Raw genomic sequence first — 282,211 nt, 5'->3', positions numbered from 1 at the left:
CGACATCCCACGGGCACCTTCTGGCACCCGAGCACCCTGCCCTGCTCCCAGTTTTCTCAGAGGTGGTGACGGGTCGGTGAGCCAGCCCCGAGCGCGCGGTTGGTGCCCGCGCAGCTGAAGGCAGTGAGGCCTTGCAACGGCGGGCTCAGAACGGTTTTGCAACTGTAATTTCGGGCAAGGCTCAGCTGTGCCTTCACGGGGACACCTGCTGGGGGGCTGAACCCCTGAAGAGCTCCACGTGTGAACCCCGGCAGCTCCAGCCGTGCGCCCATCCGAAGCCAAGTGAAAGCATCCCGGTAATGCCACCCCTGCCCACCAGCACCAAGGGGTCTAGCCAGCCTCTCCTGGCCAACCCAACCCCATTTCTCAACTTCAGCCCTTCCTCGGGTCACCCTTCTTTCTGTCCCATCCCCAACCAGTTCCCTTTCCCCAGGCAGAGCCCACATCCCCTCCCCGTGCTGCTCCGCAGGGGCGAGCGGCGCGCGGCAGCGGGCGGTAACGAAACCCGAGCGGTTTGTGGCTGCAGAGCCCTTCCTGCTCCTGCCCCCCTGCACCTCAGCAGCTCAGCCAGCGGTTTAGGTGCTGTAATATCCACTCGTCTGGGGAGAAGCAGCAGCAGTTAATGCACAGAACTGGTTTTTCCCCAATACAAAGCCTTTTGCAGCAACTTGGGTGCCCCTCGGTTCCCTAGTGGCACCGTTTTGTTCGCTCACTTTGGTCACTTCTCCAACCCCCCCTGTAGGACTGAAAGCAGTCCACATTAACATTTTAGGGTGGCTTTTTTATTTTTGGTGTTTTTTCTTCATTTCTCTTTAAGGACAAGGTCCATTTCTGCTGGCAGACCTCCACCTCTTTGGCCTTGTGCTTCCTCAGAGCTCGGCACAAGGGCAGAGACGAGACCGCCTCCGGTATCTCCTAGGGGAGGTGCAGGCACAGCAGCACGCTGCACCTGCAGGGGACTTTGCAGTGGAGAAAGGGAAGAGCCACGCAGAAATCAAGCACGGTTTCAGAGTATAAATGCCATCCTAATGAAGAATTTTACCTCACAGAGCTCCTTCCCTCTCGCCAGCTCTCCAAGGAGCCCCCTGGCCTTGCTGAATTGCGCATCAAAGCGAATGCTCTTGCAGCAGCAAAAGCCCAGGGGTTGAAATATTTTTCTCCCCACATGCAGCAGGCTTCAGCCAGCATCCCACCCGCTCCCACAGGACACCAGAACCAACCCCGACCCAGGACAGAAGCACCTGGAGAGCAGGAGAGCGGGTGCACATCTCACAAATGCACCAGCCTTGACGGGTATCTACACGCTGCGTTCAAAAAGCAAGTCTGGGAGTCAAATTTGTGACTCAAACAGCAACAGTCCCCCAAAACCGAGCAGCACTTTAGCACTTTCCTCCCCCTCAGCCTCCAAATAATCCTTGCTCGAGCCATCAGGAATAATTTACCTCTTTCCACAGCGAGTGTGCCGCAGGTAGCAGCCGCCTGTCCTCGGTGGAGGTTGCTGTGACGCCTGGACCAGGCTCAGAGCAACTGGCTCTGCTTGTGAGACTGATACAGGTTTTTGTCTCAGAACCAGAGGATTTACGCATCAAAAGCTTGCCTGCCTCTCCCCACCTGCAGCAGCTTACCTGCTACCAGCTCCTGCTTCCCAAAAACCGCGTCTATCGCCGACCATCTCCGTGGAACATCACGGCACTGCGAATACACCGCTCCTCCAGGGGGTACCGCCTCCAGCCTGCCTCATTCCCCGTCTCCATCCTCATATAACGCCCCACAGTTATCTATTTGCCCTAAAAACGACTCGGTGTGAAAAGGGAACAGGTCCCCGAGCGAGCAGGGAGGAACCACGAGCAGCTCATGCCTGCGCGCGCTCTGAGTATGACAAAGCCACCCGACCACAGCCTGGAACTGCCAGAGCTCCACGTGCTGCTTGCCAAATTCCTGCAGCATATGTCATTTTGTTCTTTTTAATCACGGCAGAAGCCACAGAAGATTTAGACAGCGATGTGAAAGGAAAGGGCAGTGGTCAAGGGGGACGATGCCTCGTAAAAGGGGAAAATAGCAGTGATGGAGTGAGCCTGAGGATGGGGTTTCCAGCGTGTCGCTGCTGGAAAGACCTGGTAGGTTGCTATATTTACCTTTCAGCAGTGAATTTGGGGTATTTGGGCTACAAAACGCCTGGATGACATCATGAGAAATGCTCTGCAGTCAATGAGCCAGGTGAAGTTTGCCGTGGCGGTAGGCGCGGACCTGCTGAGCCGCATTGCTGACCCGCATTCAGCCCCGACGGATCGCTCAGCACTCCGTGAGCTTTGTGTCACGCCTTCAGGTCCCGGGGCAGGAAACTTGTGGGTGCGACTCCGTAATTTCACAGCCTTCAGCTTGCATAAGGCGGACCCGGGTGTTCTCATCGATCCCTCCGCCTTCGGTGTCCTCTCCGCGCGGTGCCGTGAGCAGGTTTGTCAGAAGGGTGCCCCGAATCTCTCACTAAACAGCCCAAAAAATAATTGCACTCATCTCTTCACCAACAAACCCAAAGGACAACTGGTTAAATTTCCTTTCCGTGCTGTTATTTACCAGGCTCTTCTGCCATCTAGTTTATCCCCGGGGTTTCCAAATCCCCCCCTGACGTTTGGCAGCCTCCTTTGCCCCGGGGAGAAAATGGTCACTCGGGGTTTCCTGCCGCAGACCTTTCATCTGCTCTGCTTCTTTGTTGGCTTTTTATCATCAGATAGCAGGGAGCTGGCTTGTTAACATCCCCCCGTGACGGTGGGACGGGGAAAAGGAACAGCATCAGCACCGAGGACGCCCTGGAAGAGCAGGAGCAGACAGAGGTGGCTTAAAACAAAGGAAACACGCAGCGCTCCATCCTTCAGAGGCACATCCCGGCCTCCCGCGATGACTAAGGAGTCCGAACGTCTTCCCTTCTGTGTTTTCACTTCCTTGACTTGTCATCTCCTCCCATTGTTCTCCCCAGGCTTAGATAAACTCCCTGCTGGCAAGGAGCGGGCGCTCACCTCTGTTACCCAACGCCGCGCACGCAGAGGAGCGCAGGTTTCGCTGGGGCGCAGTGAGAAAAAAGATCTGGTGTGAGCTGGGAAAGCAAACATTTGAATCACCTCGTATGTCCTCTGATGATTTGAAGGACATTTTCTTTGCAAGGAGACGCGGAGCAGCTCAGCCCTTTCACGGGACCAAAGGCAAGCAAAGCAGAGCTGTGTCTGAAGTCCCTGATGTGGAAAAAAAAAAAAAGATTCCTACAGATTCAGCTCCACCAGCATTAGGAATAAGTGTGATGTAATTAGCCTTGCTCGATCTCAGCACAGGCACAATGTTGAGGAAACCCTCAAAACCCAGCAAGCAAACACCACCAAGAAGCCGAGCACAGGATGCAGATGGCAGCTGCAAGCCTCCCGAAAGTTTGGGCTGTGGTTGCTACGCCCCGGTGCAGCTTCCCGTCCCACTCAGGTGCCAGGTACAGCAGTTGCTGCCAGCAGTTTTTCAAGACCGTGTTGCAAAAAAAAAAAATAAATAATCACCCGTTTCGAGATCTCTCTGCGCTGATCGTTATGCTGCAGGAGGAGTAAAGATGAGGTCTTCCCAAACACCTGCAAGGGGAAACCTGTTTGCAGAATGAGGCACCAGAAAAAAAAAACAAACCCTACTGGTGAGGGAGGAGGCGGCTGCCAGCAGTGAGACGGAGGGTGGAGGTGTTTGCTCCTACACAGCAGCTCCAGGTAGGGCCAGCAGGTCCCTGCACGCTTCCTGGTGGGGTTTCTGTACACGGTTGTCTCATCCAAGGCCTCAGTGCTGGCGACGTGTGCTCAGTGCTGATGGTTTATGAAATGGGTCCTCCGAACCTCGGGGTGGTTTTGGCACGAACAGGCCACGAGGTCAGCTCACATCGGCAAGGTGAGGTTTGAGGTGGAAGGTTGAAGTTTCATGGAGAAGAGGGCTGGTCCAAGTGCCTGCAGGACTCAGGAGCACAAGCAGCAGGGATCTGTAACTTCTGCTCTCGGGGCAACCTTGGTGGGTCTGAAGTGTCCCCCAGGAGTCAAGCTGCGCATCAGGAAAAGCCAAAATCTGAGAGCGGCCTTTAAAACTTTGACAAGGACTTCACCCACCAGCAGCGTTGATCAAAACTGCATCTTCTAAGATCAAAATCAATCTTCTAAGTGGGGTGAAAAGCCTTTCTCAGCTTGGCCACCATCCGACGCAGAAGCCACCAGGGTGAAGAGCTCTGCAGAAGAACCAAGGTCTTCCCGACCACCGGACGCATGGCGAAGGGACATGGTGCCAGGGTTGGGTCATCTCCTCCTTGCTTCTTCTGCAGTTTGCTCCAAGCTGAAGATGAAGTGATGGTACAAATGTGCCTTCCAAGGAGTTTACCTTTCAGGGCAGCTCCTGGAAATCTACTCGGTCCCCTCCGAGGGCAGCCGGTGCCTCCGCGCAGCCTCCCTGGCAGCAGCAGCGCTCCAACAACAAATTAAATTTCGAGTTAATATGGGAACGCATACCAGCGGAGCGAGCCAACCACAATTACCGACCATTATCTGCCAGGAAAGATCTTTCAGTTATTGTGGGTAGAGCCAAAAACATCAGCTCGGTGATCAGCACCGCTGGAGACGGCGAGAAGAAAACCACACGCGTTGAGTATCGCGCAACGCCCCGGGGCACGGCGCCTCGCTCCCCACCTCCCAAAGGACGCTGGCAACGCGGCTGGGAAAGGCTCAGGGAAGGACAGGGATGATCTGGAGGAGGTGAGCAGCTTCTGGTGGACTTTCTCGGAGGACTAAATGTGGTTTGAGGACCCCCACCCTCAACAAAACGTCGCAGCAGGCGCTCCGGTGTCGGTATGACTGTCGCCAACCCCCTTTTTGAGCAGCTCGCCGCTCAACCTGAACTTCTAACCCGCTCAAAAACCCCAGACAGCCCAGCTGTGTCTGCCGTAGAGAACCATTATTCATCACAGAACCATCTCGGTGGGAAAAGACCTTCGAGGTCTGCACGTCCAGCCTCCTGCTCTGGGTGCGCCGCGGCGCTCTTCCCAACCCAATGCCGTAGGCGCGAGCGCTGGGACCAGGTGTGCAACGCCAGCCTCATCTCCCACACCTCTGACATACTGAATTGGTCTCCAAAACGAAGAGATTCCCCTTTTTCCCCTACCAAAACCAGTTTTTGAGGAAATAAGTACATTCTAGACAAGGCCTTTTAGAACAACAGCCCAACGTGTTCATCTGTTCTACGGTCTACTTGCCCACTGCCTAGAAAAATAGAGGATTATCAGCTAATTATTTCATACCAGCAAGTTTAGTCAAATTTTAAGTGATGATGATGGGTTTAGCATCCATTCAGAATTCTGAGCTAAAATGCTAAGCCAACCTCTTTACGAGAAGCCTGCTTTTAAGCCACCCAAGCTTCGAGTGATCCTCTCGCAGCTCTTCCTATTCCTCCGAGACGGCGTAATTTGCAATATTGGATAATTCCAGGCTGCAAGCCTGAAGGTTTCTTCGAAACGTCAGCTTCTCGCTCTTTGAAGACAGACTGATGGCACTGGAGCTAATTTGCTTAATTAGTAATTTACAGGAAGATCTCTCCAAGAGAACGTAAAACCCTTCAGACGGAACGCTCTAAGTGCAAAACCAAGAGACCATAATGGGTGTTTACGCCCATCTTTCACAAATTTGGGGCTGTAGTTCCTGTTGTTGATGGACTTATTCCTCCCAGCCACGGAGCTGAACCCCACAAAGGTCAAACACAACTGTCCCAGGCTCTCCCTATAACCGGGAGAGTGTTTTTCCCAAAATCACGCCAAGATGGAAAATCCTGATGAGATGCAGAGAAAATGAGCATGGACATCAGGACGCTGTCACACGGCCCCGTGCGCCCCAGATGGAAGGAGTTTTCCCCAAATTTCAGCAGCTTTGTGCTGTCTCCCGGGCGCACAAACCTTGCAAAACACCCATGGGTGTTCGCGGAGCGCGGGGAGAAGGCTCGCCCAGATGTTCGTTTTGTAAGAAATGATAATTCATGCAAATCCCTGCTCCGAGCACACTCCACAGCCGCGCATCTTATCGCAAGCCAAACAAAAAGCACAGATAGATACGTTTGAGACCCGTAAGCCTGCGTGAAAAGAATTTGCTCTTGTTACGGCTTGAATTTCCCCCTCTCCCTGCCGGTAAGCTCTCCAGCACCGCCAAACCCCGAGCAAACCACTAATTCCAGGGGTGCTAAAAGGAAACGTAAACCCCAACCGCGACGTAAAGCAACGCCTGTGGTAGAGGGCCAGAGATATATGGAGAGATAACGCAACCCACACTCACTCAAGAGACTTTCTTAAACATTTACAGCCCCCCAAAAAAGTGAGAATAAAATCCTGCCCGTGGCATTCGTCCCATCCGGGCTCTCAAGCATCTCCCCAAACGTTGCTGGGTTTGGGGTGTTTGCCACCCCGGTGGGAACTCGGAGCCTGGAACCTTTCCAAGCTGCTCAACCCAAATGTTTTAAGAGCTCAGGTGTACGTGGAGGGTCCCAAAGTGTTAGGTACAGTCAGGTGGCTTGTGGAGAGCCAGCTAAAGGGGTGTCCCCATGGTGCAGACACCCCAAAATGCAGAGGGAACGGAGGAGCTGTGGGCACCCACACGAGCCCTGGGGCAGAAAACCCATAGCAGGAGCCAGGGGAGCTGTCATGGACACCCATCCATCACCTCTGAAGCACCAAAAATCCCTTCCTCCAGCTCCTGAAGACCCTCCCATGACTTTTTTTTTTATCCATTGCAAAGTTCTGCTCCCATTTAGGTGCCAAAACAGTGCCCTCCAGCTCCCCGATGCGCTCCGCAGCCAGCCTCAGCAAGGCCAGACCCCAGGTTCTCGAGCAGGGATCGCCAAAACTGCTTCTTTTTAGCTCTGTGCACACTTGGGTTTTCTTTCCCAGTGTTGTGCAACAGCTCGGTGCTTTTCACAGCAGGGATTTTCCTCCGTTTCATTCATCAAGAACCGAGTACTCCCTTACGGCACCTGGAGCTGGACCAGCTTTCCACAGAAGCTGGAGCGGGTGAAAATAAACTAATAAAATATATTTTTAGGTTATTTTTTGGGGGGGGGGGGGATATGGCAAGCTAGAACCTGGATTCCAACTCAACCACGAGGCTTCAGCAGAACAAAAAAATCCCTGTGCTGAGCGCTCTCAAACGGGAGTCGTGCCCCTTGCAGCCCGACGCCAACAGAGCCCGCATTATCCTTTGGGGGAGGAAGTCGGATTTTTTTTCCACTTAGCCACGTTCCCAGGTAATTCTTAAATAAGATTTCCCTTCCCCTGTGTTTAAAGGGACAAGGAGGTAATGCCTTAATGCCCCTCCGTACTGTGTACCCAACCCTAAAACAGCTCGGAGCGGTCTGCTGCCGGCGAGCCGGGATTTATTTCGAGGAGAGGGCAAATTCCGAGAGGCCAAAATTCGCAGAGCTTCTCCCCTACCTTAATTATCGTCAGTAAATCGTCCACCTGCATGTCATTAGGAGCCCATAAAGGTTCTTCCAGCGGTGCCCCCTGCAAATGAACCAAGAAAAAAAAGAGCTTTTAAACCCCAAACCAGCAGAATTTCCACTGCGAGGCAATTCCGCGATGTTTTAATCTACAAGCAAAACGCTCATTTTTGTTATTGAGACAGGCTTGGGGGCAGAAGGAATGAAAAATGAGCATTTTGAAAACCACAGCTAGAAAAAGGAGAGAGATCGTGTTCGTGGTGCCATAGGAGTGTGCCTTCACCCAGGGCAGCAGGGATACGTGCCGAAGCGGTTCCGTATTTGTTCATTTTTCCCACCCCAAGCACGGAGGCCACCAAACCCCAAATCCATCCCCAAGGCTTGTGACAACCCCACGCCGTGGCATTTCCAGCTTTAGGAAGCGGGGCCGGGACAAAAGCTGCAGCCCCCTGAGGTTATCAGCATCATCTGGGGGCTGAAAGGGAATGGGCGAAGCTGTTTTGCAAAAAAAAAAAATTTTTTGCAAAGTTTGGAGCGTGACGCACGGGGCGGGCGCTCCCATCGCCTTCCAGGAGGAAGCTGACATGGTGCTGCAGGAAAAACCTTCACCGGGAGGTAGGAATTAAAAAAAAAAATCAAATGCAAAGACAGAACGAAAGCTGAAGTGAGGTGGTTGTAAAGCTGGAGCAGCAGAAGGGGATTCCTGATGGGCACCTGGCTCCTTCCGATGGGCTGGGAGCTCAGGGGGGACCTGCACAAACACCTCCTCGTGGTACAAACAGGAGAATATCGATGGCAAAAAGGCAAATGCATGACAGCCCACCTCGAGAACAGCACCATTAGCTCCTGTAATGGTTATCTGTATGTGTCAGGGTTAGCGTGTGTGTTATTCCTGTGTACATTTGGATGGAGACAATTCAAGCAGGTGAACCCGTTCTCTGCTAGGGCGCATCAACCAACAGCCAAGAAGATACTACGATTTAGGAAGGAGCTTCCATTTTCTACGGCCAAAATTCAGTTTTCCAGTTCCCAGAGCACCAGGAAACCCAACAATGATGGGGTCCAAGCATTTCTGGAGAACACAGCAACACAAAGCTCGAGGAGGAGCTTCACCTACAAGAGAGACCCCAGGACTCAGCAGCCAAACATCTCCCAGCCAACACTGACTTCAAGATCCCTCTGCACACCTTGCAAGCAATGAGGACAGGTGAAAGAAAAGTTTACTGCGTGCTCTCCTATTTTAGGTTCACTGGAAGGAAGTTTTATTGCTAAGAAGCCAGGCAAACTGGCCTCGTGTTTCTCGAAATGCACACGTAGGAGAGGAAGAGCTGAGGGGTTTGCAAGCTCGCTGCAGCTCCATCCACGTGGAAATGAGAACTACAAGCTCAGGAACCAGGAGGGCAGCTATCGAAGAGCCACGTTAACGAAGTGCTTTGGGGACTGCAGCACATGGTGGGGCTCGAGACAACCCCACTGGGTTTGTCAGTCCAGGACGAAACGCTGAAACGCTCGAGATCCGCTCCCCGCTCATCCGGGGCTGACAAAGGTGGCTTACGGATCTCAGGCTGCTTATTAAAATAATTAAGGGAGCGGTAAGACAGGTATTAGTTGGCTAGACAGAGCAAATCCCACCGCCGGGGTAATCCACCTGCAAGCCAAGTGTTTCCAGGGAAATCGGAGCTGCCCCTAATCCCTACGGATCCCGGTGCAGGGAGCTTTCATCCTCCTGCCTCCCGCCGTGAGTTCTTCCTGCCGCTCGCCCCTTCGTGCTGCCAGGGTTTCGGGGGCAAACCGACATGGGAATGAACGTTTTGGCAAAAAAAAAACAAATTTTGGATGCTTCAGACGTAGCGTGGTGTGGGCAGCTTTGCGCTCGGGTTGACGGCAGAGCCGCTTCTCTCCACGCGTGGTTTAATCAACGCACATAAATCAGGGCAATCTGGGCGTAAATCAGGTGTGGTTACGCTGGTTTTGATGCGCCGAGCGTGTCTGCAACTTGCCATTTCCCCAAAAAAGGGGCAGGAGACCTGCAGGGATCGCTGGCACTGCCTGAAGCCTGAATTCCCCTTCCTACAGATCTCCCCTGAGCCCCCACCGGCTGATTTATGGATGGAGACGGGGAGGCTGCCCAAAAAATGAACCATCGGGGTGCAAACACCGACGTGCAAGGAAAATAATAAAGGGTAGGAGGCTCAAACCCGCGGTGCTTTAATTATCTGACCTGCCCCAGAGGAGCAAGGCATCCCCAGCAGGATGGGAGCTGCCCAGGGTGGCTCTGCTCCTGCCCGGCCGGCACCAGGGCAGCTCCTCAGCTCCTTCCATGTCCCTGCCAGAATCTCTTGCCAATTCAGTAGCCAAATGGGATGGTTACGAGGAAAAATCCTACGTGGGGGACTCGGGCTTGCTCTTACTTCAGAGGGAACCCGAGCTTGGGCTGTTCTCCGGGATGCAGCCAGGAGCGTTTCCTCTGACAGTCGTGCTGGCGCTCTGCCTGGCTACAGAACACGCTGCAGAAGAGCCCCGAGCACTGACCCGCTGCTAGAAGTGCTTAAAAAATACCAAATGCTGAATTTTCAGAGAATAACGGGGCCTAAACACCAAAGCAGCAAAGGAAGGGAAGCCCGAGTGAAAGGTTTTTAAAGGCTTTCAGCCTCGGCGTTCCTGCACTATCACATCCCTTCGCCGCTTTGATGGGATAAATATCAGAGGATGGTTTTGGAGCACCCAGCAGCTGAACGTCCAAGGTACAGAGGCAGGGCACAGCCCCGAGACCCCGCAGGCTGCAAATGTGACAAAATCCCACGGAGACACCCGGAGGAGCAGTGATCAGAGCCACAAATGCTGCTTGCATCCAGGCGCAGCGAGCAAACCCCAACCGACCCGCGGCAAAGGAAGCAGGAGCAGCAACGGGTTATTGTGGGGATGCAAAAACGAGGGCTGCCTCAGAGGGGGGAAATCCTAAAAGGACAGGGATGTGGCAGGCTGGAACTGGGGCTTTTTTTTATTATTTTTTCCCCATCTTTACTCATCTCTGCCTCTCCACGCAGTGCTACGGCTCCTGGCACGGTCCAGCAGCAGCACCCTGACCGCTGGAGCTTCCCAAACCCCCCAGACACAAAATCCCTTGGCACAGCAGCAGTGTCAGGCACTCGGACAGCTCTTCTCCCCACCCCTGGGTGACAATCAGCTTGGGTTTGCCCCCAGCACGTTAGCTCGGGATGGCAGCTGAGCTGAAGATCCATGCTAAAGGGTTTGCCCGGAGACTTTCCAAAACAAATCGGTGCAAAAAAGGCAAACACAAAACAGGCGCTGCCCGCACCATCAGCTGGGAGCTGCTCGGAGAGGAATACAGTAAGATTTCAAAAGCCAGGTCCGATAAAATGATTCCTCAGAGCCCCTTAGAGCATAAAACAAGCTGGGTTTTGTTTCCATCATGAACAATTTCTTTAATTGCTTCTAAAGGAGCCCAACCTGGAGACCTGGGGCCAGCCCCTGCCAGGGCTGAGCTCCCGGCCCCCCTCTGCCGCCACCCCAACCCGCCACGGCAATGCCTGCCAAACAATTGCTGCCCTTTCTGGTAAAAATAATAATAATAATGATAAAAAAACACAACAGACAACCCCCCAGCAGGTATTTCTGTACCTGGACACCTGCATGTTTCCCGTGCAGGAGCTGGAACCGCGCAGGCACGACCGCAGCGAGCGCCGGGACTCCTCGCGGCTCTGCCTGGTGATTTTTCTCCTTCCAGCCGAGCACAAAGCATGGCAGAGCCGAACGAGCGATGGGGAGGGAAGGGAAGAAAGCGCCTGGCTGCCTCCCCGACGCCCCAACGAGCTGGCAGCTGGCGGGAGGTAAATCTTTAAATCTTTACCACGCTTCCAAGCACAGCAGCCGCCGCGCAGCCGCCTTCGCTTGGGTGCCAGCCCTGCCGTCCGTCCCCCCCCTGGTATTTCATCTCCACCCAGCTGTCCTCACCCGCCCTAGGGCTTCCCTCCCCCAGCAAGCCCTTAATAAACCTCTCCAAAAATCGCTTTTTTGGGTACTTTTCCTGGAGCCACGCTCGCTGTGGGTGCATCCCACCTGGAATTAAGAAGGGGCAAACAGCGAGCTCTGACCGAACACCTTAACCCAGCGGCTGGCACCCAGAATTATATGGAAGGGGCACCCAAACTTCTGGGCGAGGGTTTTGTTTGAGCCATTCGGCTCGCCGCCACACACCTGATAAGAGGCTGCAGCACCGCCACACCCCGAGATAAAGCCCCAGGGCTCGAGCCTCCAAATCTCCATTCCGCGCCCTGAGCGAGGGAGGGGGGAACAAATACCTGAAGCAAAGGCTCTGTGCCTAACGAGACCGTTTCCAATATTCTGGGCAAAGATTCCTGTTTTCCTTTCCTCGCCAGACCTGCGTGTGGACGCCGAAATGGTGCCCTCGTGTTTGCTCAGCCCCGTTTCGTTGCCTCCCGGCACCGCTCCTACGGACGCTGCCCGGCTCCGATGCCCAGCGCAGCAGCACACAGCGGGCCCCTCCTGCTGCTGGCCAAATTCCGACCTCGTTCCTTCTCAGGGATTTTGGTAAACGCCAGGAGAGCCTCCAGGAGACCCAGCAAAGCTTTAGGAAAAGGGTATTGTCTATAAATTGAAGCAATGTGGCTGAGGGGGGGGGGAAAACCAAAGGCACCACAGGGGTGGCCACGGACCCCGGGGGCCAGGTGCCAGGGAGATGGCCCAGCCATAAAAGAGAGGTGCTAGCACCCAGTTTGGGTACTGGCAGATACACAGATGAGCTGTGACCCTACCCGAACACATTTTGGGGCGGCACGGTGCCCCTGAGCTCTGTGCCACGGGTGTTAGGGCTGATGAGAGCCTCGCGCAGAGGGCAACGCGCAGCGCAGCCGCCGAGCTCTCGTTTCTAGCTCAAACGTTTGCAACCTTTTAATTCCTCTTCCTCTTGAGAGCTCCTTAACGAACGTAAATACTTAGGAAGGAAAAATAAAAACGCACGTGACTCGGTCAGCTCCCTGTGCATGGCTCCTGCCCGTGGCTCCGTGCTGGTTCCCTTTCCAGGAAGGTTTTGGAGCGCATGAGCTCGCCGAACCGATGGCTGTGCCTCTCACCCCTCAATTCCCCAAATGTTTTGGAGGAAAATCCCACGGCCCCAGCTGGCTGTTTCCCTGCCAGCTCTCGAATTCAGGGATTCCTGTTCCTGACGAAGCGAGAACGTGGGCTGCTCCTGCCACACACACACCGGGCTGACACGGCCAAGGCTGCAGCGTCGCTCCCAAATCCCCGGCGCCACGACGGAAACCTGCCCTGCAAAAAGTCTGTGGCTTTACAGGGTCCAGGAGCCAGCAAATTCGAGCATTTCTAAAGGTTCCCCTCCTAAAACATCCCCGTCCTTTCGTCAAAGCCCACCCCACAGACTGCCACACAGAGGCACAGCCGCTGGAGTGCGCGTTTTCGGCAGGTCCCTGCGGCCCCGCAGCTCGCCCGGCGGCGCTTTCAGCCCTTCCCGTGATTTCCTGCAGCCTCTCGCACGCAGGGAGCGGGGCAGGGAAGCCGAGCGGCCTTTCAGGAAGCCGCCTGGAGAAAGAAAACTCCAGCCAGATTTCTAAAAATGGGTATAAGCTGCCATAGGATGTGCTTCGTCCCTCGGTGCAGACGGGTTGCTGAGCCTCGGCTATAAATACGGCGTTGGCGCGGCCGGGACGTTGCGCTGCCCTCCTTTGGGTCACAAGTTCAGAGCTTGGGGAAAAGCTGCTCTGAAAACAAGGGCTCCTTTAGGGCTGTTGTAAATGCCCGAGTTCCCCAGCACCTTTTTATGCTGGGAGAAGGGTTTCACATGGCATCTTTTATCCCCGTTATCGGTGCTGATTGGGGTCCCCCCTTAGCACCTCCGTGGCATCCCGCTCCCATCGAATGACGGACGGATCCCTCAGCAGATTGTGGTGGTGCAGAGCAAAGGTTGGAGAGAAAGGCAAGCTGGAACAGTGAAAAAAAAAAAATTAAGCCACAGCAGCCGAGGCCAAAGGAAGCAGGGTTTCCACTCCTGGCACTCGCACCCTACAATTTCGGGGCGTTAAGGGAAGATTTCCACCTCCGGGCTTGACCATCGGGCTCCAGTTTTAGAGCCACTGTCAAAATAAACTGTGGTTTTTGAGTGCATCCGCCAGCTTTTTATAGGACAAGGAACCATCACCAGTTGGTTTTGCTGGCGTTTATTTATAACTGGCTTGAAACACGCCCCCCGTGACAGGGCTTTCCCTCCGGGTAACTCCGGGAGCACACGGAACCGACCCTGTCCCCAGTCCCAACGTTGGCTCTGCTGCGGCTTTGAGGGTGGAGGGAATTGGAGAGGTTGGGCACGCACCCACCGAACAGCACAGATACCCAGGGGGTCTCCAGAGGGCCAGAAACCCGAAACCTGGCTCTTTTTGTGCAAGCCACAGGAGTTTTGCTGGAGAAATTCATTGGCGAGGTGCTGGGGATGGCAGGACAAAACCCATGCGACTCCTGGTCGCTTTTGGGTTAAACTTGTGCCACCAGCGCAGAGCCCGGGTTGCCAGCACTCCTTGTGTACAACCGCCTCCCCTTTTTCCTTTCTCTCCGTGGCCAACGCCACCCTGGAGATAATTTCATCTTCATTTCCATGTGAAGTTGCACAACGACGTTGCCAGCCCACCTGGAGGCTCCTCCTGCCGAGCACGCGGAGGGAGGCAGGCGGGAGGCACGAGGTGCTTTGCATGGGGCAGGCTGTGCCGGCACAGCTCTGGGGCAGGGGTTATTTTCCCCCTGTATCATCCTTTTTTTTTTTTGTGCTATGAGGAACTGAAACTTCTTCCTGCAGATCACATGCTGGGCAGGCCCTCAGTGCCCGGGATGCTGGCCGAGGCTCGGCAGTGGGATGTCTCCAGGCTACCAGCACCTGCAACGAGCTTTAAGACAACAGCAAGGCAGCTAAATCTAGCTCTCACGTAACTGTTCTTCCCCCAAAAATCTCCGCAGCCCTAAGGAAAAAAGAAGAGATCCATTTAGGGTGGGTATGTGCTGCGAGCAGGACAGGCTCCCAGCAAAAAGGAGAGGCTGAGTTCCTTTTTCTGGCTCCGCTACCACGTTGTTTTATCCCTGCCTTATTCCTTTCCTTACCACCCTAAATCCCGTCGATTAAAACGAGGTAGAAACCATGGAAACTTTCCCTGCTGCTCAGACAAGCGGAGAGCTGACGGAAGCGAGCAGCAAAGCCCCCAGCACGAGCTGGGCGCAGGTTTTGCAGCAGCCCCAGCTGCGGCTAAACGCGCTCGCGGTCCCACAGCGCCACAACAAAAACATCCGAGACAGCCCCTTCTCTTTCACAGGTACTTGAAACTTGAGATGATTTCATCCTTTTTCCTCCCGTAACTATTTCCAGCGGCGTTTTTCCCTGCTCTGAGCAACTCCAACATCGTTAATATCCACAACAAATTCGCTCCGTGTTTTATTTATTCCAATTAAACTTCGGACACTGCCATGCTCCTGAGCATGCAAGTGCCAGCAAACCCCAAAAATAGAGAACTAATACATTTAAACGTGTTATATTTAAATGTGTTGGGCCATTTAAATCCATTCAATGGATTGAAATCCACATTGAATGGATTTAAATGACCCAACCTCCGAGGCTGGGTGGTTTAAACAGCAGCGGTGGATGGCTCGGAAACCCCGCGTGCCCCTAAAGAGTTAAAACGTAGTTATGGAGACAGGCACGATTAAAATTCTGGGCGAGTGTATTTAAATGGCAGGGAGAGCCAAGCTTGCCCAACTGGATAGTCAGACCACAAGTTCCCCCAGCCACGGCTTTGATTTTTCCACCGCGACGCAGACAAAAAAAAAAAAAAACACAAAAAAACCAAAATCCTCTTCTGCTTTTGGGGCACGCAGGGGGGATCCCGCTGCGTGTTGCACGGGATAGCTTGGGAAATGATTCCTCTTGGTGCTTCTGTACCCCTGAATTTCCCCCGTGGTGTTTGAACACTGCCCACGGCCACGCTACCTGGGCATTTATCGGCTCCTCCTTTTGAAAGGCTGCTGGGATGGAAGAAGAGGTGATGGTGTCTCGCTGTGGGATCAAATCCCTGTCCGAATCACCTCACACAGGAGCTCGGGGTATGCCAGGAGCTGGCCGTGCCCCCCTCAGACCCCGTCACCCCTTAAAACTGCTTTTATCAGAGCACACCAAGAGCTTGGGTTTGGGGTCCCCACGCTCAGGCTGTTTTCAGGAGGGGAATAACCCAAGAGCTGCTGCAGAGCACGGAGACACGGGGTGCTGGGTGTGATCCTGCCCTTTTCCTTCCCCATCCGAATTATTCTCCCTGACACAGCTGCTTTTTGAGCAGAGGCAGCCAGGGACTTGCACATGGACAGAGACGCACGGGGACAGGCTGTGCCACGCAGTCACCACCCCAGAGCTGCTGTAGAGGAGAGATTTTGCAGCCTTATCCCATGTACTCTGCATAAAAGCACCAAAACCAACAGGAGCCACATGGATGGGTGCCCCAGGGAGGCTCGGAGCAGAAAACTGCCCCCCAGCTGCTTTTGGGTCCCATCAAATCCACATTGGGCTGCTCCGGGACCAACAAGTGCCTGCGCACGTGGTAGGGCTAAAACCCAACTGCTCCGCTTCGTGCACGGCCCAAAAAGGCTGCTATTGGTATTATTTATAAGTCACGTAGATAAAGGGATGAAAACTTCACCCTAAAGCTGAGCCCAGAGGGAAAAACCTCCTGTGCACGGTGCCTGGGACCCCGCAGCACATCCCCGCGGGGACGCCGGCTCCAGGCACGTCCTCGCCGCCCCGCTGGGCTCCCGCTGCCTTCCCCGGGCTCGGTGCTGCTTTTGGAGAGAAAAAGAGAGGCAGGCTGAAAGGCAGAGCTGCCAGAAAGCAGCCGCCGAGGTAACCAGTGGCAACTGTGCCTAATCCAGCGCGGGGACAAAACCGCCGGCCTCATTCTTACCCGCGGCACGTGTCGGGCCGAGCGTGGGCACGGCCACAGCCTTCTCCTTTCAGTTTCAGAAGGGTTTCTCTTTTTATTAATGATTTCTGTCTTTTTTTTTTTGGTCAAATAAGTAATTTTAAGAGACGAGGCGGGAGCTGGTTTGAGCCTAAAGGAAGCGCAAAAGCTTTTTCCTCAGCACACGTGCTCGGTGCACAAAAGAAATGTGTTTTGGTCTGTTCTTTCCATAGTGCTGGAGAAATTCCCAAGAAATAAGCTGCTCTAATGCTCCCGTTCTTAACTTTTTTAAAAAATATTACAAGAAAGAACAGATAAATACTCGACATCATATTGAAAACAATGATTTCAGCAGTTCTCTGCCCGATATTCAGGCCACAGCCCCAAAAAGATGCCTCGGTGCCAAAGGATGCAGCAACATCTGGTCACCTCCTGGTGCATCAGCAGCAATGCAGGTCAAGAGTGAAAGCAAAAAAGTGTTAGAAAGGCGTATTTGTTATAGATTTTTTGAGAATTTGCTAATCACCAAACGTGGGCTAATGACTGAGGCTGAATGCAACCCGATTGCTAATCCCCAGACTCACAGAGCTGGAGGGGTTGGAAGGGACCTCGAGAAATCATGGGGTCCAACCAAATTCGTCCAGATTGTTGGTAGCTTCTTCAAAAAATACAGGGTGGCTACTTTTTATTTCTTAGAGCTCACACAGAATACTAATTTAGTCAATTCTGAGCTGAGAAAGCGTTGTGGCTTATCCCAGCCTCAACCAGGAGAAAATGGCATGGATTAAATGAAGACAGAAACCCATTTTGCCCATTTTTGATCTATGAACATATCGGAGGCAGGATGGAGCACAGGTGTATGGAAAGATGAGGAGGAGAAACATCAAGTGCCTGCTGGCTGCACCAAGATACGTTTCTCCCTTCTTCCCCAGCACCAAGCTGGGGATTTAGCAGCTTTCCTGCACCTCCAAGGCCAAGGATGAGCCAGGCTCTGCACCAGAGTGTGTGGTACGAGGACATGAGAGAATGGATGTGAGATGAAGTGAGAAATGTTCAAACTACGGAGAGAAACTTCAGCACCATGAGGTCGGTCAAGCAGGGCATCAGGTTGCCCAGCGAGGCTGTGAAATCTCCAGCCCTGGAGGTTTTCAAGAGCCACACGTGAGCAGCACGGCCCAGCGTGACCCTGCTCTGAGCAGGAGGCTGGGCCAGAGACCTCCAGAGGTTTCAGCTAACCTGAGCGACCAGTGACCCTACCTTCCTGGGTGTCTCATCATCTGTTAGAGCTCGTGCCAGAAAGCCAGCCCGTGCTGCCGTAACTGGATGAGGAGTGATTTTATTCTGTGCAACTCACTGCAAAAAAAAAAAAAAAAGCATATGCAAGAAAAGAGAGGTTCCGTCCCCTACGAGACATCCCCGCACCCGGATGCTGAAAACCTTCCAGATAACGACAGTCCCTTCCTTTTGATTTCACCCTTTGCCTCAGATTCCCCTCGAAACAACATTTTCACGGCCCTGTAAATGCAAACAGACTGCTGCCTCGCAGGCAAGCCCGGGGAGATTTTCTTCTCCTCGCAAAAAAAACAACACAAAAAAACCCAACAAAACCCTCTCGATTATTTATGCCGCCCTTTGAACAACACCAGCTATTGTCGGAAAGCTGTTTGCAGCGTTTTCAAGCTCTGAATGTCACATTGAGAGTCTGCTCATGCTGCCACGGCCCGGCACAAAACGCTTGCTTCGAGGCACCCCGAGCACAAGCAGCGCCGGGCAAAAGCGAAACGGAAGCCGGTGGGTGTGCCGGCCACCTTTTATATCACTTATATAAGGATATTTAAAGAAAAAAACAGGCGAGGGGTGGTTGGTTGCTTGATTTTAATCTGGGGAGAATGGAGAAAAAGGTGAAGGAGCAAGAGGCAGAGCCAGGTAGGCGAGCGAAAGCTCCGGCTCGGTGCCGTGTAGGAGAAACGCGGGGAGAGGCGCAGGGACGGCGGAGCTGGAGCCCTTCCCGGCAGGACCCAGCGAGGAGGGAGCTGGTGCCAGAGGGCTGTGGAGCAAAGCGGGCAGGCCCAGGGAACAAGCAGCCCGTTTCCTGCTCCGTTGCGACCGGGAGAAAGGAACCAGGGCTCTGCGACTGAGCAAACAAAGCGCGGTTCCCTCCAGGCTCCCAGCGCGCGTTCCCCTGCAGGAACCAGGGCCGGGGAGCGCCCGGTGCCGCCCTGCCGCAGCTAAAAAAAAAAAAAAAATAAATAAGAAAAGGTTTTAAAAAAAAATAAACCGCCAGGCTCTTTTTTTTTCCATGGTGTGTTACGTTACAAAGCAAAACTGGCCGGGTTGCAATCTTCCGCAGCGCTCCTGCGCCGCGCCCCGAAGGCCAGGTCTCGGGTTACCCCGTACCTGCAGGAATTTCAGCGCCTCCGCTAGCACCCAGCCTTTAATCTGCAGCTCTTCCGAGCCTCCTGCAAAGAAAGCAAGTGTCGTTTCCTTCCCCCCCCACCTCCCACACCCCCGTGCGCCGACGAGGAAGTCATAACCCGAGTGAAATAATAAATAGGGCCCGGCGAGGAGGGGAGGCAGGCAGCGAGAGGAAGGACGGCGTTCCCGCATGACCCGAACCCAAAACGCCTACAGAACCCATCCGTTCGGGCTTTCCAGCAGCTTTCCAGCGCCGTGCAGCAAAGCTCCTCCCGAATTTTGGCATCTCCACCTCCCTTCTGCCCGCAGGATGTGTTTTAAGCACAGAGGGTTTGACCCGACCCGATTGAATCCCTGCAGCCCAGGAATCCAGTTTGCCACCCCTCGCACGGGAACCTGGGGGTGTTGCTCAAGCTCCAACACCCTCTCCAATCTCAATCCACCATGAAAATATTTGGTGAAACGCATTCAAGGCTTGATAGAGGTGCGTGGACTCCACCATTACCACTTCACACTCAGTTTTCCCTCTTTGGGAAAAAAAAAAAAAGGCAAACTTTAACTATAACCCAGCGCTGCTGCTCCTGCTCCCATTACCTTTGGATTTTTCCAGCGCCACCACCACGCTGTGGCATAAATCAAGAGATTTATGCAAAACTTGATTTATTTCCCACTCTTTTTATGAGCAAAGGCTTTCCCTTCAGCCGCACCGTGGTGATTAACTACGTGCCTACTGGAAACCCGGCGCTGCCAGGAGACCGGCGCGTTTCGGGGCTGAAGTCTGACGAGATGTTGGAAGACGAGATTTGCCTTTAAAACTAAAATAAATGATTTCCAGGTCCCTGGGGGACAGGAAAACAGATTTCTGGTGCTGTCCTCGTGCTCTGTGCAATCGGAGCAGGATGAGTTTGCACAGGGCGAAGGGGAGGGTGTTGAAGCCACGCTGGGGTCAGTCTTCCCCCAACAACTCGAGGGGGCAGAAAGGAAATCCATGCCCCCCTGAGGCATAGTGCAGTGCTCTCCCTGCTCAAAATATTATTAAGCTGATGGAGCACTGGCCAAGAGAAGAGATCTTCGCTTTCTCCCACTACACCTTTCCCGTTTCCGCCGCGGTTGACGTTGGCACGCGTTCTTTTCGCGCAGACGGAAACTACAGAAGCAATCGGAAGGGTACGCTTAAAAAAAATAAAATATTCATGAACAATCTCATTTTTTCCACTCTTTCGCAGCCCAGCCACTCCACACAGCGAGCCTACGCCCCCACCGCACCGCGGATGAGCCACCTTCTCCAGCAGAGGCTGGCATCGCGTCTGCCTGAAACCATCACCGAGTCAAAGCTGCCGTTGGCAGCACCAGCCTGTGGAACAACAGAGCCCTGTAAAAATAAAGCTTTTGGGTAAACAGAAGATTGCACTTCTTGTGAACAATGAATATCCTTCAAGCGTTTGATACAGAAACCACCCAGGCAATGCTCAGCTCGCTGCCCTTCGGAGAGACTGACGGGTTCCATCCCCGCACGAAACCCCACTAAATTTGGTGAAAGTATTTTGTCACCGAAATCCCAAACCGGATTTGCACCACAATTTTCCCCCACCCCCCTCTGAAAACGAGCATTTAATCTACCAGATCCGGTTCAGTAAAAGAGAGAAACTGCTGCACGTGGATGGAAATCCCAGTGTCAGCAATTTAAGGTCGAGTTAAACGCTAAGCAAGTGGGCTTTTTGCTGCGTTGAGGTATGTGGTGATCCCCCACGTGCACGCCAAGCCCAGCTGCCAGCATCACCTCCGGGGTTAGGGGCAGCAGGGGATGCCCCCGGCTTCAGATGATGCCCCCTGCCTCTTTGGAAGAGGAGCTGAAGCTCAGCTCCTGTAGGCTGCATTTCAGGTTTAAAAAATAAACCAGGACGATGGTATACGGGATTAAAGAAGCTACAATTTCAAAATATTCGACCTACAAAATCGACTTGGGTGAAAGTTGCATTAATCGGTCTCTACAAAGCCATAAAACCCCTTCTTATCCTTGGGCTTGCAGCGTCGTGGCCACGTGAGCAGCTATTGCAGCCCTTTAAGCCTCACGAAAAGCTTTCACTGCAACAAACGCCAAGGCGAAGAGAAAGAATGAATTAAAAATCCAAATAAAGCTCTTTTTTTTTTTTTTTTTTTTTTTCCCCTACCATGTAATTGCAAATGACAAACATATCTGTGGCTTACAGAGGAGGCAATAAATTAAAGCTCCAGTCGCAAATCGGACCAAAAAAAGATACTTAAGTCATTCAATCCACCACCCCAGGACAGCTCCAGCCCCATGGGATGCTTCTCAGCTTTGTGAAAGACTTGGAGGCCAGAAGTGAGCAAGCACACAACGAAGAGCAAGCTCAGAAGCTTTTTCTTTCACAATTGAGCCAACCCTCTGGTGCTTCCCGAGCGCAGCCGTTTGGGTCTGGTTGTAGGAAAAGCAAAAGGTTTTCAGCAAACAAGCTGGTTATTTGTGAACGGAGCGCATCATTTAAAAAAAAAAAAAAAAAGGAAAAGCAAAGTTTGATTCTCAGCAAAATGGCTGCGTGAGTTTCTTCCGCTAATGCTGGAGAAAATGGCTGCAAAAATTCAGTTTGTAGAAAAACACCTGGTCCTGGATGCAATTTTAACTTTAATTTGGTGCAAGAAGATGCATTTCAAGCCGTTAGGAGGCTGAGGACTCCAGTAACCTCTTACCTCCCCAAAAAGCTGCAGCAGAATGGCCCCACAAGGTCCAGCAGCAGCAGCACAGACCCAGTCCTAAAGACCACAGCAACCCCTCACCTTCAGCCACAATAGAATAAATAAAATAACTCAGTCTCCTATCTTTGTTTTTTCCCATTTTCTGCGTATCCTAACCTGCACTTAGGAAGCACGGCATTCCTCTCTGTCTAACTTTGGTGAGCAAAATTATCTTAGGAGTAGTCATGAAACAAAAGAAGTATATAGAGGTATTAAAAATCTTGATATTTTTGACTATTTTCTGGTATTTGGGGATTTTTCGAGTTTGGTATTTTCTAAAAAAAACTGTACTCAGATACATTCCAACTTACAGAAGTTCATGGGGGAAAAAAAGAGCCCTATAGCCACATACCCATGGACTTTGCACTCGTTTCCAGACACTTCCAAGAAATTCCAGGATAACTTACATCTCAGAAAAAGAGCACTTTCAGGTGAAGCCAAGTCAGAGGTGAGCTTCTCCAAACAAGTACATCATAAATATTTCCTATGTCTCAGCTGGGTTGAAGTCCATCCAGACAGACATCCCCCAAAGCCCAGGGTTTGGTTTCGGAGCACGTCCATCTGTTAAGACCCAGAGGACTTCCCAGCGTGGCTTAAGTCCCCAAAACTCAAGTAAAGGAGATTTTCAGCAGGCAAATCCAAGACTTGGGCGATCTGGGCTGTGCAGTAGCCATCTCCCTGCACCACAGATGTGACAGCAGTACAATAGCATGAATAATTTTTGTTACTCACTCCCTACCGAACGAAAGCATTCAGAGGCTAAATTAGGAACACGAAAACCATTAACATTAGCATTAACCTCGGTCCCACCCTAATTGCGCTACATAAAAGCATACGTAACAATTACAAAGATAACATTGTGTGTCATAAATATCACACACAGGAATACAGCAGTCACAGCATTCGTTTCCTGACCCGGGAAAGCTGCTATAATTGTAGAGAGCATTGTGCCACGGAGGACTCGGAGCTGGGAGCTGGTTGCCAACAGGCCTCGTTCGCTGTAATTTCCCCATCGGGCTCTTCCAAGCCTTCGTCTTCCCCATCAACGTCGTGTCAACGCTCTGCTCCGGATCCAGCACGATGCTGTCCGGCAGGAATTTCACGTTCTCGGTGGAAACCAATTAAGCTGGATGGGGAGACGTGAAGCAATTAAAGCAGAATGTGTGTGTGCTGCTTGGTAGAGGCGCATTGCTCAACCTAAACTAAAGCCTTGGTCCCTGTCGGAGGCCTTCCATCCAAGCCTCCGTTCAGACAGAAAAAAAAACACATTTAGGATGCAAAGAATTTGGCTGTTACACCATTCCTGGTACAAAAAAAAGACAGGGATCTCCTGGAGAGAGGCCAGCGGAGGGCCACAAAGATGGTACGGGGCCTGGAGCATCTTCCCTGTGAGGAAAGGCTGAGAGGCCTGGGGCTGTTCAGCCTGGAGAAGACTGAGAGGGGATCTCATCAATGTTTACCAATATCTGAAATGTGGGAGACAGAAGGGTTTGGTCGACCTCTTTTCAGTGGTTTGTGAGGGCAGGACGAGGGGCAATGGCCACAAAACGGAGCCCAGGCAGTTCTGCACCAACACACGAAAGAACTTCTTCACGGTGAGGGTGACAGAGCACTGGGACAGGCTGCCCAGGGGGGTTGTGAAAAACATCTTGCACCTCAAAGCCTTCCCCAGTCAATATTTCCAGGTAAACGCTAATACCAGCTTTTAGCCCTAAACACTTTTTTAGCTCTAAATACTTTTCTACCAACTGTAGAAAAAGCTAAAAATGACACGTTCAGTAAGATTGACATTTTCCAATTAAAGTTAATGGATGACAGTGACTCTGATACGCAGGACTGAAGAAGGAAGGGATTCTCAAAACAGAACTACCAATATTTTTGCACTACCTAAATGCTAACGTAAGCTGTTGGCATCTCTCTTATCCCAGAGGTAAACCACAGGCTTGGGTCTCTTCTCAGTTTCATCTCCACTTTCTGCCCAGGAAGAACAATCAGTTCCACATCAACCACTCCTCTTTCCGTACTTAAGATCTTTTATAAATTATACACGGGATTTTATTTTCTGGGCCATTTCCCTGAAAGTCATCAAGTTGGGCTTTTTCTCCTGAAGCCAGATTCCCTCTGGGGGCCGTGCTGCTGGCAATGCTCCTTCCACTGCTTGCACCACACGGTCTGAGGGCGAGATGAGCCTCCCAGAAATGTTCCTAGGGCAATGTTGAGCGTTGCCATTTCCCTACCAGCTCTGCACTTTCCGATAAATCCCTCCCTCATTAGTATGCTGAGCTGCATTAGTTCTGCCGCTTACGATGCGAAAGCATTCAAGTTGGGCTGAATTCTCAATTTCACAGCTCGCAATGTGATGCATTAGATACTCCGGGGTCTCCAGCCGCGGGGCACTGACAGCATTTACTCACTGCTTTGGATTTGTGAGCGACTGTCAGTAAATCTGCTGCTGCCTGGAAGCACATGCGAGCAGAGATGAAGCCAAGATAGGTACAAGAGGGTAAGAGGGGCAGAATGACTGTCCAGTATCACACACGGCTCCGGGAGCACCACGACCTCAGCCAGGAGGTTGGTGTCATCCTGCACGATCCAAATGTGATTTTGTTGAAGTTATGTCTGGATTTGGTCTTTTCCAACCTGATTCTGTGATTCCCTGGTGGCAGGTAAGCGGTAAGTTCACACTGCAGCCCTTCCATCAAGCCTGGGAAACACGATGAGCTCTCCACCCAACCTCCGTGCTGCTCAGTTCTCATGGCACTTGCAAAATTGGAAGATTTTGAGGTTTCTCAAGCGTGGCTGCAGTTGCTCAATGGTTTCGAAGGCTACTTGGGACAGCGGGCTGATAAACACAAGAGGCGCACCCTTCCCACTCTTGTATCCGCAGGAACTAAGCTGCAAGAACACAACGTTTTACTCACTATTTTTAAATTCTCATTTATTTTCTATGTGAAAAGGATGAAGAATGAGCAACACACAGAGTTTTTCAGCTCTGGTGATCAGATGAGACTAAGGCCAGCCAAGGCTAATACACACATATGTGTACTCAAGTTTAGTGCAAGCAGAAAGGTGCCAGGGGTAGCAGACAGCTCCTCGATGCTCAGATGTGGACTTGCAGTAGGATTCCTCAATGCATACGGAGCATTATGGCTTTAGAGGCACGGAGTGGATTAATCAAACAGAATAATTATCTCATGGTGAAGTGTGGAGCCGGAGTTAATGAGATTAGCGTTCGTGTCCCAGCTCTTGAAGTTCTCACCCTTGGGGAAGTCATATCAACTCCTGCATCTTTCCACAAAACCTCCTCAGCATTACTGATTGCAGAACCCGAGTGATGCCAGAGGAAAAAACTATACCAAAGCAGACTTTTTAAAAAAAAATCCCCTTAATATCTGTTACGAGGTGCTGTCTTGTTTTATTTATGATTCTTTGAAGGAAGATCTTCCAGCTTAAGGGATAAAAAACCAAGCGTGTGTTATCTTCTGAACAGTACCACGTGCTTCTACTGGTAAATAAAATCCTGAATGAATGCTCAAACCAACAAAGCAGAAAATGCCTGGTACAATTTCACGTTCGATGGTACTTCACAGAATCACAGAATCACAGAATTACTTCAACACAACATGACTTCAGGAAAAATTGTGAAGCCAGCTCCTGGCCTCAGATCACACTAGCACAGAAGGGCATGGCAAGAAGATCTGTCCCACACAGCTTCTCATGTATTTTGTCATCTCCCCGAAGACTTGGGTTCTTTACACACGGCTGTTCCTTTTGTTTCTCAAATTCACACCACAGGAAGCAAGGGTCTGACCCATCACGATGGATTTCTAATTCAGATATTCCACACCAGCTCACCTGTAAACCCTGGATGTCCAACATCTGGCATTTGGAAGAGTTTGGTCACATCCCTATTCCTCTGTAAAGCACCAGGCCATCCAAGACTTCTCAGGACGTGCCTTCTTGGTTGGACCAGATAATCTTGAAGGTCTTTTCCAACCTTAATAATTCTGTGATTCTTCTAAGGGCTCTTTTGGGAAGCTTGTTCAGCGTGCAAAGTTAGGCTAGCCATCTCCCTGTTGTCCAAAACACAAAATGCAGGGCAGATTTTGTGTGAAGGGGAAGAAACGGAAAAGTGTGTGGGTGGAAGAAGTTCAGTTGTATTTCAGAACGATTCCTTGTTGGTTTTTAATCTAAAGCCAAGCTTATATTGAATCCAAATTTGTGTCGTGCAGTTTAAAGAGCAAGGGGAGGCTTCCTCCACCCTGAAAGCACACATCCAGCGAGCAGCCAAGTGGTGCAAGGCGGAATTTGACACAAGAAGATGATAACTGTGTTTTGGTGGTAGCATCTGTGTCATCCCTAACCCAAAAGCTGTCATCATCTGACCCCAACACGAGGTGATAGTCTCCACCGACAACACCAGCGACCGCAGCCACCAAGGCTTCCTCCCCACACTCAGCACCAGAAACCTCGCTGGGAGGACACAAAACCCACAGGATTTCAACCCAGCATTTTTCCAATTTCCAATTGCCTTGAAAGCGCAATTAACGTCGGTTGTCTTTTGATTTTATCTCCGTTTTCTCAGGTTGTAGGCTATTTGGGAGAGCACTGTGCATGTCTACGTGGGTATGCGTGCCGGTGCGTGCACCTACTTGCCTGCCCTTACCAGCTTCCCAGCACAACTGCCTTTTCTCAGGGCCTCCTCGGAGAGCAGAAGTTAGTGAGGATGCCAAACCTTCGGGAAATTTCCCTTCTTAGCCCGTGCAGTCACTGGAAAAAAAAAAAAGATTTCTGCTCCCACTGCTTCTTGCTGATATGGGGGAGCTCCATCCAAGCTCAGCTAGGCTCAGCTCTCTGCACTCCTCAAGGTATTCACACAAATTGCTCTCGTGGGGGTTTCAAAGATGCTAAATCAGCCCTTGCAGTGAGGAAGAGGTTTTTCTTCCCCCTTCTGCAGGTAAATTTTAAGATCTGATAAACTGAAGGACGGGATTCTGAGAAATCAGTACAAAAAAAGGGACCAAGAGAAGTCTTACCCAGGCTGAAGGCTATTTGCCATTTGTCCCTTTTCCATTAATTCTTCAAATATTCCTCCAGCTTCTGGGGGAGCCAAAACCAAACCTCTGAGCATTGCTGCTCTCTGCACGAGGACATGCCCAAAGGTGCAAGCAGGTAACTTGCCTCCAGGAGCGGCCACGAGCAAGTTCCCCCTGCTACCTCTGCATCTTGCCACGTTGCAAGGCTCTAAATCTCTACGTGATCAGAAATTGAGGATAATTTGGGGGAATTTAAAGGCAAATAGTAGTGGTCAGTGTTACTTCCATTGCAACAGTGCTGAAGGATTCCTGCTGAAGGGGGAAAAAAACATCAGTGCTGGATCTGGTCAAGATATTACATATCCATTCCCCGCTCTCTGCCCAAAAGAAGAGATTTACCAGAAAAAAAAATAAAATACCACCAACTACAACAAAAAAAAAACATTTTCTATTCAGATGAAGGACACGAGATGCAGACAGGCAGGTGACCCACACGACTGTTTTCCCTTATGGGCCAAGGAAGCGTGCAGCCAGACTACTCGTCAGAGAGCACAGACGCAGAAGAACGGCAGCTTGAAGAAAAAATATGCCCCTAGAGGGTAGGTCTGATTCAGAAAAATAGCCTGGGTGTTGCCAAAGGGCTGGAGAATTCCATCCAAAAAACCAGAGACGTTTCACTGACGAAAAAAAAAACTTCCTTATTCAGTGGAAAATTGGTTGCTGTGAACTCGGACGGAAGTTTCTGAGCCAGCCCGGGCAGGGCTTTCACCTATATACCGAACAAGAAAGGCCAAGAACAAGGCATCCAAACAACGCTGCCCTGCCAAAACCTCAGTGGTTTATCATCTCGAGTTCAAATCAAGACCTCCAGCCCTGCTGCACGCGGAAGGGTTTCCAAGAAACGTCTGCTGGCACCGATCCTAAAAACGCAGCTTCCGACCCGCAGCTCGCCTTCGCCGCCGATTCTGAAAGCTCGATTTCCTACGAAGCGGCCTCCCTGCCACATCCTCTGGGCTAGCACAACACTGAAATACCACAGTGTTTTTGAACAATGCGCTCGATTTCTCTAAACACAACTGTTTATGTAAGCCTGGTGGCCCCAGGCTCGGGGAGGAGAAGAGCCCGGCCCGGAGCAGGAGAGCGGCACCGCGGCACGGAGCGAAAACCCCGAACAATGCTCACTTATGCCCCAGTATTTCCCCCCCCAACCTTCTTATAAAGCTGTTGGGATGTTGGAAAGCCATTATTTTGGAAAAGTGAGCATGTCTTGGAGGTGCTGAGTGAGTGCCAGCAGCCCAGGCAGATGAGGGATCCCCGTGCACCGAGGGGGAGGCAGCGGTGCCGTGGGGCTGTTTCCATCCCCTGCCCTCCTTCCCTCTGCTCACATCGTGGTTTGGGTTCTGCTGCCTGTGGTTGTTCGCAAGTGGGGAACTGAGCTTGTGCGCAGCCCAGAGAGATCGATTTAATCGTCCTTCTTTTGGGGGAGGAAAGTTCAGATTAACGTTTTTTCAGATCAATGTTTTGAAGAATCTTGACTTTGCCTTGCTACCACCTTTTGTCCTTTGACTTTGATCAAAGGGCTATATGTATTATGGCAATGTTTACGCAACACTTTTTAACCCTGTTCTCCTTCTCCAGTAGCTCGTCCACCAGGGAAACGCAGCTCTGATGGAGACAGGAGCTCCAGCAACACCTGCCACGGGAGCCACGGCCAGGAGGCAAGGGGCACTGCTCCTGATGATGTGAGAGCAGAAGAGCAATCAGAAGAGCTGCTTCAGGAACCACGAGAGCCCCAAGATCTCTACCGAGGAGCTTCCAGAAGAAGGGAGCACGAAGATATCTGGGAGCCCAAGGTTTCCAACACAGAACCCCTCAGGTTTCACATCCAAACTCTGAAATCTTACCTGCACCCCGCAAACGCAGACTGCCTGGGCTGCCAGCTTCACACCCCACGGGAAATCTGAGCTGGAATGAACGTGACAGTGCTGGAAGGGCTGACAAAAAGAGCCAGCAACTTGTCCTGCACCTCATTCAGAAGGGTCTCAACAAGGATTGAAAGTGCTGTTGGTCTACTCATGGCTCCGCGCTGCTCAGCTCCAGCCAACATCACATCCGTGCCTGGCTTCGCCACAAACCTCCCCCCCACACCAGTTATTTCTCTGAGACTTTGTGCTGGCCAGCCTAACCACGCAGCCCTTCCCGAAGCATCTCCTCTCTGTGTGAGTCCAGCTTTTCCAGTTTTCCTCCCCAAACCACTGAGAGGCCTCGATAGGCACATCCAGAGCGCGTCTTCTGAGAAAGCTGCTGCCTGAGAGCAGGTAGCAGAGCACACAGGCACTGCATTACGATACAACCCGTAGTGTTTTGAGAGATACTTGAGCATCCTCAGGCTCTCACTTCTCTATAAAGGGTTCTATACATTTTATACATCAAAAAAAATAAGTATAAAACACATCTGAGGCTATTAAGGGTGGGTATTGCGGGCAATTTTCTTCCATACCTCTCACTTTAGCCTCATGGAGCTTAATTAATCCTTCCCTGGGTTCAGAGGAAACATGCACCAGGAACCAAAGCCACTCTTCTAGGACAGTTGCCACTTCTCAGTAAGCCCGGGGGGTTATTTCAGCTCTTGACCTCAATCAGCTTTTTCCCCCAAATCAGAAAGGGAGCCAAGCAGATGAAAAATACACGTAGCAAAACACAAAATTCAGTTGAGGACAAACACACACACACTCACGGACCTGGAACGGGCTGCTGAGTATCATGGGGATTCAAAGGGAAGCATTTAGTCCCCCCATGAAAGCTGCAAGTCACTTCAGCTTGGAACAGGGGTTATCACACCGGGTTTGCAAAAGAATTCGAAGAATTTCTGCGCGAAACCATAAATTGGTCAAGTTTGCGAAGCTCGCAGCGTCAACAGGAACCTATGTGCAAGTTTTAAGGAAATACCAAACCACATATACAAACTCCATCCCCGGGCAGCGTGAGCCCACATACATGAAAGCCCCAGCAACAAAAAACGCTTTAAGAAAAGAGCCTGTTTGTAAAAATCACCAGGTTTCACACACACATCTCCATTTGCTGCTCCAGAAACGCAACCCGAGCATCAAACCCATTTCAGCTGGCATCAAATCCCCAGCAAGCAACCTGGCAGCAAGATTTTTTTTGTAAAATACCATTTCTCAAAGTTCTCCTCCGGTCAGACCATGGGAAGAGCTCCGTTCAGAGCAGTTGCCCACAGCCTCCCTGCTGGAGGGCGGTTTTTAACTCGCCACCACGCTGGGTAACATCGCTCCGCACTCCACAACCTTCCTTCATCCTCCGTGACCTCCTCTGCATCAAAAAGATTTTTTTTTTCCTCTTTCCTCCTCCTTAACTAGCCCCCTGATGCTAGGATTACGCACCCAGGTGATGGCAGAGAGCGGCGTATTTCCACTTGACGCTCGTTTGTGCACTCAAAGCAGCAAAGCCTTGAGAAAAACCCTCTTTAAAACACTGCAAACATCAACGCCACGCTCTGCACACCTTGCAGCGTGAGTTAACGTCTTCATTCAATAAAAGATGAAGCGCGGGATTAACAAAAGGCTCGCACCAAACCAAAGGAACCCCCCCAGCTAAGCAAACCCAGCTCGTTCAGCTCAAACGCGGGGAAGACGGAGCGCAGGCTTCGCCGTGAGGATGCTGTAAGCTCTGAATCCACCAGCTTGTAAACCTAAAAAGGCTGGAGACCCCAAAAGCACCCCGTTAAGGTGGCTGCCCTACCTCAAAAGGGACACTCCTCCAGCTGCTCGCCTCCCCGGCAGACGGCCAAAGCTCTCCGCTTGGGGATCCCACTGGCACGCGACCGATCCTTAGCAAGGCTGATGATTATTCCCAAGGCACCCTGCAAGAGAGAAGCACCCCGTTATTACTGGCTCCCACAGATCGGATGTTTTATTTCGTATTTTATTTTATTTTCTTGCCCTGAAGGCTGGAGGTGGGTTGGGAATGACGGGGACCATCCCACCAAGCTGGGCGCGAATCGAGCGCACGGAGATCCCGGTCCACGAGCTCACCCGGAGGCACCCCAGCCTGCAGAAGCCACGGAGGGTAGAAAAAAGCTGAAGAGCACAGCTCGGACAAGCCTAAGGCTGCCTGCTCACCTCATTAAACCCAGTTTTGTGCTGTCCTACAGACAGCACGACGAGGACCACGCTTGCCCTACAGCCGGGAAGATCTCCAGCCACGCCAAATTTCGCATCCAAACCCGGAGTGCCACCGGGAACACGGCCTCAGCCCCTCTTCCAGGCAAGGTTTGCGAGCAGGAGCGGTCCCCTGTGGTCAGCCAGCACGATGGGAAGAGGAGCCAAACCCTTTCCCTTCCATCTGCAGGGCTGATGAGCAACGAGGAGCCTTCAAAGCCCCGCTCGGCTCGCGGAAATCGCTCCGGGGCCGAATCAGGGATGTATCGCCCGGGCCATCTGAGGGAGCAGAGGCGGCTCTCCTGGAGGTGTGGGCACGGCAGCGGGGAGGCCAGGAAAACACCAGCTCTTGCGTCAAGCTGCTGGAGGGACGGGCGAATTATCCCCTTGGCAACGAGGTCAATGGGGCCTGGCGATTTTTCTCAGCCACGCGGTTTTATAAGCACACACATGTATCAAAAAATATATATATAAATATAAAAAATCCCGGTGAAATTTAACCCCAATCCCAGCTGTAGCAGCACAGGTGAGCCCCAAACACGTCTCTTTGTGCAGGGAGCTGCACATCCAGCACCTACAGACAGCAAAATCCCAATTTGTGCCCGGCACGGAGCTGGGGGCTCAATATCCCCGCTCCACCGCGACGTTTTGCCACGGCAGCTCCTCCACCTGCACTCGAGAGATCAATTCTTGGTATTTCTCAAGTCCTAAGGGACTCGTGCTGCAGACGCAGGCAGGAAGCAGCTCGGCATCTGCTCCCTCGTCCCCGGCCGCCCACCCCACTGCTTTGCATTCCCCTCCAAGGCACCCAAGCCTGCTGACGGCAGCTCCCAGCCCGGCCGTGCAGCAGGGCAGGCTCCCTCTAATTACCCCAGAGCCTCCAAATGAGAGGGTGAAAACGAGCCCAGCTCCTCGCCACGGCTCCTGCAGGCAGGGGCCACGCTCCCCAGCCTGCCAGCATCCGCGGACACCCCCCATGAATTTATTTTTCCAGGGGTTTAAAACATGAAGGAGAAAAACTTGGGGAGTGCAAGGGGTGACCGTGCGATTAGAAGGACCCACTGTGTCTCTGCAGGCTGATTACAAGCAATTTATATGCAAGCAACATAAATCATTCCCCGTTTTTCTAGGAAAATGCCCAATCCCATGCTGATTTTCACGCTTTCCAAATCCCGTTGACTTCAGAGGGACTGCCTGCGGCATAAACCACCCGACTGCAGCATCCCAGCAGCACAGAGCGACCCCCTCCCATCCCACTGCTCCCAAATCCCATCACCCAAACCCCAAACGGGTGCTGAGGCTCAGCCAGTGATCAATCACAGCCCAATTAGGGCTGGGCAAACGAATAAGAAACGAGAGAGAAAGGCAGAGGGCTGAGTTTTCCCCTATTTCCTTGGGTAATACTTCGATTTTTTTTTTGAGCTTTGATTTTTTCCAGCCTCCAAAGCCAAGAAGCTGCCCAAAAGATGCGAGGCTTTCGGATACAGCTGGGTTCCTCCTGAAGGTGATGGGAGAGACCGGGTTCCCAGTCCGACCAGTTCAAACTGGGGTGGGGAAGCAGCGGGGTGCTCCAACCCCAGCCCAGCCGGCAGCAGAGGGAGCGGGGCAGGGATCTGGAAGCAGAAGCTCGAAACCAAACCAAAAGGAGCCCGGAGGCAGTTCCGTGCTCGGGAACCTCTCGCAGAGGAGGTTTAAGGAACTCCCAGGGCTGCCAAAAAATAAAAAAAAAAATCAAAAATCAAATCAGAGCAGGGCGAGAATTCACAACAAACCCACCCGCTCGGCTGGGGGAAAGCAAAATCACGCAGAGATCCACCGGCAATGACAGCCCAAAGGCTGCGTTTTGTTTGGGTGCTGTTTGTTTAGGAGCTCTGCGCCTTTCCTCCCCCTAAAAATTAAAAAAAAAAGCATAAAAACGCCGTTCTGAAGCAGCTTTGTTTAAGAATTAACCCTGCATTCACAGCCAGAAATTAGCGTCCTTCGTTTGTAGCTTCGGTCGGTCCTTAAAGGATGAAGAGATAATTAGAGAAGGAAAGGATAATGAGATGCACCTGAATTAGGACTCCCTCCCCGGCCTTTTACAACAAATCCTTCAAAGGCCAGCGTTTTGCAGAGCTCTAGGAAACCAGGCTTTAGGAAAAAAATCAAACAAAACGCATTTATCCCAGAAAGAAAAGGAGCAGAACAATCAAAGTCCCGGGCGTTTGCTCCGAGGAGACATCTGGGAAGGTGAAAGGAGGAAGCGAGGGGGGAAAATGGACAGAAAACAGCGCTGCATCCAACACCCGGGCACTGCAGGCTGTGAAATCTCGCTCGGTTATACACACAAATCCCCCTACAGAGGGCTGGACCTGTCCCCAGGTCTCCAAGAGCCCTGAACGTCCCCAAACTCCCTGTAGGACCCCGCTCGTTCCCCTGGTGTGGAGTTTGGTGGCCTCTCTGCTCCCATCCCCACAACCATTATTTGAATTTTTAGCTTCCCCATATTGACAGAGAGATTCTTGAGCCCAATCCCAAACAATTAAATGCAAGAATTACGCAAAAGAAGGCGCCCAACAAGCTTTGGTGTCCCCTCCTCTTCCCCGAAATGGGATGCGAGACTCAGAGCCTGGCTCAGGGCCTCGGGTCCCCATTGATATCAAAAAAAAAAAAAGGGTGAAAAAAGGGATGGGGACACAACACCTCGACCAGGAGCATCCCCAGGAGGTTCCAGCGTTGGCTGCTCAAAGAGCAAAGTTTCTTGGGACCCCAGCTTGATCTTAGCTTAAAAAAAATTAATTTCTGGTAAAGAACGCAGGTCTCCAAACATGCCAGCTGCACCCAGATTCATCATTTTTCTCCTAATTTATAAAATCTATAAATTTACGGAGCCATAAGCCCGGCTCTCTTAACCTCTGAGGACCAGGATCACAACCTCCAGCCCCAAAACGCTCCTAAAAAAGCGACCTGCCAAACGCCAAGCCGAAAGGCAGCGACAAAACCCCACTCCCAGCCCGATGCCCTGCCAAATAATTGTTTTTCCCACCCAGGAGCAAAGGTTACAATTACAGCGAGAATGAGTCAAGCCGGAAAAGACCTATTAAAAAAAAAAATAAAAAGGGGAAAAAAATGGAAAGGTTGTAACGAAAACGCGTGGGGGGTTGTCAGCCCGGACAGGGGCTGAGTTTTGCCTGGCACCTTGCTCTGCCCAAGCCGCCAGGCAAAAATTAAAAGTTTTGGGTTCAAACCAGACCCACGCTGCTCATCCCGTGCCTCTAACGCTTCGCCACGAGGAGCTCTGCATCTGTTTTGCTTTGAGGCTTTCGGCGGTGACTCAATGTTATCTGCAGCTTCGGACGGCCGCAGATAAAGCGGTCCGGAGGTTTTTCTTCCCTCGCCCTAGCAGCGGAGGCCAAGCTGGTTAAATTTGACACGAGGAGAGGGTCCCGACTTTTTTATCCTGGCTGATGAAGGTTGTAAAGAGGCAGGGGGGTTAAGGAAAGCGCAGCCTGTGCCCAAAAGCCACCCCAAAGAGTTATTTGGGGTTTAACCTTCGCAGGCTCCGGGCAGGGCAGGTAGCCGAGCCCCACGGCCCTTCAGCAGCAGCGAGGAACCTGAAATAAAAAAAGGAGGAAGGAAGCATCCCTGTGCCCAGGGACTTGATGAACTCGCTAATAGGAGCCAGCAGCACCCCGTTAGGGTGGCTGACACCGTGCAGGCACAAGGGAGAGCCGGGGCTGCTCGGTTTGGGGACGAGGAGGGTTTGGGATCCCCTCCGAGGAGGGTTTGGGATCCCCTCTGTGCCCACCAAACCCCACAGGGAGGTGCGGAGAGGCCAGAGCCAGGCTCTGCTCAGCGCTGCCCAGAGGCATTTTGGTATTTTTCACCCCAAAATACCTCCCAGGCTCCAGCACGGGCTCCTTTTGGCCACGGGACCCTTCCACGAGTTTATCCAGCCACCACCCAGGGGAGCACGATGCCCCCGGGCACCTCGCCCCATGGCACGGAGGCGCTCACACGGCTGGTGGCACGCTCCCGAGAGGGTGCCGGCGGCCCCAAAAGGGGACATTTGGGGCCGTCAGCCCCGGGTTTCACAGCGTTAACCCACGCCAACACAAACAAGCAGTGCCCTACAAACCTCCCAGCTTCACGCCGCGCTCCTCATTAGCGCTCCGCGGGCCGAGAAGCGAGAAGAACTGGTTTGAAAAGAGGGAGGAAAAAAAAAAAAAAAAAGAAAGAAAAATACAGATGACTCCTGATAACGTGTCTAATTCATAAAGCACAAACTCAACAGGCTCGTTCAGTCTGTGCGCCCCATCTGCTTTGCCTTCAGCCCGGCTGCTTCCCGTATCCACGAGCACCCTTTTCCATACGGCGCTCGCTGCGTGCTGACAAGCCCAAGGCACCCGGGCACACACGCTCCCCTGCAGCATCCCCACGCGTCCTTATGTTCTCCTCGGAGGCAGAAGGGACGAGCAACGAGAGATGTGAACGTCCTGGGTGCAAAGGACGGAGCCGAGACATTGAGGCCTTACAAAAAAAAACCCTACAAATGTAGGAGTTTGCCCTAAATCGGCCGTTCTGCCTGGCTTTAGGTAGGCACTGTAAAGCCACGACTCCATAAATGCTCACGTTATTTACTCAGTCGTGCTTTAAATGATGTGGCAATCAACCCAAATGAAGTGCTGAATGATGATTTATGGAGATTTATCCGTGGAGAGACCACACAGAGCTCCCTGATGCCACCGGCTGGAGCCAGGATACCCAAAGTTCAGGTTTGGAAGAGCCACACCGCAGCGTCCTGCCAACACGAAGCATCCCGACACTCCTGCGAACGCACACTCCGTCTCTAAAAGCTTTGAAGGAAGCAATAATAATAAAAAATGAGTACTAAAACCTAGGAGCAGGACCTCTCCATCGCTGAGAAGAGCCAGGGATGGGATGGGGGAGATGGAGAGGCACAGGGAGCGCCCGCAGCAAGCAGGGCAAGCTGCTTCTGCCGCTTGGAAATGGGAAAGGGAAGGGGTCGGGAGGAAAACCGGCACTGGGACAGAGGCAAGGGCAATCTCTGCTCCTTTACAAGGCTGCCGAACACCAGGAAGCCACTGAGCACACGCTGCTGAGAGCCCTGGGGTGGTCATTTACCCCAGCTAATGAGAAAAACACCACCACAACTCCCCCTGCTAGAGAGGGCCGTTCAGTTTTCTTTTCTTCCCGGGTCAGGAGGACGCAGGGTTTCACTCCCCTGGGTGGCTTTCACCAAAATTGAAGTCTTTCAACAATTTTAAAGCCTCCAGAGGCAGAGGGGATGCCCACAATTCCACGTAAGCGTCTCCTCTGTTGCTTCATGCACGCCTGAACACCCCAGCACGACTCAGAGCTTGGAAATTCAGCCTCTTGCCCTCTCTGCCTGTAGCAGGAGGGAGGAAAAATGGGAGCGAGCGAGCAGCAGCCTCTGGGGAAAGCCCGAGCCACACCTTGGATTACGCAGGAGAAACGAGCCCAGAGCCTCGACCAAGCCAAACGGGGGAAAACCAAACCCTAACTGAAGGGAAACCTTCAGGAATTTGGTGCAGGTGGCTTGTTTGCATCCCAACTGCAAGGCCAAGCCCCCTTGGGCTCAATCCCACCCAGGGGGTGGCTACGGAAAGGAGCGGGGAGGATCCTGCGAGCGCAGCAAAATCCCTCCCCGAGCTGCAGGGCTCTGGCTCCAACATCCCACAGCTCCGGGGCCGTCCAACCCTTGGGGTTTGCCCTGGCCCAGCTCCATCCTGCACAGCCCTACGGGTCCACCAGGAGGGAGAATTGGTGTTTGTGAAGCAGGGGGAGCATCAGGCATCAGGATCGCTCTGTCCAAGGAACGACGGAGCAGCGATGGGGAAATCCAAGTCCACGGATTCATTCGCCAGACCCCTCTCTCAAAAATAAACCCAGAAAGCACGGATGAATGCTGGACCCTCACCCTGACACGTCCCTATAGGGCTGGAAGCCCTACAGGAGCCAGAAGAGCCAAGGTGTGGGGTGAACTGCTTGAAGGCGAGCAGCTTTCCTTTGGATGCAGATTTCCAGAGCGCTTCCAGCAGCTTTTCTTCTTTTTCCTCTCCTACTGATTACTTGGGAACGGGGCTCAGGCAGATAGGAACACAAATAACAAGCCCAAAAATTTAACCAGGCTCGCTGGCTACACCAGGACGGTTTTTTGGGGTAGAGCAGGGCAGCAGCGTTGGAATAGGCACAGAAAAAAAAAAAAAAAAAAAAAAAAAAGTTTCCACGGGAGCTTGTTGCTTTAAAATCAGATGGATGAGATCACCTCGGCCCCCGGAGCACGCTGTTTCCTAATGCTTTGCCCAGACCGATTGCAAATGTCAAAAGCGATGTTGGTTTTTTGGTTTTGTTTTTTTTTAACTTTTTTTTTTTTTTTTTTTTTTTTTTTTTTAATTTTCAGGCTCTTCTGCCTTTCCCATTATAAAGGCAATTATCGGCGCAGCCTGATTACAGCATCTCCCGTCACACGGCACCCGGCAGGGGCTGCAGGGACAGCTTGCTTTTCGAAAGGAGTTAGGGAAACTCATACCCATCCTTCAGAGCTCGCTGCTCACATCCCAAGAAGATTTTGGGGCTGCCCCTGCCTTCCTGCAAGGGAAGAGCATCCCTCCCAGAAAGCTGTCTTCGAAAAAATACCCGAATTTCCTTGACTAAAGCAACGCGCACGGGGCTAAAATGAAGGCAGCTTCAGCTCCTCGTCCCCGACACATCTTGCGAGATGTAGTTCTTGGATAACCCGGAGTGGAAATTAGCCCTACAAGCTGGGAACAGCTGGATGCAGAGAGTTAAACAAGATCGCCTCGGCGGGTCACATCTGCTTTCCACATTTCCACCTCCTCCCAGCAGAAGGAGGGGAAGGCAGGCGGTCGGGGCACCCTGCGCAGTCACGAGCCCTGCTGTGGGTTACTCGGGGTCCTCCGCATCAGATGTTAAGGATAAATAAGTGAAATCAGGAGCAAATTCCCTTCTCCACCACCCCATGCCCATGCAGTCCCACGGTCGACCCTGCCTGAGCTGGCTCAGCCTAAATCAGACACGGTCCGGCACGTGCAGGAAAGAGGGAACGGAGAAATAAGCTTTTAAAAACCCCAAAACACCGAAATCTTGCATGGGCTCACCTCTGCTACGTGCCAACGGGAGCAGAGCACTGAAATCTGCTAAGCCCGACTGCCAAAGATGCCGAGGTTCGGCGCCTTATTTTTAATAACGCATCCTCTGTGCCGGGCTCTGCGGCAAAAAGGCAAGGAAATAATCCCAAACCCATCAATTTCAGAGCTAGGTCCACAACAGGACAGACCAAACCTGGGCTCAGACATGGACTAAAGCGGCTCTTTTATTAGTAAGAATGGGTTTAGGCACTGCAAACAGCCAGTTTCTCTCCTCCATACCTCTCCATCCCCGTTTTCCCCAGGTCTCCGACTTGTGCCCAGCGCCCCTGCAACCGGGACAGAGCCCGGAAGCAGGGTTTGGGGTCAGACCCACCACGGGAGCGACTTGGAGAACACGATTTGAATCCTCCGTAAGCTTTAAAGCATTTTATTCAATGTTCTGACCGCTTCAAAGCAAAATCAGTTCCCAGCTTCCAAAATCGGATGAGGTAAGGTTATAAAAAAATGATAAAATTGACTCTAACCTAGCACCCAGGGGTCATTTGGGGGCACATCAGACAACCACAGACAAATTGGGGCCGTAAAATACACAGAAGAACACTGAAGGGCTACAAAAGGTCCCCGAAAGACTCATTTTTAGGGGGACTTGGAATGGTGGCAGGTCTCTGATGGGGCAGCTCTCGGGTAACAGGGATGCAGGTGGGCAGCCCAAGCCCAAATGATGGGTTTGGGTCACTGCAGGCTTGGTGCAGCCTGGCTCTCTTGCAAGAAAAGACTTAATAATATACAAATAAATAAATAAAAGTCGAGGGAAAGCAGTAGGAGAACCGTGATTCCTTCCAGAGCAGAGCCTTTTACTGTGGAGGGCAGCAGGAAGGCAGTTTTATGTCCCTGATGCTTACAGTGCACTCAACCCCCTAAACAGATCTTCAACCCCATAGCCACTTTGGTACTTCCACCCTAAAAAACCCAACGCGTTACCCTTGAATTCCTAATCCTGGTGCAGAAAAATGGATTATCACAGCCGAAAGGTGGGCAGCAAAATGACACAGCACCGCATCTGCCCCTCTTGCGACCCTTTTCCCAAGGGGATCAAGGCAGAGCCTGTAGGGTTTGGAGGGGGCTGCCACGGCTACAGAGCATCGTGCCCGGGTGGGAGGCCTCAGCACCGATCTGAAAGCCCATGTTAATTCATTAATTCATTAATTACCTCCGTTTCTGAAGCTGCATCGCCTTTGTGAAGCAGCAGAGCCAGAGAAATTCAGCACAGAGCATCAAGAGTTCCCTTAAATCTCCGTTCTGCACCACGTTTCTTAAGCTCTGGGACACCGAACAGCCCGAAATGAAGCTCCCGGCAGGCACAGCACCTTCCCCGTGCCACTCATCCTATAAGAAGCTGCACTGAGAAACGCCGCGAGGAAGCCTCAAATCGTGATTTTTCAGGATTCTCACCCAAAGCGAGCCGAAGCATCACTGGGTTTGAACTCACCCTCTGCGCCCGGCTCACACCCAGACCGCAGGTGAACCTCCATTCCCCAGTTTCAGCGGCTTTCAGAGGTAAAAAAAAGTAATTTTTTTCAGCCCTACGGTTCAAAAGGGTGTTGGGGAGGGCTGGGCTTCGCTCCGCTTGGTCTGGAGAGGAAAATCTCAGCACGGAGGCAATGGGGACCCACCAGAAAGGCGTCCTCGAGACCCCAGAGAGGAGGGGATGCTCTTAAAGACCACGTTGTGTGGACAGACAAGGCTGCAGGACGGACGTCCCACACCTCCTTTAAGCATGCTGGATGATGGGAATCGAACTCAGGCTCATCCTTTGTCGCTTATCTCCATAGATCAGCGAGAAACTTCTCTCAAGGGAGAAACTTCGCCTCAAACTGCCCCAAAGTCCTCACTAGGGGCTGGGTTGGAGCTCTCACCCCCAGCTCCCCGCTGGATTCGAATTAAAAATAATAAATCAAATATTACCTAAGCACTGTAGATGAGTCCAGGAATGGAAACGATGCCAGATGAGCTGGTTAAAGATTTTTATAAGAAAGATTTTTATAAGAAAAGGTTCTTCCACCACCCTAGGGGCAGGTGGACAGCCTGCCCGGGGTGATTTTGCCAGCCTGTGCAGGCTATCGGAGCCCAAATGCAAATTCAGACAGCAATAGACACACAACAACACCTCCAAGGTAGTTTTCCAGCCACCAGGGTACCTAAAAAGAAGCCCCTGCCACCGAGTCAAAGACCCTGCCTCGTCCCCGACCCGCCGTCTGAATGAGGATGCAAATTGTACACGGCGCCTGGGATTAAGAACATCTCTCTGTCTGTACCTAAATAGGTTTAAAGCCTCCTCGAGAGAAAATCTGGAGGATTATCCGCGCGTCCCCGATTTATTATTCATTCCCAACTCATTTCCATTCATCCCGCATTCAGCATTTGGGATATGTGGCACTCGCCTCTCCTAGGAGCCGCAGCTTTTGCGGGGTGGAAAGCAGCGCCCTGCTGACCCGGCACCACAGAGGGCTGGGGGGGAGATTTGGGGCCGTATTTCTGCTTACAGACTGCCTGACCACGTGCACAAGAAGGAATTCCCACGTCCGAGGCTCTGTGATTCACAGCAGCCGGTTTGGAAACGGGTGAAATCGAGAGGTTTTGGTGGATCCGCTCACCCGAACGCAAAACCCTTTATTTTTTCCAGCTCCTCCAGCACATCCCTCGGTGCTTTGCTGCTGGAACAAAACGGAGGTGATTATCTGCTGGCATGGAAGCAGCGAGGGAAATTTTGCCTCAGGAAACAGCCCGGACCCTCAGGTTTGGTGCCAGCACATCCCCACGCCGCGCTCGGTGCCTGGAACAAAAGGCTGCCCCTTTCCCAGAGCGCCGCTGGAATCCGTGGAAACCACTAAAATGCTTTTCCTTTCTTATTTTTTTTTTTAATTTTTTTTACCAAAAGCAGATTCTGTTCCTCATAGCTCTCCTCTCACTCAGATTTCCTTCCCCGAGGGCTGAGCGCCGCCGCTCAGAAGCTCCTCGTGCCGCCGTGCCGCCCTCGTGGTGCCTTCTGCCTCGCCGTCCCACCTGAATTTCACCCTTGGCTTTTCCTCCTCCGACCTCTTCTCGCCGCCGAGGCACGCTGCTCCTTCCCCGACTCCCTTCCTTCTCCAGCAGCTCTCCTCCAGCCTCTCAGCCCCACATTTTCTCCCCACACCAACTCTCGGATCTTCCCAGCTCACGCCGCCCGGCCCGCGGCGCTTCTGCAGGTCCTCCCTTTCCTCTCCTTTTATTTTTTTTTTAGGATGAGTAAACAGAAAAACCTCCCGCAGATGTGCCCACACCTCTCTTCGGGTCACGCCGATGCTGATCTGAAAGCCCCCGAGGACGCGATTGCTGCTGCAGAGGGGGAAGCAAGAGGTGCCCAACGGGGCGCACGCCGTCGACAGCGGCACTCGGAGCCGGTGTCACGCTCTCCGAAACCCCGGGGTGGAGCCCGAATTGAGCCAAACCCTCGGGTTTTCGTTCATCCCAAGGATCCCAGTCATTTCGAAACCTCCGGGCGGGGATAGCAGGGGCAGGCAGGCATCCAAAAGGGAGGTTCGCCGAGCCAGAGTGCGCTCGGGCGCTGCTGGATTCCCTGCTCAGACCTGAGCCCGGGCTGCCCGTCACCCTTACCCAACGCGGAGCCTGCAAGCTGCAGCACGTCCAGCTCCGTTCGTAACGCTGCTACGCGGCTCCAGCTCCCCGGGACCTCTCCGCTCGTTCCTCCAGCAGGTTTTGATTCGTTTCTATTCCAGCCTCGAAGCGTTTCGGACCCCCCAGCGTCCCGAATCCGGGTCAGGAGGGTGAGGGGAAGGAGCCTGCCTGCCCAGACGGAGCAGAAAAAAAGCCACGGCTTGAGGCAGGCGACAAAAAGCTTCGTTTTGGGGAGGGGACGAGGAGGTCCGAGGCTTTTCCCCAAGCGCCTCCTGCTCCGTGGCCGTGGCTCATTCATTCCCCGCCAGCTCCTGCAACATCAACACGGCTCCGACGGCACGCGGCCCCGCACGCCCCAGCGAGCAGGCGGGCGGCCAGCCTGAGGGATTTGGGGTTTTCTCGCCCGTTGTCGGGTTTAGAGCCGCCGCCTCCACGCTCCCAGCGTGCTGGGACACACCAGCAGCCACGCTCTGCTCCCAAATCCTGGTTTCTGACAGCAAAAGAGCTCGCCCCCCGACCCCGACAGCCTCACTGATGTCCCGAGGAGGCCTCCACCCCTCATCCAGCCCCAAAAATCCCATTAGGGAATAGGGGATGGAGGCGCAGAGATGTTCACCACCAGCTTCCAGGAGCAGGCTGGTGAAATTCGAGGGCTCCTAAAGGAGTTGGATGGAGAAAAATTGAGGCTGAGCCACCTGACAACCGTGTGGATACTCCCTGTGCCCAAGAAGGGGGCTTCAAGGGTTTTTATGGGTTTATCAAAAGGAAAACAGCCAGGAATAAAGCTGGCTGACACACTTGTGGCTGCTGGAGGAATAGGAAGGTCCTTAAGCCACGCCGAGGACCAGCTGTTCCCAGGGAAGATGCAAAAAAAATCACCCCAGACACTCAGGGAACCGCTTACTTATGGGGAAATCTGCCCCTAATCCCTGCGCGCACCGATTAAGCACCGCGGCGCGCCCCCCAGTATTTAATTAAATATTAATATTAAATATTAATCCCTCCTCAGGATTAATAGGACGCTCCAGTTACCCAATTCAGAGCGATCCCGACCCCATTTCCACCCCGAAACACCAGGAACACAGCAGCGTTTGGCGAGGAAATCCCAATACCCGGAGGGGTTGGGAGCAAAACCTCCGACGGCCCTAAAAGCAGCCCGGCAGCAGCAGGGAAGGAGTTAAGGGCAACGGGATGAATCAGCCCACAAACACGGACATTTCCTACCTGTTCCCATTTAAAAGGTTTCCACCGCAGCAGCGGGAACAGACGAGGCGTTGGGTTGGGTTTAAAAGGAAAAAAATCGGGTTGCGAACGAGACCGAGAAACCCCACGGCGAGCAGAGGGGGAAGGTGGCACCGCCGGGGTCCTCCCCATCTCTCCCCTATAAAATTTATCCCAAAGCACGGACGGGAAACCAAATCCCCGAGTATTTTCGGAGCACCCCCTGCCAAGGGATGGGGGAGTGGGGGGGGATTCCCGAAGCTCTGGGCACGGCCCCGCTGCTCCTTGCGAAACTTCCCAGCTGGGCTGGGATTCCTTCCCGCGCCGCTCTTCGGGGTTTTAACGTCGCTCCATATTTAGCAGGAGGAAAAAAAAAAATAATAAAAAAAAAAAAATAAAAACTAAACCCAGCTTCCCTTCCTTCCTGTCACATTTTCCATCCTTGCTGACATCTACGCTGAGAAAGGAGGAGCGGGGGTGAGTGTGGGAGCGCCCGGCAAAGCCCTCGGGTGCTGTGGGACCAGCACACGCCGGCCCCGTAAAGTTTTAGGGCCCTGATATTGGGGTGGGAGCTGTCAGCAATCCCGCAGAGTCTGATGGGGGAGGTGGGAGGGTCCCCGGCCCCAAGCCATGGCTCACGCGTGGGGTGGGGGCAGGCGGTGCTGGCCCCATAGCGGTGACCCCATCCCAAATCCCGTGCTGGGGCTGGTTAATGGGGGAAAACCCCGTGCGGACATGGGGAGGAGGAGGAGGAGGAAGATGAGGAAGGAAGAGGAGGAGGAATATGATGAGGAAGGCTAGGAAGAATAGGAGGAGGAAGATGAGGAGGAGGAATATTGGGAAGAGGAGGAAGAAGAGGAGGAGGAAGGAAGAAGTGGAGGAAAGTGAGGAAGACGAGGAAAGATAGAAGGAGGAAGATGAGGAGGAAGAGGAGGAAGACTTGGAAAAATAGGGGAAGGAAGATGATGATGATGAGGAGGAGGAATACTGGGAAGAAGAGGAGGTGGAGAAGGAAGATTAGGGAGAGGAGGAGGAGAGAGGAGTCAGAAGAGCAGGAAGGGGAGGAAGACGAAGATTAGGAAGAAGAGGAGGAGGAAGAGGAGGGAGATGAAGACGAGGAAGACTGGGAAGAAGAGGAAGATGAGGAAGACTTGGAAAGAAAGGGGAAGGAAGATGACGATGAGGAGGAGGAGGAATATTGGGAAGAAGAGGAGGTGGAGAAGGAAAATTAGGAAGAGGAGAGGAGTAAGAAGAGCGGGAAGGGGAGGAAGATGAGGAGGAAGAGGAGGAAAATTAGGAAGAGGAGGAAGATTGGGAAGAAGAGGGGGGTGAAGAAGAGGAGGTGGGGAGGGAAGATCTGGGAGGAGAGGAGGAGAAAGAGGAGGAAGAGGAGGGAGAGGAGGGAGATTGGGAAGAGGAGGAGGAGGAAGATGAGGAAGAAGCTTAGGGAGGAGGAAGAGGAGGAGGAGGAGGAGGAAGAGGAGGAAGATTAGGAAGGAGGAGGAGGAGGCAGATTGGGAATAAGGAAGAGCAGGAGAAGAAGAAGAAGAAGAAGGAGGAGGAGGAGGAGGAGGAGGAGGATGTACAGGACCCCCCAGCCCTCCCTCCCCCCCTCCCTGCCCCCCCCCTTCCCCTCTCACCTCTGTGCAGCGGGGCCGGGCGGGCACCCCCCGGGCACCCCCTGTGCTCCCCCCGTTTTCCCCCCGCTTTCCGCCGCTCCGCTCGCTGCGAGGCCGCGGCGGCCGCGACCATTGACGGGCCGCGGGGGGGGGGTTGAGGGGGGGGGAGAAGCAACAGCGGGGCTGGAGCCGAGGCTGGGGCTGGGGCTGGGGCTGGAGCCGCCGCTTCCTCCTCGTCCTCCTCCTCCTCCTCCTCGGCCGCGTTTTGGGGAGGGGGCTCCGGGGAGGGGGCTCCAAGGCGGGGGGGGGGGGGGCTCCGGGCCCTCAGCGGCGCCCCCGCCGCCGCCCGCCCGCTGCCGGTGCCGCCGCCGCCATGGTGCGGCCGCAGGCGGGGCGCGCTGCGCCAGGGGGGGCGTGGTCAACGCGGAGGGGGGCGGGGTTAGGGGCGGGGTTAGCACGAAGGGGGCGGGGCTAAAGGGGGAATTGGCGCGCCCCGCTGGTGGTTAATTTGGGGGGGGTGTTCATTGGCCTGGGTTATGTTCATTAGGCGATCCGGCTAATTGCGGGGCCTCTCCGAGCAGGTTGCCCCCAGCGCCATCCAGCCTGGGGTTGGGGTAGTGATGGGGTGGGGCGTCGCCACCCGCCCAGTGACGAATATTTTTCCTAATGTTTAATATTGATATTTAATGTATATTTTATATATTTATAATTATATATTTATAAATTATATTATATATATTTATATAATATTTATTATATGATATATATTTATAAATATATATTTGTATATTTATGTTTATATTTATATATTTATATATATACATTGACATATATTTTATATATTTTTATACATATTCATATATACATATGTTTATTTATATATATGTTATATATTTATATATATTTATTATTTATTTATAATATATTATAAAATTTATAATATATATTATAAAATTATAAATATATATGATATATTAATTATATTAATAATTAATTAATCATTTATATACTTAATGTATAAATATATACATTATAACATATATTATAAAATTATAAATTACAAAATTTATATATATAATATATATTATAAAATATATTTATATAGATATCTATCTATATTTATATCTTTTTTATTTTTATATTTATTTATATTTATATTTTTATATTATTAATTTAATTTCTATTTAATATTTCCTAATATCTATATCTCCTAATATTTCACCGAAATCTGCCCTTTTTTAGCTTAAAACCACCCCCCTTGTCCTATCGCTGCCCCCCTGACACAAAGTCCCCTCCCTGCTGTGTCCACACAGAGGTGCTGAGCCCCCTGAGAAGGGCAGAAGGGGACAATTCCCTCCCTCACCCTACCACCACGCTGCCCCATTTGGGGTTTCTCCCCAACCCACAACCCCAAGCCCTCAGGGCAGCCCCCAACCCTCACTCCCCACCTCCCCAGCCCGTATTTGCTCTTGGGGTCGCCCCAGCTCTCCTCGCAGCCCTTCCCTCCAGCACATCAAACGCACGATGGACCCAGTAATAGTGCAGCTTCCCCACAGCGGGATCCCAACCAAACCAGAACGAGCTCAGAGCGAAATAAAACCTGCAGCTTCCTCTCGCCTTACGGTTGGGGAATCCTCAATGCTCCCAAGTCGTTCGGTCACTGCTTGCCACCACTAAAACTGCAAGAAAAATCGCATTTCTAACCATAAAAATCCCAAATTCTGCCTTTTCGTGGGGCGGAGACCTCCGTCCCTCTGAGGACGCGGCTGCACCCACACAGCAACACCCCGGGTATCGATGGGTGGGTGAGAAACCACAGCCACCAGGCTGTGACATAAGCCACCACCGCCAGCCCAGCTCAACGCTAACCCCGTGAGCTGCTTGCGGTACAAATAAATGTTTGTTGCTAAGCCTTTGCCTTTATTTAGATGCAAAAAGAGGCAAACCTGAGCGGAGCAGGGCGTGCCACGCTCTGCCCTTTCCATCCACAGCTCTCTTACGATTTGTTTTAAACCTGAGTTTGGGCTCCAAGCAGGGTTGAGCATCCTCCTCCTGGGTGATCTGCTGGTTGGGGTGGCTGGATGTGGCCCTGCTGCTGCCTCTGCTCCCCCTCCTGCCCCTGGGCTGTGTGCCACAGAGCTGGGAGATTCCCAAAATGCTGCTGCCATCTGCTGGCACCGGCCTCCTGGTGGGGCCGGGGTGATGCCAGCCATCGCCTCCTCGCTCAGCATCACCGCTTTGGGGGTAAAAAGAGCGGTTTCGTTTCTCCTCAGGATGGTCCCCTCATTGCGGAAGACTGGGATTGAATGGAAAAAAAGGCAGGAGGAGAAGCTGCTTCAGGAGGGGACACAGCAGATGTAGCCCTGCATGAAGGAAAGCAGCTTCAGCTCTTCCCCAAAAACTGCTGGCAGCGATTGCTGCTGCACGAACCGTGCTCGGGAGCAAGCCTCACACCTCCCTGGGCAAATACACCCGACTTTTGGTCCCCAGAATTAAGGCTTCAGGCTCCCGAAGCCTTTCAGGAGAACAGACACAGAGGGAGACTTAGTTATTGTGGAAAAGAAGCGGTCAGGGCAGGAAGGATGCCAGAAATGTACACCTGGTGCCACCATGAAATTTATTTTGCTAAGGATATTCGATGAGAAAGGAAGCCAGCGGTAAGGAAGGGAGAGAAAAGTAGGAAGTTAAAGCCTGGATCTTACCTGGAGATGCCGTGCTGCCGATTGAAGAAACCCCTCCTGACCTCTAAAAGCTCAGGGCACCGTCTGGAGATGGGCTTCGTGGAGAAAACACCAGCCTGGACTCGGCATCGCTGCCACGAAAAAAAAACCCTCGCAGCCAGAGCTTTCTCCTCGATCTCATCGACCTAAACCCGCCCAAACCCTACAAATAAAGCTGACTTTTGGCTGGCAGGAGCAGAGATTTTCCACCCGTGCCCGTGGGCTGCAGCGTGCCCTGTGCCGGGGGGAAACCTTCAGCCTCCTCCCCGTGGGTTTCTCCCTCCCGGCCCCACCAAGTGATATGGGGCTCTGTGGCTTTGGCCACGCTGTCGTCTCCGTTGTTATTTCTGGTGTTATCATGCAGAAGGGCTGAAGGAGGCAGGGTTGGGCTGGGTGGTTTTGGGGTTTTAGTTACTTACTTTAGCTCCCAGCCAGCATGGGTTTGTGAAGGGTAGGTCCTGCCTAACTAACCTGATTTCCTTTTATGATAAGATCACCTGTATGGTGGACCAAGGGAAACCAGCTGATGTGATTTTTTTTGGACTTCAGCAAGGCTTTTGACACGGTTTCCCATAGGATCCTACTGGACAAAATGTCCACCATACAGCTAAATAAAAACATCATACGATGGGTGAGCAATTGGCTAACGGGCAGGGCCCAAAGGGTTATGGTAAATGGGGCTGTGTCAGGCTGGCGGGCGGTCACCAGTGGGGTCCCTCAAGGCTCCATTTTAGGGCCAGTACTTTTCAATATTTTTATAAACGATCTGGATGTAGGAATAGAGGGTATTTTGAGCAAGTTTGCTGATGACACCAAACTTGGAGGAGTTGTGGACTCGAATGAGGGCGTAAAGGCCTTGCAGAGGGATCTGTACAGGTTGGAGAGCTGGGCGATCACCAACCGCATGAAGTTCAATAAGAGCAAGTGCCGGGTCCTGCACCTGGGACGGGGAAACCCTGGCTGCACGTACAGACTGGGCGATGAGACGCTGGAGAGCAGCCTAGAAGAGAGGGATCTGGGGGTCGTGGTAGACAGCAAGTTGAATATGAGCCAGCAGTGTGCCCTGGCAGCCAGGAGGGCCAACCGTATCCTGGGGTGCATCAAGCACGGCATCGCTAGTAGGTCAAGGGAGGTGATTGTCCCGCTCTACTCTGCGCTGGTGCGGCCTCACCTCGAGTACTGTGTGCAGTTCTGGGCACCACAGTATAAAAAGGACATGAAACTGTTGGAGAGTGTCCAGAGGAGGGCTACGAAGATGGTGAAAGGCCTGGAGGGGAAGACGTACGAAGAACGGCTGAGGTCACTGGGCCTGTTCAGCCTGGAGAAGAGGAGGCTGAGGGGAGACCTCATCACAGTCTACAACTTCCTCGTAAGGGGTTGTCAAGAGGCAGGTGACCTTTTCTCCATTAACACCAGTGACAGGACCCGCGGGAACGGGGTTAAGCTGAGGCAGGGGAAATTTAGGCTTGACATCAGGAGGGGGTTCTTCACAGAGAGGGTGGTTGCACACTGGAACAGGCTCCCCAGGGAAGTGGTCACTGCACCGAGCCTGTCTGAATTTAAGAAGAGATTGGACTGTGCACTTAGGCACATGGTCTGAACTTTTGGGTAGACCTGTGCGGTGTCAAGAGTTGGACTTGATGATCCTTAAGGGTCCCTTCCAACTCAGGATATTCTATGTTTCTATGATTCTACTTTGCACGCTGTGGGTGTCGAAATGGGGCTAAGGCTGAGCCTGGCGGGCAGCGGGGTGGTTGGCTGCACCGGGAGCCAAGCTGCAGCCCCAAGGTGGGCCAAAATGGGGAAAATTAAGTGTTTTGGGTGTACCTTGAGCCAAACTTCAGCCCAAATTTGGACCCCAAATGGGGAAAATGAAAGGTTTTGCTTCCACCGTGAGCCCAACTTCAGCACAAATGTGGACCTAAAATAAGGAAAATGAAGCAGTTTTCCTCCACCGTGAGGCAAACTACAGCCAAAATGTGGAGAAATTGTGGAAAACGAAGTGTTTTTCCTCCCCTGTGAGCCAAACTTCAGCCCAAATTTGGACCCTAAATGTGGAAAACGAAGCATTTTCCCTCCATTGTGAGCCAAACTACAGCCCAGATGTGGACCCAAAATGGGGAAAACGAAACATTTTGCTTCCTCCGTGAGCCAAACTTCAACACAAATGTGGACAAAATGTGGGCGAAATGTGTTTTCCCTCCACTGTGAGCCAAACTACAGCCCAAATGGGGACAAAATGTGGAAAACGAAGCGTTTTTTCCTCCACCGTGAGGCAAACTACAGCCGAAATCTGGAGAAAACGTCGAAAATGAAGTGTTTTTCCTTCACCAGGAGGCAAACTACAGCCCAAATGTGAACCCAAAATGTGGATAATGAAGTGTTTCCCCTCCACTGTGAGGCAAACTACAGCCCAAATGGGGACAAAATGTGGCACATGAAGTATTTTTCCTCCCCCATGAGCCAAACTTCAGCCCAAATTTGTACTCCAAATGGGGAAGATGAAACGTTTTGCCTCCACCGTGCGTGAGCCAGATTTCAGCCCAAATGTGCACAAAATGTGGAAAACGAAGCATTTTTCTTCCAGTGTGAGGCAAACTACAGCCGAAATGTGGAGAAAATGTGGAAAATGAAGTGTATTTCCTTCACCATGAGGAAAACTACAGCCCGAATGTGAACCCAAAATGTGGATAATGAAGTGTTTTTCTTCCCGTGAGCCAATCTTCAGTCCAAATTTGGACCCAAAATGGGGAAAATGAAGCATTTCGCCTCCACTGTGAGCCAAACTTCAGCCGGAATGTGGGCACAATGTGGAACATGACGTGTTTTCCCTCCACCGTGAGGCGAACTACAGCACAAATCGAACCCAAAATGCGGAAAACGAAGCGTTTTCCCTGCATTGTGAGGCAAACTAGAGCCCAGAAGTGAACAAAATGAGGAAAACGAGGCGTTTTGCCCAGCCCGAGCTGGGACCTTTTCCGCAAGGCCCGGCCGCCCACAACCGGGCGCGGCCCCGAGGCCTCAGCCCGCGGGGCGGCCCTAGGCCACCTCACAGCCCTCCGCCTATCAGCGCCCGCCTTTCCCTCGACGGACAGGCGTTGCGACCAATGAGAGACGCGAGAAGGGGAAAGTGGGCGGGATTAGCGGCCGGCCGGTGACGCGGCGGCTGTGGCGGCGGCGGGCCGGGAGGGTTGTGAGGTACCGGGAGCGCGTCCCCGACCCTAAATCCCCTCAGAGCTGCCCCGGGAGGCCAGGCTGAGGTGTTTTTTTCCCCAAAAAGCTCCCCGTGCTGCCTCCGTGCTCGGGAGCTGCCTCTCGGTGCCCCCTTCGAGCTCCGCCGGGCGTCGCCAAGCGGGCCCTGCTCCCCCTCGGGCCTCCCTCTCCCCCTCAGGCGCTGAGGCGGGATGGGCTTCGCGGAGGACAAGGTGTACAACCACATCCTGAGGAACATGGCCAAGTTCAAGAACATCCACGTGGCGTCGCTGGTCGATTCCCTCGGCTGCCTCACCGAAGCGGACAGGGTAAGTCGCCGGTGTTAAAACCGGGCACCTCGCCTGGTGTTATAGCACGGGGTGGGGGGGAGGGGGGTGCAGAAGCTTTGTTTCTGTTTATTTGTGGCCAGCAAAGCGAGGGAGGGGGGTGTCACCTTCTGCTCTGCTGTTTTGACCCCCCTTCGTGGTGCTGTGCTCGGCTCTGGGCCCAGCACGGGGAAGTGGAGCTGCTGGAGCAGGGCCTGAGGAGGCCGTGGGGGTGCTCAGGGGCTGGAACAGCTCTGAGAGAGGGGAGTGGTGGGCCTGGGGAAGAGAAACCCCCAGGGAGAGCTCCCAGTGGCCTGCCCGTACCTAAAGGGGGCTGCAGGAATGCTGGGGAGGGACTCTTTGTCGGGGGAGGGCAGTGATAGGACAAGGGGTAACAACTTTAAACTAAAAGAGGGCAGATTTAGGTTAGATACAAGGTAGAAATCCTTCACTATGAGGGTGGTGAGGCCCTGCCCAGGCCGCCCCGAGGAGCTGTGGCTGCCCCAGCCCTGGCAATGCCCAAGGCCAGGCTGGATGGGGCTTTGGGCAACCTGGTCTGGTGGGAGATGTCCCTGCCCATGGCAGGGGCTGGAAATAGCTGGGTTTTAGGGTCCCTTCCAACCCAAACAGTTCTGTGATTCTCCTTCTAAGGCACGCCTTGCCTCTTGGTGTTCTTTGTTCAGGATGAACTTCATACCCGACAGGAGATGCGGGGCAGCAATGCGACCGCCTACAAATTCTATCAGCGCGTGAAGTGCTGCCGGGGCTGGGTGACCGACCTGATCAACGCCCTGCACCAGAACAACGCGGGGCACCTGGCTGAAGAGCTGCAGCAGGTCTACGACCTCTACCGAATCCGTAAGCGGCCTCCCCGCAGCACCTTGCCCTGGTGACGTGCCTGGGGACGGGAGGAGGGCGGCAGGGATCCTTGTTCAAAGCTGCTTGGGGTGGCAGTGGGCTCGGTGTCTCGGCATCCTTGTCCTAAGGGGAGGTGGAAACGGGAATTAAGGGGTGCTGCCGGTTTGGCTGATGTGGGGATGGAGCATGGGTGCGAGAGGGGCTGCCTCAGCCCCACATCCACCCTCTGCCTCCTCGGCTTTTCCGCGCCGCCTCAGCTTTTACCTGCACCTCCTCAGCTTCTCCAAGAGCCTCAGCTCCGCCAGCTGCTCCAAATCCTGCTGCTGCCTCCTTCCCTCCCGATGCCCAGCCTGCTGTCTCTGTCAGTGCCCAGCTGCCATTTTCGGGGCCAAAACCCGCTGCGGACGCCCCGCTGGCCGATCCTCCCCGCTGCACCTCGTCCACTGGGGGCTCTGCTGCCACCAGTGCGAGCCCAGCTGCAAGCAGGGACGTTCCCAGCACCGACCTGGACGCCAGGGCCCCTGTGCAGGAAAAGGTGAGCAGGACAGGGCTGCAAAGATCCCTTTTGGAGCCGAGTTTTGGTGCTTTGGGTGCCACGAGCACGCTCTTGCTGCTGGTTTCTGCTTTGTGCTCGCTGCACCTGGCAGCTTCACCCACCCGGGCACCTTCTGTGCCATTTCCACGCAGAATTTGGGGTAGAATGTGGCTTCTGCTGGTGAGAAGCAGCAAGCTGCACCCTTTTAGCCTCCACTTGGCCCTATAACCGTGCGAGGACGGGCTTTGCTCTTGTTCTGTGCTCCCTGGTGCCCTGTGAGTCCTCAGCCGGGACAAAACGGGGCTGCCCAGCGATTTACCAGCTCCTTTTCTTCCAGCCCCTGGAAAAAACGAGCCCGCAGCCTCCACCACCACCTCTGGCCACAACCTACAGTGGAGCGAGCGATGGGCGCAGCGCTGCGGGGCCGCTCTCGTGCCCGACGGAGGCTGAGGGGGTGGCAGCGGGGCCCCCCGGGGAGCTTCTTCTGTGGGCTGCGCCCCCCGAGCAGGGCCGGGAGTGGCTGAGCCAGCGATCCCCGGTGTGCGTGGCCGACGGCTGCTTCGGGAACTCCAAACACCTGCACCGTGCGGCGCCGGGCTCAGGGCTGGGCACATCCGTCCCGCTCAGGGACCCGCTCAGCGCTCGCGGCGCGGGGCAGCCCAGAAACGAGCCCCAGGAAGACGTTTACATCTCCGCCGAGCTCTCCGCGGAGTTGGCAGAGCCCCCGGGATCGCAGGGGAGGCAGGAGAAGGAGGCTGAGCTCGGCGCTGAGCACGGAGAGGCTCCCAGCAGCCTGGTGGATGTGCGCAGCCCCCTCCTCATCCAGAAGCAGTTCGATGCAGAGCAGAAACTGGCCGGGATGCTGCGAGAACACGAAGGTGGAGGTGAGTTTCCTTCCCAAGCTGGCTGGCGGCGAGCTTCTGGAAGGTCTCCTGGTTAACGCAGCGTCTTGTTCTCTCCCCGTCAGACACTCGGGTGGAAACCACCGCCCCCAGAGACGCTTCCCCATCCCGTGACATCTCCTGGAAGCTTCCTGTGCCAGAGCAAACGCTGCCTGCAGGGAAGGCAGCCAGCAGCACCCCCCCTGTGCCAGCAGAGGAGAAAGTAGGTGACCTTTCGGTGCCTCATTCAGGTCCTTTTAATCTCCCCTGCCTGGGACCTTTTTATTTTTGCTGCAGCGTAAGGCTTTTTGAGCTGGGGGTGAGTTTACTCGGGTTTTTTTCCCCCCTGTCTTCCTTTTCCTGTCCCCAAGCTGTATTTTAGGGCCTGTGTGCAGCCTCGCCTGCTGGCTGTTGCAGCACACACGAGCCCAGCCCGACCCCAACCTCACTGGAACATCCCCCCCTGATTTTGTGGGGCTTCGTTTGGTCAGCTTTGGGGTTTGGGATGGTTTCCCAAATGTTGGGAGGAGAAAGGGAGCCAAGATTCGTTGGTCAGCACCTCCCTGCTCCCCTTTTTCCCCCTTTTGCTGTCTCCCAAAGGTGCTCCCGGCCTCGGCAGCCCCTCTGCAGGGCTCAGCAGTGGGGGGAAGCTCCGTGAGCCCACCTGGGAGGACGTCCTGCCGGGGGAGCTCCGCCACAAGCGTCTGGGCCTCTCCCAACGGCCCGGAGGAGGACGTGGAGCTCAGCAAGCCGGGCGTCCTCCTCTCGCTGCCGGGGGAAAGCCCGCGGGTGGCTTCCGAGGCCACCGATCACCTCGGTTTGAGCAGCGACCCGCTCCTGATGAGCTCAGACAGCTCAGATCCCGGAGAAACGCACGAGGGATCCGCTTCGGGACGTTGTTCCCCGGTTCCTGGAAGAGAAGAAGCGGGGGAAACGCGCTCCTGTTCGCCTCTCAGCTGGAGAACCGAGGAGATCCGCGTGGAGCACAGCCCCAGCGTGCTGCTGAAGGCGAGCAACGAGCTCCAGGACGGAGCTGGCGGCGTGGGCAGCCTCCCAGATTCTCACTCGAGGGGTGGCCGCAGTGTCCCCAGCTCTGGGGACAGCCCCGGGTTTTCCTTGCCCTACCTCGTCCCGGCCGTGGGCATCGCACTCATCTCCGCCGTGGCCTTCCTGGTGTACGCCCGGCTGCAGAAATAGAGGAGGGGAGAGGGAAACGGGGAGCCGGGGCCGCCCTTGGGAGGTTCCTCTTCCCCGCAGGGATTCGTCTGGCACGTCTGAAACCCCGAGGAGACGTCTGAAACCCCGAGGAGCAGCCTTACCCCAAAGGTCCCGTTCCAAATTCGGGTCCCGAATTTCCCGACCGCCCCCAGGGAGCGGCTTGGAGCGCACGGGGATCGTGCTGCGGGGCTTCCAACCGAGCTCAAACCCCAAACCCAATTCAATTCCGCAGCCAAACGCACGAAGTGCCTTCCGAAAAACGATGGGCAGGAAACAAACAGCGGGATTTCGCTCTGACGGGGCTGATTTTGGGGCTGGACGTGAGCTGCGCCCGGTTTTGGATCCGTCAGTGGGTGGCAGAGGGCTTTCAGAGCGCACTTTACGTCCTCTGCCGTGCCGGGGGCTGCTCTCCTCTCAAAAAGGCCGCGGTGAATTCCCAAAGCTCCCCCCAAGCAGGGAGAAGAGCCCGGAATTCCCCGCCAGCAGTGCCCAGCGAAACATTTTGCTCAGCCTTAAGGAATTTTGTCCGTGAGCGCTTCGCACACAGCTCCCCACGGAAGCCGCAGCTTTTAACGCTCGGATTTCCTCTGAATTTGCAGCGGACGCGGAAAATCTTCCCAAATGCAGCACCCGGAGCAGGGCTCTCTTAGCAGAATTCTTCCCTTATTTCCCCAGAACTTCGTCGCGACGTCTCACTCACTTCGTATTTCCGATTGAATCGCTCCTGGGAAGCGGCTGATTCATTTTACTTGATAAAAGCACGAAGTTTTCTCTTTTTTTTTTCATTTTTTTCGGTGTTCGGTGCGACGTGCCGCCGCTCCCACCTCGCCACGTAGCACTTTCAGAGCCTCGGCAGCGGGCGAACCCGCGGGAAGGGGATTGTGCCCTGCGGATCCTTTAAAAAATAAACAACGAGGCGTGTTGTGGAACACGGAATAAAATCCTTTGCCACTTCACAGAACCCTTGAGGTGCCCTGCGCGTAACGGGGGGAAAATCCCAAATTTTGTAGGGCGGGGAAGGGTATGGGGGGGACAGGGGGAAGGGGAACTGAAATAAATCCCAAATCCTGACCCTGTGCCTGCAGGAGCTGGTGCAGGGATGGAGCTGAGCCCCTCTGGGTTCAGCTCCGCTCCCAAACCCTGCTGGTGGGGGGTTCCCGGGTGGCTTTTGGGGAGAATTAGGGAGGTTTTGGGCAAGGTGGCTGGAAGCAGCCCTTTTTGCAGCGTTGGGTGTCCTCTGCGGGGCGCAGCGAGGGCAGGGCAGGCCGCAGGGCTAAGGTCACAGCCGGCCGTGCTGGGGGTGCGCCAGGTAATTAGCAATCAGCCGTTACCCCCTAATTACCCATGGCTAATTACCAATTAGCCCTCAGTCCAGACCCGCCCCCAGTGGGAGTGCCCCCATTTCCCTAGGGGCGGCCCTAAGGGTGTGTGGGGGTGCATGTCGTGACATATTGCGCTCATGTCGTGACAGAAAAGGCAGCCGGAGGGAGAGGCCTCGCTATTTGCATATGCAAATCGTATGCAAAGCAGCCCCCCCCCCGCGGCCCAGCCCAGCCGGGCCTACTGCAGTCTTCCCCTAGGCCCCCGTCTGCGTTGCCATGGTTACCCCGGCTGTCAATCATCCGCGTTATCCCGCCCCAACCGCATTCGCCTCACTCCATTGGCCGACGGCCCTGCCATTCTCCTGCCGAAAGCACGCCATAGGCTAACTCTGTCTCCCATCCCCCGCCCCTCCCCTCCCCGCGCTCCCTCCTCCTATTGGCTCCCCACCCCGCCGCCTCCCATCCCTCTCCCCTCATTGGCCACCGCACCCGTCGCTCCGCTCGGCGGCGGCAGCCGATTGGCCGCCGCCTCACGGCTCCTCCCGCCCCCTTCCCTCGGGGCAGGAGCGAGCGCGGCCGGGCCCTCAGACGGGGGGGGAGGCAGGGCCGGGGCCGCTCGGCGCAGGCGCGCTGCGGGCGGCGGCTGCGGCTGTGGCGGCGGCGACGGCGGCGGCTGAGGGGCGCGGCGGGGCGGGCGGCCCATGGGGAAGGGCCGCGCTGCGGATGGAGCCGCTGCGCAACGGCGGCGGGGCGGAGGACAAGGCCCGGAGGCGGGGAGCGGACGCCGGGCCCCCGAGGCGGTGGAGCGGAGGTGGAGGTGGAGGCGCGGCGGGCGCTGACAGCTCGGCGGCGGCCGGGCCTAGCGGCAGGCAGCGGCGGGACTCGGTCCGCAAGAACCGGCCGCGTGAGTGCGCCTCAGGGGAGGGGGCGGGGCCTGGAGGGGAGGGGGAGGGGTTTAAAGGAAGGGGGAGGGGCCTAAAGGGAGGGGCGGGGCATGGGTGAGAAGGGGGTGTGGCCTAGAGGAGGGGCGGGGCTTAAGGGGAAGGAGGGGTGGGTGGGAGGAGGTGGGCGGGGTTTAAGGGAGGGGGCGTGGTAAAGGGAGGTGGGTGGGGCTATGGGGTTGGGGCGGGGCTAAGGGGGTGCAGGGGGCGCTATGGGGGTGTAATGGGGTTGGGCTGCAGGGACGGGGGGACAGAAGGACAGGGGATAAGGGGACAGGGAGCAGGGGGATGGAAGGACAGGGGGACACAGGCAGGGGACAGAAGGACGGGGGACACAAGGGGACAGAAGGACAGGGGATAAGGGGACAGGGAGCAGGGGGATGGAAGGACAGGGGGACACAGGCAGGGGACAGAAGGACGGGGGACACAAGGGGACAGAAGGACAGGGGATAAGGGGACAGGGGACACAGGCAGGGGACAGAAGGACGGGGGATAAGGGGACAGGGGACGTGGGGTAGGGGGACAGAAGGACAGGGGGAGACACAGGGGAAAGGAGGGGACACAGGGCAGGAGGATAAAGGGCCAGGGAGACAGAAGGACACAGGTGGGGGACAAGAGGACAGAAAGACAGGAGGGCACGGCACACAGACAGGGGGGCAGGGGGGGATACGGGACGAAGGGACACAAGGGACAGCAGCCCACAGGCAGAGCCAGGCAGTGAGGGTTGGAGCAGTGCCCAGTGGGAGCATGGCAATGGGGAGCAGGGGAGCAGAGAAGCGCCACGGCTCAGCAGGGACGTTGTGACAAGCCGGCCCCTGAGCCACACCGCGTGGGCTGGCACGGAGCAGGCGGCAGCCCGGGTTTTGGCAGCAGCCGTGGCCGCTTTCCCGGAGCTGGGGGCCTGCAGGTGCCCGGGGGTGCCCACAGGAGGAGGCAGCGGCACCATAACACGGCTCCTGAAGGACACAGCCCTTGAAGGACACCCCAAACAGAGCCTGAGGCCGGGGCAGCCCGGCCTGAAAGCAGCAATCAGAATTACCGTGCAGCTGAGCCGCTGCAGTCCCCGCATCGTGCGGTGCTTTCCGTGATCTTCTCCTCAGTGCTAAAGGCTTTTTTTTCTGGCTGCTGGAGAAAAGGGAGACTTTTTCTTTGCCAACCACACCGTTACGGCCAAAAAAAAAGCCCCAAAAAGCGGTTTCAAAGCGCTCACCCGCTGCAGAGCCTCCTCAGTGATTGCCTTTGTCATTCACGTGCAGCAAAACCACCTTGGGAAGCGAGTCTGGTGTGGCTGCCTCTAAGGAGATCCCCTGAAGATCCTGGAGATCCCGCTGGGAGCCACAGGATTCCTCCTTAGGGAGCCATCAGCTGCGAAGGAGAGCTCAAAAATGAGGGTGGGTGCGGGTGGAGCCGTGCATTAAGGGATTAAACCCCCCCGCTCTGCTCTTGGGCAGTTTCTGCAAAAGGAGGAATTCCTTTTTAGGGTTGTTGGAGTTTCCTGTGAGGTCTGCGCCTGCGGGCTGGGCTGGGAGGAAGAGGAAGGAGGAGAGAAACCAGCGATACCCAGGCAGCGAGGAGCAGCAGAACGTTGGCTTTGGAACTTCTAGCGTCTTCTTCCGAATAAGAAGCCCTAAAACTCTGCTTCAGCAGCTCCTTTGCAACACAGAATTTAAGCTTTGATGCTTTTAAATGCTTTTTCCTGATTTGGAGTCACGTATGAAACGTGAATTCCCCTTTTCGGAGCTGTGAGACGAGTGGCACTCTGCATTTAATGCTGACAAATGCTGTTTTTTTTCCTTTTCCCCCAGCTCTCCCATTTCCATAGCAGCATAACGCTATTAAAATACGGCATTGAGTGGTTTTTGTCGTTGTGCACTCGGCTAAATCATCAGTCTTCGTTGCTCCATGGGAAAATCTTTTTAGCTGCTAACAGAAGTGCCTCCGAACTCAGGGATCAGCCTGCAATCCTGCCTGTCACATGAAGAAAACCCACCACGGAGACCTTTAACTCATCACCTCTTCCATCCTGGTGCTCTGCAGCTCCTCCAGCTGTGTTTTGGGGGGCTGGAAGCTCCCCACTTCGCTCACAGACTGGATCCAGAGATCTGCCCACTGGAAAAAATGCATGGTTTTGAGACAGAAAGCCACAACTGAACTGTGTGTATGAAAAAGTGCTCACAGGATGCTTCGTGCAGCGCCTGTGCTAAGGGAGGAGAAACTTCCTCAGGCCAAAAGATGAAGAATTTTGTTCTTTTGGAAGAAAATTGCTTTGAAGACGCTGCACCTGCTTTAGCAGGCCTTTCTTTTAGACACCACCGAGAGGCAAAACGCTTCCTGGAAGGTGCTGGGAGACAGCTGAGCCTGCAGATCCCAAATTGGGCCAGGAAAACTGTCTCCGACCGTGATAGACGCTGGAGAAATCAGTATTTGAGGAGAAACAGCAGCTGGTGGTGGCGCCCGGCCAGGAGAGCATCCTCCCCTTGGGTTTTCTGGTTCTCCCCTTGTTTTTTTTTTTTCCCCATCTCACGGAGAGGCTCCACCCTTGCTGTTCCACCTGTTCAGAGCTTTGTGGGCCTGTTACGGGCTTCTCATGTCTCCTTTCATCTCTCTTCACAGAACAGAACAGGTTTTTTTTCCTTTACAGAACACTGAGGGTTTCACCCTGCTGCCACAAGCCCGTGGCTGCGCTTTTCCCTTTGCTCAGGCTCCCCCGTGTCTCGGTGGCTCCCACCTAGCCTTCAGCTCGTTAACACCACTATTAATCCCTTCCAGTTCCCTGCTCCCATCGCAGATTCCATCTCATCGGGGTTTTCTCTTCCTCTTCTCCAAGAAGCTCATTACCTAACGCAGCCGTAACCGCTGCTGGGCCTGCCACCGATGCGTATTTTACACCGAGGGGGGGAATTTGACTAATAAAATAATCCAATTAGACGTTTGTTTTCGCCTCCCTGGGGCATCTTAGATGCCTCGTCTACCCCGGCGTTGCGTGCTGTAATTAGTTACTGTCTGTGCCTTGCTTTGATGGAACAGCACTGGAATTAGCCTCGGCTCTGGCTCCGGCTCAGGACTTCATGGAAAGAAATCGCTGGGGATTAAAATCGGAGCGGCACCCGGCCGGGGCCGTGTCTTTAGGGTGCTGCGGGGATTTGGGGGATTGCAGAGAGGTTTTAGGGGCTCCCAAGCACCAGGTGCCTCAAAGGGGGAGTTAGCTGAGGGCTCTCAGTGCTGACAGCCACGTGCTGACAAAGAGCACACAATTTGTATTTCCCACCAGTTTGGGTAGCTCCAATGGGGCTGTGTTTTGGAGTCCTCAGAGAATTGCATGCATCAATTCAGTCTGTAAGTAGTTTTGGTGTTCCATAGCCCATTTCTTTCTCTTTTATTCTTTTTTTCTCTCCCCTTTCTAGTCTTCCCTTGGTTTGGCCTGGACATCGGAGGCACCTTGGTGAAACTGGTGTATTTTGAACCCAAGGACATCACCGCCGAAGAGGAGAAGGAAGAAGTGGAAAACCTCAAAAGCATCCGAAAGTACCTGACCTCCAACGTAGCCTACGGCTCCACAGGCATTCGGGATGTGCACCTAGAGCTAAAGGACCTTACCCTGTGTGGACGCAAAGGCAATCTGCACTTTATACGCTTTCCTACTCATGACATGCCTGCTTTTATTCAAATGGGAAGCGAAAAGCACTTCTCGAGCCTCCATACTACCTTATGTGCCACGGGAGGTGGAGCGTACAAATTTGAGCAGGACTTTCGCACAGTAGGCATTTTTGGCTTCTCTACACACTTAGGATCTGCTAGCGCCACCCTGGTTGAGCTTCGAGCTAGGAATTGCTTCCAGCCTCTCCCTGCAGACTCCAAACTCCTCTAAATCAGCGTCGGAAGAGCGCGCCTAATTCAACCCAAATTAGCTCAGGGAACTGTGCGGAGCCACGTTCACCTCCCTGAATTCCAACCCCTTTCCTAAAAGTGCATGCAGCCTTCCCACAGCCCTGCAACGACTCGCTGGCTGCCGTGCTGTGTGCCCTTACAAGATTTGCTCTGTTATTAATCCGTGATTGTGCTGATCTCCTGGTGTTTCCTCATCACTGTGTTCACATGCTTAATTCTTTTTTCATATCGTTCCCTAGCTCGTGTGGTTTTGTGTCTAACGCACGTAACCCGGCTGGTTGAGGTTCAGCCCAATTAGGTGGGGAATTAATCAAAAGGAGGTCAGGAGTGGGGGGGATTTGACATCATCGTGTGGCTTCCTTGTAAGATAAAGCCTTGTTTAGGGCTGCAGTACGTGTGTGCTACATTCTTTGTTCAACCAAGCCTCGAAAAATGTACCGAAGAGGGGTTTTGTGCACTCCAGGCAGTGATATAAGCAGAAAACAATCTCAGAACTCTCTTTTTTTTTTTTTTTTTGAGCAGTTAAGCCTCTCTTCATTTTTTTTCTTCCTTTTCACGCTAGTCCTGAGCCCCTGGGCAGTCGATGGGATTCTCTTGGCTTCCAAATCTGCCTCAAATTGCTTGTTTCCCCCTCCTTCGTGCACACGTGCTTCACACCAGGGCAGTTAGCAGCCCGTGCTGGGGGGCGCGCAGCCCTCCTGCCCTCCACACTTCTTTCCCTGCCACCACGAGATGCGGGGATAACTGAAATGAAGACGTTTTCCTAGCCCTGAGCACAAACCCTTTGTGTCCCTCGCTACTTCTCGAATATCCCATCTCTTTCTTTTCCTTTCCCCCCGCGCCAGATGGGTGACCTTCAGCTGCGGAAGCTCGACGAGCTCGACTGCCTTATCAAAGGAGTGCTCTACATCGACTCGGTCGGCTTCAACGGCCACTCGGAGTGCTACTACTTCGAAAACCCCACGGACGCCGAGCGGTGCCAGAAGCTGCCGTTCACCTTGGAGAACCCCTACCCGCTCCTCCTGGTGAACATCGGCTCGGGGGTCAGCATTTTGGCCGTCTACTCGAAAGAGAACTACAAACGGGTAACGGGCACCAGGTGAGCGCTGTGAGAGGGGGGGAGGGAGCCTTATTTTAGGCTCCTAAATGGTTTTTTCTGCGTTGTAGATGGTGTTTTCAGGGCCGAGTTGAGTGTCAGCCTCCAGCTTCTCCTGCAGTCCCTTCTCTGTGCCAATAAAGATCCCTCCTGGAAGAGGGAATCTGAATTTCATGTTTTAATTTCCCTGCTGCAACTTGTGTCCTTAGAGGCTGTTTTCTGAGTTGCCCCGCTGCAGGAATTAAACCCTTTTATTCAGCAGAGATCCCACGTTTCGGTACTAACCCCAACCTGCTCGTGCCCACGGTTAGCTCCAGTCATAGCAGCAGAGATTTGAATCCAAACCCGTGCAAGGTACCTTTTTTTTTGGCGAAGGGCTGCTGGAACAACCGTAACTCCCCAGCCATTGCTGGGCTGCTGCAGTTCTTGGAGATGTGACTCGTGGTGCCAGCAGAGCCAGAGAGCTCCTTGGCTTTAAACTTTTCCACAATTTCTTGAAAATGAGCGATAATAATAATAATAACCCCCCCACAACACAGACCTGACTCCTCTCAGATGTGTTTAGTGGTGTGTTTGCACAGCAGCGTGCACAGGATGTCGTTTTTTCCAGCGTTGTGCATAGCCCTGCCTTAATGCTCCGTGAAGCCCTCAGGACCGCTATTTATTTTGGGATCAGCTCCTCAGAGCGCTGGGAAGAAGGTGGATGTTTGTAAAACAGGAAAGCTGCCTTCTTATTTAGGAACGTGCCCTCTGCAGAAGGCTGTGAGGGCATGGGGTCGCGTACAGGCTGCGGGCCGCTGGAAAGGGGTGGGTTTAAAGAGAAAAGCTCCTCTTTTTGGGATTATTCTCACCAAAAAGAGAAGCAGCAGGAGGGACGGGGCAGCTTGCACGAGCTCCCGTGCCCCTTCAGAAGCCAGGTGGGTGACTTGGGTTCCCTTTTACATCGCAGCCTCGGAGGGGGAACCTTTTTCGGTCTCTGCTGCCTTCTCACCGGTTGCTCCACCTTCGAAGAAGCCCTGGAGATGGCGTCCCACGGGGACAGCACCAAAGTGGACAAATTGGTGCGGGACATCTACGGCGGAGACTACGAGCGCTTTGGACTGCCGGGCTGGGCCGTGGCGTCCAGGTAAGGCTTGGTGGTGTTTTTTTTTTCCCTACAATAACTTCTGCAACGATGAAAAACTGGATTTGTATGTTTTAGGAGATCCACCACTCCTGCTGGTGTTGCACCAGATCTAAATGTCTGACTGTGCTGCTTTTTAAAGCTAGAAATGCTTCCAAATGAATCATTTTAGTTAATGTAGTGATTCCCTTTCTCTTCTGGAGTTCTGATTTAACCAGGCCTTTAACCCCGAGCCTTTCCTTGCAGTTTTGGGAACATGATGAGCAAGGAGAAGCGGGAGTCTGTCAGCAAGGAGGACCTCGCGAAGGCCACCCTGATAACCATCACCAACAACATCGGCTCCATCGCGCGGATGTGCGCCCTCAACGAGGTACTGAGGGAAAACCCACCTCACTGCTGCCCCTCTGCAGCATCCCTTCCGTGCTGCTGTGCCTCTTTCCCTGCATACACTTCATCCAGGTGCATTCGTTCCTGTATTTCTGGACGTTCAGTAAGATGTAATCCGCTCCTTTTGGATTCTTAAATGAATTTTCTTCCTGCCTGCCTGCGTACTTGGGGTTCCCTGGGTTATTTTTACCCCGTTTTACCCCGTTTCCTCGCTCGAGTGCCACCACTTCCGCAGCCGTCACCGTATCTTTGTGCTTTCAGCTTCTTTACAGTGCTGCCTTGTTGCGTTCATGTCAAGCAGCATTGTACAGGGCTATGAAAGAGCAGAGGCTCTTCGCTCGGCTCGGAGCCCGCTCCTCACTCGTTTGCACACCCGATTTATCATCGTTATCTGCTAAAAGCGGGCGAGGTATCTCACAAATAGTCGTGCCCACAAAACATCAGCTGGGTCCTTGCCAACACACGGGGTAATGAAGAGAAGATGGTGAATAGTTCGTTAGAGCAAAGCGTTAATGAGTGTGGGGGTGGAAGGAAGATCCAAAGAAGAAGCATGTGAGCAGTTAGGAGGTGTTCCTGATTCCTCAGTAAGCGGGGGAACTGAAAATTACTTCTCTGTTGGAGAATGAGAATCTTTCCCTTAATCCCTTGTCTCCAGAGAACCATTCTGTGAGGGAAAAGTTTGGTTGAAAATCTGCTTTAAATCTCAACTGGGTCGGTCTCTTCCTCTCATTCAGAATTGTGCTGGTTATGGGTTTTCAGATATTTTTTTTCAGGTTGAAAGCTGTTCGGCTTTCCCTGTGAAAGGCCAGAGGTGGGGGGAGAGAGAGGAGATGGCACGCGCCAAACAGCCCTTCTAAGCAGTTACGGGACCTGATAACAAAACCCCAAGGATTTGGTGAAATCCCTAAGCTCGAGAAGCTGCAGTCACACCTGTAACTCTGCTACCTGTGGCTCCCATCCCCACCCACCAAGGAATTTTTGCTCCTTAGCTGCCAGGAGCAGGCTTTTGGGGTGATGTAAAGTTTCTCTGGATTTAATGGGGAATTTAATGTGGACCAGTGACTTTTGGTTTGCTTTCAAGTTGGTTTGCATCAAGTCCCACTGGAAAATGGATTTGAAAAGCTACACGTGGCCTTCTTGAAAAGCACTCTAGTTTTTTTTTCCTTCTAACTCGAAGGTGGGGCTTTTGTTGCAAGCAGAAAACGACAAATTCAGGCTGAACTCTCCAATCTTTTTCAATCTTTTTCCCTCATTCCTGCAGAACATCAACCGAGTGGTTTTTGTCGGCAATTTCCTGCGGATCAATACGATCTCCATGAGGCTGCTGGCGTACGCCTTGGACTACTGGTCGAAGGGACAGCTGAAAGCTCTCTTCTTGGAACACGAGGTGAAACAACGCTCCAGCTTTATTTTCTCTTACAACGCTCAGGTCTTGGAGCGCTCTGGGAGCAGTCCTGTGGGGTTTGTAGCTGCGGTGCTGGGCGTTGTGCAGCAGGTTCCAGCTGCCTTGTTCCTCCGGGCACCATCGCAGGGTCCCAGCAAGCACACACATTGCTCTGGGAACTACAATAAGAATGATTTACTGCCAAGCTCGTGCTTGCTTGTGAACTTTCATTTTTCTAGACCATTTCCATGACACCACAGCTGGTTCCCTGCAGCTCTACTCCCTCGTAGCAAACAGAATCAGAATTTACTTCCTAATGTACCTACGTCTGGTTATTTCTTCCACCATGCTTTATAAGTTTTTAAAATTGCACCGTTCAGTATTTATTCCTGTTATTCTTCCTCTCGTGTTGGGTGCACGCCCAGGTTTGAGTTATTGATGGCTGTTGGAGTTGTTGCTGTCTGTTTGCTTGCAGGGTTATTTTGGTGCCGTCGGTGCTCTTCTGGAACTCCTGGATTCAGCCTGACTCCCTGCAGCCTCCGGACGTCGGCCCTACAAAATCGGGGCGCTCCCTGGGCCTCGATGCCCTCGTTTGGCTTCGGTGACTTGTTACAACTGGCTGCGTGATCCTGTCAGAGGGCAGGATTGATGTTGCTGACTGTCAGTTGAAGGCAGGCTGTAATTCAGAGCGGGTTTGCTCGCGGGGATGCAGTTGGGTTGAGCGTCTGCAGGGCACGAAGCCGCCGCCATCGAGCGTCCCTCTCCGTGCAGCCTCCCACACACGTTTCATGGTGGTCACGTCGTGCAAAATTTGCTCTTTCCCTTTCCTCAAGATCCCTGTGAGTGCCGGATGTCCCCCTAGTTCCTATTTTATAGAATCCAGCTCAACATTTTCCGTGCTGCGAATGAAACGTCAGGTCCTCGTTCCGCTGTAAATCCTGGGGTTGGGGCAGGGCCTAAAACCCTGGCACCTGAAACCCCTGAGGACCGCTCCTGTCCCCTCCGCACCACGCAGCAGCCTGCCAGCGGGGCTTCATTTCTGTTAGAGCAGCTTCTTACCCTTGTGTAGGGGTTCTCAGAGCTGGAAGGGAAGGTGTAAATCATGTCCTGGCTTCCCAAATCTGCTCAGCTCGGTTCCGCTCGCAGCCTGTGGCGCTCTGCAGACCGGCGCGGTGTTGGCATCGCGTTAGGAGCCCGTGACCTTGAGGCGTGCTGAAAGCAAACGTGAGGGTGAACCAGGTTTCTTCTTTCCCTCTGCTGTCAGACCGGGCTGCACGTAACGACACCAAAGATTTCTTTTCTTTCAGCCACACTTGGGGTCTCTGTAACGCTCCGTTTTATGCTCGTTAATGGCTAAAGTGCTGTGGTTCGGGGGGAGGCTGTTCTTCCCTTCCACGAGTTGTTCTCTCCTCTTTTTTTCTCCGTGCACGCAGCCCCGTGAGCAGCCTGGGAAGCGGCTCGCTGCAGCTTGGAGCCTCTGAAGGTAACAACTCCCAGGCTGGGATTTTGCAGGTTGCTTGCTGCGTACCGAGCAAACGAGCTCTCCGAAGAGCAGAGCTGCTGCTAGCGGCCAACAGTTTAAAACGGGCTGACTGCATCCACGCAGCCTGTACGTTGATCCTCCTTGTTCCTCTGCTTTGCCTTGCCTTGTTTCTTAGAAATTCTTCTCACTTTTAGAGTTCGGCTCTAAAAGGCGCAGGGGCTGTAGCGAGAAGGGCGCTGTTGGCGTTCTCCTTCCCACGCTGCTCGCTTCAGTTGTCCCCGTGGCACCTGCCTCTCGTTTGGGGCTGAAAAGGGGAGAAACGGTCCATTCAGATGTTTTTTTTCCTAGCTTAGATCCTGTGTGAGGCTTCTCTGAAGGCTGTCACGTCAGTTCTGCCAGGAGCAGGCAGCACGAAGCGAGGTATCTCCAAAGCTTGAAGGGCCTGGAACTTCCTGAGTGCATCCCATAATTAAAAAAAGGGGATGGGGAGGATAGGAGAGAAAAACGGGAGAGAAAAAGCTTCAGGAAGCTTTTGTGCCCCTGCAAGTAAGGCCTGGGGGGGGCTTAGCAGCCAGAATTTGCCCCAGGGCTTTTCCAGAGCCCCCTTGGGCGCAGGCAGGGCACCTCCGGGTGCAGAAGGGAATCCTTGCAGGGCCGATGTCTCCAGGAGCAGCCCCGGGGAGCTGAGGGGAGGCAGAAGAAGCCTGGAAAAGATTTGGGGACGCGAGGGGAAGCTGCTGAGAGAGGAGGAAGCTGTGCTGCGAAACAAGATCCTGCCCTGGCACACGTGGAGGGGCCGAGCTCGCGTCCCTCGTGCCGCCCGTGGGTTTGTGTGGGTCCTGCAGGTGCCGCGCTGTGTGCGTCCTTTTGTAAAAGTTCTTTTTTTGTGTTTTTTCTTTGTTTTTTTTTTTCTTGGAATAAAACATTTCAGTTATTTTTGTATACGCCAAACTCCCCCTTGTTGGCTTCTCCTGCTCTTCTGCCCCGCTGCGGAGGGAACGCGCCAGCAGGTACCCAGCGCCCCCACACCGCCTCCTGAAACCAAATCCCCCCAAACCCACCAAAAATCCCTCTGGGGGCGAGGCTGGGGCCGTTTCCCACCCCCCTACAAACACAGCCCCGCTTCCAAAACCTGCTTTTATTTACATTTCAAGTCAAATCACATGCAAAAAAAAAAAAAAAAACTGTGTTTTTTTTTTTTCTTTTTTTTTTCTCTCCTCCTTTTCCTTACGAATAGTGTGATTAGCAAAAAGGACGCATTAGGATTTTTAAAATAGCAATTAAATATACAAAAATAGAGCTTACAAAAAAACAAAAAAAAGACCGAAAATAAACCGAAAAAAAAAAAAACAAAAAAAAAAAAAACAAAAAAACAAAACAGCGACCGTTTTAAAAAATATTCTGCTGCAGAATTCGTAGTGTACAAACACGTCTATGAGGCTCCACGCTCCATAAACAGGCGGGGGGGGGCACGGTTTTTATAGGGGGACGCCCCACGCTGCTGTGCCCCTGGTAATACTGAGCCCCCCCCCCCTCTGCCCCCCTAAAAGGGACCGAGAGCTGCAAGGAGAAGGGGGCCGGGTGCCTGTGGGGTGCTCGGGTTCGCCCCAAAAGGCAAAGTGGGGGCCTTGTGGCCCCCCCCCCAGCAGCTTGCGCCCCGCGGGCTGCTTGGTTTGGGGGATTTTGGCACTGCCTGGAGCCCCCTGGGGCTGAGAGCGGGTGCACAGGGCAGGATTTTTGTCCCCCCCCGGGGGCTCGCCCGTGGCAGGGGGTTGAGGAAACCCTGAGGTAGCCCAACGCGCGCCGTGGGGGGGGGACACGGCCCCCCTGCCCCGCTCAGCCCTTTTGGGATCCTGGCACGAAGCCCTCGGGGGCAGAGAGAGCACGAAAGGCAGCACCGAGGCGGGGCTGCACCCACGTCACCCCCCCAGGAGGGGAAATAAAACCCAAAATCCCCCCTCGGGTGCCACCGAACCCGCGGTGGATGTGGGCGGCGCTGCTCCGGGGGGGGGGCACCGGCTGCGGGACGGGTGTGGAGGCGAGGCTCTCCCCCTCTCCCTCAGCTCCGGGATCCCGGGGAGGAAACAAAAAACCCCAAAAACCTCATTCTGAGGACGAGGGAGGTGCGGGGGGGGGACGTGCTCCCTCCTAAAGTGCTCTCAGCTCTCTGTCCGTCCGTCCGTCCGTCCCCAGCTCCGTGCTGGTGCCGTAGTGCTTTGGTTGGCGGCTCCGGGTGCCCTGGGGGGGCTCCCCCTGAGCGCCGGGGCGAGTCCAGGGGGGGGGCTCGGAGCTATACCAGGTTCTCCGCGCCCGGGAGGGGGCTTTGGGGGGGCCCAGGGTCCTGCTTGCTGTGCAGCTGGGCCAGCTGCAGCACCGGCATGTTGCAGAGCGGGCACACCTTGCGCACCTCCAGCCATTTGATGAGGCACCTGGGGGGGAAAAAAAAAAAGGGTAAAGCACCCCAAATCATCCCAAATCACCCCAAATCATCCCAAATCAGGGCCGTGTCGGGGCCGAGCCGTTTCCACCCTCCCCGCAGCATCGTCAGCGCAATGAATTCACCGCCTAGGTGCCTTTGTGCACGTAAAAATGTCATAAAATACAACCACACGTAACCGAAGCGTTACGCTGGAGTTTTGCTGCTCCAAACGCTCAGAGCCATCTGGAAAGGGGCTTTTCCTTTCCTTTCTTTTTTTTTTTTTTTTTCCTTTGCCCTTGCTGGAGGGGGAAGAAAACCCCAGAGCAGATTGCTGAAGATGCAACGCTACAAAACCAAGCAAAATGGGAGGCTTTTTGGTTCTCCTCTGTCCTCTCCCACCGCAGCAAGGCAGAAAGGAGCACCGCAGCGAGCTTGGCTCACCCGCAGCCATCCCCTAGCCCTCGTGGAGGAATTTAAGAGACGCTCTCCACCTGAACGAGCATTTTTTTGGGCTTTGGCACCTCCCTGTGCCGGCGCCTCCGCCTCGCTGCCTCTTAAAACGCCTTCAAAAATCGCAGCGCCCCGGGCCGGGGCTTTTCCAGCGCAGGGGGAGCCCGGCAGCCACCCAGGAGCTGCAGGCGCAGGTGGATTTGGGGCCGCGCTCGGCTTTCCAGGCTCTCAGAGAGCCTGGGAGAGCAGCCTGGCGCTGATCCTGGAGCCAAGGGGTGAGCAGCACCGCTCCACGCCGTAAATAAAAGCTGATTAAAGGGGAGGTGGCAGTTGTTTATTCTCTAAAGCCTGGGACAGGCCAAGCAGCGCCGGCTGCGTAATTCAGGCGCCGTCCCTCGCGTCGTGCCTCGGACCAGAGGAGTGCAAAGGACCCAGCCCCAGCCCCTGGCTCCTGCTGTGTTTGAAATCGTCCCGCACTTACTTTCTGTGGAAGGCATGTTTGCACGGACAGATCCCCAGCTCGTCCTTGGGCTTGAACTCCTCCAAGCAGACGGCGCAGATCTGAAAGACGAGCGGGTCACCGGCACGGTCAGCGTTTTCCAACACAAAAAAATCCACGCATATCTCTAAACCGAGGGAAATTCTCCCCCAAAAACCTCCCTGTGAGTGTTTCCTGGCTCCTGGTGCAGGTTTCTGTCCTCTCCCCGGTGCTCACCTCACCACTGCCTTTAATTGGGGAAAAAAAAGGGGAATTTGGCTCCTGTCTGAGCTCAGCAGCGGTGCTGGGCAGAGCTTGGCTTGGCTGCGGGACAGAGCCCGGCTTAGCGCAGCTTTGCAGAGCCCCAGGGCTGCGGCCCTCCCGGAGGTAAATCCTCCAGCTCCTGTGGTCATTAAGCTGCTCCGTTCATTTAAACAGCAATCAAAATAAGTTTAAAGCCCAATCTGCCTTTAATCCGGGCTCTAATTGCCGGGGTTGGCAGCCTCTGGGCCGGGCAGCGCCTCCCTGCCTGCTTTACCCACAAACATCGCAGGAGGCAGAGGGGAACCGCTGCCCCCCAGCTTTATTTGCACAGCCTGGTGGGTTTGCACTGAGGACCGAGCACTTTTTGGAGCCTGTGAAGCCCTCGGAGAGGCGGCGTCACGGGAAAAAGGGGAAAAAAAACAGAGCTGGGCAAGCACAGAGGAGCCCAGCGGGGATTTTACCTCCCGGTGAGCCCTGGCAGCTGCTGCATCAATCCCCCAATACCCAATTTTTTGCCCAAAATGGGATATTTCGGAAGGAGCCTGAGCAAAACCCTCCCAGCCTTCCCCAAACCCCCTTTGGGGATGCAAACAGGGTTTTTAATTCCTAACACACCCAAGCAGCCCGCAGCCGGCCTCTCCTCCTGCCACGGCTCCTTGCTGCGGGGATGACAGCGCAGAAAACCCACAGCAACGCATGAAAAAAATGCACCGAAGGGATGATGCGTGGAAAAAAATTGCAGGAGAAACAACCACGCGTGGAAAATTGCGTGAAGACGACAGTGCATACAGACAAAAACGCGTGAAAATGCATAAAAATGCATGAAAATGAATCAAAATCCATGAAAACGAATCAAAATCCACGAAAATGCATAAAAGCAATCTGTGAAAATGCATGAAAATGCCTAAAATAACAATGAATGAAAACGCATGAGGACAGCAACGCATGAAAACGCACAAAAATACGTGAAAACGCGTTAAAAAAAAATGCATGAAAACGCATGAAGACCACTGCAGGAAAACAATGCTGCTTGAAAATGATGATGACGAAAATTAATAACGCATGAAAATAATGGTGCATAAAAAGGAAAAGGCCCCTGGGAGGGGGCTGGGGCTGGCTCGATCCGGCCCCTCTGCAGCTGTGCCCGTGGCAGCTGCGTTAGCGAGCGATGGGACATGCAGAGAGGATGAGGAGCAGCATCGGGGAACGAGCACAAGGAGGTGCAAGGAGGCTGCAGGGCCAGGCACACGTCAGCTTTTGGCACGGTGTCCCTGCAGCCAGGAGGTGGCAAGGGACGGAGGGGAGCTGCAGGAGCTGCCGGGGGTGGAAACTCATCGCGTTCCCCCGCTGCTGGCGGCGTCCCAGGAAGCAGAGCCCCGCACGCACTCACCTCGTGGAGGTTCAGCTCCTTCACCTTCTCCTTGAGAATGACCTGCAACATAGAGATGGGGTCAGGACACGGCTCCTGCCACATTTACAGCTGCTCAGATCCCCATAAATCCGAATTTCCATGCGCAAAATCTGTTACACTGAAAATCCCCCCTTTTGGGCACCAGCTGGGGCCGGGTGCTGCACCAAGGCAGCAATGGGCTGAGGTTTTGCAGGGCACAGCACAAACAGAAAGAGCCCGCTGTAAATTAAACCTGAATTCTAAAAATACGCTAAAAACCGGGCCAGTTCTGCACACTTTGAGCAATAATTATAAAAAAACACAGAGCCACGGATGTGCCCGTGCTGTGGCAGCTCTCCGTACACGTGGAGCTCCCCAGGAGCCAGAAACCTCCGGCACCCCACCTCCAGCCTGCACGCATCCCTGTGGGTGGACAGGGCGAAAAGTGGTGTTTGCACAAAAAAAAAGATCCGAGGACAAACCTCAGGAGGTCCCCAAACCGAGCGCCTGGAGGGGGCTGAGCTCCAGGAACAGCCACGTGCTGGAACATCCATCCAGCCCGGCCCCACCTCCTTCGGTTTCCTGCCTGAACGCTAGGTCAGAGGTGGAAAAAGCTACAAAACCCCGGGGAAAAGGGGATGTTTCAGCAGAAAATGGAGTTTATTTTAACCCCTGCGTGTGGGTGGCTGCAGAAAGCAGCTGGGTTGGCCGCGGCGATGCCTTCCCCGGGATGGACGGGGCTGTGCTGACCCCGCAGCCAGCTCCAGCCCACGCTGCAGCTGCTGGAGGAGCGCTGGATGCTGCCACCACGACACCCCCGAGGGTTTGGGAAGCGCCAGTGGAGGTGCTCTGAGGGTGGAGACATCCCCAGCGCCCGGGAAAACGCTCCGAGACTTGGCACCCGTGTTTGGTTTTAGCTGGGGGAAGCCTCTCCCAGCTTAAACTCTTGCTTTCAGGGTGTTTTATCTTTAAATAATTAGTATTTCTATTCTTTTAGTCCTGCTGATTGCTCTTGCTGCCTCTGGGCTCGCTTAGGGGGATGCACCCAAGCACCTGCAGGGCAGCATCCAGGTCGGACAGCAGCAGACCCCGAGATGCTGAGACCTGCAGAGCGCTGCATGCAGGCAAGAGATGCTCTCAGGGGGCCCAGCTGGCAAAAAAAACCCTAAATCAGCTGGAAAAGAGGTTTGGCAGAGCGTTGGCATCCTCTTTTCAAAGACCTAGAGCCTCCCGGTGAAAAGAAAAGCTCAACGACATCCTGAAGGAGCGATTATTGGCTCCCGGAGCCCGTTCATCACCTCACCTGCTTGTAGGCGTAAAGCTCTTTGTGTGCTTGGTGTCTGAGCCTGGAACGAAGAGAGGGAGAGAAGTGAGGGCAGGCCAAGACAGCAGGATTAACCCCAAAACAGCAGGAACACCCCAAAGACACCTCGCTTCCCTCCCCTCCCCATCTAATCGCTTCGGTTTTCCTTTGTGATTTCGGAGAGGACGGCCACGGGAAACGAGGCAGGCAGGCAGCAGCCGCCCAATTCGGGCTGGGGCTTTTTGTGGAGCGGGGATGGAGCAAGAGGGGTGAAACCGGCCCAGCCCCGAGGCTGGGAAAGTGCTTATGAAACCCAGATGGGGAAAAGCAGAGCTTGGCTGCCGGGGACCACCTACGAGGGGGGAAAAAAGCTCTCCCAGGAGAGCCAGCTCCAGAGCTGATCGCCGTGCCTCGCGGAGGTGGTGGGCAATCAGAGACTCGCCAAACGAGAGGCTACGGGGGGGCGGCGGTGGCAGATCCCACAGGCAATCCTTGATCCCATGCTGTCAGCTCGGAGATTGGGGTAAAAACACCAGATATTGGCTCTCCCACGCTCGGGGTGCCTCCTGGCTGGGTTTGCTGCACCAAGAGGGCTGCAGAGGATGCTCCCGCGTCGGATCTCCCCAAATGTTAAAGGAATTCCTCGCTGCTCCACAGCCTCCAGATGTGATCCTCAGTTAAAAGCCCCAAATCTCAGCGCAGGGGGGGTCAGGGATGTGTGGGGTAACCCAGGAGGGCTTCAGCAGCTGACTGAGGAAGGGGAGAAACTCAGCATGAACTCAAGGTGTTGCTTTGTGTACCGGATCCTCCTGCCACTGGTTTTTGGGGGGTTTTGGGTTTCTGGGGCTGCTCCGGGTGTGTAGGATCCTCCTTTGCAAATCCTGGTGCTGCTGGTTGGATTCCTCAGGTCTCGGTCGAGGCTGGGGCTGTGCAGGGATCGTGAGATGATCTAGCCCAAGCTCCCATCACTCAGAGGTCAGCGTTATTCCTGGGGGTGGCAGCCAAACGTCCCTCCCCGACAGGCACTCCGTCTTCATTTAAAGACAGCAGGAGCTTGCCGCTTCCCTCGCTGGCTTCTCTCAGCAGTTACTCACCCTCTCTCTTCCCACACGCCTCCAACTTCTAAATTTAAAGGTTTGCTGGCTCCATCCTCCAGACGTTACTCCTGGTTATTTCTTCTCTGGGGCAGAACACACCCAGCGAGACCCAGTGCCCAGGAAAACACTCGCAAAGCCCAAACACCTCTTCGTTTTGCAGGCAAGCCGCACAGGTTCAGCTCAACCCGGGGAAAACACATCCCTCACGAGGAGCGATTTGGGTAGGGTAACGAGGGGGCAGGCATTAAACATTCCCTAAGCAGCCGGCGCCCGAGTTAGCCATTAAAGAGCGAGCCGTGGGCAGGAACCATAAAACCCCGCTTCCAAGTCCCGGTTGAGACGCCTGCCTGAGCAACCGTGCTCCGTGCCCGTGTTACGTGGCCCCAGAAATAAATTTCTGCTGGGTTTGGAGCCGATACCACGGTTCCTTTCGGAGCTGCTCGCTTCCAGACGTGTTGGGTCCACGCTGCGTGAGCTCCGCGTCCGTTTCCTCTGCGAGGGACGAATGTTGAGGCCGATGCTAAGGGCTGAGCAAATCCTTTTTTTCTGATTTTAATCCTTTTTTTTTTTTTTAATATTCTTTCTCTAATCGATTATTCTTACCTGATCAGGTAGCAGCAGAAGAGTAAACTAAGGATGAAGACGAAGATGGCCGTGCCGAAAACCACGATGTATATGTTGAGAGGCAGGTTCTGGAACCCGATGTTCGGCATCCTGAAACTGTAGTGCTGGAAATCCGAGCTCATGGGTAGGCTGCGAGGAAAGGGAGAGAAGAGGAGGACGTCAGGCTCCATCCGCACACGGGATGCCCCACAGAGGAGAGGAGGGACGCCCCGAAAACAAAGCGGGGCAGGCTAACCCGTGCCTGGGATTCCCCTTCTCCCTCCACGTGCTCCTCGCCCAGCGATTTCCCCTCCTGCCGACGCAGGCAGTCCTTTAAATTCAGCTCCAGGCGGGGATTTGCAGCCAAGCCACCCCAATCCCAATGTCCCCCTGTGCCTGAAACCCCGATTAATTAGACTGAAACGCCCCAAAGCAGCCAGAAGGCAGGCTGGAGAGTTTTTCCTCCCCTCCTCTCCTGTGGTTTCCTCCCCGAGCAGAAATTCTGCCCTCCGCCACTCCTTTAGGGTGATTTCCACGCTGCCATCGGGGCCGAGGGGAGGGCAAGGACATCGCCGCGGCAGATGGCAGAGCTGCCGGGATTTACAGGTGCCATAAATACAGGTGCCAGCACAAATCCCACAGACAGAGCCCGATGAAACCTCCCGGGCCCATCCCCGGGGTGATGATTTCAGCCTGCGAGCTCTCCCGTGCCATATAAACCTCCCCGAGCCCCAAACGTCCGAAAAATCACCGAAAAGCAGGGATTTGCTGTGGCTCCTCATCGTTCCTTTCCGCCCCGCGGCTCCCGAGCCGCTCACCCTTGAATGAACAGGCACAAAGTTCCCCCGCCCCCAGCTCGGAGAAGGAAGTTAAAAAAAAAAACACACAAAAAAAACCAATAATAAATGATCTCTCTTGTTTTCCTTTCATCGGTTACTGCCCACGGGAGGCGGCGTGCAAGCCAGTTTCACAACAAACAGGGAAACTACCTGCAGTCTGCCCCCAGCTTTTGGGGAATTCAATTACGGAGGGATGACAAAATCCCCCCCGGAGCAGGGTTTTTGTTTTTTTTTTTTTCGGCGCAGGAGCCGCGCGGCTCCAGGTTTTGTGCAGGACGGGGTGAAAGCGGGGGAGGTGGCCGGGGATAACCGGGGAAAACGGCGATGAAAAGCCCCAAATCTGAGCTGTGAACCTGCAGGGAGGCATTTGGGCTCCCAGCAAGGCTGGATTCAGGGTCTGGAAGAAAATAATCCCTGAAATGATCCGTGCTCTTTGCTGCTGCTGCGGCCCCATCGGCGCAGGGACTTCGTGGCACCTAAAGAAACCGGGTTTAAGCCCAGAAAGCTTCAGCAAAGAAACCCTACCCAACAGCAGACGCTCCTGAGCAGCCTTTCCTCCTTTGTCCCCTTTTTTTCTAAGCCTCACCGGGTGTTTTCTTGGCGCAGGAGCGGCTCTCCCATCCCTCACCTCGCAGGATCAGGCCCCGCTGTTTCGGGCAGGCAGCGAGACGACGCGACAGCGGCCTCAGCAAAATTAAAACACGGCCCCAAAACGCAGCCCCAGCCCCTCTCCTGCAGCTTCCAGCACCCACCTGGCATCCTCACGCCTTCCTGGCACCGATTTCTTCCCCTCTGGGGCGCTCGAGGCTGGCCCCCCAGCCCGGCGTCACCTCCTGCCCCTCTCCGAGGGCAGCATCCCCGCCGCTGCTTTCGGCTCCCTGGGTTTTTGAGGCGTAAAAACGATTTTTGGTAAAGCCTGGACTCGATTAAAACCCCCCGGAGAGCCGAGCACGTGTTCAGCGAGGCGCCCAGCCCGAGTGGGAAGGCTGCAAGAGCCGCGAGCCCGCACGCACTGAGGCTTGCTCAACGCCACCGAGGTGGTGGTTGGTTTTTTTCTTTTTGTGTTTGTTTTGCTTTGCGAATAAATAATTAAAAAAAAAAAGCGACACCGCCCCCAAACCTTTGTTCCCGACTCGGGCACAGTTAATGCGCAGCTTCGCGTGGCTGCGCGGGGTTGGGTTGGGGTTTTAATCCCCGTGCTCTTTGCTGGGTCAAAGGGATTTCAGGCGGTTGTGAGCCTCCTCCTGCTTCCTTTTTGAGCCAGGGGCTCCTCGTGCTGGTCGCTGGCTTGGATTTCCAGAAATATTCCGGGTTTGCTGGCTGCCCCATGCGGGGAAGGAGAGGTTCTGCGAGCCGGGAGCAGAGCTTGTGGCCTCCCACCAGGAATATCAGTGGCTGAGGTCCCCATCTGGGGGACCACCGTGGTCGGCAGCGTGTTTTTGGGGTTCTGAGGATCATAAATCCTCTATGGGAACGCAGGTTTCGGGAGCAAGCCTCAGCAAGGCTTGAAAAAACCAGCAGATGGAGACCCCAACGTGCTGGATCTCGCTACCGGGGCATGGAAAGGAGCTGAACGCCCCCACAGAGCATCCCTCTGGCCAGCCGAGCACCCCAAACAATCCGGGACCAATCTTGGAGGCAAAACAACCAAACCAAGCAGCACGGCACCAACCCTCTTCCTTCGTAGCTCCTTCAAGCTGCGACGCTCTCCAAACTGAGCCAGGTCTGGGGGCTTCAGCGCACTGAGAATGTCAGCGGAGATGAGCTGGTCCTTTTTAGGGCCTGGGATTTAGGGCTTGGGATTTAGGGCCTGGGATCTCCTCCAGCCACGAATTCCCGACGGCCGCATCCAGCTGCTCCACCAGACCGCAGCTACAAACCACCACGGCTGCCTGAGGGATCCCAAGCTCCCTGCCGCATCCTCCCAGCTGGGATTTTGCCCCAAAACGCCGTGCCCGAGGTGGCCGTGACCCTACAGCAGGGACTCATTCTCCTCGGGACGATCCCAGAGGTGCAGAAACGTTACGGTGAAAAATCACCATCAGCAGATAGAGGCAAAAAAAGAGCCTGCCCAGGATCCAGGAAACTGTTAACTTGAAAAAAAAAGCCTGAAATGGGATGATTGTAAGGAGCCAAGCTTTTGGTTTGTTTGATTTTCTCTTTTTTTTTTTTTTTGGGGGGTGGGGAGCGTGGTAGGGGAGGAGCTGTGCTTTAATTCGCTTCAGATTTCCCAGAGCGCAGCCAAAAGAAATAAAAAGGAGCCGTGAGGGAGGCCGGGAGCTTTCCGAGGCAGGACAAAAAGCTTCAGGCTGTGCCCGTGGGACCCCAGACCCCGCGTGGGGCTGGCTGCGGGTCTGAAATCCCGACCTGCACCCAGCAGGACCTGGAGGCTGGGTTATAAAAAGGTGCCAGGCTGCCCCTCAGCGCAAACCCGGCCGCCTAGATGAAAGGGAAGGAAGGAAAGTCGGATTTTCCCAGGCTGAGGCACGGAGGATACGTCCCGAACGCCCTGAAATTAAAAGGCACCGAGGTGTCCTTATGACAGGGCTGGACGCAGGGACGGGGCTTCTCCGCGGGGAGGGATCCCGTAGGAAACCCCAAAACCCCCTGCAGGAGGTGCCGGTCCGCACGCAGCCGCGGGGACGGGGAGGACGCAGCCTCCGCGTCCCCGTGGGATTTAATTAACGGCTTTAATTAAGGGCCAGTTCTGGTTAACACCAGGTTAAAGAGCAGGGCAGGCAGGGAAGGGAGAGCTGCAGGTGCCGCTGCCCTCCCCCTGCTCGCCGCGCCCTCTGATTACAAGCCAGGCACTTCAAGGCAAACCCCAAGAAGCCACGCAGCCCAAATCCGTCCTTCTCATTAGCAGCAGCAAGCAATTAACGAGCTCAACCAGCTCGGCCGAGCTCTTCCACGCAGCTTTCAGCGGGGAAACCTCCGAGGGAGGAACCCAGGAGGCGATTCCCTTGCTGCACGACACCAGGAGCACCACGGGGACCTCACCCTCGCTTCCTGATGGTTCTTGGGGTTTTTTCTCTCCTTCCGAGGGTGTTTTTGTTGCTGGTATTTCTTTACAGAGCACCGAGCGTCCCAACCACGTTTAGCCCAGGCCAAGGGTTTGGTTTTGGGGCTGGCAGTGGGCAGCAGGCACGAGGAAAAGTTTCCCCAAATCCCTTCGTTTGTAGGGGGAATTGAGGAACGTGGCCCCATCGCCTTCCCCCTGGGAATTTCCACAAGCCAGAAATACGAGACTTGTATGTCCAGGCTGAGATTTCCAACAAATTTTTCCAAAAAAAAGGGGTTTTGGGGCACTTTGGAAGCAGCAGCGAGATGCTACTCGGACAAGCAGCCCGGCAGGAGATGTCGTGACACGTGGGTGAATTCTGGTGAATCCCAACGCGGAGCTGTCACCACCAGGGCACCCAAGGGGTCACCGCATGTCACCGAGGGGGTGACAAAAGCCGGTGGCAGCCCCCCAGAGCCAGCAGAGCCCATGGAAAGCAGAACGGGGAACGGCAGGAGGTTGGAGAGCAAAAGGACATGGTTTTTCCCCCAGAAATTGGGCAGCAGAAGTTAAAAATTCCTCCCTGTGGAAGCAGGATGCTCCACGCAGGGCCAGGGGCAGCTAGGTGCACGGGATGGGGTTTGCAAACCCCCATGCAGAGGCCCTAAAACCTCTCCTGGTGTAATTTATCTCCCTCCAAACGTCCCTGCACCTTCTGGGCCACCAGTCCATCATGCTGCAATTCTCCAGCAAAGCCTGCCCAGGAGATGCTGCCCGGTTCAGACCTTTGAGCCCTTTCCCCTCCCTCCAAGAGGGAATCGGATGCTTTTGGAACGGGAACCAAAATTCCCTGGCTTCGCTCCCTGGCTGGACGACACCAAACACAAATTTAACCCCCTCGGCCGCTGGTGGGGAAAGAGCGAGCTGGAAGAGGCTCCCGGCGACGCAATCAGCAGCCAAAAAGGCCAAAAAGTCTTAAAATGAGAATAAACAGATCCACCTGGCAGTGCCACCAGCACCCCTGCAGTTTTCTGGATCCTCAAGGGTCAGTTTAGTGGAGAAGCAGCCCCGTCACCGCCGTCCCGAGGCACATCTTGAGGAGGAAAAACCTTTTTGCTTCTGCCGGAGAGGCGCAGGAATTAGGTCAGCTGCAGTTCCCAGCGCCAGGTTAAAGCCCAGGGCCGTCAGCAAGGCAAACAAGAGGCTCGCTCAGGGCTGATTTTGCAAGATCCAGACAGAAAAAAAAAAAAAAAAAAAGACGTAAAATAAATAAAAAGAAAAAAAAAAATAATCCCTGGTGCTTTTTTAAGTTCAGCCTAAGCCGGCGGGGGAGCGGAGCTCGGGCTCCCCGTGTCTGGCAGCAGCGGGAACGAGGAATCGAAAGCAGCCCCGGGGTCATCCCACCCGGCACAGCTTTTCTGGGAACTGCAGGCGAGGCAGCAAGTTTCGGGAAAGCCGCAGGAAGTCGGAGGAGCAGCCGCAGGATCCGTGGCTGCCAGAGCATCTTCGGGAGGCTGAGGGGGAGCCGCAGGCTGCCCGCGTGAGCTGAGCCGGGCTTCTCCTTGGCCATGAGATAATGCTGGAGGAATTTTTTTTCCCCCTTTGGCCCCGCGGTTTGTTTTTTTTTGCCCCTCCACCCCCTTTTCCTGGCACGTGGCTCCGTCCCAGCTGCGATGTCACGACCCGCTGAGCTCACTTTTCCTCCCGACAGCGCGGTGGGAAGGGAAAGGATGCCCCGAGCCCCCCTCCGTCCTCCTGGCTGTGAAATGCAGCGGCCCTGTGGGACCCAACCCCGCTGCCCTCACAGCACCAGCCCCTACCGCATCCCATCAGGTGCCAAAGCCTCGATTTATGGAGTTTTGTCCCCGATTCATGGGCTTCTTGCAAGCACTGCCCAGCCGAACCCGGTGCTCAACATCTGGATAACCCAGGGAATCGCAATCCGGACAGGGAGAGGTGCAGGATGCTAAAGGGGCTCCCAAAATATCACATTTGGGGAAAAAAAAAAAAAATCAAATCACCCTCACCAGGCTGAATAAAGCAAAGAAAAAAAAGCAACCGGCCTTCTCCGCCAAGCAGATGGACGATACGACCTCCCGAAATCCCTTCGTCCCCACTCCCCGAGCTCATTTAATAGGAGAAAAAAACAAAAAAAACAAAAACAAAAAGCAGTGCAGGGATCAATAAATCCCTGCAAAGTGCTCCAGGAGCTCCGGGGCTGGGGAGAGCAGCTGCTGGCGGCAGCCCGAGCGAGGCGGTGAGCCGAGCCAAGCGCGATTTGGGCTGCGGGAGGGGAAGGAGGCGCTCGTTTCAGCTCCCCGGGGTTGCTAGGTTATGGAGGTTTTTTGGGGGCATAATCTGCAAGGGGATCCAGATGGCCGCAAAGCCTCGCGGTGGAAAAGCAGCGTGAGGCCTGGGAGGGAAGAATTCCTCTTTATGCTGCTGCCTTCTGCTCCCTCCGAGCCCAAACCCCGGATTTTGGGCCTTGGGAGCGCCCAGCAGACTCTTTATCAACATTTTTACTAAATATACAGAAAGCAGAACAGGTAGCTCGATGCGGGAGAACCGAAAGCCGGACACCAAAACCAAAATCACCAAGAAATCCCGGGGAAGAGCCGCCCCGAAAGCCCCTCTGTCGCTGCGAGGGCCGCGTTGTCAGCTGCTGACAGCATTAAAAACCCTTCAGGAAAACCCAGGCAACCCCAACGCCAAACCTCAGCCTGCTGGGAATTTACCCCACCGCCGTGTCACTGCCATCTGATATTTTTCCTAATGCTTACAGGAAAAAAAAAATAAAAGGAGCTCCGTGCTCAGCCTGCCCTTCCTCTGCTTTTACCAAAAGCACTGGGTTTTGGGGGAATATTTCTTCCCCGGCTCGTTTTGCTCTGCTCACAGCGACCGGGGGCTTTGCAGCGCTTGAAAACCCAGCAAAAAAAAGAGATTTGTGCCCCGGGGCACAAATTGCTTCACTCCCACGGTTCTGCGAGGTGGGCAAAAGCCTCAGAGGTCAGCAGGAGACAGGAGAATCAATTCTCTGCTCCTGGAGTGCCTGGCCAAGCCCCACGGAGAAATGTGTGTAGGAACAGCACGCGTGGGTCCTTCCCTCTCCGTCTCCACGCTGAGCGCTGCTGTCCCTCTCCTGCTTTGTGTCCGAGAGGAGAAAGGAGGCTTGATCTCAGGGCTGGAGGTGTTAATGAGGTCAATTAGCCGGATTTTCCTGACTTACGTGAGGAGCAGACACTTTCAGGAGCGCGCTTTCCTTCCTTCCTTCCTTCTTTCCTTCCCTCCTGCAGAAAGTCCTCAGGCTGCGGGGAAGCCTTGAGCTGGCAGAAGAGACCCCTCCTGACACGCGGTGCTGACGCCGGGCAAGCTGTTTGGCACAGAAACGGTTTAAAAAAAATGACATTTTCTGCAGCCAGAAAGCTCTCCCGATGCCATGGCCTGACCTCAGCGGGACGGAGAACGGCAAGGGACCGCCAAATTCAGGGCAGGGCTGGTGGGACCTGGGAGGTGACGGGCGGGCAAGGCACAAACCTGGAGCATCGCCTGCCCCAACTCCCCGCTTGCCCGAGGGCTTAAGGGCTTAAATTTCTCCGAAATTTAAAATTTCTCAGAAATCCAACCCTGAATGAGCAAAAACACCAGGCTGAGGCTGCGACGTTGATGCAGAACTCGCTGAAAACCCAAAACCAAACCTGCTTCAAGGCTACCGGGGCCTCCTCGGGCACCCCTGAGACCGGCAGGCCCGAAAACAGCCCGCTCCCTGCCAGATCCCTACAGATTCCTGGCTGCTGAATCGGCTACTAGAAGGCAAAATATATTGCTGGCGCTAACGACCCGGCTTAGCAACGAGCACGCAGGCTGCATCGAGTGTCTCTCCAAAGGTCAGGGGAGCGCATGACGCCCGGGAGCCTTTGCGTAAGCTCTTACTACGAGTTGGAGGCGCTTGGAGAGAGCCCGGAGGTCGGATCGCAGCCCGCCACGTCCTTTAAAACGAGAGGGGGGACCCCAAATCCTCCCCTGGGCATCCCACGGCATCGCTCTGGCTCTCTCAGAGGGGTTTGGTGTGAAATCCCATCCGAATTCACGGGGCGAGCGGCGTGGCGGCTGCTGGAGTGGTTCAATGAGGGCGCCGCGGCCTCGTTAGCAGGGTGGAAATTAGGAGCTGCCCTTTTTGGGCACGCTGGGCTGCGGCCAGGCATTCCTGGCAGTGCCTCGAGCAGGGATGTCACAAAAACCCCCAGGGTGTGCACGGGTTTTCCTCGTGGGCTGGGGACGATCGGGTTGGGAGCCACGTCCCGATGAAGACCCCGCGCAGCCCAAGCCCCCCGAGATCATTCCAGGGGAGCAATTTTTTGAAATAATGGGACTTTTGGAAATAACGCTGCTTCCAGGGGTAGTGCAGCCCCCCGAAACTGCTCGTGGAGGTATCTCAGCACGCAGTTTTGCAGATTTCCTGCAAGGAAACCTTTCAGGCCAGCTCTGTGTTTACCCAACCAGGAGCTGCAAACCATCCGAGCCACGCACCTCCAAGCTAACTGCTGACCGACGAGGCCAAACGTGCTGAAAAAAACCCTGCCACTGCACAAAACTCCACGGAGAACACGCAGGAGGGTTAAAATATTGCTTTAAACACTTTGATTGGCCCCAAATCCCATAAATTGGTTCAGCTCCTTGCACCCCATCTCCGCCAGCACCGGTGAGCAGCTCCCTTTCAAAACTCCGGCGCGGCGGTGCCGTGACGCTGCGCAGAAAGGAAGGGGGGGAAAAAAAATGGCTCAAGCTAATCCTGCGATTTTCTAAGACGTTAATCCCTTGATCTCATTGAAAGGGATTAGAGTTCCTGGCGAGGGAGGAAGCCGACGAAGTTTTCAGGCAGATGGACCCCAAAACGGAGCGAGGGGAAGGGGCAAGCGGGCCCACAGTGATTTGGTTTGGGGAACGAAGCAAGGCACGGCCTTTTTCGTGACAAAAACCAGCTGCCTGCTTCGGGAAGGTTCACTCTCGGGTCGTACCTGCTTGCTCGGAGGAGAACCGTCCATAAATCAGAGAGAAACATCGAGAGGTGAGATAAATCAGAGCGTGAGGGAGGCTTCGCGAGCAGAGAGAGGGATTCAGGTGATCTTTCGGCGCACAGAAAGCCAACTTCCCACTTTTAACTCCCACCAAAACCAAAAGAAAACCACCCAAACCCACAAGAAAACCACCAAAACAACCCAAAACCCCAAGCAAAGCTGCACCGTTTCACCCACAATTTCGACCAGGACCCCCCCCCCTCTCTTTTATGGCAGGCTGCTCGCAGGGCTCTGCTTTTGTTCAGCTCCAGCACGTCCCCGCTCCGCTGAGGAGCTCACAAAAGGGAGAAATAAATAAATAAGCCCCCAAAACGCAGCTGCCTTAAGAACCGATCCGCCAGGAAACCACCCCCGGGGGGGGAAGCCGAGCCCCGGCGAGGGTTTTCGCGCGGAACAATGGAAAAAATGATTCCTTTGGAGGCAGGCAGAAATATTTGCTGCTTTGCGAAAGAGCTCGGCGAGGAGAGGAGCTTAATTCGATCCTTACGCCACGCCAGCGCTTTAATTCCGTGCAGGCTGCGGGCAGGAAGGGCCTGCTCGGGGCTGGGAGGGAGGAAGGGAAGATGCTCGGGTGGATTTATCGCTCTTGGCAGCAGCCAGGCTGAGCCCGGGCTCCCTAAAATCACTTGGGACGGGCTGTCGGGCTCCCCGGCCCTCTTACCTGCCGGGATTCCCTCTGGGGTGGAAAGGGGCCGATGGATGAGCTGAGCTCTGCCTCCCAGCACCACGTTCCAGCTTCCTTCAAGCCTTTTCTTTTCTTTTTTTCTCCCTAAAAGCCCTTCCCCAGCTGGGTCCGAGAGGCTGGAGCGAGAAGGGGGCAAGGTCGGCGCGGCGCTTTCGCTTTCTCTCTCCGCCTGGGAACCTGGCGCCGTTTCCAGAGCCCGGCGTAAATCCTGCAGGGCTAATCCTCCCCGGGAAGAAAAACCAGAAAAAAACCAAAGTTGTGTCCTCTCCTTGCCACGTTCGCAGCCCCCGAGTTGAAGGGAGCAGAGGAAGGAGCCCTCCCAGCTCCCAATTCCTCACCGGCCTCGACGCAGCGAGCTCGCTGCGGGGCTTTTAGAAGCGGCGGCTGCGAAAGAAACCCAAAAGGCTCCAAAAAAACCCAACGGCGACCTCGGAAACATCCAAAGGGGGAATCATCCGTAGCACTAAAACACCCCGCACCGCCCCGTGCTCCCTCGCTGCATCTCCTGCCCCCGGCCCGCTCCTTTCCCCAGGCTTTGATCCAGTTTTAGCCGAGGCGGCGGCGGCGCGGGAGCAACCTGAGCCCTGGCAGCCCCCGCCCCAGCTGCTCCCGGCTAATTTAAGGCCACGGCGGGGACTTGCTGGGTGCTGCTTTGGGGTTTGGGGCGCGGTGAGACGTGGATGGGGACGCCGGCACCGCCACCGTGGCGGTTTGTCCATCCCCTGTATGCTCCTTGGTTCATTTGAGGGCTTTTGGGGTCAGCTCACGTGTCCTCCTGGCGGGAGATCCTCCCCTCGAGGCGCACCCACGGCGTCTCCAAGCTCCTCTCGAGCTCCACGGCTGCCACTCCCCCGTCGACGTCTCGTTTGCGAGATGTTCGTTAATTAATTAGAGCTAATGGACGCATGAGACGGGGCAGGAGGGGGTCGGCGCGCCATCACATCACCCATTTGGGGAGGAAAAAGCAGCTTTGAGCATCCCACCAACGCGGCTCCACCCCGTAGGGCACTCGGGTACCACCACATCCCCGCGGAGGTGATGCCCGAGCTTCCCGCACCTCCAATTAACAACCAAATTAATTCCTGCTCGGCTCTCGGCGTGGCAGGAGGCACTGCCGGGGCCCGACCGTGCTTTTCCAAGTGGCTCCTCTCCGTTCTTGCATTGCTCACCCCGAAACTCCCGAGCTGGGCTGAGCCGGCCCCATTACGATGCCACGGGGTGGCCGCTCCCGAGGCAAAGTCTGATGGGGTAGAGCCCTCGGCACGGCTCGCAGGAAACAAAAAATAAATAGGAACGCAAAAAATAAATAGGAAAGGTCCATGGGATGCTCGTCCCATGTCCTCTTCTCCATCCCTGCCTGACAGAGAGCTTCGGCTCGCCTCCAAACCAGCACAGCCCCCACGCCAGGCGGCACCACAGCCACCCAAAGCCAGATTTTGGGTGGGAACGACAAGGAAAAGCTCCAAAACGCCGAGCAGGGAATAAAATCCGGAGACTTTCAGGGATTTAGGGAGGGTAGAGAGAGTGGGATCCTTGCTGGGACCGGGCCAGGTCCCCTCGCCACCCTCAGCACCCAGGCACCTCTGCCCGCCGCTCCTGCCGCGTTCCCTTTTTAATTTTTAACCCAAAACGCAGCAATTAGCACGCTTTGGGCTCCTTCCACGTTGCCCCCGAGCGTTTCTTCCTGCGCTCTTCCTCCCCGAGTTATCTGAGGCAAAGCCTCGTTCATTTTTTTATTTTATTTATTTTTTTTTTTTTTTACTTTCTTTCCGGGCTCGGGGCCAAATCTGCGTTTCATTTCTCGCCGCAGATGGCCCAGCGGCCGGGCCTGCACGAATAAAAGAGCCAAGCAACGGAGACGAGAGGAGCAGAGCGAGCGTGAAACGCTCGGGATGGGGTTTGGGAAGCGATATTTGATGGGGTTTTGGCTGATAGATCAGCGAGCTGGCTTAGGGGGCGCCGGGAGGGACAACCACAGAGGGGACGCGGCTCGAACAATGAAAAAAAAAGGGGAAAAAAATCATATTTTGAGCTCAGCTCGTGCTCTGACAGCCCGGCTGGGTGAGAATAATGGGGTTCGTCCACCTGGGCAGCACAGATTTCCCCTCGTCGCCCTGGCCGGCGTCCCCGCGTGCGGCCCTACACGTCGCGCAGGGCAGGAAGGAGGAGATGAAAGGCGGGGAGCAGCGCGTAATCCTAACCTCCTGCCAGAGGGGCGGGGGGGAGAGGAGGAGAGAAAAATCGATAATAATAATAATAATAATAAAAAAAGAAAAGCAGCACAACACAACGAGCCACGCGCTTTGTTCGCCGCACGTGGGACCCCCCCCGCACCCCGATGGACCCCGCAGAGCCCCCCCCGCTGTTCCCAAGGGTGTTTTTGGGGTCGGGAGAGGCTCCCCTCCAGCCCACAGCCGCGCTAAAACAAAGCCCAAAGGCAGCTGAGGAAGTCCGAGACAACACAAGCCCGAAAATACCAAAAAAAAAAAAACCACAGGCGCATGAAAATGAAAACCCCAAAGGCGCGTTTTTCACCCCAAACGTGCAGTTTGCAGCCCCGTGTGACCCACACGCATCCCCTGCCAAAAGTAGGCTCGGGATGTGCCCGCCCCGCTGCCCTGCTTCTATCCCGAGCCCTTTTTTTTTTTTCATTTTTGGGCTTTTTTTAGCCAAGGCAGCCCTCAGAGCGTCGCCTCCTCCCCCCCCGCCACGTCGGGACCTTCTCGGGGGTGCCAAGCGTGGCACCCCAAAAAGGGACAGGATATGGGGTGGCAGGGACAGGCGGTGCCCTGCAGGGAGCAGGAGGGGAGTGCACGAAGAGGGAAGGAAGGGGCAACCCCAGATTTATAGGGTTGTGCAAGGGGAGGGGGTCCTGCCCCATAGGGGTGCTGGAGGGGGGTCCCAGCCCCATAGGGGTGATGGAAGGGGGGTCCCTGCCCCATTAGGGTGCTGGAAGGGGGCTCAGTGTCCTATAAGAAGGGGTGCCTGCTCCACAGGGTGGTGAATGGGAAGGGCTCAGCACCCCATAAGGGTGCTGGAGGAGGGGTCCCCCTAACCCATAAAGATAACGGAGGGGGGGTCCTTGCCCCATAAGGATGCTGGGGAGGGGCTCCTTTCCCCATAAGGGTACTGGAGGGGGGTTCCCCTGCCCCATAAGGATGCTGGAGGGGGGGGGATCCCAGCCCCACAGTGCAGTGAATGGGAAGGGCTCAGCACCCCATAAGGGTGCTGGAGGGGGGCTCCTTACCCCATAGGGATACTGGACGGGGGGCCTCCTGCCCCATAGGGATACTGGAGGGGGTTCCCCTGCCCCATAGGGATACTGGAGGGGGTTCCCCTGCCCCATAGGGATAACAGAGGGGGGGTCCTTGCCCCATAGGGATACTGGGGGGAGCTTCTTGCCCTATAAGGATGCTGGGGGGGGGGGCTCCTTGCCCCTTAAGGATAACGGAGGGGGAGCTCCTTGCCCCATAAGGATACAGGACCGGGCATCCCCCTACCCCACAGACGCTCTGTGAGGCGGGCTCCCAGCCCCCTCAGCCCCCCACAGCGCTCCCGAGGGGCCTCCCCCACCCCACAGAGCCGCACCGGGGAGGGCTCCAACCCCCAAAAAACGGCACCGGGGGGCAACCTCCACCCCCACAGCGACACAGCAACGAATCCCTAACCCGCTGCGTCCCCTCGGGGGGAGGCGGCCCCGTGTGAGGGCCGGGACCCCCCCCCTTTATCCCGCCCCCCCCCGTCCCGTCCCGCACTCACCGTCCCGCCGAGGCCGCTCTGGCGCCGGTGGGGAGGGACCCGGATGGAGCTGGCCCCGCCCCCTCCGCCCCGCCCCGCCCCGCCCCGCCCGGCGCCGGGCAAGGCCGCTCCGGCTTCGCCGCGCCGCATTGCGCCTGCGCGGCACAGCCTCCCCCCCCCCCCCCCCCCCCCCCCACCTCGGAGGGTGGGGAGGGTTAGGGAGGGGAGGGGTGACGTCATGGAGAGGGGAGGGGGGAGGGGGGAGAGGGGGGGTGATGGGGACATAATGGGGGTGTTGGGGACGTAGTGGGGACGTTGGGGGCAATGGGGACATAATGGGGACACTGGGGACATGGGGACAATGGGGACATAATGGGGACATGGAGGATAATGGGGATGTAGGGTGACAATGGAGACATGGGGACAATGGGGACATAATGGGAACATTGGGGACAATAGGGACAATGGGGACATAATGGGGACACTGGGGACAATGGGGACATGGGGACATAATGGGGATACTGGGGACAATAGGGACATGGGGACAATGGGGACATAATGGGGACATGGAGGACAATGGGGATGTAGGGTGACAATAGGGCTATCGGGGATATGGAGGACAATGGGGACATGGAGGGGACAATGGGGACATAATGGGGACACTGGGGACAATAGGGACATGGGGGACAATGAGGACATAGTGGGGATATTGGGGACAGTAGGGACATGGGGGACAATGGGGACATGCCACCCCACCCAGGCCTGTTCCACCACCTGCCAGCCTCAGCGGGGACACCGGTGGCACGTTGCGTGACCACGGGGAGGTGGCAGCATGTTTAATGCCATGGCTCTGGGCGGTGTCTCTCCTCGTGGAGGAGGCCAAGGTGCCTCCTGCTGCGTTACCTCACCCGGGCGAGCCGTGGAGGCGTTGCACAACCCGAAACTCCGGCCCTGCTGCCTGGCTCGGGGCTCCTCCCGTGCCCTATCTGGCCGACCTCATCTCCACCTCGTGAAGAACCCCAAAATGGCCATGGTTGGCTTCCCTTAATCCCTCCTCTTGAAAGCACGCTCTGAGCGACGTCCTCCATGTCCTCTTGGAGGAGCTGTGGCTGGCCACGGATTTGGGATGTTCCCATTTCCCAATGACATGATGATGGGAGGGAAGTCGTGGGATGGGACCCGCTCTGCTGTCCTACACCACCTCCTTGTCCCCTGCCAGAAGAAGCAGGCAGTGAGGATGTCCAACGAGGGGCAGTTGGAGGATGGAGGTCCGCCAACTGTTGGCCTCCATGACCCCAAGTTGTTCCAGGGAGGTTTGGGTTGGGTATCTGGAGGGATTTCTTCATGGTCAAGCACTGGAAGTGGTAGGGTCCCCGTCCCCAGAGGGTCTCCTGCTACAGGTGAGGAGCCCACAGAGCCCTGGCCCGGCAGGGATGGGAAGAATTTTCCCCTGTGGCTGGTGATACGAAGCTCGTGAGATGGCAACCCCGAAACAGCACATTTATGGGAGCGGGGATACATTTCTGAGCTCCGATTCATCACCCTAATTACAGGTTCACTTTCTCCCTGCACACCCTTGGGCTCCTGGCGCACACGCTAACGCCGCCGCACTTTATTTATGAGAAGATCCAGTTTTTCCTACTCGTTGAGTGCAGGAAGAAGAAATCCGGCAGGCTCCCGTGCCCGGACCTTAGGGCAGAGAGATGGGGTGATAAGGGAGGGTGGGTCTGTCTCCTTGGGAAGGTGAAACGCTCGCCTTTCTCCTCGCTTCTTATCCAAGATGGTTTTGCTTTGTGGTGATCTCCTACCCGGGGTCTCAACAGGGCTGCCAGGTTGTGGTGTGGACACCACCACCTCCTCCCCTCCATAGCTTTTCTTGAGGGAACCAAGCCAGCCCCAAAACCCTCCTCCTGGCCCAGCATGAGTTCAGGACCACGAGTGCCACCACAGCCCTGTTGTCCCCCCAGGAGAAATGGGGTGACAGGGCAGCCATGGGACCTGCGTGTCCCTTTGGAAATGGGTGGAAACCAGAGTGGTGGCAGCCCCCGGGGTTCTCCTGCTCCTCTGGGGTAGCCATGGGACCACAGCTGGGCCGAGGGACAGGGACAGGGGCTTTGCCACTGAATTTCAGCCCTGCCTGCAGGCGGTGGCAGTTTTGGGTTCCCCTGCTCTGGGTGAGGCCTACCGCCACCCATACAGCCCAAGGGAAGCCATGATCTGCCTCACGGCCCCTCATCTGAGCAGAAAACCCAGAATTTGTCCGTGAATACCAACCGAAGCAGCTCTTGGGTGCCACATGTGTGATTTCCCATGTTTGAACAAAAATTCATGAGGTGATTTTGGGGACAGACCCCCTGCGTTTGCCATCGCAGGAGGCTGGCCCATGCCTGGTGCCACACAACCCATGGGGGGATTTGTAGGGCTTGGCTGAGGTGCAGATGAAATAGGGCAGAAGAAAAGCACCGGCAGCTCTCGTGGGAGGATTCCCGTTTCACCTCGTGGTTGAGATTCAGCCTCTGGTGTGGAGGAGGAGGCTGCTTCCCTCAGGCTTCTTCCCAAACTCTGTTTCTGGGTGAGGTCCACGCTGCCAAAATCTCAGCCCTCGGCCCCTCTGCTGGTGGCAGATGTTGTGGTGTGGGCTCGGGTCTGCCAGCAGAAATGGGATTTGGTCACCTCGCTGGGTGTCAGTGGTAGAGAGGACATACAAACAGCCTGTCTGGACTGTCTGTCCCCAAAACTTGGCTTTGCCTGGTCAAGGGGACTTTGCCAGGCTGGTTATAGAAGTGCTGCAGAGAGGAGACCTGGTGGGCTGAGGAGGAGATGGGCTCCTGCAGACCCTCTGTGATCCCAACACACGTGGCATATTGCTGCCAGCTCCTGGCCACCTTCACCCTGTGTCCTCCCCCCTTCGCTGGAAATAATCACCCTCATTTGTCCCTTTGTGATGCTTTCATCCAGCACAGGAATTTATCCTTGGCTCCCTTTCTCCCTCCTTTCTCTCCAGATCTACGGGGTGGCTTTGCTGTCTGATCCAGGAGGCAGTGCAGCCAAAAAATTGGCAAAAATTAGACATTTAGAGAGTTCCTACTCCATTTCTGCCTCGGAGGTGGGATGCAGAAGACCACCAGCAGGGTCTCCTTGGGAAAATCTTGGAAGGATACTGGGGAGGCTCCTCCAGGAGGACGCATTATCGGGGCTGCTTCCTCTGACGTCTTCTCCACTCCCTCTGTGGCATCAGCAGGACTTTGCTTCTGCCCCGTGCCAGACCCATGTGGAGCAGGGTGGAGCAGGGCAGACTCCTTCTCCTCCTCGATTAACCCGGGGCTTTGACTCATGCGTGGCTTTGTGAGTCAGGGGACAGCGCCGCTTCCACGGGGCTTGCCCACGGCTGACCCACCTCCTCGCAACCCACCCAGGCACCTCGTGCTCGGCATCGGCTCCAGCTGAACGAGTGGAGCAGGTATTCCTCCTGGGTGGCAACCCCAGCCCCGCGGCTCTTCCTCTCCTTCGGCACGCCGTGGGGCTCTGCTCTGCTTATAGGAAAGGGGAATCGGGGTAAGCAGCGCCTGCATCCACGCTGGGAAACCCGTGGGGTCGGGCAGGATGGAGAGCCAATTGCCCAGGGTGTTTTCCTCCCACTGATGTCAGGAAAACGTTTTGAGTGTCTTTTTCCGGAGCACGGACCCCTCATTCCTGGGATGTAGGAGATTGCCTGAGATGTTCTTGGGAATTCCTGTGATGCAGTCAGATCTTCCCGTACCCCATTGACGCATTTGGGCTCTGCCTCCGCTCCTTTCCTGCAAAAAAAGACCCAAATCTTTTCCCTCTGGTCCCACTACAGGAACCAGCTGGGGTGGTGAGACCCAGGCAGCTCTGGGTGCTCTGTGCAGGATCTGACAGAGGGATGGATGCAGGGGACAGAGAGAAGAGTGAGTGCAGCGTGGGTGGAAAACACAGATATTACATGAGAAAGTGCCCTAAAGGGAGGTCGAACCAGCTCTTCCAAGACATTATATGCATTATATCCAGGCAGACAGTGACTGATGCAGCCTCACCACACCGATGCTGCTGGGGTGACCCCAGCTTTGCTCTTTGGTTGCAATTTCCACTCGTTCAACAAAATCCACCCAAACCGGGCAAGAAGGGCAGTGGACACAGAGGCACTCAAGGTGGTGAGGGATCCTCCTGGCCCAGAGCCCCCGGCGGTCTCCTCCAGCATCCGGCCGCTGGCTGGGACCCCGAGAAGCTGCTCAGGAGGAATGCGAGGCGAGGGCCAAGCGAGGGTAATGCTTTCCACATTATATTTTCCCAGCTTCCGGCAATTTGCTGCTTTGGGACTTCCCGAGCCAGGGGGTTGTCTCCGGATCTCGCTGTTTAGCAGTGCTCGGTGGGCTGGTGGAGACAGGGGGGTGAGCACAGTCACCACGTTTCCCCAGGCAAAAAAGTGCAAAAAAAACCCACAAAACTCAGCGAGAGCTCGGAGCATGTGGCTCTGTGCAGCTGTGGTTGCGTTCGATGTGCTTTAACTATCCTAAATGTTTAAATATCCTAAATATCCTAAAACGCAGCGAGCTAACATCACCCTCCGCCTCTCCGCCGGCTGTAGCGTGGAGGGCTGAGCAGGATTTCCACAGGAGGCCGCGCTACGAAACATCTGGAGAACATCAGCCGTAAAGAGGCAGGAATGCTCCGAAGCAGGAACGGGGCCAAACGGCCCCTCGCAGCCCCAGACGGTCCCGTATGCACAAGCTGCCTCTCCCCAAATCCCTGCTGGGCCTTCAGATGGGTTTTAGCGATAGCTGCATCACATCCAGGAGCACGAAGGCTCTGCCACCCCGTCCATTTCGCCAGCATCCCCTCGAGACTCAGCAATTTTAGGGATTTTCAGCTGCTACGTGTGAAACAGGAGGTGATCCCACCCTTACCAGGAGCGGCAGCATCCCCCAGCATCGATGTAGGAGTGGAGGCCAAAATCCGTCACCGCACATGGGTTCGGAGGACGGTTTGCTTTTTGGAACAAAAATTGGGTGGAAATAGGGATCTCGCAACCAGATCGGGAGGATTGGAAGCTCAGAACATCTGTGTTAAATGCTGTCCCTCTGATCCAGGTTGTGATATTTCAATTTGGCACCACTCTTGCCTCAGAATTAGGCTGGGAAAATCCTAGCAGCAGCATCCACAGGGAGAGCAGGGGGGAAGGTGGTGGGATGTCCCCTGTCCCGTGGCAGGTCAGCAGGAGCTGGGGACGCTGCCACGTGCAAGGGATGGCAGCGTCTGGGAGGAATCAGGAACATCCAGCAGCATCGGGATGAGCAAGGTGGTTTTGATCCCTGACATCAGCTTTTGGAGCCGAGGACACCGGCTTTGGGACGAGGAATGCTGCTTTGGCAACCTGCCTTTGTGGAGCAAATCGCAGCGTTGCCAACCCGCAGGAAGGAAGGAAGAAAGAAGGAAAGAAAGGAAGAAAGAGAGGGGAAAATAAATCCCCCAGAGCCTCTGCAAGAAATGACATCTCCAGCCCCGTCCTCGTGGCTACCAGTGGCCCGCAGCCGGAGGGGCCAATTCGCCTCCCTCTTCCATGCCTGCAAAATCTGGCGCAGCAGTCATCAAACGTCTGCGCTCGTTGGGTGCTGATTAGAGACAGATGCTGCTCCCGTGAAGCTGCAGCGAGGAAAGTCCCCACCCTCCCTAGCGAATGCATATTGCCTCCTGCAAGTACGGGCAGGGCGGAGACTCCCGATAGCATCGCTGCTCTTACAGACCAGAACCCCCCAAAAAAAACACCTCTGAGCGCTCCAGCATCGAGCAGGTTGAGCCTGGTGGGGACAGCGGGGATAAGGACACGCAGCAGATGGCACCGACAGATCCATCTGCGGCAGGGGTGACCCCAAATCTTCCCTAATCCTTCCTCCAGCGCTTGCTCCTCCAAGGGGGGTTGCAAATCAGCTCCATCACCCGCAGCAGCATTATGGGATGAAGAAATTCTTCCTGACATCCAATCTAAACCTCCCCTGGTGCAACTAGAGGCTGTTTCCTCATGTCTGATATATCCCAATGGGATTTTGCAGCTCCCAGCACCATCATCACCCCCTTGCACACAAGCAAGGTGACACGGGACTTCCAGGGCACTGAGGGGGTGAGAGGAAAATCAAGAGCCCGACTGGACCCCAAATCCTCTTGGGTGAGCGTGGGGCTTCGTAAGCAGGGGATGCACAAGGTGGTTTTCTCCTCTCCACCGCAAAATCCTCCTGCCAACCCCTCTCCAGCAGGAGAAATCCCAGCCCAGAAGCGCTTTGCAAAGCGGGAGTCGCACCAGGATGGGATTTTCTCCTCTCCTCCCACCCCGGCGTGCAGGTCTGGTAGGGGAGGAGTGGCACCAGGACTGCGTAAACCTCTCCGTGATCACCTTCAGGATAAACAGGAAGGCTGGAAGAGCCGGGCACGGCGACTGCAGTCATTTCTGGGCGGGGGGAAACCCAGCGCATCCATCCCTGCCCGTCACCCTGCTAATTGTGGAGGCAAGGCCGTGTTTTCTCTTCCTGGGCGGTGCTGGGTTCCCACCTACGTGATGCCCGGGTCCTGCCCTGGCCACGTTTATTTATGGACCTCAAAACATCCTGGAAGGGCGCTCATCCTCTTGTGGTCGATAGGGAAACTGAGGCACAGCCCGCAGAGGGTGACCTGTTCTCCCCAGAGGCATCCGGCTTCGTAATTTTGTCCGGGCACTGAGAGAAATTGTGTCCCATGGGGCAGAGTGGGGAAAAGCAGCAGCTCCTCCTAGACCCATGGGAAATATGTAGGGGACCTTCGCATGGAGAAAAGGGAGCAGGAGGTCCCGGAGGACATCCTGCAGCTCCCAAAAGATTGGGATGTTCGTGGGCTGAGCCTCGGAGAGGAATAATACCTCTGTGGAGCAGGGCTGGGAGAGCTGCAGCCCAACTTGGGGTTATCCTGAAGCCCTGGGAGAGGCTTTCTGCCTGGGTTGACCCAGAAAATCCATCTGCTGCAGCCGGGCCACCCTCTTGGGGTCCTCCATGAGCTGCTCTTCACCAGCCCCACGGAGAGCCACGGTTTCCCCGTGGATCAGCAGGTTATAGCAGGCCTTTGGGGCTATTTAGGATCACCGGAGAAGGCTATAGGATGCCCCTGCCTCCATCCACGTAGCCGATGCCCCGTTTTGTGCTTTTTGGAGCACTTGACCTGGGCGATGCTTCGTGCTCCTCTTGGCCGGGCGCCTTTCCCGTGAAGCCGGGGCGCAGCGCGTCCAGCTGGCAAGGCGCGAGGGAGCTTTGACTCAGCAGGGCTTGGCTCTGCCTCTGAAACCTCAGCCCCAGTCCCCCCCGTGAAAACTTACTCTCCTCGCTGGGAGGAATGTGCTGGATGAGCCTCGGGTCTCGCTCTGCCTTTTTATAGCTCTGTTTGGGTGCAGAAAGCCGAGCCGCAGCACGGAAATCCCCAGGGGAGGAAAAAAGAGCCTCGTGTAGGGTCTGGGTGCTCGGAGACACCCTCCACACGGGGCTGGTGGTGTCCTGTCCCCAACAGGGACCACGCTGAGGTCCTCCTCTGAAGGCATTGAAGGGTGTGGGGTCAGCAGTGCTGATCCGTTCTGCTTCTGCACCTTTTTTTTTGGAGCAGGATGACCTCTTCTCCCGAGCCAGCAGCTCCTTCTCCATCCCTGCAGCGCCTGTGACAGGTAGTGAGCAGGGAGCCAAGGTTTGGGGGATCTGTTTCCACCCCTGCCCTTGGCGCAGCGGCAAGCCCTGGCCACCCCTGGGTGTTATGCAACCTCGTGGCATTAAAACACGTACGTCAGAGGCTTTAATTAGCAGAGGGAAAGCGTTTCGGGGACGCTGCTGGCAGGTGCAGTGCTGCTGGGTCTCCCTGCCCGGGGCTGGGGAAGGACGAGGTGTTGCTGTGCCCCTCCAGCACCCAGCGGCTGGAGCAGATGGCCAAAGGGCCAGGTCCCCGTGTGTTCCTGGGGGTCGTGGGGACCTTTATTCCTGTTCTTTTTTTCTCCTACTCCCCTGATGCGGGCAGCTAGAAGCTCTCCTCGGCTGGATTTAGCTCCCATGGCCAACAGTGGGGTGGAGACGGGGCCAACAGCACCCACCTGAAATTCATCAGATGTCCAGGACGGGATGGCTCAGCACCCAGCTGGGGGCAGCTCTGCAGAGCAGGACTTGGGACCACCACAAGAGCACAGCTGGAAGCCGGGTCCCATTTGAGATTGCCTCATTCGGACTGGCTCAGGTTTTGCGTTTCCTCACCAGGAGGAACGTTTCCTCACCGCTGTCCCTCAGGCAGCACATTTTTGGCACGGGTGGGCTTCCACTTTGACCAATTCCAGCGGTCAGAACAAAACCGCTGGTGCGTTATCGGTGTCCGTAGCTGTGCCTCAATTTACCTGCCTGGGGAGACCGAGCTCAGCTATGGGGCAGGGTCACCCTGGGGATCCTGCACCCCAAAATGCCCCTGTGGCTCCGGCGCATCCTGGTGGAGCGTTTTTTGGCCACCTCGTGTTTCCAAAGCTGGATCTCGGTGGTTTCCAGCGTGCGGCGGGTGACCTAGGACATTGCCATCCTCTAGTGGCTGCATCCAGAAGCACAGCAGCGGCGATGTCTCCGGAATTAAAACTTTAGAAACCTGTATTTAAAACCACTGGTGGTGTTTGGCTCGGGTCCATGTTGATCGGACAAACGGGGCTGCTCCATGACCTGCAGCGTTTCCCCATCACCACGTGCACCCTGCAGAGAGACCCCCTGCTTCCCTTGGGTGTTGATGGCCAAAAAAACAGGAATTAGGCAAAAAAAAAGGATGGAAGCTCAGCATGGCTCCTGCCTCGGGCTGCCACTGCATCTGCTGGCTCCCTGGTGGGAGATGCATGTGGTCAGGTATGGTTTTGGGATGCTGACCCTATTTCTCTATCAGTCTCCTGCCCAACAGTACAAAGGTTGGGAATGACAGCCGGTTTTTGAAGTTTGGTGCAGATTTGGAATATAGCTTGAAAAAGTCGTGGAATTCCTACCTCTTGGATCCTGCTCCATGAAAGGGTAGCTTAGGAACCAAACCAATGAAATCAATTAATAGAAAAAGTATTGAAAGAAACTAATTGAGGACAATACAGCAGGGATACAGACGATGTTGGCTGTTGAATGGGATCTCTGCTGCTTTTCCTTACTGCCCGGAAAGGAAAGGAAAGGAAAGGAAAGGAGAGAAGAGAAGAGAAGAGAAGAGAAGAGAAGAGAAGAGAAGAGAAGAGAAGAGAAGAGAAGAGAAGAGAAGAGAAGAGAAGAGAAGAGAAGAGAAGAGAAGAGAAGAGAAGAGAAGAGAAGAGAAAAGCCCCAAGGAGATACTCTAACAATCCAAAAATTCCTCAGTCGGTGCCCCCGAGGTCTGAGTGTTTTGGTCGCTCTGTCCTGCAGATCCCAAGCGGGCTGTGAATATTCTTGGCCGAAGCACAGTTTCAGATTGTTCGCAGCTTTTGCTGTAGCTGCAATCCTGACGCTTTGTGGTTACGATGGAAATTTGCTACCCTCCAGCTGTCTGTCACTGGATTACAGGCTCTGGCTGCATTTCTTGCTCTGCAGTGAGGTTTCCATGCATGTCCAATGCCTGAGCTGCCTGGAAACCCCAAATCAGTCTGTGTGATTTAGGATTGCATCCCCACGATGCTTTTGGTGGTCTCAATACAAATCCCATGTCCTGGCAGCTGCTGAAACCCCCCAAGGAGGAGCCCCCCAAGCTCTGGGCAGCCTGTGCCAGGGCTCCGGCACCCACCCGGCCCAGCAGTGCTGCCTGAGGGGCTGCTGCAGGTCTGGAAAAGACCAAGAGGTTCTGCAGACATCAGGGAAGAAATGAGTTTGCACCCCCACCCTTTCTCCCAGTGAGACGACAACTGGTGGCATCCATATCATGGGCTGTGGGGTGGCTGATGTGCATGGAGAGCGGGCTGGGAGGACCTCCTCTGACTGTGGTTGTGCTCATAGGGCTTCACCTGGACGTCGTGAAGAACATCCTGCTCTTTATTCTGAGCAGGGAATGGGTTTCCCACCTTCTTACCACTATGCTCCATCCTCCATCCATCCATCCATCCCTCCACCCACCCATAACTCTCTCTTTTTCACTGCCCCAGGGCATCTTTATGGATGATCATCTTTAAAGGAGAGCGAGTCTCTACTGTCAGCGTGCTCCTTGTTTCCAATTAAAAGACTTTGCCATTAATTACTGATAACTCAGCCAGACTCATTCTTCTCCAGGCCGGCTGGCTGCCTCCAGGCTGAAAAGTTTTTGGAAAGTTTCGGCTAAAATATTGGAGCGTTTTGCAAGAATGAGATTAGGAGAAAAAAAGTTTTGCCCCCGTTGGGTGGAGAGGGAAGGCTCCAGCTGTTTTCTGCAGCTGTTTCGTGTCTTGCGCACTGGAGAGGGCCCTGAAAGCCAGGGGACTGGAGGAATGGTCCTTGCTTTCATTGTACAGGAGGGTTTGCCAAGGATGGGGCTCTATCCCTGGGCAGATCTCGTCCTCAGATGATAGCACGGCAGGGCTGCTCCTTCCCGCAGTGCTTGATCAGGAAAAAGGGATTAAGGGCCATATGCAGCTGCCCTGAAACTCTTTACGTCTTCCCGAAAATCCCTTTCAGTTCCAGAGAAGCCTGTAAAATACTTTTTGTCTTCAGCCCTCGGATTTTTGACTGGTCCTGTGAGGACCCAGCAGTTGGACTCGATGAACCTTGTGGGTTCCTTCCAACTTGGGATATTCTGTGACTCCGCGATGAGTACAGAGCCTGCTACCCAAACTAGAGCATCTGGTTCTTCATTGTATCTCCTCTTTATCCACAAAAAATAAATTGCATCTCCTCCTGGGACTGCTCAGCTACGTGCTTGTAGCTCTGGTACACGGATACTCTCTTCATTAATTTGCTCCAATTATTTCTTCTGCAGCTGTGAGCCTTGTTTCTCCTTTTGGTTGAATAGCCCTTGTTTCTGGTGGCTTTGGTGGCACGTAGGGACCTGCAGGAGAGCGTGCTGAGAGGTCACCGTGCCCCTTTATTTGTATGGTGCTTGAGGGTTGGATGGGGACACTGGAGGACCTCCTGCTCCCCTGTCACAGGATGTGTCTCGTAGCATTTCTGGCCTGACCCTAAACGGCTGCCCCGATGTCCTCCCACAAGAGGGACAGCCACGGGGCACGCAGGCGGCTGTGTAAATAAGTGAGTGTCGCTTTCAGCAGCTTGCCCTGAAAAATCAAAGGGAATTCGGGGCTGAGTTAAATGAGGTAAATAAACAGAACCCCCCCCCATTGAAAACAGAGTCTGAAAAAAAAAAGAAAAAAGGAAATCTGACTCAAAACAAAAGAGTTATTTTGGGTTTGTTTCTAACCTTAACTCTGTTTTGATTTAGTACTGCTGGTGTGAAAAAGCCGTGGCAGATGTTGGCTGTTCTGAAACAAACCCTGCACTTTTGTGTATTTATTTTATTTTTTTTTCGTCTGGCCAGAATGATTTGCCAAATTCAGGATTTCTTCTGACCACTTAAATGCACATTTTTTCAGCGGAAAGGGCCATCTGAGCTGTGACTCATGTAGGACACTCGTGCAAGCGCTGACCCACAGCTCTGCCTCAGCTCGGGGTCTCCAGATGCTGCTCTTTGGCCCTCGCTCAGATCATCCAGCCCCTTGCAGATGGTGCCTGGAGCTTCTCCGTGGTCCACAGGTCCCTGGTGGGGCAGCTGCCAGGGTTTGTGATCCATCTTCTTGCTTCGTCCTACCTCGGTACCCCATGAGGTGGCAAATACCTCAGGGCCTGAGCAGGGACCTCTCCTCCTCACATGGTGAAAAAGGGCTTGGGAGAAGGCTGAAACAGCGTGCCGTGCTCTTCTGCAAAGATATATCCGTGTTGCTGAACAATAAATACACCTGGGTAGGCTTGTTAATTCATAACGAGGCCTGGAAAAACCCGTCATCATTTCAGTTCTGCAGCTGATGGGAATGAAGGAAGAACGTTTGGCAACGGGAGTGGCCTTCTGAAGTCTTGGCCATGGCACTGGGCCTAGCGTTAATTAGGATTGGCTTTTCGTTTGACAAGAGAAACAAAATCTCTAAAACAGGCTTACTTGACTCAGACTTGGCTGAGATGTGGATTTTGGGTCTTGCATTTTGGGGAAGGAACAGCCATGAGGGTTCACCAAGTTCCCTTGTTCTTTGCCCAGCTGTGTTCCTTCAGCGGCTCTTTTCAGAGCACCTTGTGCAAGCCAAGTCATTAAGCTTCATAATATCTCCACGTTAATGAGAAGGTGATTATTGCACCCTAGCTGCTGAGAGGCAGCCCACCTGATGGGTGACACCTGACCGTGTAGCTGTGCCCCGCACCCACGTGCCACATTTTGGCTGCTGCACAGCCCTTGGGAATTCCAGCAGGATCTGAAGGAGGCAGGAGATAACTGTACTAGGGGCCTGGTGTTAATGACATAGCCCTCATTAAAAATGCTGGAGGGTTGCTGATAATGAAGAAGTGACAGGACCTGGGCTTGATTTGCCATGGAAGGCAGGACCTCCAGCAGTCCAGGAACTTTGGTTTGCTACCCCAAAAAGGTTGGGGGTCTAGACCGCATCTCCTGTAAGGAGAGGTTGAAGGTTCTGAAGGATAGCTACAAAAACCACGGCTCAGCCAGAGTCTCTCCTCTTTTCCACTGAATTTCACCAGGATGGACCCAACCCCAGACTCTGGTGGGCCCTCTGGAGCTCCGAGGAAATTCAGATCCAGAAGCTGGAGTCTGTCTCTCTGTCTGTCTGTCTCGCTCTGGGCTCCGTCAGCACAACGCTCAGGTAGAAATGTGCTGTCAACTCATGACATCTGGAGGCAGATCTGAGCACTTTCCTTGGCCTGCATCCAGGTGACAAATCCCCGGCCCGCTGGCAGCCCTAGCTCAGGAAGCTGTGCCTTTCAGCTCCTTCTCTCCACCGCTGTCACATCGCCGACTTGTTGGCCAGGAGAGGGTAGGCGAAGTTGCTTTGTCCTCCCGTTTCCTGAACCAGCATAAGAGGCTGAACAAGGCGAAACTTTCTGATCCTGGATGGTTTCTCCAGGGCTATACAAATTATTTGAGTTGCTTACATTTAAAAGTACTCTGATATCTGAATACTGGAAGGAAAAGCCAACAGAATACCACTCGCCCTGATGCTGGTGAATGCCCACCATTAACTTATAACTTATATCCCTTAACCCATAACAAATAATCCCTAACCATAAAAATCCATAACCCATGAGCTCAAGGTGGTTGGGTGCAGATTGTGGTGGCAATGTGCTGGGGAGTGGAGGGAGGAGGAGAAGGCTTCTTGCTGTTGGCCCTCTCTTTTCCCCAGCCCTGCTGTCCTCGGGCTATCCCGTGATGTTTCAGGCTTAGCGGAAGAAATGAGGAGATGAGAAATGATGACAAATGGTAGGATGGCAGCAGGTGAGTAGAATATGGTAGACTTAGCAGGATTTGCTTTCCAGTGTCTCTCGTTGGGCAAACCAACAACAGTTTGGGACAGTGGAAGCAGTCACCTGCAAAAGAAGAAGACCCAGATGCACGGCTGGAATTTTTCTTTTATGCAACTGCATCAGAGCATGCCCTCACAGCCCAACTATATCTGGGCTCTGGTTCCATGCTGCCGGGTAAACAGGATGTTGATATAATTAGCTTTCCTGTCATCAACCCTATAGTAGCTGTAGAGTGGAAAAAACCCTCTTGGCAGTGTTGGGGCATTTCATTATGGAAAGATCCAGTGTCTGATTTCAGCCCCCTCATTCCTTCTTCTTCCAAGCTGTAGGGGGGAGGTCCCAGAGATCTCCTGCTTCTCTTAACACTTCACTTTTCTCACCATCTCCATTTGAATCCAGGAGAAAAGGTGTTTTATGAGCTTGGCACAAGTTAAAAAAATGCCTGTGGGACAGGGGAGGAGACTGGCCTACTCATTGCCAAGGATTTATATGGGGATTTAGGGATTCTGGGGACAAGGAGCCCTGTAAATACAGGGCAGTAAATGACAAAGAAACAGTTTGCATGTCCTAAAGGAAGGACTGAGCTTTGAGTCCTTCTCCCAGGAATGCAAAACTCCCCTAACTATTGGTATGGTGACTATTGCAAGCACAACGAGACTCATTTCAATCTGGAATGCAGCAGCAAAACCAAACCAAAACCCATCAACCCCCTCATAACCTCGCATTCTAGGAGGATGCAAAGCAAGAGATTTGCACAACACCAAACCTTCCCCAACTGCCCTGAGCTGGGAAAAGCAATGTGAATGAGTCTGTCCCATGGAGACACACATCCATATGTTCTGTGATTTTTGATTAGAGTATCCCTGCCTTGCTGATGTGCTGAGGCCTGGAGGCTGTGGGTTGGGGAGGGTTGCAGAGGTGTTTGTGTGTGTGCACAGCTTCCCAGCCGTGTCCTTGGCTTGGGGCTGGGGTAAAACCAAATGGGTTTTGGTTGAGAGAGCTCCTGGGCCACAGGGAAATGTCCCAGCCCTTGATGTGAGACCGAGTGGGGGCAGTTTGGGGTGATTTGGGGCTTTACTTCCATAGCGTGGTGGGGAAGGGGTTGATGCAAGCCAGGGTATCGCTGGGATGTGGAGTGGGGAGGATGAAGCCTTGGGTGGGCTCTGAGGACACAGGATCCCAAAATATGAGGGCAGGCAGGGCCCCTGGGTGCTGGTGGTGCCCCCTGAGGGGCAGGGGCAGCCTCCGGGGCTCCAGGCTGAGGCCTCTGGGCCTGGCCCTGAGCAGAGCCTGGCTCCAACCCCTCCACAGCTGTCGTGGTTTAACCCGACCGGCAGCTAAACACCACGCAGCCGTTCGCTCACCCTCCCCCCTCCCTCTCTGGGACGGGGGAGAGAAATGGAAAGTGAAGCCCGTGAGTTGAGATAAAGACAGTTTAATAAGACAGGAAAAAAAATAACAAAAATAATAATAACAATAATAATAATGATGATACAATGGTGATAATACGAAAGTAATAATAGTATGTACAAACAAGTGATGCACAATGCAATTGCTCACCACCCGCTGACCGATGCCCAGCCTAACCCCGAGCAGTCCGGCCCCCTCCCCCCGGCTAGCCACCCCTATATATTGTTTAGCATGACGTCAGATGGTATGGAATACCCCTTTGGCTAGTTTGGGTCACCTGTCCTGGGTCTGTCCCCTCCCAGCTCTTACTGCACCCCCAGCCTGCCTGTTGGCAGGACAGAGCAAAGGCTGAGATGTCCTTGGCTTAGTATAAGCACTGCTCTGCAACAATTAAAGCATCGGGGTGTTATCAGCACTCTTCTCATTCTAAGCCAAAACACAGCATTCCACCAGCTACTAGGAAGAAAATTAATTCTGTGCTAACTGAAACCAGGACATCTATCCACCCCTTATTCCATACCATTTATGTCATGCTCAGGTTACACTCTTTTCCATACATTCTAATTAGTCACCTATAGTAATCATGGTAGTGATAACATACAGTATAATATACTATTTAACATGGTGCAATTCAGTTCATGGGCTATTCTCACCCAGTATTAAATCTCCTTGAGGTACACACCGGACCTCTCCGTTCTTTTGCATCACCCACCAAGTATATCCAGGTCCCTGAGCGAAAACAATTCCACGAATAGGTTTGCCTTTTCCTGAGGCAGGAGTAGCCCAGACTGTTTTACCCAGCATATTTTTTACATGCACTACAGGAACTTTATCCCCATCTACAGTACGTAACAGGTTTGATTGGGCAGGTCCAGCTCGGTTGGTAGATCCCCTAGTATTGACTAACCAGGTGGCCTTTGCCAAATGCGTATCCCAGTTTTTGAACGTCCCAGCGCCCATTGCTTTCAAGGTAGTCTTTAACAGGCCATTGTATCGTTCAACTTTCCCGGAGGCTGGTGCATGATAGGGGATGTGATACACCCATTCAATACCATGTTCTTTGGCCCAAGTGTCTATAAGGTTGTTTCGGAAGTGAGTCCCATTGTCTGATTCTATTCTTTCTGGGGTGCCATGTCGCCATAGGACTTGCTTTTCAAGGCCCAGGATGGTGTTCCGGGCGGTAGCATGAGGCACAGGATATGTTTCCAGCCATCCGGTGGTTGCTTCCACCATTGTAAGTACGTGGCGCTTGCCATTGCGAGTTTGAGGGAGTGTGATGTAATCAATCTGCCAGGCCTCTCCATATTTATATTTCAGCCATCGTCCTCCATACCAAAGAGGCTTTGACCGTTTGGCTTGCTTGATTGCAGCACATGTTTCACAGTCATGAATAACCTGTGCTATAGCGTCCATGGTCAAGTCCACCCCTCGATCACGAGCCCATCTGTATGTTGCATCTCTACCTTGATGGCCTGAGGTGTCATGGGCCCATCGGGCTATAAATAATTCACCTTTATGCTGCCAATCCAGGTCCACCTGAGCTACTTCAATCTTAGCAGCCTGATCCACCTGCTGGTTGTTTTGATGTTCTTCAGTAGCCCGATTCTTGGGCACATGAGCATCTACGTGGCGTACTTTCACAGCCAGGTTCTCTACCCGAGCAGCAATATCTTGCCACAATGCAGCAGCCCAGATAGGTTTGCCCCTACGCTGCCAGTTGTTTTGCTTCCATTGCTGTAACCATCCCCACAGGGCATTTGCTACCATCCATGAATCGGTGTAGAGATAGAGAACTGGCCATTTTTCTCGTTCAGCAATGTCTAAAGCCAGCTGAATGGCTTTCACTTCTGCAAACTGACTCGATTCACCTTCTCCCTCAGCAGCTTCTGCAACTCGTCGCGTAGGACTCCATACAGCAGCCTTCCATCTCCGATGCTTCCCCACAATACGACAGGACCCATCAGTGAACAGGGCATATTTCTTTTCATTCTCTGGCAACTGGTTGTACAGTGGGGCTTCTTCAGCACGACCCACCTCCTCCTCTGATGATATCCCAAAGTATTTGCCTTCTGGCCAGTCCATGATCACTTCCAATATTCCTGGGCGACTGGGGTTTCCTATTCGAGCCCGCTGAGTAATCAGTGCAACCCACTTGCTCCATGTAGCATCAGTTGCATGATGCGTAGAGGGGACCCTTCCCTTGAACATCCAGCCTAGTACCGGTAATCGGGGTGCTAGGAGGAGCTGCGCTTCAGGAGCTGGAGCTGGAGCGGCTTCAGGAGCTGGGACTGGAGCAGTTGCAGGAACTGGGACTGGAGTAGCGGCCGGAGCTGGAACTGGAGCGACTGCAGGAACTGGGACTGGAGCAGCTGCAGGAGCTGGAGCTGGAGCGGCTTCAGGAGCTGGAGCTGGAGCAGCTTCAGGAGCTGGGACTGGAGCAGTTGCAGGAACTGGGACTGGAGTAGCGGCCGGAGCTGGAACTGGAGCGACTGCAGGAACTGGGGCTGGAGCAGCTGCAGGAGCTGGGACTGGAGCGGCTGCAGGAGCTGGGACTGGAGCGGCTGCAGGAGCTGGGACTGGAGCGGCTGCAGGAGCTGGAGCTGGAGCGGCTGCAGGAGCTGGGACTGGAGCGGCTGCAGGAGCTGGGACTGGAGCGGCTGCAGGAGCTGGGACTGGAGCGGCTGCAGAATCCACCGTAGGGGTCACAGTGGCCGTTGGATCTGTCACAGGGTTTGGAGTGGCCGCAGGGTCTGTCACTAAGTTGACAGCAGTATCAATGGCAGCTCGATAGGCATGAGCCAGGCCCCAGCACGTTACAATGATTTGTGTTACTTTGGAACTGCCAGAATCATTACACCTTTTTTTCAAGCATTCTGCCAGTTTTTGAGGATTTTGCCATTGTTCAGGGGTGAATTTCCAACACACTGGGGGTGCCAACTGCTCTAGATGCCTGCCCATATCCACCCATACTCCCTGCCACCCACAACTATACTGCCTCCGGGCAGATCTCCGGATGAGCTTCATAAGTAGTTGTTTAACTTTAAGCAGAATCTGACGTGCATTCATGAGGCAGAACAACAAGACTATGGTATTCTGAGTATTCCAGAAATATTCAATATCTTGGAGAGCTATTGTGACAAGCTCAGGGGATAAGAGGGTGGTGAAGGAGGAAGGCAGAGTGACCCAGGAGGATACAGGGGTGGTGAAGGAGAAAGGGAGAGTAAGCAAGTAAGGAAAAATATCCTCCCCTTTCCCCTCCACAGATTGACTCTCTAATGGAGAAAAACAATAGGTATAATTGCTAATAGTTCCCAAGATGCTGTTTCCAAAGTACAGAGTCCACGATGTTACTGAGTATAAATACCAAGTTAGAGTCATGACCAGATATCTTATCGTCTCATAAGCCATTGCTATAACACTTAGTACCATAATGGTCTGAAACCATGGCCCGGAGAGGAGAAACAACACTACAGAGAGCAAATACGGAAAATAATGTACTATAATACTCAATTTGGAAAACAGGCGCAGCAGAGTTGTGATTAAAGCAATCAGCATCATGACAAGTGACTATTAAGCAGGTCTAATCCTTCCACCAATTTTAGTTTAACACACTCTGATCAGATCTGCCGTTATCTCAACCTTTCGGGCCCCACGTTGGGCGCCAAAAAGACTGTCGTGGTTTAACCCGACCGGCAGCTAAACACCACGCAGCCGTTCGCTCACCCTCCCCCCTCCCTCTCTGGGACGGGGGAGAGAAATGGAAAGTGAAGCCCGTGAGTTGAGATAAAGACAGTTTAATAAGACAGGAAAAAAAATAACAAAAATAATAATAACAATAATAATAATGATGATACAATGGTGATAATACGAAAGTAATAATAGTATGTACAAACAAGTGATGCACAATGCAATTGCTCACCACCCGCTGACCGATGCCCAGCCTAACCCCGAGCAGTCCGGCCCCCTCCCCCCGGCTAGCCACCCCTATATATTGTTTAGCATGACGTCAGATGGTATGGAATACCCCTTTGGCTAGTTTGGGTCACCTGTCCTGGGTCTGTCCCCTCCCAGCTCTTACTGCACCCCCAGCCTGCCTGTTGGCAGGACAGAGCAAAGGCTGAGATGTCCTTGGCTTAGTATAAGCACTGCTCTGCAACAATTAAAGCATCGGGGTGTTATCAGCACTCTTCTCATTCTAAGCCAAAACACAGCATTCCACCAGCTACTAGGAAGAAAATTAATTCTGTGCTAACTGAAACCAGGACAACAGCCTATTTTCATGTATTTATACACCACGATAAGATCCCCCAGACATCAATAAAGCCTCCTAGTGTCTGTACAGAGCTTGTATTTCAAAGGGCGTGTTGCCCTCAGGCTCCTCACACAACTTCTCCACCGGGAGCACCACCTTGCTACGAGCACGCTGACGCCTGGCCTGGTAGGGCCGTGTGAGCAGGTTTCTTCACGAGGAGAACCATAACCCTAAACCAATACAACTCTCAGCCTGTTTGTGCTGATAATTAACAGGGTCTTGCTCAAGGCCGTGCTCTGCCATCTTCCCCTTGCTGATGTTTAAACGTGCCTCGGGGTGCTCCACACCTCGGTGGGCTCTGAGGTCCTGCTGGCCTGATTTTCAGAGGCTGTGACTGACACAGACTGCTCGCAGGGGCTGGCCTGGCCTTGGTTCACCCACGGCACGATGGAAATGCCGTGGTTTGTGCTTTCAGCCCATGGGAGCCTGCCCTGGGCTTGCTTTTTGCCTTGCAGCCTGGGCAGAGCCTTGCCTGTGGCCCGGCCCTCCGCGAGTCCTGCCCTTCCTCCAAACACGCGGAGCTGGTTGACCTTGACAACTCAGTGCTCTCGCTCTTTATTTTCCTCGCACAGACATCCCTCGGGGCTTTCCCAAGCTAGATTAAAAACAGAGCACCCACGGATTACAAAACAGAGCCGCAGTCACATCTTTTTCCTATGCTATTTTCCTACTCCCACCCCGACCGGCTCTCTGGAGCAGAGGCAGACCAGCTGGAGCCACTGGCACTAAAAAAGCATCCAGGACCCCAGAGCCACCCACGGCTCCTATCCAGCCAGCCAAAGACACTCAAACTGAGCTCAGGAGCTGTGAGGAGAAGCAGCAGCCAAATCCGTGAAGATTTAGGCTGGGTTGACCAGGAGGGCTCTGAAGGAGGGGATGTAGAGAGGCTTTGAAAGATTGCACCAAAAAAAACAGCTGCATGAAGCTGTGGGCAGACATGACCTTAACTGCCAGCAGAAGGTACTGTCCCAGTGGATTTTCTATTCCACCCAGTGAAACATCAGCTACAGCCATGCCCTGAGCTGCTTCAGGTAGAGTTTGGTTACTCATGGTCATCGGCATCGCCGTCTGAAAACAAGAAGGGTATCACTGGCTGCAGCCGGGGTTGGGTAGGTAGTCATCTCCTGATGGCCAAAGTCATTCCATATTGGCTGGCCAAGCATCCTGAAGTGTCCCCATATGCTGGAGAGAGATGCTAGGATCAGCTCATGCTGCAAAGTACTCAGCACCACCTGATTTACTTGTTCTTTGCTTGTCTTCTTTCACGTAAAGCTCTTGCTCAGCTAGATCCTCTAGCACTTGAGAGCTGAATTTGTTTTTCCCCCAGCACGTGGGCAGGGCTGGGCCCGTGCACCGTGATAATTTGAGGTGAGCAGCCTTCCTTCCCTCAATTTCCAGGTCCAGGTTGTAGATGTTATCAGAGAGGTGGGGTGGTGAGGCTTCACAGGAAGGGTTTTGCCATCTTCTTGGTTGTCTTCTCTGTGTTAAGGCTTCCTCTCCCTCCCACCCTCTGAAGTGACCACCTTCTTGCTACCTTTCTGATTACTACCTGGGGCAAGGGAGCAACCTAGGGTCCTGGTGGGCTGCCAGCCAGGTCGGTCCGAAGTCCCCTCCGTAAATAAAGCCCTTCTAGCAGAAGCAGTGCAGGTCCTTCTGTGGCTTCTCCTTCAGAGGTCCCACATGAGCCAGGGCTTACAGAAACAGCCTGAATTTCAGGCCTGGGTTTGCCAAGGGCAACCCTGGCTGATGCTGTTTCTGTTTTGCTTGGGCTGCTGGCAGGCGCTCCGCAGCCTGCAGTGAGCCAGCTTTGCCCAGGGCTTGCAACGGCGGGCAGGAGATCTGAAAGCAGAGGGATTCCCCGCTCACATTACCGTTAGCTGCAGCCGGGGGTCGTGTGTATCGCTGCCAGGCAGCAGAACGGTGGGAAATGCCTACGGTGTGGCTCAGCCGGGCTGGTTGTGTCTCTGCGGGGTGGGTCCTGCTCCCACCTTTTCCGTGTTTCGGCAGAGAAGACCTGGAGGAGCATCTCCAGCATCCAAAGGGAGCTGGTGCCTCCTTCCCTCTACATCCCATCCACTGACCATGGGAACCAGAGACCCCACGTGCCCCAGATGTCTTCAGGTCAGGTCTGGACATCTAGTAATGACCCCATGGGGGGCTGCCATGGGAGAAACCTAGAGCTTGTGTCATGTTGCTCCTCGAATAACCTCTTCTTAGCAGTGGGTGGTGGCAGAAGGTGAGCTGGGAACAGAGGTAACATGCTGCTTCACTCCTCGCACAGCCTTTCATTGCTTTTCCAGGTCCCTAAGATAATTGTTTGCCAGCTTACAGGTCCAAACGGGGTTAGGTGAGGAGGAGCTGGGGCTTGGTTCTGTCTCTTCCCAGTGCTTGTGTCCTCGGAAGCACAACTCAGACTTCTGGGGCAGCTCACAAAGAGATTTCTGCTCATTATAAGGTCTTCATTGCTCTCTTGTATGGCCAAGGTCTTCTGAAGGACTGACTGGTCCCTCGGTGGTAAGGTCACAACCTGTGAACCCTCCTGTGGACACGCTGATGCTGGCATGGGAACTGACCTTTCCTAACGCTGAATTTAGAATCAGCTTTTAGTGTAAAGGCATAAAAAGAAGACTGCCTTCCTTCCTGGGGTGGGACTCTTTCCCCTTCGGGCACAAGCTTTTGTTTGCTCGTGGGTATTAATGTTCAGGAGAGATAATGTCCCCAAAGCGATCGGTTGGCGTCACAGCGGAATAGTTTCCCTGCTGGGCTGCAGCAAAACCAGGCCCTTTTGAACATAAATGTCAGGATTGCTAAGCTCCTTAACTTCCAGTTGCATTACCCACTGGTCAGATGACTTCCACACTTCAAAGGGTGAGAGAAAGATGACGCAGGCTTGCGGTCTGCGTGCATCTCCTGGAGCACCACGGCACCGCTTGCCCAAGGGTCCGAAATGCTTCACCGAGCGGACACTGTGCCAGCCCTGGGGCTAGAAGAGGGCAACCCTGAAACAAAGCCACCCCTAGAGTAAGGGAGGACAGCAGGAGAAAGGCAGGAGGGTGTTTTCAACATCTGAAGACAAGATATTTGGGCATTTCTGATGTGAAAGGACTCTGCAGGTCCTTTTGGGATCTGCGTCACCTTCACAGCTGGATTATCTTCGCTGAAACTTTCAGCTGGTGTGGCTGCATGAATAGTTTTGATCCTGCTCCATTCAACTGTCCACACACAGGCACCTGTGTCACCTGAAACATCCTTGTTATCAGGGCTCCGAGGGCACTAATAAGCCTTAACAGCCCTGAGCACCTCCACCTGGGGCCTCCACCCCACCCATGGACCCAGGAGCACTATTTAAACTCAGCCTGGGGCCTTCAGACCATATTTGAGCTTTTTTTTTCTGGAAGAGTGGTTGTATTCAGCTAGTCCATCAGCTCCTTGTTTTCTGCTTTGAGGCTTGGTTTGTGTCTTGGTTTGCTAAACCAGATTGAGCAAAAGAGTGCTTCCTGCAGCATCTCTGAGCGTGCATGCAGGAAAAAAGTATGGGATTCAGCTCCTGGACTGAGATGCTAATGGTTGGAAGTACCAACAGGCCAAGCCTGGATGTCCCAAGGTAGGCATGCTGCTGTTTGAGATGTCTGAGAGCATCCCAGATTTCCACAGGGTGCTTGTTAGGACAAGGTGGACCTTTGCTGGGGAAGGCAGACCTAAGGCATCTCCAAAAGCCCTAAAAGCCTGAGCACCTGGATGGAGATTCTCCAGCCTGCTGTGACTGTCTCCAGCTGGAACTCCAAGCTGGTCCCAAAGGGTGGCCTCCAGACCTGCCCATTCCCAGCATCTTTTCTCTTCCAGTCCCACCTCACAACCACTGCCCTTGGCTGTGTTGCATTACCTTGCTCCCTGTCACCATGGGGTGACATCTTCCACCTTCCCAAGGACCTATTAAGACTCTTCTTTTTTTCTTTTTTTTTTTCTGGTGTCCCAAACAGTAACATCCATCTGCTTGCCCTGCTCTATGACCAGCCGGCATCTGTGTAGCCCACGGGGTCTTGAAACAGGAGAGCAGATGAGGGATCCTGGCCAGAGGACGAGCTCCCCGCCCTGTGGGGTGCGATCAGAAGCACGGCACCCTGGCAGGTTGCCACCCGAAACTGAACCGTGGCCACGTTCCTGTCATCAGCCGGCCTTGGCACAGCTTGCAGGTGCCCTGGGGTTTTCCAGGACGCTGGTTTCAGCTCAGGGCTTGTAATGTAAGCCTGCCCTGTAATGAATTTGGGGGTTGAGCTCCCGAAAGCGGCACGCTGTTCGCGCTGTGGCTGGTGGTTGTGAGCACTGAGAGATTAAACTTCTGTAGTGGGGCTGACAGCAAACCCTGGGGCTTGAGGGCAATATGGTAAGTGACTCTTAGGATGGATGTGGTGGGTCTCTACTTTTTTTCTACGTTGTGAAATGCTTTTTGAAGTTATGTGTAAGGATACTTCACCTGATCATGCTGTCCCACTTGCTGAAAGCTTTGAGATATCTCATCCACAGGAGTTTTCTCTCCACCTCTGTCACTAGCTGGCATCAGATCATGTCCCTCAGTCCAAACCTGTCAAAATTGTCCCACATCCCATCTCTCCCCTGCCAAGCATCGCTGTGGGTGTTCTTTATATACCATTAAATTGCCCTGAGGCAGTGAGGGTTGCTCCCCCAAGACCCCAAAAGCTGGGGGATGCCAGGCTGCCTGTGCTAATGTTCACGTTATTCCTTGGGTGTGTGATGGCACAAACTGGAATCTTCATTTTCCATTACAGATGTGCTTTTTTTTTTTTTTTTTTTTGTATTATGTGTGCACCAAAGAGGTTATTTAGGTTTATTTTTGTTTCCTCCCTGCTGCCCTGGGTGACTGCTGGCTGTCCTCCTCAGGCGGAGCGTGGAGCCCCGCTGCTGCTGGAGGCGCTGCGTGAGCTGATGACGCAGGTTTCCCTGCCACCGTGGGCATCTAGGAAATAAAGAAGGTGTGAGCGAGCAATCCCTTCCTCCTCCTACTACTTGAGGTGATTTAGTGTGGCAGCAGAGGTGGTGTCAGTATTTGCTGACGACATGCAGTGACTTTTTTTAGCAGCAGCCCTTCTATTCCCTGCCTCGTGCAGGGCACCATCTCCTGACCCCCAAGGAGAGCTGCAGACCCTGATTTCCTATTATAGGGTTCAGATTTGGTCCCAGAGCTGCTTTGTCCTCACCCTGAGCAAAATGAGGTCTGGTGGGGTTGAACGTGAGCTCTTACATGCACCAGGACCCAGGGCGAGGATGGGGAGCTCTCCCAGTTGAAGCATCCTCCATCACGTTAAAGTTTGACATCAGATCCTTCATTTTCTCTTAATGCAGATGTTTCTGGCTATGAATAATGTAATGAAAGTGAAACACAAACCTGACACAGGTGCTCCAGCATGGGAATTGTTCTGGATCATATGAGGCTGAAAGAGTGACAGCAGATGCTGCTTGTGGAGATGTCAAAATATTTAATCCTTCGCTGGAAGTCGTTACCCAGGGTGTCACCGCGAAGCAGGAGATCAAAAGAGCACAGTGAGTATGTCAAAATAAAACCAGAGATGAAGGGAAGCAGCTAGCAGGGGATAATTACCAAACAAAATACAGAGATCTCTTCATCTCTGGAAATTCCCTGTGCTGTGAAAAGGTACGAGGTGGAAGTCAGGGGCTGCAGTGTCTCCTGCAGCCTGCAGAGCCGTGCTGCTTCCCCTTGCACGAGTCTGGCTCACTGCTACAAGCACCGTTTGGTGTCGGGACACGAGTTCCAAACTCAAAACTGTTTTGTCGGATTTATATTATTTCCTTTTAGGGCTCCTAAAGTGCAATCGGTCTCTTTTTCCTTATCAATTCCTTTTGGGTGAGCTCTGCATCTCCCCGCCAGGCAGGAGGAGGCTGCAGGACTCTCCTCGCTGGCAGTGCCTTTATCCCCTGCTTGCTTGCTCATGTCTCTCTGCTGCATGCACGCCCACTTAATCCCCAAATGATTTCCTTTGGATGAGCTGTGCTGGCAGGGCACGTGGATTTTGCGTTGGGTACGGAGCAAGGCAGTGCTGAATGATGCCCACACCTGCACGTGGGGCGTTAATTCTGGAGCACATCCACAACATCCTCATCTGCAGCATCCTCCTGGCCTGAGCAGCTGTCACAATCCCTCCTTTCTCAGGGATGCAGGCTGGGATTTTGCTGCTGCCCTCCTGGCTTGCTCCCTGCCTGCTCTGGAAGTGGGGGAGAAAGCCACGGGATGCTACTCCAAAGTGTTTCTTCTTTAATTGTCACCTTAATGCTGCTTTTTTATGCAGGTGGAGCATTTTTAGGCATTTGCCTGGTGGTTTTCATTTTTTCTCCTGCCTGTGGGTTTCTTATCTGTGATGGAGAGGAGCTATAAAATCATTACAAAGCTCACAGTAGGTTTTGGTGCTGAGTTTTGGGTCTGAATCTGCCTTGTAAGCCCTGGATCAGGGATCCAAGGCAGGAGACGGACTTGGACTCCTCCCTCCTATCTCTGTTTCCTTTCAGGCACTGAAAAAGCACACTGGAAACTTCCCATGAGAAGGAAGATCCTCAAAAATCCCAATTCAAGTGCTCCCTGAGCTCTTGGGGACCTGTTGCTGAGCCTTTGGTCTGCCATGGCACAGCAAATCCTAAAAGAAAAGGAATAAGGGATGTGAAGGGTTTCTGTGTGGGAGTCTGTCCTCGGAGTGTCTGAGGCATCTGTGTATGGCATAGGGGATTCATTACTTTCCCCCACCAATCTGCAAAACCCATCTTAAAGCTGGGGCGTTTGCTTTCCCTGCCGAACGAGCACGGGAAGTCCCCTGGGTGTGATGGGAGATGCTCCCGCAGCTGGCACGGGGAGTGTTGATGTTGGATGAGCAACATCCAAGCAGTCTGGGTAAACGAGATGTGGCTCGTTCCCAGCGCTGGCACAAGATCTGTGCCAGAGCAGAAAAATCAGAGGGAGAACCTGCTGGCTGCCGTGGGAGAGCTGACACCCAGATTGTCTTTGGTGGCCTGAAAATGGGCATCTGGTGGCATTTGAGACCCCTCTCCTGCTACAGCATTGAGATGCACACATTTTTTTGTGCCATCTGAATCCTGCCTCTGATAAGGGGTTTGCAGGATGGCAAATACAGAGGTACAGGGTTGAGGGGAGAGCAAGGCTCACCCCTACCCGCATCAGGATGGAGGAGCTGTGCAGAGGTCTCCTAGAGACCTGGGGGGCAGCTCGGCCCTAAACCCACAAGAAACTCAAGAGTGGGGAGCTGGAGAAATGCTCAGAGGTGTCTCAGTCCTGTCTGGATTTGCGCTGGGTAGAGTGGTTTTTGGAAATGCCTTTGGTGATGGCATTCCTCGGGTGAGCTGGTGGCAATCCTAGGGGGTTGGGAAGTGGAAGAGGGGAGTTCCAGGTGGGGAGATCCTGGGGAAGAAAGTGGAGATGCAGCATGGGGATCCTAGGGGAAAGCATATTTAATAGATGTAGCAAAGAAGAGGGGTAGCAGTGCAGGGGCAAGGCTTTTGTGGTAAGGAAGTGATGTGCTTTGGAAATGCTGCGTCTGGGAGAGAAGTTGGGCAGGATTTATCTAAGGCTAGTCAAAAACCAACAACAACAACAAAAAAACCCACCCAAAACACTGGGAACTTGAGATGTGTAAGCTGCTTTGAGGCCGGGGATTTTGTCCCTTCGGGGTTCTGTTTCTAGTGGGTTTAGCTTTGATATTTAATCTTTCATTTTCTTTTCTTTCAGACTTGGTGCCTGTGTTTGAGGTTAACCCCGAGCCACGTATCGCGGCGTGCTCGGGCAGATCCTGTCGGAAGCGGCACTTGGTCAGGAGCTCGGGTTTTGGGGGATGTGGGACCCCTGTGAGGCCTCACAGAGATCATCTCTCATCATAACAATGGGATGTCCTTGGGAAAACAGCCTTGGGATTAGAAGGGAGGTGCTCCTGGACTGATTTCCGAAGCCAGCTCATCCTGCCTCTCCTTTTTTTGATGCAGATGCCCACTTCTATGGATCAGAGCCCACGCTGGGTGGCGAGGACTCCTGGGAGGCATCCAAGGGTCACCCACGATGACCCAACTGATGAGCCAAGCAGGTATGTGATCACCTGGGTGCTTTTTGGAGCAGGTCACACCTCCCTGACTCCTCTCCAGGAACGTGGCACCCTGCGCATGCAAGGACGGGCTCCGATGCCCTTTGCAGCTGCCTGCTTTGCACCTGGCTGCTTTCATCTCCCCCCCCTTTCTCCGGGGAGAGGCTTCCAGAGCAGGAGAGGGCTGCCAGGTGCTTTCCCGTGGAGCTGGAGCTTCGTTGCTGCCTGTCCTGATGATGAGGCCTTTGGGATGGATTCTTCAGCAGCTCTTCTCCCGTGCGGTTTGCCTGCACTGCCAGCAGCCCCGTGACAAAAGGAAGCAACCAGGGCTTGGGCTGGAGGTCCCATTTGAATATGCTGAAGCCACCAGGTGCTGCGGTGCCTCCAGGACCTGGCATCAGGTGTAAACAATGCTTTTGGAGAGGTGGGTAGTGCAGAATGAGGTGATGGAGCTGGACCTGATGAAATTTCTCGCCTGGTGATATTTTCACATCACATCTCTTTGATGTGTTTGGAGGTGCTGCGAGGAAATGCAGCACAATGAGCTTGGTTTCCTTAGTTTAGGATAAAAGGATAGGAAAAACCCTCCAGAAAGGTGAAGCAGCCTGCTTGGTCAATGGGGTGACACTTGGGGTCGTGTCCTTCTGGAACAAAAGTCCTTGGAAAGAGCCATTAGGATCCAAGCAGGTGGGTTTTGTTGCCCGTGTTTCTGTGAAGGCAGGTCTCTTCCTGCCCTTCCAAGGAAGGACTGTTGATAAAAGTCCTAAAAACCAATAGATGGCTTCATATTCCAGGGAATGTGAGTGCTGGTTCAAGGTCTGATTCCCAGCAGCGAGTGGAAGTGACAGTGCTCACCATAACATCCTTCTCACGACAATAAAGGTCGGATTTGGGGCTGTGAAACCAGGAACACTCAGAGCTGAAGACTGCCCACAAATCGCCCCCAGGGCCCTGCTAGGTGCAGGTGTCAGGGAAATGCAGGATGTTGTGTGTGTGCCTGGCAAGTCAGCCCTGTCCCAAGGAAAGGGGCGTGCTTGGTCTGGAACAAAGTCAAGAACCGCTTGCTCTGTTTGCATCACCTCTTGAAGCTCAGCTCCGCACTTCTGACCTCTTGGGATGTCTTTGAGGTGATTTTACCCCTGGTTTGAGCAAAGTTCTGTTTGTTGAGGCCGAGATCCTGGTGTACAAGGCGAGCTGTTTGAGTGGAGCATGTGGTTGCCTTCTGGTGACGTTGGGAGGAAAAATCAGATAAAGCACGAGGTCTGGTAAGAGGCTAAATGGGAGGATGTGGTGACAAAGAGCTGGAGGCTGCAGTGGTGTGCAGCCTGAAGTGGCAAAGGAGAGCTCGAATGCCTTCAATGAGAAGGGTTGGGTTGTTGTCCTTGGTCCTCCCTCTTAACAGTGAAGGGAATTAATGGTGAAGGCAATGCTGGAGTGACAGAACAAGCAGCAGGAGGCATGCAGAAACCGATATTGCTGTTGGAATAAATCTGAATGTCTTCTACAGGAACCTGAGCATGATTCTGGGGATAGCTTGCACCAGAGACTCCTCTCCCTGATTTCAGGTTGTATGGATGCAGTTGGTCTGCCCTTGGTGGCATCCCCCTGGACTCCAAGAGTCCCCACACCAGCACATGCTGCTTTGCAGCACCTTAGCTCAGCCCAAACTCTTCAGAGACATCATTTCAGCACCACAAATGGAGCAGAAACATAAGAAATGGCGTCTCCTGGCTCCAGGAAAGCCACAGGAGGTGCAGAGGAGAACCAGCCCTGGGTGATGGGGTGAGGATGTGCACGAGGTGGTCTCACAGGGAAGTTGTGAGCTGCTCGGCACCGCTGGGTCTTGGGTGAATCGCCTTCCGCAGGATAGGTGTGGGTGCTGGGAAGGGGAAAAGCTTAAAGTGAGGGAGAGGTGGAAGGACAGAAATAGGGTGTAAAGAAGATTTAGAGGATTTGAGGAAAGCAGGTGAGGAATGGCACTCTGCATCCTCTCCTCTCCAGCACATGGGAGAGGATGAGGTGAGAAAGCAACACAAGTGGAGGGAAGGGGTGATGCTAATGGGTCACCTGCCTCTGAGACCTGTGCGAAAAGATGCTGGGAAGGGAAGGGGAAGAGTAAAAAGCAGCAAAAGCTGTGCCTTTACACCCTGGGAGGGGAAGGAAAGCCCCTTGCATTCAGGGAAGCACAAGCCTTGAGCCAGCTGGGGGCTGGAACAAAACGCCTGCTTTCCCACTGCTTCCAGTGGCCGTAACGTGGCCGGGCTTGTTGGCAGCGAGTTCCCCCGTCTATTTGTGAGCGGTGTGAAAAAGCACTTCCCTTTGTTTGTTTTAAGCCTGCTGCCAGGCTCTCTCGGCACCTTGCAGTTCCTGCAGAGGGGGAAGGCAGGAGGGCGGCTGCTCCCCGGCCCCATTCCCTGCCGCCCGGAGGCACAAAAGCCGATGGGAACCGGCCACGTCTGCGGGAAGTTGTTGCATTGTGGCCGTGACAAAGGCTGCTCGCCCCCGTGCCTCGAGCTGATGCGGTTCTGGCTTCTCCCAGCCTCGCTGCAGGTGCTGCTTTTGGTCTCCATCGCTTGGGAAAATTCATCGTGAGGAGCTGGGCGCTTGGTTTTGGGCGCTTGGTTTTGGGCATTTGGTCGTGCACTTGCTGCTGGCTGTCCCCCCGCTCCTCCTCCTGGCTGTGGGTGTGAGGAGGCCAGGTTTGGGAAGCGAAGTTCCCACCAGGAACGCAGCCCGGTGACGAAGCACGACCCGCACAAACACCTGGCAAGCGTCCCTGGCCCAGCTTCACACCTCGAATAAATCAAACCATCTTCCTTCCTGCGCAGGCAGCCCCCGAGGAGCCTCTCGCTCCTGCCACACACGTTTTCTGTTCTTTTCAGGAGAAAACGGGCTTCCTCTGGAAAGTTCACAGGACGAAAGCTTTTTATTTCAGACTCGCCCCCTTGACCGTGATTCCGGCCGAGAGCTGGGAACAGGGAACGCCGGTCGCCTCCTGCTCTGACTTCAGGCACGTTTCTGCTCATCTGCTGCTAATCAGGGCTCCACAATGAAAAAAATGGGAAAGAACCTCACAACCAACTCGGGGATAGGATAAATGTCCTCCCAATGATGGATTTTCTTTGGCTTTCTGCAGCCTGGTGCTTGGAGGTGGGAGTGACAAGGTCCTCCTGTCTGTCTGCTGCCCTTTTTGTGAGCTTGCTGCCTGCAGAGAGGTGCAGCAGCCCTCCTACACCGAGCCAGGGGGTCCTTGATGTTAGCTCGCTTTCAAAGCATGATCTCCAGGAGAGGATGAGATTTGTGATGAGGGATTCATCTAGATTTCCTCACGCAGCTCTGAGGAAATAATTCAGTGCTGTGTGTGCCTGTGGAGGAAAATCACATTGCCTGCAAGATCTGGTGCCCAGTGTCCCCCCCACCTTCCTCTGGTTTCTCTTGATGCCACCCAAACCCTTCTTGGCAAGAGCACCACCACCAGGAATGAGCTGTGTGTCCTTCTGAGAGGAGTGGTTAAGAGATCAGGGCTCCTTAGCTTGTGAAAGAAGAGAAGGGAGGGAAATGGAGCAGGTCCCTAAAATCCAGTGTGATATGGGGAGGTGGGAGGGGACGGCTCATTGACAAGTGGTTTCTTGGAGGAGTTCATAGCTGAGGTTTTGGGGTGCCAGATCTACCCCTAAACCATGTCCCGAAGCACCACAGCCACACATCTTTTAAATACCACCCACTTTATGTGGATGGAGAGGGTTACGAGTGTTGGCATGACAGCAAAGCACTCCTTTAGTTCTCCAGCACGAAATCTGGCGGTTTCCAAAAATGCTCTCAAAAACCTTTCCAGGTGTCAAACCCTTTGTCAGCTCGGCGAGGCAGGAGGAGGAAAGCACGGCGAATTCAATGGATTTTTTTTTTTATTATTGTTGTTGTGTGTCTATACAAGTATGTACTTGGAAAAGAAGCCTCCCATTGTGTTACCTCGGAAGAGGGAGAGCTCCACGTGCCTACGGGAGCTGCAGCTCAGCATCCTGCTGCTCTACAGCATTTCCACGTCCCTGGGTGAAAGTTGACGCGAGGCTGCCAGCTGACGTTATCGAGGAGGAGGAGGTGGGTTTTTTTCTTCCTCCCAAATGCCCCGGTGACACAAGATCTTTTTGTTTTGGAGTTACATCAAGAGCTGCTTCGGTCTCCCCGCTGGCGACGGGGGAGATTTCACAGCAAACCCCTTTTAGGGTTGCTCTTGTCAACAGCAGAAAGCAACGAGGGGGAATACCGTGTTTTGTCACTGTCAAATCTCGCCTCCTTCTAGAACAACGTATTCCCTGTCTCCTCAGCTAGTAGCTCAAGTGATTAACTAATTGTTGGTGATTTATGGCACCTCTTGAGCTACTGCTGGGGTTGCTGGGCTGACATCACCCGATGGTTCCACTCCAGAGCCAGCAGATAAGTGATGCTGGCTTGTTGCTGCCGTTTCGGGCAGGCTTTGCTGAAACATCAGTGGGGTGAAGCACAGCTAGGATGGGATCCAGGAGCAAGCAGAGGCTGGGTGTGCTCGCCCATGCCTTCCTCTTCCCGCAGTGGCTCTCCAAACTCTAGAGTGGAGCAGGAACTTGCGCTTCACAGCCTTAATCCCTGCCATAGCGGTTTCCAGAGGAAGAAAAAAAAAGATAAAGAAGCCAGTAGCTGCATGCTGCAGGTGAGATCAGTCGCACCCAGCAGCTGACAGGCCTCGGGCTATGAGGGAGCAGCTTAAAATTGGCTCCTCCTTGCACCTCCTGGCTGCGGTTGTGGAATGCCGAAGAGGTGGCGTTGCTTTTGCTTCACCTCTGGGTCTTCTGCCCCATCCATGACCGTGAACCTTCCTGTCGGCAGGTCCCTGGTGGTTTTGCCCTTGTTGCAGGTATTCTTCCTTTCCCATTCTGTGTCCTCTGCAGAAATCTTCTCCCCCTGGAGCTTGAACACCTTCTGAAGCAAGTCTTCTGTCACTGTGGTGCCCGTGGCTGCTGGAGCCACCTGCCTTTGCCACGTGAATCCTGCTGGTTATAAATGGATGGGGCCAGGTCTGGCAGACCTGGATGGGGCAGGGGCTCTTTGAGCTGCAGAGCAGATGTTCACCTGTCTGGGGTGCCAGGAGGAGAATTTAGGATCCATCTTCACAGCCCATTTGCTGGGCTGGGCAGGAGGAGGTGGCCCTGCAGAGGGGGGTGCACCCTCCTTCTCTCCTGGGGCTGTGCTCCTCGTTCAGTGCAGTCCCACATCTGTTGGTGTTTCAGCAGCTCAGCAAGTAATTTTGGTTTCCAGCTGCTTGGGGATGAAAGCAACATCCCGGCAGAAAGTTTCCTCGAGCTGCTCACTTCTAAACACACCTCGCACCCTGCCACGGCAGCTTCATCCTCAGGAACGTGGGGCTTGTGTCTTGTGGGGAAAAGTGGTGGTTGTAGGATTATCATTGCTGTGGGAACTGATAGCTCCTCCTGCAATGGGCACAGGTTATTTTGTCACCCGGGGTGACCTCTCACCGTGCTTGAGCCCAGGGATGTGAGCTTAGGGAGAGCAGGGATGCACCAGCGAGGGGGCTGCCAAATGCTCTTCTTGTACTTGGGGTTTAAAAAAAAATAAAATTGGTCTTGGCATTTTTTTTACTTAATTTTTATTCTTTGAAAGCAAAGGACAGAAAAGAAATTGGGCTAGTGAAGCAAGAGCCTTCCAAGTCAGTGGAAAGCTTATGGACATGGACATTTCAGCAGCCAAAGGCTGTTGGTGATGCCCTAGGACCCACCTATGGTGGTTCTCCCACAGATATATGGGATATATGCAGATTTTTAAGATGTTTAAGATATCCTATAGTGTATTATGTATCAGCAGGCATCCTGCAGGCAGCTGACCCCTGAGTCCCAAAGGCAGTGCTCTGCCATCAAACTGCCGGGCTGAACTCCTCAGCTGCTCGCGGTGGCCTCGCATCTCTGGAAATGGTGTTTTGGGTCAGGTCGGAAGAAGCAGCAGCAGAGGGAGCTGGTCGGCCGGTGGATGCTTGAAAAGCAGCGCTTAAAAGATGTTCTCGTTTCGCCGAGCAGGATTTGTGCCCTGCTGCAGTGTGCTGGGTCAGGTCCTGCGTGGTGCCCTTGCCTGGAGACACGGAGGGGAAAGGTCTGACGCAGGAGATGTTCTTATTTCTGTCTTGTGCAGATCTGCAGGTCTGGGTGAAGTTTCAGCTCTCCTGGGAGGTTGTATCCTCCGGAAAATCGTGCCCAAATCTGCTGGATTTTCCAGAAAGAGGCGTTTTGGCTGCTCAGGGAGAGGGCTGCCTCATCTCTTCTGGATCAGGCTGGGGTTTCTTCATGCAAAAAAGCGTTCCAGCTAAAGGTGCTTCTCTCCTTTGCAAGCAAAATCTTTTCAGGATTATTGCTCTCCTCCTCAGAAAGCTGATCTTGGCGACAACCTTCATTTCACGTCACTGAAATTTGCTTTTGATTTTTTTAAATTTATTTTTATTCTAGGGTTTTAATGGTTTATTTTAAATTACAGGGTGGCAGGATTGTTCCACAGCTTAGGAAGATGTCGGTGGCTCAGGGAAAAGAAAAAAAAAATGCAGTCCCCTGATTCTGCTATAAATTTGGGTGATCTTAGTAAATTTTAATGGATTAATCAGTGATAGTCTCTTGAGGTTTATATCCTTCGAATGAATGGCCATGCAGACAAGGGACTGCAGGTACTTAAGGATGTGGTCTACATCTGGCCTTGCTTTCTCTTTGCGTTATCACTGCCCATAGCTGTGAAAAGAGGATAACTGCTTGTCCAGGGAGGAGACCTGTCGTTTGGCAGAGGCCCCCAGGATGGATTTTGCTTTGGGGAGACAGTTTATGCTGTTAAGCCCATGCTGAACTTCCTGCACATCTCCCTTTGCAATTCCTGCACTTACAGAGGGCTTTCATCTGCTTAAATTTGATTCCCTTTTTGGGGTTTTAGCAGGGAAAGCAGATCAATACCTCCTAAAGGACAGGTGAGATTTGCTGCCCTGGGGTGGCTTTCGGAAGCTGCATCACCCCCTTCCCCTCTCCTCTCCCCATTCCCCTCCGTGAGCTCGTTAGGTCGTGCCACAGGCAGAGATCCATCCCAGGATATAACTGCTGGGGATGCTGCCTTAAGTGTCCCCTTCAGACGATGATGAGACTCGAGTGCTTCTCCTAATGCAGTCACAATTCAGAGTTAGTGGTGTGCTCTTAACTAATAAACTCGCAATTGCAGACCAGAATAGAAAGCTGTGTAATCATGGGAAATTGCTTTCTGATGGGTGAAAATGCACGAGGCTCGGGCTGAGATTTCATTCCCTTCCCCCTTCTCCATCTCTCCGAAGCCAGAAAGCTGCTGGGAATTGGGGGATTTTGCATGGCGGGGGCTGCAAGGAGGGGAGAGGGAGGCAGGAGCAGCCTCCAATTGCTATAACGATGTCTCTTCTCGCAGCACTTGGCATTCAAATGGGATTTGACACTGGTTATCCTTGCAAATTATGGCTCTAGGGCAGATAGGAATGAGATCTCTCCGAGGTGCTGTGAAAGCTGCTGTGCTCTGGGCTTCATTCAGCACGTTTCTAAGCCTCCTCCAGCGGTGCCAAGTCCCCATTCCCCTGGAAAGGATGGGTCTCAGCATCCCGAGGAAAGATGCACCCTCCTTTCACCCACATTTTCTGATCCATTTGTGCTTCATCAGTGTGTACGTGAGCTCCAGAGAGAGTCAGGAGAGCCTGAACCCAGTCAGAGACCTCCTTGCCTTCAGGAACATCTCCCTGCACACCTTCCTGGGGTCACACAGCTGACGTGAAGCACCGCAGGGAGCGAGAAGCCCATGCAGCACGGCGCCAAGCCCTCTCTGAGGGGACTTGGGGGCAAGGAGCACAGCAGGGTCACCTCCATCCCCGGCACGGAGCAGGAGGCTCTGTCCTGGTGTCAACCCCGGTGACTGTGGAGAGAGGGCCAGGACGTTCCCCAGGCTGGAGCCGAGCCGTGCTGAGGTCGGATATCCAGGGGCAGGAAGAATGTGTCCCCAGGGACGTCTGATAGACTGGCTGTGTGTCCCTAACGCCTGGCCGCACGAAGCACGTTGATGCAGCACACGTGCAGCAATGAGGATGCCAAGCTGCTGCAATTCACGTGCTCCTAGCTCCAGAAAAGCCAAATCTTAGATCCATGTTTCCCCCCTGTGAGGGCTGGCCTTAATGGGGGCCTCTGTGTTTGTTCTGAATTATTCATAAATAAGGGTTCTTCCATACACACCCGTTTTGCTTATCCTGCTTCGGATCTGGCGTCTTGCATCTCAGGCTGGCTCCGCTAATTAATTAGCACCTATGAGATTAGGAGGTGAAAAAATCCCTCCAAGCCCTTCTGAGAGCTTTGTATCTGAATTCACAGACTAACCGAGGACTGAGGTTCTGCCTACTATTAATATTCATTAAATAATATTTATCCTTATCCTCCTCCTTTTCTCTCTCCTCCTTCCTTCGTGCTGCGTTACCTCAAGACAAGGCCATCACATCAGCATCGCTCAGAGCCTTCCTGGAGCTCCCAGAACAGGCTTTACAGACAGAGTAAGTCACTATATATAAGTCAAAGAACCTGATATACTTCAGTAACAGAAATAAAGGTGATCTCCCCATCAGTTTGGCTGGGTGGGAGGAATACAAAGTACTGGGAACGGGCTTGGAGGTGGCTCAGCCCCAAATGCTCACTGTTCATGGGTGTTTCCATGCCAGGATGGCCACCTTGTGGGGTCAACTTATGGCTGATACCTTAGCGATGTAGAAGACATTGCCTCCTGACCAGACGGATTTTGATGATTTGAATTTTCCCCTGTGTCGTGTTTCCTTCCAAGGCGGAGCAAGTTACAGCCACGGAGCCCGGAGAGCTCTGGGCTGTGGGAAACTGCAGCCAGGCCCGAGGAGGAGCTGATGAGGAGGCAGATGAAGGCTGGGCTGAGCTGGGAGGAACACATCGTTCCCACCAGGCCTGCCGGGACGCTTGGGGGAATTGGAGAGCACGCAGGAGCTGTGGGATGATGTGGTTGTGAGGGCAGAGGTCTTGGACAAGGGGGAGATCCCCAGCGGCTGCAGCTCTGTCCATGCTCCTGCCTCTTCCTCTCGCTGTGTTTGGGCTGTAGAAAAGCCTTGAGTGCAGGAGGACCCCAAGCTGAGGGGCTGGGCCCACGTCCTGGGACCATTCCCATAGTAATGTTGGCTCTCAGAGGGTATGAGTGAAAATTTGGGCTCTCTGGGCCTCACAGACGAACCACAGCCCCCAGCCTCTCCTGATGGGGCCTCTCTGCAGAGCTCTGGGCCGCTTCAGCCCTCGTAGCAGCTAAAGAGTAAAAAGGGCAATGAAACCGGCAAAAATGAGCACAGAGACCAGAATCCAGGCCTCCCCGCTGCTTCTGGCCTGACGGGGAGCCGCAACCAACCCTTTTATTTGAAAGGGAAACCCACACAGCTCTCTGCCATTCAGCCCAAACACAGGCCCCTTCTCATCCCAGGGCTGCTTGTAGGTGGGAGGAAACCACAGTGGCCGAGCACAGCGTTTTCTAGGGCACGTCCCATCCCTTTTTTCCAGGGGTGAATGGGTAAAAGTGGGTGGGAAGACAGCCCAGAGCACGCTGAGCTTCCTCATGTAGTTCCTATTAGGGTAAACAGGGCCCAGCAGGCAAAGGGAAGGGATGAAGGCATTGCCTGCCTTCTCTTTTCTGCTCCTGAAGAGGGGGTTTTGGCCCTCCTCCACATTTTGTGACAACCTTCAGGAAGTCCTGGATGCACCTCCACAAACCCTTTGATTTTCAGCCCGAAGAACACCTTCAGAAGCAGCTCGTCCTCATGGATGGGTCAAGGAGAAAGCGCCAGGCTGTGAGCCACGCTCCTCCCCGTGCTGCTTATGTGTCGGAGCAGAGTTCACAACACTCATTTCACCTTCCCCAAAGCCTGTGATGATGTTCTCAGAGGCATGCTTGCACGTCGAGATGCTATTACCATCACCCACAGCTCCGTTTCTCCCAGCTCTGTGGCTTTTCCCCTCTGTTCTCCACTACAAAGCCTCTTGGAGCCCGCAGCCACCACTTCAGTACCTGGCTCGTCACGAGGAAAGTCCCTCGGAAAACCACTCCTGCCCTCTGAACATGTTTCCATTTGATCTGCTGCTTTTTCCAGGCTTCACCACTTACAGCACTGCTTGTTATTTTGGCTATTCGGTGCCGGTGCTGCTTACGAGGGATTTTAGGTCCCCTCTGAGCCAACAACACAGGGATTCAGATTTCTCGCTGGCGCGCAGGGATCGTACCAGGAGGGCTGGCGATGCCAGGAAATTCCTTGCATTTTCTTGGGCAATTTGTTGCACTGTGCCTCCTTGCTGGAAGGGGCTCTGACACTGCCTTTGTTTGTTGCGGCTGCCGCAGAACAGAGCTGTTATCGTTCCTCTCCTCCGTGGGTGAAGCTCGTTATTGTGGAAAGGGGGCTGGCGTTTTCGGAAACCTGCTGAGTTGGCATCTTGGGTGCCAATGTCCAGGGCAAGCACAGCCCAAGCTTTTTGGGCTCTCTAATGGGCAGGACACGCCTCTGGGCTTGCAGAGACACTCGGGCAATGGTTCAGTTCCCTAAATACAGTTTTCCAGTGACGTTTTAGATACGTTTTATTCACCCCCTCTCCAAGTGGGCTTGGTGTTAGCTACATCTCCAGTCCTTCTACCAGAGTAGAGATTTGGGACCTGCCGTGGGAAGGACACACTCCCAACACAAAATCTTTGGAAGTGATGGAGTAGAAGGAGCAGCATCGCCATGTGCCCCTCTTGTGGGCTGTGTGCAGGCAGGGCAGTGATCGATGCGCTCTCCTTGCTGGCAGTGGGGGAGGCTTGTTTCATTTGGGTTCCCTTCAGCAGCTGGGGTAAACCTGGCTGTTAGCAGGGAGAATAAATGTTGCTAAGCAACACATGATCCCAAATCGGCTCCACCAACTCTGTGGGTTGATGAAGGAAAAGACAAAAGGCTTGCGAGCGGGGATGCAAGCAGGGAAAATTAGCCCGCAGTGGGGAGGTGGAGGACAGCACCAGCCTCGGTCACCTTGGGGACAAGACTGTCCCTGTCCCCATGCTCACTGGGGAGAAGGGGAAGCCCTGGGCTGGCTGTGCTGAGGTCCCCAGGGATGTCCTGCCCTGTGTGCTGCCAGGCTTTGCCCTCCTGGCTGGCTGGAGCTCCGCTGTTATCATCTCTGGCGCTAAAACTCAGAGGCACCAACGTCAGCACGGAGCTAGCTGATATCCAAAGGGGTTTTCCCGGGGAGGGATAACACAGGAATTGGCCTCTCCTGCTTTTTCCGCTCCCTTTGGATAAGAAAGCTGCCTCTCCTTGTTGCCATAAGCTCACAGCAGCTGCGGGATGAGCACAAGGGGTCACACACGTGTCCCTGGGCTCCTCCACGAGCCCGAGCAGTTTCCTGCCCTGCCCTGCTGGTATCTCTTCAAGCTCCTGGCTGATGTCCTTGAGACCTCACCATCATTCCTGGCTCATCGCAGCAGAGATGCCACCGTGCTCATCGACTCCTTCCCACGCAGATGTTAGGCAGGAGGGAGCGTGTTTTGAGCCTCTCCATCCCCACCCTGCTGCTGACTCCCTTTCTCCAAGCCCTCCCTGCTCAGGTGCCTTCACCCCTGGGCTGTCTCATCACACAAGGGGGCAGACGAGGCCAAGCCAAACCTGGTGGCTGTGATGGTTTTTAGCCAAGAGGAGCAAAGCGGGCAGCAGCTCAGTCATGGGGGCTGTCCCCAGAGCCACCGAGGGGCCAGGAACTCTCACGCTGGAATAAAGAACAGAAGGGAAAATCACAATGCTCTGTGTGCCAGCCCAGCCCTGCCATGGAGACAGCATCCCTGGGCCCAGAGGTTCTGGAGAGCAGAGAAAGGCGCAGAGAAGGGCAGCGAGGCCGGCAAAGGCATGGAGTGAGATTCCCCTAAGGAACAGGCGGGTGAGCACGTGTTGGCTTCCAAAAGGTGGCTGTGGGAAGACACGAGGGTGGTGTAGAAAGTCGTGAGTTGTCTTGGGGGGTGGAGGCACATTTTTAATGCACAGCAGGGGAGCTCTTGCACTCTGAGCCAACGCAGTGTTGCTGCAAATGCAGAATTAGATTTCCCCCCCCGTGGTTTTCGTTGTGCCTGGGTTAACCTCTTACCCACGTCTGCATCCACAAGGGGAGCCTCTGTGGGACGAGTGGTGGCCACTAGAGGGTGGCCATGCCCTAGCTGGCCTTGGGGACAGAGCCATGGGGAACTCCTTGGGGTAAAAAGGAAAAAAAAATGGGAGTCCAGGAGGTCAAGTAGTTGTCTAGGCAGGGCCAAGAGTAATGCCCCAGCTGTGTGCCCTACCCCAATCCCTGTGTCCTCCCCTGCTCTCCCGCTGCGGATATCTGGTGATAAAGCCGGTTTCCTCGTTCGTCCTCCCCCCGTTTTGGCTCTGCACAGGAGCTGGCTGTTCTCTTCCAAGGAGACTTTGGCACACAGCTCGTTTCTTCCTTCCCCTCCAGCAGCCCCCTTCCTGCCCCAGCACTGTGCACGGCCAGACCTGTCCCCGCTCCGTCACCCTGTGCCCCCTCCTGCTTTGGCTCTCCCTTTGCTTTAACCTCCCGCCGGCTTCTGGTTCTCCTCCTCCTCGCAGCCCAAACACGATTTTAATCTTTTCCATCTGAAACAACTCTCCTTCAGCTCTGGTTTCCTCTCCAGCTCGGTCCGATTGCCACTTCTGTGCGCTCGCTGTGCCAAGCCCCGGATCGTGCCTTCGCTAAAACCTTGGCTGGGGTCTGACAAGTCCTCGTGGTTTTTTTTTTGGGTTGTGCCCAGCACAGCTAATCGCTTCCTCCTGTGCTGTCCTCGTGCCTTTTCTCCGAGCCTGAGGACAGCCCCGTGTCTGCTGACACGGTGAATTTGTCCCTCCTTGCTTCACCCAGACCTGGGTGTTGTGCTCTGCCTGAAAATATTGCTGGTGCTCCCTGTGCTGTGCCCTTCCTGCTGCTCAGGGGAGAGGTTTGCCATGCCCTGGTTTGGGGTTTGAGTGAGCCTGGGTTACGGACCCTCTAATTTCAGCATCTCTTTTTGCTGGAGCTGTGATATTGGCCAGTGCCAGCTGCCCACGGCCAGGACCTGCTGGAGGTTTTGTGCTTCAGCCTGAGCCTCTTCAAGGCTCGGCTGTGCTCATCAGAAGGGCTGGCCGTGTTCGCACGCCCCCAGCACATCGCGGTCCCGTGCTCTGAGCAGCCCTTTGGGGGCCCTGACCAGAACAAAGAAGCAGGGACAGGCATGAAACCCTCACACCAGCTCGGGAAGGCTGTGATTTCTGTGATCAGAGGCAGAAAATACTCAACAAATCCTCTTAACACTCCCCACCTCCCCGGGCTGTGGGTTGGGATCAAAAGGAGCCTGATTTGCTTGGCAGCGCTTCCGTGCCCTCCTGCCTCGGCTGTCAGAGCTTCCTCGTGTTGCCTCGTGTGATCCTGGGCAGGTTCCTCCCTCTGCTGACTTTGCAGACACCAGCAGGCACGGATGTTTGCCCGGCGAAGCTCGTGTGCCTCTGAGATCTGCTCTGCCCCTCTCCATCGCTTCCTCGGCACCTCGGGAGCTGGAAACGGTTCACCCAGCGCCTGCGGTAGCACAGGTGGAAAGGGAGAGAGGGGGGAGAGGTTCATGGAGGATGCTGATGGTCCCTGCACGGCTTTATCAGCACCCTGGACCTTTGTCACTCACGCATGTCCTCGTGGGAAGGAGCTTCAGAAGCTCCTGGTCTCTTTTATGGAGCATCCGAAAAGTGGCTTGCTTGCCTCAGAAGGAAAGTGAAGTCGGAAAAGGGTCAGGCGAGGACACCAGGATGCTCAAAAAGCTCTTTAGTGGCCACCACATCACTAAGCAGATGAGGACTCATCAGGGTGCAAGGGAGACATCTGCGAAGGGCCATGGCCGAGGAGAATAAATCACTCGGTGGCATGGGAAGGGTGGGCAGGGAGAGTTTGTCCACCTCTGCCTGCACAAGAATTACAGGGCAGCGGCTGAAACCAGCAAAACTCAAAACAAACACGAGGAGGTGGCTCTCCCAAGGTATAATTAAGCCGAGGAACTCCTTGCGACAGGATGTTGCAGACGTTGAAAATCTATGGCGCTTCGTAAGGCAATTAGGTAAATTCATGGAAGAAAAATTCACTATGGGTAACGAAGTATGAAAACGCTCTCCGTGGCACAGGAAGTCTGGAAGCCACACATTGCTGGAGGCTGAGTGGGTATTTTGGGGCAGTGTTTGGGGCAAAGCGTTGGCTGTATTCTGACACCCTCCTCTAGACACCCACTCCATGGCCATGGCCTACAGACGAGTCAAAAAAAAAGCCTATCCTCCAGAGCCAAGTAGATGCAGTCCTCTGCCCTGAAATTATCTCTTTCCCATCTGAAGCAAAGCTTCAGTGAGCACGTAGATGGCTCCATCACGATGAGCACCCAGCTCCGTGGTATTATCAGCCCACCAGACTCTTGCCTTTTTACAAGGTGACTGCTCCAGGGGGCTGAAAGCTGTATGGGAATCTGTGGGGATGGAAATGCCACCCTCATTTCTGGGCATGACCAAAGCAAGCTGGGCTGTTAGATGTGTGACCCGTGTTAACCCAGTTCAACTTGGAGACCTTTAAATCAACACGTTCCCTTTGGCTACCAGTGGGTGACTTATTGGGGCAAGGAAAAACCCTCCTGCCTGGGAACCTTGAGGCTGCTGAGCCTCCCCATGCGGAGCCTTATTTCTTCTGTTCCCACAGATCACAAGGGAAGGGAGAAGTCACGATGCCGGCACTCGTTATTTTGATGGCCACAACTCTCTGCCTTGCAAATTAACATCGGCTTCCCTCCACAAGCTATGGTGGATATTTCCTGCCAGAAGGAGCCCAGGACAAGCAGAAGCCTGCAGCTGGCTGACAAGTGGCCTGCCCAGAGCCCAAAGTGAGAGGTGACTTTGCCATCGAGGTAAGGCACGAGGCTGGCTGGTTGTCCTCGCGACAGCTCTTGCTGGTTTGCAGTTGGAGGGTTCAAGGGCTGCAGGTGAGGGTGCAAAAGACAGACAGATTTGGAGGGGAAGGAGAAGTTTTCACAGTCCTTGGTGTCCTTACCCCAGGCAACATCATCCCACTGAGCCTTGGTGTTGTCTGTGAGCATCCTCACAGAAGCTGTAGCTGGATGACGTTGGAGGTTGTCCCCAGAGGCCAGTCCCAAGCATCCCACTGGGATCCACCAGCTTCAGATCGATGGGGACTCCTGCTCCTTGGGCTGACATGGAAACACTTCAGTTCATCTCCTACCTCCACTTTTACCTTCCCAACAGCTAAAAGTGAGCATTTCTACCCCAAATTCTATTTCGCTGCTCAGGTCAGAAAGATCTGAAAGTCCCCAACTCATTAACCTTTGATGCAAGGTTGTGTGGGAGATGCTTACTGCAAACGAGGAATCAATTAACCTGCTACAAGCTAAACGATATCACTGGGATTCAGAGGTGTGAAGGTTATAGGCCACATATTAAGCTACCTAAAACCAGCTGGAAATTTGGAATAGCTGCAGGCTGCAGCACACAGGGCTGCAGGTAATGTACGATAAAGCTGAGCTCCCAGGAGCTAAGGAGGAGGGCTGACCCTGGGTGCAGAGCTGTGGGTTTTTAAGTGCCCAAGTACCAGTTTCACTAAGCAGCAGAAAAAACTCTTAGGCTGAAGGTTTGTCTGCTTTGGCAGGAGAGGGGGACACCGTGAGCAGATCACTTGGAGTCCAGTATCCAACACTGCTCATCGCTTGGCTTCTCTTTAGTATGGATAAAGTGCCCTGCTGGCCTGAGCTGGGCCAGTGCTTTCTCTCATAACAAGTTAAACCCTCTCTTGAGTTCACTCTGATTAAGCCACGCCACATGCTTAATGCCCATGCAGGACATTTTGGGTCAAATGACTGTAAAATTCCTATTTCCTCTGCTGGGACCCCGTTATCTCATCGGTTATTAAGATAAGTAGATGGATTGACAACAGTGGTCTTTGTAGGGTGGGAAGGACTCTCGCATATTCTGAAAACACAGTCCAAAGGCTGGTTGTGGTTTGCAGTTCTTGCCTTTGCTAAACTGAAAATTTGTGCTGAGCTTTGGTGCTTGAGTGAGATCTGAGCTCGCTGGGTGCGTGCACGAGTTGGGCCAGGGCTGACAAAATGTTGACTCTGCACAACTTCAGCTGGCTTGAGGTGGAGCTGAAGCACAGTCGTGCCTCGGAAGATGGTCATTGCCTCTGGTTTTCTTTCAAAAGGCCGAGAAAGATTGTTCCCATGTCTTAGAAGCCAAGAGCAGAACTGTTCCCCCTGCCCTGCAGGGCTCCGCCAAGGCAGCCGGTGCTCTCTGGCCTTCTGCAGCTACTTACATTTTAATCAGAAGCCTGATAAATGTCTCAGGGCCAAAGGACACAACCTTGCTTCATTTAATGACACCTGCCAGGAGAAGCCTCCTGGGGACGGTCCCACACTACGTGACTGCTCTCTTGTCCCCAGCTCTGCTGCAGGGAGGGGATGGGTCTGTCGAGCTGCCTTTTCTGCTCCTCGTTGACCATCTCTGGGGGCGTCCAGCCTCCTCAGCTGCTGGTCCGGCTAGCCAAAGTCACTCCAAACATGGGGCTGTCCCTCCTGACCTTTCCAGCTTTTCCCTGAACCTTTGTGCTCGCGCTGCTCTGATATAAAGCTTAACCATTCCTACTACGGAAGGTAGCAGGAAGGCTTCGGCAACAGATAACCATGAACATGAATTTTGGGAGATACGCGTCATTGGGGTAGGTACTACTTTGTACTTCAGTGCCAAGACTTTCCATTGGGATTCATTTCCCTTGCTTTCATCTATATGAAAGTCAGGTATTGAATCTAAACATTGCCCAGGCTCCTTCAGAGGCTGGTTCCCCAACCAAAAAGAGGATGGAAAGGACCATTACAGCAGGAATACGTTTTGCTGTGCTTGAGCTTTTGCTGGGCCAAATCCTCTCTGCCCAAATCTCCTGCAGACTGAGAGCACCACTTCCCTGCTCCAGCCATGGGCTGCATGGAAAAAGTCTTCCTTGCAGTGTGTGTTTCAGCCACAGCTGGCCGAAAATTGGTCTGGGTTTGTCCAGGATGAGATGGAGGGGGAGGAAGAGGGCTTTTCTCCTTCAGCCCCCTCACCCCTGGGACTGCTGCCTGTGCCTCGATCTCCAGCTGCTGAGCCCAAGCAGCAGCCAAAGGTCACAGGCTCAGTCCTCAAACGCCTCAAAAGAGGAAGTGCTGTACATGCTGAAACTGTCTTCTTGACAAAAATAATAAAAAAAAAAGCTAGACAAGCACCGCAGCTGGTGTTTAAATAGGCTGACCTCGAGTAACACGGGCCCACCAGCTCGAAGTGCAAGGTAAATGCCACGTTTAGGAGCAGGGAGGTGACTGCAGGAGGGAAGGGTCTTTCAGGAGAGGTGAGGGCAGTGAGTCGTGACACAGTCCTTACAAGATCTTTGAACTTTTTTTTTTTAAAAGAAGCCCATTTTGTGCATTAAGGCATCAGGGGACCCAGAGGAGACTCAGAGGAAGCACTCCTCAGAGTGGGCATGGTGTGGCTGTTCCAGGTGAGTATTTCTGAGGGGTGTAGACAAGAGCCCCCAGCATCTGGCCTGGAGACCACAGACCGCTTCCCGGAGAGGGTGGCTTTGGCAGCAGGGAGATAGTTGGAGTTAATTAGATCATTTGTAGCTTGCTCAGAGGCCGTGAGGGATTTATTTCATCTTTTGTAATGAAAAGTCCACAGCCTTGTTTCATAGAGCAAAAACAAAGGTCTAAGCCCTTGGGAAAGTACCTTGGCTCCTCAAACATGACTGGCCATATGGATAGCTGACCCGTGAGGCCCTCGTTTGCAAAGAGAGGGTAAAACAGGGTAATTGACTGCTCTGGCTTGGTTTTGGTTTGGGGTTTCTGTGTGTTAGGAGCAGTGGGAACACTGACATTTCCCAGTGGGAGAATGGGAAGGGTCCCCGACTCCTTCTTCAGGGACCAGCCCCAACTACCACCGCCTTTTGGTTTAAAAGTGGGCATAGATGGTATGAGTCGATATCAAAGTGCAGCTGGCCATGAGTCTCCTGGATAAAACAAAACAAAACGAGGCAAAACAAAACAAAATGAGGCAAAACAAAACAAAGAAACAACCTGCATAAAAAGGCCTGGGGACGCTGGTGGACAGCAAGCAGCAGACTGGCCAGCAGTGCGCTCCTGCAGTGCTAAACCACAAATAATGCCACATCAGCAAGAGAGCAGGCTGAGGGAAGTGATGATTTCCTTCTGCTCAGCACTTGTGAGCAGTTACTGGGCCCAGTTTTGGCCTCTCCAGTACAGGAGAGGCATGGACGTCCTGGACTAGGCCTGGTGGAGGCCTTGGGGGTGGTTGAGGAGTACGGGAGGTACAAGGAGAGGCTGAGAGGGTGTTATCTGCAGAGGGGTAGGGCGACTCGTTATCTTCTTGTTGTTGACAAATAGGTAATGAGAAGGTGCAGAGAAGATAGAGGAGATATGTCTTGGGGGTGGACAGTGGAAGGACAACATGCAATGGGCACAAGTTGCAACACGGGAGATGAGATGTGAGGAGTTCTGCCCCATGAGGATGGACAAACAAGGGGCAGGGGGCTGGAGAAGTGGTGGCATCTCCATCCTTGGAGATATTCGGAACTCAGCTGGAGAAGGCCCTGAGCACCCTGAGCTAATTAATAACCCTGCTGTGGGCAAGGGGCTGGACCAGAGACCCCCAGAGGCACCTTCCAACCTGAAATGCTCGGTGATTATAAGGCACGTGAATATACGTGTATGTAGATGGTGTTGTAGGCAGGCACCTCAGGGTGGCTAGTGCGTGATCTGAGATGCCTCCTGCAGTTATCCTTAATTCAGGGTGTGAGGGAGTGAGTAGTTATGGCTCCTGGGACAGCATCCCAAAGAGAAGAGAGAAATTATCTTCTTGGCTCGCCGCTCCCTTAATGCTCCTTTACAGTTTTGCATTATTCCCTAGTTTTGACTAACCTAAAATCTGAAATGCTGTCATGTCCCTCCTGGGCCCCTTGAATTGGATCACCAGCCTATTCGAACATGAGTTCGTATCTGGCACCGTGGCCCAGGGATTTGGAGCGGGATGGTGCGAGGGAGGTGACTGCAGTCACTTTCAGCTCCTCCGTCCCCTGCAGAAGCAGCAGCAGCAATCCTGGCTCTCCTGGACTCCAGCTCCACTCCTTTGTCTCATCTCCAAGCCCTTCATCTCCTGAGGCAAGGCACCAACTCTCTGTTTTATAGGGATCAAATTTCCTTTCTTCCTTTGCTGCCAGAAAGCCCTGAGCCTGCTCTGTCTTCAAGGCACCGTGCAACACCCCCAGAAGGATCCTCTGCATTTTAATCTGCAAACCTGATGCACATTTGGCACCAAATGCTCTTGCAAGCCCACGAAATCCTCCACCAGTTTCCACATCAGGGTAGAGATGGCCGATTGTTTTGTGCGGGGAGCCAGGCCCCTTCCTCCCATCAGAAATGCTGGTTTTTGGGGAGTCACCAATAGCAGCCTGGGTCCATCCTGGGGTTATCAGACTTAATTAGGTGTCCGTCCGAAACTGCCCCGTTTGTTTTGTCAATACGCATGGCTCAGCTTCTTGGTGGAGTTTGTGGTCACAGCGCTGCAGGACGGTGCTGCTGAGCGTGTTCCCCTATGTGGGGAAGTGATAAACCTAAGAAAACTGGCGAGCTGAGCCTGCAGACTTCTCAGGAATTTCACTGTTACCTATAAAGTCACGAAGGACTTCTGTGAGAATAACTTTTCTTTTTCGGCCTTGATTACCACATCTGTCAACACCTGCAACAAATGAGGTGAGGATACACAGCGGAAAATTGCTTTGGTTCTGCACAGCAGAGCTACCGAGGCCAACACACGGTGCAGGAGCTCTGCAGGAGAGCAAGAACCTGTGCATTGACCACCTTAAATGTATTATTTCCAGGCTTTAACCAGCTGATGGCTGTGAGTCAAGGTTCCCTCACCTGTGCTTCATCTCTATCCACGAAACTATTGGCCAGACTTGCTAATTCTTGGCCCTGAGACCAGAAGAAAGTGGATTTCTCCTACAGGTTATCAGTGTAGCTTGGTGGGACCATATCTCATGGGCAGGCATGGCCAGCAGATGAGTTTGAAGGGTTCTGGGCTGCCACGTTCACGTTGTCAGCACTAGAAATTCCTGGGAAATGCCACATTTCATCTGTGTCCTCGCTGGCTACAGAAATATGTATTTTCCCTTCCAACTGGAAATCTCATAACATTTTCATCTGAGGCCGTGCCAAGTCCAACTGCTTCCAGACTTGTGTGTGGACCCCAGGACCTGGCAGTGCTGACTGCAGTGATGTGATGGTTGCCAATTTTAAGGCTGCTATCCCAAAGAGATGAGAGCTCTGCTGGTTTCAGATGGTGGCTGCGGGGATTTCTAGGGGTAAAAGAAGGAACAATGACCTCAGGCAACCCGACTGGGTTTAGGTCTTCTGAGGCTGTTCAGCTTGATGGGTCCATTGGCCGCCTGGCTGATGGGTTAAGTTCCCCAAAAGTGAATCCAACATCCCAGAGATAACACGAGCAGGGATTGCACCTGTAATGGGCTGCTCCAGAGCCATGAACTGCCAAGTTTATCCCGTTACATGACCAGGAGCTCTCAGAAAATAGTTTGGAGAAGTCCTGAGCTCATCGAGTCCTCTGGCATCACACGAACTGGTGGTGGAAATTCGTCTTGCCTAGTGGAAACATCTCCCTGCCTGGGCTCCATCGGAGGTTCACTGAATGCAATGCCTTTTCTGTGAAACGCTCAGTGTTTCACGTTCTGATGGGAAAAAAATGTTGCTCTGGAAAGCTCCCAAGCAGCTTGCCTGGCCCTGCGTGGTGTGGAGCAGGCCTGGGAGCAGGGTGATGTTGAGCAAACACCCTGCGTCACGCCGGCCGGCCCGTCTCCTGGGTGTAACCTCACCCCAGACCTGACTAACCTGTCGCTCTTGGCTGCAGGCGCTGGCTTTCTGCCCCTGTTCTCATCTCCCCATTCTCTCCCGAGCTTGTTCCCAAGGCTCTGTGCCACAGGGATAGCTGTCCCTCGGTCCCCTAAGGAAGCACACCCTCCGTGAAAACCCTATGGGCTTCCCCATACGTTCGGAAGAGACGAGTGGTTTCATCTTGTCCTTCCCTACTTCCACTTCTTGAGGCATTTGACCAACTTTCCGTTGGATTTCATGGTAGGAGAGTCATGAAGATAAAGGTTTTTTTTTCAGATGTGCAGTCAGCTTGTAGCAGGGTCCAAGCACAAAGCACAAATCCACGGGAAGTCATTGGGTTTTTAGTGATTCCGTTGCACTTTGAGCTATTTATTCTTGCTCCCCTCCTGCTTCTGTCCTGGCAGGGTGAATTTTAGGAGGGTGAGGAGGCCCTCAGCCTCCAGCCATGCCTGGAAGAAGGATGCTGCAGAGTTTTTTTGCACCCAATGTGTCCTTAGTAGCTGAGTCAAGCAGGGTCCCTTCTCTTTCCCTGGGGACATCGCTCAGCAGAGCAAAGCCCTGGTGCCATCTGCCTAGGAAGCTGACCTCTGGGTTCTGCTTTGGCCTCCCAAATCTGCAGAGTTTCTGGAGCGTTACAAAAGGAGAAGTTCATGTTTCATGTTAACGAAGCCAGCCAGACGCCTCTGCTGTGCAAACAGCAAACTTTCCTGTTTAAAATTCATGCTGCCTGCGCTCCTCGAGGGACGGCAGGGAGGCACCAGGAGCAATCGCTCACACACTCCAAGCTGTAAATGAGTCCTTCCCCCTTCTCTTCCCCACAAACATGGCATTTGGCTGAAGTTTTACATTTATCTGCCTCCTCAGCATAAAGCACCAAGCTGGAGGACTGGAAAATTCAAGGGAGTGGCACCACGAAACCTGGGTTTCTCCTCTACCTGTGTAAGTGCAAGGCTGAGCTTCAGGAGGGATGCTGACGATCAGGAGGCTCCTGATGACAAGGTGTGAGCTGGCAATGTCCCCCGTCCTAAAAACATCGCAGGGGGATAAAAGGCACAGAAATGATGCATTCTGGCATCTGGTAAAAAAGATGAATTCTGGATTGGATTCATTTTCGCACTCCTGGTTTTGAATGGGAACCCCCACCCCAGCTGCCAAAATCTTCAGGGACAAGGGACAAGGGACAAGGGATAAGGGACAAGGGACAAGGGATAAGGGACAAGGGGCAAGGGCAGTCTGTGGAGGACAGCGTGATGAAGGCCTGATCCAGCTGATAAACGGCGCCTCTGGGAGTGACCGGCACCAACCCAGGTGCCAGTGGCACCTCACCACCGAGAACTCAGCTCCTTGTCCAGTTGGTTTGACCGGACGGGGAGAGCCAGGGGTGGAGGGAAGGCAACAAGGTGTTCTCGCATCCCTGACCCACATCTGAAGCAGAATGGAGACCTCTATCTGATTAGAAGAGCCTTAATTACAAAAAGGGTGAAAGGCTGCCCAGGTTGACGTTACCCAGCTGGTCAGTGGGGTTGTGGCAGTGCTTGGCACGGGATGGACACCGGGTGAGGGATGGGGACTTATCCCTGCTTAGGGCTAACAGAGAGGATCCCAATATAGTGAGGACATCGGGGACATCGATTTGTCCCGTATCACCACCCAGCTGTAGGGTTCTGCTGGTTGTATGGCACAAAGCCTGGCGAGGAGCCTGGAGCTACTCTGTCGTGGTTCAGGAGCACTCTCTGATGTGTGGGATTGAGTAAAAACTCGGCATGTGTTTCAAATTACCTGCCTATGGCAAGGAGAGGGTTTGGCACCTGGTCGCATCCCCAACTCGCAGCTCCATCCTGTGAAATAAGGGATTATTGGCACACACGGAGGGGTGCCAGCAGATCCACCACCAGGTTTGTCAAGGGGTCTCCATGTCAGGTGCCCCATCCCATCGGGATCCCAGGGGAAAAAAAGAAAAAACACAGAAGTCCTCCGACTTCCCAACACACGGAAGGAACAGACCAAAAGGCCTTTCTCAGATTCCTCCCAGCCTCCTAACTCTTACCCATATATACGTATATAAATGGAAAAAAACAGCTATTAGCCATATATGTATATATTAATGGAAAAAAACTTCCTGTGCAGGCAATTGATCTGATGTTTCTTGGTGAGCCAGGACAATTAGCTCATCGTAGCTATACGCTGCGAAGCGCTCTTGCTATTACAAATAAAGGTCAAACACAAGACACTTCCTGCTACTTTTGCTGACACGTGGCTGCCATTTAATGATTCATAATCTCTACACACGGCTTGGCAAACAGAGGGGGATTTTTTTATAGGCGCTGTTTTCCACTTGTGCAAGCACAACAAAGGATTTAAAGGGACCCGGGAGCCGCTCCCAGCCCCGGGCACCAGCAGCTGGAGGTAGCTCGGAGACGTAGGGATGCTGTCTGCAGGGGGAATCACGCACAGGAGGGGCTCGTCCTCCTCGTAGGAGGCTGAAAAAAAGTTGAAAGTTATGCCTGTTTGTGCTTTTTTTTATACGGTTTTGCTTCTGCGTATCGCACTGCCTGGTGAAACTGGACGGGCGCTGATAGCGCCGAGCGGCAGCGGGGGAAGGCAGGCGCCGGGAGATAAGGAAACCTGGTGGTGTTTGCATGGGCTCAGGGTGGTCCTCTGCTCCTCGGGATGGGCTTTGGCCCTGAGATGAGTTTAATTACACCACCTGGGCGGTCAGAGGGAAAAATTGGACGTGGATTTTCTGTATAGGGTCAGTTCTGGGGTCTGCTCAGCACCTCGGGAGGAGGGATCCCACGGTAGCCCTTAGGTACAGCAGCAATAGGAAAAGGTGAAAAGGACCCTTTGCTTTTAGGAAAACAGCTGGGCTTAACGTCCTCGTAACATCAAACAGTCTCTTTTATTCCCAAAGATTGATGTTTGAGTAGGAACAGCGTTATTTTGAGACAACTTTTCTCCTTTTGCATGGAAAGTGTCTGCAGGGTTCAGAAACGTGGAACACAGAGACACTGCGAGCTGCTGGAGATTTGGGAATTTGGCCTGAATGCAGAAAAGAGGAAAGGCATTTTCAACGCTCTCTTACCCTTTCTCAGGCTGCATCACCTCTCGTTTCAACTTTTTAAATGACCTGAGAGGAGACCTTTCCGATGGGAGCTGGGCTGGGAGGCACAGCCTGGGCTGTGTGTCCGTGAGCAAGAAATTCCACAAGCCCACGAAGGACCATCCTTCACCTTTGATGTTTGGCCCCTTTCATTTCCTTTCGGTAACCTTTTTTCTTTTCTTTTTTTTTTTAATGTTCATGGAAAGTTCAGGGAGCTGGTTTGAATTCTGCAGTTTGAGTGAATTCCTCTCTCGGTTGGGTGTTTGCATCCCAGCCCAGCGCAGATTTTCCACCGTGCCGGGCACCACCTGGGCCAGCGTGGGCAGCTGAATGAAACGGGACAGAGAGGGCTGCCTGGGGAAGGGAGATCCGGGGCGGGCACCCCCATGGGAGACCTGCCACCCATAGCCCTGAATCACACGGATTTTGTCATTTTGCAAGGCTTCCTGGTGAGGAAGAGACTCCGCACCACGTGGGGCACCAGCCACAGCTGGCACCCAGGAGCAGTGAATCAGCGGTGCTGTTTGTGGAGCTGAGTCACTTGCACGGACAGAGACAGAGACCTATTCACAGAAACTCTTCCTCTGTGAGCTAAAAACCTCCAGCCAGTCTGTAAAAACAACAAAAAAAAATAATCCAGGCCTCTTCTTGGTAGCCTTTTTGAGACGGCGGCGGTGCCCGTAGAGCATTTTGCTCAGCTGTGTGTCGCCTCCTCCTGAGGATTTATCCGTGGCTGTGCCCGGGTGCAGGATGACCTGAGGTTTCCAGCTGGCAGAACAAAGCCAGGGGATGATGTTTGTCGGCTGTTTGCTCAGCGTCCCGGTAACAGCACATGGGGCACCTGGAAACTTTGGCATGAAGAACTTTTTTTTTTTTAATTATTTTATTAACAAAACACAAATTGCACGAGGGAGGCAGAAATTATTGTCGGGAGGCCAAGTTGTCACCTGCTTGCTGATAAACAGCTCGGATACGGGCTCAGGGGAGATAAGTGAAAGCTGAATGTGGTTTTGGGTACTGGAGGGACTTGTGGAAAATCCTGAGTGCCAGGGATGGGGCGGTGAGACACCACGAGGCCAAGGTGCCAGCACGTGATGTTCCTGGGGTACAGGCTCCGAGAAAACCGAAGGAGATGACTCCTCGAGCACTGGGTGGCTGAGCTTTCTTGCTGAAGGCTCTTGTGGGCCCTGTGAGCTTCAAGAGGAGAATGGGGAAGGGTTTGGAGGAGAGAGAAGCCAAATCCCATCGGGCTCAGCAGGTCCTAAGCTCAGATGTGTCCCAGCACCGCCAGCAAACAGCCTGGATGCGCAGCTTTGCCTTTCATTTCTTCTCCCAACCCCTTCCCAACCAAACCTGGACCCAACAAAGCAATTTTCCAAGCCAGACAGCCCCTGGGCCAGAAAAATGTGGCAGTTTTTATGCTCTTTGTGTGTCCCTAAGCACCAGGCAGCCAGCCTAACATTTTGACTGAGATTTTTGACTGCTTGCTATTACAACTTCCCTTCTGTTTCTCTCCCAGCAGCACCGGGTAATTTTACCAGGTCTTGTTATGTCTTGTTTCGCCCTTCCTTTGCGGTCTGGGACCAGAAGGCTCTTTCCAAAAATTGCATTTGGGTGCCAGCCTCCTGCCGGTGCCGGTCACCAGCTCTGCCCACCTTCCTGCCGTGTGCTGTCCTCCTTGCCCACCTCGGAGCCAAACACATTCTGTCCTTTGAGGAATTACGCCCTAGCGATCTGAATGTCACAGCAGGCTGCCCGCTCTAACGCAGGAAACATTTGCGCCTGCTATTTAAGAGAAATAAGTCGCTCATGTTTCCCTGGGAACCAGCCTGTCAGTCGGGCTCGCTGGACTCCCCAGTTATTAAAATGAAATGTGAAAGTGTAAACGGATACGTTGCGAGTCGTGGAAGGGTAAAATGCGACCTGGATACGTTTCGTATCCAAAATATGTGCCCTTACGTAAAGAAGGAGATAAATCCGAGTGCTTTTTTTCGGATGATTTAGGTGCGCCATTGTGCTTTCAGATTACTCCTGGGGCTGTATCTTCATGCACAGAACTTGGAGGCTGTCTGTAACGAAATCCCCGTGGCTCAGCAGTTGTCGTGTTATGTCTGTGTGCAGGTTATGCACAACGCTTGCTCCCCAGGCCCCTTGGCACTAGTTCCTCCTGTTGCCCGTGGGTGCTGTATTTCCTTCTCCGTTCTACTCCTTAGCCTAATTTTCGGAGCATTTCTCCTCACCCCAGCAGAGCCTTTGCTCCTGACTTTGCAATCCCGACTTTGCTCCCGACTTTTAAGCCTTACCACCCAGACCTGTGTCTTTTAAAGACTGCAGGTTACCCAGGGGGCAAGCTATTTTTAGGGAAGGCAGTACCAGGACAGCCCGCTGCACTTGGCAGCGCACACGTGCGGCAGACAAAGGCAGCCTCTGTCCCGGGAGGCTTGCAACCCTGGCGTGGTCAGGAGCCGAGACAGGCACGGGCAGACAGCGAGGCTCAGCAGACAGCAGGACCCTTCCTGGGATGTTCCTGCCTTGGACGAGGTGCAGGAGGAGACGTGGGGACTGAAAACGGGATGGAAACGGTGGCGAGGGCAGGAGGACTCGGCGGACGGTTCGCTGGCTTGTGCAGGTATCTGCCCTCGGCCTTTAAGGGGGAGCATCCAAAGCAGAGAGCCTGGCAGTGCTGCTGCTGCTTGGTCCAAAATGAGTCTTGCAGGACTTGTTTGCATTTTTTCCGCTGTTCTCACCGCAGTTGCTGTTGCTTGTGCCTCCCTCTGCTACCTGCTGCGAGATGCGCCGCGTTGTTATCACCAGCAGAGCCTCCTCCCACATTTCCACATCCAATCCTCTTCCTTTGCACCCGCCAAATTTTCATTTCCTGGACTCTCGGTGTTCAGAACAGCTCGAGTTATTACAGTTTCATGCAAGTGAGGCTGAACTGGTTGCAAAGCAGAGTTGAGGTCTGTATCTGCTTCCATAAGAAGGCACAGAGCTAGGACTCTCCTGGAAATTACTTAAGAGGGGTTTTCCAGAGGATTACAATATCACGGAAGGCTTGGAGACAAGTCAACTATTTGCTGTGTTATCCAAGACCATGAGGTCATTGAATGAAGCTCGCAAGCTCTGAGCAAACCAAAGGTGTGTGGCTTAATACCAATAAAAGTTATGGTTCACCGTATCGCTAACACCATAAAAGATACGGCTCCTCGGCGGAGCTCCTTGCTGCAGGGCCTCAGGTTGGTAAAGGAGGAGCACAGACAGGCTCACGAAAGCAAATTCCAAAGGAAGTTTCTAAATACAGAGAAAATATCTCAAAAATATCTATTATGAAGTCCATGAGCAGAAAATAACTGAGATCAGAGAGGGGCGAGTCTTATTCTTCCCCATGTGGAGGCAGCATACTGCCCTGGATAGACCTTTGACCCAGGAAAGTTGTTCTGTTCCTTGTCAGACCCATTTTTCTGCCTGTTTTTTTTTTTTTGTTTTGTTTTTTTTTTTTTTTTTTTTTTTTTTTCCTTTCTTTCCCCAAAGCAGCTGCCCTGTGCTGTGGCTGGGGCACTGCTGTCCGTCCCGGCGTCTCTTGAAAATAACTTTCTCCAGGTTTTGCGGCAGGATGCGAGGGAAAAGAGTCTATAATAAAATCCTGCAAGGCAGAAGCGTGGCTCACCCAACGATGGTGGGGACTGAAGGTGCGGGAAGGATGCATCTCCTGTGTATCCCCCCTTTGGTATGCACAGACAACACGCTGGCTGTCCCGGGATGTCTCACAGGACTTGTGCAGCCCACATAAAGCAGGGCTCCTGCAGAAATACTTCCAACTTCCCTCCTAGAAATGAAACCAAAGGGTTACTTTAGCCAGGAGAACTTGCAGAAATGGAATCGCACAGGGTTTTTAAATTTAATCAGAAAGAAGTCGTGGTACGAACAAATATTTGGGACTTGAAGCTTGATAGATGCAAGCTAGAAAGAGCGACACATCGCTGGCATTCAGTGCACGCTGCCTGCAACCATTTATCGAGGATTACAATGGAGATTGCCCAGAGATTACTTCTGCCGTTGTTGAGATCAGATGCGTTTCTCAGCAGCTATATTCTTCCAAGAAACTGTGTAGATAAGTGTTAGAGACAACAGCTGTCGGGTTATTAGAAGAAATTATTGTTGGAGCTGCATCGTCCTGGAAATCACCTTCTTAGAAGGGAATACAGAAGGAAGAAAAAACCTTTCGTGTCAAGGGAATTTCAGGAGTTGTCCTTCTCACCTGGGCTTGTTGTGTGTCTCGCTGTAGAGGTGAGCTGGATGGTTATTGGGGATTGTTGGTCGTCGCAGGGACGTGTTTATGATGGATCTCCCCGTCAGCTTGTCAAACGATGAGTGAGCAGCAGGCGTCACGATTATTCACTGCTCTGAATTTCTGTAGCTGTGCTGGAACGACTGGAAGGTCACAAAGCTTTTTAGCAAAGGGCAGGCTCTCTGAAGCAGCTTTGGAAAATGACTATCGCCAGAATATTCTTTCAAAGGGAGGCTGCGGGGCTTTCGGATCCCCTTTGTAGTCTTGGTAAAACCTTTTATTGAATTATTATCAGAGGATTGCGAGGAGAAGGGGAAAAACATTGACAAGAAGTGATGCTGTTTGATCTTTGCCCTTCCCCATCGTGTTTATGATCAGCAGCCTTTCTTCAGCTAAAACATCTAGCGGGATTTTTTTTATTTATGTTAGCCTGTTTCTCTCTCCTGTGCCGGATGGGGTTTTGCTTTTTTCTCCTGGGAATGGGTGTTTTTGTGTGCCGACTGCAGTGTCCCTCCGCTGGGTGAATGAATCATGGAAATTCCGTATTGCGTGCGGATGGAGAGATGATAAAGGATTAAACCTGAGCCCCGTCGGTGAGTTTGCCTCGCCTGCTTTGCCTGGAGCAGGTAAAATGGATTCGTCCCTCCGTAGCAAGCTGTGCGGAGGATGGAAAACTCAGCTGGGCTGTTTGGGATTGCTGTAATGGGATTATTTAACACGGGCATTTCCAACCCGTGCTTAACGGACTGCTCGGGGGAACACGAGTTGCCTTGAAGCCAAAGGCAGCACCCAGCTTCAACACCACAATGATTCCTTGATTAGGAAATCAGAGGAGCCCTGTTCTGTGCTACGTATATCTGCTTATGAGTTAAACGGGGACATCAGTGCATGAGTGAATCCCTCAAAGGCATGAGCAGGTGCCAAACTTGTGTTTCGCCAACCTTTTAAATCTGTGGATAAAAAAAAAACACAACACGCTGTGTGAAGACGGTAAGAGGAGAAGGTTTTGTCTGTTGAATGTCAGGAATGCAGTGTTTTGGAGCACCGAGGAGTCCCGAGTGCTGCCTGCTTTTCATCTCCCCTCCTGCTCTCTTTTACAGGCAGCTGGATCTTTATTTTTCCTAGAAAAGCTTTGTGCCATGCTTGATCCTCATCTCGCCTGACAGTTCTAGGAATGTGGCATTATGTTGCTCAAGGGGAATCTGGAGGACAGTCGCTTAATGGCTTTGCATCATTATTTTGCTTGGCAGAACAAAAAGGATCAATCCAGCCAAGAGATCCCCTTGACAAGACTTCAAACACCCCTAAACCCAGAAGGACAGGTTAATACCGTGTCCAGGTACCCCTCCAGGCCCACCGTGATCTGTCCTGATTAGTTTGCTATCCTCCTTCCCCCTTTGAAAGTGTGTGTGAGGACCTGAGCTATTTCTGGCCACCCCCAGAGCCTTGCTGTAGTGCAGAAAAAACCTTCCAGAAAGAAACCTTCCAGGCAGTTCCCTTCTCCTGCTTTATGTGGATTAGTTCTGTGGCTTGGAGCTCTTGGCAGTCTCCTCAGGTGTGTTGCACAAGGAGATATTTCTCCCTAGCTTTTGGGTTATGCTCTCTGGACATTCGTCATTCACTTCGCATTTCATTCACGAACCTGCAGCTCGTGGGTTCTTCCCGGGAAAGATGCCTTATTTACCTTGAAGGCCAGCTGTTCGCAGACCACAAGCTAAGAAAAGCAAATTTCAGAGGCACAAAACGTCCTTGTTTTATGATTTCATCAAATTTCAAAGGAACTGCTGTCTGAATCAGCCATGCATCACCCGTACCTATTAACTCTTTGTTCTTAATGCACCGAACACTGCATTAAATATGTGCTTGCAATACGTTTTATCTTTATTTCCCCACAGGTAATTGCATTTCTACGCATCCTCTAAATGTCTTGCAAACGTGTCGAGGGCTCTCGAGCTGGCTGGGCTGTGTTGCCAAAATTAAAACCGGAGAAAGAGGGTAGAGCCCAGGGGACCCCAGCTACTCCGAGCTTTCTAGATTTAGTTCAAATCCTTCAAATTGCAGCCAAGTGAGCTGAAAGCTACTGCAGTCCTGGAGCAGGGTTGTTTATTTGCTGTGGAGGAAATAGAAGTGCCATTCAGTAGGAATTGGCTCGCCAGCTTTCCCAGCTGCTGGATGACTAGCATCTCTCATGGGTCAGCTTCTCTGTGGGAACAGGGAGCACCGCTCTGTTCTTCGCCGTGGCTTCTCTTTGGCTATGAAGAGGCACAGCCCTGGTAGGAGACAGCCCCCCAGGGCAGGTATTGCTTTGAGGAAATCCTGGCTTCCTCCCCGTCCCCTTCCAGAGAGGCAGCTCCAAGCTGGACCATCAAACTGACCCTATTTCCTCGTCATCTCAGACTCTCTCCGGTCCTGTGGGAGAGGCTGCTCTTTCCAGCCAACACAATCAACCTCGTTGCCAATTCTTCCCCTTCCAGATATAGCTGGTTTAAACAGGGAGATGGCTCACTTCCCTCAAGTCCTTTAATTTGCAAAGCTCTGCTTCCATCTGTAGGCTTGGTGGAGACCCCATGCCACGGGGTATGAACGAGAGCAGAGCTGCTGCCTCTCCTCCATCAGCACCCAGTGTGGGTGTGCAGGCTGGGGACAGCCATCCTTTGGGCTTGCAGGCTCAGAAATCACATTTCAAATGTAGGAAAACAGCCCGTGGCCATGGGATGCCTGTTGTCCTACACCGGCAGTCGAATACCACCAAAGTTTCCCCATCTGTGTGCTTTAAGATGCTTTGCGGATATCAGTTACAGATATCAGTACGGGCAGTGATAAGAATGCAAGGTCTGGAAGGAAAAGGCCCACCCACAACCACAGTACACATGAAATGGCAAAGTTTGCACAGTTCCTATTTAATATTTGGTTGAAGCTGGGAAAGCCAGGTCCCATATTGTTGCTGCTTTTTTTTTTTTTTTTTTTTTTTTTTTTTTTTGCTTTTTTTTTTTTTTTTTTTCATCCAGATGTTTTGGCTGTCTGCAGGTGTGAACCTCAGGCAGGCAGATGAATGGTGTACAAACCTTAAAATGCTCGGAGGCGATGTGCAGACACAACTGTTCCCGCCCTAAAACAATCTTTTTTTAAGACCACCCCTGCCATGCAGCCAGCATTTGATGGGGACACCGGGGGACACCTGAGCCGTTCAGCTCTACCGGGGGATCCTCATTCTCTGTGTTACACGTTCCTTCCTATAAACTTTTTCAGGGAGGGACTCTAATTTAATAAAAAATGTGCTGTTTACAGGGCTGCCTCCTGGAAACAGACTTTTACCATCTATTTGCAGCTGCACGACAGCCATCAAATTCAGAAGCAGGACAGCCCTGTCACCGGGCGGGCTGTTATGGGGCTCTGAGTGCTGCCTCCTGGCTTGTTAAACCCTAACGAGGTTTTCACTTTCCCCTACCTTTGGGACAGGTCCGTATCATGAAGGTTTGTGCCCTGAGGTTAGTTTTTAGGATATCTATCTCGTAGCAGCCTCCATGGTATCTCTGAGGGGCGCTGTGGGTTAATGTTGTGATTCCCAGCGCAGTCCTTTACCCAGGTACCAGGCCTGCCCTAAAGCATTACACAGAGATTTATTAGACCCCATTTGACTTTTCGAAGCAATTTGCAGCACGGGGCTGTAGGTTGCAATAAATTTGAGACCGATGCGAGTTTTCTTGGCCTGTGCAAGCTGCTGGATGCTTTCAAGGGACGTCACGTAGTCGTGTTTTGGCAGGTAGGGACGGTGCTTTAGGTCCTGTGGGTTTGTTTCCAGGCTGAGTTCTGTTTGTATCCGAGTGTCAGAAAGCTGCAGAAAGTTATTTATTTGTTTATTATTTATATTTATGCTGTGCAGGAATGAGATGGGAAGGCTTGCCCAGGTGGAAGTGTGGCACTTTGGAGAGCCGTAATTGGGGCTAACTAGGGAGATTTGGGGAAAGCCGTGCTTCCAGGTTGGCAGGAGGGACCGGAGGCGATTTCGGGAGCCAGATACCATCACTCAGTTGGGATTTGGCTACGGGAGGCGTTTGGGGTGACATTTTGGGGTGACGACAGCGGGGTCGTGCCAGCACGCTGACTCGGGGAGGGCGTTTGCGTTTTGTGTGAGGGCTTGGCCACGCCGGGGTGACACCTGTTAGGGCCAGTTTGGGGCTTTTTGGGGCGGCTTTCCGTGATTTGAAACGTGGAGAGGAGCACTTTGGGGGCACGGGGGCGATGGCGTTGAGGGTCCTTCACCTCACACCACAGCCGGGGAGCGCGGCGCCCCGTGTGGGGGCGAGAGGAGGAGCCGGAGGAGGAGCCGAAGGAGGAGATGGAGGAGGAGGAGGAGGAGGAACGGGGAGGAGAAGGGGGGGATCCTCGAGGCGGAGCCGGGGCGGGCCGAAGGGGAGGCGGCTGGAAAACAGGCCGCCGCTGGTTCTCGCCTCGCAGTGCCAGGAGCCGCCGCCGCCACCGCAGCCGCGCCGGGAGCAGCGACAAGCGGGGAGGGGAGCCAGGCGCTGAGGCGACCGAGGGCGGCCGGCGAGACCCCCGTCCCCTCCGCTCACCGCTGAGAGAGGTACCCGAGCCCCTCCGCCCTCAGCGGGAGGCTCCCCTCCGGCCTCGGGGGCTCCCCTTTGGGGTTGGGGCCGCTGCCCGGCCCCGCTGCTCCCCTCCGGGGGTAGCCCCCCGCGGCTGAGGTAGCCCCGGAGGGGGACAGAGCACGGCCCCCGGCCTGTTTCACCCCCCCCTTTGCTCCCCAAAAAGCCCCCAAAATGTGCTGAGGTGGGCAGGAGGCGGCGAGGGGGGGGCGGCTTTAGCCCCCTTTTGGGGAGGCTGAGGGGAAGCAGGTTGGGGGCGCGGGGCTGGGACAAGTGGCAGAGCATCCCTCAGAGGTGTCTTTCTTGTCTTCTTCTTCTTCTTCTTCTTCTTTTCATCTTTCTTTCCCCTGTGTGTTTATGTCAGCGGACAGCCTGCACGGGATCCGTGTCGCTCCATGCCTCTGCTTCCCCTGCCTCGGCGGCTGAGGCGATGACAGGCGAGCGAAGGTTCGGTGGGGAAGGCAGGGCGAGCTGACATCTCGCTGTAAAATCATGAGCCACGAAGGCTCACAGCCCACCGATGTGCCGTGTGCCGTCTTTACACGGAGCTGTTACGCTACCGGGGGCAGTCTGTTAAGGTCCGGTGTTTTCGGGCATGTCCATCGACGCCTGGGGATCTGTCAGGTCGCTGTGGTGGAGCAGGGATTAGCCCTGGACACGTAGTAGTGAAATGTGTGAAGGCAGTAGTGAAATGTGTGAAGGCAGTTGTCACCAAACCTGGCCTCAAAGCAAAGCTTTTGAGCAGTTGACATCCTTCATCCCAGCAATGCAGCTGCTCCGCTTGATCCTTGCTGTCTGAGCGCTCCAAAAAATCCCGTCCTTATTCTATAGGCACGCTGCTTCAAAATCAGTTTAAAGTCCAATGTAAAGAGAGGGCTGAGGCCAGCTGTAATTACCCTGCTGTATTAGATGCAAACACGAGCTTTATGTAAAAGCGAAACCGTATGTATCAGCTAATACACATCCACTTCGCGATCCTGCACAAACAGAGTTGTGTCCAGGGCTCTGTCCTCAGCTCACCCTGCTGATCCCTTTTCCCTCAGCCCCTATGACACAGTCGGGTTCCCGGAGTTACGAGGCAGGTTTAGGGGAGGACACGGAACCAGCCTGTGAGTATTACTGCCCTGTGGAAGAATGCTGTGTGTTTTACAGTCTTTTACAGATGTTGCCTTATTGACTTACTGATAACATTTTGCTCTCCTAGGTCCTTTTCCCTTTTCAAACTGTTAGCTGAACACGAGCTAATCTTTTGTGGCACTCCTGTGGAACAGATGTGTGGTGCTTTTCAGTGAGTAGCAAGGTTCATAGTTTCGGCTGGTTTAGCCTCTAAGAAAGACAAAACCTGATTTTTTCCTTGTCCCCCTGTTCTGCCCTTTGTGGAGTGGGAAACAGATACAGACAAATACTGAGCTGGCAAAAAAAAAAAAAAGGACAGTCTTCGGTCTGACTTAGTGCCTGGATCTGAATCGTTGCATCGCTGCTCAAGTATTTACATGGGCATCTTTGGGGTCAGAGGAGCAACGAGCTGGTATTTTGGCCCAACTGTGTGTGGAAATTGCCTGGAGATCCGGGTCTTTAAGTCCCGAAAATGGCAGCTGATCTTGGGCACTGTTGTCTTTTGTAATCCTTCTGAATCCTTGGGCTCAGCAGAGCCCAAGCTGGACTGTTCTGTGCCACACTTTCTTGAAACAGTGGGGTGTGTTGCTGGAGCACCAGAAACACACAGCATGTGTCCTGGGAGCCCCTGCCCTCGCCTCTTCTGCTGCTGAAAACCCTCTGTGGTTTTCACTTGAAGGGCTGTGCCTCTTCCAAAAAAATCTCTGCTGTGTCTTTCCCACCAAGATGTGTCAGAGAGCTGTCACAAGTTGACGGTGGAGTCTTTGCAACACATCTTTTCCTGTGGTGGTGAAATCTCAGGCAACCTGGTGGGCATGGAGAAGTTGAGGCAGAGTTTGAAAAGCTACGTCCTCATAAGCAGAAGGATGCAGTTTATGGGCTCCCTACAGGACACTTTGGTCTAAAAGGTGTGGATCCTACTCTTAATACTCGTGTCTACTTCAGCCTCCACTGCTGGTAGCATGATTTGGGGTTTTTGCAATGTGTAGTAGGCTTCTGCCTTTGAAATCTGGAGGGGTATTCCTACACGTCGTGTGTTCCTGCTGCTTACTGTGGAAGTGGAGCAGCGTTTCCTTTAAACCCCGGGGACTGGGTTATAGCGCTTCATGGTTTTTGTGACTGTCTTCCCAGAGAAAAATAATCCCTTCTAATGAAATCTAGGGCTCTTCATTTAATTTCCTGCTGGCCCAAACGAAGGTCTAAGGAGAATGGCAATGCTGACTTCTGAAGTATGTAGATTTACTTTGTGTGATTGGGTTGTACTGAGAAGAAACAGAAATTATTTTCTCTGTGCCTTTGACAAGTATTAAAATACAGCCCGTTGTATTTCACAACTCTAACTGCTGTCTCCTTCCCTCAGTAACCATAATTAACCGACCAGAAAATGGAAAAATGTAGAAATACCCTTTCCCAGTGGCTACAAGCATCAGTCCTGTCTAGAAGTTAATGAAGTCAAGCCTATGAAAATTAAATAACTGAGTTGTTTGCTTCTGTTGGTAAGCTAAAAAGTTGTGTCAGAGTGGTAAATAATGAAGAAGTACAAAGGCTACCTCTTGGAAATGAAGTGGGTGGCGATGAATTTGAACTCTTTGTTCTCAAGAAAGTGGCTGAACTGTCTGGATAAAGGGTCTGTCCTGCTCTGTGTTGGTGCAGAAATGAATCTGTAGGGTGGGAGGGTGATGGCAACCCACAACGTAGTCTCCTGGTGAGCGAGGTGGGAGCTGGGTTTCGAATCTCCTTGCACAGTCAGCGTGCTGGCTGCTCTGTAAGGAGGGGGCAGGAGCGTAGCCACAAATCAACAAACGCAAGCGAGCCCTTGTGTTGTGGGCTCCCGAGAAGTCAGCTGCCTAACGAGTTGTGGCATCCCCAAACGGCGTGCCATTTCCACAGCATGTCGTCACGTTCCTGCTGAGGGCACGTGGAAGTTCTGAGTCGCCGTGATGATGCACCCAGTTATCCTCTGCTCCCGTCGAGGAGCTGGCTTGGATGCGTCCAGGTATTCCTTGCTCTGCGCAGAGGGCACGCTGGGGTACGCGCAGCTGGGGTTACAAATCTTTGCTTTTTTGAAATCCGATGTTTCGGTGGTTCCTTTTATTTTCCGAATAAATTCCAGAAATGCTGTGGGTGGGAGTGTGAGCTACTTAGAAAATCAAACTTCCTGGGGACTCGGCTGAGCACCAGTGCTCGGCTGAGCCCGTGTGGTTCAGCTCCTCCGTGTTACCTCCCGAGGATCCGCTGCAACCTGTAATAAAGCCTCCTGAGGTTTAACCTGACACATGCAGTTGTCTTTCCTGGAGCAGGCTATCGTCAGTGCGGTTTTAGCAGTCTCGTTCTTCAGCTGTGTGGGGTGCGTGCTTTTTTAAGGAGTTCATGGCAACGTTCTTCGCCTTCACCTGACCAGAGCACACTCATCACGTCGCCAAAACGCCCGGCTGTGCCACCAGGGTTTGGCTGAGCTCTCCGATCATCGTTTGGGAAGAAAAGGCGTCGGGTACCGGAGCCAGCACTCGTGAGGAGCCCTAGGGTAGGACTGCAGGCTGGAGGGACAGTGCTGGTGGTGGGGCAGTGCTTTGCTGCCCACCCTGGCTGCAGAGAACACAGCAGGCAGGGGTTTTGCAGGGTGAATCTGGCCCTAACGTGATGCAGATGCATGGTATGTGTAGAAACACAGAGTATCTTGAGTCAGAAGGGGTCCACAAGGATCATCGAGTCCAATGCCTGATGTATCGGTGACATTTTTTCCTCCGGAGATCTTTAAATTCAGTGGATTTTTAAAAAGTGGTGTTTCTTAGGTGAATTTCAATTAAGCCTTTTGGTTTAAGTGCAGTTCTGTGCCGCTGGAGTTTGTCTTTTATGACTTCTTCGGGCCAGAGACGCGGAGGTTGTAAGGATGGAAGCAGCAGGGAGTTCTGGCACTGAGGAAGGCGGCCGTGAAGGTGGTGAGATGAGCAGGAACGAACAGCAAGAGGGGATCAAAACACCTTTCCCTGCTCCTCACGCTGGAGTTTGATCCCCGAGCTGTTGCAGAGCGGTTCTCTGCGACTGCGCTGCTCTTTAAGATTTTCTGCAAGTCCCGGGGAAACAACACGCCTATTGTTAGTGCTCTCGGATCCCTCCAAATTGTGGCGTCTGGGAACTTGCCGGGTCTGAGCGAGACAGACCTCGCAGCCCTGGAGTAGGGATTCGCACAGAGCTTCGGTTGTCGCGCTCTCCGTCTTCAGGGCCTTCGCCCACGTCGTCCTCGGAGGCGATTTGCAGCTCACTTTTGGGAGCAGGAGGTCGGAGCTGGAGGCCACGGAGCAGGTCGGTGGCAGGCTGGAGGTTGCAGTCAGCCAGGCAGATTCGCCGCTGTGGGAAGTCCGGAGAGCTGAACTGACGTAAATAAAGCTGATTTCAGGAGTCTTTGGTTGAAAAAAAAACCCAAACATTTATTTAATAGCTCTTGAAAGAACTGCAAAGTCTTTCTAATGGCTTGAAACTTTCGTTCAGATCTGTTTTTTAAACCCACTGAGCTCAAAGGCAGGAACTACCTGTTAAGAAATCAGAAAATGTTTGTTCTCCGGGCTGATGAAATAGAGAGGTAGGTCGGTTCTGAACAATGGGTAGTTATTTATTCTTTTCTTCATAGCTCATTATTCAGCATAATGGTGGATTTTTTTTTTATTATTTTTTTTTTAAAGCATGCTCTCCAGATTTAGCTGAATGGCATTTAACAGCGTAGGTTGCTGGCATGCTTGGAATGACTCAAATATTGGACAGGATATGATGATGTTTGCACACTTTGAGGAGAGAAAAGGAAGAAAAAGCTTTGGCGTGGATCATTTCCGTTGTGAAATACCTACTCAAGTGTCCAGAAAACACCTTGCTGGAAGCTAGGCAGGGAGTCCTGGCCTATCCCTAAGCTGGCTGTTGCATAGAAAGGAGTGTTTGCTTTGCCTTTATAACACCTCTGTTCGGGCTTTTCCTCCAGACCTCGTCCAGGTGTAACTTCCTCGTGTTTCTGCTGGACACACAGCCACCGATTCTGAAACGGAATTCAAAATTCCCCAGTCCCACGGGCGTGCGTGTTCCAGGATGTAGGTGTAACCTCCTGCTTTGATCTCCTATCTTCTTCGAACAGGATTTTCTTTTTTTGGCCACGGTCGTGGTTGTGGTCCCAGAGGACCCTGCCAGGAAGACGTGCATCATTAAAGTGTCTGCCGAGCCTTTGGTTGAACTCCCGACAAGCGCAGACCCTTTCGACAAGTTGCTGGAAGGAGCCCGATTTTGCAAGACGCTGGCACTTGAGCAGTGAAACTGCATCGAGATATTTTCACTGCGCTGTCCTATCTCTGCCTGCTTATTTCCTCTCTTGCACAAGTGCTCTCCACCCCTGGTGGGGCACGGTCTCACGGCTGGCTTCCAGAAATTGAAGGCTGGTGAAGGGCTTGGTCCTCTTCTCGCTTGTCTGCTGCTGTGACCGTGGACAAGAGATCCCGAGCAGGGATCCCACCCTACTGACAAAGCCTTGTACGCCCCCCTGCCTCGCTGCTGAAGCTGATAGCTCCAGCTCTAACCCTGAGATAAAGGTCAGTGCTTTGGGGCTTGCCGTTTACAGTCTGCTGCCCGGATTGTCTGATCTCCCAGAACACTATGTGCCATTAATTAACGCTTGCAGAAACACAGCGCTTCCAGTAATGCAGCAGACTAAATTAAAACCTCTCTTTTATAGTGGCGGGGAGCTCGCACCATTGCTCTGGTTGTACAACAGCATCTGGTGCCTCTGCCTGGGCTTGGAAGAGAACCTGTGTGTGACAAGGGGCTTCGGAGCACGGGGTCGTTGCTCTTTTTTGTCCCCTGGGGTGGGATCCACGTGCGGCGTGGTAGGATGCTGGGAGGGGATCTGGAGTTTTGGTGAGAGCACTGCCTAAAACCAGCTTTGCTCTCAGCAGCTGGCTGCTGGGCTAAGCTGGAAGGAAGCACTGGAGGTCGTAGATCTTGGGGAGGACTGAAAGGAAAGTGCTAAGGAGGGGTTTCTGCATGGAAAGGTGAGGCAGGTGGGGTTTCTCATGCCAGGCTCCCAGCCTGGCAGTGCTGGAGGGGAGAGGAGTCTGTAACGCCACGCAGGTGATCTGTGAGGGTTTTTTGTTGGTAGAAGCACAGACGTTTTGCTCCCAGCTTCCTGAAACATGAAAGGGATCCGGTCCTGAAGATAACTGTGAAAATATTCCAGAGGAAGAGGAGGAACAGCAGAATGACCTCAGGGGAAAACAAAAACAAAAAAAAGAGCGCTCCTCTGACTGCAGGGAGAAGTGTGAAGGAGGCAAAACAGGAGGAAAAAATGCAGATGGGGTCATGGTAACAAGCGTCCCCGTGCTGTGAGATGCAGGAGAGGCACTCAGCTGCGAGCTGTCTCGCTGGGAGGGCTGTGCTGGGCAGCTCCTCTGCACACACGTGTCCTGGAGGAGCCGGTGGCGTGTGCTCTCTCCGTGCCGTTCCTCCAGGAACGGAGCGAGAGGTTAGCACGTGGGAACGGGCAGCTGCTGCTCGCAGCACCTCTCATTTCTCTGGCATACGCGACGGGGATGTTAGGAAATAATTCGGAGAGCTCTCGTGCTCTGGGGCTGCTGCTGTGTGCTGCTGTCGTATTTCTGGTACGAGCGAAGAGCCGCAGGGCCGGAAGGGCCCTTAATAAATTGTCTAATCTGACCTTCTGCCCCAGGGCTGGGTCACATCTAGCTAAACTTTCCCAGCAGATGTTTGTCCAACGCACTTCTTAAAAGCCTCCCGTGATGGGCTTTCCCCATCCTCCCTGGGCGATCCTGTGAAATCCTTCATTGTTCTTGCCGTTACTGAGATTTTCCTAGTTTCTGCTGCTTTTCGCTGACCTTTTGTTGTTGCCCTTTTTGTTTTTGTACAGCGAGCGTTGCTCAGTCGCCTCCTTGCAGATCTGTGGCCGGGCCGGGGCTGCCTCTCGCCTGCAGTGCTGCATCTGGCACCTGCCAGGCACACGTGGCTCTCACATGCAGACTTCAGGACACGATGGATTCCTTCGTTTTCATTCTGGCAGCTGCGCAGATAACACGTTTTGTCCCGAAAGCTTTCCTTAACGGGTTTATATCTCTCCACTCACTGTAAAAACAGGGCGCATGCTTTTCTAGCACGTCTATTCCCCAAGGAAAAGATCCCTGGGATGTTCACCAGCTGGCCCAGCACAGCGCCTCTCCATCGGAGGGTGAAGGTCCTTGCCAGCTGCTATCACCAAGGCTTTCCCCATGATGAGGAGTTTGCAGTTTGGGCAGCGGGGCTCTCCTGATCCTGACCTCCCCGCTCTAGTTCACGAGTGACCTTCTGAGCTCGCAGCCTGCCGTGGTTACACACAGTACATCTCATCTGTAGGTACTGTCTCTTTGTTTCTGTGAAGGTTTTTCTTGCATTTGCAGAGCTGTTTACGGGTGGCTCTGCAGATTGTTCTGAGAGGAGAGGTAATACTCAAATGGAAAACAGAAAATACAGGGGATAAGCGTTAGAAGCATTCCTTACAAAGGTAAGCTGGGTAATGTCAGCCACAATTAAAGGAGCCATCAGGCATCTGCCTGAAAGTTGCTTGATAATTATAATTCTAGGGAAATGATTCCGAATGGCTGTTGTGTGACAGAGCCAGATAGCTTGGTCGTTTTGGGTGAAGTGAATTTGGGTCTTGCTGCTTGCAGGTGGGCAGATGTTGAGACTACACAAAGCACTGCAGTTTGCGTTCCTTGGCCTTGCTGTACACCAGAGCTGTATTTCTTTTGTCAGGTTGTAGAGGGTTTGTTTTTCGGGATACTCAGAGGAAAGCAGCGGTTTCGTCTGAACTGTGGCTTAACTGCTTCACTTTGTGGAGTGCTTCACTTTTTGGGGGGAGCAAATAACTTGCCTGTGTGTGTTGTTGCAGGCATCTTCTCTAGATCCTTTAACACCTCTTACACTTTTCAGTGGGAGAGAGTAGGAGGCATGTAAAAAAGTGATGTCTACGTACAGGGAGCCTTCGTCCTGAGACACATGAGGATGCTAACACCAAAATGAAGGCTGGTTTGGACAGGTCTGAAATCCCTCTTGGCATCAACTCACATTTATTGCAGTAGAAAGAGCAGGTAGGGAGGAGTAGTCTTGATTTTGTTTGTTTAAACCATCACTACATTCCTTTTCTGAACTCCCCCCTGTTTTCTTGCAGAGCTTTTATAGAATAACTCCTGTAATGTGATTCTCCAGTGTCTCTTGTTCTGTTTCAAAGAGCAGTGATAGCTCTAGTGTTTTCTTTCCTGCTCTTTTTTCTCCCTTAATTACAGATAAAGAGAACTTCAATCATGTGGAAAGTGTTTTATTAACAGCTTTTGAGTCTAAAGCACTTGTTAACACTGAGCAGGTGTACGGTGCTGTAGGCTGTTGTGCAGGATCCCATCCTCCGTGTTTCTTCATAACAATTTTTTAGAGTTTTAGAATAAAGTTCTTGGGGAGTGCAGCTAAATTGGATGGTTCCCCAGACGCAGGCTCCTTGGTGCCACTTCCCTGAGCTCCTGCCTACTCCTGTTCCTGGTACGGAGCAATATTGGGCTGGCTTTCATCGCTGCAGGGACACACCGATTCCCGTTCACCTTACTCCAGTGTGGTGTTGTCCCTTTGAGCTCAGTTCTCCAACCAAATTTTAACCACCTTGTATTCCACCCACACCGCCTGTATCTTCCCAGTTTGTGGGGACAGGTTAAGTGTGTCTAGGACAGCCGTTCTTTTCAAGATCTGCTAAAGAGAGAGATGCTTCAAAAAAGTGGAAAAGTTGTGTTCAAATTAACCTATGTGGGGCTTTTCTATGTGGAAAGGAAAAAAAGCTGAAAGCTTATGGGAATCTTAGAAATACTTCTTGATCTCTTTTTCTTTGTTGATAAGCCAATGGTCTCTTGTTAGTTCATCCCGATAGCTTATTTTTAAGTAGTGATTAAAACGAGTGTCCAACCTGGAAGAGCCAAACTGAATTTTTCCTGCTGGATGTCGGAAGAAGGAGGCTTCCTTCAGACTGTGACCTGCCTGCTTGCCTGGGCTGGTCTGTTTTTTTGAACATACCTGGCTTAAATGGATCCAGCTTTGTCTCTTGGTGTTTTTTAATTTCTGTGACTTCTCGTTGTCCTCCCCAAGATTCTCTCCAATCCCCTTTAAAAAAACAACAAACGTTTTAGTCTCACAGCAGTGAGCAAGTAAGGGCAAAACCATGCAGGTAGAGCTGACTGCTTTTCACAGATCATCACTGCAGGCTGAAGGTTGCCTTAATGCAGCTCTGAAACCTTGTTGAACCTCACAATTATACCGTGACCCTCAAAACTGCAGAGCCTTTTCTGGAGTTTTGCTACCCAAGAAGTTGCTCCCCCTTGTTGCATCTGTACCTGTGGTTTCTCTTAAGCATTTCCTCTTGTTGATGTTGGACCAGTATGGCAAAAGCGTTTGGAAATCTGAACCTGGACCCCATCATGCTTGCAGATCCTCCCAGCTCTGAATCATCCCTTGGTTTTATGTCCGTGCATTCCAGTCTATCAACCAGATTGGTAATGAAAATATTGCACAGCTCTTCTGCCTGGCTGGACCCGCTTTCCAGTGCCCTCCCAGTTAGATATGAAACCCTTGATAATTACGCTCTGAGAACTATGTTGTCAAGCAGCCATTTTATCATGATTGCATCTAGTTCATGTTTTCTTAGCTGGATCTTTCGGGAATGTCATGTGGAACGGTGTCAGAGTTAATAAAGATTGCGTATCCGAATATCCTTATCGCTTCTGCACAGGCACACAATTTTTTCCTGCTGATGTATGTATCCTTTATTATTCCATAGATTTCGGAAGATAAAAGGGGCCTTACAGGTGGTGAGATTTGCCCTCGTCCCCACTAAAAGCTGAAATGTGTGAGCCGTGCCAGATTTATCAGGACTTTCATAACGGGACAGTTGCCATATGACAGCTCCAGGAGATCAAGAGGAAACAATCGTGATGTGTTTATGGGTCCCAAACAAAATAAAACAATTACCTGAATCCAGCCTTCAAAGCAGCCTTTGAACGAACCCCAACCCTCTTTCTGCAAGGGCTGGAAAAATAAAGAACGTGTCTAATCTGTACCAGCTATCAGCCAACTGTTATCTGTGCCTACGTGCTGTTACTCAGATCTCGTTAGCCATCTAATTGGATAATAGGCAGTACACTTCACAACTACATAAGTATATTAAACTTAATCTGCTTTGGAGCTGGGAGGAGAAGATATGCTTGGTGACAAATGGACACAAGAGGCTGGACAGGGGTGGAAATGTGGCTCTCTGTGCCCATCACTTCGTTTTCGGGAACTTTGTGGGGCAGAGGCTCTCTGGTTTTAGCCTTTACATTAATATTTGAGTCCCACAGCAGAGCTGCAACACTTTCAAACTTTGCCCATGTTAGCTGGGCAGCTTCACGTTGAAAAGCAGGGTTGCTCTAGCTGTTAAATCCCTTTCAGAGGTGTCTTAATAACGTGTGAAGGATGATTTCATCTCTGGTTTTAAATCCAACATGCCGTAACAGAGACACATCCTATGCGTGCGTGGCACACCTGGGCTTTGCAGCAGGTTCCTCGTCCTAAAGATGATTCCAGCATTTGAAGGAGATGCAGAACGGACAGAAAGCTTCATGCCCGGTTCTATAAATGGAAGAGAAAACTCTGCTATTATGGAAATACTTTTCCCTTTCCTTCCTGAGAAGGCGCAGTTACTGCCTTCACCTGCTGTAAAACTTCTGAAGTGGATCGACTCTTTTCAAAGGCAGAACTAAAGCAGCCAGACTCTTGTAAAAGATGCGTGTTTATATTTTCCCAGCAGCTAGCTTATTTGTTGAGGGACGGGCGGATATGAGCACATTTCATCAGTTGTCACCACCTAGTCCATATTCCCAGGAGAAGGTATTTGCAGGGGACATGTCAGGGGACAGAAGACGCAGCCACCAAGGGGATCTTTATCTCAAGGGACTGGGAAAACGGCTGTGTGAAACATGCACTGTGCAAATGTTTTCTGGCTTCCCTTGGGATGGATCGAGAGTTTTGACACAAGGCTCCAGTTAAGCCCAGCTTCTGTCCCTGTATCTTGAGCGAGGTGGCTGGGGCTTTTCATTTATAGGCTGCTTGCCTCATCGAAGAAGCATCTTCAGCTTTTCATGCTGACATCCATCGGTAGTAGGCAGAGAAGATGGAACTAAACCTTTCTTTTTGTCTTGAGCAAATTAAACCCTCTGAAGTGTGTTTATCACCCAGCAGCTCAGTCACCAGCTGGGCTGAGTAGCTGGTGGTTCATTTATCTGAGAGGTCTGGAGGACTCTGTGATGCTTTCTGTCTTGACGTCCGTGTTGTTTTTGGCCAGCAAGAGTTAAGAGTTCAGCACTTATCCGCGTGAGGAAACTGCTCCCCTGTCAAGTAGGATGTGAATTGCGAGCATGCTGGCTATCCTGTGGAAAATGTTATTACATAACAAAAACCGTAAATTGCCTTTATTTTGGTTGAAGGGGAGAGATTGTACAGGAGTTGCTCTGCTCCATTTCTGTGCAGCCAGGCTCCCAAGCCACCAGTTTTTTGGATGAACGAGGGAATTGCTGTTGAATGCAGAAATGTTTGATAGTTATCCGCACCCGATTTAGTGCCTGAATTAAGAGCATGGACAGCAGGGAGAATGTTTTTTTTATTATTATTATCATTATTTTTTATTTTTTTTTCCAGAGTAATTCACATCCTAGCATCTAAATTACTTGGAGAGGCTCCAGAGACAGTCCAGGTCCTTGCTTTGACCCCGTAGAAACCCATCCTAGCGAGGCAGTGGTGGTAGGTAGCTCCAGGTAACTGTTCCCTTGCTGCATGCCTGGGACGAGTTTCAGCCTGAGGCATCCAGAAGAGGTGAGTTAGGGTGGTCTGTTGGAGACGGCCTCCCCAAAGTGTCAAATGAGGTGAAGGCTGCACACTTGGGATAACAACATCCGCTGATCATCCCTGCTGTGCACTGCAGTAAACTCCCATTCCCAATCCATCACCAGCCTTGAGTTGGGCTTGACGTCAACCTTCACTTATTAAAGGGTGAAGAATGTGCCATCGTGTGCAGTTGATAAGGGAATTCCGAAACGAACCTGGATATTAAGCTGTCAATGACCTTCTTTTCCCTTCAGCTTTAGGTGGAAAAAAATTAATGGCATAGGCATTTTCCTCCTCTTGTGTGGGCAGTCTCTAGACATGCCCTGCACTTTCAGAGCTGTTTCTCAAGACCAAAACAAGCCTTTTGGCGGTCCTGCCTGCTGCAGTTCAAGCCCACGTGCAGTAACTTGTCCATCAAAAGCCGAACTCCTGCTCGGATGGTCATTAGTGTCTTCTGTACAAAATGTTTCAGACCCCAAACCTGACACGCGACGGTGTGTGCTTTCAAGGAGACGAGGTGGTGAGGTTTGTGATGCTTCTTAGGTCCTGGGGGGCTTCGTCTCACAGCTGTGGCTGTCCTCCTGTTGCAGAGGGCTCCATGAAGTCCTCGTTAGATCCTTCAGCACTATTTTAAATTTCCTGATCCCAGGTCATCGAACATCTTGTGTCTAGAGTCAAGGCCTGGGCTGTGACGGACAGGTCCCTGGAAAGCTGTGCAAAGATCCTCCTGTCTCTCAAAAACAGCGGCCTCGATTTCAGAAAGGGACATTGTGAGCGAGGAGAACAACTTTCAGATCACATGTACCCAGCAAGTACTTTTCTTTCGCTAGGAAGACTTGTTGGAGAATGTTAATTGAGGCCCTTTTTAAAAGAAGGAGCCTTTGCTTCCTTCCCAAGTTTTCAAAACAAATTTTCCAAATACAGAGCCTATGTTTCATTCAAGTGTAAATCCTTTCTCTTTAACCTGGAAGTTATCCCAGAAAAAAAAAACAAGAAAAACCACCATCCATTCACTGCAAGACAGACCCTCGTGGTTGCGGTGGAAAAAATGAAGTGGATCAAATTGTCCAAACAGGAAGGCAATTAAGAAAAGACTTTGCTCAGTGAGTTTAAATGGTCTTCCTACAAACTCGACTTTATATCTCGGTTGCTTCTGAAGCACAGCACAATAGCTGAAGTGTCGGCTAAATTTAGCAATGACAATTTTTTCTTGCCAACCTGCCCGCCGATCTGGAGGCTGTATGTGTTTCAGCATGCAGCTATGGGATGGATGCGAAAAGTGATTGGAAATTCATTGGCTTGTTATCTCTTCTGACTTCCACGTTGCTCAATAGTCCTGTTAGGTATCTAATACCTTACACTAATCCCTTTTCATTTGAGGGCGTTAATCGAAGAGCTTTTTTTGGCACAGCTAGGTGCAAATGCTGCTCTACATACGCTGAAGTTGAAGTATGGAGAGGATGAAGCGTGACATGCTAAAAGAAATGAGCCCCCGTCTGAAAACACTGAAATTTTACTGTATTCTTAGCAGCTTATGGATAGGCTTGTTATTCTGTTACCCCAGTTACACAGGAAGGCTGTGGAAGAACAGATCAAACACCAGTGTACCCGTTCCTGGTCTCAACTGTTTACCACATGACAAGTCTTCCTGCTCTGTGAAAACTCCTCTAGATCTAAAATATCTGTCTTTTTTTTTTTTTTTCTCTGCCTGTGCTGTGTAGTTTTTTTCATTCTGAGCAACACTATCTTTATTTTGTAGTGGTTTGGGATGCGGTTTGCTGAAGAAGAGCCATGCAACCCACATTTCTTTTTTTTTCAGTAAAATGTCTTGGTCGAGGAAGAAATGTTTTCGGATTCAGGTGTGTCAGGAGGAACGACAGGCGCCTTGCAGAAGGGATGATCCATCCGCTGTGTGCATCCCGTAGCAATTCAGGCTGCAGCTGCCTGCAGGGCATTTGGTAACCTCAAAGCACAGGAACCCGGCTGGAAGAGGTGTTCTGTCGGAGTTTCCAGACAAAATTGCATCCTTGGGGTTTGTTTGCAGCAAGGTGGAAACAAAGCCCAAGGGGTCAACGTTGTATTTTTGTCTCTTCCCTCTCCCATCCTCTTTTCCTTGTCTTTCACCGGCTGTTTCTACAGCAGTCAATGACTTCAGTGGGTACCTGTGGGTGACCTGAATGCAGACAGTGTTTAGGGAGGAGAACGTCTGTGCTTTTGAGCTGAAACATGAATAACATCAGAACATTTAAGCTGTCATATGCAAAACCCCCCAGTTCAAGGAGCACAGGGGAAACACCTTCATCTTCAAGGCGATTCTCTGGTGGGCGCAGATCTCAGAAAGCCGCTGAGCCGGCCACGACCCAGACGTCGTCAAGATCTAAGGACAAGTTTCCCAGCCTGATTTCCCCTGCCTTGGGGCTCCCGTCTGATGTGCGAGCGTGTCTGTGCAGAGAGCAGGATGGGGAAAACTGCGCGTATCGCAGCGGGCTGGAGCCAGCCCTGCTCGTGCCTGCTGTCTCAGGGCTGGAGCACTGTCGTTTGCATTTGACTTTCCAGCAAATTACAGCCCGGGAGAAGAAGTCCCCTCGATACAGCTCCACCTGGAGAGGCACACGTCTCCTGGACTCGTGTCAAGTCTCTTCCAGGCTGAATTCAATCCAGTTGCTGTGGGAGTAAATCAGCGCGGTGCTCGGCTTTTCTAATTTCTGGTTCTCATCCCCTAGCGTCTCTCCTGCATTATTTGATGATTTTCCCTGTGGCTTGAATGGTAAAGATGTGGTAACTGCTCGGGGATGGCTTGAAATCAAAGATTCAGCGTGGGTGTTGCTTTCAAATAGAGAATAAATGATGCTATTTAGAGAGCCGTGCTGCTATTTCAGGGCAGTTTGTTAGGTCTGGATTCTGAGAAGTGGTGAGAAAATATAATTGCTTTTGGGCTAGCGTGTCTCGTATGGTGTGTCCTGAAATGATCCTCATGTACACATCGAGTTGGAACTGAGTACTGAGCCTCTCTGCATGCTGACTCCTTCCCAGTCTCACCCTCCTATTACGCAGGATGGGAGGAGAAGGAGAAGATGCCTGTTGAAACTTTGCTCCCAAGCTTGCTGCAATGAGCTTAAAACACCAAACCACAAAGAATTCCCAAATGGAATAGGGACAGCAGTGTTTATTTGACTGAGACCCCATTGTGTTCTGAGTTGTGCAAACACGGGCATGTTTCCTATTTAATTAAGGCCGGTTTTATCAATTACGTTTCCCAAACAATTGCAGAGAGAAGGAGGGTAGCAGAGATAAGATCGCACGGTTATGCCGATGGGATGGGGTACAGCTCTTTTTGGCAGCCAGAGCACAAGTTCTGCAGGAAACTTGTTTGCAGCATTGTTCTGATCCAGTATGCCAACGGTTTTAGCTTGTTACCTCTTTTTTTTCATACAGTTTACTGCCTCTCTTGTCTTCCTTTTACAGTCTGAGCACCAAAGCCTTGCTTTGCCGGGAAGCGTAACAGTGCGGATGCCTGCCAATACCGAGTGTGAGTGAGGAGCTGGAAACACGGGGCAGATTCCCAGCACTGGGGCAGCCAGAGCTTGGCAGGCTTGTGGGTCGGTATTGACGCCCCGAGTTAACTTTGCACCAGGAATACAAGAGAGCAAAGCGCTGGCACATGGCGCAGGGCTGACCAGTTTGGGACTGGTTGTTACTGGGCCCGGTTAGCTCAAGAGCTCTGTTCCTGAGCTGTTAACCCTCTGTGTCGGCCGAGGCCAACGTAGCCAAACTGCTTCTTGCTGTGCTGGTTTAGGTTCCAGCCAGCTCACGGTGTTGCTAAGTCCCTGATTGCCTATACTATGCAGAAACACAACATTTTCTACCCCAGATGCAAGAATTTGTGGCTGGGTCATGATTTCTATCGCCAGGGTTAAGGCAGGATTATCCCGTCCCCTGCAGCAGGTTAAATACCTCTCAGGTGTCCCTATTTTCTCCAGCTTCTCCTGACGTGGTAGAAGAGTGTTCTGGCAGTGTAAGCTCTCCCTGGTGATGGAGCAGGTGTTGTGGGATGTCTTCGAGGTTGGTGGACCATTGTACTCATCTCTGTGCCCTCCCAAAATAAAGGGCTTGCTGGCGTGCCAGCTGCGGCACAAGTTTCTGTCTTTGGGGGATTTCTGGAGCAGAGGATTTACTGGATTTGCTGTTGTGCAAGGAGCATGCCAAAGCTGTGCTCTCTGTCACTGCTCCCACACTCCATTTAACTGTCCTGTGCAATACTGTCGCCTCTGGCACGCGAACCACAGCGCTGCAGTGCTGTGATCTCGGCAGCTGTGTGGGCAGGAGAAGCTCCACGGCCCAGACCGCGCGGCGCAGGGCACTCATTGTCTCAGCAGCAGACGCTCTGCCCAGCTCCGTGCGACCAGAGGAGCTGCAGTAAAGGGAGGAGGGAAGGCTGAAGGTGGAGGAAATCATCCACTTCTTAGTTTTCTCCCCACGCTGTAGGTGAAGATACCGACCCACTGGCCAGGCTGCCTTCAACCAGGCTGCAGAGGAGCTTTTGAGGAGAAGGACAAGAGAGCCTGCTCCCTTCTCAGCATCTCGGAGCTGGCTGAGCCTCCTCTGGTCCCACGGTGCCCTTGAGCCAGAGGAACAAGCCTGAGAATCAGCCACAGGCCAGCCAGTTATTTTGATTTCTTTTCTTTTCTTTTCCCTTGCATGAGAAGGGTTTGAAGAAGACATAATGGCGCGTTTTATCAGAGAGCTTTAAATGGGGTGATTCATTCCCCGTGTTCTTGGCATGACGCTTTTTTTTTGGATATCCTCGCGGTTCTCTTAGTGCCAAGCGCTGTATGGAAGTGCCCCGTGGCAGACAACCTGCTCTGCCCATATGCTGGCTTTAAAAAAAAAAAAAGCACCTCATAATGGGAAGCCTTTATACCACATGCCAAGATGCTTTGGGCTTGTTAAATTATCTTTCGCTTGTCAACAACTACCCGACTGAAAAAGCAGCCTGGGTGCGAATCGCTTCTGAGCGAGTTCATTTGACTCGGGGGGGTATTTGCAAGCACTGAAACAAGTTGGATCACGGGCGTACAAACACGCGGTGCTTCCCTGATCAAAACCACAATGGGTGACCCTCTACAAAACACCTTTAACCTTTCAGGAGCGCAGAGAGATTTTCCCAGTTAGCAGGTTTGCGAGGAGTGGAGGAGGCTTGCTGGGGCAGGTGCTTCTGGAAGCCACTTGGTGTGTTACCGGGACACTTGTTGCAGCTGATGCAAGCTGAATATTGATGTACAAGGGCATGGGTGCAACAAGAGCAAGCATCCTGCCATCCTCCTTTGCCTGAAGTCAGCATTTCTCAGCGGGGTTCGCTGGCTGCAGCAGGATTCCCCCCGGGCTCATTAATCACGTGCGGTGCCGTGTGCTCCTCAACAGGTTCGTTTCTAAAGCCAGCACCGGGGTTCCCAGCGGCACTGAGAGCTCTGCTCCCTGCCTGCTCCATCCTTGCTGGCTTCTTGTCTCAAATTGTCCTCCCAGCCCGCTCCCCTGCCAGCTCTGCAAGTCACCTCTGGCCTGGGAGCGATGGGAACGGGAGCTGGTGGCTCCTCGCAGCGCTTCTCTTTGTCTTGAATTATTACAGATTCTGTTCTTTTCTCATCTCCTGCTGTCCCTGGGCTGCTGCTCCGGTCATGCTGAGATTTGGACACTAGCTATTTGCGTCTTTCCTTGCAACACAGCTTCAAATTAGCTTTGTCTGCTCAGAAAATCAGGTGCCCAGTGCCTGTAAGCTAGCAAAAGGTCTTACCACAGAGCCTCTTTCACCATCTTTGCTGATTCAGAGCTCGTTTTAAAATGTCTGATTTGATGGTTCATTCTTTCTCCCCTATGTTTTTCCTGGTCAATGACGTTACGGTGAGAGGCTAAGGGGACAGCTGTCTTGAATCACACGGGAAATACTATTTTGCAGAACATTTTTTCTGCTGGGGGTGAAGAACTTCAACATTTCTGCTCCATTTCCAAGGCCAGCAGTGTAGGACCACGAAGCGGTGCTGCTGTTGGAGCCTGCATAAGCTCTGATGGCCTCAGCTCGGACATCCAGCAGCTTCGGGCTGTTTCTCATTCATTGCTGGCGAGGTTTTTTTACAGAATTGGGTCAGGGTTATCATCCTGATATGACATGGATGGGTGAAATGGCTTGCTGAAGGTCCCACAGACCATCGGTGGTCACACCACGGGTAGGAGCCCATTATTTGTGGGGTGTGCACTGAAGAAGCATGGCTTCTTCTCAGCTCACGAAGAGGAAATACGGGAGTACGGCCCCATTTCTGCCTGTCCTGTGGGGAGGTGATGTTTCTGGGGATGGTGATGGAAGGACAGGGAGCTGCAGAGGCGGTGGAGGTGCAAGGAGCCCGTGTTGGTGGCAGTCCTGCTTGGAGCAGGAGCCCGTCGGAGGCTGCTTTTGGGGGAGTTTCGGTGAGTTTCGGTGAGCTGCCGCTACAGCCTCCTCTGCCTGCCCACGCTTGGCAGCTGCCTGTGAAAGAGACCAAACAGCAGGACTGGTCTGGGGCTGAGCGACTCGTTCCAGCTACCCACATCCAGCCGGCAAACTTCTTCAGCCTAAAACCCCAAGATGGACAAAACCTGAGCGTGGGGATACCGAGGAAACGCCGCTCCGTGGGCTCCTTCAGCCCAGCAGCAGGAGGTGGCTTCCCAGCATGTCACCATGAATTAACCTTGATCTCACCGGTGCTGTCACAGGTTTACGAGCTTGGGAAGCGCCCCGGTACGTACGTGGATGGCCGAGGACCATTCTCCTGCTCCTGCAGCTCTCCGGGTAGCTGAGTAAACGGGGTGTGCCCGCATCCGCTGCAGCAAGCCTCCTGTTGCGCCGCAGACGCGAGCTTGCCGGGCTGGTGTTTGCACAACCGTGGCAAAAAGGGTTTTTAACAGCAGCCCGCTTCTTGCATGCACGCATCCGAGTGACGTGGAGTGCTTTGGTTCAATTGCTAATTCTCCTGCCTGCTGTTGAAAGGCTGCTCGTGCTTAACCCGTGCTGGTGTAGATGCTGAAAGGGATCGGGAGCGAGTTTGGCAGGCAACCTGCCGGATTAAGAAAGAGCAGGGAGGGGGAAAGAAGAAAGAGAAGGATCTCCCAGTTTGACATATTTACAGCCCGGAGAGCTGGGAAAGAGCATGCCGAAGTAACAGGCAGCGAGGATTAATGTGCTTGCTTCTGAGAAGGCTGATGAAAGGAGAAAAGAGGGAGAAGTTACAAAACGCCTGTTTGCTGTGCTGGGAGCCGGGGAGAGCACAGCTAGAGGCGACAGGCAGCGCTGAGACAAGCACAAAAACCTCCTCCCTCTTCTTTTCTTAGCCCCTCGGTCTGCTCTGGCCTCACTGATGCCTAGTGGACAGCCGGGGTCTGAAGCCTGCAAAGGTGCTGCAGGAGATAAAAGCGCTCCAGCTAGAACGATCCCTCCAAGCACTTCTCCCCCAGCTTAAAAAGCATCTCGGAGATAATAATTATTTTTTTTGTTATTGCAGTTAATGAGGTGAAGGTTATGCACTTGCTCGATACAAGTGGAGCTGCGCTGTGCAATGAGTTAAGGGTTTAAATGCTGGCGTGGCTTCATATTTGTGAAATAAAATGCCATTCAGGAAGCTTTCGCATGTGGACTCTTCTCGCAGTGCTTTCAGGTAGCCATTGTGGTGCGTGCCCTTGATGAAATAGTAGAGATTATTACAGCTACTGGGGAAAAAAATAATCAAACTCTCAAAATATTTGCTCTTTTTTTTTTTTTTGAAATCATTTTCTGTTTCCCACGTTGTCGGAGATGCGCTGCACTGGGTGCTCCGTGTGGCGGATGCTCATTCCTAAATTGAACAGGGGTCACTGGAAGCCACCCGTGTTGCTCTGTCTCTCCAACACCATGCTGCGTGTGCTTACAGACATACAGCTGTGCACAACTGCAGGTTCCCGAGGTGCAAAAGCCAGAAAGTTTTGTCTTGAGCATCGCTCCTGGCCTTCTGCATCATGGGGCAGGAGCACCCCCAACACCACAACCCTATATTCTGGTGGCACTGGGGCATGAACGTCTCTGAGGGATTTGATCCTGATATAAAAGCTTCAAGCAGTCTCCTCTCTGTCTTCAGTGGAAAGTGTTTCAACAGCTGATTACTGTCACTATTAAAAATAGACATCTTATTTCTGTTCTGAATTTGTCTGGCTTCTGCTTCTTCGTTGCTCAATCTTGCTTTGTCTCTGGATTAAATTAGTCGTTTGGTGTCAAGTATTCTCTGTTTGTAAACACTTTCAGCCTGTGATCAGAGAACCTGCGTTACAACCACGTGTGTGTGCCGTGCCCCTTCATGTGCTGATGGTATCCTGAATAGCTGCAATTCAAAGAATAATAAAATAATAGTGGTTTTATTTTTTTTTTCTTGTGTTTCCATTTAGTCTTTCAAATGAAATTAGGTCCTGTCTTTTTCTACCCGAGCTCCTTTCAAACGAGCACAGTGCTGTTGTTTAGGTGTCTGATTAAGGATGGTGCTGAATTCCCAGCAAATACAAACCCAGTGGGAGCAGAGTGCTCCTCCTGTTTATGCTGGAGCTGCTTGGGCTGTGTGGTCAGCGGGGAATTTGTGTTGATGGGGCATTTCTCGCTCTCCAGACTGGCTGGAGCTGCTGCTGTGAGGACTGTCAGTTCAGCACTCTGCAGAGGGATGGCAAGTTCAGATGTTGTGGTGAAGAAGGAAAACCAGGTCCTCAGCCTCAGGATAGGATGTGTGAGTAGTCACTGGGTGCCTGTTTGGGACCTGCAGTTCCTCTTAACCTTAATTTAGCCGTCTGAAGCTTTGTCTAGGGCAGTAAGCGTGCTCGTGGCAATCAGAGGTGATGTGTTGAGTGAACTAAGTGGTGCTGAGCACCCCGTGTCTACCCTGTGTGTGCCCCTGGAGGTTTCACTCCAAGGCCAGCACCTGATCCTAGCTAAGCTGCTAATGGAGGAGGCCTCCGAAAGGTCTGTAAGCTTCTTTTTCAGCTTCCCCATTGTCAGACAGATCCGCCTAAAATCTGCTGAATTACCCCTTGGTGGTTTCTCTTCCTTTCCGCCAGCTGACAGGCCGCAGACAGCTGATGCACGTTGGCACCCAGGTAATGAAACGAGACCAGGCCCACCTCGGATGGCCATTATCATCACCCACGGGAGGCTTTAGGCTCCCAGCTTACAGCTCGTGGGCATAACACAACCTTCTCTGCAATATGAGGCAAAGCCTCAAGGAAGAGGAAGGTCTTTTTTTAGACTAGCCAATCCCAGTGAGAAAAAAAAAAGAAAGAAAAAAAGGAAAGAAAAAGCAAACACCACCACAAACCTTGGAGCACGCAAGCCTTGCTTTCAGTACGTTGCCTTCCCTCATCACGGCTACGACGAGGGTATCTGGGTGAGCCAAGAATAGGAGATTTCCTTGAGAAATGTTTGTGTTTATTTTAGTTTTGTATTTTTAAACTGTCTGAACCTCGGTGACCTTTTTGCTTAAGGATCCTAGAAGAATAGCCTGATCAGAGAGTATTGTTGTAATAAGGAGGGCAGTTGAGAACAGCTGTGTTTCTCTGGCTTCTTCCTTGTGGCCGGCAAGGTTTTGTTGACAAAATTGGAGAAGAAACCACGAAGTGGATATGTCTCGCAACTTTATCATTTGTTTGCAGCTGGATTAGAGGTAGAGAAGAGGAGCGTGACGTTTGCATCTATGCTATTAGTGGGATGCCGTTGTCTGTGGGTCCATTGTAATGTAAGTAGGTAGCAGGCACTCCGTGCCAAATGGGATAGATCCAGAATATCTCTGTATTAAAGGGAATTAAATTATTTGCAAAGATTTGTCTGCTGGGAAACAGCAATGGAGCTCAGTTTTTTTTTTTTTTTTTTTTTCTTGGGAATGTTTTCAGGGATTTTTTCAAAGGGATTTTTTGGAATGAAGCAACTGGGCTGTAATAAGAAGGGCTGAATGAAGGGTGGTGGCACCTAAGGAGGCAAGGGCAGAGTGGTGACGGAGACTGAGAAAAGGGAACAGGTCTGGAAGATGAAGTGATGAAAATACCATGAGTAGGGCAAGAGGAAAGAGGATCAAAGCTACGTTTTTAAGACAGAAAGAAGATGTGTATAGGTGCTTCTTTTTAGTGGGGTGTAACCCGTCTGTAAGCTGTCTCAATAGAAAGCTGTAAGCAAGACAAAGCAAGGGGGATTTTACTCCTTGTGAAGCTATGATTTAGCATTACACTTGTTTTTGGATGGACACGAAGTAAAATTACAGCCTCGGAGAGATTCACAGCAGAGCAGCTAACACACTCCTTACCCTGTGATTAAAAAAAAAAAGAAAAGAAAAGAAGAAACACAATCCTTTTTGGCAATCAAGAAAGAGTCAGAAAGCCGGACCATCTTTGTGTAAGAGGACCTAGTAATACTCACGGGCTTTGGTGGCTTGGCAAGTACTGAAATCAGGGCAATAAACACAAAAAGAACAAGTGTTTTATGTGCTTATCTGACTTATAACAGCGTGTATAAATGATACTGAAATAAAGTGCAGTGGGGATTCATATATTTTTATTGTCTGTTCGTTTCACAATGGAGCATGTGTCTGGTTGGGAAGCCCAAGCTCTTGCTAAATCTTAATTGCCTGCCCCTGCTCATCATACGGTAAAGGCTAATTAAGGGCGGTTTCTAAATCAGGATTCTGTACACACAAAATACCCTGTTATTTTCTCATCTGTCTAGACAGCTCACCTAATCCGGTATTAAGATGCTGAAGCAGGAGGGGAAAACATTTTCTTGAAGCTTTCATGTTGAAGAATTCACATGAGCTTGCCAGAGCCGGGATTAGGAAAGCTGTGCTTAAAAAAAATGAGCTACAACTGTTCGGTTCGTAAGGAGTGTAGGTGGCAGAAAAGACGTTTCTTTATAGTAGCAATTAAAACACTTGCACCAAAGGGTTGTCTGGAGACTGGCTGAGAAGTGGAGAGTATTGTCGAATGGGTATGGGTTGAAATAAATCCTGGAGACTTTTTTAGTAAGGGTTAGTTCAGCTGTGAGTTTATACTAGCTCACAGGTGGGCAGGTCTGGCTGGGTTAAGATTTATTTCTTCATGAAGATGACTAGGATCATGTATTAAGGTACTTAACGCTGGAGAGGATGTGAACAGTGGATTACTGTTCAGTATTTCCTATGACACAGTTCTAGAGGACGCCCTCAATTGCGTTGGGTTGTGGTTTTGAAACCACCAAGAGGACATTGATGTTTGCTGAAGGTTTATAGGCTGTGGAGCTCCTCACCACGGAACTGGTGTGAAGGCCAGGAGCGTGGAGTTGGCTGGTGAAGTCCCCAGGGACGTTCACTCCACCTTCCAACACCTCTTCTCGCAGATAACTCGGGATAGGGCTAGAGGGAATGACCCCTCATGTCTGCGTTTGTGTACAAACCTTGAGGGGTGGCTTTCTCTTTCGTATCACCCTCTGGCTGGTGAGGATTTAATCCATATATCATGGAGCAGATCTGGACTAATTGCTGAGGGAGGCCCTCGTTACCTGGATTGCTGTGTTCCTGGTTATGGCAACCGTTCTGAAAATCCCCTTTCAGAGTGGATTAAGCTAAACAAGAACCTCACTCCTGTCCCAGGTGAGGATTGTCCACACGAGGAATGAATCAGCCTCAAAGCCAAGCAGGGACAAGTCCTAAGGGAACTGGGAACTTGACCCATCTCACCAGTTGCTGTAGGAAAGGGGCTTTGCATCCTCTTCCTTTCTTGTCTGTTGATTGCTGAACCTTAGGGAAAAAGTTCTCACTGCTCCTTTTTCAAAGTATTTTACTGCTTTTAAACCCTGCTCACTTGGAAGTAAGTCCTGTGTCTGGTTTGGGCTGCTCACAGCTTTCTGCTTGTCTAGTGGCTGTGATTCGTGACTCTTGCCGTGGACTAGAAAGCATTGAATGCTTGACATGTTAGACTCCAGCTTGGAAATAACTCTCCACAAACCGATGGCTGGCTCCCTGTGACAAATATCTGCTAGCAAAGGTCTGTTGGCCAGGAGATGGAAACGATGAGATGATCAATGTCATGGCAGGTAGGAGTTTTTAGCGTGGCTGCAGGCAGGGCTGGCTCCCTGACCCTTTTACGTTGTTCAGCAGTGGTTGGGACATGCTGTGTTGGCAGGAGCAGCTTGCTCTGTGCTAATATCTCCTGCAGGTGAGCCCAGATCGAGCTGAAGTTGTTCCAGCTGAAACTAAGCATTTTCAAAATGGTTGTCAAGAGCACCTGTAGGACCACTTCACTTTTCATACTGCTGCTTAAATCACTCCTGACTGCAGTCTGGTGTCGCCTCTGTTATATAAAAGCTTTATGATCCCAGAGTAAAATGGACTCTCCAAATGAAATCACTATTGCTTTGTACTTCATTAGCACGCTGGGTTATATATTGCAATAGTTGGGCAATTTCTCAAGCGCAAAGGTTTGGTTCTTCTCCTGGGGATGCAAGAGAGAAGCAGGAGCCTTTGACACTGGCCAGGTGCTGGGAGAGCTGGGGAAGAGTTCAGAAGGAGCACCCAGCAGCTCGGCAACAGGTAGCAGCAGCTTACTGGCTTCTTGGACTTCTCTGCTTTCAGTAAGTGTTGGGAATCTTATGCACACGTTGTCCAAATTGTTAGGCACCAGCTCCTTCCAGGGCTGGTGATTTCTGGGTTGCGTTTCTCCTTTACAGACCAGGATCGGTGCCTGGTGGAGTATGGGTCTTCGTATGCTGTGTCTTGGTGCTCTTGAGGACAGGTGTGAACTGACCCAGAACCTGATCCCTAGACGGTGACATTTGTGTATAAAGACATCCTACAGAGGTGATCCTTGATTAAAGTATCACCTTAACGATAAGCTTAGGCCATCCACTAAAATAAGGCAACGCGACCTGAGAAATAACACCATGCACGTTTAAAAAATGCCCTCAGGGATTTTGCCAGGAAGAAAATAGGATGCTGCTTGGAGAAGGAGCTGGGTATGTCGGGTAGGTGGAGGTAAACTTGTTCTAGTCGGGACTGGTATGGGTTTGAAGCTCCTGATGTGGCAGGACAATGCAGGCTCTAGGGGCTGCATCACACGGACGTGAATTTTTGAACCGTCCCCTGTTGGCTCTCATCAGTTGAAACGTTTTCTCTGTCTGTACCACGTCTGTAAGGGTTGGTTTTGATATCTGATCTCCGTGCTTTGAGCTAAATCCTCCTTACCTAGTCCCGTAGTTAGGCGATGTGAAGGTTGTGCTTTGTGGTTGCCACAGAGGCAAAGCGGAGCTTCATTACTGTGTTGTGGAGCTTGTCGGCACTGGGTATGTGGTTTTCTTTTTTGTTCTTTCAAAGCCTTTACCACAAAATTGCCGCTTGTGGAGGTTATATAAAGAGATGGGAGTCTGAAAATCCTTTGGCTCCTCTGGAAATAGTCTCCATGGTGCAAGAGGGTGGGGATTTCTGGAGTTTCCAGTGGTGGTGCTCCAGGCCAAAAAGCTGTTGCATCCCAATTTGACCTCAGTTATCCTTATGCATCCCGTTTGGAAGGCTGGTTCTTGTACACGAGCTCACTTTCTTTCCCGCTGGACATCTATTTTCCAGAGTTCTTTAGGATTTTGAACTGCTGAGGATACGCTTGAGCCGAGTTCCCTCAACGCACTTGTCTGCTTTTTTCCATAGGTTCCTTAGAAAGAGAGCTTGGACGGCATGCAAAGTTGTGAAATATCTGGAGACAGCACGGATGATCCTCTTAGTAGTGGCCTACGGAGAAAACGACAGCCTCGAATAGTAGTTATTGGTGCTGGGCTTGCAGGCCTGTCAGCAGCAAAAGCGCTTTTGGAAAGCGGTTTCACGGATGTAACTATCCTTGAGGCGACTGACCGAATTGGAGGCCGCGTGCAAAGCGTGAAACTTGGTAAGAGCAGCGTTTTCAGAGCAATTAGCAATCCGCTGGGCTTCTTTTTTTTCCCTCCTAGCAGGCCTTTGTGTTGTTATTAAGTTAATTTGACCCCGGAAACTTGCTTTTTCAGTCAGTGTGCACGCCCGAAAGGTTACGTGAGGTATGGCACTGACAGGGCCGTGGGTCCTTGGGCTCCTTGCAGGGTGGTTGGATAATCTTCTGAGGGAGGGCTGCTCCAAAACAGATCATATTTCTATGAAATGAAGATCTTACTGATCGTGCTCACTCTTACAGGAAGCACTCTGATAAAATAACTGTCTGAAGACGGTTTCCACCAACGTCTTCAGCTTGACTCCTGACTAGAAGCAGTCAGAATATCTCCTGGCCAGCAAATGTCTGTTTCTCTGTGACTTACATCACTTGCAAAGGGAAAAGCTCAGAGCTATTTTGTTTCACAAACAGCCCCATTCATTTCCCTAGAACGAATTTACTGTGTAGGACACTACCCACTGTGAATCAGGCCGCTGGAAAAACCTCTTCAATGTATCCTTTCATTTTGATTAGCAGCTTTCCTACCTCTGCGGATTCTTTTCTGTGCGTAACAAAAGTGCAGAATATGGATATTTTAATTCTTTGTCAACTGGAAGGGCTTGTAAAATATCTGAATGTAAAATTACTGGAATAAATGTCGCCCTTTGCAGCACAGTAGTCAATGAAACTTTCCTGGGTATCTAGAAGGGTGTTACCTATCTCTTTTCCACAGGAGGTAAAAAGCTCTTCTTTTATTGAATTTCCTTCCTGACTTCAATTAACTCGTTCTGTTTCTAATCCAACTCTGTGTTTTTATTAACTTTGGCCTCTTGCTGGCCTCCTTTTTTTTTTTTTTTTTTTTTTTTTTTTACGTCAGGTGCTTACATCACTTACTACGTTTTACTCGATAAGCTCACCGCAGTAAATAAACAGCAGCGTCCTATGAACTTTCAGAAGGGAAATGAATGAAAAAGTAGTCAGACAAATCTAATCTGCAGGGCTTGAATAGGGCACTTCACATTCTGCTGAGACTTGGCATAGAGGCTTGAATGGGAAGTGTGTCCTCTGTGCACAATACACTGTATTAAAAATATCCTGCATCATGTCTGCGAGAGGAGGGAAGTGTTAAAGGCTTGAAATCTTCAGGGAGCAGTAAATAATTTTGTCAGTGCACCTGTGAAATAACTCTGTGGTCCTAGCACAGAGACCAGTTCTCTCACCTTTGGACCCCCTTCATGTTACTCCTGTCTTTACCTTTGCTGGGAATCTGCCTCCTGTTTATTACCGCTTGTTAACTAACATGAGGCAGGAGCAGGCTCCTTGCAGATCAGAGGACTGGAAACTGAAGTTTTAGTCTTGACCTCTTACTCTTTGTTTTATAGCTATAAACTGTCTTAACTTTTGCAAGGTACCAAAATTACATTGCATAGGTGCCGACTGCAGTCCTTTCCCAAGGTGGGTACATGTCCTGGCCCCCTGTGTGCTTCTCAGAGGTACATGGCTTTCAGCCAGACAATTTTGGAGTGCTTCTAGGTGGTGAAATCTTCAGAAGCAGCACGTGCCCAGAGCCTCCCTATTCCCTGGTACAAGGGCAAAAGAGCTGCATGATACTGGGTTGTTTTTTTTTTCCCACTTCCATACTGCTTAGAGCAGCAAGATTGCACCTGTGGCATGCAAGACCTGCTCATTTCTCTGAACTGGCTAAAACTTCCAAAAAATGTTTCAAAAGTGATTATTCTGGGTCTTCAACATACAACCACTTTGACCTGCTTGTCTAACTGGAATGTAAATGTTAGAGTTCTCTGCCTACTCCCCTGTCTGTACCCTGGGCTGAAGATCTAATTGACATCTTCAGCAGAGCAATGACAGCCCCTCAGGGTAATATCCTAATACTTCTGCTTCACCGAGCAATGCTGCATCTTGCAGGGGGCAGTATTTTCCCTCAGCTGCATAGAGCATGTTGCTATAAGCTCTGGGAATTTTCAGAGATTTGGTTCATCATCTCTAGCACAGGTGAGGCAGGGGGTTTGTGCTTGTGGACTGTGTGTTTCTTGTAAGTGTTCTGTAACATCTATATCCACTGCAGGTATTTCATGACAGGATGCCCAAGGAATAGTCAGGGCTTTGAAGGGAAGTGTGAAATTTCCCTCACTATGCAATCTGTGCATTCCTTTGGAGCATTGCCAGTATGCTTTATCATTGTATATAGTCCTGTTTTGACTGCTGCTTGTACCTTGGTAATCACATTCACAGCTTCGGAGGCAGAGTTTTTCTATCTTTGTTGTATCGACTGATTCATTTGAAGCAGATTAATACTGAAACTAAAATCTTTAAAGGCCCTGGAAGTATATTAACTCTCTCTGTTTAAGAAGATGTCATTTAAATTTACACTTTTAAATGATTCATCGTGCAGCTTACACTAGGTAACAACTGGCTTATCTGCTTGGGAGTAATGATAATGAGCTTCTAAGTACTACAGGCAAGAATGGCTCTTTTTAATTTGTTGGTATTTAATTGCGTTCCCCACAGCTCCTGAAAACAGGAGAATCGGAATGCATCATTAATGCTACAGAGCACCAGTGCAGAGGGACCTGCTGGCAGGTATTTTCTTTCGCAGATCAGGTGCCCCGTAAATAAGACCTACACGCAGGAGGATTGTTAGTGTTGCGGAGAGCAAGCTCCTGACAGAAAGCAGCAGGCAGCGTTCCTGCTGCTGATCTGGCATGTGAGGACTCGCAGGAGGATTGCATTAACAAGGTGACTGCCACATGCAATATTTATGAGCTTTGTACCTTTGGCTGCCAAGGTACAGCAGTCATTTCCGCCAGGCTGGGTGCTCTCGAAGGGTGTTTGAGTTTGCAGCTCCTTGCGACTTGATGCTGCACGCTCTGAACCACACGCTTGGTATTAGGAAGACCTAAAAATCTTTGCACCCTTGAGTGCTGTAATGCATATTTTGAAGGGCAGTCAGCCTGCTTCTTACCAACGAGGCTGTTGTCTGCTTGAAAAATCAGCCGTGTGGGGTTTCTCTTTGAGGCAGTGTCTCAGCCAAACATTTGGAGCTTTCACCTATTACTTGACTACTTTGGTACGGTGTTGTGATGTCTTTCTAGCTGAGCATCTATTTGCATGTTAAGCAGCCTGTGATGGCTGGTAAGTGCAGGATGCTTACTTCATCAAGCTGGATCCTATTAACGATCCCACTTAATCAGGCACTCAGACACCTCTGCAGAGTGAGCTGCGCAGCGTGGTGCTGGCTGCGATGCTGGGAGAGCACTGCTTTGGCAGATTTTGCTACAGCACTTAGCTTTGGATTTAGGAGAACCTGTAAAAATGTGAGTGCAAGACTTGACCCAAGCTTATTTTTAGCGCTTCCTTTCAGCTGCTGAACGTTTTCCTGTGCAGTCAGCCAACTGTGGCAGAGCCCTAGTGCAAACCTTGTATAAGGAAGGAGGAGAGTGGGACTGGCCAAGCTCTTTGTTTGCAAACAGAGGCTACAGGTGATGAAGACAAAGTGTGTTTGGTGTTTAACCTGACAGTGCAGCTTTTTTTTAAGAACTTGATTTAAACTTCCATGGGCAGAAATAATAAAATATGACTTGTTCCCTCATTTTGGGGAATGGAAATGCATTTTTGTATTGCAGTTGGTCTAACTATGGTAACACAAACCATCTTTGTAAATAACATGCATTTTTAATCAGAGGACAGGGGTCAGTATGCAGGCCAACGTTGCTATCCCAGGGCAGTCCCAATTTTTCCTGCAGCTCCCTGACGTAGATCCTTTTCTTCTTGTGTCTCTGTATCTGTCTTCTCCTCTCCATAACAACAGATATTTGAAGTCTTTAGATAATTCTTATATGTTCTTTTCCTCCTACTTTAATATTTATTTAACGATCCTCTTATGTCCTTGCAGTCGTACAGTGTAGCTTCTTACAGCTCTTTTCCTTTTCTCCCTCCCCAGCTCCCCACTAACACGTAGCTTGAGCTGCACCATGAGCTGTACATCCTCTGCTGTCCAGTTGTGTTTTAGGTGCAGGGTTAGGGGAGATGATTTAGAAAGGCCAAGTAGCAAAGACAGAGCAGCTGGCAACAGTGATGGTAAGGACTGTGAACCTAAAAAACTCTGCATTTCACCTTAAGTATCAGAGGTGTGTAACTATGGTGTGTCTTTACTGGAAACATCCCATCCTTCTAGCACTATCTCACCTTGCATCCCAAAGGATTGGCTCAAAGAACACTGGTATTGCTCTTGTATAAGAGAGAAAGCTTGTTTAACTGATGTTCAGACATGGTGTCCCTGGGCAATCATTCTGCTTTTGAATGTATACAGTTTATTTAGGGCTGAGCGTGATGTGCTTTCGGAGAAATGGGCTTCCATAACCTGTCTGCTTCGTTTACTCTCCTTCAGGGCACGCCACTTTTGAACTGGGAGCTACGTGGATCCATGGTTCGCATGGAAACCCAGTCTATCATCTAGCAGAAGACAATGGTTTACTCGAAGAGACTACTGATGGTGAGAGAAGTGTTGGCCGGATCAGCCTTTACTCAAAGAATGGGGTGGCTTATCATCTTACCAACAACGGGCAAAGGATCCCGAAAGATGTGGTTGAAGAATTCAGTGATTTATACAACGAGGTTGGTATTCAGCTGCTCTGCCAGGTTTGCCTGAAACACTAGCAGCCCTTGGTATTCCAGGTACTGGACAAGGGTAGAAAACCAGTCATGTCTTGAATTTCTTTTCAAAAACTCAACATTTAGATTGTTCTCATCTACTTAATTATAACCGATTTGTCTCTGATGTCTGCTTAACTCACTGTTGTTAGGATGAACAATCTTTCCACATTTGTCATCGGTTTAATCACTTCCAGCAGCTATTGCTGGTGAGATCCAGTCATTTGCTCTAGAAAGTTGCTACTTAATTGAAAGGGTAAAGGAAGGATCAAATTACTAAACAAAGTAGAACGCAAAACCGTAGCAACAACCAGCTAAATATTGTAGCCTGTGACATTTTATTGACGTTATAAATACCTTAGTGTGCAGGGTAGTATGCCAAAGTCAGTGCAGTAACATAGGAATTGCGAGCTTTGTTGCATCAGGAGGAAAAGAACATCTTTTCTGGTAGATTCAGACCAGCGTTGGCTTCAGTTTAAAGTTATTCTGACTTCTTTTGCTCGCTGTTTACTGATGTCCTCTTCCGTTCAGTGTAGATGAAGGCCTCAATATGTGGCAGAAGAGAAAACATGAAACAAAATCAAACACACAAAAAATACAGAAGTAGAACCTAGAAATTCTAAATAGAAGACTTCAAGATGGGAATGGAAATGCACATTTAGTGGAAAGATTAAGCTCTGCTGAAGAAGCTGTAAGTCAGTGTTAGGCTCTTGGACAAAAAGGGTTTACTTTGATGTAGGTAGGCAATGCTGCTAGTGATCCTAGTGTTTCTTCAAGAGGAAAAATGAGGTTTCTTATACTGATTTGTGTGATGAACATGTGAGATAGACAGGTTGGTATTACTTCCATCTGCTTTCAGTAGCAATGTTTAGCTTCAGGCAGAGTAAAGAGAAAGAAAGAGGCTTGCTAAAGTTAAGTATAATTATTGCCAACATTCTTTGTATGTCATTTATGAAGTATGTTTAGGGAGGTCGACGCAGAATGTCTAGTTCTCCTTTTTACCCAGGTAATATGACCTCTTAGTTATTTAAAACACAGCAAAACATTATTATTTTCATCAGTCTGTAGTCACGCCTTGAACCCTTCAGATTGTCATCTGACAGCGAACTTCACTCGTATTTGACACATGGCTGAACACACACTAGATTGAGGTTACTCTTGGATATTTTATGTTTAAAAATATGTCCGAGAGCATTTAGGAAGTCACCAAGAGAAAAATCACTGTAGCCTGAAAAGAATTATCAAGAACTGAATGTGGAGCAGGAATGTGGATTTTTTGCTTGGAAAGACTTTTAATACTGTGTCCTGGGGCTCTGAACAGGAATCCATGATGAGATGGCGTAGAATTATTTCAGTTTTAAGAGAGGAGGAGTAGGAATTTCGAAGAAACCCATTACAGTAGGAATTTAACAAGTTTTGGAATTCAGCATGGAATTAATTAGGAATTCAACGTGGAAGGTAATTCTTTCTGGATGAATGCAGGTAGAGATTATTCATCTGAACAGTGCTTTCACATTACTGAATCAAAACCAGAACCACAACAAGCTGGAAAAAATGACAGCTAAGACACGTGAAGCAAGATTAACAGAAAATAAGAATAGAAGAGAAAAGAAATAAGTGAAAGTACTGCAGCGAGCAGCATTACTTATGTAAATGGAACACCACCAACTTCATGCAGTGCTCAGTGATCATCTTGACTTAAAGATGATAAGAAAACCTCCAGCAAAGGGCGGGTGTCAGAGGCAGGCAGGCTCTGATAGAAGAGAATACAAAGATGAGAGCTACTTAGCTTTGAGATGCAGCCGATAAGATAAAGGCTGTAATAAGGTGCCAGTGTTTTAAAAATGATTAATTTGGTAAATCTACCCTTCCTTTTAAAGCAAGAGAAAGGGGACAGCCAGTGACATGAGAGAACAACACATTAAAAGTTAATCTTCTTTACGCAACACGTAATTAGCTTATCGTTGCCGCAGGATATCTTTATTGCTAGGAGACAGAAAAGGATTTCACATTTATGGATTGTAAAAATGTCTACAGCTACTCTGCAATAAAAAAAAAAAAATAATAAATACGTAGGGGACAGCTTAAGCCAAGAAGAGGACATCAGCCAGCCTCTAATTGCTGTTGCTGGGGAGGTGCTTTCTCTGTAATCCGTCAAAGTGTGCTGGAATTTCTTGTGGGGCAGCTTACAGTTTTGTTTAGCTTCTTGTCCCAGCCTCTTTGGGGTGTCAGATTGGCCAATCTTTAGTGATTTAAGACAGTAGACTGTTTGTTCTTCCCTCCTCTGTTTAGGAAAAGTGGGAATTAAGGTGGTCTATGCGATCTCATGAAAAACACCAATTAAAAAGACTATGAAGTGCAAGTGCCGCAGTGGGCTGGAAGACAGAAACATGTGCAGCAGGCATGCAGCTTTGGGAACCTTTTCCTCTGGCATAAATTGCAAAGAATGTTTCTGTTTACATGTGCTGAGTCAGCCTGGTGCATTTCTATTTTTTTCATCCCCCCCATCTTTTTTTTTTTTTTGCCTTTTTTTCTTTAGAGTCCATTTCCATTCCATTCTTGTTATTATTGGTAGAAATCTGGTCTTCAGTTCTGTCTCTCTGCATTTTTGAGGTGGGATTTTTGGTGTTACGACATCACGAAGCTGTCCAGCATAAACAGCCATTTTACAGATCACCGGGCCCTGAGGTCAGGCTCCTGCTCTGCTGCGTTAGGAGCTCCCAGCCCCTTCTCAGAGCCTTGGGAAGCCTGCTGCTAGCAGTCCCAACGTCATCTTGTGTCATCTCTCAGCCTGTGTCTCCTGTACAAGAGGCTTAGATAGCACAGGCTGTGACACAAACAGCCCTGACTTGAAAAGAGAGGAAAAAAAAAAAAGCACCAAACACATGATGTATGTGAAGCCTAATCAGGGACTGGCATTACCAGTGGAAAATGTAGTCCTGAATGAACAGGGGCTAAATTTGTCACAGGTTCAAGTGCCTGCCTTCCCCTGCACAGCCGGCTCGCTTCCCAGGCACTCACTGCTCTCCTCTCGCTGCAGCTGCTGCCGTGTGCTTGGACCCTAGTGCATGCCTCCAGCTCTGCTTCTGCACCTGCATTTCCCTAGTCCCAGTTATCTTGTCATTTGGACACCCGATTCAGGGCATTCGAAGTGCAGATCACTTCCCTTGAGCGTTTCACTTGCGTATGTGGAGTCGCTGAGGCTGGAGCCTGCCAAGGTGAGGTCTGGCCCTCTGTATGCTGAATTCCCCTGCTGTGAAAGGCCGAGCACCCCGTTACCACTCAGCTTCGCCTCACCAGTTCATTTGGAGAGTCCTTACTCTTTTCCAGGCACTTATCCAATCTTTTTTTTTTTTTTTTTTTTTTTTTTTTGGCTGGCTTCTGCTTCTCTCCGAGTTTTGCTTCTTTTTGTTTGCAGTAGCCTGGATTTCTAATAGCCGTGGGGATGCCTCACAGAAGCCTTTATTTGGTTACGAGGAAGCTGAGCAGGCTTCATTTCTGTAGCAGAAAGCTCCCTACGAGAGGCTGCCTTGAGTGAGAAGCCGTTGCACTGAATCGAGGGCAGTCAAGATCTATCATCAGCTTGTGACTGCGCTGACCTGAATCCTCCAACATGAGAGCAAAAACGAGCTGGGGGAAGGCCTCCAATCCCACAAAGCAGCTCCCTGGATTTCCAACCACTGGGAGAAAAGGCATCAAGCCTGCTGTTGGCAGAACAGTTCTCCAGACACTGTTGTTTTGAGATTATCCTTCAGAGACCTTGTGTTGTGCAGGGCTGGCACTGCTTAGGGTCATTTGGTCACACCTCAAAGGGGCAAAAGCTGTGGAAGGTGGTTCCCCGGGGGGGGGTGATGTCCATGACACGTGTTTATAATCTCCCCACTTTTCTCTCCACTCCTGCTAGGATAACTTGTGGATCCTGGGGCTGGGAGGGATTTAGGACTCTGCTAATTATCATGTCTGTGTGACCCACAAAGAAAAGGGACAGGAACGTGGCTGCTGAGGGCCGTGTCCACAGCTGGGAAATGTAAATGGGGCCAGCCCATCTCAGAGTTGCCCTTCTGTCGCTGCTAAGTCCTCATTTTCCTCTGCAAACAGGTATTTCTGGCCAACTCCCAGATACTTCTGAGGGGTGGTGAGTTTGGCTGTTAAATACAGGTGAAAAATCGCTGCTCCCAAGGGTTTCACAGTGTACCAACCAGCCTGGTTTAGGAACTGTGCCTCTTTTTAAGGCTTTTCAGTAAGGCCATGGTCCCTAAAGGCCTGCTTTACAGGAACCCTCCCTTTAACAATTGGCTAATTAATGTCCTCGTTATCTGTCAGCTTTCTCCTGTGTGCTGCAGGGTTTCTGGGGGAGGGCTGCAGCCGAGGAACCACAAAGATTTCCCCCCTTCTGCTCTCCCCACCCCATGCTGGGCTTCGTGCCATCCCCGATTAAAGCCTGGCCTTGCCGTACGGGGGAAGCAGGCCCAAAGGAGGTCACCGGTCCCTCCCTGCCCTTCTATTGCACCGACAGATGTCTGGCTTGGTAACAGCACGGTCCTATCTCCATCAAGGTTTTTTTTTACTGACCGGGGATTAAATCACTCGAGTTTTTAAGCCAAATGAGAAAAAGACAATGCTGCGGCTCGTCACCGGCGCTGCCAGGAAGGAGCGTGGCCTGGGATGTGCTTTCCTGACCTCCTTCGGTTCGGAGAAGCTTCTTTATTTAGATTTGTGCTTCCTAAGGGACTGCCTCTTCCTGTGGTAGAGGAGCACGTAGGTGGTAAACACGTGGAGGTGGAAGCCTGTAGGTAATGGGGAGGACATCTTGGGGGAGCCCACCTTCCCTTCACGGACCCGTGTTGTGGACGTCCCAAAGCTGGTCAGAAGGAAGACAGAAAAGCCAAAGTGGATCCATTTTAGGATTATAACCTTTCAATTGGCTTTAAATCACGATTACCTGGCTTCTGACTGATGGGATGATAGCAAAGGCTTGGTGTTCACAGCACAGGGATCGGGGTCACTCTGCTCTTTTCTCTGTAGGGCAATGGAGAATCCAGTGGTTAATAAAAACATACCCACGGCTTGCTTATCCTTCTGGCCAAGTGGAAGCTGGGCTTTAACACAGCTTTGCTTGTCTTGTGAATGCCTTATCTGCTTAGAGTGTGCAATCGGCTTAGGGAAGCTGAGCTGCGTTGTGCTGATGCAAGGTCTGTGCAGCTCGTGCTTGCTGGAAGTGGTCTGGGCCTTGGAAATCAGAAGACTTGAGAGCCATGGGATGCTGAAACTGCCAAATTGCTTTTGTCATTGTGAAGTAGAGAAGACATCATTTCCTTTCCTTTGCTGGAAGCCTTAATTTCATAAAGGGAACTGGTCTCCACCTTTCTTACCTGGAAACCTCCTTGGAAAGGCTTCATGTCCAAGTCTGCAAGTCTCGTATGTCTTCAGCAGTTCCACTCATTCTTCTTGTGATTTCTTCTCCTCTGCTCTTTCAGTTTATTTTTCCCTTTTGTCCCTTTTTCACTTATTTTCTTCTTCCATTTTCTTTGTGTCCCTTGCTTGCCCTCATCTACTCTTTCCTCCATTCACTCACAGATCTGCTCTCTCCTGCTCCCACAGCTCCTGTGTGTTTTCTTTCAGTACCTTCCCTTCCTCATCATCCTTCCAGTCTACCTCCTCAAATTCATTTTACTTATAAAACCCCAGAGAAAATCAAGCTTATGGGGAGCATTGTGATGGGAGTAAATGAGAACACGGTTCATAAGCCATGTTGAAAGAAAATGAGACGCTCTAGGAGACTTTGAAGGAGAGCTAGCTTCCTACCAGACATTTATATTCAAGCTGAAGTCCTCAGCATGCACAAATTATCTGTCTCCAACAAAAAAAAAGATCATAAATTTTAGTCAAACCATCTTTGACAGGAAAAACTCATTCAGCAGGGATCTTGCTTCTGTACTTGTAAGAGAACTGTGCACCCCTGTGGCATGATACCGAGGAGAAGGTGACTCATTTTGGGCAAACAAGTTATTAATGGGATGAGTTGCACTTCTGGGAGCCACCTTTTAAAAGCTTTGCTCTGTTAAAAGATTCCTTGGAGTTTTTACATGGAAAGGAAGGGCCATGATTCAACTGCAGGCTCTGCTGGGAATCCTGCAGGCTCAAGCACTGATTACTCCAGACAGCCACAAGCAGATGGCCAAGGTGGATAGCTGCTTGCTTGCTTTTAAATAGCTGATGTGGTGGAAAACAGGGGCTTAAAAAAGTCAGGATCTCCTTCAAAGAACATTGTCAGGAAGGGATCTTTTTGCAGGTCCTGCTCAGGCTGACTCTGGGTGGGGGCAGCCGAGGAAGTTTTTGTTTCCCATGGATCTGTGCTTATCTTGTGCTCATCAAGTAAAATGATTTAGCATACAAAATTCATTTTTTGAGTGTGTGTTACTTATTTCCTAGTTTTGGGGGGACAGCAGAAAGCTAAATATGAAACTGATTTCCCCCAGCCTGGTGGATTCTTGAGCATCATCGTGAAGCAGATAGGTTATAAAGGTTAGAAATAACACCTAGCAAATCCAAGCTGTCTTTGTAGAGATGCTCAGCAGCCTCCCCTTGCCTGGCTTGCTGCTCCAGCTGCAACATCTAAACAGCTGGCTGAATAACAGGCTTTTGCTATGGAAAATAGCAGGACTGCGTCAGCTGGTCTTCTGCAAGTGATAGAACGGACACCCTTAAATTAATACAAACTTAATAGCAGCTTATATAATGACTTAATGGTGACTAGGCTGCTGCAGAGGTGAGTGAGGGTGATTATCTTTGCCTGGAGGGAAGTTTTGTTTTCTTCCTTCTGACCAGCATAGCTGTGGATGCAGCGGGACACGGTGTTGGAGCAGAGGGCACAAGAAGCTGCCAAAGCTGATCTCTGAGGCTGGCAAGGGAAGGTGACCTGAACTTGCTGGTTTGGGATGGAGGAAAAAACATCCTGCTTGGGGCTTGCCTTCTGCTGTGATTCACGTTGTCCACCTCCTGTCCTGTCTCTTGCAGGTCTATAACCTGACTCAGGAGTTCTTCCAACGAGGTAAACCAGTCAATGCTGAGAGCCAGAATAGCGTGGGCGTCTTTACACGGGACGTGGTCCGCAAGCGTGTCAAGGCCGATCCGGATGACACAGAGGCCGTCAAGAGGCTGAAACTAGCCATGATCCAGCAGTACCTTAAGGTGTGTGTGCACGTCGTGGCTTATTTGGTTTTACTAAGGGCAGACAAATCTTCAACCTCAGACACCTGGCAAAGCCTTGCCTGTCACTCAGGAATTGCTTTCTGGGGGTTCTTGCTGCTGGGGCAGTTCCTGTTTGTGTCGACAACTTCTCCTCTTGAGGCATGTGCTAAGACTGGGGGCTGTAGGAATCATGCATTTGCTGTTTTTTTCTTATCTTAAACTTCCAGTTTTCTAATTAGAAGGGGATTTCCTAGGCCCTGTTAAATTTTCTAGCGTGATTTAAGGTTTTCTTGTCAACTGAAGCTACTCTACTGTCAGCTTGTTCTAGCAATGCACAGTCTTGTGCCTTACACCTGGGACTTGATCCTGCCTGAGTATCTTTTACCCTCTTCTGCCTCTGCCCATATCTCAGACACCAGAAAAAAAAAAAAAAACATAGCTTCAACACTAGTAATTTGTTGAAGAAATCCCTGGAAAGCATTTTGAAGGTAAAGCAATAAAGCCAAAGGTAGCTTGTATAAACCCCTGTCCTAATCATCTTTCCTCACGGCTTCCCTAGTTCTTTTTATCTCCTTGATGCCTTGGCCTAAATGAGATCTCTGTGGGATGAGGACTTAATGCTGCATCAAGCACTCCACAAGTAAAGTGTAACAGTCCTTCCTATTTCAATTATAATGACTTAAAGGCTTATGAAATGAGGCAGGGGAGCCGAGTGGCACTCTGTGACATGGTGTGTGGTAGGTGGGAAGCTGAAACACAGATAAAGACCTAAAGAGTCTCTTGCAGGAGGTCTGTGATAAAACTGGGATTTGAGCCCAGGCATCCTGAGACTGTTCTGATCTCCCAGAATCCTAACCCAAGAGCTTGTCTGCCAGGGCATCTCCAGAGCTGCTACACAGGGGCTGATTATTTCTTGTGCTATCCCCATGCAGATGATGCTAGCCATTTGATATGCCTCTGTTTTTTTTTCTGGTGGTTATTTCTGTGGTGGCTACAGGTTGCTACAGCCAGAGACTTTCTGCAACTCTTACAAATCCCTTCTCATGTGTAAATACCTGAGAGCAACAAAGCTGCTGATACTTAAGGCTATCAGATCAGAGTAGCAGCTGAGAGAGAGGGGATTAATTGGTATCTTTTGTTGAATTACAGGCTTGGTAGTTGCGTGTTTTTCTCCCTCTTAACTGGTTTGCAGTTTTTCTTCATGGTTGAAATAACCCTCTAGCTGTCAGGAGCAGCCTTTGAACTACTTTGTACAACTTTGACCTGTTCCTAAAAAGCAGCCTGACTTCTTTGCATGATGTCTTAGCCCTGCACGGAGATTTTTTTCACACACTGAGGGTCTGGGCTTGCCATGCTTCCAAATACTACCATGAAAACATGAAAAGGCCTGGAAAATTGGCCAAAGAGTAAGGCATGGGACTATAATGTTCCCTTTGCCTAAAATGTTTAAAGAATTACAGTGCGAGAATCATTGTGACCTGAAGATTTTAACATCGTTATGTCTCATGTATCAGTATTGTCATTAAAAAACTTGCCATGAGACAGACCAAACTTTCTGCCTTTGTTCCAGGGATTGGTGCCAGCTGCTTCTATGCCTAATGCTCTCGTTAACATTAACCTACAGGGCCTGGATCTAAAGTTTGGATAATCACACCAAGTGAATCAAATGCAGGTGTCTCACATCTTGGCATTTCCCTTTCCTGTCTCCTTCGGTTCCTTCTGTGTTGGGTGCTGCCACCTCCTGCAGATCGTTAGCTTGCTGATTGCTGTCTGACAGCATGTTGAAAGCTGCAGGCAGCATAAAAATTGCTGCCAAAAGTTTTTCATGGCTCCTCACGGGAACATTTATTGACATTGGGAAGAGCATCCGATTATCACAGCTCCAGCTGCTGTTGTAGGAGCACCAAGCAGCAAGTCCCTGGCTAGGGCTCTGGCTTTTTAGATGCTAGGAATCAGTCAGAACTAACCCCCTACCCTCAGGAGCAGACACATCATCTCCAAAAAGTGGCTGAAGGAACCATGACCAGTACAGCCAAGGCTGATGCAGCGTGTGACCATAACAAAGTGGTTTCTCTGATTAGAAGCAAGGCTGAGGGATAGATTTCATCAGGTCTTGCGAAACACTTCTTTGCTAACAACAATAATGTGGTTTAAAAGGGGGATTCAGGATTCCCAGCTTGTGTGTCTGCTCTTTTTGCCCTTGCAGTGTTGAGCTGTGGCAGAATGACCCCGTGGGTTGCTGTGTGGCAATGTCGCTTCTGTCTTGCTTTTCCTTAGGTAGAGAGCTGCGAGAGCAGCTCCCACAGCATGGACGAAGTCTCGCTCAGCGAATTTGGGGAATGGACCGAAATCCCCGGGGCTCACCACATCATTCCTTGCGGTTTCATAAAAATTGTGGAGATTTTGGCCCGCTCCATTCCCGAGTCCGTCATTCAGCTCCGCAAGCCGGTCAAGTGCATCCACTGGAACCAGTCGGTCAGCAAGGAGATCGAGAGGGTGGCCGACCACAACAGTGACCTCCCCGAGGAGAACAAGGGCTCCGATGTCTTCGTAGAGTGCGAGGACTGTGAGTTCATCCCAGCCGACCACGTCATTGTGACTGTGTCCCTGGGAGTGTTGAAGAAACGCCACGAGAGCCTCTTTCACCCCCGCTTGCCCGAGGAGAAAGTGATGGCCATCGAGAAGCTAGGAATCAACACGACCGACAAGATTTTCCTGGAGTTTGAAGAGCCTTTCTGGAGTTCTGAATGCAACAGCATCCAGTTTGTCTGGGAAGACGAGGCGGAGAGCGAGAGCTTGACTTATCCCGAGGACATGTGGTACAAGAAGATCTGCAGCTTCGATGTACTCTACCCGCCGGAGCGGTACGGCCACGTGCTGAGCGGCTGGATCTGTGGAGAAGAGGCTTTGATCATGGAGAAGTGTGACGATGAAACTGTGGCGGAAACCTGCACCGAAATGCTACGGAAATTTACAGGTCAGCCATGCTCTGGTTCACTTGGTGAGTGGAGATAGAGAGGGAGCATGGGGCTTGGGTGTTGAATAACCATTAGGAAGGAAGTACGCTGGAGGAATTTTTAGTTTTTTGGCATATTTTGTCCCTGTGAATGGGCCGGGCAAGTGCTTCCAGCATCCCTCCTGCTTGGGTGTGCCTGGAGGCTATTTATACAGAGGAGCTGATAACCAGCTCAGGAAGTGGTGGGCTGAAGTGCTTGAGGATCCCACATCCTCTGCTTTATTTAATCACAAATTATACGCAGTTGTAAGAGGAGTGTCCTCCAGATTAGATGCATTTTATGCTATTCTAGGGACGGGTCCCGTGATGAACCTATTTATATCTGCCTGTTACTCGTGTAAGCCAAATCTCAACACCCAGTGAGTGTCCAGCCTTGCCTCTTGTCCAGTGACCTCCGTTTCATCAAAGAAATTTTCCTTCACAAGTGTAGCTTTCCCCTGTGCTTACAGACCATTTGCTGCTGACCATGCAGGGATCTAGAGCAAGGGACCTGGAAGCTGAGGACTACTCACCTAATTGACTACTGCCAGGAGAGGTTTTGCCTTTTATTACTCTTTTTAGAAATCATAGGCTGGCCTGCATGTTCCAAAACCCTCTTGCAGGGACCAAAAGGGAATCCTTGTCTCGTCTGCTCAGTGGTGCATTTGTGGAGGATGCTGAACCTTGTGGCTCCCCCGCAGCCTGCGGTGAAGCACGATGAATCGGTGTGTGCTGGGCTCTGGGCAGCTCCTGCTTCCTGAGCTCTGTGTTTTCAGCAGCGTGAGTTATCCCTACGTTACGCTGCGGTAGCACAACATACACAAATTCGTTCCTCCTGGCCCCAGCAGGTCAGCTGCTGCCCCACAGAGGCATGGCAGGAAGCCCTGCTCTTTAGGGCCACGTATTTCTAGTGCTGACATCTCCCACAGAGTACAAACAACCTCATTCTGTGGCAGCTTTTATTGCTTAACCCCCTTTTTTTAAAAACAAAACAAAACAACGCTTCAGTTTACTCAAGAAACTTTGTTTTTTGGGGTCTGTCTCAGCTTGGCAGATGGGAGTATACTCTCCCTCTTCCTTCTCGTGCTCCTTTGCTGTTGTTATTGTTTGCATGCGTTGGATGTCCTGGGATTTCTTCCTCCTGGGATGGAAATATGCTGGCACTGGCTCACCAATACGTGCTGCACTTGCTGTTCCAGCTGATGCTGCACCTGGTCACTGTCCATCAGGCTCTTCAGCGGTGTGAGCTCTCTCTCAACCTTCTGCTGATCCCGGGTTATCTAACCCTGGAGAAATTCAGGCTGAAAAGTGCAATGAACATTTCGTTCACGAGCTGAGAGATCCCCTCAGCTGCTCAAAACCTCAGGAAGAAAGCCTGTCCTTGGAGCACCCATTGCACAGCGTGACCTGTTCCACTTTCTGCTGAAAAATAAACTTGTTGCTTTGTGGAAAACCTTTTCACCTGACTTCCAGGATGGCCTTGCTAAGGTAGCAGGGTTTACCCCTTACCCTTGCTCCCCTGTTTTTCTTAGGGGCTTTGCAGAAGAAGCAGTACCTCGAGGCTGATGTGGGCCAGGTGCCAGGCAGCCTGAAATAACACAGGTGTCTGTACAGCAGGGAGCTCCTCTTCTTAGCAAATGATCATGTTTTGAAGTCTTCAAAACAAAATGTTCTAGAAATGCCATCGGCAGCAGCTTTTTTTCCAGCAGTTTTGTTTGGAGAGGGGAATAAAGCAACCTTTTATCTGTGATCCAACTGCAGTCATTCCTGAAAATGACCGGGCCCCTCTGGTCCACATAGCCCCACCAAACCCAGCTTTTAAAGTGCTTCCCATCACCCAAAGCCACGTTTAGTCAGCTAGCTCAGTTGGGAGACTTGTCTCCTGAGGATCCCAAGCTCGATGGAAGGAGAGCCTCTTCCATGAGGTCATTCAGGGCTCCCACTCCTAACCTGGAGCTCTGGGACATCTTCTGGAGAAGACTGACTACAGAGAGAGCCTTCTGCTCAGCAATGAAAGCAGGTTGTATGAACCTATCCATTCTTTTAGACTGGTTTTTACTTTATTCTGAGGATTTCTCTGTAAGAGGAGGTGATATACCTCTGTGACCTCAAATTTCACTCGCAGGTTAGTGCTGGGGCTTATCTGGCTCTGCTGTGAAAAGCTCTCGGGATTGTTCTAGCCTAAGAACCATCGACAATTACAGCTCTTCACAACTGGGTGGCTGAAAAGCCCAGCATCCCTGTAAATCTGATTAAACGGGATGCCTTCAGACAATTAGAAGTCTTGCTCTGGTTTCTTCGTTGGCTGAGCTCCGAGCGTGAGAAGCCAGAAGGCAGTAATTGCAGCCCTGCTCCCTCTGAAGGACTCCCTGATCTGTCAAGCTGAGGCTGGAGACGCCCTGAGGAGGTCTTTTAAGGTCTGGGTCATACCTCCAGCCCCGCGTGGATGCCTGGGGTATCCTCATGTCTCTCTGTGCCTGTAGACACTAAGATGTGGGTAGCAGCCTAGATCTCTGTTGGCCTCGGTGGGATTGTAAACACCCTGCTCTCAGGTAGACATCTAAATCTGGGAGTCTTAAACGATCAATATAAGCTGATTTTATGATAATCCAGTTTATCATAATCATAATTTATATAGCCACATCTCCCAGAGCTGAATGAAGAGGAGCTTAGTTGAGGCACCTCATTTATCTGCCGTAGCTTCACAAGAGGGAGTCAGCAGCATGATAATACCTGTCCTCCTATTTTAGTGAAGGCTGAGGTCCTTTTTTAGGCTTTTTATCTCCATTTGGACAGTGAACGTGTGCTCAGTTCTTACAGGTTTCCACATCTATATTGATTGTTGCTTCTAACGGTAGGCACATGTTTACCCATCCATTTAGCAGCAGATTGAGAAAGTCCAATTAACGATGTTCCTTGAAAGAGTCTGGCCCTGCCGGTCTTTGTGGTTCGTGTCTTGCAAACACGTTCACAACCAGAGCTTCTGTTGTGTGCTCCTGTGGGACCTTTGACCAAGGTCTTCCTATCTGGGTGCACCTGAAATGGAAAGTCTCTTGATTTTTTTTTTGTCTTAGAAGCAGCCGAATGAGAACATGGCCAGTGTCAAACACAACCAGATCATTTAACTGGTGTTCCTCGAGCTTTCCACCCCAAAAGTAATGTGTTCCTCACCGAAAAAAGCGCATAAATTCAGAAGGGCACGAGCGTGGCAGTTGCCCAGGAGACACTTGCATCGTGCTCGTGTGCTCTGATGTGCTGGAAAACCTCACGGGAGAGCCTTTAGGGTGCCCAGGAGAGCTGGTATGTGTGCCCCACGCAGCGTGGTGCTAGGGAAGGAGGCTGAATTCACCTCTGGGAGCTGTATGGCTGGGTTATAACACACCCAGGCTCCTCTGACCATGCTCTGTGTTGCTCCGCTTCTGCTGGCATGAAGTGGCTGTGTTAGGAATAACTCCCTGGTGGGATGCTGCTGTTGGTCTCCGTGTATACATGGTACGTGGACATCCATAGGAAACGCTAGAGAGGTGCAAAGCTGTTGGTTTTACCAGTCTGAACGACTCCTGTATTAAATAGTGATGGATTTGTGCAGTTGTTGGTTGGGCTGCCGACCCCACAAATGCTTCTGTTAACGAATTGCAGTCTTTTAGATCTCCTTATCTGTCAAGCCGTTGTCTCACTGCTTGTAACACTGCGTGTTCCTACCGCTAATCATCGTTATATCAGCACCTTACACGTTGACTCCTGTAGCAAAAATCTCCCAGGTATCTTGGCAGGGGAACATAAGAACACGTGCTAGCTGCAGAAGAGGCATCAACAGCCCACTGCAGAGACTCCTTTTATTTGAAAATACAGCGTGTGGTTTTTTTGTAGCGCAACGTGATGGATGACTGCTTTTGGCCCTGTGCATTCATGGTGTGTTCTCCTGGGCTTTCCCACAGCCCTTCAAAATCAAACGCAGTTACTTATTTCCTTGACGTGTCTGAGAGCTCCCTGTTCTCTGACTCCCCTGGGCTTTTCACTTCCATCCCAGGCATTCCTGCTTTGATCGCTCTTGGAGGAGCGTCTTTTTAGAGGCTTTGTTATGCTAAGGTCTTACTCCTGAAACAACATCCATTTGTAAGATGTGTTTTGTTTGTAGGGTGTATTTATTTGCTAGTCCCTGCCATATTTTGATCTGGGGGTTAGTGGTTGGAAAGTGTTCCCAGTGTGCTCCAGCAAGCCATCCAGGTGCCTCTGCTGTTTCCAGTGTTATATTTCTTAGCCCTCCTAGACTCACCGTGCTCCTAAAAGCAGTAGCTGGACCAGGGAAATAACCTGCTCCTGATTTGAAGGAATGACAGGCACAACTAATTCATTATAAACTAATAACTATAACTGATTTCATTATAAATCATTATAAGAGTCTCAGCTCTCCTACGTACAGAATTTCTCTTCATTGCACTTCTGCTGTAACTCTTGGATCTCACGTTCTCCTGTACATTTGGGATGGGGACAGTTGCTTATGATGCCACTATCATTGGTTTTCTCAAGTGCCCCTCACCTCCTGACAGGTTTTCCTATGGCCCTGCATATTGAGGATTTGCCTTCTACCTTATTTCTGCACCTCTTTGGAGGTGCACCTCTTACTGGACTACCTTAACATCCTGGTTAGACTGGGCACCCAGTTAGCTACCTAAAATTGGGTGAGGTGAATCACGCAGTCACCATCAGGCTTGCCAAGGTAAATGAGATGAGGAAACGCTTTGTATTTTCACCCAGAATGTGTCCAAGCTTTCCTGAAGCTCTCCAGTCTCGCAGGGACATCTGTGTTTTAAGGGTCTTTCCCAAAATGGAAGGCTGCAGGTGAGATGACTGGAACTGAAAGGGATCCTCTTTCTGATATTTAGATACCTGGAGCTCAATGACAGAAAGGAGATCTGGTTTAGGGCCTCTTCCCTGTAGCCTGCAGGCTCTGCCAGGATTTATTTCCAATAATTTCCAATGTGCCACTCCACAACTTGCATTGATGTTTCTTTGGACATGGTCTCACTTTTAATCTCCTTTTGCTTTCCACCCAGGGAATCCAAACATTCCGAAACCTCGCCGGATCCTGCGGTCCTCCTGGGGCAGCAATCCCAACTTCCGTGGATCCTACTCCTATACCCAAGTTGGGTCTAGCGGGGCCGATGTAGAGAAACTCGCTAAGCCACTGCCTTATGCTGAGAGCTCCAAAACTACTGTAAGTATGGCCCAAATCAGCTCTGTGGCAAGAAGACTAACATGACACTGGGCACTGGGTTTTCTGGGAGGCAGGTTGAAAGAGACGATCTCTTGAGGGGCCTCCCATAGCTTGTTTTCCCATTTTTTTTTTATCCGTACCCCTTTGGACAAATGATGTATAGAGAATTTTACCTCCTTAGTGACTGGAGGTCACTAAGGAATCCCAACACCTCAGGGATTCCCACCTCTCTCTCCGAAAGTATCAAGAGCTGGGCATCCACGTGGCTTTTGGAATCATGATCCCTGTGTTTAATGTATGTTGACTTACTGGCCAGTCAAAATTCCTTAGGAAAGCACAGTTTATTCTGATTTAAAGCATACACTGAATATTCAGCATTAAATACGTGACCCCTGGTTATGGCTAGGTCTGAACATTTTGGAGATGCATATCAGGAAATCCTGCTGTGTTGGCAGTAGAGGCTGAGGGAGATCCAGTCCTTGGCATAGGATGTGGTGGACGAATATACAGCCTTCAAGCAGCTGTTCAGTCCGTTTCCTCCACCCAGAGCCACCGTGCAATTTTGTTCAGCATGGAAATCTGTTAAAAAGGATAGCAGGAGCTTTAGGAATCTCTCTCAAGTTCTCAGGGAAGATCTGAAATCCCTGCCTCAGAAGTGAGTCGGGAGCAATTTCATCAAGCACCTAACTACTGATGTAAGAGCTAAGACACCGTCTCACCCCCTGGGGTTCTGTCTTGGCTCCTGAGGTTCCAGTCCTGAAAAATAAATCCTTAATGCTAATTAAGGCTAATAATGTATGATTTGGAGGAGCAAAGAGAAAGAAAAGTAGAGAGTTAGGTGCTCAGTGCCTCATGCAGATGAGTTTGAGGTTATTGGAGCTCGGATGGTGCCGCAGCCCTGCCAAGAGCTCTGTGCAGGCGTACCAAGGGTGAGCTTGACATTGGCAGACGTGCCGTGCCTTCCCCGAGGTTCACCACACCGGGATTTCGAGAACCAGCACTCCTGCGACCACCGGTGTCATCTCGTGGGGATGTGGGAGGGCACAGAAAGTTTTGTCTCCTTTTTGCCTCACGTGTGCTTTCCAGTAAGCGCTGCTGAGCTTTCCCACTTTTCTTATCCTCTCCAGCCCATGCAGGTGATGTTTTCAGGGGAGGCCACTCACAGGAAGTATTATTCCACTACCCACGGTGCTGTGCTTTCTGGGCAGAGAGAGGCTGCTCACCTCATTGAGATGTACCAGGACCTCCTCCAGTGCCGGAGCTAAAAGGCCCCGTGTTTGCAAACACCACCAACTCCCGATTCCTTTTACAGGTGTGTGGAGGGGGTTCTTTTTTTTTTTTATTTTTATTATTTCAGTTCACAGTAGGACAGCCTTTATCTTTTCTATTAAAAAAAAAAAAAAAAGCCCTAACTGTTTAAAAACCTAGTCATCAATAGCTTCATTTCCATGTGCTGTATTGTTAACAGGGAAGGGTGCTCTTTTCGTCTGGTAAACTGTTTCTTTGTCATTTTAATTCTAACTGCACTTTCGGTGCCTATCATTTTTTTTTTTTCCTTTCTGTATTGTAAGTGCCTTCTATACTAAAATAAATGTTGTAATAAAAAGACTGGGTGCTTTGGTAATTCCTGGAGACTCCGCTCAGTAAGTTATTACTCTTTTTTGATATGCTCATCTGTTTTATATGTTATAAAAAATAGGGGTTTTCTTCCTTTCTATGAAATTTGGAGTAGGAGGATCTTCAGGTAGATCTGGATACTGTCTGTACTCATTCATCTTACTCACGGTGTGTTCGAGGAATTGTGCCTGAGGGACATAATCATTTGTCTTGTCCAGCTTAGTGCTGAAATCCCCCCGCATCACCGTGTATTTAATTGTGTGCCACCTGCCCATCAGCTGCTGCAGGCCCTGGTGCTTCAGCAAACCTTCCTATAATTTTGTGGGGGAATCTGGGGGGGTTCTAACCTGTTACTTGTCCTTCACAAATTCTTGAACCACATTCAGAAGAGCCAAGTGAAAGCCCCAAACGACCTCGGTAACGCAGATACAGCTGGAGTATAACCTACAGCTGTAATGGTCCAGGTGGGAGACACCACACAAACTGGTGTGGGAGTGTGGGGAAGAATGAGGAGGATGAGAAGATGCATTCTTGAACTATCTATGCGATGAAACTCCACGTTTTGTTGGACAGCAATGCCCCAAACAGGTGAGGTTTCCATCCCCTGCCTCCAGAAAAGAGGGTCCCAAAGTCTGAATGACACCTCTGATACGAAGAGCTCCCTCAGGGAGGTCAAAGCCATGCCCACTAGTAGGGAATTGTGAAGGGATGTGAAAGCATGGCTCAGACATGTTATATCTGGATAAATATGCCTGCAGAGTTAAGACCTTAGGACACAGCCTCTCTTCAAGACGGGGAAGCTTAACTTTCCCTGCAGGGATGCCGCATCTCTCACGTCGATGGTTTTTACTCTGTCCAAGAGTAGGTGGCACCCCAGCACCTCTGATACACCCTGAGTATCCCTTAGGGCCTCACTCTCAAAGTGGGCCTCCCTTTTTGTTCACACTGCACCCAGCTCTGTGTAAATGTGCTCCCTGTTTCGAGCAGAGATCCTGCTGAACCATGAGAAGACTTAAACACCAGTGCCAAGGATAAGGAATGCCTGGCAAGGGCTGGTTTTGAGCCTGCCAGCTTTTCTTTGGGTGATCTGGAGAGCACATCTTATCTGAAGAGCACCTCAGGCAGCGGCCGCACTTGCACCGAGCAAGTCAAACTGCTTGGAAATGCACTCAGATGTGCTTGAGGACAACGGCTGGAAATAAAGCTGAGCAAAAAGGGGAATTGAAGGAGAAAACGCTCTGAAAATTTACTTGGCGTGAGCGACTTACGACAAGCTTGTCCTGATGTGCACCACTCTGGGGAGACAACCAGGGTGAAATTACCTTCTGGGTAATAAAACTGCTCCCCCCTGGAGCCTTAAAATAATCACCTGTAGCGATCCTAACGGAGACAAACAATCCTGAGGGTGTCAGAAGTGCTTTACACAGGCGATGTAATGCACCCAGCATGGAAGAATCGCTCCGAGCTGGGGTTTTCCTACTGCAACGACACAATCTGGACCAAAGAGGAGAGCTTAGTGCAGAGTTAACGGGCCGGTGATAAACGAGAAACCATCTGCGTGCTGCGTCCAAGCCACCCCTCAGCCAGCTTAGCAGGAGGATTCGCCTTTGACCTAAATAGGCTTCCTGAAAAGAAACTTGCTGTTTATTTCTCAAACAGGTTCTCGCTTTAGTCAGCGAGGCATACGTGGGTGTGTGTGTTCGTGTTTTGTTTCCCTCGAAGGGATCTTTGACCGCGTGGGCAAGGAATAGCTGGGATGTGTTTTTTTGTTATCCCCCTAAGCCATGGGGCAGCGGAGCTGAATCGCAGCGTGTCCTGCAGAGGAGGTGGGTGCAGAGGCAGGGAACTTGCAGCTCGTCGGGGGCTGCGGCTCTTGGGATCCCCCGAAATGCGTGGGTTTGGAGGGGAGGCTTTGGACAGCTCGTGCTGGCTTCGAGGGGATGTTAGGATTTACGGTAGGGCAGCAGCTTGCTCTGAGAGTCCCATTTTGTCCTTCGGTGTCCCAGTGACACCTAAATCCTCGGGGGCGTTTTCACGCTGGGAGGCTTCGTGGCAGGAGGGCTGGAGGCTCAGGTTTCTGCTTTCGGAGCCTCGTGCCAGGCAAAGGGCTGCACGGGTCGGTGTTTCACCCCAGTGACATTTGGCTCTGCTCTCCCCGAGGGGTAACAGCTTCAAGGCCTTGTATACAACAAATCCCTTTGTTAATGAGCCCCTTTGTTTTAATTGCATGTCCTGAGACTTAGCGTGAGCACTCATCCCCAGTCCAAGCAGCCCCTGGACTGTGGAAATGTGCATCAAAACCAGCAAGGTTTTGTCCTGACTTCATAAAAAATGCCTTCTGGAATACATATATTCTCAAGGATATAAATCCTTTTCTTCTTAAAGTCAGCTGAGCAAAACGTAGACACCAGCATAGTTTTACAATGTCTAAACAGTGTGTTTTTTTCCCCCAAAATAAAAAAAGTTTGCAGGATGAAGAGGACACGTGTTTAGCTGTTGCCTTATCTCCTCGCATTATCCATCTGTCTGGCCACTGGCCAAGGGCTCGAGCGAGGAGCGAAGTGATGAATGCGTCTGTTTTGGCATCTGTTGCCCCAGGAGAAGCACGCGGAGTCTCCTTGTGGTTTCCTACCAAGCATCTGGGGTGGGAGTCACGTTGCTCAACTGCAGCTATTTAGGAGTGGGACGTCCAGTTGATAAATGAGTTACGGGGGCTCCTTCTACAGTCAGCAAAAAGAGGGAAAAAGAGGGAAAGAAAAAAAACCCACAACTCGTTAAGAGGGTAAGCCAGCTCATCCCAAGACACAGTTGTCTAGAGAGGAGGCGCAACCCCTGCCTGTCCCCTCCAGCCTCAGGGATGCTTTCCTGGCTGTGCCAAAGTTAGGGAGGGTCACAAAGTTTGGGATGCTTGTCCCCTATTTTATTGCAGGAGCAAAACTATTTTTGTGATGTTTCTGAGTTTCAGGAGCTGTGCTGTAGGAAGGGTGAGCAGTGCTTTTGGATTGGAAAGATGGAAAGTCTGTGCTTCAGTCACTCGGCTTCTGCCAAGGGTTATCCTCGAGGACCCAGAGCTGGGTTCCAGCAGCCCCAGCACAGTGGCAGCAGAGCAGAAAACGGAGTCCTTTGGGCTAAGACACCAAAAAAAGCCTCAGGACTGTCGCTTTCTCCCGTGGCTTCTTCATCCTGGGATATCCAAGAAAAGCTGCGATGCTGGTAATCGGGGTTTCAAAGCTCCCTTCCGTGTGCAGGCACCACGATGACGGTGTCTGATCTTGCTAAATAGGCACATAAGTAGGAAACAGTGATGGGTTGCAAGCCATGTTCAGAAGAAGTGTCCCAGGACCCTGGATTTTAATGAAGATTTTTCTCTCCATACTTTGTTTCTCCCAGGACCGTGTGCCACTTAGCTCTGGGGTCTGGTGCTCGGGGTTCACTGGAAACGTGTGTGTGGGCAGGTCGATGAAGGAGGAGGGATGAAGGATGAGGGAAGCTTTGCACCTCCCAGCGAGGTGCTTTTCATGCTCTAATGAAAATTAGAGCTTCTAATCCACGTCTTCAGGAAAACCTAGCAGGGCGAGCCCACTTCGGCTCGTGTTTCTCCCTGAGACCCTAAATTTAGCAACTGTTTACCAAGAGCTGCTTAAAATTAGCAGCCTCTGCAGCAGCAAAGGCTGCCCTGTGGACATGGCAAGGAGAAGTGACCCTGGCATCGCCGCGGGGCCCTGGGACCGCAGGTAGGACCCCATGCTCTGCTCTCCCTTCTCCTGCCCCTGCAGCATCCTGGCTCCTGCCGCATCCCCAAAACGCCCATCAGTAGGAAGAAGGTTGGTGGAAAGAGGATATGGGTGCCACAATGGTGAGAGCCTCCTGATTTCCTAGAAATAATTAAAAAAATGCTCGTTTTGGTTGGGAAAGTGGGTGGGGAAGGCAGGGTGCTTGGAGAGGTGTCTCAGCACCCCACCCTGGCTGATGGTGCCATGGGGATGTGCATGCCCGTCCCCGGCTGCCCACGTCCTGGCTGAGCCTTGCCCTCGGTAGTGAGAAATGTTTTAGCTTGAGAATGGCTGGAAATGATGAAATGAGTCCTAAAAGCTTCCCCTGCACCAGAAGGGTGGTGTTATGGGGCAGCTCCTGGTTTGGGGCTTAGCATCATCCCCCTTGCAAGTCCTGATGTGCGGTGAGTGGGTGTGCAACCTGTGTAGTGTCCCTGGGGGGTTAGTGGTGCAATAATGCAAACAGTGGAGTTTGGGGACCAGGAAACCACCCTGGTGCTGGTTTGCACCAGCAAACACAGACCCAAAACCTCTCAGGGAAAGGGGACGATGAACCCCAGGGGAGATATGGAGGATAAGAAGCAGGAATTAGGGGAGTGGACAAGAAGAAATAGTGAAGTGGGGGAGAAGCCGGGTGTCCAAGCCAGGCTTGGAGGTCACCTTGGAGTTATTACCCGAAAACTGGACAAATTCAGCAAACCAGAAGCATGTGTAAGGGGTGGATGGTGAGTTGCAAATGTCTTGGAGGTGACCAAGGCTCCCCAGGCTCTGCACCCTGGGGCTGGATTTTTTTCCTCCTGTGGCCATCCCTGGGGTCAGACCTCTGGGTTCTTGGCACCAGTAAGGGATGCCTCCTGCAACAGGAGGGCAAACTGGTGAAATGTGGTTTTATGCTGCCATCTTGTGGCCCAGAAAGACTTCTCGAGCCGTATTAAAAATTACTTGGTGTAAAGATTTTATATATATACGTGCACATAGGTGTGAGTGATGTTAAATGGGAGGAAACGCAGCTCTGGGTGAAGGAGGAGGTCGCTTCTCGGTGAGCTCTGCTCCTGGTCCGTGCAGCTGAAGGGCTCCCCAGCCCGAGATATCCAGGGGTACTGAGATTCCCTGTACCAGGCAGGAGCTGTGGAGGTGGGTGGAATAAGCTGGCTCATTTTTAGGCTCTCAAATCCCATCTGTGTGAGATTTCGGGCCGTGCTGCGGGTCCCCTGGAAACCAGGTTCTGGTTTCGTGGTGTTTTGGGGAAGAGCAGCCCGTACCTGCCCGGCACAAACCCTCAGCATCACGGCATGGCCGTGGCAGCTGGCACGCAGACCCACAGGGACTTCGGGTGGCCCCTTGTAGAAGTAGTCAAAAAAAGTGATGTGAGAGTGAAAGCAGCAATAAAACAAACGATTTTGCACTGGTTTTCTCGCAGGCAGCGTGGCCCCAGCCAGGGCGGCTTCCAAGGGGCAATTTGCGAAGCATTTGGCAAACGAGCCGGGCCTAATGGAAAAGCAGCAGCGCAGGGAGCGATTCAGGGGCTGGAGGAATTGATTTACAGGGGCAGAGATCGCGGAATAAATAAATTAGCAGAGCCGGCTGCGCATCGCTTGGCTGGGCGGCCGGGGAGCCGAGCTGGTGCGCTGCCAGGAGGGCGAGGGTGGGGAAGGGTTTGTGGCCCTCGTGGGTGGCACCGGGGGTGCAGGGGGTGACGATAGGGACAGGGGAGTGGGCACGCAACGGGGACGTGCCAGGCATCGGTGGTGCTCTGCTAAAAGCCACCAGCTGAGGGCCATAAATCTCCAGGAAAACTTCAGTTTGGGGGAATTGGTGCAAAAATCGCTCCTTCACGGTTCTTGTGTGGATGTGCTTGTGTACAAGCAAGCGAGCTTCAAAGTCCAAACCACTGCATTCTCCCTGACCTGGGGATGTTCAGCCCCTCTGGATAATACCTGGATTTGCTCGTGCTCATAAATATGCCCAGAAATCATTGCTTATTCCACCCTGCAGTTTCCTGGGTTTCCCAGGATAAAGCACACCGGTTTCCTTCTTACCAGCAAGCCCTTTTGGTCTCATTTCACTAAAATATTTCCTCGTATCTTGCAGCACAGCTCTGGACATCATCACCCATATGCAAGTGGCACAGGGGGTGCACTGTCACCTGCACCCCAAGCACAGCATCCCCTCTGGATCCTAAAAATGCCCCCTGGCAACAAACTGAGGTTTGGTCCAGCCCTCTAATTCCTGCCACCCTTTCAATTAATGTTCAGTTAAAACACCAGCTTCTGATGGCACTGCTGGGTGATTTTTCTTGGCTGTTTCATGATGCCAAGCCCAAGGAAACCTTCCTGCTCTGACTTTTAAAGAGCACAACTTTGCCATCCCCAAAGAATGGGAATATCAAGCTGCCTGCTGACACAATCGGCTCTAAATGGGCCAGGCTTTCAGCACAATCAGGATGGAGCTTTTTCCTTTAATGCCTTTTCAGTCGAGGATTAATTTTAGGCTGCCTGGATCACCCCTCCAGACAACACGGTTGGCATATTGTGTATGGTCCCCTCCTAAATCCATCTTCTGCCCTGCACCTCACATTTGCAGATGGAAAAGCTGGGTTTGAAATAATGTGTATCCTTCCCAAACTTCATGGAAAGAAGTGCCGAGGCATGCCCACCGTCACAGCTCTTGGCTAATCTGTGCAGAAATGGGAAGCAGTGGGGTAGGGAGAGAGCCGGGATGGGTAACGATGGGTGCACGGGGTGGGTTTGGATAAAACAGCCCTTAAATTATTTGGAGCGGGATAAACTCACTGCAGCTGAGTTTTGTTTGCTTGAATTGAAAACTCTTGGTGTATATACACACAAATATATATGCACACACACTTCTGGTGAGCACGCTCTTTATATATACATTTAGGGAGAGAATTACGGGACTCTTCCTCCTAGGGATCTCCTAGGCAGACGCTGCCGATGCAGTTGGCTCCGCAGAGCAGCCACACAACCCCGAGCTAATCAGCCTGGCTCTGAGCTCCTTTCCCACCCAGATCCCTTCCCGAAGCTCTCCGGCCGTGCACTCTCCACCCTCCTTCCCGTCCCCTCGGCCCTTCGCAGTGTCATGTCCTTGCTATGCGCTGGCGTCACCGCAGCCACGCCTGCTGCTCCAGGACAAAGATTTCCACTGGGAAATGCAGGAGAGTGAGGGAAGGAGCCTTACAGAGCCAAGCCAGGCTCCTTGCTGCTTACCCCTGCTCTGAGGACAGCTGGGATGTGTTCTTCGGGACCCAAAGTGACCCATCTCCGTCCCTCCTTGGGATGGGACAGGGTGCTGGAAGACGTAGGTCAGGGTGGATGCAGCCAGTCCTGGGGGCACCAAGAAGAGTTTTTCTCTGGGTAAGGAGAAAGAGAGAGTAATAAGGTAGAGCTGGGGCAAGGACGTGATGCTGGGAGAGGGATCTCCAAGAGAGAGATGCTCTGAAGATAAGGCTGAGCATGCTGGCTGTGGGATGTAAATGACACCAGGAATTAATGCAAATTTTTGTGCCCCTGGAAATGCTTGATGGGTCACTGCACTTCCGTGAGAAATGCTCAGCCTTTTCTCTTCACCTGAAGGTAGCTGGCTGTGTCTTCTGCTCTGAAGAGTTTTCTTCTGCAGCATGTTCCTGACCCAGTGTTGGACGTATGGAGCTTTTTTGCTCGGGAAGATCGGTGTGCGGAGGAAGTATTTTGTCAAAAAGTGGGGTGGGGGGAGATACCTAAAGCTACTTTGTTATTTTGGTTAAAAATAAAAATAAAATAGTATTTAATCAGGCCCAAATACAAAGTAAGCAAGGTAAACATGGGTTTGGCAGGGCTCTCTTTTCTCCTTGGCTGAAATTTCTCCACTATTTTTCAGGACTTGATACAGTTCCCTTTGGGACCAGCACCTTGTGGCACAGCAGGTGGCTGCACAACACCAGGGCACAAAACCCTGCTTTCCCTGCTCCCTTCTGCCCCCTCCCCATGCCCACCACCACTGCGATCTTGCCCCCAACCCCTCAGTTGGAGGTGGGTTGCTTTGGCCTATCTGGAGAGAGGGAAAGTCCAAGTGGGGCTGCAGGAGGAGAAGAGACAGAGGTGAGAACAAGAGCCCAGTATTAGGTGAAAAACCTCAGCGACAAGATCTGCTGAAATTAAATTTATTTATTTATTTATTTATTTATTTATTTATTTTTGGTGGAGGGTGGACGGGTTTTAAGAGGTTCCCAGCAGCTCCTTCCCCTGGAGCCTTCTCCCTCCCCAGCTCTGCCCAGAGTCAAAGTGGCCCCATGATGGGCCAGGAGCACATCTGTAGGCAGGTGAGGAATGGTAGGACATGAAATTAGGGACAGGAGCAGGGCAGGGACTGCTTAGAAACAGTAGTGAAATATTATGGGATTTGGGAAGTTGACCGGCAAACTGGTACCATTGAGCAGAGTTGGTCGGGACTGGTAGCACCCCGAGCAGGGTGCCCAGCCCCACGTCCAGGTGGCTGCTGAAGCTCTCCAGGTTTTTCAACGTCATGAGCAGCCAGATTTTGAATGTCTACGAGAGCACTGCCAGTAATTTTAGGTTAACCCCGGTTGTTAAATCTGGGTAGAGAAGGTGGGAGGCAGAAGGAAGGTTAAATGGTAGCGCAGTGGCACCGTGTTTCATGGCTATGGCACAAGCTACAGCTTTGCTCCTGTAGTGCCCTCAAAAGTACGTGCAAATGGGATGTTTTGTCTCCTGGGCTGGAGAATTCGTGTCAGCTGGATGAGATATGAACGCCCTCAATTTCTTCAGTGTCCAGACGAGCCTGGCTGGCTGAGAGGCTTGGACATGGCTTTGCTTGGGTCAAAGCAAGCGGTGACACATTGCTTTTTCTGCCCTCGCAAATGGTTTCAGACATCCGTCTTGGCTTTGGCTTCTCCTTGGTGTGCTGGGGAAAGATTTGCATGATCACAGTTCATAGGTTGCTGTTGTTTAAAATCTCTTTGGAAGCAAAACCAAGAAAAGAAGAATTAAAGATAAACTCACTGCCAGCTACGCAGTTTGTCAGATTTGTGTAAATCAGCGTGGAACCATCAAATTACACCGAACTCCATCGGCTTTCCCCGGGTGTTGCCCAGAGGGACTGTTTGAGTGTTGTGGACACACTCGTAGGGATGCATTCACTGACACCACAACGTGCCTGGAAATGGGTAAAACACTGAGGTTTTAATAGCTTTAAGAAAAACAAACAAACAAACAAACAAACGAGCAGGAAAATGTTGATGTTTTGCACTGGGACACAAAGCAAAGAGTCTGGGACTTCATCCAAAGCCCATTAATGAGAAAAGAAGACTCATGATGACGTCAAGTTATTGGAGGTAGCTGGTTGCCAATTGCTCTGCATCATGTAGACACGTAGGAGCTAATTTAGTGATTATCTGCCTCCTGTAATAAGGCACTATTTCCATCTCAGTCCAGAAGATTCTGATTTTTTACATACGTTCCATACAGCTTCATATAAATTGTTCCTACTGCTTTACCTAGCCCTTCATATTTGCTGGGCAAAGACCCTATTGACACAAGGACGTAGAAGATGAATTATTTATAGGGAGTATTTAAAGCTGAGCCCCAGATACAGGAATGGTTTCATTACAGAAGCTCACAATAAAGCTCTTGATCCTGTTTCGGTATGGAAGGTGGAACATATAAAATATGAATATAAGCACATCAAACACATATATAAACTGAGAGGTTCCTCCCATGCTGGGGGTCCCTCTGAGGCAACTGAGAAAAGGAATTGGAGAGCATGGATGCCTTAAAAATGTTTATGTGTTGGTGTGTGAGTGGGATGAGAAGGAAAACAACTCTCAAAATGGTGCCTGCAGTCCTTTTCTAACCTCCCCCGGAGGCAATATCAGCCGAAGTGCTGCCCCATGCTAATATTTCAACATGGTTTTCAGACACAAGCTGCCTCCCACTAGGGTCTCCCTCCCTCGTAGACCTTGCAATTTTGATTTTGGGGTAAAATGTAGATGGGGCAGGCATGACAGCCCCCTGTCCCTATAGACTTGCCTGTAGATTGCTGGAAAAAAACCTTGCCATGAACCTTGAATGTCCCTTGCCTTGTTTCAGGAGGCCTTCCCTGGGAGTGCAGAGCATCTGGCCATTTGGAAGCAATTTAGATAGGAGGTGACAGACCCACTAAGGAAAAGACAGAAGGATTGGGATATAGGGAAGGCTTCATTTATATCCAAAAAGCCTTAAGGTGTGACTGGGGGAATTACAGGTCACCCTTCTTTACAATTGTCCTGGGGAAATTAGTTTGAAATGTTTATAATGATTTATAATGTTTATAATGATTATAATAAATAATGTTTATAATGATTAATAATTAGTTTGAAATGTTTATAAGCAGGATAATGACATGTCAAGGAGATAGCTTACAACGGGAGAGCACGGACCCAACAGCTCATGGAGAAGAAAAACCCTCCTGAAGGAGCTATGGGGCCACAGGATGAGTGGGGAACTCTTGTTGTGGTCCTACAGCTGTCCTAGGAGAAAGCAAAGGGGGATTACATGGTCAGTTATAGCCAGAGGTCACAGTCTGGTGCTTAGTCCCAGCCGTGTTGTGCTGGTTAATGGGCTGCTACATGGCTTGGAAATAGAGGCAGATGAATCCGCTGATGGCACAGAACTAATTTAGGCAATCAAAAGCAAGGAAGAGCTTCAGAGATGCTGAAACAAGCCAAGGGAATTAGCAACAACATAGCAGAGGAAATCAAGCACTGATAAAATGCAAGATAATTGTCCTGGTTTCAGTTAGCACAGAATTAATTTTTTTCCTAGTAGCTGGTGGAATGCTGTGTTTTGGCTTAGAATGAGAAGAGTGCTGATAACACCCCGATGCTTTAATTGTTGCAGAGCAGTGCTTATACTAAGCCAAGGACATCTCAGCCTTTGCTCTGTCCTGCCAACGGGCAGGCTGGGGGGTGCAGTAAGAGCTGGGAGGGGACAGACCCAGGACAGGTGACCCAAACTAGCCAAAGGGGTATTCCATACCATCTGACGTCATGCTAAACAATATATAGGGGTGGCTAGCCGGGGGGAGGGGGCGGGACTGCTCGGGGTTAGGCTGGGCATCGGTCAGCGGGTGGTGAGCAATTGCATTGTGCATCACTTGTTTGTACATACTATTATTACTTTCGTATTATCACCATTGTATCATCATTATTATTATTGTTATTATTATTTTGTTATTTTTTTTTCCTGTCTTATTAAACTGTCTTTATCTCAACTCACGGGCTTCACTTTCCATTTCTCTCCCCCGTCCCAGAGAGGGAGGGGGGAGGGTGAGCGAACGGCTGCGTGGTGTTTAGCTGCCGGTCGGGTTAAACCACGACAATAATGCAGAAGAGAAGAGAAAAAATTGAGCAAATCCTGCTCTGGACAGGATTCTCAGATAATCTGTGCCCGCCTGAGAGTGACACCTCTGTACCAGGACAGACGGTTCAATACAAACCTCTTTTCACTCTATAATTGCAGTCAGGAAAGCAAACAAAACACCGAGATTTATAAATAGTGGGATGCTGACTAATACTGATAGCGCCTTCATATAAAAATCAATGTGTAGTCTTCAAAAAATTAATGCCAAAGTCATGCAGGCGGTCGTGACTGGGATCCAGGACCTAGAGAAACTTGAGTCACAGGGAGAGAATGAACAACATTTGTATCATTTACAGCACAAATTAGGGGCAATTTTGCAAAAACATGTGAAATAATACAGGCTGTTTCATGCCACGTGAGGCAGAAGACCACAAATGTGTTGGGACTTGTTTTTCTGCAGGTTGAAAATACAAATTCTGTGCCTGCCACCCCAAAACACCGGGTACACGTCGGTGGCGGCACCTCCCCGGCTCTCTGGGTTTGCTTTGACCAAATGAGCTTTTTTTAGATGCTTCGTCATAAACGCTGGCCCTTTTCCAGAAAGTCAAAGCCCCGGTAGCAGCAACCATATGACAAATTTGACAGCTTCCCTGCACATTTTGAGCCATTTGGAGAGGGGCAAACAGACACTTTGCAGGCTCTTTTTTTACGCAGGCACTTACTGGTAGGTCTGCTCCTGTCTCAGTTTTGTCCATTTATGATTATTTACCTTTCCTCACCCATGAATTTGGCCTCGTGTGTGACCAAAATGTTAATTATGATGTAATCAAGTGTGTTCTGTAATGTAATTGGGAGGGAACTCAACCCACTGGGTGAGTTTGGCTCAATCTGGTGGGTTTTTGTGTTGCCCGTGCCACGTCAGGTATCCAGCAGGGCCTTCAGTGCCACATCTGCCCCGTAGGACAACATGGGTTGTATGGGATACAGTGAAAAGAGGGCTCTGAGTGTTATTCTTGTAGGTAATGATGCTTTGCAGGTCATTAGCGTGGGTTTGTTGGGCATATGGTAGCTGGAGCAGGTGTCCTTGTGGTGGAGGTGAGGGTTAAACTGTGTGCAGGTGAAGGGGGTTTGGGAGGGAGGAGGTTTTCGATTTTTATTTATTTATTTATTTATTTTATGTTATTCTGACCACAATCAAGATTTTTAAAGGGGGTAGAGAAAGAGAGATGCTGATGTGATTTGTAGCACTCCTTGTTCAGAAGGACCGTGAGGTGCACTGCGTAAGGAGGGATCAGCTGCAGGATCAGCGGGCTTTAATAGGGGACTGCTTGTTGGCAACCCTCCCAGCAGATCAGGGTAACTCAAAGATTTATATTTATTTCCTTTAGAATTGATTTTACCACCCTAGATCAGGGCATTTTGTGGTTAAAAGCCACATTTGGGGCCTTTATTGAAGTACAACTATTTGAGATCAGAGCAACAGCCTTTCAGTAATTGCAACGATTTTCTTCTTCTTAGCTCAGCGTCATTAAGGAGGAGGATAAAGAGGTGGAGAGGAACAGGGGGAATGAAGCTGAGCACCGCTTGTGTCAGATTGTCACTCCAGGGAGAGGCAAATAATGGGAAACTAAACTCTGGCATCCCAAATCCCAGGTGAGGAGGGAATAGCCAAGGTGGCTGTGATGCTGGAGCCCGCAGAAATGAGACAGCTGATGGAAGGAGCAATATTTGTGAGTCAGGAGTGGCCCACAGGTCTGGAGCCAGCTCAAAGCATTGCAGAAGTGCAGCCCATTGTTAATGAGATAATAACACTAATGATATTGTTTCTCAGGGCTGGGCTCGAGCAGGGACAAGGAAGATGAAGGTGGTACCCAGGTGAGTTGATCCCTGCCCTCGTACAGCTGAGCAGATGATTTGTGTTCACCTTGCTTGAAAGCAGCACTTTCCAAAGAAAAAAGGCAGGGAGAATTTATGGAGGACTGAAAAAGAGAGAAAAATAAGTTTTTCTAAATAGCTGCGTACGTACCTTTATGAGAGCTGGAGAATATGATAGCACTTTTATCATAAACTTCAGTTACAATAAATAGACCATTTTACAGATCCACCGGGGAGGCCTGATGAAGATGTATTAGCATAAAAGTGACTCAGTCTCTCTAAGTCTAGGTTCTTTTGATTGCACTCCATTTGTTTTCTGCTTTTAATGACAAACAACATTCAGTCATCAGCAATGTTAGCACACCATCTTTTTTCCAGCTGATGATATTTACACGCCTTTTGTTTTGGGTTTAGAGAAAGCCAAACGAGGCTGGCATTTTTGGGTTTAACTTTCCCCATTATCTGGGCAAATTCTGTTTGTGGCCTCTGAAGGACTGCGGGTCCTGGCTCCTGGACCCTGATGAGCTCGGAAGGATGCTGGGGGAGATGCAGTTGACCCCAAACATGTGGGGTCCCCTGGCAAAATAGGTAACAGCCAGCTCCTTTTGTGAGCTGCTGGTTCCCCTCTTTTGCCCTGAAATTCCCAATTTTGTGAGACTCAGCTAGCAAATATCAGGGCGTTAGGGCAGGAAGGCCCTTCCCTTGGACATGTATTGCGTGACCTCGCTGCCCTTGTTGTCACCAGCCCTCCTGATGACAGCACAGATGTAATGAAGAGCTATGACCGGTCGGCACAAAGTCGGGTGATGAAAACCTAGGTCATTAATGATTTAGTGTCCCCGTCAGGGTTTGGGGTGTGCCGACCTTAGGAGTACATCTGAACTGAAACAACAGGGGCGCTGATTTCCCTTGATAGACACAAATCAAAAACAGCAGGGAAGGAGAGCATATTTACATTTTATTATGGACGTTTTTAATATTCTGGACAGCAGCCAGTGTTTCTCGGTGCAGTATCTTCCAGAAATGTGCCCGGCCAACTCTGAGGCCGCCGGAGGAGTGTGATATGACCACTCTGTAGCTTGACAGGAGCTGATTCTTCCAAAGCTTTTTGGAGCCTCTAAGCACGCCCTCCTGTTGCTTCTCTCTGGAACAAAATGACTGCTGCAAAGCTCTGCACTCGGCGTTCGTGCAAAAAATGGCTTTTTGCACTGGAGCCTCAGAGGAGTTCAGCTCAACACAGATGGCAGCCTTCAGAAAAAGGCTCTTCTAAAGGGAAGAGATAGATGCATGCACTCCATTTTCCAAAGAATTGTGGGCTTGAGGTATAAACGAGGTTGTGGGTCTCTATTTCAGACCCTGTTTAACCATGGGACAGCCTCAAGGCTGGCTCAGGTTGCTCGGGGTCTTGTTCAGACCCTCTTTTCTCCAGGCTGGATGTGCCCAGCTCCCACAGCCTCTCCCTGTGTGCACGCTCCAAGCTCCTGACCACTGCTGTGACCTCCTCGGGCCCCACTCATGAAGGTCTCTGTGCACAGCAGCTGGGTGTCCCAGCAAATCCACCCTTTCCCCGAAATGCTGGGTCCCAGGGGCACCGCCTGCAGCTCTGCTGATGCATCTTGATCAATACCAGACACCTCCCCACAGATTTCCTCTCTGTGTGGGGAAAGAGAATACTTAGTGAACTTTTCTTTTCTTTTCCTTGATTAATTATTTATGGTCTATGCAAATGTGAAGGCTAAATCTTTTTTTTTTTAATGTATTATTTTTTATACATTTTTTTCCCTCTTCAAACAGCTAGTGATGGTATTCTCACTGCTCTGTTTGATCTAAGGCTCTCAAAGCAGGAGGTTCATCCAGGTCCTCTTTCAACCTCCCTCACAGTGAGCTGCAGTGTGCGAAGCCTTTTCCTCCTTTGTTCTGCACTCAGCTGAGAGATTCCTAATTCATTTGAAGACATTTCCAAATCCTTCCTCAGTTCTTTTGGTTCCTGATCCCTCCATTAGTTATTACCTTTTCAAGAGACCTAGGGACTGGAATATTTTTAAGATACATTGGATACTTATTACCTAGTGAAGTTATGGATTTTTAAATTTTTTTTTTTTTTAGTTTTTATGTTTACCTAAACCATTAATGGGAATAAATTTATTTACGCAAAGCCTGAGTTTCATCTGTTCACTGCCCGTGACTTTTATTTCTGTGTTGCTAACAGTATTTTTAGGAATACATTGGCATAAGTACCATTTTCTGGTTTAAAATAAATACATGACCTTCTTACTTCGCAGTTGCCTGTCACATTGGCTTTGCTCTAAGGCTGTCCATTGCTCCCATGGAAAAAAGTGTTTGATCTTGTGAAGCTGGCATGAGATGCACACTGCACACAGTGTCCATACACTACTGGCCTTTGCAAATTCCTCTGAAGTGATATCATCCACCACTCCTTCCCTTTTCTTTCCCATAAGTCAATATTGTCTTCTTTCATGAAGGTTTTGTAGTGTTTAAGGTCCTGGGCATAATATTCAGCAGTCTACCTAGCTTTCCTAGGCTGTCATAGGGTAAGATAAAAGGTCTTCTGCTTTAATAAATCGTGGAATAAACAGGGAAGAAGAAAAAATTATGATTAAATAGGCATCTTTCACAGTGGAGGAATTTTATTAGAAATTTCCTTAAGGTAGTGCTGGGACCCATACTAGTCACTGTATTCTGAAAAGATCTGGGGAAAGATATAAATAGGTTGGTAACAGTTTGCTGACAATCCTTCATTATTCAGGGTAGTCAAAGTTAATTTTCAACACTTGTGGGAGAGATTTCATGACATTGGATTGCTGGGTGATGAATTTGGTACTAATGAATGCAAAATAATGTAGATGAGGAAAAAACTATGCATAGGTGGTCATGCACCCAAAAGTAGTCGTTAGCATTCAGGAAAGATGCTGAAACTTTGTGAATAGCTCAGCTCTGTGCCCAGCAAAGGTCAAAAGGGCCAATACAGCATTAGGAATTATTAGGAAGAGAACTGAGAATAAAGGAAAAGTATCATCGTGCCATGTGCATAATGATGTTATGCACTTAATGACATCCCTTGTGGAACTACGGCTGAAATAGTCATGTTAACTCTGGCCACAGATTCTGAAAAAAAAGACCCAGAAAAGTTCAAGGGGAGAGAATTAATGACGAGAGTTTGGGAAAAGTTCATATTCAGATAGGGTAAATAGCAGAGGACTCTGCTGGAAAACAGATGGTGAGGATGAACTGGATGGTCTATAAACCACAAGTGAAGTACACCCAACCACACAGAGCAGAAAGGGAACAAATATTCATCTTGTGTCAGAGTTCAGAAGGTGGAAGCCCCAGGCAGCTTGGTGTAAAGAGAGGACAGAGAGATGCACCTCTCAGGTTGTCGGTCACTTTCCTTTCTCTTCTAATAAATCCCTCCAAAATAAATACCTAAATGAAAATAATCATCATCATAAAAAAGAACTTGTCTAACCGTCTGGCCAATTTCCACCAGCTAAATATAGCTGCAGGGGCCCTTGATAGAAAAATGAAATGCAAAGAAAATGGTCACCAAAAATAAAGTAAGAAATAAACAAATGCCTCAGCCTCGGAAGGGAAGGGAAGGGAAGGGAAGGGAAGGGAAGGGAAGGGAAGGGAAGGGAAGGGAAGGGAAGGGAAGGGAAGGGAAGGGAAGGGAAGGGAAGGGAAGGGAAGGGAAGCAGCAGGAGGCTCAGCACAATCTCTTTTCTCCTTTCACCAAAATAGGTGCAATCTTTTGGCAATATTTTAAACTCAGCATGGCTATACAAGTCAGGCAGAAAAAAAAAACAAAAAACAAAAAACGTTTATTTTTAAAGCCAGACAGCATATTAAGATAATTTAGCCTGACCTCCTGTATAGGAAGGGCAGGAAAGCAAATTTTTATGTCAAGCCCATTACTTCTTCCCTAGCTAAAGCATGCATTCTAAAAATGATTTTCTTTTTTTCCTCTCTCCAGCGCCTTGCATTTCAAAAACCTCTCATATCTTTGAGAGAATTTGCTCCAGTTGTTAATTACTCCCTGAGTTCACTTGGTTTTTCAGTTGAATTTGCCCAACCCCAGGTTCCTGCCAGCAGCTTTATTAGTCTGTTACCTTTTGAAAGGAAGAGTCTTGCTTTCCCAGATCCCAGACCACTGCTGTAGATGTGGTCTGCAAAGAGAGGAGCTCAGTTAAAAGCACATATGTTTCTCGGGAATAGTGTTGTGCTAGAGGAAGGATGATTGTTTAGAGGCTAGCAGGAGAAAGTGGAGACTGGAAAGGAAAGGGAAAACAATAATTCTAGTAAATTAATCACCAGGAGAATGTTTATTCCTTTTACAGGCAACTTATTAGTGCAGTCGTTTGCTCAGTTTTGGCACACTTGCAGGGGATTTCTGGGGACTGTTTGGGCCAGACACACTTCCCCATTTTTATTTTATTTATTTATTTATTTATTTTTCTGTTATGGATTAATGTTTTAGGCCTCAAAGTCCACTGAATTTGGCAACTCTCAGCAAAAGTCTTTACAAAGAAAGACCTCGGGTCTTCAGCGTTTTGTAAGTGCAGTTTCAAAACGAGGAAAGTTGAAAGAAGGAATTCTACTCTTCCCACCAAAGTGTTGAACCTTACACTTACTGTACCAGGTGAAAGGAATTGTATTTATTTGAAACCATTCCTTAATTTTTTTCCAGGATTATTTGGATCTTGAATTTGGAACTCATGCTGTCCACTATGATCCTTGAAATTTCTTCTACTTTATATTTTATTTAGTTTTCATAAACACAGTCTTTTCAATGCCATCTGTGACTTCCCTATGCAACTTATAGAACCCAGATTTTAAAAACTAGAGGTGGGGTTAATACCTGTAGTGCATTCTGCAATGAACAACCAATTCACAAAACTAGAAAATACGTTTTTCTAATTCCTTATATAGGGAAGAGAACATATGGGACAGCATCCAGCATAGAACGATATGCCTCCAAGGGACCTCAGAAGGCTTAGATCACCTCATCACCTAAAACATTTAGATAGGATGGATCCTCCTAAAACACTACCTAAGACAAATATTTGTCTAGAATCCAGTTATGCAAACTCTGCATCTTTTCTGGGCAACTAATTTTAGTAATGGATTATTGAAAAACTCTTGACTGATTTTTGCATCACCAAAATGGTGGTTCAAGAGCTGCTCTTTAAGTACCATCTTTTGGGTAGAACCTTTTGTCTCGTAACAGCCTGGACTTGAAGCTAGTCATAGACAGAGGAGTGCTTTTGGCACAAGAACATGAACAAGTATTTGAAGTATAAAATATATACATATTCATATGTGTATCTATGTATATCTATGCAGAAATATCTGTTTAAACATACATATAAATATATGTTGTCAAAACCCCCATGCCCTAAAGCTCTGAGAAACAACATTTACACTTGCAAGCCTAAAACAGGTTAGAAATGAAAGCGCAACAGCAGTCAAAGTTAAATTGGATTTGTGCTGTGAATCATTTGTTGAAAGCTGTAGTAATAAACATGCATAAAACAATGGCAATTTACTCACAGATTAACATTAGTGCTGCCAAGGTAGCAAGCCTTTTAAACTCATAAAACTACCTTGCTGTGATAAAACACAGGGTTACCCAAGGGCATTCCCTTTTTCCAATAAATAGTTTAAAATTCCGATCTGTGCCAAGGCAACTCATAAATGACAAAGAGCTCTTTGGATAACAATGTTACTGTAGTTTACCTGTGCATGCTTGAGTCAGTGTAATGCTGTTTTTTTGGGGGCTTTGGGGGATTTTTTTTTTAGTTTTTATTTTTAATTTTTATTTATTATTATTACTTTTTCATTAGTTTTAGGTTTTTGAAACAACTTCTTTGGAATTCTGGAGATGGAAGCGTTCCATTTCACAAGAAGAAACACTCTTGTTATGGTATTCTTTGTATAACCATGCCACCTGAAGCCTTCTGGCCCTGGACAGGACTAGGAACCTTCCCTTTCCAAAAACACCCTTCTGCCACGAAACAACTCAAATTTCTGGTCCATGTGCTATTAGGCTTTACTGCATGGCAACCACAGATCTGCTAGGAGACAGCAATGGGGTTTGAACAGGTGATGCTGTATCTCTGAGCAGTGGTGCTGCTACTTAATTATGGTTAGATTTCAGTAAAATTCCAGAATTGATTATAATGCCTTTTAATTAATTATTTATTTTTTATTTATTTATTTTTGATGCAATCAAAGCTGTAGAGGAAGTGTAAATATTGAATCACAAAAGCTGGATTTTTTTTTTTTTTTTTTAATATCCAGATACTTTCTGTAAGGTCTTAGTAAGATGTTAACAATGGTCATCTGAACCAATCAAGGCCAGAGTCCACACCTTGTTTCAGATTTTTTGAAGGTAAGGGATACAAATCCAGCAATTTTCAGACTGTGTGAAATGTCCTGCTTGTGACTGGATTATGAAAATTAAATGGTAGAGCTGGGCATAATAAAAGGGATATAATGTTTCCAGGAAAAGTACAAAAAAATATTTTTGATGCCTAGACCCCACCCACCAAACCCCAAGGCATCTATTATCCATTGGGATTGCACAAAGGAAACCTTTAAATTTAGTTAAATTTGGTTTATTGAACTGAATGGAACTGAACATTTTGCTCTAAGCCCTCTTTTTCTTGCCTCATGGGACTTTTAGATAGGTTACTATCTCTGACTTCTTCCTACCCCCTCATAATTCTGCCTCCCAGGATGCCCGAGGGACTGGGCTGTGTGGTTGGTTCATCCTGCAAGTCAGAAGATTGTCCAAGTTTTGATAATACACTGAACCACAATAAATATCTTTGTCCTCTTTCCCCAGGGAAAAGGGATCAAAACCTCACTTTCTGCCTGCTCTTTGCCCAACATTTACCCAGACTAGAGATCATCGACTTTTGCTATGTCCCTCCATCAGTTTTTCACAACAGGTTTTGTGTCCTGTATCCTAGCCATGTGCAGATGTCTTGGATAGCCTTGGGTGGTTCAAATGGTATGAAACACATCTTCAGACAACATTTTTTTTTTGCCGTATTCTCCATAATGGAATTTAATCATCTGGCTCATACAATCATCTGGCCTTATTTTAATGGAGATGTGTTAATCCATGAGCTGATTCTCGCTGAAGTTAGCTAGCTAAGAACAGAATATATCCTTGTCCATGGTTTTAGTGTCACTACATGTGGTCTGAACCTCCATGGAGGGATATTAGATGTCCAAAAATGAAAAAGAAATGGAAACCATTGTGCCAAATGGATGAAGTTACTTTGGAGATATCTGGACAACTCCTGGCCTAAGCTACAAGCCTGCCTTCTGTGGGGAGGCCTTCACAGTCTGTCTGTTCAGGGGCTGCTTTTTCATTTCTGAGTGGTATTCAGTAATGGAAATTTCCCAGTGGGAAACTGAACCCAGGGATGGCAAAATAGTATGGCCTTGTTGACCTAATGTACACTGAAGACCAACCTTGAGTTTTTGGTATATATGCCCATTTTAGCCTATTGGCGGAGAAATGAACAGTTTAAATATGGGATGGGCTACCCAATACCCAATTAAAGAATATTTACAAATTCCTGCACCAGTTCAGAGTCTGGGTCCTTCTACCTGAGTAGCTGCTCTCTGATGGCAGGAACTTCAGGAGGGACAGAGGGGAAGGAAAAGCCTACAGTGATAGCCTACCTTTCAAGCCTACCCTTGAAATATTCTCCCAGCTGACAGCAATCACTGCCTCAGGGACTTTTCAGCTCAGAGATTGTATAAATGTCTCCAACAGCCCTTGATGGACTTTTCTGTCATGAAGGCACCTAATTGCTGTTCTAACCCCTATAAACTTTTGGCAGATGCAATATCTCGTGGTGATGAATTCTATGATTTAAGTATGTGCCATGTGAAGAATTACCTCGCTTTGTTCATTTTTATAACTGGATTTGATGCCATTTAGTTCTTGTATTATGAGAAACAGTGAACAATCATCCACTATTTGTCTTCTCTCTGACACTCCTGATTTTATCGACCTCTATCGTGGTACTCCTCAGTCATCTCTATTTTCCAGGAAAATGCGCTTTGATTTAATTGTTCTTCAGACAGAAACTACCCCATATCTTTGGTCATCTTTGTCAGCCTTTTCTGAACCCTTTCTAAATCCATTTTATTCTTTTTTTCAGCTGGGCTAATCAGAACAATAGGTGGTAGTCAAATTAGAGACATGTGATAGATTTATTCAGAGGTGCAAAGATGTTTTCCAGGTTATTTGTCATCTCTTTCCCAGAAAACCTTAACATCCAGTTTTCCCTGTTACTGTTATCAAATTTTGACCCGAAGAGATGAGATTGCTGAGCCAGACTGTGAGGGAAGCTGGACCAGCATCAGCCTGGCCCCTGACCCTCTCTTCGCTATGCAGGCCATACAATGTTCTCAATGGGTTAAACTGGGGGTGAGGAAGGATGCCAACAGCCACGTGCCCAGGCTAGCACTGCTGTTCCAAAGGCTCATTCAGTCCTTGTGACCATGGCATGGGTCTTGCTTATCATGCCCTAGAGAAAACCAACAGAGAATCACTTAATTTCCCTCCTGGCATCCAAGCAGGGCAGCAGCATGACTTATTAGTCCCTTTAGAAAAATTTAAGTGACATCAGTCAAGAGCATCCTTTGCTGTGGGCTCACAAGAGGACACAGCATCCCTCCCACTTCATCAGCATCAGTATGACTCAACCACACACACACAAAAAACACGTGGGGAGGTCAGGACAATCTTCTCCTGGAGCTGTGGAGCTGCAGTCAGTGACAGCTCACTTCGCCCCTGCCCCGAGGTGTCCCCAAAGAACAGACAGCCTTGGGCCATGCTCAGTCATTTGCACTGTAAAGAAATATTTCTGGGATACTGTAAAATGCTTTCAGAGCTCTGCTTCTCCCCTCACTGCATTTCAATCTCTACTATATGATGTTTCCCTAGGGCCCTGTGGGATGGATGTCTTGCCTTCTTTTCCTGTTGTCCCCTTTGGGCTTTTCCAGCTCTGAGTTCTTGCCATGATCCCCAGCCCTGAGGCACCTCTGCCCGGTATCTGGACCTGCTGTCAGGCTGCATTTTGGGAAACTGAGTACCTGGAGTGAGCATAAGAAATGTTATTTCCATTTCACCACAGGTAGTATTTTTGTGATGATGGAATTCTGACTTTAGAATAAAAATTATATATATATATATATATATATATTTTTTTTTTTTTCCAAAGAAATCTTTGACAAGTTAAAATTTCAGATTTCATTTAAAAATCCTACTCTGATGGAAATTCTTTCACTGGATCTTGCTCCTGACCATAACTCATTCAATAACCTTCTCTCCTCTACTCCCATGGTTTATGGCTGCATCCATATCCCTCCTGCAGCAGGTTGTATTTGGGAGAAGACACAGCTGGTGCAACCCCTTTACCTCTGTGTGGCATGAGGCAGAGAATATAATTTTCTGATTTTTTTTTTTTTTTGGTCATATATTCTTGCACATGGGAATAATTATTGTGTAATTACAAAAAAAAAAAAAAAAATCCTTGAGAAAAACACAAGGGCTGATAATATACAGCTTTTGCTTCCTCCCTCCCTTATCCCCTACAGCCTCTATTCAAAAAATCAGACACAGTTCACAGCAACGTTTTAGACGGGTTTGTGCATGTATTTGGTACAAATAAACAAAAATATGTGCATTCTGTTTCATAGAGCTTACATCAATCTGACATTACTTGAATCACAAAACAGAAATACTCCAGCTAATAAATACATCTGTGGATGAAAAATAAAAATCTATACATAAAAAATTCCAATGTCTGCTAAAGGAAATGTACACTTATATACACACTGTAAACAATAGTAATGCAACCCAACTGCAGTCCAGCTCAGGCTGACGGGGACCTTCTTTCCTCCTCGGATGGGACTCGTGAGAGTCTCCTGGCGTCGAAGCTGCTCTTCACCATCCTCAACACTCGGCTCGTCGAAGCAGCAAGGTCTGGCGATGCGATAAGGACACAAAGCCGGCGTGATGAGGTGAGAGCTGCTGGGTGACCAAGGGACAGGGGCTTTGGGAAATGGCCTGCTTGGTGAATTTGGAGAAATGGGGCCATACCCTCCGCGGGTCACACACTTGGTGGTCCAGAGAAGTCAACAGGGTCAGACCGAATTCGCTTCCTGAAGGTCTGAGCCCATTTTTCCAAAGCTGGGAGAGCTCAGAAATTAAGGGATTCAAAGGGAAAAGCACAAGCTTAGATACTCAGGGTGTATTTCGTACAACACTGTCCTTCCCCTGTCAGCAAACGCAGCCCCAATCTCCCCTAAATGAATCTCTGCATGTACAGATTCCAGTCCTGGCATGGACTCTTCAGATGCAAGGTGCTAAATGAAAGAAGGGACCTGGCTTGGGTGAGAAATAGATATATAATATGCTTGTGTGTGCTTAAACAGACTTTATCCTCATTTTCTCTCCTGTAAAGGATTGGGATGGAGAAGCAGAAAAACCCCAGACTAGTCTTTCTTTCCCTTCTTCGTGCTTTCAAGGGACTGGAGGTTGTAAATGTAAATATTTCAAAATTGGAAAAAAAGAAAGAAGGAAAGTTAAAAGATCAGGGAGAAGTGTAAGAGGTAATTTCAGCTCATTCTTGGGAATGAGCGGCTTCCCAGCAATTGCTAAATTGAGCTGCCCTTTCCCCAGTGCCTAGTGCAGTGCAGCCCATATGTCTTGTTGGGGTTAACTGCTAGGAGGAAAATATTTGGACAAAATCCTTAGGTCTTTGTGCATCCAGTTCAGAGTCCATTGCACTGAGTAAAAGGCAGGAGGGTGTTATGGGTGCTGAGGTAGGGCACACTCTGAATGTCTCAGCATGAAAGAAAGTAAAATTAAAAGAAATCTACATTTTCCTTGGTTTTAATTTCCTTTAAAACTAAAAACCAGCAGAAAGAAAGTCACGTTCTCCATGCTGTGCTAGGACACTTTCATCTCCTTTGACAGCCACCCTTAAGAGGATTAGCTGGACGTGCAGTAGGCACATTCATGAATATGCCTAATGTGTCTGGGGGACAGTGCTGGTGTGGATGAGTTTCCATCCAGGACATACTCAGCATCGTGTCTCCACCCTTGGGCTTCATGTTCCTCTTCTTTATTTACCCTTAGACCAAGACCTCACACTTGGGGGCTGTGAGCAGGGAAAACAAACAAACAAACTTTATCAACACTGCTTTTGGCCACGCTAACCAAGAGTAATTCCTGTTAACCAACAAAGGCTTTGATGTGTCAGGGAGGGGGGAAGCCACTTGGGAAAAGAGTTCTGAGTCTAGAATCACAGAATCCTTTAGGTTGGGAAAGAGCTTCAAGACCCTCCAGGCCAACCATCATCCTGACCTACTGAGTCCCATCACTAAACCAGGTCCCTGAGTGCCACATCCACGTCTCTTGAACGCCTCCAGAGATGGGGACCCCACCACTTCTTTGGGCAGCCCATTCCAGTGCTTGATCACCCTCACCATGAAGAAATTCCTCCTGATCTCCAACCTAAACGTCCCCTGGTTCAATCTGAGACTGTTTCCTTGTGCTCTGGTATGGTCCCGACTGGGGAAAAGATGGATCCACAAGAGGGAGCTCCCACTGCACTTCAGCTCCCTTTAAGCTGTGGCTCTGTGAGTAATGGGAACAGGCCCAGCCTCACCCACCCCACCTTCCTCAGCCACAGCTAGGAATACGTCTTTATTCCATGTTGTTTGAGAGAAAGAGCAAGTGGGGATAAGAAGGAGAGAGAAAAAGACTGGGGATGGCCAACATCAAAAGGAGTCTCCACATCACAGAGGGATGCAGGCCAGAACAAGATGGGTTGCAAATTTCTCACTGGAAAGTGAAATGAGAAACACGTCGCAGGTTGGAGTTAGAGAAGAGAGACCTGCACACCTGTTGGCATCAGTGTATGCATCTGGACTGCTCCTCTGGGCTAAAACCAGGCTGCGAGGAAGTGGCAAAGCTGTGGGCACCGCAAACACGATGGCTGAGAGCCAGGATCCCCCAGCTCTGCTCGGGAATACCGCAGTCTGCTCACTCTCGAAAGAAAAGGCTTGGGCTACAGGTTCTGTCCAGCCCTGTAGCCCTACAAGCCCCCAGCCCACTGTCTAAAGGGTCAGCTGCCAGCTACTGCTCACAGCATCCGTTCGGGATGCTGCCTCTGGATGGAAATGTTATCACGTGTGCTAAGGCAGAGTTGGCACCTGTTGGGGTTCAATCCTTCCAGTAGCTTTTGTGGTGGTATTTTTAAGGCAAAGGAGATGTTCTGGTTTCCCTTAATTGCACAGCTTCTTCCAAAGTCAAAGAGAACCATCCCATGGGAGGAAACAGCTCTTTTCCTAAGGCCAGATCCACCCCACACTTTCCCCTCTTGCCACAGCTCGTTAAAATGGGATGTGCCATTGACTCGTATTTGAGGAACCCATAACCCCATAGAAGGGGCTGACCTCCCCGTGGGGGAAGCTTGTACAACCTTTGGGCAACTGCATTTTATACCTGATTGCTGCTTCCAGTCTGCCTGACAGACCCACAGGTGGCATCCCTTCACGTTTCTGCTAGATACAGCTAAAGAAACCATCGAGAGCTGTCCTGGTGCCTTCAGATATCTGTCTCTCTCAGCCCACAGCAGTCTGTTAAGTCATAGGTTTGATAGTCAATGGTTTCCGTAAAGTCATGAGGGATCCCAATAGAGACAGACTCCACCTCGGTTTTGTAGGAGGCTGTCACCCCCCCTTTGCTGGAGCCGCCCCGGATTTTGTTAGAAAGGCTGTTCATCTTTTCCTTCAGCTGGGTGGACGCTGGCTTCTGGAATGGAGTGAGCATTTTCCAGCCCTTGAAGCTGAGCGTTCGCCTCTTACCGGCCCTCTCCTGCAAGGAGGAGTTAAATAGGAACGAGCTGTGCAGGGTGCTGATCCTGGGCCTCAGGTCCGTCTCGGAGCCTCGCACGGAGCTGTTCATGGAGGCCCCTCGCCAGTGGTGGTCGTAGACGCGCCAGATGGGACGTCTTCGCCGGTGGCATTGGCACTTCAGCAGCCTGATGAAGGCTCGCTTGAACTCCTTGCTGGAGCAGGGGTAGATGATGGGGTTCACGCAGCTGTTGAAGTATCCCAGCCAGAAGATGACCTTGAAGACCATTTCCGAGGGCTTCAGAGATGGGAAGAAAGAACCTTGGAAGAGATTAAAAGAAATAAGGTTAGAAGGGAGAAGACATGGCAGCAAAGGGTAGCACAGGTGGTGGAGAGCCCTGTCTGAAAGGCAAGCTTTGCAGAGAAGGCTGAAGGCATGATTTTATTAGGTCCTTGGCTTGCAATGCTGTTATGACCAGAGTGAAGATCTGCAGGACTGGAGGGCATGGAGCAAAAAGATAGATGACACCATATCCATGGCAGGAGCCTTCTAACCCCCATTGCAAAAGGGGTCAGAGCAATGGACCCAGCACAGCTGTGAGCCGTCAGGTCAAGCCCATAGAGCTTGGAGACAGTCTGTTAATTACATTATGGAAGTAAAATATGTTATGAATGTTAATTATACTAGTTCCTGCTACTTGGAAAAGCTCTTTTGTCCACCCAAACCCTGATTTCTACTTCTGTGCTGAAGGATCCCACTGGCTCTTGATGTAAAAGACGGGGAGTTGTTTTGCAGCCAGAAGATGTCAGTGTTGCTCCCACATGGCCCCATCACTTAGTATTCCTTACTCAGATCTGAAATAACTTTCTGACTCAGCCTTAATTTCTCTTAATTTTAGCTCTGGATGACAAATCATGCCACCATGTGACTGAGCGTTAATTTGTATTTTAGTAAATAACATTAGCTCTGGATATCATTATTATTTTCCCCATGCTCAAAAGCCTGGTGTCAAAACAGTAAAACAGGTGCCAGGAGCCAGAAATTCAGGACCGAGGCTCTGAACTTCCACAGACTGCATCAAAGCTCCCCAGTGTTTTGGTTTTTTTTTTCCCTTTTTTATTTTTACTTTTTTTTTTTTTTTTTACTTTTTTTTTTTTTTTAATTTTATTATTTTTTGAGAAAAACCATCATCCAGGAAACCCAAAGCTCTGATTTCAGCAAAGCTTTCCTACACCCATTCCTAATCAGCCCGGAGTCTGCAGCCAGACTCAGTGTGTCAGGTACGTGGGCTACCCCATCACGGACAGATCTCAGCATTTTCTGATGCTTAGGCAGGGAAAACACATACGCAGACGTGTGGCTTAAATATCTGCCGAAGGCCAACTCAAGTCAAAGGGCTGGAGCACATGCTGGTGTCAATATGTGCTGCAGGAGGCAGTGAATAAGGACAGCCAGCAGGGTTGATGTCTCTGTGATGAAAAGACCTGGGGCCAGCACGGAGATGGATGGCGTTTGCGGAGTAATGAGCAGCCCCTGGTGTTGGAGCCCACGGTTTTGAACAGAAAAGTAGTGCCGGGGTTGTAGTGTCCCTGCTGTGGCTGTGTTTGCTTAAAGGGATTTATTCCTTCTGGGACACGGCTGAGATTTATAGGTTGGCACTAGGCTGCTTGAATCACCACGTTGAATTCTAACCACAGCAGAAACACTGCCCTGAGTGTTTGGTTAACCAGGAGTAAAGACCCCAGGGGTGCTGGGGGCAATCTCCATTTCCTTAATGTCTCCGTTCTCCATCCAGACAAGGTTTTAAGCCTTTTCCTTTCCTTGTGCAGCCTGCAGCCCACCCCCAGGAGCTCCACACACCATCCTGATGCAATGTGGATCATCAGTGGGTTCCTAGGACCAGCAGTGGGTTCCTTGAACCAGTGGTGGGTTCCTAGGGCTAGTGGTGGGTTTATATGACCAGCACCAATTCCTCTCCTCAATCTCAGCTCTCAGCAATAACACCTGTGTGTGTTTTCCTGCCTGGGCTCCTCCATGCTCCATCCTGGTGCAAACCAGACTCTGAGGCCATGTGCTACCTGCAAGGGGCTCCCTGGCTCTCAGCTCTTCAGGCAGACCTTGTGTTGTCCTCAGTGTGAGCATATGGGGCCAAGATAGGTGAAGGAGCCCGTCAAGCATGGATTCCCACTCATACCTTTGTTAGGGGAGAGGTTCCGTGCCTCAGTTTACCCAATGTAGAATGGGGTTCATTACCATCATCTCTTGTATGGTGCTGTTGGGGACCCTGTTTGCAGTACTCTCAGTTCCTAGAGGAGCTGTGGCTTTATGTAGCTTTTATTTTAACTTGAGAGAGAGGAAAAAAAAAAAAAAAAGCTATGGTAACAAAGCAAATAAAAGAAGAAACTCTTTAGAAATGAAGCTAGTGATTACTGCTTGAGCCAGGCTACTTAAGAGATTGGTGCTTGCTTAGCCTGTTGGCTGTTAAAATAATAATTTATATCTAGTGTTTAGTGCTTCATTGCACAATGCAGTTTCCGTACAACATTCTTTGTTTTAGCATCCAGATAAAAAAGACAAACTGGGAAAAAAGCACAGCTACGACTTCCTTGAATTTCAACTTTGGCTACTTTTCACCCTCTAGAACCTCGTGTGCATCTGAAGACAAAGGGCTCATTGCCATCCTCATTACCATGCAAATAAGCATGCCCCTTGGAAGAGATGTCTATGGAGTGCATCCATAGCTTCCTCATTCAATCACACTGGGATGAAAAAAGTAGGCAGGGAGTCCCCAGAATGGGTCTCTGTCTGGTGACTTTGTACATGCTGGAACATCTGACTGCCTTGGTAGGCAATGGGAAGCAGATCTTAGGGGAGAGTTTGTGGCTCTTATGTAGTGAATGAATAAAGTATGAAAGGAATTAGCCCTCACTTTCATGCACACAACGACATTTTGATAGAGGATTTATGAACTGGGCTATGTAGTGGTGATTCTATAGGAACATGGATGATGTTGGGATGCCTGGAAGAAAGCACAGAGTAATGGGCACCTGAAGAGCTCAGGAAACGGATACTTCCAAGGTTCAGAAACAGAAAATGGGAATAAAAATTCAAGTATAGAAATGGGAAGTGATACATCAGCACTTTAGCCTGATCAGTCAGTGTATGAGCACATTTTGATGATGTGGCCCAAAAAATATCAAAGACAGAACAGGGCATTATCAAAGGCAGAGCATGGAGCCCAAATGTTGTAGAATTTGTGCCATGTCATGTTTTTTTAAATCCCAGTTGTATCTTGGTCTAGGATGCTCCCAGGCAGAGGCTCATCTTTCTTATTTGCCACTGCCTGGTCAAGAAAGGCTCTGGACATCCTGCTGAGAACTTTTCATTCTCCTAATATATACATTTTTTATAACATTACTGCTGGGGGGTTGAAAATTCCTTTTGAGTTTTAGTCCATAGGGAATTTTCTAAAAGGTCATTTCAAATCTTGCTGAGCCTTCATACTCATGTTGGAGATCTGAACAAGGACTGCAGGTCCTGCTGGAACCCTTGATAATTATCTTCAGCAGGATTAAGAAATTAAGAAAGCTGCAGGTGAATTCTCAGGGAAAGCTTGTCCCCACCATGTAAAGTGACCAGAGTCACAGTCTAAATGTGATCAGAAGATCAATTTTTTTTATTTTTTTTTTTGGTGTTGCTAAAGTTGAACCAATAAAATATGTGCTCTGAAGGCAAAAAATCAATTTGTTTGGTTTTCTTACAGTGGATGTATGCCTGTATGCCATGTATATACCTACACATTTTTTTCTTGTCACCCTGCTCATATCTGGGAAAAAAAAAACCTAACTACAAACCTCTGAACCCAGGGGCTAAAGTCCCCAAAGCTGTAACATGCATGTGGGTGCAATCTCCCCTCCACGCACCCAAACACTTAGCTTTTTTTTTTGTTATTATTATTATTATTATTTTAGGCTGTTTAAGCTAGCACAATCTCGTGATCTTTCCCTGTCTGCACTTCTCCACCCTGCCCTCTCCATGACTCAGCCGAAGGTGATATCACTGGATTGTTTGGAGAGTTGCTGGTCCCAGTGTTCAGCACACAAAAAAATAAAGCAAAACAAGGAAAAAAGACAAATGCACAAGTGAAAGTGGATCCAGTCCAATCTAAATTCTGGCCCTGGCTCCCAGTATGCAGCCAGAATCTGTGAGCAGGCTTGCTTTCTGCCGCAGTTGGCAGGAGCATCTTTGTTTTAAAAGGTCCCTGCTTTTACAGCATGTCCTGAATAGTCCAGGGCACAAAAATGCTGCAAACGTGAGAGCAGGTGGGTGAGACAAAGAGCCAAAGTGATGCCCCAGTGCTCTGACATCATGAATGGAAATTCAAGGACCAGCAGGATCACTTAGACTGAGAAACCACCTTGCTGTTGCTTGGTGTGAACTTTGTATGAGGAATGGCTCTGGATACAAATAGCTCATGGAGAGTTAGGCCCTGCACGTGTTAATAGAGAACAATTATTCACTACCTTTTCCACTACAAGGGGCACCAAGGAGGACGAAGGGTAGTGGGTGGTAGGATGAAAATGAAGATAAGGGGGTGGTTCATCTCAGAGCGTGTTCCTCAACAGGAGCCCATGGATGCTAAAAGCATTCAAAAATGATTGGACAAACTCACTGTAAAGAAAAAAAAATCTACCACGGTGCCAACCCAACTATTCATGAGTTAGGAAGTTCCAGAAATTCATACATAGCATTAGGCCCCTGGGACAGCTGAGCTTCTCCTGAATGTAGCCTCCAAGGTCAGGAGGGAACTGAAACTCCCTCAGGATGTGTCAGAGCAGCAAGGCAAGAGAATTGCAGCTGGTATAGAAAAAAACAGGGTGGGAAGTAGTGAGGTTGCTGAAGCTCCTGGCCACAGAAACTGTCATAGCCTCTTCCTTATTTTCTTTCTGTCTCTTGCAAAGTAAATTAATTACATTTCATCCAAAGTAATCATGAGCTGCCACTTTCCATCCGTTACCCAGCTTGCACCCCACCTCGCCATCTCCTTGTGGAACCTCCATGAAGGATGCTATTCCTGACGTGGCTGCCAAGTGATGGGAGAAAGGGCTGGAAATCAGCAAGGATTTCTGCCTACGTGTGGGACTGGGAGTCTCAACATCTGGCCAGACTTTCGTGACCTTCTCCTCCATCCACAATTGACAATTTCCTTTGGGCATCCATAGGCATATCAGTGTCTCTAGAGGGTTAATGCCTCCCTGCAGCTGGTGGCATGTCTTGGAGTGAGGGGGGAGTTCACTGCCCTCCTAGGACGGATCCAAGAGCTGCTTGGCGTTGGGAGGAGGACAGCGTGTTCGCAGTGACTCCGGCATTTTCCCTGGAGGACGATGGCGTTGGGATATCGGGTGGAATTCCTCAGGCCTGCGAGCCTTCCAGCTGTGGCCCGACCCCATAAACAAGCTGCAGATAAGCCCCAGCTTCTGTCACGCCAACGAAAACCCTCTAAAGCTGCTTGTGTGCATCTTTGCATGTAGGCATGCCTGATCATTCGAACTTTTGCACCCTGACCCTGCTGGAAAGAAAAGTATGGAGAAGCCACCCCTTCCCTGCCCATTGCTGCATTATTTTTTCCCATGATGATGGTTGGTTCCTCTTGGAGAGCTCCAGCAATGCCAAAACCCATGGTAGGGTGAATGTATCTGGTACCCAGGGTCAATGTGCTGGGGCCCAGGGAAGAATGTTGTTAGGGCTAAGGGCAGCCAGAAAGTTGCAAAGACAGAAGATGCCAGCTTTGTAGGGGATGAGGGATCTGGAAAACATTGGTGTTTTCAATAGCATCTCAAATTCGAGGACTGACTGCAGTTTGCCCATCAGCAAGAGAATCATAATGTGGCAGAGCCCTGTTCTGATATTTACTGGTCTATTTCTCTAATCCCCAAACATTAGTTACTAAGTAGTTACCTAAGCAGGTCCCTGGGCTGTTCTTACACTCAGTGACTTAGTCAGTACTGCCAATGGAAAGGATGGAGCAATCCACCTCATCCTGAAGCATAAATCCCTACTGGCCAGGTGAATCACACTCAGTCTCTGCTGTCTGGACCCAGATGTCTCATTCTTGGGGAGACACCATGTTATGGGCAAATAACATTACTGTAGATGAATTTCACCCTTAATGCCATTGGGATCCGGTGGCCTCCTCCTGCTTTAGGAGGAGTCTTGAAATGTTTTCATGCATCCCTCATGTGCAGGATAGGGACTGCTTCATCAGCAAACCTCCCATGGTGGTGAAGGGTGGCACAGAGAGTCACACAGGTACATCGACACTGCTACCTCACAGAAACCTAACAAGGGCTTTCAAGTCTTAGATTGTGCAAAGTGCTAATTTGTTCAGCATGTTCCAGCTAGATCTCTCTGGATAAATTGTGTCCAGGGAGCAAATTCACTCCAGGGACTGCTCTCAAAAGGCCACCAGGACTTGACTATGCAGTCCCACAGCATTGCCCCAGCAGGTTCTGCACCCTTAATTACATCCATATGCCTTCATGCCACATCACAGGGCATGCAATGTAAAGAATCTATTCAAGACTGAAGATCCACTCTACCGGAGACTCACAACTCCTGCAAGAGAGTAATTTTTTTGTAGGACCACTGGGGCATTGCACGGGGCCAAGAGAGGCTTTGTGCCAGGGACTGTAAAGTACACAGTCTGCTCTAGTCTATGCTGCAGCCCATGCTCTGGGGGATCATTGTCTGGGATTTGTTCACTTTTTTTAGCAGTGTCTGACTCCTGGTACTTAGCTTTGTTCCTGAGAAAGTTGTAGTGATTTGCTGGGAACCATTGGGCAAACATAATGCACAAAGCTTTGTTACCCTGAACTGAATATCCTGCCTTCCATCTTTTATTAGGGATCTATAAAGAAGAATGTCTTGCTCATAATAACGAAAGGATAATTCATTTACTGTTAGGGACTGTAGCCTGCCACTGAACAGTAGTTGACATACAGAGCCCTGAGTCTGTAGAAGAGCCAAGAATGGATTCCCATGATTTCCAAATCTGTAGCCCTGTGGCATGATCATAAAGCCATCATTTTAAACCATATCTGTCAGCAGGATGAGGACTGAGAGTTTTTCCCTGCTTTCTGATATTTAGTATGAGCTTTGAATCAGGCAGGGCTGGGTAGAGCAAAGGGAGAGATACTTTGAAACAAGAACTGGCCTTGAATACTGCAAACCAAGCTCACTTCTCCATATAACAAATCTTTGGAAATTACTTAGGTGAAAATTTTGGAAGGAAACGAAGAGCAGGACTGAATACTTGCCTTACACATTAATGAAGGCAATTAGCTCCCTCATGCCTGCAATGAAGCCTTAAGACTGCTGCTGACCATTAATCCCGGGCCACCTGATGAACCTGTCATCACAAGGGCTTTGCTCACAACGTGGTGGAAAACATGGACAATTCAATGTCTAAAATGTGTCTAAAATTCAGTGTCAAGATGGACTGCTTGGTCCATTTGCTGAGAAGGAGAGAGGCTGGGCAGCAGAATCAGAGCCACAGATAATGCTCAACTCAACAGAGTCAGTAGGAGGATGGGCTTTAAAAATGAGTCACAAGAATAAGAAGACAAAGTTTTTTTTTTTTTTTTTTCATCTGGCACCTCGTACAGACTCCCTTAAAGGTAGTATTTTTGCACTATGTCTTACGCCTGGGAAAGATAGATGTATATCCAACTGCCTGTTCCTTAACAATTCACAGATAATAGCCTGGCTCCAACCCCAAAGGGGACTTTAAAACAAACCTTAAAATCATGAGACTCAGCAAAAGGACATAAATAAAATTAGGAAAATAATAACAATAAAAAAAGCAACAAACCCACGTCTGGAAGACTGGCCAATTTGGCAAATCCAAAGGGAGATATCAGGAAGGTTCTTATTTGCCTGATACAAATGAGGAAAAATAGCAATAATAGGTCTCCAGAGAGAAGGAAAAAGTCAGGGTAACCGAGCTGCATGTCAAGAGCTCTTGCCTTTCTGTCTGAGCAGGAAGACAACTGGAATTTGCTTGCTGATGTTACAGTGAGCACAACAGAGACCGCAGTGAGATTCTTGCCCGCATGGCTAAAGAGAGGAAACAAGCTTGGAGCCGACTCTGAAAAGAAAATTTCCATCTGGCTTGGGATCTGAATGAACATAACGGCCGCTCGATGTTGCTAGGTTCCCTCTGGGGAAGTCAAAAATCGGCGTGTCGTTCAGCGAGGAGCATTTCCGTGGCTCCTTTGTGCAAAGGACGGGTGTCCTCAGCAGGAAGGTCTTGCCATGGGAGTCCTGTGTGGGCTCACCAGTGACACAAACATGATACCAGTAATGATACCAGTAATGATACCAAACATGATACTAATAATTCTGTGCTTTGTAGCCTCATGGCAGCTTGTTTATGAGCACAGGAGGTCACCACCACCTCACCAAACACCCTCCTCCCTTCCCCTCTCTGCTGTTCCTTACTCCGTGACAAAAAATTTGACTTCAACACCCCTTTTTCAAGCAACACAAGTAGGAGCAACCCATCCACACAGAACATCACTGTCATCAGCACCCGCTGAGGGTTTCTGTTTCCTCCCAATGGACCACAGTCAAACAGGAATAATCCAATGAATCTGTTTTTTAGTCTTTGCTGGAAGAGGTTCCCAATAGACCTCACACTAGTGTGACATCTAATCAATGTTAGGAAATATTGCATGACTTTTTCAACTAAAACAATGTTCCCTTCATGCACTATTTTGAAGAAATCAACAAGAACTTTATGATCATCAGTGCTGTAATTTAGAGAGATGAAAGCATAGTGTAGAGAGAGCAGAGAATTTAGCTGAATACCAAGAAAAGTCCCCCATAATCTAGGAAGAGAGACAGCAAAAAGGATTCGGGAGGGATCTGTTGAAGATTCATCACAAGACAGAACTTGAGAAAACCTGAGGTATTGTGATGACAAACTTTCCAGCAAAGTGGGTAAGTTAGTAGAGTTGCTGCTATGATTTATCCCTCTGATAAATTGTTTGACACATATATTTCATGGAATGTCATTAAAGCTCTTTTGCAAGAAGATTGAAGAAATGTTTCTTCAGCCCTTGCCACAAAGACCTCTGTGCTTTGCTATCTATAAATAGTGAATGAACATAGCACGGGGCTTTAGACCAGTTGTTCTCCAGCTTTTTGGAACCAAAGACTGTTAATCCTCAACAGTTTTTACAGACTGCATGGCTCCCTTAATAATCTGTTTTCCATGAACCATTTACTGAACCTTCATCAAGGTCTGGAGGCCACAATTTGGGAACCACTGTTCTAGACCTCTCGTTCTTGCATTTGTTGGCAAGTGCAATGGCACTTTGTGCTGAGCACTGCAAGTGGCTTCCTCTGTGCAACTCCTTTCAACAGCCCTTAGCATCTTCAGAAACTTTCCTCTGCAAATAACTGCTGATCCACTGTGGCTACCATGAAAAGCCTGGCTTCAACCCATCTCCAAGATGAAATGTCCCTTTTCTATCAAGCTGTCACCTCCACTAGTGTAAGAAATATTGAGAACGCGTATTATTTATTTTTTTTTCCAACTAAATGGCAAGCTTGGGAAATCCTGGAGAAAAGGAATGGAGGGGAATGATTCCCAAGCAAGTCATCCGAGTCTTGGAAAAACCACTGTGTGTGCTGGGTCAGTCCCAAGACTACTCTTTGTTTTTCCAACTCAGAAGTTCTTTTCTCTGCACTTGGTTTTCTAAGAATGTGAACTCACCCGCCCCGTCCTGTTTACAAGCTCGTAAATATGTGGATCAGATTTGGCTGTGGGGTAGGCTTTGGAAGGGCTGAATCCTGCTGGGAACACATGGCATTTTATGTACACTGAGGCCAGATCTGAACCGCACAAAGGAAAAAGGCAATTTTTCACTGGGCCCAACCCAACACAGGAAAAATTCTCCCCCAGAGCAAAATTCACGAGCCCTGATTTTAACTTGGTTTGTGGAACGAGAAGATCTCACCTTGGGTGGGCGAACATCGCCCGGCCACAAATAGAGACGGGACTATTGACCTAAAAGGTGGAAACCTGTTCTCAGCTGATTGCTGGCAAGGCTCGTGGAGAACTCACTGGTGGCGGGATGCCAGCGCTCAGCAAACACGCTATCAGAGGAGGTGTGGGAGCTTCCTCAGTGCCTTTCCACCATGCCGGTCCCAAGGACATTGTGTTTATATCAGAATCAAGCAGACAGCACGTCACCGGCCACGGAGCCTGGCACCGCACCGCTCGCAGCCCGTGCCCCTTCCCGGGGCTGTGAAGGATGCTGAATACCATCCTTGGGAGAGCAACGCACTATGACGCCACGGAGGAAAGGGTGGGGAAGAAAGGCTGGGGGAGGTTGGTATTTTCAGCCTTCGTCAAAAATCAGGATTGGCTGTGCAGGCTTGGGAGTGGTTATTCAAGACCAGCCAGGCAATTGCGTGTTTCTTGTCAAGACTGGTGCGGAAAATCCTCCGACACAAGCCCTGTTTCCGCACCAAGCTGCAAGGCACAGCCCTTCTAGGGTTGGCTTGAATGGCAAAATCTGCAGTTTCTCATCGCTTGCCTTTCTGACAAGAAGCAAAACTTTTAAAAAAGTTTGTATTTCCTTCTCCCCAGCCTGAAGTTGTTCCGATGAGACAGCTGAGAGCTGCTTTGTATCTCCCCCAACCCTAAAGCTGGCTATCAGCTGATACCAAGCTCTAAAAACATTACACTCCCTAATGAGTTTTTTTTTTTTTTTTTTTCACCCCCCAGAAAACAATGGGTCACTGTAACAAGGCTCCAAAAATACAAGTGGAATGCCGAGATAACAACATCCTCATCACTCCCAACAGTTTCTGAAGCCCTTAAATCGAAGAGATAAGATCTCAGGCTTAGTGTTGCATCGGTCGCTGGCAAAGGACACCCCTCCTGATCCTTCAGCTCAGCCCTTGCCCCCATCTCCATGGTGCGGCTCATGTCAGCTGTCTTGATGTCATATCTCATGGCATGTCCCTTATCTGGTTGTTCAGCAACTGTACACTTAAGCTGTATCTCTGTAGGTAAAGTGAGCAGGGACAGGGTAAGGGATCCGTTTGTGACTGAGGGGCACCCTGACTGCTAGTAGGGACCCTTGCCAAATTTTTGGCCAAGATTTCTGGTGGGCAGCAGAGCCAAGGGATGTATGCACATGCAGATCCCTGTTTGGGAGGGTTTGGCTGTGGCAGTGCCAAGAGCATGGCTAACGATTTGACCCCTAATATTGACCCCTAATCTCTTTGGGTACTGTTGATGTGGCGAAGGGATATCACTTTGTGCTTTGTGGGAAGAACTGTCCCCAGAGGGGTGTTTGCTACCCAGTGATGAGTGGGGGTTTCTGTACACCCATGGCCCACACAAGGTTTGTAGGATGCCAGGACTTGTGATCCACAGCAATACGTGGATGGGATTGACTGTCTGGGTCACCTCGCATCACGGGAGGGGAGAGCTGGCCATGCCCAGACCAGAGCAGTCTCCAGGAGATAACCATGCACAACAGCGTCACAACCTGTCAGTGGGAAGAGGTGACAAACCTAGAAAACCCAAACCATCATTTTTTTTTTTTTTTCTTATCTGAGACATCTACCTGGATGTCAAGGCTGAATAGAAAATAAAAAGACACAAGATGCAAAGAACTGGCTGCCTGGTTGTGCTAGCATCAGAGATGAAGCTGGGACAAGCACAGAGACACTTGGAAGAAAACTGGCAGCAGCCCCACCACCATCATGGTGGTTTTGTTCAACCTTTACAGACACCTGGAGTGTTATGGAGAAATCTAGGGAGAGAGAATGCAAGAACCTTGCTGCACTGCCTGGTTTAAATGCCTGCACAGGGCAACAGGATCTCTGCTGAGAAGAGATGAGTGTCTCAGAAAGCCTCATTACGGTGATGAGGCTCGTTCTCCACTGACATGCTTCCTGCTCCATCTCTGCCCTATCGCTACTTCTTTTTTAATCTCTGATTCTGAAGGGAAAGGATGGAAATTTGCATTCAGTCTTCATGGCAATTTGCGTACATCCCATGAGATATCTGCCTGCCTCTCTCTCGCCTTTTCTCTGGGTAAACAAGCCTTTTTGACTCCTCTGCTCTTCAGTCACTGCTCAGAAGTAATAGCTGTGGGATCTGGGGTGTGCTCCCTGCCTTGATGTGTCCTTGATTCTTAATTGTCTCTTGGATATGCCAATTTTGCACATTCACTTCTTGTTCCAGGGAAATGACCCTAAGAGGACTTTCCACCCCTTCTTTGGAACGTGCTGCTCTTGTGGACAACCCCTGTCGAGACTAGTGTGCTCCCAGGTGATTATTACCTCCTCTTCTTCCACCATCACAAACTTATTTTTCACTTGCCACCTCCTTCTGAGGAGACTTCGGTGGTTCCTCATGCTAGGGGAATAAAAACCATGCCATATATACCTTGCTTTGCTTGTGCACTTCCAGTAGCAGCAATGTCTAAAGGCAGGGAACCTGCAGATCCAGGGGGGAGCTCCCAGTGGGACCCCAAGGTTTCTTGGGCTGTGAACAGAGGTCACCTTTGTGTCTTGTGCAATGAATCTGTCCTTGCGTAGAGACTCTGCATTTGCTCTGAGACAGGACACAGATTCCGTACAGTGCTGACCAACTGTTTTCCTGCATCCAACATGTTAAATTGCCTGAATACAAGCAGAAACACAACATTGGCCCAGCTCCTCAAACCCTCAGGACATAAACCCTCAGGGTGTAAGCCCTCAAGCCCTCTGCTCATCAGACCCTGAGCAGAGGCACAGACAGAAGCTTTCTGTAGTTCCAGATTCTTATTTTGCCCTCACAAACTTCCTCCAGATACTCAAAATGCTGAAAAGAGCAGTTTCTCTGGCATCTGAAACCATCTGTCTCAGACAACACCAGTGACTTCAAGACTATCAACTTGCTTGTACCCAGAGACAAATAGCTTGTAATAGTGGGAGAGGATAAGCCATCTGATGGTCCTAACATAAGTGTTATGGCACAGATTTGAAGAATATTTGCACATTGAACTCTCATTAAACCCACATGCATTTAACATGAAAATTGTTCCTGATCAGGAGGATTTTTTTCCTCCTAGTATCAATCCCAGTATTATGTACATTAGTAATATTGTCAGTTCTGGATGAGTGTGTGTATGTGTCCCCTCCCCAAATAACAGCACATGAGAACATTTTGGTGAAATGGTTCTTCGGAGAAATACATTTCTTTCCAGTAACAGTTGATGACTTGATATTTCAGCTACCTCCCTCACAGAAAGGCTGTCAAGGCTGCTGGCAAAAAGACGTGTGATCCACCTAGGAGCAGTGATTCATAAAGTGTTGGTAATAATAATGAAAGCTCAGATAATAAACAAGCCAAGAAAAGGAACAGATGAACTGGACCAAGAGTGAAAAATGGAGATAGCTCTTGTGGAAAGCCATGTCCCAGGTCATTGCCCACAACACAGAAGAGAAGCCAAGGAGATGAAAAACGTTCTGAGGAGCTCTACAAGATGATGAAAAGGTCTGGAAAACTTGACTTAGAACATGATGTTAGAGCAGCTTGATCTATTGGCATTATCCAAGAGAAACTGAAGCAACTTGCTCATGTGTTGCGGTGACGTAGTGGGGAAGCCTTTTCTGATAGCAAAAGACTCTTTAATCCAGCCAAAAATGGTAGAAAAAAACTTAATGGCTTGAAGTTATGGCTACATAAATTTACACTGGAAAGAAAGCAGTCATTTATAATAGCAAAGATATAAAGCTACTGGCAAAAACATGACTAGAGACGTGGGTTCTCCATTATTTGCAGTTCTGAGTTAATGCTGAATGTCTTTCTAAGAAAAAAAAAAAAAGCTGTTTTTGAGTAATGGGCTGAGTTGAAGAAATTATTGAACAAGGCACTTCGGGTTGCAGTCATCAGTAAATCACAGCAGATAGTCAGAGCTTTCCAGCTTTGAAACTGTGACCATGAGTAGCAAACTCAATTCCAAAATGAGGTGGGACCTGAATATAGAAGAGGTGTAAAAATTGCCATGTCACAGAGAGTCTCCAGGTATCATAAGTGCAAGAACTGTTTGAGAAACTGTTGATCTGCTCCAAAAACTGCTTTAATTGGAAATAGTGTTGGACTTTATTCCCCACTGCAAGATTCTTCCCTGGGTTTGACACGCATATGCTGTGATGTCTGCATTTCCATGCATTTGCTCTAAATTAGAGGGGCTGACAACAAGTCAAGCATCTGTGTCAGGAGGTTTAATTGAATATAATGAAGGTTTTGCTTCTTGGGGATCATGTCAACATTAAATTAATTACAGAGAGCTGCAATGTTGATGTTTGAAACCAGTTAGACTCCCTGCACTCTCACATCCAGAGGTAATATCCTTTGGTATGCTGGCAGTTGCCCTCAGCAAAGCTGGGAAGAACCAAGCACCACAGAGCTCTCTCTGGGACCTTCCTCTCAAAGCAAGCTGCTGCCACTTGCTGGCAATGTCTGTGTGGCCCTGTGGATGCCATGAGCAGAGAACAGAGCCAGCTTTGAACAGTCGTTTAGGTCCCAGCAGCATTACAGCTGCATTTCTTGTGCTGCTGAAGAAAATTGCATGACCTGTGCAGCTCTGGGGACATGACAGAGCTAGTGGGAGCAGCCTGGGGTGTCCTTGTGATTTGTTGTTTGGTGCCTAACCTCATGCCCTGTCTTTGGGGCCCACCTGCTTAAGACCCCAGAGGAGATGAAGGAGCAGATGTGTTGATGTGGAAAGAGTTTATCTAATCTCAGTGGAAAGAGTTTATCTAATAATGTCCCTTCCTCTTCACCTATGTACTCTCTACACTCAGTCCAGCAGAAAACCTGCAACCCAGATCAAGAGATTAAAAAAAAAAACAACAAAACTCAAACCACTAGAATGGCATGTTAAAAAAAAAAAGCAAAAAAAAAAAGCAAAAAAAAAAAAAAAAAAAGCCCTTCCCTTTCCCATACCTAGAGTTTTCTCTGTGCAGACTGTGCTAACACCCCCACCGAAATACCCCCTGCTCCCTCTCAATGCAAGCCTGTTGCTCTCTCCCCTCCTCTCTGTGGTTGCACCTCACTTTTGCAGGGACAGGTGCCAAAGGACACACGCTTGTTCCTGACCATGCCCAAATGAGGGAAATCAACCCCAGGGCAGCCCTGCCTTGTTCAAACACTTGGCAGACTCTGAGGATTGCTCGGTGGTGCTGCAGTCTTGCACAGCAGCACCGCCAGGGCTCGGGAGGTTTTGTGTCCCAGCACCCCCAGCACCTTGCAATGCTTCTCTTGGTGGTGGTGCTGGGCATGTAACTCCCTTCTTTCCCCATTCTCTCTACCTATTGCTCCTTTTCTCACCTTATTTTCTTGTCCTTTTATATGCTGCTCAGTGCCTGTTCTCTGCCTTTTCCTTTGCCATGCTGCTGTCACCCATAAGGGTGAGGTAAAATTTGCTGAGAGTCTCAGAAATGGAATAAACTGCACTGGAAACCAGCCTGAGACTTCAAGGTAATCCACAGGGACCGAAGCAAGTGGTGGGATGGCATCACAGCTGTTTTCATATTTTTCCAGGAATATACTAGTTTCCCTCCAGAAGGATTTTTCAACCCCATGTAGGCATGTCAGAAATAGGGGAAGATGTCCTCAGGGTAAGAGCATCTGTCCCTTGTGTGCCTGTCCATGTAAATCCATGCAAAAGGAGGTGTGCTGTGGATTTTTCTCTTTAGTTGAGTCTGACCCCAGGTGTCAGATGTTTTATAAGTCTTTCTCATAAAAAAGATCTCAAATCCCATGACTGTCACCCATTTCTCAACACTCTTCCTTGCTAGGAGCCCGACCTGTAGGTCCCCCTGGCACACAGGACCTCTTACCACTGTGCCTTTTTTTTTGGGGAGCAGCAGGCAGCTATGCTGAGGAGCCAGCTGCAGCTCCAAGAGGCTTTGCAGAGCTACGCCAGAGCCTGGCTTGGTCTTGCTTCTCTCCTGCCTGCCAAGCAATCACTGCTGAGGAGTGCCTTAATAAACACGCTTTACTCCAAGTGTACCTTGGATGCTGAACGATGACACATGGAGTGACCTCCTGGCATTTGTCTCTAGAGAAACGCAGATAAATCCCCTGATCCCAGCTCTGTGCCGATGGCTGCTATCTCCCAATTATGCATCAGGCCATGGAGCATCACACGAATAGCCTGGTCCTTTCAGCATGTGCATTTGAATTCTGGAGTACGTGACCCAAGATAGCAGGCAACAGGGCAGTAATTACTGCTTGCAGCCAGATAAATTCTTTGACAATTAAAAAAAAAAATGTTTTTCTAAGTGAGCCATGCTCTTAAAACTAAATAGTCTCAGTGTGAGTGTGTTGGGAGGGGGATGAAGACAAAAATGTTAAGGCTGTTATGCTTGTATGGGGGTCCCAAAAGGAGGCCTGGTGCTTCAGCCTCAGGTATCTGGAGGTGAAGTCTTCCATAGCACCTCAGAGGATTTTAGGTATGTTCTTTACACTCAGAAGGCTCAAATCTCTCCAACCCACAAATGAATTTCCATGAAAGTAGGGCTTATTTGGTTCCATATGCTGCACATAACCACGTGGCTACCCAAGGGCTAACTGCTAACTTCTAAGTTTGAGCCTTTTCAGGTGTATTTTTTTTTTCTAATATCCTCCAAGACTGAAAAGTCAGAAAAGCTCAGCTGCACTGTCCCTAGTGTAATAACCTCTTTAACACCTCCTAAAAACAACTTTAAAGCATTAATACACTACCATTGCTAACACCACTAGGTTCTAGCTTGACCAGAAAAGGCAGAGGTCCCTGGAGCGGAGCCTGGGCTGATCTTGGATCCAGGCAAACCCGTTTCAGACCTGCTGGCAGATCTCTGCACGAAGCACATGGTGATGGATAGGCAGAGGGTATTTGGCTGTACTAGTGCAGGGAAAGATAAGTGGGACTGGGCTGAGGTGAGTCACAGGAGAAGAGACAACAGCAACAGCAAAGGCAATTAGTCAATCAGATCGCAGAGAGTTATAGATTCCTGTGTGCCTCCGTAACTCTGAAGTTTGCCCAGAAGAGAAAAGGTCAGATTGCAGTTGCTTCAAGTGGTTATGTAACTCAGCTTGTTTCTGGAAAGAGCAGTCCCCAAACCTTCCCCAAACTTCCTCTCTCATGAATTTCTCTCATAGACCCGACCAGCAGCTCAAGACGTTTCCTTGCAGCCTCTCCAGGCAGAGGGAGGGCTGTCCCTTTAGGGTACCCAGGGCATGTCGTTCCCCAGCTGATTGCTAACAGGGAAGGATGACTGAGTGTACTCCTCCTGAGTTCAACTGAGTTTCGTCCCTTTTGTCCCAGAAGGAGTCAAAGATCACAATCTGCACCTCTCATCTCCAGCATATTTTTCACTGGCCTGAAACGCTGACACACAAGTGGTCATCAACTATCCAGTGGTAAGTGGCTTAAGATTATGGAACAAAAAGCCGGAGTGGAATAATTGAAGTATAACAAGTTGAGTTGGTCAGAACCTGATTGACTTATGGCTTTCCAAGTGGATGTGATTCTAGATACGCGGATTAAGTGAGTTTGGAAGGGATCTCTGAAGGTCTCTGGTCCAACTTCTACTTACAAAATCACCAACAGAATTTTTCAGTGAAGACAGCAAAGAGAGCAGTGGTAATGCTTGTCTCTCCCACTGGGTTCCAACTGTCTAGTCAGGAATTTGGAGATTTTTCTGTCACTGAATCAAGCAAGGCATTGCAGAGCATGCCATGGTTGAAGGTGACAAATTTTTAGCATCAAGAGGATGGTATTGCATTTTTAACAAATAACAATATTCTCCAGGTGTACTAAAAATACTATCAAATAAGCTTTTGTATTTAATTTATTTTAAAGACAAATAATTATTTCTGAATGATGTATATAATGTTTTCATGCATTTAACCCATACCTGAGATAATCTGTACTCCTCTGAAAATTCTGCTGCTTGGGAATGTCTGCTGATAGAGTATCCTTACAGCTAACTCACATCATGAGACAAATACACAGCCTCAGGGAACTGGTGCTCATGTGTATGTCATGTGTAGGGGCATCCTAGGGTAAAAGGAACCAGTTACAAAGACTGGGGCAATGGAGCTACTGGGAAAGAGGGCAAAAACTTTGCAAAGATTGAAAATATTAAGTAGGATTTAAATTTAGAGCTACTCTATTTCAAACTCATTATATAGGCCAGATCCAGTTTCTCTGACCTGAGGTCAAGGGTGGGACTAGGTCATCTCTTAAGATCAGTTCCAGCCCTGGCCATCTATATTTCTGTGAAGCCAGAATGAATCATGAACCCCAATGATTTTAATGTGAAGAGGTGGAGTTGTTAAAGATCAGTTTTTGCAGAGTATGTCAATACAGGGTCATTGGTTGAAATCCAGATGTCTGGTTTGTGGGAAATTTCACTTTGATATTTGCTTTCTTTCCAAAACAGAATGCAATAAAATTTAATGAAAATTTCTGAGGAACTATAAATTAAAAAAAATAAAATAAAATTCCAAGAACCTCCAATGCACACTGTTGCTTAAAAGCGATGTATCCCTGGAACCCTGAGAACCTCCCAGCTGAGGCAGAAATGGTTGTTACATGTAGACAGCTATGCCAAGAGCCAGCCACCACTAGATAGATCTGCACCACCAGGCAGCTTCCCTCTTTTCAAGCATCCCCAGCCACAGGGCAGAGAAGATATGAAGCCCTTTCCCAGCTACTTTCTCTAGGTTTTCCCTGGTTTGAGTAATACAGGAGATCGGGAAGTAGAAATCATGCAAATCTTTGGAATTTTTGAATGTGGGAATGTGGAGTGTCTCAGAGTCTCCAAAACTAACACATTTGCAGCAGGAAGTCTCCAAGCACTAGAAAACCCTCTCTAGAGCCAGGGCACTCAGGGCTTCCAGGTTCCTTGTGTTGGATCCAAGAGTCTTCCCTGGGTGAGCCCAGAACTGCCAAGGTTTTCAGCCCGCTGGTCGCATGGTAAGAAAGCCATGGAAACTTGGCATAATGGGGCTGCCCCGGAGCTATGAGTAGTGATTGAAGTAGAGGTTGTTAAACCTGGGACATTTCCACTCTGTTTTCCAACTGGCAATTCCCAAAGAAATCCTCCTTCTCTGTCCGGCGTCCAGATGCGCTACTGGGGAATCTCGTGAGTTCGTCATCTGCTTAAACGTTTCTCTTACTTTGGGCCATTGCACCCAGGAGAATGATGTGTTCTTTGCAGGTGTGCAGGAGGCTGAATCCACACCCAAATATTACGACAAGAAGGTCAAAGGAGGCTGGTTTGCTTTTGCTGCTGGCTCTGGCCTGTCTTCTGTCATAGCTACATAAATGAAGGGGAAGGGAAGAGGCTGCACAGATGGATCTTTTCTCCATCTTCATTTTAACCTCTGCCTACTGGCTTTCTTTTCTTGTTTCTGACTCCTCCTTCCTCACTTATATACCACACCACTTCCCAGCAATTTAATGCAAAAGATGCCAATCAATCACCCGCAGGCAGTAAAACTGCCAATTTTGTACCTGGAATAACCATTTTCAGGTTTGCAAATGCAAATACATACCGATCTGCACAACATGCTTGTGCTTTGCAGCAGCGTGGATGCCATCAGACATTTCAGCCCTGCACTCCTGGCTGCTCTAAAAGCCAATACTTCCACCCCCAGCCATGCTGGGTTGGACACAGAATGAAGCCGTTGATTTAGAAGAAAAGAAATGACGCAAGCAGTGAGGAACGGAGGTCTCTCACTCTTGATCTCTCATGAGAAGAGAGGGCAGAATGCTTCTGTTGAGGCAATTTTATTTTCTGTTTGAAGAAAGTCTTTCTGGTTGTTGGAGAAGATCAAAACATGCATTGACAAATGGATGCTGTCATTCAGATTGTCCCAGGGGATGTCTCCCCACTTGGAATCTCTGTTAAGGTAACTTTTGCATCCGTACAAAATTACAACACAGAGATATTCTGCTGAATTGCAGAACATCCTACAGGGACCCTGGGGAGGGAGCAGGGAGAGGAGCATGGCTGTCCCTCTAAGCCACATTCTCCAGATGACTCCCGGTTACTGGGGTGACATCCTGCCCGGCCCTTGCACTAGGCTATTTAAACAAGAAGGGGAAGGACTTGGGTGACACGGGATGTTCCCCTGGGAGCTGGGTGACAAATCAGTCCGAATTCCATGATGATGATGAACTCTGTCTTCAAGGAAGGGGTGGTCACTGGACTGGCTGGAAGATTTCCCCCCCGAGGAGACCCCAGGGTGACGGTGGTCTCTGCCCTCCTCGTTTTCTGGGACATCCATGTCATCCATGTCCTTTGGTCATTTCTTTTGACCTTCTTTGGCTTGGCTCCCTCAGAGATTCCCCTGAGGAACAGAGGCCTGGTATCAATTAGCTGTGCAAGACAGATGGCTATAATCTCCTCTCTGATGCCTTGGCATGGAGAAATCCCTCGATGTTCACTTTGAGAGTGAGGAAATGGTGCAATCTGTGGCCTGGAGCTGCAGACTGAGTCAGGGATCCCAGAACCTCCAGGGTCATGAACCTGCCCTTGTTCCTCACCTCTCATGGTGTAGGTGTCCCCGCTGTGGGTCACATAAGGAGGTGTGGGGGAAGCTGTCAATGCCCAGAGCCCCAAAAAAGTTTGAGAAAACACCAGGAAGAATTTGGCTGCAATGGCTGTTTGGCCATTCACCAATAACCAGCCATGGTGTGAAGGTGTGGTTCAAGGAGGGCAGATGAGTTTAGGATCTGAAAATCCATTCCCTCTTTGCATGGGATTTCTTTGGGGGTGCACCCCCCAACTCCTTGAGTTTTCCTGTCCTCAAGAACATTGGAACCAGGTAATTTCTAAAACACAGAGTGTTCAGTAGACAGAATATAAGGTTTGAGCAAATTTCTTGGGGTGTGACACTGGACATTGTCCCAAGGCATGGAAGGGGACGTGCTCCTGACTGCAGAGCATCTGTGCCCCAAACCTTTCCTCCACCAAGGCCTCCAGATGTTTGTCAGTGGGAAACTTTTTCTTCCTCCCAGCACCTTGCTTGTGCAACGTGCAAGCCAAGAATGGCAGACAGACCCCTTCTGCCTGGGTTTTAGGAATTTTGGGAGAGCTCATGGATGGCTGCATGGCTGGCTGGGTGACATCCTTTCTCGCTCTCTGCCTCTAACAGTCCATGGGGCTGTTTGAAAGAGGCCACTTGGTCCCCTTGGAATAAACAGATCAGATAAGGTCTGTTTCAGCCTGTGACTTGTCCTCAAAAGGGAAATTGAAAATTGGGCACAATCAGGAAATGTCATGGTTGTTCACAACAATACCATATGCCCAATTTTTTCTCCAACCCTTATCCCTTTATGCACAGAGATTCCCAAGAGCTTTCCAAGCTGTTCCAGGATTTCTCTCCTGACACCATGCTCATGCAGCCTGACAGAAAGAAAGACATCTGATAATAGCAGGACAAAAATATATTGCTAGGCCATTTCATTCCCTGAGAAGCATGCAAATTACGGGAGACAAATGCAAATTTTCATGTAGGGCAAACCCGTCAAATTGTTTTGGCCAAAGCAGATGAGAGAGAGAGAGAGTAATCTGAAAAACAAATGCAAAATTTCAGTCTTGAAACTTTTCTAAACCAAACTTTTCTTCTAGGATCAGGGGACAGGGATGCCATTGGAATTTACTTGCATTTATTTTTAGAAACCAGATCAAAAATAATCAAAACGCAAAATGAAATACTGCATTATGGATCAATCTGAAAAACAAAGTTTAATTTTCTTTTGTTGACCTAACAATTCTCTCTCTTCTTTCCCTAGACCCTATACCTGCTGATGAAAGACCATTATCAAACTTCAGGTTCTCCCTTGGGTGATTCAACAACTTCATTATCAAACTTTTAACTGAAAAAATGCACTTTTTTTTTTCTTTTTTTTTAAATGCATAATACTCTTCTGTGCATCTGCTGTGAATCATTTGTGATAGTCCCACAACCTAATGGTGGGCAAGGGTCAATACATTGCACTCTTAAGCTCCCAAAACCAAGGCAATAAATTCTCTGGAGTGAGGAATTATCCTTTTTCTACACAAATCCCAGCTCTTATGCGCATGTTCAGGGACATAACCACAGTACAAATAGGCTTTTATTAGTAGAAATAACAAATGAATTGTTCCCAAATGATCACATTCTTGTATTCTCTCTTTTGTTTGTTTGTTTGTTTCTTCTTGTTTTTGCTATTTGTTAATGACAACAAACAGCTTGGTTTGCTTTTCATTTGTAGGCTTTTCTGAGTGGTTTTGAAGGCATTCCCAAATTTAGTGGAAACATCTGCCTAGTGGGATGCTTTTTGCTCCTTACCAGTGCCTGGGGTGGTAGAGGCACAGCTACTGCTTAGCACTGCTGTCAGCCTGGGTGGTTTCTGCCAAAGTCTGCAGAACCCAAACTGCAGTTTACCAATTCAAATCTGCAAAGGTGTTTCTGTTTTGTGTAGGGAATTAAAGAGAATAAACGGAGATAAAGATAACCAAGGAAAGGATTAAACCAAGGGAAAACTTGTTAGTGCTAAAACTTTTCTGAGTGGCAAGACCAGCATGAGCAAAATGGATGAAAGAGTCATTCAAAATGGGATGGAGACCAACAGCCACTAAATGAGGAAGCATTCTAGCTGGTGAAGGAAGAAAACGAGCTCTGGGTACAAGGATCAGCACAGGTCCCAGGGAGACATCAGTGGTGACTCCTGCTTGCTGAAGAGGACTCTGGAGGGGCAGCTTTGTATCTCCAGTCTCAATTAGATCTACCTCAACTTTCTGTTGGGGGCAGAGAAAACTGACCCTAGAGTGGACACCTACATTCAGTGTCTTGCTCTGCAGGGCCATTAAAAATGCTCACACCTTTGCCTGGGTGCCTAACAGACCTCTAAATGGGATTTCTTTTTTTTTTTTTTTTTTCCTGTTTTTGATCCCTGAGCACTTTTTGGGCAGAGTAGGCATCATAGCATGGGACACCATGGCCAAGGATAAGAACAGGGCATTACCAGGATGGAGATTCCTAAATTTTTCATCCAAGGGGAGCTTTTAACCCCAAGATCCTTTGTTCACAATTATGAGCAACAGTGTTCCCTTTTGCCTGGGTGCTGGCTGCTGATGGAATTATGAAGCACTACCTACCACCTGTATCACAGAGAGCCTGCTTTAGTGCAGCCCAGACTAAATCCCAATACCAGTTCAATTGGGAATTTTACTGATGGAACTTTTATTGGGAAAAGAGGGGAAAAAACAGGTCCTGACACTATGTGTGGCTGGTCCAGTCCCTCTCTCACTTCAAAAGTGATTTCTCCTGGGACTGTCACGCTTTCTTTTTTTTTTTTTTTTTTTTTTTTTTTCCAAATGCGTGCAGTGGAAATTCCTCCTTGGTGATTGCAGTTTGGGATAAAATAAACACACTTTATCCTCTGTGAGCTGCTGTATCCTTGGAGTGCAGGTCACTCCTGGAGAGGGAGAAGGGTGAGAGGCAGGGATTTGGAAGCGACAATAAATAAATAGAGGGGGAAGAAAAATTGACTTTCCCAGATCATTTTTGACCCAGTCACCATGGTGACCATAAGTGAGTGTTCAAGAGGCAGGATGACTCACATCTGGCAGTGGAGCAGCATTTCTTAATCCACATTTCAGCACTGGCTGATGGGACCTTGTGGTTTGACGGGTGCCTCCTCCAGTGACCTGGGGAACTGTTTCCAGCTCAGTTTGGTGGCAGGGTCCTTGGTGTAAGGAGAGCCCCTCACACCTTGAAATGGCAGTGAATGAGACCAACTCATGAAACGAACCATCTTGTACAATCCTGAGCACATGGAGGTGGAAGGTGACATCTACGTATTTGTTTAAGCACTCCCTTGGAGATCTCTGTGGCATGACTCAGACAAATCCAACCCCAATGTTGCCTTAACAGCCAGAGCATCAAGCTCCATAGGTTCACGGTGGCAACTGCGGAGGACAGCCACCCATGGATGGCAGATAGCTGCCTTCTTCATTTTTTCTGCAGGTGGGAAGTGTGATCTGCCACTACCATTGCTAAAAGTAATTTCAGCATTACCACAAAGTACTGCTTGCCCTGACACGTTTGGCCGATGCAACTTCAAAAGACTGAATTGGAAGCTGATCTTGAGCACAGGGTTGGTCTCCTAAAGCATCAGTGACCTTCTAAAGAAGAGGAAATCCAGCTGAATCGGAGGAAGAACATGGATGATAAAGGCAAAAGGAAGCCCATTAGGAGAGATGAATTTTATCTTGTTCAGTGCAGCAAAGCAGAGGCTATAAGGGAAGAAGACATTTGACCACCTATGTGCCAGAAGAGTGAAATCCAAAGAGAGGATATAAATAATTAAGCAAAGAGTAGTAAGAGTATAAATAGTATAAAGAGTATAAATAATTAAGCAAAAAAATAAATAATTAAACAAAAAATGATTACAATGAGGCATGAATATGTTTGTGCTGCAAAAAGTAAATTATGTTATAAATCCTGAATGGCCTCCCCAGAATGACATAGGTAACAAAGGCCAGGGACTGGGACGCACATGAAGATCAATATTTGATTTTGAATAGGATTGTGCAATATAGTGATCTGCATTCAGTCTCTGCTTTCACAAGACGGAAACAGCTGCCTGCTGTACGTACACATCAAAGCCACAGAGCGGTGCAGACTGGGGGAGAACCAGTGAGCAGAAGAAGATAAAGAGCAATGAAGGGAGGAGATACTTGAAGGAGCATTGCACTTGAGGGGTTGGTGGGCCTGATCACATTTCTGGCCACGTGGCTCTCCAAAGGCTTGTCTGAACTCTGCTGTGAGTCAACTACTTTTGCGTTGAGTGGTAAATGACTATTTTTGGAGCAAATGATTTTTTGTTCTGTACATTAGGTCGTTAATTTAATCACCCGTGGTTTCTCTAAGTACACTCTGATGGGTGTTCAGCAAGAGTGCAGAGAGTGAAGAAACAGACCTTTTCCAGCTGAACAGATGGAATCAGACCTGACATGCTGATGGTCACATTCAGTGTAAACACTCTCCAGTGAACCCCCTACCATAGTTTCCTTTAATTCAGCCTCAGACACTGGGAAAATTCTGTTTTCGATGTAAATGATTTCCCTTGTCCTGTCTTTACAGCAGGATAATGAAACCGCCCACGTCCCAATTCCCCTGGCCTTTCAGGGGAAGTTCACGGATCCATCCTGTAGGAGAGCAGTGGCCGTGCTGCCCACTGGGGCCATCAGGGGGACACTAATGAAACCCAGGAGGAGCCTGCATGTTGTGTATGCTCTTTTGTGTGCTTCAGTTCTCACGTCTCAGCATTAGCAGGTGGGCAATGACTAAAAGCTGTGATGGGACAAGTTCTGTGTGCACCAGAGAATACCACAGCCTTATTATGGCTACATGTCCTAAATGGAGACACAAAACCCACCACTGCCAGGTAACCCCACAATCTCATTTTAAGTTGTCCAGCTGCATCCTACTTGCCCAGATACATGCCCAAGTGGTGGCTTACAGCTCATTAAAGTCACTTAGGCATTTTTTTCTCTATCTCTGCCAGACAGCAAAGATTAAGCCCTTCTGTCAAAGACTTTTCTATATATTTTCTACTATTCCTGCACTGAAACATTAGGTGTGTTTTTTAATGCATGACAGCAATGGAAAGGAAGGCAGCCTGACTCCTCATAGGCCACTCTTAGAGGGAAACAGCAATCTCCCATTCATTTTTATTTTCAGGACACGGCTTCAGAATTAATCTATGAGAGGGTCCATCTGAGGGGAACATGCTGGCACACTAAGATAGGGCACAACCTGCACTCCAGTTTATGGGAAACAGCAAGAAATGTTTGGGTAGGCAGGTTACCAGAGGTGCTTTCCACGAGGGTTTCTCTTGAGTTTCTTGGGAAATGTCCCACAGGCAATAAAGGGCACTGAGACATCCAGCTCACATGCAGGCACCTACCCATAGATACATGAAGGCTTCACCTGTTAGTCTGGCCCTAACCCTAATCCCTTTGGTTATTTGTGGACCAGCAATAATTACATTCTGGGATGAGGAGGCATGGATGAGAAGGGAAACACTACAAGGATGCATTTGGGGAAGAGGACTTGGAGGGAGCAGGGTGGGCTGCGATGTGATCAGATGCAATGTCAGAAGATATCTCTCAACATCTACATGGCTATTTCATATCCTTTTGTCTGGGTGCCAGTAAACATCAGTCTTTCTGCAGCACTGCATGCTCTCCTGCCTGCACCATCCCTGTGGATCCACCACTGAGAGCTCCTCTGGGCTAGAAATAATGTTAGATTTATACAGCACCTGACACAAAAGGGGATGGACCGTGACTAAAGCCCCTGTGAACTGCTAAGGATCTCAGATAGATCAGCCTTCAGAGAACCCCAGGGTGCTGTAGCCATGTGCAGTCACTGAAAAAGAGGCACAATGTGATTCCTCCTAAACAACTCTGCTTCGCCAGCGCAGAAGAGAGCAAGAGGTGCAATATTTGGAAAACTCCCCACGCTTTGCTCCATCCTCCCATGCCTTTGCACACTCAGCTCTTAGCAAGGACTACATTGAACGCAAATGCTGTGACGTGCAGTTGTTCTGTTTTCTTTCCCCAAATCCCCAGCCCGAGTGCAATATCGAGGGAGGCAGACAAGCCTGTGGCAGGCTGCCAGATCGCCTTCACAACACATCCTCGCCGCTTTCCAGATAATTCCTGTGGAAGGCACCCTGGGAACAGAAATAGCCCATGGCTGGAAAACTTTCCTGGTGCTTTTTGACAAGTCTCTCCTAGAGAAATAGGCTTTAAAGGCAGAGGTTCAGGAGCTGGCACTGCCTCTGAATCCAGGCCCTCTGCTGTCTGTGCTCAAGCTAGGTCAGCGAGCAGCTGATGGGGTCTCCACTCTCATCCCAGGTCCTCCACCTGGGATTCAGGTGAGACAGTTCTCACCTAGGGCAAGAAATAGCATCATTGCTATCTTCACCAGGTAGCCCAGGGGTTTGACACTGGCTCTGAGTCCATGGTTTTGTGGTCAGTGCCCTCTGTGATCCCTATTGTTACCCACTGGGTGTTTCTCAGTGATCTGGGAGGCAGATCCTAAGAGATCAGAAGCTGGAGAGCAGCCAGAGAGGAGATGTATTATCACCCTGTGGCGGTGACCTCCTTCCCTCCCAGTGCCCAGCTCCAGACCATCCTCCTGCTGCAGGGAGGGTGCTCATCCCTCATCCCTTTCCTGGCCACATTGCCCTACATCCCTCTAGGTTCATTGCCATGGGGAAATACCACCATGCCACGAAGGTGTCCCCATTCCTCACTGTGTCTATACCACCGATCATCCTTTTCTGACTTAAGTTGTTATTTTCCCTCTAAAGTTTCTTTTTCTGTTAGATTTCCCCCATCTAAATTATTTTACAAACGTTGTAGAGTTTGTCTGTGCTGGACCCAACTCCAGTGCATCCTTTCTAGCACAGGCTGATGTCACCTTCTTTTGTAGGGGGGACTGACCACTGCTCAAGCAGTTTTTGTGTAATTAATTCTAGCATGGGAGAACTCTTGCAGAGCTTCCTCATGTATTTTTTCCCCATCATAGACATCTACTGGTGGATTTGCTGCATGGCTCTTGTTGGTGCTCTCATCCTTGAGACCATGCATTGCAAGTTTTGCAGGAATATTTGGGCCTCTTTTATCCAGGAGATCAGGGAATTTAACCCATGTGATCTGCTCTGGCCATTATCTCACAGGGGGAAGTGCAGGCCCCATTAGCTATGCTAAATATACAAACAAACTGCTGAACAGAAGAGGGGCAGGGCTGATTGCAGGCCCTAAACCCACAAGGCGCTGAGCTGCTCATGTCCACACTGCTGAAATCTGGCTTCTAGGGCAGGTTTGTGCTGGAGAACCTGCTTGGGGTCAGCTGAGTATTTTGTCTCTGCTCCTGATCCTCTTTCTTTGAGTATCATAAATGCACCCACTAGTTAGCAATGGGAAACGTGGCTTGGACTTGTTTGGGGCAGAGATTTCTTACTGTAGGAACCCCTCACAATTTTTTTTTTTCCCAGCTGGGGAAAAAATAAAAGTTGCGTTTCAGGGGCCTTAATGACAGAATTGTGAATTGCTTCACATCGGAAACTTCCTGGGAGGAGGAAATGCCCTCTCTTTAGCAAGTTGGCAGTTGGTTTTCTGCCACCAGACCTGGTGGTTCTCTGGCTCGGCTCCAAATGCATTAGCTAAGGAGCCCTCTTAGAGAAAGGCTATTCATTAGGAGCAGCTAAAAAGCCGGATCCTGTTCCAGCCACTCCAGTAAATCCATCCTTGGGCTAATCGTGCCCATAAATTACGGCGCAGGGAGAAGTACAGTCTTCTGTTTTAGTGTGACAATTTTTATGCAGTGCTGGAACAGAGAAAGCAGGATGGGCAGAAGTAGCTGTCTGGTGTGTTAGCAATACTGGAGAGCTACCAAATGACTGTAGGTATGTAAGCAGTGCCTCAATACCCCCAGCCCAAAACGATGATGAACAGTGCTGTCTCCTTCCCTAAGGCCATCTGTGCATGTTCCCCTTCTTCCTATTCAATCCTTTGAACTTCAGAGCTGTCACCACTGGGACAAGTTTGTCCCCAGCATACCTTGTGTGGGAAGATGTGAATTTTACCTCTGCCGCTCAGGCAGGTTTCCTCACCAGCCTGGAGAGCAGATGGTCGATGCAACTAATCAATACCCACTGGAGACATTACTTTTGCATTGTGGTGGCTGTGAGTGGCGTTGGAGGAAGCAGGAAGAAGAGGGAATTTGGGGATGCGTGCTCAGATGCAGGTACAAAGGGCTCAGAGATCTCTGGATGGAAGGAGCTTGTAAAGATAAAGACCTCAGAAGGAAGGGCTCATGGCTCAGTGTCCCTAATGGCATTTTAAAGGAAATATTTACAGCATGTAACAATGGCAATTAGCGGCCAAATTGGAAAGCATCTCTCCTGTGAAAGCAGCCAGCTGATGAACTTTAATACTGAAGCAGTTTCTCGTGAACTGCTCTTACTTGCACAGCCTCAAACCCGCTCAGCCACAACCAAATTTAGAACAGGTGGGTGAATGAAAACAAGATCATAAAGGGCATTTGGAAGCACTCCTGTGGGTTTGAGCATTAGGAGGGAGAGGAGACAGTTCTGTCTGGGGGCTCTGCCAGCCCTCTGGCATGGGGACACCTCAGGGAACCTCGAAGCCCTGCACATCATTGCTGCTGGAGACAAGAAGGGCTCCCAGTCCTTTCCAGAACCTCACTAGCCCCATGGCTAGGTCCAAAAAGGTAGTTATGTCTTAAAGTATTTGGACTTCAAAAACTAGTAGTTTTTAAATACAACTCAAGAGGGGGGAAGAGCAATGTTTGCATAATTAGACCAAATAGTTTTGCCTGGTTATCACATGACAAGGAAAGGAGGCAGTTAATCCACCGAGCAGAAAACAACTTTTACAAAGTGTAGCTGGTACCTGGCTCAGAGAACAAGTACATGTCATGCCAGAAGCTCTATGCCACCTGTCTTTGTGGGTTTATCTTAAAGGGTAGAAGATGCTGCAGACACCACTCAAAATCCCACTAGTTCGCATGGAAAGATGATTGCTGAAAATGCAGTGCATAGACCACAGCCTTTGTGACGACCAATTCTGGGCTTCAGCTGTCTTAAAGATGTTTTTTTTTTTTTTTTTTCTCATACAGAGAGCAAGTATTTTATTAGATTGTCACATTCTTTGCTTTACAATTATGTCCTGTGATAAAAAATTGTCTTATTTAACTCCACTTCTCTAGTGAACTCTGGTTTCCACTGAATACATGAATGAATTTCTTCCAAACACTTTCTAGTGTATCCTAGATAATAAAACTTCTAAATGAATACTACTAAAGTTGCAAAGACTCAAAAGATAGACAAAGTCAAAGTGAAACTTATTTGAAAAAAGTCTTACCCTTAAAGAGCTTAATATCAAGATCATGCTCTATTGTCTCTGCAGTGTCCCTGCCAAGACAAGTGCAAGGAAAAGTGGATGCTTGATTTACATGTAGTGACAGCTGAACAGAGCTGTTCACTGTCTCCTCATGGGTCATTACGTGGCTCTAGGTTTGGCAAAATCGCCCTGCTCTGAGGACAGAATTGTTTCCTCATCGATATCTGAAAGTACTTATCTCACTGAGGGGACAAATATTTTGCAAACATGTATTTTTATTAACATAAATATCTTTATTTTCCCATCTCTCTGAGAACAGAAGGCTGCTTTAGAACCATTTAACCATCCTATCTACAAAGCAATGCCATAACATGCCTGTATTTTGGGCGTGGAGTCCTGAGCCCTTGGCATTACAGGGCCCATCACACCGTTAAAGCAGAATACCCGTCAGATTCAGCTCCAGCTGAAAGTGTCAGACTTTGGCAAATCTGGCCCCGTATTTGTTTTCACAGTGAGATTCACCTCAGCTAATTCAGACGTGTGCACCTCAGAGCTGGTGGTCTTTGGTCACCTTGAGGAGATACTGGTGGTTTTGGGGTGTAACTGGTTTAGATGGCAGCATTAGGATGAGATGAACTGCAGCCTCAAAATCCTTCTTTTTCATTTTTGGTTATGTGGAAAACCAAGGAGCTTGGCTGAGGACCGTGCACTGTTGGCATCCAAAGCCAAGGACTGACCTGACATTGGGAATGGGCAGTGCAGGAGACTGCAGAGGAGCTGAATTCCCCACCAGACCCCATCAGGTCCTTGCTCTTAAAAGTCCCTACCCAGCAAGTTCCAGTCTTGCCAAAATGCTCTTCCCTGCTAACATCTCAGGAACATGCTTTCTTCTAGCTGTGTAGCTTCATAGAAACTGGATATATCGGGGCAGCTTTGCCTGATTTCTGTCCTGTCATGACATTAAGCACCCCCCGACCCCGACAGAGTAAAATATCAAGTTTCTGTTGTGACAACTGGTACCGCTAGAGCTTTTTAAACTCCAGGCTGTCCTTGTAACACTTCTTACAGAAACTGAACACTGTGTTTTTCCCTCTCATCTTTCTCAGATATGGTTATCTCATTTTGCATCAGATTTGGCAGAACAAATTCAGCCTGTTACAAAGATATGAAATGAAATCTTTACCTAATAAATAATATTTGGCACCAGAAAGTGGGACTTTATTCCAAAATGGTCCAGTAATCCTAGGAGGTACTATCAGCCCTGCCTAGAATATAGCACAATAATCCTATCAGGTGAAAATCCCAATTGATCGATTAGAAGATGATTTGGGTTACTTCTCAAGGAAATACTTTCATTTTCTGAAGAGCCTTGAGCAAAAGTGATGTAGATATTCACTAAAGTGAGCACACCTCTAATTAAAACCTGCAGGTAGCACAAAGCTTTTACAGTGCTACTTCCTCACATGACACAGTTGCTAGTACTTAGTTAATGCTGTTTGCTGTGGCAAAGCCAATTAAAAACAAGCTGATTGTAGGATCTTAAGCAACCACCTTGCATGATCATACCAAAGAACATCCCCACCCTTCCATTCAATCTTCGTTACATCCCATTAAGCAGATTACCAGAATTAATGAGTAAATATTTATCCAAATATGAATTAATGCAGATAGATCAGGGTAATTAAGAGCTTCTTCCTGTAATATCCCGGACAAAGCTTTTTTTGTGTGCAAACATAATAAAACCTTCAGATGCAGCTTAATATAGATGCATTTAATATTCTATTGCGTATTTTTGTATTAGTTCCAAAATCCCTGTTGAGAGATTTTATAACATCTTGCCCATTGAATCACAGTAGTTTTAAAATTTTCAAGATCCTTTTTTTTTTTTTTTTTTTTTTTTCTTTTTTTCCTGTTTGTGGTACATCTATTATAGCAACTGCCTCCAGATGCGTCAAGACTCAATGATATAAAAACAGACTCTTGGCTTTAAATAGTTTTATTTGGTGGAGCAGTGGGTGGAATGGAAGCAGAGTTATCCTGTATATAGGTCATGGGAGATCTGGGTCCTGTTCCCAGTCCCTTCACTGAGTCACCACACTACTTTGGCCAAGCAGAAGAAGAGCGTATGTTCAAACTTGGGTGCCCAAATTGCTATTTCAGGTCCTGATCACTGCATCTCTTGCTACAAGGCAGACAACAGAAGATGTATTACAACCTTCCATCTGTCTCTGGCCTTTGACGTAGGGCAATGGGTAGGAAGGGAACCATGCACTCAGCTGGGCTCCAAATAATCATTTTTTTGCCATTTATTTCCAAACATGCGTAGACTATTTCCCTGTTGTTCTGCACTAGGGCACAAGGAGTGAATTAACACCATCAAGTGCTGTGGCTGCCCAGTGTAGCCTCTGATTGTTGTCCGTGTGCCAGCTTGTAATTCCCTCCTAGGCCCTTCTGCAGGACCCCAACATGTTCTCCCTGGCGGGGAAACCAGCTCACAGGCTGCTTTTCCATGGTATTATCTTTAGATAGATGCAGTCAATGTGGATCACTCATAACCAGGTCCCCTGTGCCTGGGCTATTCCTCCAGTGCTCTCCCAGCAGGCTGCACCCACCCTGACTCTCCCACGTGTCCCTGAGCCTTGCCAACCCCATGCATCCCAGCTATTGTGCCCTACAAATGACACTAGTAGGCTGCAACAAAGCCCTGAAGTTATTGCAGACTCTGAACTGGAGGAAAAAAAGGCAGAAATCACATTTGTTTTTACTGATTAAACACCAGTATAATTTTTCAGGGAAAACAATGGATTTGCCCTCATTACAATGCTTTAAGAGCAGGACAAGAATGGTTTGGGGCCAAGTGATCTTTTCGGGAGAAAGGGAGATGGGCTGGAAGATCCATCCATCCCCCATGATTTACCTATTCTAATTTGGTATGAAGCCGTTTGATGGAAATGTCCTGCAGTGGAAAGCAGATGAGAAGGATTTTGCCTCTTGGTTCGGTAATGTTCAGTAAATCAAATTGGAGCCTTCCACCAAAGAGCTTTTGAGACTCTGGGTCTGTGCCTTTGCTGGCATTTTTAAGGAATATATGGTTCCTGTGGATCGGGATCAACAGGGAACACCTGACAGATGGAAGAATTAATTGCCATTGCTCTGCTTCCAGTTTGAACTCAGGCTTTAATTCCAGTTCAACCCAATATTCAGTCAAAAATCCTTCTCCAGGCCATAGATAATTATCCCAAAGCATTTTATACATTGCTTTTTCCATGCCAATTCTGCTACTTCCACCATGACTCAGAAAATTTCAGGAGATACAAGAGACTACCCTGACCAGCAAAGTATTTGAATGGTGTATCTTTCATCCTCCTCTTAAATCACACTTTTGATTGGGTCCTCCTGTGCACAACAAAATTAAAGAAGCTTGGTGTTAATGGGAATTGTGTCTTGTGATGGGTTTTTAGGGAGTATTTTCTGGGGTCTGACAAAGGGCAGAGCTCACTCTGCAATCTTCCTTCAGTGGGGAAGAGTATGTAAGTTCCCACTCATTTGCCTATCTGCCCATTTTTATGAAACTCGTAGGAATTCGATATATTGGAGACCTTTAGCACTTTCTTGAAAACAATTGAGATTGATGAAAGAGTTTAACAGATGGTGGGAAAGGGCCTGCACGCACACAGGCAAAGAGCAATGACATAAGCCCTTGTTCCCTTAGGAAAACATGGCAAATGTTCTTCTACCAGAATAGAAGTAGATTCTCCTACCACAATAGACTTAGTCTCATCTGAAATGTGCCTCTACCTCCACTGCCCTCCCCATCATTCATTTTGCAAATGACAGTTTCCAAAGTCTGAGCCATGCTATGTCTCTGTGAGCCCATCTTCTGCAAAAAGTTTTGTGAAAGGACTTCTTCTGACCTGTGAAAAATAGTATCTACAAAAAATAATTTTGTTTTGGCTTGAAAAAGACCTTTCTTAACCTGGTTTGTGTAGCAGCTGCCTTTCCTTCAGGATGCAGGGAAAAAAAGCCAGGACACTATTTTTTTAAATCATAACTGGAAATAAGCACCAGCCTCCACTGCAGACACAGGCAAGTCCATGCCTCAACGCAAATATAAGAGCAGGGATTTGCTTGTAGTGAGGGATCTCTCGAGCCCTTCCTTGTCTGGGTAACTGCTGCTTGTGGGGGGACAGGATGGAGGGAACCTTGGGTTGTGGACTTCACCCTTGTGTGGCACCAGCTGTGGGTGCTTCTGTGCCTCTCTCATACCAGCCTGGGTTTCTGACCAAATCTGAAGGATAACAAACACTGGAGCCCACCACCTAAACTGGACTACACCTGTTAACAACCAAGAGCCATGGAGGGATGTAAATCACCATTCTGGGTACTGGCTAGTACACCCCAAAGGATAGATTTTCCTTTTGGGTTCTCCTAAAGTAGTGATGAAGAAGGGCTTTGCCTCCACTCTTCAGGTGGTCCCATCTGGGGCCCCACACCCTCTTTGCATGCTCCCTGGGAGCTGAAAATTGAATGCAGAGCAGGGCTCCATCCCTCCTCCTATTCTTACCCCCTCTTGCCTCATCTTGGAAAAAGGAGATAACTATTAAGAGGTTGTATAAGGGGTTCTGTTTTCTTGGCCCATTGCATAAATGTCTGCTGAAAGGACAAATTTAGCCCCTGACTTCTAGCAGGGTTTTCCATTAGCAGAAGAGCCAGTGAAGCTCCTATGGCCATGCTTCTTAAAGGAGAAGTCATGTGTAATTCTTCAGTGCGTAATAAAAGATTGACCTGATGTACTGTTGAGCTTCTTCTCACCTGGCTGTCATGCTTCCATTGGACTTAAAAAAATCGAGTCTAGGCTACCTTTTACATCTTTACATATACCTACAGTGTAGACACTGTCAGCCAGTTAGTTGTCCCTAGAGGGTACTTTTGTATCCTCTTCCTCTGAAGAGGCAAATTAACACTATAATTCATCTTGTCCTGTGGAGGATGTCCAAAACAGATCAGGTGGGTCACACTTTCAGGCACCTCCATAGGAAAGATAAAGGGGGCTTTGGATGAATAAGCCTGATTGACCTTGTATTGGTGTTAACGTTGCTCCAAAAGGCAGCTGGACCTTCAGAGGACCCTTCCAACCAGCACCTCCATGATGCTATGGCTACCTCAGATGAAGGTACTTATGCCTAAAACACCCAGATTGAGATGATTTTTTTCATAAAAAATACCCTTAAAGACCTGGCCAACATCTCTAGAAAGCCTTGTGATGTTCTCTTGATGGGTCTTTGCTAAGCAAAGAGGAACCCTGGCCAAAAAAAACACACATTCACCAAGCAGCATCCCAGATGAAGCAGCTTAGCAGAGTTCTACTGCACACCCTGCAGAAGGCACAGCCCATTAGGGTTGTCCTGTAATTAGGATTTCATCTTTTGTTGAACAACGGGCTGCTTAAAGAGTCTCATTAGCTACGCAAACTGTTAATTGTGCTAAAACTCCTGGAGATGGCATCTTATGCTTGGAGACACATATCCCAGACCCAAAAGAGAGCTGAATTATGCAGCTGATAAACAGCCTGTGGAAATATTTGTTAATTCCAGCTGATTTAAAGAAGCATGCTTGCAGATTATTCCACTACAGAGAAAAGACTGACAACACTCAGTGCATCCATAGGTCTGGTGGTCCTGCTATTTAATTTTTTTTAGTTATTTCAGCTTCTCAACGCAGATGCAATAAGTATTCCTTTTGTGTAGCCGAAGTGGAAGCTATTCTGCAGAAAGAGGCACAGATGTGTGCAGGCTGATGCTTACACCGGATGACAGAGCCAGTGCAGATGCTCTGATTGCTAAGTCCAGGCTAAGCAGAGCGGGCAGCCTTTTACTTTTCAGTTGACAAATTCACTTATCCCCAAAAAGCATATTCAGGCAACAAGGAGTCAGCAGGATAAGTCAGTCAGTGATAACTTCATGCAAATTCATGAAAAATAGAATGAACAAGAAAGTCAAAATATTTCATTTTGATATTTTCAGAATAAAATAGATCACATTTGTTTCATTTTAATGTGACAGCTCATTTTGAAATATAGCTGAGAGCGCTCATTTTTAATAAACACTTATTCACCCTTTTCTTAAATTGAAACAATATGTTTCACTTCAATTGAAAGTGATTTTTATTTCCAACCAGTGTTTCATTTCCATTAAAAATATTTATCAATACTATTTCCAGCAGACCCTAAATACTTTCCTTCAAGTTAATCTAACAAGCAAATAAAGAAGCAGTTCTATATAACCATTTGCAATCTTCTTTCAAAAGAGAATTGGCCCCAGCATATTTCAGTTTATGGATTTGCAGTGAACTTTACTGGCTTCACTGTTTCAGACCCATCTCACGAGCTGTAAAATCAGAGATTAGACTTTACAGAAGTTTCTGTTCTCCTCCTAGATAGCAATAAATGATTCTCGGGTTTGAATAGGAAATTGCAATTAATAAAAGGGAGGTGAAATCAGAGGCAGCATATTTTTCAGTCATAAAATAAATGAACTTTTGCTGTGTTTATATTATACGTATAATACAGCAGGAAGTAAAGATCAAAGCCATGTTTATAGAGAACTTGGCAAGTTGCACACTTGGAGGAAGCAAATGGGTTCACAGGAGGTACTTAAAGAATGAAGTTTGGATTTTTCGCTGGTGTAAATCATCATTTTCCTTTGACATAAGAGCAACAGTAGTGATTTACATCAGTGCAGGAGCTAGTTCAATGGCTTCAAGGGGGGACAAATGAGGTTAAATATATATATATATATATATTTTTTTTTTTCATATGGAAAAGCATTTGCCTGGTGTCTCCATTCACAAGTAGTAGAAATAATTCAGAGGAATAGGATCCCCTGATTCCCAGCTTCACTAGCTGCAAGGTATAAGTTGGGAATGAGGTTTGGAGCTGGTTCCTGCAAAAGTGCTCAGCCAAGGAGGCAAGTGCCTGGGGCTGCCCCGAGAGCTCAGCCTTCAGCCTGGCATCTCTCCAAACCCCCCACTTCCAAAGGTCTCTGCAGGCGACGAAAACCTCCCAATGCACACAAATGATGAAAGGGAAACTGAGGCATGGTCAGCCGGGGTTAGTAACCTTGGGTCTTGTAATGAGAGAAGCTCACCACAACCCTGCAGCTCCCTGCCCGAGTTAAACCACAACCTCCTTGCTCGCACAGGACAAAAACCCTTAAGAGAGCTGAGATAAACTCCCCAGCCACCACGCTCAGCCAGAGAGAGCCCGAAGGAAAGAGATGCAAGAATGTGCATCAGCATGGGGAGACCAGACACCTGACTACCACCCCACGGACACCTCAGCATCCGAGGCAGCTCTGGTGCTGGTGAATTATCCCTCCAGAGGGCAGGATGGTGCTGAGAAGGCTCAGTGAGGTGTCTAACAGCCCTGAGCTCCAGCTGCCCCTGGGGACAGAGGTGCAGGGCTGGAGGGAGACCCAAAGCTCGGTGGGTCAAAATTAGTCATTTGGTCCCCATGCTCTGTTGCTATTGACTCAACTCGAGCAAGAGGGTTTGAAATATCTGAGAAAAAGTGCAGAACTAGCTGCAGTGCCTCCCTGCTGGCTGGAGTACGTGGTCCTAGTAGTGTAGTGGGCTGTGGGATGTGCAGGTCCCACCCTGCAGATGGTGTCACAGACCTCCCTGCTTTGTGCAAAGACCATCACCTACATTATAAAGTTATTTTCACACTCTTCCCCTTCTCCCCTGGTTTAGCTACATCACTCCAGAGGGTTAATTTGATGACTGTCGTTATAAGAGGCAGTGATGAAGAGCTCTGGGTTCCCTGCACTTTTTTGGTCCCAAGTAGCTCTGGTGCTGGAGGGGAACATTGCCTTGTGCATCACGTCCCTTCCCCACCGTGTCTGCTCAGCTTTCTCTGCACACTGAGGGCTTCATCCTTCTCACTCAGGCAAACCAGTGCACTGGGGCAGAGCTTGCTAAAACTTTAGAGCACAACCTGGCAGACAGCCCCAAATGAGCACCCATGGCACGGGCATCTTGGCAGGGTCAGGAGCTGAGGGCACGACTCCCACAGGAGGAGGAACAGCCCTGGGACATCACCAGGACCCTTTTACATAAGACCTGGTCCTGGTAGAGGTCCCAACACAACATCAGCATCCTGGAAAGCCAGCAGGACTTATCTTTCTGTCTCTGACAGTTTTTAGAGGGGTTTAACCTCCCTCATCCCCAGCATAATCACAGCAGGGGTGGGAGCCCTGGGCATATGAAAGCAGACCCAGGTGCCCTTCCCAAAACTGTGAGGATGAGAGGCCAGGGCCAGGGACTGCAAGGCTGTTTGGAGACCTCCGTGCTGTAATTACAGCCCGTTTGAAACAGAGCTGCTTCCTGCCTCCCCAGCCTGAACTTCATTAATTAAAGTGCTGAATGCAGAATAAATTCATTAAACCGATTTTTTTCTTTTTTGTTGCTATTTTATTCATTGGCTGCTTGCTTTGATTGATTATGTGACTCTGATTAATAAATATTGAACGAGCGTTAATTAATTGAATTAATTCATTGCTGTTTCTCCACCTATCCATTACCTATCCCTCACCATGTGTGAGTTATGTCCTGAAAGGTGTCCCAAGGATCAGGTCCTCAGGGCTCTGCCACAGAGCTGGGCTGGGGACAGGATCACTTACCAAAAGGCAGGACGAAGAAGAAGGGGAACCAGCAGAGGATGAAAACGCCCACCACGATGGCGAGAGTCTTGGCCGCCTTTTTCTCACGGGAGAACTTGAGGAGCCGCACGGAGAGGGAGCTCCTGAAGTTGTGCCCCTTGCTCCGGGTGCTGGAGAGAGGCTCCTCCAGCACGCTGCGGCAGTGGATGCGCAACACCACCTCCATGGATTTATTCCTCTCCTTCTTGACCCCCGCCTCCAAGCTCCGGGTTGTCCGCCTGGCCACCACGTAGATCCTGAAGTACATCACCAGGATGACCATGAGGGGCAGGTAGAAGGAGAAAAGGGAGGAGAAGAGGGCATAGCCTGGCTCTTCTGTGATGCTACAGATGCTCTCGTCCGGTGGTGGCGGCTCCTTCCAGCCCAGCAGCGGCCCGATGGAGATGACCATGGAGGAGAGCCACACCACCACGAGGATGACCCCTGCCTTCCTCTCCGTCATGATGGTGGGGTACTTGAGCGAGTACTTGACCCCGATGTACCTGTCCACGGAGATGATGCAGAGGCTCATGATGGAGGCGGAGCAGCACAGCACGTCCACCGCTGCCCAGATGTTGCAGAAGATGCGGCCGAACACCCAGAAGCCCAGCACCTCCAGGGTGGCCGAGAAGGGCAGCACGGTGGTGCTGAGCAGCAGGTCGGCGATGGCCAGGTTGACGATGAAATAGTTGGTGACCGTCTGCAGGTGCCGGTTGCAAGCCACCGAGAGGATGACCAGGATGTTCCCCACGATGGCCGAGAGGATGAAGGCGGCCAGGAAGACCCCGACGCCCACCGCCTGCACGTCCAAGGCGAAAGGCAGCGTGGTGCCGTTGCCCTGGGGGGGGTCCTCGCCTTGCAGCCCCCAGGACCGGTTGGCACCGCTCTGGCTGCCCTGCCCCGTCCTGTTCCCACTCAAGCTGCCATTGCTCAGCTCAGCGAAAGTCATTGTAGAAAAGGTCCGGGCTCCATGGAGGGCGAGGAGAAAGCGATGCCGAGGCGCAGCCCCCCCGGCATGATCCCCAAAGCCCCCTCCAAGACTCGCTCAACCCCCCCAGCCCAAAAAAAAAAAAAAAAAAAAAAAAAAAGAAACACCAAAAAAAAACAACAAACAAACAAATTTTGGGGCAAAGCTCAGCCTCCCCTCCAAGGCGGGATGCTGGAGGGATGGAGGCTCAGCTCCGAGCCCCCAGCCCTCTTCAAGCCGGGTGGCAGAGCTGCCCCCCTCCCCGGCGGAGCCCTCCGGGGGGGGCAGCGAGGACGGGGCCCCCCCGCTGCCCTCGCATGCTCCGGGGCTGCGCTGGGCGAGCGGGCGGCAGCGCTCGGCGGCTCCGTTCGCCTCCCCGGGAGGGCTCCGGGAGGGGCGAGGGGAGGGCTGGAGGGGTAAGGGGTGGGCCGGCCCGGGGGTGTCAGGTGGAGGAGGAGGAGGAGGAGGAGGAGGAAGAGGAGGAGGAGGAGGAAGAGGAGGAGGAGGGGACGGGACGAAGCGAGCCCTGGGGCAGGGCGAAGCCGGCTGCAGAGCCGGGAGCTTGCAGAGGACGGAGGGGGGAGGAGAGATGTTTTTTTTTTTTTGGGGGGGGGGGCAGGGACAAACTCGGGAGTATCGGGCACCCCCTGGGGGGTGCAGGCAGCACTTGGGGGGCAGGCACCCCAGGAAGGGGGGCAGGCACCCGGGGGTCCCCGTCCCGCCGCCCGCCTCCGCCAGGGAGCAGCAGAACGCAGGGTTTGCCCGGCGGAGCGGTGGGTGCCCCCCCGGGGGTCCTTTTGTTTTTGGAGGGGGGAAGTTTGGGGGGTTTGGGGGAAAGGAAGGTCTGAACCTTCTCGCTGGAGACCCGCAGCCGCAGCCCCCGGCTTCTACGCTTCACCAGGACGCTGCCCTGCAGGGCTGGAGGGTGTCCCCCCCTGCCTCCCCATCCCCAGCATCCCACTAGGAGGCTGCCCTGCAGGGCTGGTGGGTCTCCCCAGACCCACCATCCAACCGAGAGTCTGTCCTGCAGGGTTTGCAGCCCCCCCTTCAGCTTCAGCATCCCACCAAGAGACTGCCCTGCAAGACTGGAGAGTCCCCTTTCGTGCCCACCAGCCTTGCAGGGCTTCCAGCGAGCATCCTTGCCGTGGCAACCCCGGGCTTCCCATCCCTCATCCCAGCACCCTGCCCGCTTTGTGAGCACGGGGTGCCCCTTGCTAGTCCCTCGGAAAAGCAGAAGGGACGATCAGTGCCTGGTGTTCAGCAACAACGTGTGATCGGCAGCTCCCTGGCTGCAACTTAACCCTCTTGCAAGACTTCGGAACGGCAGCGTGTGATTAAAACATATAGGCACATATTTCTGGGTTATTTAAACCTTTATTTTATTATTATTTTTTTTCTTTTTCCCACTGATAAAGACAGATCCTGTTTACACTGATTTCCTCCCTGTGACCCCGCTCTTCTGCCTCCATACGTTGCGATGGGGACTGACCCCAGGGCTGAATAGGGGATCAGCTGCTTTCTACTGTACACAGGAAATATTTCCTTGGAGTGTGTTTATCCATGAGTTTTCAACTTTACTTTCTTAACAAAAAGAAAAAAAAGGCTTTAAAGGGCAGTCCAAGTACACTCTGAGATGATTTAACTATTGCTCTAACAGAGCAAGGGAGGTATTAATTCACTGGGTATGAGAGTGAACAAAAAATAATAATAAAAATAATACTGCATATATTCTCTTATTTTCTTTGACAATCATTGCAGGAAATGACACATTTTTGATCTTCCTCATTTCTTCCATGCACTTTTGTGTCCCTTAAGATTTCACCCTTCTTCCTAGAGCTGGGTTTTTGACCCTGCTGGGAACATGCAAAGTAAAAGAACTGGAAAGTACAAGCAATTGGGAACAATTACTGTACAAGGAGAATGTTCAGAAGGATGGTTTTGGTGTTTGCTTTAAAAAGAAAAAAAAAAGAAAGATTAAAAAAAAAAAAAATTAAAAAAAGAAGAGCCCAAATACCCAGCACTCGAGGTCAAATTACTCATTTTCCTTATGTTTTGATGAAAACATGTCAAACAGCAAAATGAAGTATTGTTTCTTACTGGGGTGCTAAACTCAGCATGGGATGATCTCAACCCATGGAATTTTGATGCCATATCTCTGTGGCTACACAGATTGATGTCTAGATAAATATATCTCCTCTAATCTCTGTGGCATACAGAGATAAAGAAAATGTGCATTTCTCTGAAGTTAAGATTGGACTTCTCATGTAAAGCAGGACTTAAACCACCTATTTCATTAACAAAGAAAGTTTTTTCCCGGATGACCGGACAGAAAATGCCACTAGGATGATGATTTCATCTGCTCTGCATCTTGCACTCCTGGGTGAGTTGTGCTCTTTTCCTGCTTCTGCTGCTTTTGGGCAGCCAAAGACAACTTGCCCACGTTGCTGAGAGCCTGGAGCTGGCCAGGACCACAGGGTTTGAAGGGGATGCAGGGAGGGGAAGGCTGAGGTGAAGCAGTGCTTTTTGGTCAGGATATGTGGAGCCACCTCGTGTGCTGTTTGGGGATAAGCCCCAGCCATGCCCAAAGCCTCTGGGGTTGCTGATTTCTTTCTCTCCCAGGAAGGGAGAGCACGTTGTGTGCCATCACTGCAGCTCAGCTAACAAGCATCAACTCATTAAGATCCAGTTACCTCATTCCTTTCCATCTGTCTCGTTTCAGCCTAAGATGGGGCTATTAGAGTTAACTTACGCTAATGAGGAACAGGTTTATGATGACGCACTCAAACCCAAATCAGTGTCCGCGTAGGACTGCATGGAGGGACTGAAATGCCCAAAGTGAAAAGGCACCGACCTTCAAGACCATAGGGCCAGGACGATCTGATGGGTTGGAGCTGAAGGAGGTGCAGCTCTTTCCTCCCTCTTTTTTGCCCTCCAGCTGGGGCCAAGCTTACCCTAGGACTTATACCCCAAGCTTAACCTAGGCACATATAGCTCCGTGTAGTGGTGTGCGCAGGGCTTTTTATGTAACAGAGAGACATCCCAACCCCATGAACCTGAGGTAGTGTTCATCACAGTAACCCTTATGCCTGAGTCTTGAAAAGGAAAGGTGATTTGTCAGTGCTAGAGACCGTAGCTTAAAGCATTTGGTCCACATTTGTGTGTCGCCCAGATTTACACAGGCAGAGCCATGCCCTTGGTGAACCTTTTCTCTGCAAAGGGAGGTCAGCTGCGGTGCTGCTGCCTGCAGCATCTCCTGGGTTCAGAGCTGGGAGAGAGGGATCCTGTTCGCATTGTGCTGAAGTGATGGTATTCAGGTGATTGTGAAGATGAGTTTGCCTTGCCATGGCTGGCAATTCAATGTTCCTTTGGGAAATGGAGGCTGGTCTTTGTTGTGTGTCCCTCTGAGTCTGTGTCCAGCTGGAGGCTGGTTAGCTCTGCTGGCTTCTCTGTCCATCTGACCCCAGCTCTGCAAACGTAATAAAAAATGGGCTAGAAGTGATTGTGAGCAATGATTCAAACTTGTACTGCTGTATTGTTTAAAAGGAAAAAAAATAATCCTAAAATTCACAGCTCGTCTCTCGCGGCATTGCTGCAATTTTATTTAAGCACGGTAAAAATCAGGCTACACCTTGAATGTTTATGTCTTAATTAATGAGGCGAGGAGGATAAGGAGAGGAAATAGCTTTTATTAGCTGTCTGATAAAGGTAGAGAAGAGAAAATCAGACAACCCTTTGTGACACCTACCTGAAATTGCCCAGACGTGTATCATGCTGTCCCATTCCTCTTGCCTTCCCGGTTCCCTGAACCGTCCTGACCAGGGTCACATCAACACCATTCCCATATTTACTGCATTTGCTGGTGTTCTTCTGTGTCTCTGTGAATGCCTCTGGTTTGTTGCTGTTGCTTGTTTGCTTTGTGTGTTTGTGTTTGTGTGGTTTATTTTTACACTTTTGCTTTTCTTCTGCAGTTCTGGTGGCCATCAGTGGTCCCCAGACCACAGGTGGGAGGGACAATGGCTCATGCCCCCATACTGCAGATGGATCTCCTTCTTCCAAATCCACCCCTCACTGTGGCTTTCTCCTACTGCAGTGCCCCTTAATGCCTCCCTATCCTCTTCATTAGAGCCTCCCCCAGTCTTCCCTAAACTTTCTTTGCTGCTATTTCGAGTCTTGCTGCCAGCTGACATGGAGAGTGATTTATTAGCTTCCTCTTCTGGGTTCTAATTTAACTTTTGGGCAACTGAATAGAAAAAGGTAAAATAAAGGGAAAAATAGGAAAAAAAAAAAAAAAAAAAAAAAAAAAAAGGAAAGGAAAAGGGTAACCAAGCACATTAACTCCTTTTTTTTCTGGTCACCCACTTAGTGCAATGAGGATGCTTGTACTGAGCTTGGCTGTAGTGGATGGTGAAGACCCTCAGAGGCAAAAATCACTTTGGCTTCTTGGGGTGCAAAGGCAATCCTTCACCCCAAATCTCAGACACAGCCTAATACAGTGGACAGAAGCCAAGGGAAGAGGCCAGGCTGTTCGGTGTCAGGAGAAAAGCTCTGAATGCCTGAATGCCATGCTAAGGCAGGTAGGATGGGTAGATAGGACAAGCAGATGAGTGTGGTTTAAAAGGTTGGTCTGAAATGTTTGTTATTTCAGTGGAAATGTTGATGTGTTCAAAATGAAGCATTCCTCGGGGATGTTCTCTTTTGTCTTTTGCTCTTTTAAGAAACATATAATAAAACTCTTTAATACCGAGAAGAACATTTCAGATTTGCATTTCAAAACATTTTTTAAGGGGGGGAAGAAATGAACAAAATGTAAGGCCAATTACTTCAGAGATTGCCAACAGAAGTTAAAATTAACAGAACAATTGCTAATGACCAGTTTTAAAAGAACAGTTGTTGATGTATAGGAAAAAAATAAATAATAACGTAAAGATAAATCAAAGAAGAACTAAATATATAAATAAAAATGCTTCAAAAGGTCAAAATTGCAATGAAAGGTTTCTCTGTTATGACAGAAAAATATTTTTGTTGGCTGTTTGTTTCTCTTTGAGATATTTCCCTTCCCCCAAACGTTGGCATTTGTTTGCCATTGCTTTAGTTTTTTTTTTCCAAGCAGTGAGAATTTCAGACCTTCAGCTGCCTCACATGGCAGGTATGGTAAAAAACCCAAACCTAAGCCCCCCTGGTTTGCAGAAGTCTGCCTCCCATGGCTGACTTTTGCTTATAAATAAAAGTCCTGAGAAGCAGCTTTTTAAAAAGGATGCCAAAATAGGACTTGGCCCACATGTGGAAATTTTCTTGATGTTATTCCATCCCAGCAAACACTAGATAACCATAAGAATTAGGAAAGTCCTTGTCCCAGCAGCTGCTCTTAAAGTAAATGTGGAATATAGAAGATGTATGGAGGAATGGGGATTTGGGGAGGATTAGGAGGAGAGAAGTGTTAGCAAAGAGGATCCAAGGTGTTGGCTTGAGGACTTCCCTGTGGCAATCAGGAGCAGGGGACACTCGTGTGTGGGTCCTTCTGGGCATGAAGAGCACACGGTGTCTAACATGTGAAGGCGCCTCGGAGCCTCGTCCTGCCACAGACCTGTCCGTGCATCCACCTGGGCATGAGGGCACAGAAAGGATGTGGCCAAGGGGACAGCAGGGATGGGGAAGGGGGAAGAAAGTGTGAAAGAGAGAAGAAGCTTGGGCAGAGGGTGTCATGGGATGGTTGTGGTGTTGCTCTGTCAGCAGATGGCTGAGCTGACCTTTGTGTGCTAGTCCAGGCCAGGGCTATGCTTTGGAAAGAAGATAGTAATCTTGATTTTATTAAAGCCCCAAACCTCTCGGCAAATAAGTTTGCATGATGAATGTATATTAATATAAATAAAAATAATAATAAAAACATATTTTATCTATAAATTCAAGTTACATTGCCATTTTCCCAGTAGCTTTTTTGCTTTATTAAGTGAACACAAAGACCTCTCAGGCTTCCACCCTTTAATTTAGCACAAGTAAATACAAACAAATACAAATACATGGCATGAAAATGACTGGCAGAGGCTCAGGCTAAAATTAAACACCACAAACTGGGTTCTGCTCCTCAGCTTTGCCTTCAGGAAAGAATAACTAGAATTGCTTTGGCAGCTAATTTGTGACAGAAAAAAAAAAAAAAAAAAACACATAAAAATCTCTGGGTTCAATACGCGTGTGTTTATTATTATTTTTGAATGTCACCTAAAGTATTAGAGAATGAGGAATAAACATAGGGCTCATTTATTTCTGTGGTATTAATCAGGTTCACAGCCTGCTCCTGGAAAACTAGTTCTCTTGCACTGATATCTTCAGTCACCAGCTTTGCTTGTTTCTTGCCATTTAGGTCCCATTTCGCGGGCTGTTTTTTCTTTGGTTTTCTTTATATTTAAACTCCATACCTATGACAGAAGTCAATATTTAAACAGTGAAAGTTGAGCTTGTACTTAGATAAAAGCACATGGAAGTCTCGTCTCCATGAAATGATTGCAAAGCAAAGGGGATGGAGGAAAAGAAAGCAATGCATCATTCTTTTCCCAGTTTTTAATACCAAAACAAGTGGCAATGTCTAATGGAGGCTTGTTCCCATGGCCTCTCTCAGCATGAGTAAGGGCATTCACTAGCAATCTGGGAACAAATTCTGACATCTTTCCTCCCACCAAAATAAAGGCACCATCCTGTTTTACATCTTCGGAGAAATCTGGCCCAACATGCCAATGTGCTGTCCAGCTGGCTTTCCCCTTCATCCAGCACAAACAAAACCCCTCACGGCAGAGGTTTGTCTTGCCAGTTCTGGTGATACGCAACACCAGCCAGCCCAGGCTCTGCTTGCTCATGGATTGCTTCTTCTCTTGTTGTGGCCATTTTGGGATCTCTGGTGCTACCTGGAGGGGTGAAAAGGCTGGGCTGAGCCTGGCCACGTCTGTGCTTCAAAATCTCAAAATATTGATTTTGTAGCATGGGTAAATGGAGTTGGAGAGAGTTACATCTCTCCTGTATGCTTCTTTTTTTCCTTTTGTTAAAATGTAACCCATCATGAAGTGGAAACCTATGGCAGCAAGAGGAAGATGCCTCCTTATCCCTGTGCCAACACCCCGTTGATCAGTTAAACCTGCCCTGGCCCCACATGAAAGGTAAGAAACACATTTCTGGGGCTTTTTGCTTACGTGGCTCATCTTTGTTCCTGCCAATCCCCCAGTCAAACCAAAGAAGAGTGTTCCCATGAGTGATGCCAACCCAACAGTTTCCAAACCTGGGAATATCATCTTCAATAAGGAGATCACACCTGTACAAACACAGAAAGTTATTAAAAGAAGAGCATAATATCCCTAGCTGCTGGTCAAAATATTACAACTTGATGCAACCTACAGAGTTAAAAGTGGTGATGAATTTCACAACAGGCATAGCAATGGGCAAGTAAAAGCATTATTCAGATGTTTGCTTTTCACATGGCACGTGTACAATAGGCTTGGTCCCTCCCCTCTGGCTCTAAAACTACTGCATGACTGCATTCTGATTTAGAGGCCAGAAGGGAACATCGCCTTTATCTTGGCTAGCAGAAGTGAGAAAACACTGCTGATAGCTCTGTCGTCTGGAGGTGAACTAGGTCAGAGTAGCCCCATTAAGAGAGGTTTTGCTAAAGGAATAACCTTAGTGACCCAGCTGGGCTATTTGGATGGCAGCATCGGTTTCTTATTAGTTGTTTCCAAGTGTTTCTGTGGTCTTTGTTGCTGCAGTCAGGGATCTTGGCTTCCCAGGACAGGGCTTTCTGCTACCAGGCAGAGCTGGGGAGAAGAATGGGTAGTGCTAGATAGAAATATGCCTGGTACTCCAAAGCTTGAAATAGCGACTGCTTCAGGAGCCAGTGACCGTTTCCATTACATAGTGACCAATATCCATTACCAGGTGAATGCCCATCCAAGATTATAACATGTGTGTTACAACTTAAGAGATGCCTTTAATCAGGTTTCCCTGTTGTTCACTGTATGGGTGTCTCTTCAGATGGGAAATGGCATGGAGTCGCAGTCCCCAAACTTCTTCACTTGTGGCTTTGCTATGGCTATGATTCTTATTTCTGCAAGTGAATTTACATCAGGTTTTGAAACCACATGGACATGGTACAACTTTACCCATAACTGTGACGCCTGGCTGCTCTTGAGATGGGGACATAGTTGTCTCCTCTTCTTCCACATTGCTTCTAGGTGCTTTTACCTTGGTATTTCTGATGCTGAAACTTTTCAAGAAACCACTTGGTAACTGTAGCCTATTCTCTATTTTCTGATTTCCCAGGGTGAAGGGTGGGAAATCCAAACCCCAAAAGTGTGATCAAATCTTTTTTCCCACTGCAAAGAACTGTCTCTATTTCCTGAGCATCTCCTTCATATCATGCCTCCTAGTTGCGAGGAAGGGGTTAAAGAGAAAATTCAAAAGCATTTAACATATTATCCCCCCCATTAAAGACAAAGAAACAAGGGTATTAATCAAGATCCTCCTGGGAAAGGAGCCAAATTTTCTGTCTCCGCCGTTAAATTTTCTGGATCACTGCAGCCTCACACGAGCCAGACTCAGTCACCTGCCCTCACGAGGCTGCAGGGCGCTAAGGCTGGGGGAGCTGAATTTCAGTCCGAGGATGTCTTGATAGCATTTAGTGTACAAACAGCCACTATTTTACAGGGCCTGATTTTGCTCATTGCTATCCCATGTACCTCCTCGCTTTTTTCATTCTGAGCATTTCCTTAGAAGTCAGAGAGACCTTGCATATCCCATGCCAGCAAAGTGCCAGGTGTCAACACAAAATTCTCAGGGCACTTGATAAGGTTGTGCTGTCTTTTCATGGGGTCTGCATGTGTTACTACCTCTCATAAGAATTCCAGGTCTGACATGCTAGTCAGGACAGTCTCCCAGAAGATAATATCAGAATCAATCTTTCTGATCTTGGCTGTTAGGGATCTTGAAATCTAATGAGTCAATCAGACCGAAGACATGACTCCCAAAGACTCATGGAAATTACTGTGGAGAAGACAATGAATAATCTTCTTGCGTCAGCTAGCTAAAGAGCTAAATCAGGTCAAGGAAGATCAGTCATTATTAAAACCATCATCATTATTTTTAGTAGGGACTAGAATATAAATATACAGAGAGAAAAAGAAGAAAAATACACTTCCAGAAAAGTGTGTATTATAAGCAGCTTGACAGTCAGCGGGAGAAAATGGTACAGATTAGAGGCAGCAATCTGGAAAGTGAGGCAGAGAGAAATTAGTAAGGCCACATTAAAAACTGGTAGGAACTCAGAGAAGAATTTTTCAGCTCTGTTCCAGGAAGGAAATAGGATTTACTGTTTGCCGTGCAGTGTTTGGATAGAGACTTGTCCATAAAATCCAAAAAAAGAGGTCCTTGCTGTAAAAAAATATATTGCAACACTGTTAGATGGGGGAAGCCTGGAACAGTTTTAAAGTCTGCAGCTGCTTCCAGCTTCTGGTTTGGAGCAGTGGCTGATTGCATGCCATGATGCAGGAGCAAAAAGGAAAGTGCAGTAATGTAATACAGATGTTTAAGTAGTGGAAGAGATCCTTGGTTTTGACAGCAGTTCTCTGGTATTCAGGAAATGACTGTGGTTAGAGATTAGTGCTTTCTACCGCTCCTCTTTCCTTCCAGGATGAAGGAAAATAAAAATGAAAAATGAATGCAAAAGTTATCGAAAGCTGAGAGGCGGTTTTAGAGTTTGTTTTTCCCCCCATGTCTAAAACCATGCTTGCTGGAGAAAGTGAGAGAAGCAAATGTTTGCCTTAGGTTATATTTGTTTATGCAAAATATAACCACCAATTGCTAGAGACAACAAAGTCCAGACATCAGGTTCTCACCATCCAGGGTGCCTCCTAAATCCAAATAATTCCATGTAATGGGAGCACCTTAGCACAGCAGGGTTAGGAGAAGGGGTGAATCTAAGCAAAATTAGCATGATTTTTTGCTGAATGCTAGGAAAATAATTTGTCTAGGAGTGCTATTAGCATCCACTCTGGTTGATTTCAGACTTTCCTTCAACACAGTGAGTCTGCTGCTGAAAGAGAGATCAAGATAGTCACTGACAAATGAAGGAAAAAAGTCATTACTGAATATCATTTCAGGTTTGATACAGGATTGGGTCTGTGTCCATGCACAGCTGGTTTAAAAGACTTTAGGTGCAGAATTTGATGATGGGAAACAGCAAGTGCAACAGGACAAGCAGGAAGTTACGAAACTATGGCTGTAATCTCTGCCAGATCTACCCACCATACTGTTGCTGGATCCATTTCAGCAGAGTATGTCTGAAATAGCAGCCATTCCAAGAAGTCTAAGATTTGTCAGGCAACCAAGCAACATGTATGATTAAAAAATAAATAAATAAAAAATCGATCACAGTTAAATATGACTTCCACAACTGTATTTTCAGAACAACAATGTAAGAAGATGTCTTTGTGTAATGGTGGTCCACCTCTCATCTCTTCCTGTTTTATGATCCAGCTGGGTGCAGTCCTGTGCTAGTAAGAAATTCTGGATTTTCCTGCCCTTAATGATGATGGCTGTGGCACAACTGCCAGATTACAAGAACAGAGTATGGATCTTCTCTTGGCTGCAGATTAACTGTTAAGGTAAAACGCTGCACAAGTTGCCAAGAAATGAGCTAGATGAAAGAAAAAGAGCTGTTAATGGTATCAGACATAGAGATGTCACCACATCTCTGATTGCTAGAGGCTAGGAGAGCATATAAGTGCAGTTCTACTTGCTCTGCTCTTAAACTCTTTCCTAGGCAGCTGGCTGCTCTCAGGGCAAGGACTTTAGACCTTTTTCTTGTCGCAACAAGGCCACTCTTCATGTTTACACTGGACAAAGAGGAGGAATAAATGAGGCAACTGCATAGGGAGATCTACTAACCTCTTCCCTCAGGGATTTCACATGAAAATAGAACTGAGAAATAATTGAAGAGAAACCAGAGATGCATCAGCTTGCTGTGGGCCAGGCAGCAGGACACTGGTAACACTTACATTAGACCTCTGGTCTCCTGAGTTTCCAACAAAATTTGCATAGAAATGACAGAGTGAAACTTAAAATATATGAAACCTATAAAGGTGCTGATGACATGATATAGAGTGAAATATTATTCTTTGTTTCCACACTCTAATATACATACATATATATTGAATATTTCCTTGTGTATTGTCTAACTCTTTAAAAATAACAAGCTGAATTCAGATTTTAAAAAAGTCTCCTTGACTTCATGGAGGTAAAACTAAATTTTTTTTGGTCTTACAGCATGTAGGAAGAGCTGAAGCTGTATGTGGTGAGAATAATGCAATACATTCAGCTGAAGCAATACTTCAGGTGTCAGCTTCAGGGACTGCAGGAAATTATTTCTGTTCACACTAGGCACCCAAAAAGCAATGAACTCCTGGGGTTCTGATAGATACTTCCATAAATACCTATCTGTGATTGCTATAAATCAGCCCAAGGCTCAATAGGGTGAAACAAGAAGTATCACAGAAGTTAGCAGTGGAAAAGAAAATGTAGAACATTATGACATAAATCTTTGAATATTCATATTTCCTACATCTTGAACACCATGTAGAAGTTTAGGATGCTTATTTCAAAGTTGATATAGGAGAACTGCAGAGCAGTGCAATAAATTCATGCAGCTGTTAGGAACGTTTTCTCCGTGAAGTCTGATCAAGTAGGTTAGGAGTCCTCAGTCTGGGAAGGAAGTATTTAAAGGTGGGGATAAAAAATCTGTTGGAATGGAGGAGGTAAAGAAGGACCAACTAACAGTGCCTTGTCTCTTCCAAACTAAGAACTTGAATGAGACTAATGCATGTCTGCTTAAAAGAAGTCAAGGAGGTGTCCATTTATGTAACAGGCTTTCTTGTCAGAGGATGTTGTGGCACAGAAAGTGGTTCCAGTGGGGAGTCTGCACAAATATGTGAAGAAAGATCTATTGGGGCTTACTAAATGAGCAAATTGCATCAGATTCAGTAACTCCTCTGAGCTGGAAGTAACAGTAGGCAGTAGGTATGGTCAAGGGAAGTGTCATGTTTTTGTGCCATATTCTGTCTCTCCCTATGTCTGCACAAGTCTGACAGAGAAATATGTGTTACTTTGACAATTTTAAAGCCAGATCAGGGATCATCTCCATTAGAGTCCTTCCCAATCAAAAGAACACCTTTGATTCCTCTCTGTCCTGTTGGAGACCAATGTTGTCACCCTCAGCTTTGCCCTGTTAGGACTGATGTGCCTCATTAACCTGTGCTGCCATGATCATCCCATGATCCACCCCAAAGCAAGAGTATTGGGTTCTGTGTCCCAAGGCTGAGTGTGTTAGTACAGGTAAGAAGGGAGCTGGACTGGTGCCACTACAGGTTCAGTAGGTGCTCAGCTCTACATGCTCAGCTGTGGGAAGTGGGGAGGATCTTGGACACTCTGCTAGGAAGCTGCCTTCAGGTTCTGGCACAAGACTAAGACAAAAGGTCTACAGCTTTTGTCTGAAATCTGCCATGATCACCTTCTCTTTTCTGGCTGTAAGTGTTGTATTTTCCCAGAAAGGCTGTTTCAGAATCACCAGATTGGTTAATGAACTGGAACAGTTTCATCAGAGATGAACACAAGCTGGAATACAGCCAAGAAACATAAATGGTTCAAGTACCTGATTAGTATATGAGCTTAAGCCAATTTGCAAGCAAAAACAAGGTCTGTGGGATTTAAGTCAATTCTTATTGTGGTCATCATCTCAGGACATAAAATGTAAGAGAGATGAATCTCCATGCAGTTGGCAAAAATTAGTAAATGTGTTGTTTCCTTCTCATATGATACACTTAATTCCTAAGTATCTGCAGGATGGCTTGAGTGGATTTTTTAGTGCTGGCTGTCCCAAAGCAATACTACATCCTTCAAAACAATGTACTCAAAGCAATGTGTTCCTATTAAAAAAAATACAAAGCTGACAAATTTGCTTAATTGGAGCTTTTCTTCCAAAAGGAGGTCAGCTCCACAGCAGCAAATCACAAAGCAGGGCACGACAGGCAAGGCCTGAGCAGAACGTGATGCATATTCAGGTTTCTGGGACATTCATCCAAATTTTGTTGAACAAGCTGACCAGCTCAATACTTGCTGATCTATTTTGTATATTTGTACTGCATTCTTGCCTCTAATTCTTGACAATCATGATTGCAAGTCATAATAAATACCCCACTCAGACTACATTTTTTAGCCAGATGCCTTCAAATCAAGAAGAAGAGTTGAGTCATGATGAAGGTATCATGTTGTTCCAGGTGTTGCTCACCTAGCAAATTCATAATGTTGCAAGATTTGACAAAATGCCAGGCAGCAACACTTTCCCTAACAGAAAGTAAATTGGAAGTTTCAAAATGAGATTTACATTTAAGGTAAATTACGTCATATTACAGAGTAATTAGTGATTGCATACAGATGAAGATAAGTTATGGCCAAGATATGCAAAAGGTCAACAACATCCATGAAATGAAAATCCTGGCTAACATTTTCACTCTTCTGATGCAATGAACTTCCCTTGAACTGGACAAAGTTCATCTTATTCATGGCAAAACGCTGCTGGTGAGGCTGTTGAGCTAAGGATCACCACCTTTTTTTTCCCTTGATCCTGACATTTTTAAACATAAGTGTATGGTAATATGACTAATACAAACTGTGTATGTAGTAAAAAAGCAAAGGTCAGGAAAAGACTCCATACACACAGTGGAGTGGTAAAGATAAGAAGAGTACTGATCAGGCAAATAATGTGTGCAAGTCACACAGCTTAGTGCATTACCAAGAGTGGCTCAGACACGCTGGCTGTGAGCATGATATAGATGAGCATGCAGAACATAAAAAGAAACAGACGAGATAACCCATGCAATCAGTAATGTTCACCTTTTAAACCTATCAAAACAGCCAGATCTAACTAATTTTTCTTTTATTGTTCCTCTGTCAGTTGAACACAGAGCCTTAAATTAAAATAAGCTAAGTGTGAGAAAGTTTCTAATTGAAGCATTAAAAGAAATTTTCTAGAGGATATTAAAATGCCCTAGAATCAGCTGCTAGAGGAAATACAATACAAAGAGCTTCAAGCAGCAATTAAGCAGAAAGATAAACCACAATCCAGCCAATAAACTGGGGAAAAGCTCTTCCCCATGGAACTTGGCTACAGTCTCTGTAAAAATGTGTATCCCAGGGAGCTGGAACAGTCTTTGGGTTTCCTATAAAGCTGGGATGAGAATCACCCCAACAAACACTCCAGCGACAGCAGAGAGTTGTGGAAAACAGCCTTTCCTGCTGTGTGCACCAGTTGGCTTTATTTGATGTTTGATTTGGTTTTAGTGTTTATGAGAGATGCCAGAACTGATATGCTTGTAGAAATGTCTCTTGTGTAGCAACAATTCACTCCTTTGCTAAACAGTGATTATATCTTGGTCATGTGCCACAGCTGCCTTCCAGCTCTCAGTGCGAAAGATTCACGTTTCATTTCTGAATCCATTTCTGGAAAATTAACAGAATTAGTCACAGTGATACACATCAGTGGCAACTAAGGGATGTGAGTAAGGAATTCCTTGACCCAGATGTTTCTGGAGACAAAATAGTACAGCAGGGTATATAAAGCACCTAGAAAGTTCCAGATGTTAATAAGCATAATAATGTAGTACACAATTACACAAAATAACCAAATATAAAAAGAGATGTTATGAGTTTTTAACATAATAGGTAGGAACTAACTGAGAAGACAGAGACAGAGGACAGCTTGGATGAAACTGAAATATTGTGGAGAGGTCTTAGGAAAAGAAGTAGCAATATAAGAGTCTTCAGGAAAATACTTCACATGAAATGGAAGTAGATAAGACCCAGGATAGAAAAGTTCTGGAGAACTGGCAAAGCCTTAAGAAATTTCTGATAAAGGACAACATATAGATTATCCCAACATGAATGATATGAAAGTTGTAGGAAAGTTGCTTGGCCAAGCAGGCCTTTAGGGATGTCAGAAAATAAAGCATACAGGGTCTGGAAGCTTCATCAAAACACTAGAGACAGCTTTAACAGACAAACACATAGGGACAAAAAATAGACAGTCAGAGTAACAAAATGCATCAGAAAAATATAAGAAGAGTGAGATGAACGTCCATGATATAGTTCCTCATCTCAAGAGGAAGATGGTAGCCATAAAAAAATAGAGATTTTTAATGCCTTTTTTTTTTTTTTTTTTTTTTTTTCGGATGTTAGGGGTTTGGCACAATTACATTGACTGACACAGCAGCAAGAAGTCAGGCTGTACTGAGAGAAGAAAAAAAAAAGTATCATTGATTCAAATGGTCTGGGTTTGATAACATTCACATGTATTTGATGAGAAAAGCACAGTGATATGGTGCTGATTGTTGAGAAAATATGACTGGGGATAGAAAAAGGTAAGCACAGTGCCAGTCCTTGGAAAGAGGGATGGGCTACTACACTGAGTTAGCATCATCTCGGATTCCAGAATAATGTTGAAATGTCGAAATAAATATTCAGCTTGGAAGTGTCAAGAAGACAACATATGGATGAATAACAGCCAAAACACTCTTTTAAAAAAGAATTATCTGTGCTGAGGAATTTATTTATTTATTTATTCTGACAAGCTAATAGGTCTAGAATATAGGAGAGATACCATAGACATCAAATATCATGACATAAGGCCTGAAAATTATTTCACAAGGTAGTCTCCTAAGCAATTTTGGTAAACAAGGATTAGATAATGGTGCTATTTATTGTGCTGGCATTTCAGTGGAAAATAGTGAAGTATTAATAACTATTCTCTGAGAAGTACCAGACTGGATGATGTATTAAGAAACAGAAGCAGAAGTCTGCGGTAGGGCAGGTACCAGTCAACATTTTTTTTTATGACTTCAAGATGTTACAGACTGACGGCATTTGCAATCCATATCAACAAGAAGCAGAAGGCTACCAGCATATGAGAGGACAATGGTGAAATTCAAAACTGTCTTGAAAAATTGAAAAAAATGTCTGGAAAAACAAAGTCCAATTCAATAAAGCCAAACGTAGAACTCTAGCTCTAGGTAGGAATCTGTGCGATACAGAAGAGTGGATGAGTGGCAGCAGAAGAGAAACTAGGGCCACAGCAGATATGCAATGAATGCTTGTCAGGAATTTACACTGTTGTGAAAAAGGGAACTGCCCTACAGAGATGGGAATGCATGAGGGCGCAATCTACAAGACACCATAATTCAGTAAGGAGCTCTTATGTACAGCTTCAGAACGATAATTTGGTTTATCTGCTGGGTCCAGTTTTTGGTACCACAGTTTGAAAAAGACGGAGACCCCATAAAGGAGTTCATTAAAGAACAGTGCAAAATATCAGAGGAAATATGGCCTATAAGGAAAATAGAATGAAATAGTTGTTCATCTTGGTGAAGATGAAACCTGCTCTTGGTTTAAACTTGATTTAAGACTGACAAAGGTAGAAGCACTAGAAAGAGCTGAATTAAAGGACTTCCTAGCTGCCCTTACAAGACAGATCAGATCCTTGGATACTTTAAAGGGACCTGCAGGAAGCCTATTCTCCATATTATTACATCCCCATGATCCCCCTCTGCTCAACAATCCTCTCTGCACATACTAAGATTTTTTGTACTGGGGTTGTGCCTCTCCAGTCTGCTCTCCCTGGCTGCACCTCAAGAGAGATGATGGAAAGGTCATCTAATGATATGGTAATTAATATGGTAATGATATGGTAAATACAGAAATCCTGGTAATTCTGGTCATTAGAAAGCTTGTGGCTTGTGATGAGCTCTACTACTAATTCAGAAAGGACATGGTATAGGATTATTGATGGCAGTTGGTGAAAGAAGGGCTATCTTTAGCTCCATTGGCTGATCCGTTGGCTGATCAGGTGGTCTCCAAATTCTGGGTAGTGCAACATGTCTATCAAGGAGGCCACAAATACCTCAAGGTGAACAGGAATTTAAAAGTTAGGTACCATGCCTCACTCATAGGACTACATTCCTTAGGTCCCAGTCCCTTTACTGGGAATGAAGAAGTCTGGCCAGTGTACTGATATTGGTCCTTGTGGGAAATGGAGTTCTGCTGGAATTTCATTTTCTGTTGGAAGGGACCTACAGAGACCACCTTGTCTGACACCCTGTTCAGAACAGGTTTAGATCAGATTAAATCAGGTAGCTCAGGACCATGCCCAGCTGACTCTTCTACACCTCCAAGGATCTCTATCCTTGTTGCTTTTGTTAACGGTACTTTTGCATTTTCAGGATAAAAGCCTATTTCCTGGAGAGACTGAAGGGATGAAACTGAAAGTAGTTTCAATCCTATGATAATCCCCAAAGACAAAAATCAGGTGTTAGAAGATGAAGATGCAGAAAAGAATGAATTACAAGTGTAAAATACTTTAAGTGTAGAACAAAAAGTGTTGGGAGTGAAGAGGGAAAGAGTTAATTCATCTTTTCTATGGATCACAGTATGTGCAGACAAACAGATAACGGGGTGCTAATGTCCCAGGGTCTATAATGTTTTGATTGGCATGAACAGCATAATAAGTCAGATATAGTTAGAGCTTGTTCCTACATGTCCAGACAACACGGTAAAAATTTAGAAATTTAAGGAGGGGTGAATCCTGCCAGCGCTTACTCAGACATGTTAAACTGTTGAGTTCAACACCGCTACTTTGGTGAAGAAAAGTTTTCAAGACAGTGTGCCAGGCATGTCCCTTAAAGAGATTAGTTTGTAGTCTTTGGTCAACAGTCTTTTGAAAGCATATCCGATTCCCAGGCCCTTTGGAAACCTTACCTGGCAGTAATTTCATTTGTATTTACAAATGCTATAAATTATAGGTGCCACATGGACTGATATCTGCAAAAAAGGCTGTTATTTTTCAGATTCTATGGTTAGGAATAACAAGTCCTCTTGCAGGCCAAAAAGCATGATTTCCCATTTGGAAGAATTTAAAGAATTAATTATTTGGCAGAACAAATGTACTTGTAAAATTAAGCATCAGAACACATTTTGCCCTTTGATTCCCTCTAACATTCTCAGATAAACCAACTTACCCCAGATACACAAATCATATACATTAGATGTCTAGCAAGAAAAAAGGAATGTTATGAATAAATGAATAAAAACTCTGGATTTTGAGAGTAAATAACCTGAATTGCCTAAAATCTTTTGTTCCACAGATAACTGAAAAATGTTTGAGGTGAATTTTTTCCTTGTTTTTGTACATGTTTTTCCATGGTTATCAAAGACTTTGTGTCTGGAGTATGTGAGAGCTGTTCAAGGTCAGTTTGTCAAAAATGGAGTACATACATCCATTTCTAATCCACGGATCCAGAAAATATCGTAATAACATGGTAGAGCCTGAATTCATTAATTCCTGCTTTCCACCACCACATTGAAAATCCTGGCAAGGAGGATTAATGTACATACTTCAATATATATTTATATAAATGCATTTTAAAAGTTGTTTTTGCTATGGTCTTGTTTACAATAGATTGCATCAAGCAAAATAATTTCTTGCGTAATCTGGGAAAAATGGGCAGACGAACAACTGGAAGTCATTGAAGCCAAGAACTCTGGCATCCACATGTTTTTTTGGAAACACTAAAGATTCCTAAGGTAAAAAAGCAGTTCATTTATGGGACAAGTGACCTGTCTTACAGGAGGGAAAGTCACAGAGGATACATCCAATAGTGGAGGAAAGACTTCCAATGACAGTGATGAAAACACGTATCTCAGACCATTTGTTTTGTGATCTATCTCTAACCTAGATAATGCTGCAGGTGACATGCTGCCTTTAGCCTTTATTTATGAAGTAATTGTTTGAACTGGGTATTTTCAATATTGGACAGCCCAAAATAATGACTATGTATAGGTGTAGTTTGGTATCCAATGGTACCCAAAGGGATTTCTCACAGCTCATACTAATCACAAAGGTTAATAAGGTAGTGATAAATGAATTAAGTGCTAATACTGTGTGCACTGTGACTACAGGTTTGTAATTCTGGATTTGTTTTGCATGATCACCAAACACAAACCAAGCTGCATTGACATTGACATTGAAGGAACTTGCAATAGAGCCAGGAATAACCAGATGACTGTGTGGCTGCAGCAAAACACTTCTGTTCAGTGAAATGTCTTCCAGACAAGGGTCACTCTGAAACGCTTTGCAGCATTAAAGCCAGAGCAAACAAGAAAGTGAAGCACAGCTTCCCCTGAGGGTTTTATGCTCTACCCCATAGCTGGGCATAAAGGGCATTTTTAGTGCTGGTCACAGAAGATATAGTCTTAGTAGCCTGCTGAAAATACAAAGTGATAGGTGGTGAAAAGGTGAAAAAAAAGGTGAAAAGTGCAAGGTTGTGATGGGGAAGGTGAAGACAAGGAAAAAGTAAAACATGACAATCTAGGTTTCTGTGCTGGCAATGAAGCTTCTAAGAAAAAGACAAGTTAAAAACAACACTCTGAAAGCATCAGAAAACCTCAGTACCTCTTAGACAAAGTTTGGATAGAAAGTGGCAGGGAAGTATGAAAAATAAACGCTGGAGAACTTAATTGTGTGGTTGCAGTGGTTAAGGAAATGGGGAGGAGGAGGAGATGAGGCCAACTACTTTCCTGATGAAGAAAAAGGTGAGGTCAACCATACAGTCTCCTACATCTGACCTCTTATTTTTACACAATGTAGAATATTTTTTGTCAGAAAAAATATAAGAAAAATCTTTGGACATGTAAAAGAAGTTGTACTGGTTATTTTTATAGGGAAGTTACAAGATGAACTCAGTAAATTGTGGGCAGTTAATAGCCTAGAAAGTTCAAAAACCATGTTTGATCCTAGAGAAGCAGAAATTCTTGTGAGAGCAAGCTTCTTTCTTCAGTGTAATCTGCTTTACATTGCTGGTCCCCCTATATGTTATAAATGAAATCATCATCTTTGTAAAAGATTAAAAATGAAAATGAAAAAATGAAATCAGTGTCTTTGTAAATAACAGTCTGTGTAACAGAAAACTTAGATATGGTAAGGAAAGCACATCATTTGAATCATCCCATCGAGCTGCTGGAATGAGACCTGTGATGGTTAGCTCGTAGCCTTCCTGGAACATTTGAGTTGTGTTTTATGGACATGACCAGCAGAAACTACATCACTGTACAGAGCAGAACTTCCTGTGAACTGTCAACACACAAGATTATTCTTACAAATTCCCATCTGTTCATAAATTGGGGTCAGTAGCAATCTAAGCTGAGGCACAGGCTATTGCAAAGGCTCTTGCTCAGATGTCTCTGGCAATTTCTTATATGGCCACTAAACTTTGTTGCCACTTCCAATTACAAATTAAACACTATATTTAGCTTTTAAAAAACTTTGTTTAAAAAAAAAGAAAGAATCAAAAGACAACAACAAAAAACAGCTCTGCAGAGAATGTCTGGATCTCTCCGAAACGGTGAGGTTTCATCCAGCATCTGGCACCTCAAGAGTAGTGCTGGCAGCATGCTGCTTGCCAGAGAGCAATTAATTCCTGTACTGATGCAGTGCCTTTAGCACATATCAACACAAGGGATGTCAGCACCACTTATTTGTTTAGGTTTAACAAAATGGTATGACTTGGAGGGAGAACAGCCTTCCAGAGCAGACAGACTGGAACAGGTAGCCACAAATCACTGAGATTTCACATGGTGAACTCACCTGCAATAAAGTTCTTCTGTGGTTCTGTATTTTACTCCATGGGCATGTAGTTTAATTTACCAAGCTGTAATCATGCCAATATTAATTATCCATAATGAATCAGTAATGCAAAGTAAAACCTGACCACCAGGGAGATATTAGAGGTGATGTATCTATTTTTATGTGCATATTAATCTGCTAACTTTGACTCCAAACAACGTTGTTAGACTAAAAAGGCCCTCATTATTAAAATCAGGGCTGAAACTCATAAGGCAGGAAAGATACCTAATGATCTCATGTGGCAACTGTGACTTACAAATATTCATTACTAAAAACAGTGAAAGGCAATATTTCAAGACTTTAATTATCAGGTAAACAGCATCAGGTTAACTTGTATTAATCTTATATTTGCTTGTTTTCTTGACCTGTGTGACTGGCACATGAATTTGTTAGCATTTGTCATTTATATCCATTTAACAAAGATGTCAAGGTGAAAGAGTAACTGAGGTTCCAAGGTAGGCAGGGAATGAAATGATAACCACTATCTACTTAGCAGAGTGTATTTAAACTAAGCAAATAACTGTGAACACAGCCATGCAATGTTTTTCAATTATGTTCGACTATCCTGAAATTGCAGTCTTTCTCAGACTTGTGTGACATCAAGCACATGACTCTACTAGTACTGAAAACAGGGATATCATGTTAATGGGTA

The 282,211-nt window shown here is 49.8% G+C and overlaps 6 protein-coding genes and 1 long non-coding RNA gene across 17 annotated transcripts in view; 3 read left to right on the top strand and 4 right to left on the bottom strand.

Annotated features, from left to right (window-relative positions):
• PTPRA (protein tyrosine phosphatase receptor type A) overlaps nt 1-44,812 on the bottom strand; it is an 80,542-nt gene extending 35,730 nt beyond the window's left edge. The window contains exons 1-4 of one of the 3 annotated variants that reach the window (XM_082759188.1): nt 44,516-44,812; nt 30,428-30,548; nt 17,718-17,813; nt 7,472-7,543 (exon numbers count right to left, since the gene is read on the bottom strand). In XM_082759188.1, the coding sequence (XP_082615314.1) occupies nt 7,472-7,504 (33 nt within the window). In that variant the 5' untranslated portion in view covers nt 7,505-7,543; nt 17,718-17,813; nt 30,428-30,548; nt 44,516-44,812. Of the gene's footprint in view, nt 1-7,471; nt 7,544-11,121; nt 11,152-17,717; nt 17,814-30,427; nt 30,549-44,515 lie in introns of those variants that run through there. The other 2 variants (XM_082759187.1, XM_082759189.1) reach the window with 2 other exon arrangements.
• Nucleotides 44,813-50,388: 5,576 nt separating this feature from the next.
• On the top strand, nt 50,389-55,167 carry MAVS (mitochondrial antiviral signaling protein). Its single transcript, XM_082758719.1, has 6 exons — nt 50,389-50,735; nt 51,416-51,590; nt 51,869-52,125; nt 52,463-53,009; nt 53,093-53,229; nt 53,607-55,167. Exons 1-6 carry the CDS (start codon nt 50,619-50,621, stop codon nt 54,201-54,203), a joined length of 1,830 nt encoding a protein of 609 aa, XP_082614845.1. The 5' UTR covers nt 50,389-50,618; the 3' UTR covers nt 54,204-55,167.
• On the bottom strand, nt 55,106-57,968 carry LOC309877420. The gene is made up of 3 exons (XR_014317357.1): nt 57,698-57,968; nt 57,527-57,609; nt 55,106-55,119 (listed from the first exon to the last, which is right to left on the bottom strand). It is a non-coding gene; the product is annotated as an uncharacterized lncRNA (long non-coding RNA).
• On the top strand, nt 56,156-66,815 carry PANK2 (pantothenate kinase 2). Of its 3 annotated transcripts, none has more exons than XM_082758721.1 (7): nt 56,156-56,450; nt 59,892-60,244; nt 61,221-61,474; nt 62,421-62,597; nt 62,841-62,964; nt 64,243-64,368; nt 64,841-66,815. In XM_082758721.1, exons 1-7 carry the CDS (start codon nt 56,270-56,272, stop codon nt 64,889-64,891), a joined length of 1,266 nt encoding a protein of 421 aa, XP_082614847.1. In that variant the 5' UTR covers nt 56,156-56,269; the 3' UTR covers nt 64,892-66,815. The 3 variants fall into 3 exon arrangements, with proteins under 3 accessions (XP_082614847.1, XP_082614846.1, XP_082614848.1); XM_082758720.1 differs by lacking the exon at nt 56,156-56,450 and adding an exon at nt 58,900-59,110 and having other exon boundaries at nt 64,841-66,810; XM_082758722.1 differs by lacking the exon at nt 56,156-56,450 and having other exon boundaries at nt 59,964-60,101; nt 64,841-66,801.
• A 383-nt stretch (nt 66,816-67,198) lies between these two features.
• Nucleotides 67,199-87,232, bottom strand: RNF24 (ring finger protein 24). Of its 6 annotated transcripts, XM_082758726.1 has the most exons (7): nt 80,919-81,408; nt 78,693-78,907; nt 73,853-74,002; nt 72,153-72,195; nt 70,850-70,891; nt 69,199-69,278; nt 67,199-68,277 (listed from the first exon to the last, which is right to left on the bottom strand). In XM_082758726.1, exons 3-7 carry the CDS (start codon nt 73,993-73,995, stop codon nt 68,139-68,141), a joined length of 447 nt encoding a protein of 148 aa, XP_082614852.1. In that variant the 5' UTR covers nt 73,996-74,002; nt 78,693-78,907; nt 80,919-81,408; the 3' UTR covers nt 67,199-68,138. The 6 variants fall into 6 exon arrangements, with proteins under 6 accessions (XP_082614852.1, XP_082614853.1, XP_082614854.1 ...); XM_082758727.1 differs by lacking the exons at nt 78,693-78,907; nt 80,919-81,408 and adding an exon at nt 87,212-87,232; XM_082758728.1 differs by lacking the exons at nt 78,693-78,907; nt 80,919-81,408 and adding an exon at nt 83,429-83,753.
• A 60,150-nt stretch (nt 87,233-147,382) lies between these two features.
• SMOX (spermine oxidase) lies at nt 147,383-202,987 on the top strand. Of its 2 annotated transcripts, XM_082758718.1 has the most exons (8): nt 147,383-147,534; nt 173,287-173,521; nt 177,945-178,171; nt 185,225-185,398; nt 187,676-188,375; nt 193,451-193,611; nt 194,739-194,923; nt 202,875-202,987. In XM_082758718.1, exons 2-7 carry the CDS (start codon nt 173,314-173,316, stop codon nt 194,874-194,876), a joined length of 1,608 nt encoding a protein of 535 aa, XP_082614844.1. In that variant the 5' UTR covers nt 147,383-147,534; nt 173,287-173,313; the 3' UTR covers nt 194,877-194,923; nt 202,875-202,987. The 2 variants fall into 2 exon arrangements, with proteins under 2 accessions (XP_082614844.1, XP_082614843.1); XM_082758717.1 differs by lacking the exon at nt 202,875-202,987 and having other exon boundaries at nt 194,739-195,210.
• A 14,787-nt stretch (nt 202,988-217,774) lies between these two features.
• Nucleotides 217,775-260,792, bottom strand: ADRA1D (adrenoceptor alpha 1D). The gene is made up of 2 exons (XM_082759033.1): nt 259,817-260,792; nt 217,775-221,458 (listed from the first exon to the last, which is right to left on the bottom strand). The coding sequence occupies exons 1-2, from the start codon at nt 260,781-260,783 to the stop codon at nt 220,890-220,892; spliced, it is 1,536 nt and encodes a 511-aa protein (XP_082615159.1). The 5' UTR covers nt 260,784-260,792; the 3' UTR covers nt 217,775-220,889.
• Between the last annotated feature and the right edge of the window lie 21,419 nt (nt 260,793-282,211).

The sequence above is a fragment of the Aythya marila genome (assembly GCF_965140915.1).
Source record: "Aythya marila genome assembly, chromosome: 4".
NCBI classification, from domain to species: Eukaryota; Metazoa; Chordata; class Aves; order Anseriformes; family Anatidae; genus Aythya; species Aythya marila.
This window is presented reverse-complemented; position numbering and strand designations above follow the sequence as displayed.

Bases quoted from the DNA above. Each gene is read 5' to 3' on its own strand.
- SMOX (XM_082758718.1), top strand. From the start codon at position 173,314: ATGCAAAGTTGTGAAATATCTGGAGACAGCACGGATGATCCTCTTAGT. The intron at 173,522-177,944 runs GTAAGAGCAGCG...ACTCTCCTTCAG, and splicing joins CGTGCAAAGCGTGAAACTTG to GGCACGCCACTTTTGAACTG. The intron at 193,612-194,738 runs GTAAGTATGGCC...TATCCTCTCCAG, and splicing joins CTGAGAGCTCCAAAACTACT to CCCATGCAGGTGATGTTTTC.
- PANK2 (XM_082758721.1), top strand. From the start codon at position 56,270: ATGGAGCCGCTGCGCAACGGCGGCGGGGCGGAGGACAAGGCCCGGAGG. The intron at 60,245-61,220 runs GTAGGCATTTTT...CCCCCGCGCCAG, and splicing joins TTGAGCAGGACTTTCGCACA to ATGGGTGACCTTCAGCTGCG. The intron at 62,598-62,840 runs GTAAGGCTTGGT...CTTTCCTTGCAG, and splicing joins GGCTGGGCCGTGGCGTCCAG to TTTTGGGAACATGATGAGCA.
- RNF24 (XM_082758727.1), bottom strand. From the start codon at position 73,995: ATGAGCTCGGATTTCCAGCACTACAGTTTCAGGATGCCGAACATCGGG. The intron at 69,279-70,849 runs GTGAGTGCGTGC...CTCGTCTTTCAG, and splicing joins AGGAGCTGAACCTCCACGAG to ATCTGCGCCGTCTGCTTGGA. The intron at 68,278-69,198 runs GTAAGTGCGGGA...TTTCCCCCCCAG, and splicing joins AAACATGCCTTCCACAGAAA to GTGCCTCATCAAATGGCTGG.
- MAVS (XM_082758719.1), top strand. From the start codon at position 50,619: ATGGGCTTCGCGGAGGACAAGGTGTACAACCACATCCTGAGGAACATG. The intron at 50,736-51,415 runs GTAAGTCGCCGG...TTCTTTGTTCAG, and splicing joins GCCTCACCGAAGCGGACAGG to GATGAACTTCATACCCGACA. The intron at 53,230-53,606 runs GTAGGTGACCTT...TGTCTCCCAAAG, and splicing joins CTGTGCCAGCAGAGGAGAAA to GTGCTCCCGGCCTCGGCAGC.
- ADRA1D (XM_082759033.1), bottom strand. From the start codon at position 260,783: ATGACTTTCGCTGAGCTGAGCAATGGCAGCTTGAGTGGGAACAGGACG. The intron at 221,459-259,816 runs GTAAGTGATCCT...ATCTCTTCCAAG, and splicing joins CTTCTTCGTCCTGCCTTTTG to GTTCTTTCTTCCCATCTCTG.